The 235264-nt window shown below is 39.6% G+C and overlaps 19 protein-coding genes, 2 long non-coding RNA genes and 3 other non-coding genes across 48 annotated transcripts; 11 read left to right on the top strand and 13 right to left on the bottom strand.

Annotated features, from left to right (window-relative positions):
* The first annotated feature begins 2235 nt into the window (after positions 1–2235).
* On the top strand, positions 2236–4809 carry LOC117564013 (retinaldehyde-binding protein 1). Its single transcript, XM_034242612.1, has 4 exons — positions 2236–2387; positions 2591–2857; positions 3958–4419; positions 4493–4809. Exons 2-4 carry the CDS (start codon positions 2618–2620, stop codon positions 4673–4675), a joined length of 885 nt encoding a protein of 294 aa, XP_034098503.1. The 5' UTR covers positions 2236–2387; positions 2591–2617; the 3' UTR covers positions 4676–4809.
* A 292-nt stretch (positions 4810–5101) lies between these two features.
* Positions 5102–8163, bottom strand: LOC117564012 (dihydrolipoyllysine-residue acetyltransferase component of pyruvate dehydrogenase complex, mitochondrial). Of its 3 annotated transcripts, none has more exons than XM_034242610.2 (7): positions 7827–8163; positions 7180–7364; positions 6728–7120; positions 6407–6576; positions 5985–6333; positions 5819–5921; positions 5102–5756 (listed from the first exon to the last, which is right to left on the bottom strand). In XM_034242610.2, exons 1-7 carry the CDS (start codon positions 7961–7963, stop codon positions 5627–5629), a joined length of 1467 nt encoding a protein of 488 aa, XP_034098501.1. In that variant the 5' UTR covers positions 7964–8163; the 3' UTR covers positions 5102–5626. The 3 variants fall into 3 exon arrangements, with proteins under 3 accessions (XP_034098501.1, XP_034098502.1, XP_034098500.1); XM_034242611.2 differs by having other exon boundaries at positions 6815–7120; XM_034242609.2 differs by having other exon boundaries at positions 6407–6624; positions 7827–8162.
* Positions 8164–8626: 463 nt separating this feature from the next.
* Trnaq-cug (transfer RNA glutamine (anticodon CUG)) lies at positions 8627–8698 on the bottom strand. Its single transcript has one exon. It is a non-coding gene; the product is annotated as a tRNA-Gln (tRNA).
* A 428-nt stretch (positions 8699–9126) lies between these two features.
* LOC117564758 (neuropeptide-like 4) lies at positions 9127–9686 on the bottom strand. Its single transcript, XM_034243654.2, has 2 exons — positions 9574–9686; positions 9127–9505 (listed from the first exon to the last, which is right to left on the bottom strand). Exons 1-2 carry the CDS (start codon positions 9583–9585, stop codon positions 9317–9319), a joined length of 201 nt encoding a protein of 66 aa, XP_034099545.1. The 5' UTR covers positions 9586–9686; the 3' UTR covers positions 9127–9316.
* Positions 9687–12015: 2329 nt separating this feature from the next.
* Positions 12016–111161, top strand: LOC117564678 (neuropeptide-like 4). 2 transcript variants are annotated; one of them, XM_052002759.1, is made up of 3 exons: positions 12016–12131; positions 12208–12372; positions 111152–111161. In XM_052002759.1, the coding sequence occupies exons 1-2, from the start codon at positions 12120–12122 to the stop codon at positions 12355–12357; spliced, it is 162 nt and encodes a 53-aa protein (XP_051858719.1). In that variant the 5' UTR covers positions 12016–12119; the 3' UTR covers positions 12358–12372; positions 111152–111161. The 2 variants fall into 2 exon arrangements, with proteins under 2 accessions (XP_051858719.1, XP_034099435.1); XM_034243544.2 differs by lacking the exon at positions 111152–111161 and having other exon boundaries at positions 12208–12399.
* LOC117565314 (neural cell adhesion molecule 2) lies at positions 15341–22290 on the top strand. 2 transcript variants are annotated; one of them, XM_034244351.2, is made up of 7 exons: positions 15341–15776; positions 17468–17725; positions 17868–17987; positions 19008–19139; positions 19253–19405; positions 20153–20641; positions 21532–22290. In XM_034244351.2, the coding sequence occupies exons 1-7, from the start codon at positions 15728–15730 to the stop codon at positions 21723–21725; spliced, it is 1395 nt and encodes a 464-aa protein (XP_034100242.1). In that variant the 5' UTR covers positions 15341–15727; the 3' UTR covers positions 21726–22290. The 2 variants fall into 2 exon arrangements, with proteins under 2 accessions (XP_034100242.1, XP_034100241.1); XM_034244350.2 differs by having other exon boundaries at positions 17465–17725.
* LOC117565892 (NPC intracellular cholesterol transporter 2 homolog a) lies at positions 30006–30675 on the bottom strand. Its single transcript, XM_034245234.2, has one exon. The coding sequence runs from the start codon at positions 30571–30573 to the stop codon at positions 30112–30114; it is 462 nt and encodes a 153-aa protein (XP_034101125.1). The 5' UTR covers positions 30574–30675; the 3' UTR covers positions 30006–30111.
* LOC117565890 (aspartate aminotransferase, mitochondrial) lies at positions 31041–33840 on the top strand. The gene is made up of 4 exons (XM_034245232.2): positions 31041–31207; positions 32213–32372; positions 32430–32780; positions 32852–33840. Exons 1-4 carry the CDS (start codon positions 31131–31133, stop codon positions 33545–33547), a joined length of 1284 nt encoding a protein of 427 aa, XP_034101123.1. The 5' UTR covers positions 31041–31130; the 3' UTR covers positions 33548–33840.
* On the bottom strand, positions 33979–36613 carry LOC117565889 (uncharacterized protein KIAA2013 homolog). The gene is made up of 5 exons (XM_034245230.2): positions 36310–36613; positions 35780–36251; positions 34784–35719; positions 34603–34727; positions 33979–34545 (listed from the first exon to the last, which is right to left on the bottom strand). The coding sequence occupies exons 1-5, from the start codon at positions 36494–36496 to the stop codon at positions 34358–34360; spliced, it is 1908 nt and encodes a 635-aa protein (XP_034101121.1). The 5' UTR covers positions 36497–36613; the 3' UTR covers positions 33979–34357.
* On the top strand, positions 36878–37775 carry LOC117565891 (adenosine 5'-monophosphoramidase HINT3). The gene is made up of 3 exons (XM_034245233.2): positions 36878–37250; positions 37308–37501; positions 37561–37775. The coding sequence occupies exons 1-3, from the start codon at positions 36920–36922 to the stop codon at positions 37600–37602; spliced, it is 567 nt and encodes a 188-aa protein (XP_034101124.1). The 5' UTR covers positions 36878–36919; the 3' UTR covers positions 37603–37775.
* LOC117565887 (mucin-5AC) lies at positions 38297–43720 on the top strand. The gene is made up of 5 exons (XM_034245228.2): positions 38297–38529; positions 38657–38831; positions 38893–39160; positions 40145–42527; positions 42588–43720. Exons 1-5 carry the CDS (start codon positions 38469–38471, stop codon positions 42794–42796), a joined length of 3096 nt encoding a protein of 1031 aa, XP_034101119.1. The 5' UTR covers positions 38297–38468; the 3' UTR covers positions 42797–43720.
* On the bottom strand, positions 43930–45107 carry LOC117565888 (derlin-1). The gene is made up of 2 exons (XM_034245229.2): positions 44395–45107; positions 43930–44329 (listed from the first exon to the last, which is right to left on the bottom strand). Exons 1-2 carry the CDS (start codon positions 45003–45005, stop codon positions 44200–44202), a joined length of 741 nt encoding a protein of 246 aa, XP_034101120.1. The 5' UTR covers positions 45006–45107; the 3' UTR covers positions 43930–44199.
* Positions 45431–73545, top strand: LOC117564884 (fez family zinc finger protein erm). Of its 3 annotated transcripts, XM_052002757.1 has the most exons (3): positions 45431–45676; positions 47534–48271; positions 70852–73545. In XM_052002757.1, exon 3 carries the CDS (start codon positions 70864–70866, stop codon positions 72787–72789), a length of 1926 nt encoding a protein of 641 aa, XP_051858717.1. In that variant the 5' UTR covers positions 45431–45676; positions 47534–48271; positions 70852–70863; the 3' UTR covers positions 72790–73545. The 3 variants fall into 3 exon arrangements, with proteins under 3 accessions (XP_051858717.1, XP_051858718.1, XP_034099723.2); XM_052002758.1 differs by lacking the exons at positions 45431–45676; positions 47534–48271 and adding an exon at positions 50329–50375; XM_034243832.2 differs by lacking the exons at positions 45431–45676; positions 47534–48271 and adding an exon at positions 69011–69317.
* On the bottom strand, positions 53155–53227 carry Trnar-ucu (transfer RNA arginine (anticodon UCU)). The gene has a single exon. It is a non-coding gene; the product is annotated as a tRNA-Arg (tRNA).
* On the bottom strand, positions 81470–82483 carry LOC117565761 (protein lifeguard 1). The gene is made up of 3 exons (XM_034245028.2): positions 82291–82483; positions 81971–82219; positions 81470–81914 (listed from the first exon to the last, which is right to left on the bottom strand). Exons 1-3 carry the CDS (start codon positions 82393–82395, stop codon positions 81558–81560), a joined length of 711 nt encoding a protein of 236 aa, XP_034100919.1. The 5' UTR covers positions 82396–82483; the 3' UTR covers positions 81470–81557.
* On the bottom strand, positions 82961–118969 carry LOC117565759 (mitogen-activated protein kinase-binding protein 1). 14 transcript variants are annotated; one of them, XM_052002750.1, is made up of 20 exons: positions 118799–118969; positions 118290–118408; positions 93966–94057; positions 93446–93689; positions 93169–93378; positions 92684–93103; positions 91902–92624; positions 90607–91844; positions 90210–90520; positions 89993–90138; positions 89752–89796; positions 88577–88682; positions 85785–88274; positions 85469–85570; positions 85234–85379; positions 85092–85167; positions 84944–85018; positions 84693–84878; positions 84308–84464; positions 82961–84238 (listed from the first exon to the last, which is right to left on the bottom strand). In XM_052002750.1, the coding sequence occupies exons 2-20, from the start codon at positions 118365–118367 to the stop codon at positions 84037–84039; spliced, it is 7047 nt and encodes a 2348-aa protein (XP_051858710.1). In that variant the 5' UTR covers positions 118368–118408; positions 118799–118969; the 3' UTR covers positions 82961–84036. The 14 variants fall into 14 exon arrangements, with proteins under 14 accessions (XP_051858710.1, XP_034100906.1, XP_051858712.1 ...); XM_034245015.2 differs by lacking the exons at positions 118290–118408; positions 118799–118969 and adding exons at positions 113727–114293; positions 116697–116823; XM_052002752.1 differs by lacking the exon at positions 89752–89796.
* Positions 88985–89055, top strand: Trnag-gcc (transfer RNA glycine (anticodon GCC)). The gene has a single exon. It is a non-coding gene; the product is annotated as a tRNA-Gly (tRNA).
* Positions 118970–145521: 26552 nt separating the features above from the next.
* Positions 145522–147341, top strand: LOC127565038 (uncharacterized). 2 transcript variants are annotated; one of them, XR_007954434.1, is made up of 2 exons: positions 145522–145631; positions 147213–147341. It is a non-coding gene; the product is annotated as an uncharacterized LOC127565038 (long non-coding RNA). The 2 variants fall into 2 exon arrangements; XR_007954435.1 differs by lacking the exon at positions 145522–145631 and adding an exon at positions 146388–147090.
* A 242-nt stretch (positions 147342–147583) lies between these two features.
* Positions 147584–175535, top strand: LOC117563313 (uncharacterized). 3 transcript variants are annotated; one of them, XM_034241571.2, is made up of 12 exons: positions 147584–147810; positions 152541–152663; positions 154425–154588; positions 162867–163437; positions 164840–165257; positions 165761–166191; positions 166253–166397; positions 166459–166610; positions 166708–167024; positions 167135–167422; positions 169610–169717; positions 175097–175535. In XM_034241571.2, exons 1-12 carry the CDS (start codon positions 147657–147659, stop codon positions 175250–175252), a joined length of 3027 nt encoding a protein of 1008 aa, XP_034097462.1. In that variant the 5' UTR covers positions 147584–147656; the 3' UTR covers positions 175253–175535. The 3 variants fall into 3 exon arrangements, with proteins under 3 accessions (XP_034097462.1, XP_051857969.1, XP_034097463.1); XM_052002009.1 differs by lacking the exon at positions 169610–169717; XM_034241572.2 differs by lacking the exon at positions 169610–169717 and having other exon boundaries at positions 175081–175535.
* On the bottom strand, positions 160209–160928 carry LOC127565037 (uncharacterized). The gene has a single exon (XM_052002010.1). It carries the CDS (start codon positions 160870–160872, stop codon positions 160348–160350), a length of 525 nt encoding a protein of 174 aa, XP_051857970.1. The 5' UTR covers positions 160873–160928; the 3' UTR covers positions 160209–160347.
* Positions 175536–176799: 1264 nt separating the features above from the next.
* Positions 176800–196224, bottom strand: LOC117563312 (serine-rich adhesin for platelets). Of its 3 annotated transcripts, none has more exons than XM_034241567.2 (12): positions 195923–196224; positions 189229–191833; positions 185975–186129; positions 182741–182910; positions 181879–182151; positions 181674–181770; positions 181477–181604; positions 180969–181111; positions 180196–180318; positions 178356–178467; positions 177930–178111; positions 176800–177557 (listed from the first exon to the last, which is right to left on the bottom strand). In XM_034241567.2, the coding sequence occupies exons 2-12, from the start codon at positions 191683–191685 to the stop codon at positions 177138–177140; spliced, it is 4260 nt and encodes a 1419-aa protein (XP_034097458.1). In that variant the 5' UTR covers positions 191686–191833; positions 195923–196224; the 3' UTR covers positions 176800–177137. The 3 variants fall into 3 exon arrangements, with proteins under 3 accessions (XP_034097458.1, XP_034097459.1, XP_034097461.1); XM_034241568.2 differs by having other exon boundaries at positions 178356–178458; XM_034241570.2 differs by having other exon boundaries at positions 178356–178455.
* Positions 196225–200115: 3891 nt separating this feature from the next.
* On the top strand, positions 200116–201033 carry LOC117564526 (uncharacterized). The gene is made up of 2 exons (XM_034243347.2): positions 200116–200273; positions 200331–201033. Exons 1-2 carry the CDS (start codon positions 200228–200230, stop codon positions 200978–200980), a joined length of 696 nt encoding a protein of 231 aa, XP_034099238.1. The 5' UTR covers positions 200116–200227; the 3' UTR covers positions 200981–201033.
* Positions 201034–205377: 4344 nt separating this feature from the next.
* LOC117564957 (gustatory receptor for bitter taste 22e-like) lies at positions 205378–206628 on the bottom strand. The gene is made up of 2 exons (XM_034243912.1): positions 205609–206628; positions 205378–205545 (listed from the first exon to the last, which is right to left on the bottom strand). The coding sequence occupies exons 1-2, from the start codon at positions 206626–206628 to the stop codon at positions 205378–205380; spliced, it is 1188 nt and encodes a 395-aa protein (XP_034099803.1).
* A 251-nt stretch (positions 206629–206879) lies between these two features.
* Positions 206880–207558, bottom strand: LOC127565112 (uncharacterized). Its single transcript, XR_007954508.1, has 2 exons — positions 207147–207558; positions 206880–207072 (listed from the first exon to the last, which is right to left on the bottom strand). It is a non-coding gene; the product is annotated as an uncharacterized LOC127565112 (long non-coding RNA).
* Positions 207559–235264: the final 27706 nt, after the last annotated feature.

The following is a 235264-nucleotide window of genomic DNA, read 5'->3' as shown; positions in this document are numbered from 1 at the left end:
AAAAACAGACAAATTGCGCTGTGCCCGGGCGTTATCTGTTAACATATTTAAATAATCATTAACAACGACAAAACAGAAGTTCGATAGCAGTAATAAACAGCAACAAAAAAAAAAGTAACAAATTAAGCACACTCAGCAACTAAACAATAACAACTCGAACAATATTGAATACAAAGAAGCAACAACAACCATAATAACGATGACAACAAAATCGAACCAAGTGCAAAGACTTTGCCCTATGACTACACTACTTGACGGAACCCTCATCCAGATACTTATACATCCAGATATTTATACTCATGTAACACATTGTATTGTATGCATGTTTTTATAAGTATTTGTACAGATTATAACTGTATACAATAGTTGAAAAGAATTATGTTATTTTAGTGCGAGGCGTTTCCAGAACACAAAGCGCACGTTTTGAAGCGCCTGTCAAATTCAATAATAATAAAAATTATATACTATAAATATAAAACCCGCTGAAACATTAACAATGATAACGGGGTGTGCACGCAAAAAACACCAATTTATAGTGTATGAAATTTGCCCCAGGCACCCATAAAAGCAACTGTTTCACGCCACCTGATATATCCAATAATGAATAACCCAAAGACGGTCGAGAATTATGAAATCAACGAAAGTTTATCGTACTTCAATTCTTGATGAAGCATTCTCTCATCTAATACATACCCTGTAAATAGGTTAATTTAATTTTATCAGTGGCATATCTTCGTAAAATGTTATGGAGGATTACGTAAAACATGTGCAAAAAAATGTATACATTATCGGTAAATATCAAATATTATCTTATCATATCATAAAGGAACTGAGAGCTTTGAGGTATTGAATCTTTCCGCTTTCTTTCTTTAACTTTGTGATACTAAGGTATAAGAGAGATACCATAAATACTCTGATATATATGTTAAGAATTTATTAAATAAAATTAAAAAAAAAAAAAACTATTTTTAGAATTTTGAAATTGGTTTAAACTTATAAATTATTATTTAATAAATAAAAAATAAATAAATAATTTTGTTTAATCTTAAATAAATATTAGTTCTGGTTACTGACTGAACGTCGAAACAAAATCACTCTCCAAAGAGGGTATTTCCGAATGGAAGATAGAGAGTCGATATTTCACAAGCGCCGGCTGCAGTCAGCGTTGACGTCGACGTCGCCGTCGCTGTTGACGTCGCAGTCGCAGCCGCAATCGCTGCTTAGACACTTGTCGATCGCTTGGCAGCTTGGTTGCTGATATTGATAAGGACTATCGTTCAAGAATGGAAGCAGAGGCGAAGGCGGACGTGGACGGGATGAGGCGTGCGGGAAAGCGGCTATTCGACATGAAAATGAATACACGATAATAAACTGAAATTTTCGGCGTTTTCTTATCAGCCAAAGAAATTGTTTAACTTGGACTTTAGTCGGAGAAGCAAACCGAAAACCCGAATACCATTCGTCGTCGTCGTCGTCGATTGTATGAGTGTTTCTACACTATATTATTGGGTTCCCGGCAGCTACGACAACTACTTATACAGACTACACTATGTGGTTTATCGCTGTCAATGTGTTTGGCCTTTGTGAGTTGTTTTTGTAGTTTTGTCTTTTTGTTTTTTGACTCAACTTGCAAAGTTGACAATTATGGCGACGCTCTGGTTGCTCTGGTTGCCCCGGTTTGTCCGGGGTTCAAGACTGGACGCCTCCCGTGTAAGCCAACAGACGCAACCCAACCCAACCCAGCGCAATTATCACAATGGATCGCCATGATCGCGATGACGCGACAACAGAGCACGACCCAGGTACACGAATGCAGCATGAAGGGCCGACCTTTCTCGAGGGCGTAAGGTGATTGACAGCGGTGCTTATTTTTGTGGTTCGGGTTGCCCAAAAATATAAACATTATGCTGTATCTTCTACGGTTATGTTGACAAAGTTTTCAGATTCAACCGCGATTGAGATAGAAATTTTTTCTAATCTTTAAAACCGAGTCATTTCCAAGACCAAACGACAGCGACGTCAACAGCGACGACGACTTCGACTGCGACTGCGGCAGCGACTGTGATCGGAGTGCTGCCTTCGTACTTGTATTTGTATTTGTATTTATAATTGTAATTGTAGTTGTAGTATTTGCGATAGCCGTTGCTGTCGATCGTCGTCGCCTGCGTCGTCGACGACGACGTTGTCATGCATATAGACGTAAAGCGTTCAGTCGTAAGGGTTTTTGAAAAGCAAAATTCAGTTGGTATAAAACGTACGAGTCGTGAGCAGGCAGAGCCAGAACGCGATTGAAATCCGTTAGAGCTACAGAAAATATATAAAATATAAGTACACAAACAGGAACAAATATCATACTTGTTGCCGTTGCACATCTCTCACGCCCATAGGTAAATAATAATCGTCAAAGGCATGACTTATTACACGAAATTACTGCAAACAACATTTCGAATTTTGCGTTTGTGCTTACGGCTTAATTCGATGCCAATTTTCGGAACTTCAAATTGCATAAAAGTGTTCGGGAAAACAAAATTTGAAACAATAAAACAATGATGTGGAGATAACTAATTGAAACGCATTCTGTAACACGCAGGCTTTACTCATTTCCATTCCACACAAAATGGCCACTGTCGATATCAGCGAGGAGGCCTTCCACCTCCGCTTAGGTTACCTCAAGCCGGAAACTGTCGAAATTGCCCGCACGGAACTCCGCGAAACGGAGGAGGTGAAGGCTGAGGCCATCCTCAAGCTGCGTGAACTGCTCAAAGCGACACCAGAGATCAACTACAAGGACGACGATGCGTTCCTCACCGTTTTCCTGCGCGCCGCCCACTTCTATCCGGAGAGCGCATTGGAAAAGGTTCGTACATAAGATTGATAATAATAGAAAATAATAATCTGCTTTGTGAGGTTTGATAGACGCTTCATCATTTGTAACTTATCAGAATATAGTTTTTAATCATATAAAATAGTTATTCATAATAATCACTTATTTGATGTTAGTTTATTTGCATTAGCCACAACGTAATTATGTAATAATGATTCATTTTACATTCCTGTCACACATTGTCATACAAAAAGACCTACAAGCTGACCGCATCCTGCAATTGGTTGCGGTCTTAGAAAATGGTTCCCAGTCAGACTTTAATTTGTTGTTACCTAAGCTAAAGGAAATGCATCGTCTTCAGAGACACAACATTGTAGTCTAAATAATAGTATAGTGACTAGACAGATCAAACAGAATAATACTATAGTGACTAGACAGATCAAACTAATCGAAACACAATCTGCATTGCATCCATACAAACACTCACTCCACCCACATAACAATATGTATGTATAGAAAACATTCGATTGCCTTATCGGCCTGCAGTTCACCTTATGATCCCAAATAAGACATATTGACAGCACTTGCTTGCAGTATCAGGCCGGGTCTTCAACCTGCTGGCTGACTCAAAAAATAAGAAAAGACAAAATGAAAAGAAAAGAACTGCAAAGGAATCGCTCGAATGAGCGCAGCAGCAATTGTCGCTAGGCCGATTACAGTTTGTCGAACGTACGATTCCCGTCGATTGCGATTCTCGTATTGATAGGCTTTTGAACTCGCTGACACACACACACACACATATACATACACATACAAACAAAACTCTCTCCAACAAAAACAGAAACCTAAAACACTTGCGATAAGCAGACTCCCATTCAATACATATAGTACTAGACTATGTATAACTAGGCGTATACATAATGTTTAAGGCTGCTGCTGCTTCGGTTGCTTCTGCGGCTGTTGACCATGACGTGGCTTATGGGAGCTACTCGTACTTATAAAATGCGATCATAAACCTTTTTATCATGGCATAAGTTTCATGTTTACGACACGTCCAATGGTCAGGTGGAAACAGTCCTTATCACAAATTTAAAAGTTAGCGGCTCGTAAATTAACCACCATATTTTTTACAGATGAAAAGCACCGCCAACTTCCGCAAGGAATACGCCAGCTTGGTGCACGGCCTTCAGGTGGAGCAGGTGAAGGAGCGCTTCATCAAGGGCAGCGTCATCAATGTGGTGAAGAACTGCGATCAGAAGGGACGACGCATGCTCATCGTCAACTGTGGCAAATTGTGGGATCCCGCTGTTGTGCCCAGCGATGAGATGTTCCGCATGCTGTACATGGTTCACATTGCCGCCCAGCTGGAGGAGGAGACTCAAGTGCGTGGCGTTGTCTGCATAATGGACTTCGATGGCTTGGCCATGAAACAGGTGAAGGCTCTGTCGCCTGCATTCTCCAAGCGTCTGCTCACCTTCATCCAGGAGGCAATGCCGCTGCGCATGAAGGAGGTCCACTTTGTCAAGCAGCCCTTCATCTTCAACATGGTCTGGACGCTCTTCAAGCCCTTCGTCAAGGAGAAGCTGAACAAGCGCGTAAGTTTGCCAAGCTCATTTCACAACCTTGCGGTCTTTTTTTAACTCTCTATCTTTCTCTCTATATAATTAGATGCACTTCCATGGCAGCGATATGAAATCCCTGCACAAGTTCATCGATCCCTCGGTGCTGCCTGCCAACTACAAGGGCACATTGCCTGCCATCGATTACGGCGGTGCTGAGTGGTTCCCTGCTCTCGAACAACAATCCGAGTATGTGAACACCTGGAGTGAATTGGGCCCGGCCAAGTGGTAGAGACGTTAACCAAGGGCAGCCAGCCCAACATAAATTAATGTACGCTTATGTTACGTTTGCCTAAGTTTAAATACATTCTTGATTAGTTTTTAGCACTTGACAATAAACTAGTTACATAATACATAAACCATAAATATTGCGTTTGAATATTGGTCAAAAATTTTCCGCTTCTTGCAGACACTAATTGCATAAAAATATTTATAAATAACTAATTTTAATTCTTCAAACACCTGCGCACAATCACAAAATTTATCTAATCCAGAATTCACACTTGTTCAAGGGCATGATGAAGCTAAATTCATGATATTCATGATATGCCAGGCACTTTTCCTTTTTATATCGACAATAATTAATTGATTTTACTACATCAAACTTGTAATATGATTGATACGATATCTAGATAACATTTAAAACCAAGTCGAGGTATAAATTTAAAATAGATTACATTGTAATTTGTTTATTCAACAGTTTTTGGGGTATTGCAATGTTCCTCTAAAATAATATGAAGTGTCACATACAAAATTATTAGTCAACAAAAATTTTAACGGCTGCTTAAGCGGTGTGTTTTGTGTTATAAATGGGATTTGAGTTTCTGATTTGAGTTGTATTTCGTTGGCGTGTCGAGTATGTAAATAATATCGATTATTATTATTATGTACGATCAATTTTACTACATTACACATTATTATTTATGTTTCATAGATTTAAAAACCAAGTTAGTGCCAAATCGACTTTAAAACGCACAACGTGGATTCTTATAGGGACAGCAAGCCAATTTTAAAAAAATAATATACAATATTTTATATATAACATCGAAAGTGCAGACGTTATATGAACCAGGAGCTATTATGCTTGGCAGCAGCAGAATGGCATGTTGACAGAGTAAATGCCACTCTCCAGAGTGTGGCTTCACTCTTTCCTAGCTATCTGATCCGCATTGAGGTGATTCATTTACAGTATCATTGTCTGTGGATCCTCCATGAATTCACGGAAGTGTTTCAGCCAAACGGCAGCCACGGCACCATCGACCACTCTATGATCAGCGCTCAGCGTAACGGTCAGAACATTAACTTCCCTGAAGCTACAAAATAAAACAAACGATATAATAATAAGAAACTGCCTATAAGTAAGAGTTGCAGTTACCCTTTGAGACTGTCGGGATCCGCCACGAGCTTTTTCGTTGTGGTGCCAATGGCCAAGATGCAGGATTGCGGGGGGTTGATGACAGCGCAGAATTGGTTGACACCTGAAAGTCGTTTAGAATGCATTAGATATTTGCTTTATACACTATTAATCTATGGCTGCTTACCAAACATGCCCAAGTTAGAAATAGAGATGGTGCCACCCTGGAATTCATGTGGCTGCAGCTTGTTATCGCGCGCCTTGCCGGCCAGCTCCTTGACGCTCTTCGAGATTTCTACGACACCCTTGCGATCGGCACTGAAGACAATGGGAGTGATGAGGCCCTTGTCTGTGGATACGGCCACTGAGACATCGACATCGCTGTATTCCCGGATGAAAGTATCCATCCACGCCGAGTTCGCTTCGGGCACCTTGCGGCAAGCTGTTGCCACTGCCTTGATAATGAAGTCATTGACGGAAACACGAACGCCTTCCTTCTCGTACTTCTTGTTCACATTGGCGCGCAGCTTCAATAGCTGCAAGAAAAAGATGAGTAAATAGAAAATGTGAAAAGACGATCTTTAATGATTCCTGCTAAACGACACTCACCTTGTCGACTTCGCATTCGACAGTCACGTAATAGTGTGGCAGATTTTGCTTAGACTCGAGCAGGCGTTTGGCAATCACTGAACGCATAGTGGTCAGTGGGATGTCCTTGAAGGCAGCAGGAGCTCCTGGCTTCGCAGCGGCGGCGGCGGGTGCTGGTTTTGGTTGTGCGGCTGCAAGATCACCAGATTTAAGTGAGCCATGGACACCAGAACCTTTGCCTGCACAAAAGTTTGGGATATTAGTAACGCACAAGAACGATGGAGCATTAGTGATGGCAGTGTTGCATGCACACAGCAGGATATGGGGATTAGTGATAACAACCTTGTAAGCGCATCTGTCGAGTTTCGGCTAATTTCTTGGCCATGGGACTAGCATAGACGCGACCGCCACTTGGGGGTGCTGGACTACCTGCTGGTGCGGCAGCTGGTGGTGGCGGTGGTGGTGGTGCAACTGCGGCGGCAACTGGGGCAGCGGCCACAGGCGCTGGTGGGGGTGGAGCAGCGGCTGCTGGTGCAGCAGCTGGTGCACTTCCGGTATCCTGGAAATCTTTAAAGGCAGCTACGCTCTCCGCGTCGGGCACAATGATGCAAACCAATTGACCAATCGGCACATCCTTACTGCCACCGGGAACCAATATCTTGGCCAGATAACCTTCCTCTGGAGTCTCAAAGCCCATGGTAGCCTTATCAGTTTCAATCTCGCACAGCAGATCGCCTGCAAAGCAGTAAAACAGTCAATAATCAAGGCATATAAATAAAAAAAAAACTGTTTACCTTCGTTAAGCTTGTCGCCTTCCTTCTTCTCCCAGCTGACAATGGATCCGCGTTCCATTGTGGGTGACAGAGCGGGCAGAGGTACGCGTATGTGCTCCGGCAGGCTGGCGTAGGAACGGGCAAAGTTGTAGCCCCATGTCGACAGCACTTGGGGTTTGCTAAGGATCGGTTTGTTCAACGTTGAGCTGCAATCAGCAAAATAACAATTTGTACTGCTGAAGTAATTGATGAGACGGTAGACAGATCAGCTGACAGCAAGCTGTTTTGCTGATGTTGCTATCACTGTTAATGTTATCGATAACACGCACACACAAAATGTAAACAATTGCAGTTGATTTACCAATCAGAATTATGTTAGACAAAATATCACACATGCCGCGCTTATCAACGGAACGCTAATGTTAATCAGAGCCATCATGCGACGCTGATTTGATAATCACGCACTGGACACACGCATACACGCACGCAAATTGCTGCCACCTGCTGCCGCCGCCGCCGCCGCCGCCACCGCCACTCGCTACCCTGCTGCCCACATTGATTGGGGTGGCAAATGCAGCCTCTGGCATTTGCAATATTACACAACACACAAGTTTCTAACCTCAACGCTGTGCAGCAATCAATTTATCTTCGCTGTAAGCACATCCTACCTGTTTGCCTGTAGATGACAGGTGTTGCTCAGAGCACGCACTCCATAGTTGGCCCCACGTCGCACAGCCTGAGACCGGAGGAAGACAGCGCGTAGAGCGCCGAGTTCTTTTCGTGTTGTACTCAATGAACGCAACATTCTCGTCTTTTTATAATTTATTCGATGTGGAATTATCTGTCGCCTGGACGCGCTTAAATGATACCAATGAGTTTAAATTAATATCGCGAATGCGTTTTCGTAATTTGGATAAGTAAATCGAATCGAATTATAAGTCGAAAAGTTTTAAACCGAAGGTTTGCAAGCAGCCGACCTTATTTAACGCCACTAGGTCACGACTTACTACGTCAAACAACTCTGTTCATTTGCTGTGCAGCCCTTTAAATAGTTTACAGAAATGCTCCTCTCGACTGTCATAACAACATTGCTGCTCCTCACTAAGCGATTTGCGTTTCGATTAATCGCAGTTTCGCCTTATTATCATGTATTAAATTGCTTATTCTTGAATTTTTAAATTATGTTAAGCGGTTATTGGTATTGTATGAAAAGATATTGTAAAAAAAAAGAAAAGTAGCTGCCGCCTACGTTTTGAAGATGGCAATTAATAATGAAAAAATGTTATTAACAGCACTTTTAACAGCATCTGTACATAGTCTGCTAGCATGCCGTTATCTATTGCTATCAATACAAGCCAAAGCCAAATATATATTTGAAAAATTCATATTAGTGTTAAACTAAAGAATTTGTGTTAACCGTATTAGTATTAGAATAACTAAAGAATAATAAAAAAGTTGATTACTAATCAGGTTCCACCGAGATTTGAACTCGGATCGCAGGATTCAGAGTCCTGAGTGCTAACCATTACACCATGGAACCACATGCTAGTTTGTCATCCAGAAATACATAAAGTGTAACATAGCATTGATTTGCTACCTACAAAACGTAAAATGCGTAAAAGAGAAAGTTTTCGCATGTAAAAACAAAAACAAGAATCTGCAGCTTCACTTTACTAACATTTTACCTCTAATATTTAAATTATTGATTTTCGTAGAAATTACTATTACAGTTTGGCATTCAAAAATTGTTAAATGTTGTTAAATTTAATAATTGAAATACACAATTAAAAAAAGCGTATTACAAATTGAATAGTCTTATTTTTGACATCACCCGGTGTCGAACCCAGTACCTTAAGACTCTTTCACAATGCCTTGAAATTGTAAATAATTTAAGAATACAATTAAGCTATGCAATTTAATACACTATCCTACACTATCGTTATCACCGTAATGAAAAATCAATGACCATTTAAAGTTTTAAACACATTTTATTGATTTTTTTTTGCATTTTTCATAAGCATTTATTACTAAAAATCCTAATTAGAATTGCCAGCGCGCGTTTGTTTCCATGTCCATTATCACGAATCCATTTGCGGGTCACAGTCACAGTGTTGGTAATTGCCTTTAGTTAGTCGTAGTGAGAATAAGCCGTTAGCACTTAGCCGTAATACGAGTATGGCGAGTAGGCAGAGTATGCAGAGTAAGCATAGGGGCTGGCACCATAGTAGAACTGTGGGGCTGGCTCAGGGCTGGCGATGGGCACGGGAACGGGGGCGGCACGGGGAGCTGGAGCTGGTGCTGGCACGGCGAGGGCAACAGCGAAGAGAGCGGCGAAGAAGACAGCGAGCTGAAGGAAAGAGTTAGTGAATTAAAGCCCGACTCTTCTCTTGAATTTTCGTATCCTTGCGAACTTACCAGCTTGAACATTTTGGTAGTTTTTTGGGGTTTTGGTTGTTGTTATTGAAACAATTGCACTTGATGTTTTGATGCTGTTTGACCAGATACGCCGGCTATTTATACTCTAAACTGATGCTCATGACTTATGTATGATGACCAACCGACGAAAATCGACATCGCAATTTCGACTTTTGTTCACATTTATAATACTTCTAATTGGTTGTCCCAAAATTCGCATACCCTTCGCACAGAGTACTCTACCTTTCTCGACAGGTGTGTGACAAAATTAAAAAACAGGTTTGCGTGAGTGTATTAAATGTTCTGCATGCGTTGAATATATCTCACTTTTTGTTTTGATAGTTTTGTAAGCCGGGCAGAACAGCAGAACAGTAAGTATCTCTCGCATTCTAATGACTTCTTATCGCCAACTCATGATTTGGCAACTATCGTATACGAATAAGCATTTAGCATTCACTTCTCCACAATCCACAATCGAGAACTCTTCTCTGTATTGGTGTTCACTCTTTTGTATTATGAACTGACCTTCAAAGTGATTACTGTTTTTTGTTTGGTACTTGCGATCAGACACAATTTCGCTATGCGAATTGCATGTTAATTAAGCAAAGGCTTATTTCACTCTTATTTCACTCGCCACATTTCGAAGACATTAAAGTGATAAATGATTGAACGTATGAATTTCAATTTGCGAATCAAAACAGAAGCTCAAATAATTCCAGAATAGAAAATGGTTATTAAAAGTTTGCAATAGAAAATAAAAGGGAATATCGTAAGCACTTGGTGAACTCATTGCTCACTTTAATTATTTAATTATCTTAATTGAAATGCAGTGAAAAAATATTAAGTGTTTTTACTACGCAGTTAATTTAGCACCTTATTGAAAAGAGTGCACCAAGTGATTCAAACTACTTTTCCGTATTAAATCGTATTAAATGATTTTCAAAAATAAATACTCAAAAAATAAACAAAGCTTACAATGAAAATCTAAGCAAAAACGCTATAAAAATATATAACCACTTAAAACACTTTTTGGGTAATTAAATAAAAACTTATTAAATGGAATATCTACAAATGCTTTTCTAATGAATACAATCACTTTAATATTGCAATTGATTATTTAATAAACAAATCGGGCTAAAATTTTATTTTATTTGTAATTGTTTGTTTGTAACGGTTTCCTGCTTTCGGAGAGAAAAGGAGAACTTATACTATAATTCCCTTTCAAGTTAAACCCTTTGAAATTATATTCCTGTCAGATCAAGTACCATTTTGAATAAAAGCAAAATATTGCGGTATTTTTTTTTTTTTTCAAAATATACCCAAAAAAACAAATACATAAATACTAAATATATACCAAATGGTATTTTTTGTTATACCGATATAGAACCACATTCAAAATATACCATAGACGGCATAATATATAATACCATATTGTCGGCCAAAGCAACTAAAACCCCTAGTAAGTAGACGTTTTTGCCCATGCAAAAGTATTTCTTTAATAACTTGCACAATTTTTATCTGATCGTAACCAAATTTTCAGGAATCACAATTACTATAAATATTATTGTACATACCAAAATTTGAAACAAACTTGATCTGCGTGCAAACATAACAAATGCTGTCGAAAAAAAATTATAGCTCTATCTCTCGTAGTCTCTGAGATCTAGGTGTTCATACGGACAGACGGACATGGCTAGATCGTCTCGGCTGTTGACGCTGATCAAGAATATATATACTTTATAGGGTCGGAGATGCCTCCTTCTACCTGTTACATACATTTCCTGCCGGCACACCCATTGTGCCTAAAGTTTTTGCAAGCGTGATAGAGTGTGGGAAATAGATAATTTAGGTAGCTTTTTGTGAGTAAATGATTTGCTGATTTTGTCATAAAATAATAACAAACTGTGGCATCAATCAAAACCCAGCAAATTACACTCATAACGAGAAAAATATGAGAACTCGCAGCAAGTGAGTTGACAAAAAAACAAAGAGACGATGGCAAATGACGACGTCGCTCCATATCAATTGTGCAATGGAGCCGGATTAAGAAACAATATATATTTTTTTTGGCACAAAGCACCCGCGGGGCTTATATGTTCTTTATATGTACATATATATATATATATATATTTTTTTTTTACCAAACGATTCGCATATGGAGCGACATGCTCACATTCAGATGGCTATTAGTGAGTCGTTAGAGAAAAAAATGAAGCTATAACTCGTCTAACGAATGCAGATTGAATATTAAGAGGCAACAAGGCGACATTGCAACGATGCGATGATGACGCCACACAATGGGTTGAGGGAGGACTGCAGGTTGAAGGGTGGAAAGGAGGCAGCTAAGCAGCTTATCGCCGTCTCCCGATTACCGTGTGCTAATGACGCTGGCGATGATGTCAAGATGGGAATTGGGAATTGGGAATGTCGCTGCCATTCACTTTGTCAGTGGGTCGCTTATAAAAGCCAGAATTCGATCAAACATCAACTGCAGTTTGATTCTGTGTGCGTTCCAAGTAGATAGCTGAGAAATCTTTTCCATCACCATGTTGAAGCTGGTGAGGAAACAACGCATTCATCAAGTCGCAATCACCACGATTATTTGGGGTTTATCCACATTTTGTTTTTTTTTAGGTATTCCTTTTGCTCGCCGCTTTGTTGGCTCTGGCTGTGGCTGTGCCTGCTCCAGTTCCCGGACCGAATCCCGCTCCCAGTCCTCAATTCTTTTACTCCGCTGGCTACCCGGCTGTGGGTTATGCCTCGCCATATGTCTACTATGGTTAAACGTTGATAATAAAAACACATTGTCTGCATTTCAAAAAACAAGCTCTCCACAAGTTTATTTATTTATTCAAAATCTACACCGTGTTATCGGAACACATTGACCACTCAGATCAACACAACTGCAATGGGTGCCAAGGGTAATTGATTTCTCGCTATTATCCAGGTTAGTCGCGTAGCGTGCAGTTACACATAATAGGTTCAATAGGATGAACCAGAGCAGGTACCTCCACTTTAGAAGCATTGCGAATGTGCACTGCTTACAGCGCGATTCTTTGTGTTGCTCTCCGCTGCAAGGCCTGGATTGGGAAAACAACATTGCCGATAATGAGATAAGAGTGCAATGTTTTATATATTGCTCTTATATAGAACACACCGGGTTATCAGCAGTCATTCACTTAAATTCCGGTTAGTAAACATTGAAATATTCAAAAATGAATGAAATTGCGCTCACAATAATATCGAAATTTTCGATAAACTACTCCAACGATCATAGCGCACTCTACCGAAAGTATCTGGAACTACGCGATTTTGGAACTTCTTGAAATGGCGCCATATGGAGCGGTATAAAAGTCATCGATAAATTGCCCGATAATGCGGTTGAAAATAAAAAAACGTATTGATTATATTCAAAATATATATAATAGTTTAATTTTTTTATTCGTTTTTCATGAATTTATCCGCACATAGCTCTCGGCAGACATATCCCATTTACATGACAAATACAAGATGTTCCTAGGGCAATACGTAATCCTTGCTCTGCACTTGGGCGGAAGAATAGGGTTAATATGATCATAAAAAGCAAAACTCGCGACCACTTAATAAACATTATGAATGTTGTATTCAAAACAAATCTTGTACTACTGTCAGCAAAATCGAATAGCGATTGATTATTTATAGTGTTGTCTGAAAGCATGAACATGATAAGGCAAGTGCAAAAGGCGTACAACTTTGAGCCGATTAAAAAGCTTTCTATAGTAATTGTAATACAAATTACTGTATTTTACATGCATCTTTATGGAACTACTTATCAAATTGCAATAAAAGTTCTACCGCCATCTATTGTCCAATTATTGAATTACATATACGACGCCATCTATTTGCTATTGAACGCAAAGTGTACTACAACTCACAATTATGGTACTAAAACTTAAACTTGGTGTTATACGCAAAGCATGGTAAGTTGTTTTTATACCCGCTACCCATAGGGTAGAAGGGTATTATAACTTTGTGCCGGCAGGAAATGTATGTAACAGGTAGAAGGAGGCATCTCCGACCCTATAAAGTATATATATTCTTGATCAGCGTCAACAGCCGAGACGATATAGCCATGTCCGTCTGTCCGTCTGTCCGTCCGTCCGTCTGTCCGTCTGTCCGTATGAACACCTAGATCTCAGAGACTATAAGAGATAGAGCTATAATTTTTTTCGACAGCATTTGTTATGTTTGCACGCAGATCAAGTTTGTTTTAAATTTTTGCCACGCCCACTTCCGCCCCTGCAAATCAAAAAAATCGAATAACAAGCGTAATTTTAAAGCTAGAGTTACGAATTTTAGTATATACAGTAATAACTATAGTAGTTATGATCCCTGAAAATTTGGTTGCGATCAGACAAAAATTGTGGAAGTTATTAAAGAAATACTTTTGTATGGGCAAAAACGCCTACTTACTAGGGGTCTGAGTTGCTTTGGCCGACAATCTGGTATATTGTGCCGTCTATAGTATATTTTGAATGCGGTACTATATCGATATACCACATATACAATTTGGTATATTTTTAGTATTTTTTGCAGTATATTCGGTATATTTTGAGAATAATACCGCAAAATATATTGCTTTTATTCAAAATGGGTAGCGGGTATCTCACAGTCGAGTACATTCGACTGTAGCTTTCTTACTTGTTATAATTGCGTTAACTACGCTGTGCTACTTTTCTACTGTAGCAAAGTCCTTGTAATTCTTCATATGCTAGGATGTGCTATTTTATCATAATTGCGTTAACTACGCTATGCTACTTTTCTACTGTAGCAAAGCCCTTGTAATTCTTGTTATACGTTCATATGCTAGGATGTGCTATTTTATCACACTTTAGTACACAAGGAAACACGTGAACTTCCCCAGCTTTCCGTTATCGAAACCATTACGAAATTTACCCCTAGCAACATATTGCAGCCAACAGGATGTTGGTCAACATTGCCAAAAACCAAAAAAATGTAATAAATGTGGAGCGACGAAGTTGGAGCTTCCTCTTCAAATGAAATCGTGCTGCCCACGAAGAGTCGAACGGAAATTGAGGATTCCATAAGAGGCATACGGCTGCATATCCTTCAGTGCAATTTCTGATTTCGCAGTGATTTGAACTGAGCGCGCCAAAAAACAAACGAAATTCAATACAGCGAACTCGAAGTTCGCGTATCGTTTATCCTGCTTCGCGCTTCGTAAGCCAACGAACAGCGTGTCCTGTCGTTACAGCTTCAGTTCATTTTTGGCACTCGTTCACAATGGATCACGCACCGCGTCACACGCATTGGACATTATTATTATCATTAGTCCGCCGAGTGCGAGCAATATACGTAATATTTGTGAATGTGAACGTAGTGTGAAGGACGTCATCGAGTCACGAGACTCGAGAAACATGAAACAAGAAACGAAGCAAAACAAAAACAGTTCTGACTAAAGGATATGTGGCCGGAAATGTTATCTTTCTCGTTGCCGATTTCGCGTAGTGCAACAGCAGCAATAATAACAAAAACAACTTGTAGTTGAAAAGAAAAAAACATAAAAGGAAGGAACTGCCAGAAAACAGCTCACAAGCCCAAAGGGGGCAAAAGAAAAACAAAAAACAAAAAAATGATTATGTTGATGGTGCCACTGAGGCAGCCACTGTCTATGGCCAAAGTCCCAATGTCCCTGCCCCTGCCGTTGCACCTGTCTCAGTTTCAGTCTCAGCGTCAGCTACAGTCTCCATGTACGTCTACATCTCAGTCTCCGTCGCAGTTCGAGGCACTAGATCTATGGTTGCCCATGGCGCTGATGTCATACATTTGTGCCCATCAAAGTGAAAGTGTTGTTGTTGTTCCCACTGCTACCAAAGCTACTACTACTTTTGCTCGTGAGCCTTCGTGTTGGCCAACTGTCAACTGTCTACTTGGTCGCAGTCGCAGTCATGTGTCGTTATCCTGCAAGTGAAAACAAAAGTGTTTTGTGCGCTATGCGAAAGTAATTAACCAGAAAAATTCAAGAATAAACCCAAAACAACTTGTGAAGTTTTATGAAGTGAAACTAAACTGAAATTAGGATTACTCAAGACTAAAGCAAATCACATCACAACTCCATTAAAGGATTATAACATTAATAAATCGTATCAATACAATGGATAGTTTCATATTATTATGTTGTCTCTTGCAGTTGTTCAGAAATGGTGAGCATTTGTTCCTAATATCGAAAGTGTTTAAACAATATTTGCATTTTAGTAATAAATATAAAATATACAAATATTTACACAAATGTTCTTTGTGAAAATAGTTTTAATTTCGATTGAAAGTTCACTTTTCGTCTTGCATGTTTGACAAAGCAACAAAAAAAGTGCAGCATACTTTTGGGGCGCAACACAAATATTGTGTATACGACATGCATTTGAAAGAAATGTTTGTTATTTGCTCTACGCTGCAGTCTGTCGTTTCCAAATTCAGTACAATTAAAATAATTGATGCTGAAACATTTTGGCAATTTTGGCTTTTAGAATTTAATATCCGGTACATTCATATTTCAACATTTGTGTGTTGCATTTGCTCTTCGTTAGTATCCGATTTAAAACCAGGCGAATGTATTTTGTGTTTTGGGAAATCTGTTTTAGAGAACTTAATAATTGTTGTGGCTGTTAGCTTACTTGAATATCTGATTACAATACAACAAGTCGCTTGAGTTTGAGTATTTATTTATTTAGAAAGTTGATTACTAGTTGTGGTAATTACCTATTAAATTAGCAAAATATTTGTATTCGTTTGATTAGGATTATCATATGTATTATATACATCAAGCGAACTTAGTACGCTAATTAAAAGCTATGCATATCTTAGTCACTACCTTACGCCATAAATAATGCGAATATTCTGCGCAACAGAACAAAAAAAAAAAAAAAACAAAATAGTCGGCTCAACAATGTCCAGACTAGTCCACTCCCTTTATTTGCCACGTCATAAAATTTATCCATTAGTCACTTATGCGAAAAGGTTATTTCACTCATTTGCCATGGCGAAAGTAGTTTTTGCGCTTTTCCCTTTAAGCTTTCTTTCTTCCGCTGTTAAATTATTAAATTTACTCAATGATTTAACTACATAAACTTGCTCTATAAGTTCACATAAACAATTGGGTAATTTAATTTTGTAGTTTTTCAAAGTTTTCTCTAGCAATCGAGATACTTTTTTGTATGGTAATGTTTATTTTCAATTTAAAATGCTTTGTGCAAAAAGTGGCCTCTGGGCTACAGACTGTGTTGTTGGGCGTGGTGAGGGTAGAAAATAAGAAAGTAACATCGCGTGCTGGGAATTGTTGTTCGTATATATGTATATGTATATGTGAAATGACCAACAAATTGTTAACAAACATTCCATGAAACTTATTAAATTATGCTTGAAATTCACTAAACATTGCGTAATGTCTGTAAATAAATTGTTTGATACGCAAAAAAAAAGAAAGATAATGAGTCAAGCTTCAAAGAGTGGCATTTCTTTTCAAAGTTGGTATTGAAATGTTTTCGGCAAGTTGGCAAGAGGCATCGAGATTTCGCACAAACAAAAAACACTACGTAAAACACAAAAAGGTGCAGACATAAAAGATTTGTGCATTTTCCTCAGCTATCTGCTTCCATCTACAGTTGTAATTAAATCAAAGGAAAGCCAAATAGAAAACCGAGCACAGCTGTTTTTCCTTTTTTTATGGAACCCATCGAGGGGATAGTTGCCAGTTAATATTTTGCTGTAATTTTCCCGTTTTTTCCTTGAATTCTTTCTCTTTTTTTGTTTTGCTGGTGCAAAGAGAGAGTTAAAAATATTTGCAACTATTCGTACAACGATGGGCAAGTGATAAATTTAATGCACATTTTTACAGCAGCTGCAGTTATCGGAGTTGAGAGTCCATCGATGGCCGTTGGAGATGGTGCCGGAGAGATGCTGGCATCGTCTCAGCCACCGCCACCGCCATCAGCACTCACGCTGACGCCATCGACGCCATCAATAACGCATTTTGTAAATGACTCCTTCATCATCTTCTGCAAAACAGTACAAAAGGATATCGACACCAAGTGGCGTGATCCCCGTGGCCAGACCCGTGAGAATACCAAAGGACGTGTCCACATCGAGAAGAAGACGGGTAAGCAGACAACAACAACAAAGAGGATAGACAGACAGACGGAACATAAATGCTATAAGTTATGCTAAAGTAGCCAGTGCAGAGTGCAAATTCTCAAACTGAATCATCAACTCCCCTCTCCCCTTTCACTCACGCTGTCTAGGTCTGTTGGCTCTCGTCTTTGAGCATATTTCACTGGACGATAAGGGCAACTGGACCTGTGAAATGGACCCAGCTGCCGCTGCACGGGAACCAACAAAATCATTTGAGCTACTCGTAAATCGTAAGTTCAACTATCTTTGCAAAAACATATTTATACTGAACAGTATCTGTGTGTTTGTTTGAGTGTGTGTGTGTAGGCTTGCAAGTGTTTCAAGTGTAGATGGAAATGTTCTTCTTACAAGCTGATACTTATTTATGGCATAGATGTAATAAGCTGTGTATGAAAAATAGAAAGGCATGAATAACTATGTAAGATTCCAAACTGGTTCCACATTTACATAGATTTATGATAGGTGTATTTCAACAACTTGCAGTTCAACTGATTTACTAGCTTTAGCTTCATAAAACTGTGGGAATATAATAAATTTAAGATAGTTATATTATTAATGATTTTAAGCTAGACAAAAATACCACACAATGAAAAGAGCAATAAATATAAATTATGTAGGTTTATTATAGGCGTTAAACTGATTTACTTTCTTTAGCTGAAGTCAATAAAACTTTTGAAATATATTGGCATCAGTCTAGTCATATTTTTAACGATTTTAAAAGTCAAGTTTTAATTGACTATTGTCAAAATAAGTTTGTTAGATACTAAACAGGTTCCACATAATAATATAGAACAAATATATTATATTGAGATATGACACAACTATTTTAACAACTTGCAGTTCAAATGTTTAACTTTCCTTAGTTCAAGTCTATGAGAATATATTGAATATAAACTAGATATATTTTAACAATTTTAAAGTAGAGTTCCACTTGGATAATATTTCGAAATGCAAATTTCTTTTCTCTGTCAATTCAAAGACCAAAAATAATTCTATTTCTTTTGAGACTTTACTTATATTAGGTTGGCATATTTAAAATTCACAGCATTTGTTATGCAAATCTCTTATCAGGCAGCTGCAATTTTGCCTGTGAAATTTTCTGTTAAAGTCCGCACACACATTTGTTAGTAATATGTTTAATCAGCTGCAAAGTCAAGCTAAGCTGGCAAATTGCAAACTGCTTATTGACACAATGTGACACAATTGAGCAATTTCCTTCTGGTCTTTCTCTTACTCAAAATAAAACACAGAGAAGATCTCGTTTGACAAGACGGAGCTGGTGCAATCAGTGCGCGAAGGACGCGATGCGCTGGTCAATTGCTATGTCAAAGGACAACCAGCACCGGAAGTCTCTTGGCTGCACAATGGCGAATACATAAACAGTGAGTAGTCGTCAGTCAACAGTTTAGGCAAACGCAAACTGTATTTGCCAAATCAACTGAAACAATTTGGTCTCTTTGCTCTCTCATTCTTCACTCTTAACTCGCTTGTGTAGCTGTGAACTCGACGAAGCATCGACGCCTGTCGGACGGACTGTTTATCCGGAATGTGAGTCAAACGGATGCCGGAGAATACACATGTCGCGCCATGCGCATCACGCCCACATTTTCCGATTCGGATCAGATAACGATACTGCTAAGGATACAGCGTAAGTGATAGAAACGCGATTGAAGATGCAAGTGTTTAGTTAATGATTAGTTGATTAAGAGTTCTCCGCTCTGATTTTAATTATTGCGCAGCACATGACGTATACTTGATATACATATACGTGCATTATAAAGCAACCAACACCCGTTTAATCACTGACTGCATTCATTTGAGTGCTATAGGATTACAGCGTCGCTTTCAATTGAGCTGTGCTTTGCCGTCAAAATTTTACTAATGACTCTCGACTATTGACTGAAAGTAACCCAACCCGCACTCCAATACAAAGCTGACCGAGAGTCGTGTCTGTCTGTCTGTCCGTCTGTCTGTCCGTTCGTCTGTCGCAAGAGCAAACAGCAGGCAATGGCAACAGAACCGAAACTAATTTGTAGCTCTGTTGAAATGCTGCAATATATATGTTTGCATTTCCTGAGCAATAAACCTCAATGAGCCCCAGTGACGTCGACGACAACGAGAGAGAGAGAGGACGAAATGCTAAAATGTGCCATCAGTTTACGCTTGAATGGAGCTCGCTTGTGGCGCTGTGCAAAAAGTGTAACTGATGTGCCGTGTGCGGCTTCAGCTGGGGGATTTGCCTAAGACAACGATGGGGACAAAGTGCTGGCTGGGCTGCTTGCACTTTCCCCCCCTCTCACTCTTTCACTCTCTCACTGGCAAATAGTGAATCCTTGATGCGGGTGCAATAAAGCTTCCATTACTCTCTCTCTCACACTCTCACTCCGTGTTGCAGATAAACCCCATTGGTCATACAACGAAACGTTGCCAATGCAATACGCCTATGTGGGTGGCGCCGTTAACCTTAGCTGCGATGCAATGGGAGAGCCACCGCCATCGTTCACCTGGCTGCATAACAGCAAGGGCATCGTGGGCTTCAATCATCGCATCTTCATGGCCGACTATGGGGCGACACTGCAGCTGGATATACGCAATGCCAGCCAGTTTGGCGACTACAAGTGCAAGGTGGCCAATCCCTTGGGCATGCTGGAGCGCATCATTAAACTGCGAACGGGCATCAAGCCAATTGGACCCACACGCATTCAGCTGAAGCGTTTGTATCCGGACGCTCTCGAGCTCGATCTGCGCTCGCCTCGCATGACCAACGCCACCGATGAGATGCAAATCTTTGGCTATCGCGTCGCCTACATGAGCGAGAGTGATTTCAAATACAGTGCTGGTAACTGGAGTCATGCCAAACAGCGCGATTTCTCCTTCCATCGCGGTGAGTAACTCCCAAATGATTTGCTTTCCCATTTTGTCAGCTATATTTTGATTGTGTTCTGTTTTCATTTTAATGCCAATCTATATGATATTCTGTGATATTTCCTTATAACTGATTGGTCGAATAAAACTTCTAAAATCGATAACAAAATATTGCATTGAAAAATAGTATTCAAACTATATTTAGTGCGATTAAGGCATAGACTCTTAAATCAATCTGTTTAAATAACTCACACTTGTAAAATATGTCTTCTAATTTAACCCTTTCATGCCCACTGTTGCCCACATTGACTTTACATATAACATTTACATTTTTGTACTTATTTATATATATGGATGGAAAAATGTTACCCAAAAGGCAACATTGCAGTAAGGACATACCAAAGGACTTGGAGTATCGAAAATCGGAATGAAAGATACTTAGGGCTCCTTTTAATCATTTATGAAAATATTTTCTATGTGTACCCATTCTAATTTGGTCATGAAAGGGTTAAAAAACTAATGTATTCTTTAAAGAAAAAGTCAAATCAAGATGTTAGCTATTTTATTTTTATAAGAATAAAATATTCTATATATAGAATAAAACTTCTAAAATCGATAACAAAATATTGCATTCAAAAATAGTATCCAAACTATATTAAGTGCGATTAAGGCATAGACTCTTAAATATATTTAAAGGATTTATTTTCTACAGCTGTAATATTCTGTAAATATTCTATGTAGCTGTAAATATTCTATATATTTAAAGGATTTATTTTCTACAGCTGTAACTTTCAAAATTGACAACGAAATTAATATTTAAATTCTTAGAAGACTTTATTAAATAGTCAATTATTAAGTGAAATTTGCCATCACTTTCTAACGCATCGCTTCAATCTATTTTGGTTGCAGGTCATCGTTTCATTGTGCCACATTTGAAGAGCAACACGACGTATTTGATGCGAGTGGCATCCCGTAATCTGGCTGGTCTGAGTGATTGGAGCACGGTGAGGAAATTTGCCACTGCAACGGCATCAAGCTGGAAGGCAATCAGCTGGCAGCTGCTAATGATATCGTTCATTGGCCTCGCTTTGATGTGGTATTAAATGAGTAGGAGTGGAGAACATTAAATTATTTGCATTGATTATAGAATTATTGATTATTCGTTATTACGACAAACTGATTATCAATTATCGCGTTTTGAAAACCAAGTTAACTGAAGCCTTAGTTAATGTTGTTGCTGTTATTGCTGCTGAATATTTTGGAAGCATCTTGTGTTTATGTGTGTATCTTCTGTGATAAAGTTTTGTGTGCCATTCACTTACGATTGATTATCCCTCTCCCCAACCCTGATTATATAGAGAGAGACGACTGCTTTGCAAACGAATTTGTTCATACCCATCATCATTTCAAATATGAAAATTTGTTTAATCGACTACAACTATTGGTTTTGATTTTGCGGAGACAAAGAAAGAATCTATAGATAAATTCGAAACAAAACAAAAGTAAACAAAGCAAAAAAAAAAAACATATGCATTGTCAACTCTACCTTATACGAGTAATATGATAGTTAAATCTAAATTTAGCCTAACTCTACATCAATGTTGTTCATGCGATACTAAATAAATATTTAAATAGCATCTAAGATCTTCCCAAACACACACACACACACTCACACACAACAAAACTCACTTTGATGAAATTTACAACAAAAAAGTCCAAGTTATTGAATACAAAATGCAATGAGAAAAGAAAACCAAAAACAAAATAAAAGTATTTATAAACTGAATATTGTGTAATAAAGCAAAGAAAATGCAAACCAAATCAATAATAGATGTGGATTTATATATGCTTAATTCCAAAATGAGAGCAAACCAAACCGAAATTGATAATGCAAATAAACGATTTAGTTGTTAAGCCGACGGTACGTATGAGTAATATGGAAATAAATTCATTTGAATGTGTAAAATGTGTGTGTTTTTGTAGCAAACTTTCTGCAGCTTTTAAGTGCTATTTTATTGATATGCACTTGTAGGTGATTCTTTGCAAAAGATTAAAGTCACTATATAGATTTATTGTATGAAATAATTTCGGTATTGATGTAACCTTAACTGCGTTTACTTATTTCAACATATTCTTAGATTTGTTTATAGCCACAGCATTAAGAATCTGCGATTATATTGACTGATAAAGATGCAAATAGTTCGTATACTTAATATACTAGCTGCCACCTGATTGTTGACCAAATTTATGCTGCGCTATTAAACCCTTAAGCAGCATAATAAACTAGCTCATAAAAGTCAATAAACCAGTCAAATTGCCAAGCATTTACATCAGTTAAGCATAAATCTCAGTTGGGCAGAGCACATTACATTACGTATACGTAATGTGCCATGAGCAAGCTTAAGCCTTAAGTAAAAGGAGAGAATCTCTCATTTTTTTTGTCGTTGCTGGAAGTTAAGTGGCGACAAAGCCTTCACAGTCGATGCAGACTCTCGGCTCTCGAGGCAGCAGCGCTATTTGCGTAAGCCCAAAGACATTGTCGGCTATAAATGAACATTAACGCTATCGGCTATCGGGTCGTAATAACTTATTGTCTGTCTTTTATTTTATAACACGCTCGCGATATGTTTTAAAGTCTGCAAATATTACAGGTCAATGCAATTCCGGTCGCAAACGTGACGGCATAAAAAACAGCAGCGCCAAAGAGCGAAAAGAAATAATATAAAAATATTGCCATAAAATAAATAAAAAGAAAAGGTGGTAGGTAAAACACAGAGAGAGAGAGAGAGAGAGAGAGAGAAAGAGAAAGAACGGAAGAATTGCATATTTACATAAATGATTCGTTTGCCTATAGACGTGTAATGCGCTTATTATTAAAACACAATTTATTGAAAATTTCGACCATGTTCGGCCAGTTGTTCTTAACTGACAGATTTCAACTTTCACTCGGAGTACACAATCCCTTTCGCATCGACCAGCGAACAGTTGCAATTTACCATTTTTACCCGCAAATTGACAATGTGCACCGACAGCAAAGAAGATTAAATCAGTTACTGTTGCTGCAATTTCAATAAAATCCATATACAATATTGTAATTCATAACGAACTCTTGATACACTAGCATTAACTGGACTGAAGTAAGATCTTCATGCGTTTACGAACTTTGTAATAAAGTGGTAAACCATAAGCTGATTGAAAACTAAAGGTTAGCAAATTTAAGTTTTAAGCTGAAAGATAAAATCTAAATCTCAATGCATAATTCTGTCTTTTGTATACATTTTGCAATTAACTCACACAAATCACTTGCAAGACAGCCTGTCTGCTAGTCGACCAACTGTTCGATGCACGATGAAGTCAAACAATGACACCTCCATGGACGAATCATCTGCCTCCATTATTTACGATTACCGTACTTCCTCTTGTGCACAGTTTGTTTGGCAATTAATGGTTTCAGTGTTTTTCTTCTTGCTTTTTTATTGTGTACTGATAATGCATGGGAGTATTTGTGGATACTTGAGGCTACGTCTATATGAACTACATGCATACGTAGAGGTGGAGCTGGGTTGAATGGGCAGTAAACATTATTACCTGGGCTATCAGCTGCAGATGATTGTCGTCGTACGATGCATGGCGTCGGTTGGCTTCCTGCCGCAATCGTTTCGGTTTATTTTAATTAAAATTTACAATTAATATTTAATGAGTCGGGAGAGTGACACCCGGAGCATCAGTATCAGCTTCATCAGCAGAAGCAGAAGCAGGCAACACGTTCATATTGATGCAGCACATCAAATTGAATCTCCATGAGCGGCAAGATAGATGTGCAGCAAGGACATGCAAGGACCCATCTCTATCTCTCTCTTGTGTGTCATGGTAATTTTGTGAAAAGTAATTTTGTGCCACAGCCACGACAAATTGAATATAATTTGTCGCATCATCTGCATCAAGTGATTGCGAGTGATTTCCATTTACAGCATCACCAGACAGAAGCATTTATTGGTTAGTTTTATGCATATTATTAATAATAATGAATTACTTTGTCAGCACTTAATTGTACAAACTAAATGACAAATGCATGTTAATGCCAGTTAACTTAAAAGACGGACTCGAAAACTGAAACTTCATTTTGGTGAATCACAAAACACTCTTTAGTATCCACCCCGAAAACTAGATGGAGCCACTCCATAATTACATGGATCAATTCAAACACTAGATGTCGCCACTGTTGCAGGTATTCTCACTCCACATACATCAAATGCTGTCTTTGCTGTGACTTATCTTCTTCACTGCCGAAGCCATTGGGCTAATCAGAAGCGTATTTGCAAACATGTGTTTAGACAGTGTTCAGTATAAAGATTACATCCTTTCAATCCACATTTAATATGTGCTGCAACACCTCCCAAAATGGCCAAGCGTATCCCTCAAGATGCCCTCAGGCCCAAGACTTCAACATTAATTAAACCGCAAGTCATCAACAAATCATTAAGCTGTCAATTTGGCAATTTTGCCGTTAGGTGTAATAAATGCTTAATAACATATTTATGAGCAGCAAAACAAATAAGGACAAGCATGCAAATAAATTTCAATTTGATTGCGCTCTGATAGCTACAGCTTCAACTCGATTTTGAGTATTATGAGTGTATAAACGATGTTCGTAATAAAAGTGGTTATTTGCAGGGATAACCGCATAATTCAATATAAATTGATAGACAGAAATAATTACCATATTTGATTAGTAACTTACACGTATAAATCGCAATAAACTCCATAACGCAACTAGAAATGAAAAACAAAAGGAAAATATATTTAAAATGTGACACAAAAACGAGAGAAAAGAACTGCAATAAAGTAAAATAAATGGTAGTAGAAAATGCAAGTGGAAAAAAGTGAAATCTAGTAAAATGAATGAAAAGTCAAGGACATCTTCAAATGAAAGTAGAATAACAATACTGTGCGAAATAATAAATTAGGATCATAGCTTTAAATTTAGGAAGCACTTTACATTAAATATAGAGACAGCTAGCAGGTGTTTGCTGTAAATTGAATATACTTTGAGACCTTTCTGCAATGCTGCAAACGTAAGACTCTTTTCTAAATATCACGTATACGCAGCGTAAAATAGTGCCGTTGTAGTTGGGACACACATTGTCCTACGCCATTTTAAATCACTTTCAATAGATGTGCAGCACATAAAAGGTTAACAATATCGCAGTTATTTCTAGCACTTCCGCTTGACAAGCCCCAATGCATAAATGGGTCAGAGAGAGAGAGAGAGAGAGAGAGAGAGAGAGTGCACATTGCATACTGCCCCGATATCTGTCAAATCGATTGACATGTTGAACCCTCGCTTCGATGCATTGCCAAAAAAAAAATAGAGAAAGAAGGAATCAATGGCGAAACAGTCATTATTTAAACAAATTCCATTCAGCAGAGTTTTCACCCCTTTCATGCAACTCATCCCCGATTGTCTATTCGCCACACACCAACAACTTTTGCACCTTGTAACGACTTTTTAAGTGCCAAAATGTGGAGCACAATGAATATGTAAATCACCATTCTCAGAGGTCTGGGGGGAAAAGAGGACAAACGCGCGTTGTACGCGAAACAAATAGGAAAACGCGTTGAAAATGAAAATAAATGTGAATATTTAAGTGATTTATATGCAAGAACACTTCAACTGCAAATGTGGAATATGCCAAAGTCAGCATATGTTAAGGACTAAGGGATACAGACTGAGAGAAAGATGAAGGCAGGGATTGAGGGGGTGTGGGGTGCTTTTCATTTGAATATGTCAGTGGGTCTGAGAGTCATTCATTGTGCGGTGGTCTAGACACATGTATGACCCGACCTGTCTGTTACTTTCTACCACACAATCTTGGCCGGAGGGAAAGTAGGGAAAGGAGGGACAGGAGGAGGAAACCTTTCAGCATGCAAAATGGTTATTCTTCTCATTTGTCTCGTCATCAGCAAATTTAATTAATTTCGCAACAAATGAGCAGTCTCGAAAACCCTTTGAAAGACTGCAATTGTTTGTTTTATATTTTGTTAAAGCACAGTTAATGAATTTGTAAATTTAAAAGCTCAGCAAGTTGGAAGCAATATTTTTAAAATAGCATCAGTTCTAGAGGAAGTTATATATTCAAGATTAATTAATTAAAGTAATTCTGCTTCTTTTCTTACAAAACATTCAAGAGCAACATATTATCGATTACAATACAGGACGTCAAAAACTATTACATGAGTGCAATTAATTAAAAGTCAATTAACTAAAATAAATAGAGCAAGTAACCAATATTATCGTAAAGAAAATCGAGAGCTTCATTGATATTTTGGGTTTATAATAGAGAACAACAAGGAGTCAAGCAAAAGGGCAATTAATTAAAATTTAATTTGTTTTTAATCACAGACATTTTGCACATGCCACTGGAAATAACAAATTTGCAGTCATTTGCACATGTGGACAAACAAATTAAATCATTAAAAATGCAAAGGTAATAATCATGACAACGATACACAATACACGTGGCATCCCTTGCCTTGTATTTCGATCCCTTTTAATGGCAGCCACCCGTTTTGGGCCAAAATCGGCTTACAACCGAAACAAGAAATTGTAAACAATTTAAGCTATCTCTTTCACCATTTGATTAATTTCAATACAATTATATTATGTATAACCGGCAGACCAGAACTGCACCAGGCCATGACCAAAATGGGCGCAACGGTAACGTTATCCATTTTATACAATTTTTACCCATAGTCTTCTCTCATTGTTGTTGCTGCTGTGGCTGGTGTGAGAAATTGACATCTGCTGCATGGCAGACATGCAACATTTTTGGCCATTTTGGTTATTGTTATGGCTTTTAATGAATTCCATGCGGCCGTTAACATTTACAACAACAAATTTATGGCCATCACATGCAAATAATTAAGATACGCGCAACAGCCGCGTTCAAAGTGACAATGAATGTGATTTATCAATGAATAACAAGATTTTACGCTTTTAAAATTCTCGCCTAGAAAATACCCTAAATAAATTTAAAACTGCAAGAAAATGTTAATTGAAGGAGTTTTGTTGCTGATTAGGCATTAGAATAATTTAGACATATTAACATACAAATTCAAATTACTATAAAAAAGTTAGTTGCATTTTATATGCTGATTGCCAGTAACCAAAAAATTCATTGCATACTTTGCAGCTGAAATATGCAGAACAGTTGATCTCTGAAACTACCCTTGCTACTCAATACTATACACATTGAACGGGCTAGCTATCAACTGATGACCACAACATTCTCTCTCATCTTACTGATTCCCAAGGCTCTCTGACTGTACTGACTGCACCTGGAAGTTCCAGACAACTAGCAAATCGTTACTGAGTGAGCGGAACGTTTCTTAGCTCTATAACATCATAACAGAAATAAAAAAAGAGAGAGAGAGAGAGCGGCTGTGGAAGCTGCGAGCGCATGCCCCTGCAGGACTGAGTGCATCAGAACTTTCCAACTCTCACGACTCTGTGCAAGACTTTGAGCTGCATGCGCTGCTGCTGCTAGAAACTGTGTATACTTCTGATTGAGAGAGAGTACTTGCCGCAGTTATATGTACATATATGATTGTATGTACATATAAGAAGTCACTGCAGAAGCCGCTGTCATGTAAGTGAATGTAGCTTCGTGCTTTACCAAGACCAAGGTTGATAAAATACAGAGCGGGCCTTTGCTCTGATTGGACAGTTAGTTGTTGGTCTCAACAATAATGCCATTAAAAACACATGTAATATATAATTAGTTTTCATCTAATTCCGGGCAACATGCCTGTTTACAGAACCAGATTTATTCACTTGCACTAGTTCTGTTGACTTGCATAGCCCGTGATCTGTTTGCAGCTGGAAAGTCAAAAGCTTTTTATCGCTTACTTGCGACTCATACAAAAAAAGAATTAAAATCTGGATTGCCTGTATGATGCCATAAAACCAACATGCTTATACTGCGATTATTACCAATCTAATTTCATATAAAAAGCCAGTTAAATATTTTACTTGCGTCTTCTGTCATAATAAAATGCACAAAAAACTTATTAAAGCTGCTTAAACTTGCACACAGACAACATTATGTTAAATTATAAAGCTCGGTTCAGCAAAGAAAAAAGCTCAACTGAAAGCAAGTTGCATTTTACTTGTAAATGCAATAAAAACGTAAAAGTGAAATCAAGTTCCTTTAGCCGAACTGCAAATACCCTTGCTGTTTGTTTGTACCTATTTATTTGATATCATTCGTTTTTGCTTAAATGATAGTTTAATAAGAATAAAACAATTACATATTTCTTTTTTTAAAGTTATTACTTTGTAGGTTAACTTTTGAATGCAGCTTCTAGCTTTACATACAATTGTGTCAATTTCTGTATGCGGGATATTAAAACGCTCATGCTGTTTGCTATTTATGCAAGAAAATCAGTGCAGCGACACAGCGGCTTACACGCAACAAGGATGAAAGACATACGAGGAAGGCAGAATGGGAGGAAAGGAGAGACGAACTGTAACATTCTCGTACATCGCTTATATGATATTCAGCTCAGAATCAGAGAGAGATAGACAGAGAGTCGCAGACTTTGCCCACATTTTTTGCATTGCAGCATGTGTCAAGCTTTTTCTTTAAATGTCAGTTTGCGGCTATGGATGGGCGTAACGGGGTGTCGAGCGTGGGCGTGGCACCTCCCTCCATGCCTGCTCCACATTTCTTGCTTTTTGCGAACTGCCTTATGCGGATTCGTATGTAAATGAAACGAAAGCGATAAAATGCAAACAGGAAGGTGTGTGTGACTAGAATATACCCTAAAAAGCTATACATTTATACAATACTACAACTTTGTGCTCAACCTACATAGAAATCATTCACTGTTTAAAATGAATGACTTCCAACTATTATTATCGTATATATAATACTCACATATCAAGAATTTTGATATGACTACCCCAAGCAATTTGTGACAAACGAAAATGAAATGATAGAAAGCTTTCTTATCAAAAGGTCTGACATCACGGGTCTATTCCATATACATACATATTCATGCACAGCTGCGTAGATAATGTAAACAAAGAGAGAGTTATCAGAAACCTTTGCTCTGACATAGCAATTTTTCGCAAAACGCAATTTAAATTGAGTCCCTGTAAATAATGTTTTTCACTTGCGAGATCAGATGGCAGATGAGCCGACTTCTGTTAGAGTATCATTGCTAGTGTAACGCTAGTCGGTTTCTTAACCTTTCTTCTTATGACACATTCGCCTGGAACGGAAGAATCAATAAAAAGCAAACAAAGCAAATTACAGCGGGTCCACAGAAATAGCGCGCCCGCATACACAGACACACACACTTCCAAACACAATGCCAGCTAATTTTCGTTTTCTTTATTTTTACTTTTTTATTAGATTACAATAAGAATACAGTCATCATGCAAATTTAACAGTGAAACTTTGAGTAATCTTTTATTTAATATTATTATTGAATTCTAGCGGGTATCTCGACACACACGATATCGACATTATTCTGATCCTGTAGCTCCCATTTGACCAATACAGACACTTTCGGGTAGCTCTTTAGCACAGGCAATGTGGCCGTGTATCGATACGTTTCGTTCTTTTCCAATGGGCATTTTAAGCCACTGTCTTGGCACGCATCTGGATTGGAGAGGGGGAAGGGCATTTCAATGCCAAGAACTTTGCCGTGAACAACGGTTTTCACGGCCGATGCAACTTCAGCCAGCGCAATGTCTATCGATATCGAGACGTTCGTGTTCCTTTTGAGTACGCACTCGGACTTTGTGGTATCGCAGCCCTCGATGATCACCTGCGTAAATTTGCCCGTTTTAGAGCCGCAATCGTGAAATTCAAGTGCGCCACTCAGCTGCATCAGCGCCAGCAGCAGCACCAAAGACAAGGTAAGCACATACGACTTGAACATGATGTTCACTTAGCTTAATTAAATTATAAAAATCTCAACCGAGATCCTAAAAAAAAACGTAGAATTTATTTTTCTTCTGCAACAGCTTAGCAACTACTGAAACTGAGAAGAAAACGACAAAACGCAGAGACCAAAATCAGCTGCGCGCCTCAAGCAGCTGCGAGCTTTGCTATCGATAATTCGCGTATCGTCAACAAACGATACTTTCACGGGAGAGCTTTTCTGTTAAGTACTTTAAACTTGTAAAGTACTTTTTGAGCGCCTTGCTTAGAAATGTATTCTGCACTGCATTATGTTAACATTTAGTACTCGATTTATATTATTTAAACACCAGATACTATTTAAGTTCACTTTACCGTAGCATAACATTTTTGCATTAAATAGTATATTTTGAAACTCAATTTGCGGTCACTCTGATGAACTGAACACTGAAAGCTTTTGTTATTTTCCAGTTGGCAGCAGTTGGTTAGATTCTCTTTCGCCGTGGTGGACGCAGCATTTTTTGGCGGCATTTTAAGCCTTTTGCATTTTTGTCTATAATTTATATAATTTAAAAGATGTCGCAGATTTGTAAACGCAGTTTGTTGACAGCCAACCGCTTGGCAATTAATGCACCAGCCGTTCTACGTTGCAAGTAAGTTGAAATCTTCATCCAGAACGTTTTGCTTGAACCTTGTTGTTTTTATTTTCGCTGTTCGTGTTACACGTCGTCGTCACTGCAGTGCAGTGTCATTTGTCAAGGTCATTGCATATGCCGGTTTACTTGCCATCTTATGCCTACATGCTATGTATGCATGCATGTGTATAAATAAACCCAATACATATGCATGCTAAGTACATACATGCGTTTCCTCCTTTAGATAATTTTTGCTGTTTGTTTTTGTTGTTTTTTATTATGTCAGCACGCTGTGAGACAATAACAGCTGCTAAAAAAATCCCATTATGACCGCGAACATTATCACACACAGATACATATGTATATTTTGCGCACAAATGTGAAAGCAACTTGATGTTTGCGTGTGTGTTCCAATTAGAAGACGAATGCTGTTTTATTTGTTTTGCGATAAATCTTCCTTGCTGCTCCGATAAGGCAACACTCACTTCCTTTTTATCGAAATTTTATATCGATTTCGTTTAATTAACTGATCGACAGTGTTAAAGTTAAAGAATAATTAATTTATTAAGAAATAAATCAGATGGAATAATACTTTAATTACCGGCCGCTTATCGCAATTCGTTGACATCTTCGGTCTCATTAAACCGGATTGAACTTGTTTACAATTGACGACAACGGGCGATAAGCAATCTATAGGCAACCCCCAGCAGTGGAGCTGAGTGATCAGATTAGTTAGGTGGGGTGGAGCAAGGTGTGGTAAGGTAGAGGTCAGGTATATCAACTACGAAACCTCTAATTGACTTTCAAACTTTGCTCATGCATTGCCACCATGGTTTGATAACTAATCAGAAAAAGTACCAAAAAAATGATAATTTTATAATTGTACCGACAAATTCTGCAGACTGCCGAACTGATTATAAATAATGAAAGATAATCATAGGGCAAAGAGCAGACATATTAGACTAGGAAATGAGTATAATTTGATAATTCAATTGCAACCTATCTTTGTGATTTGTTATGCAGATCAACATGGTTTTCGGAGGTACAAATGGGTCCACCGGATGCCATTCTGGGTGTGACAGAAGCCTTCAAGAAAGATACCAATCCCAAGAAGATTAATCTGGGCGCTGGCGCCTATCGCGATGACAACACCAAACCCTTTGTGCTTCCCAGCGTGCGTGAGGTAAGTTCGAGTCGTTATTATATTGTACCCATCTGATTTATTTTGTAATCCTTGTAGGCTGAGAACCGCATTGTCAGCCGCGGCATGGACAAGGAGTATGCCACCATTATTGGTGTGCCAGACTTCTACAACAAGGCCATCGAACTGGCTTTAGGAGAGCAATCGCAGCGCCTAAAGGCCAAGCACAATGCCACAACACAGGCAATCAGTGGTACAGGAGCTTTGCGTATTGGTGCAGCCTTCCTGAGCAAATTCTGGAAGGGCAATCGCGAGATTTACTTGCCCACGCCATCTTGGGGCAATCATGTGCCCATTTTCGAGCACGCCGGTTTGCCAGTGAAGCGTTATCGCTACTACAATCCCAAGAACTGTAACTTGGACTTCAATGGCATGGTTGAAGATTTGAAGGTAAGTTTAGCTACTAAATTAATAAGCACCACGGTACTATTTAGAACTTATTTATTGTTATTGTATTGCAGAAAATCCCCGAGAACTCCGTTGTGCTACTGCACGCCTGCGCCCATAATCCTACTGGCGTGGATCCCACTGCCGAGCAATGGCGTGAGCTGTCACAAGTGTTCAAGCAGCGCAAGCTGTATCCCTTCTTCGACATGGCCTATCAAGGCTTTGCCACCGGCAACGTTGATGGTGATGCCCAGGCTGTGCGCATCTTTGAGGCTGATGGCCATGACTTCTGCTTGGCTCAGAGTTTCGCCAAGAACATGGGTCTTTATGGTGAACGCGCTGGCGCGTACACTGTGATCTGTGCCGACGAACAGGAAGCCGCTCGTTGCTTGTCCCAGATCAAGATTCTTATTCGTGCCTTGTACTCCAATCCTCCCATTCATGGTGCACGCATTGCTGCCGAGATTCTCAACACTGCCGATCTGCGTAGCCAGTGGCTGAAGGATGTCAAGGGCATGGCCGATCGCATCATCAATGTGCGCACTCAGCTCAAAACGAATCTGGAGAAACTTGGCTCAACCCGCAACTGGGAGCATATTGTCGATCAGATTGGCATGTTCTGCTTCACGGGTTTGACGCCCGAGCAAGTCGATAGCTTGATCAAGAATCACAGTGTCTACCTCACCAAGGATGGTCGTATCTCCATGGCCGGCGTAACCAGCAAGAATGTCGAGTACCTCGCCGAGAGCATTCACAAGGTGACGAAGTAAACTGGAATCGAAAAGTTTGCATCGTTTTCTACAGCTAAAAAGCTACTTATTGGCACCTGTTAAATGATGTACCTAGGAGCATATATAGCAGAATCCGAGATATACGTACGATATTGCATTTTCATTTATCTCTTACTCTCTTTCATACACACTTTGTACATAAGATTCTAGATCTGCCTTTAAGCATAAAGCATTTTTAAATTTATATACACACACAAAAGCACATACTGCAATCTATTTCAATTAACTTAATTATGCAATCTAATATAAAGACGCGTATTTAAGCAAAACAACACATGTGATTTTCTCTATGTATGGATATTCGAGTGTTTTCAGTAGACTTTTCTTTTCGTTCCCTTCAATGCTATTTCACTGAAGGAAATGTATCGCGTTGCACTTGCGTAAATAGAAGTGTCAGTATTAGTTCTGTGTTTACATATTCATTTATTGATTAGAGCGCCACTATACGAATTAATATGTACATAAATTAGACCTTAACAATGTAGAATATATAATATATATGATTGGGTCTGCTGCGAAAGCGCTTTCTAAGTATTTATACAAATGTGATTTTCCTAAAAAACATTCAACACATTTTGATTAATATCGTTAATTACTATATTGCACATTTGTTGCCTCACAACAAATGTCAGTTTTGTCTGCTATCTGCGTTTCTTGATAATGCGTTTTAATGAAAAAGGTCGGCAATTTTGGTTGTAATTTGTTTCTTTTTGCTTTTACTAGTAGCATCTTCTGATACGTCCAATTAGATTATACACATTTATTATTTGTTATTATATACAACTAGAATCACGGTTTGTTATAACGATATCGGAGCTTATCGCTTGGCTCGCAATACTCCTTGATAATCAGCTTACAAAGGAATATATGAAATACTATAATTATTGCACACACTGAGACCCAAAAGAGAGCAGGCAAACCGCCAAGTTGATGACCATGCTTGTGCAATGCAATGACGTGTTGTTCATGCGCCGGAGCTGAAGGATATAAAACGAATTAGCATTGACAAAAAAGAGAATATTTTGTTTATGTACCTTCTACCACTTCCTTGACGTGTATGGCATGGTGTATCTCCTCCATGTGTTGTTTATCCTCAGTTATATACAATATTGCAGTCAGGGGTTCAGTCAATTTGACAGGGAATTCGCGACGACTTTGCCTGCAATATTAAACTGTTAATACATAATTTCAAAGAATTATAATGTAGCTAATTACGTGAGCAGAACTGGCTCGTCAAGACAACCGCCATCGCAGGCGTAGTAACTGCGATCGGAGCGATCCAAGGCCACATTAATGACCGCTTTATTGTCCTCCTTCACAATAATTGTCACATTGACGTGCGTCTTGTTACCATAGTTAAGACGCCTGAAGTGAAAGTCGCGATGCAAGAATTTCGGATGCATATTGCATTCCAAATGCTGATTGCTAAAACGAAAGCTACCAAAACTCAGCGTCATAGCCTGAATGACGCCCGAGGCGCCAGCGCGTATCAGATTGTGGCAGCCTTGCTTCTCCAGCGTTAACATCCACGACGAAACCAACGAATTGAGTTGAGTCAGGGTGGCCATGTCACGCCACAGATTCTCGGCCTGCAACGTGTGATAGGAATCAAAGCAGCCTTCGGCGTATGTCAAAGCCTTGGCAATGTCTTCGCGTATAGCAACCGAACCGGTGCCTAAGCCAGCATTAAGTTCTTCAAACTCAAAACTGCGCACTTGAGAGAGCACCGCATACATGGTTGCATTAATACGATCACCATTCAAACTGTTTTCTGCCTTAGAGGTGCTTATCGTAAAGCCTGTGGCCCAGAGATCGGCCCAAACATTGATGTGTTCTTGCCGGAAGTTATTGATGCTGTTTAGCGAGCCTGTGAGTTTCTGCAGCAGGTTGGTCATGGCTTGAATTGTGTGCTGCTCCAGATTATCCAAGGTGGCTTTCAATTGCTGCTCGGCAACGGGCTTGGAATACTCCACAATCAGCGGGTAAACGATGCGCACTGTACCGCGCTTGCGTAGCTGCACAGTTGGCTCTAGTTTGGGTTTCACAATACTGATGGCAATCAGTTTAGTGGGATCATCGGGCGAGGGCTGCACATTGCCTGTAATCACCTCCAGTTCGGTGTAGCTCAACATGCCGATTTGGACGGGAGCGCTAAAAGAGAATGAAGTGATGTAGGTACGATTTTGAAGCTGCAACAATGTGCTTACTAACCCGAGTGGAATGCTGCGCACAGTAGACTTAGGTAACCGATTGCGCGGCAGTATCAGCTCAATGTTCTCGACCATGTTGCGGGTATTGGTGATTTGCAGTTCTTGCATGAGCACATTTGGCTGTGTGCGATGCGCATACAGTGTGTAGGAGACAAAATAACCGGAGTAACATTGAAATCTATGCACCATTCCTGTCAAATACTCCACAACTGTAGCTTCTTTTTCAGCGCCGCCCATTTGAAGCACCGAGACAATGGGTTGAAAACGTATCGGCAGCTGCATAGCACGGCCATGTTTAATATTCAGTGCAGCATCGTGCGAGACCTCGAGTCCAATATAACCGTTACCCGCATAGGGCGTGTAATCCCGCTCCCCCTCCAGCAACGGAGCCACGTGACGTATGTTCGCGTCATATTCGTAGTTTTGCAGTATATACGGAGTTAGACGATCGTCCATGCACACGCTGTGCACATCTGTCAATTGTCAATAGAACAAGAGTTATATATAGAAGCACAATTGTGACAACGTTACCTTTTTCCTCGTTTGTGCTTAGAAATAGATAACGAAAGATTGGCGGCAGCATATAGAACACTATGCACACACACAACAGCAGCACAAATAAACGCCGGTACGACGTCACTGTGCCCTCGGCTAAACGTTTGAGCCGGCGAATAACGTCTACCGCTTCGAACTTGTTTTTGGCTGATCGGAATAACATATTGTTTTTGTTTTTAAATGGACTCACATCGAAATAAATAACGCTTTTCAAAAACTGCTTGGCCACAAATTTGTGGCCAAACTCAGGAATAGTTGAGACAGAGCTGCAAACGCATGTATCGATATATCGACTGCAGAAAATAGTTGTTACATATTCAAATGCTAATGCAAACATCGATTGCTGCAAATAGTTGTTAGATCGAATATCTTACAATTCAATAATTTGGGTTACATTGATTAAAATGTGTATGCTTGTTATAGTGTTTACAATTAGCTTTCACTTAGATTTAATTTATTTTAGTATATTGAATACTGTAGATGAATATGAATCTCTTATAGATCGAGTCATATCGATGCATGCATATCGATTACTTTGCTCATCTGTATTGAATTGTGTTGTGTCTTTGTTTACGTTATTAAGATTATGTCGAGTTCCAAGAGGAATGGGAGTTGTCGAAATGTTTGGAAAAAGAAAAAGTGTATTTTATTTTCTATATTGATTTTCTTAATATTTGTGTTATTCGTCAAATACACGATCGAAACGAACATCAAGTCTTTCAACGCACAGTCTCCAGCGAAATGTTTATTTTGTCAGTTTGCTAGTGGAAACAGGACACCACCAGTCCTTGAATTTGAAAACGATGAATATGTGATATTTAAAGACATTCGACCGGCATCTACTTATCATTATCTTGCGATTCCCAAGAAACATTACGAAAGTTTAAAAGTGCTTAACAAGTCCCACGTTGGCTTAGGTAAGTCGAAAGTCGGGCTTATTTACATATTGTTATTATTTACACACGTTTTCTTAGTGAGTCGCATGTACAGTGGCATGGTCGACTTTCTGGGGTCGAAAGGTATTGATACGTCAGATGCAGTGATCGGATTCCATATTCCGCCCTTTATATCGCAACATCATCTGCATCTACATGGAATATCACCCATATCGGGGATGGGCTTTTGGGATCGAATTAACTTTTTGACGAATTCATTCTGGTTTAAGTCGGTAAGACAAAGTGCTTAATTTATAATTTTGTTTGTTCTTAATATATTATACATATGCAGGGCAAAGACGCCATCGATTCATTGGAACGCTCTGAACTTTGAAAAGATTCCTGGCTTAGAAATCAAAAATAAGTTTCTCCTTTTCTCTGATATGTTTTGGATAAATTTCCCAATTCTATACGTTTACAAGAGTAAATTGAAAAAAAAAAAGTTTAAAGTAATGCATCTTAAAGATACTAAATAAACAGTGTAAATTCTTGCCCTACACAATCTCACGCACATACACACATATCAACATACGTATGCAATTTCCAATATACAAACACACAGTTCATAAGCAACGAACGATAAGAAACCGAAGTACCTCAAATATGAATGTTTATAATAATACAAGTTGAAATTATGTAAATACATCACAATAATATACTTTAACGTCTTATGTGCATACATAAAAATTAAAATTTTGAAAGTTGCACTAAGGTGGTAACCCTATTGAAGTCTGCATCGAAAATAAAATGTTGCGATCTTGGGCAAAACAAAAAATAAATGGCAAAACATTATATTAATAAGTGAACAGTATCAGGAAGTGTATTTCTTAACATAATTTCCAGTGGCACTAGTTGAATAAATGATGTTTAGCAAAAAACAAATATTAAAAACAAGGAATTGGGTCACATAATTTGCACAACGAAAAATAGTATCGATAATGAAGAATCGCCAGGTACTTGAAGGGTTGCATTCGCATTGCGGAAGTGGTATTTTGTAGCAAAAATGGTATATTTGAAAATTAAACATACGGTCACACGCTGAGCACCAGCAGCAAACTCGGAGTTTTGGTTTGTTTTAGTTAATAAAAACTGCAATAAGAAACGCGAAAAGCCATTGAGCAAAACAACTGAGAATTGCGTTTGCAAATTGAATCGGATTGGCGAGCGGCAATCGTAGTGCGTTCAAATACAAGCCGCAGGATGTGGCCACAAACGCTGCAAATGTCGCGCGACGAATGTCGAGGCATGCTGCGTCGACTTGGTAGGTGAAACGTTGATACTTTCGAGATGTTGCCGCTGTCTTAGTGCCACACAACAAGGAACAGCAGTAGCAGCTGAAACTGCCCCTTCATATGCAACTAACATTGTTCACCTTTAATTTCACACAGAGCTTGAATCGTACTCGCACATTATTAGCGTTTTTCGCGCCCAAGGCTCGCTAAGTGAAACGAAAGCGAAACTGTTGGAGGAATTGCGTCAAGTGTTTCACATCACCCAGGAGCGACATTGTGCAGAGGTGCGACGCGCTGCCAACGATGAACAGCTCTGCACCATAGCTGAGAAGTGAGTTGCCACCGCAAATTCTGTGTGTTTCTAGTGAAAAATTTTGTGGAATTTTTAACAGCGTCTGCGGTCCCAACACATGGCAGGAATGGTCACGTGAAGGTCGCCGGCCCTATCCGCTGCTGCCACGCATCAGCCCACAAACTGCGCTCAGCATTGTGGCCAATGATTTGGCAGCGAAAGCTTTGGCGGAAAATGCCAAACTTGCGTCGCCACATGAGACTGGCGCCAATCTTGGCGAAGCGCTTCGGGAGCAGGCAAATTACGTGATGCTAAAGCATGGCAAGCACAAGTATCAGGAGCAGCCCCATGTCATTATGGAGGAGCCGGTGAGTGGATCATGATCATCTCATTATATAACGTATGACCTGGACAGCATATACATTTAAATATACGTGTGTGTTTGCGCATGTATTGGGGGCAAAGCAAAAGTACAGTCTGCACCTGGAGCAATGCTGTTCCACAAGCGTCTCCTCTCAAGCGCTCTTTATTGTGTGTTGCAAGTGGGTTAAATGCTCGCCAAGATCTGTCCGCTTACAAAGCGGTGTAAGTCTGTTCATGTGTGTGTGCGTGTGTGTACGGCCAATTAGGAAACAACAATCCAATTGGAACAGTCGGAAGGTTAAAAGTACCAATAGAATTGGACAAGTACAGTTCAATTGCCGCTCAACATGTTAACTAAGTGTTTTTTTTTAAATTTGTGTTTTTACCAAGGCTTAAGTTGGTGTTTTTGGATACTGCTTTGCAGTTTGCAATTTAAATTTTGCGTTAAGCAAATGCCGCAGTTAACAGCAACGTTAACACTGATAATTAACATTAACATACAGCTGTGTTATTAGCAAAAATGTTATCGATATATACATATACAGAGAATACTGAGGACAACAGTAAAAACATTTGTAAATACTTTTAAGCGGGAAACGTTTAATGAGTAAATATTTGATTTATTTGTAAATTTTAATTATTGAACGAAACCAGATTTTTTGGTTTCTAAAAATCCTTCAATTTGCTTTTCAGTTTGTAATTTGAAATTTGTGTTGAGCGAATATTACTGTTAGCAGCGATAACACTGCTAATTAACATAACACAACTGCCCGCTAAATGTTAATAAAAAGTTACCCGAGGACATGTAAATAAAGTAGTGGCAGTCAAAATTTAAGCGGGAAAAAAGTTTTGCAAGAAAATACTTAAAATTTGCAAATTCTTATTTAAATGTAATTATTTTCAACATTTAGTGAAATTTAATAGTAAAATAATCCAAAATAATCCAATTAATATTTGAACTCGCAATTAATGCGTTTTACCTCTTGCAGTTCAAGGTACCCGATTTACCTAACGAGATCAAGAAGGCCACATTGAAGCGCAAGGAGAACGATGCCGGTGAGGCGTCGAAGCCCAACAAGAAGCGGAACACTCAACACGATTATCGGCAACAACTACAACAGGGGCAACAGCAACAACAACAGCAAATAGCTGCACAAGATGAGGATGGACATGTGGGACATCCGGTGGAGCAGCGACCGAGTCCGCGGACAATGCAGCAACGTTACTTTTACCAACAGCAGCAGAAGCACAAGCAACGCTTGTCCAGTAAAAAGGGTGCAGCACATGCAACCCTGGCCAATAACAGTGGCAATTTGTCGCCTGCTGCAGCCAACACAAAGCCAGCGAAAAGCGGACGGCGACGAGCGCAGAAACAGTTGCAGCTGCAGCAAAAGCAACAGCAAGAGCAGCAGCAACAACAACAGCAGCAACATAAAGTATTATTGGCGACAACGCTGCCAGCTGTAACAGCAGCAGCAGCAGAGCCGACGACGCCGACAACAACGCCGCAGCTACAGCAGCACCCAAATGCCAATCACTTGGTTCAACCACATGTGGAATATATACTCGATGAGGCACTCAAATCGGTGGCAGCCAGCAAACTGAAGACATTGTCGCCCGTTGTACAGCAATCGCCAGCAATAACGCCACGTTCGATTGTAAGCTCACCCGTTGTGTTTAAAGATAACAAGATGTCGCCCACGCCACAGCAGCAACAGCAACAACCATTGTCACAATTGAGCACGCCGGTTAAGAAATACATTGTGGAGGAGCGTCAAGCATCGCCCACAATTTGCACCGCAAACTTGCCGCTGGCACCGCAAATCATAAGCGTGCAACAGATTGCGGCGCCACCCAAGGTGCGCAGTACCACAATATTGCCACCAGGCACCAAATTGACGCCCAAGAAGATTCAGCTACTGGACAAGCAGCCGCTGCCGCAGACGCCGACTTTGCCCACTGTTGTCAGTCCAAGCACAGCACAACTGCGAGTTATCGCCTACGATCAACAGCAACAGCAGCCAAGTCCGCATGCCATCAGCAATCTCAGCAGCAAGGCAACCACTGCGGCTGCAGCTGCAACAACCCCACAAAAGTACATTGTGGAGGAGCGTGTGCCCAGCCAGACGGCGACTCCAACTTCGAGTCAGAGCCAGAGCATAGCGACGCCACTGAGCAGCGCGAGTGCTGTGAATATCATCAAAAATATACCAGCGAGCAGTTTGAACAACACGCTCATCACACCGCTAACAAATGCGATGCCCGTGTTTCGCAAAGCGACGACGAGCACGGTGGGAGCAGCAACAGTTACCGCATCCCCCGTGGCAACTGCTGCTTCGCCATCGACGTCACAATTGCTGGGCAACATTAAGCTGAGCAGCAGCAGCATCAAACAGGTGCCGAGCAGCGCGTTGCGCAATATCAAGATTTGCTCGCCTAATGGCAAAGTATTTCTGCCAGCCACCAAGCTGCATGCGGGCAGCATAATACACAAGCTCAATCCCAGTCCCAGCAATCCCACGGCGGCTGCTGCAGCTGGCGGCACAACAGTGAGCAAGACCACAGTTAGCGTAAGCAATGCAGCTTTGTCGCCCACTGGTCATCAGTTGACAACGCCAACGTCTCCGCAGCCAGCAGCGCAGCAGCGTATAACCATACAGAAGATGCAGTTGCTTACCCCAACGCAAATGACGAGCGGCGGCGTTGCCAAAGGCAAACCCACCACATTGAGTGTGAGCAAGAGTAACCTGGTCTTTCTGCCCACCAGCGGCATGCGAGCGGTTACACTCGCCTCCTCTGCCGCCACCAGTAAACCGAAGACGACATCTGAACTGCTGTCAACAGCCAAACCCAATGTATTGGTGATTGGACCAGCTTCAGCGACAGCGAATGCAGCCAGCAGCAGCAGCAGTACGCAACAACAACAACAACAGACTGTGGTTGCCGCTACGACAAGCATCTTGGGAGCAGCAGGCAAGGCGAAGCCGACTGCCAATCAACTGATTACAGAGGACACGCCCATCGATATCATTAATATGCCCATCATTGTGGCGAGTGACAATGGAGCCTCAACGGAGGCGTCGCCAAAGACGCCTGCAGCAAAGACGGCGCCAACGTCGATGGTTGTGTTAAATGCCACCGATTGGGAAATGGAATTGGATCAGGCTTCAAAGGCTTCGTCGGCTGTTGTTACGCCCAGCACAACAACTGCAGCAGCGAGCACAACAACAACGCCAACAAGCACGGTGTCGAATGCTGCAAGCAAGAAGTTGCTGGAGGCGCTGGTTGTAGAGGATGTGAGGGAAGAGGAAGTGCCGACAGCAGCAGCAGCAGGAGGAGGAGAAACAGCTACAACACAGCTCAACAATCGCAGTGAGTAGTTACGAGTTTTATATCTGACAAAACATGCTAATGTTCCACTTTCTGTTTCAGTAATTGAACTGCAGGATGATGATGGCAGCGCAATCGAGTATGTGGACATGGAACTGGAGCAGCCCATTGAGATTGAGAGCAGCAGCAGCATAACAGCGCCGCTGGAGGCGATCAGCAGCAAGGTGACGACAGTGACAGTGTTGGAGGAGTCGAAGAAACCAATGGAAGTGACAAGAATGGCAGCGACGACAACAACAACTTTGCCATAGGCATCAAATTGCCACTCGAATTTGATTTGCATCTTCTGCTGATCTGCGAGAGAAACGCACAACAAAACACATACACACACACACACACACAGGACAGACGACACACTCACACACCCAGAAAGCCAGCCCCGGTTTAGTTTAGCATTAGTTGATAGATTAGTTTCGAGTGCAAGATTATCATTATCATTATATTTATGCATATATATAGATATATTGTAAATTCAACTATCTTTGAGAATCCTCGTTCATCCCATTGAGAATCGCGTTCATCTAGTTTGTAATTGCAGCAGTCACACTAAACCTTGTTTTATACTATACCATACCATATATTGGCATTGATTTCTCCAAAGTTGCCAGGCATCGAATTACCTTAAAACTAAAACACAATTGTAAATAGCATTTCTCTTTTACTTTCTCTTTAGTTTAGATAAGCTTTTTACGTTTTAAACAGAAAGAAAAAATCCCCAAACAGAACAGCCAGCAAAGCAAAGCAGCAGATGATGATCATATTATGAAATAAGATTCAAGTGTTTTTATTAATTTTTTTGATTATTTTCAAATGAGATTATAGAATTTAGTTAAATCAACGCCTCAAACAATGGCCGCTATTAAAAACAAAAGAAGAATTCAAAACAAAAATTGTAAATATTTAAGTCGAAAGAAATACCAATTGAAGATTTATTGATCTAGAATTCATGTATATGTACCATGTAAAGATAAAGAATAGTTTTTTGGGACTACAAATAATAATAATAATAACTGCAAATTATAAATGATCCATTTTGATGACTACTACTCGCCGGGTAGTTTAGCACTTAAGAATTTTATGCGTCGATTTTGTAATAGCCAAATTATCCAAAACGACAAACACAAAACGTTAAAAGGAAATGTTGCAATTTTTTAAGACAACACTCAGTTTGATGCGAAAACCGCCACGGAAAAAAAAGAGCGAGAATATAAAACAAAAACAGATTAATTAATAATTAATACAAAAAAACATATTGTTGAACAATGCGTGCAGCTGTATCATTTTTATCATAGAAGTTTTAAATGAAATAAATATAAATGTAAATGTAAAACGGCGAGCAGTTTATTAGGTTTTGTCCCCCCATAAACCCTTTTCTTTGTCTGCATATATTTATATATATGGTATATATTTGCATTTTATGGATATATCCATTCAAAATCATGCCACTAACTAATCGAGGTACAGCATTCGGAGTAAGATGTTCGAGTTTCAAAATTTGATGGTGTTTAGTTTTATCTTTTTTAGCTTTTTTTTTGTTTTAGGAAATTCAGTACATTTACAGCGTAACCAAAAAAGGTTTAAAAAAGAATTACGAATTACACATATTAACTAAATTAGTATTTATATAGATGTATAGATATATAATCTGGGCATCTCAATTACGTCCCAAAGCATTGCCGTGTCCCCAAGCCGAGTTGGCTGTCTGACGTGGTGGTGGAGCTCTGCTCTCTGGCGGCACGCCGAAACCACTGATACCACCCGACACATCGGGAGCAAAGCGCTTGCTGTGGATAAATATGGAAAATAGGTTTGTTAAATTGTTTCAACTCGAAACACTTACAATACTTACAGAATTTGTGGTGTCTCCAGAAAGGCGTTTCCGCCCAGCTCTTGGGGATATTGGAACTTCAAGAAGTAGTAGACATGGCCATTGAAAATGCCTACCAGCGAAGCGAGCGAACCATGGAATATCAACTCAATCCCCGCCAGCACCCAAGGTAAATACATGGCCTTGAAACGACTGCCAAACCAAAAGTTCACAATGACTTCTTTGTTCAACTGACACCAGATATAGGTGATGGCCACAACCAGCATGTCCATCAAGAAGTACACGTTGAACACCATGCCACCAAGATTCGCCAGGATTGCAGTGATAATCAAGAGATACATGTAATCGGAGGGACTGCGCACATATTGATCCTTTTCGAGGCGTGCACTATACTGTGTGATGAAGTAGCAGTTGATCAGAAAGTGAAAACCCGTCGCTCCACTCAGAGGGAACACAAAGAGCGAGGTGATGCAGCGCCACAATTGCAGCCGGCTGAGGACGAGCTCGCGAGACAGGTACATGTATTCCATGGGCAGAAGGCCGAAGCGGCAGAGCAGGCTCAGGCCCACTGTGGCTGTTAGCCAATAGCGAGTAAAGCGGGGCAGCGAGTTGTACCATGTCCCAGCGTCCATGATTCCAAATAATATACGAAATGCGTTGTGCTTATTGTGTAAAATTTCTACAACTTTCCGGACTGTTGATTTACGTGTCTTTAGCTTCAAACAGTGTGACCCCTATCATATCGAGTATATTAAAAATACCAGTTAGGTGTTAAAGCACCAATACATACCACAGTATGGAGTTAGCGCGGGTTTAAAAATGTTCGTTTTAGTTTGGCTGCTCGTTTTAGAACTAATTCGTATAGTCTATGTTTTTTCTTAAATATTTATTGAAAAGCATGCAGAATTTCAGTGCGTTCTTTGGTAAAAATAATTGGCCGTCTACTATACCAGTGTTGGAAAATACCGACATAAAAAGTGAAGTCAATTTATTAGCTGGTAACGGTATATCTAGTATATTATTCAATTTAAAATTTGTAGAGATGAACTTTTATATTTATAAATTTTGGTAGTGATTAAAAAGAAAATTTTTTATATAGAGAAAAAGTTGTAAATTAATAAAAGTATATTATATTTAGTAGGGAACCATTTACAGTAAAATAAATATCAATGTTTTTCATAAGGAATTGATGTTTAAAAAGGTAATCGGTATCCATACATCGATAGTTCCATCGAGAAGGGAGGGAGTTTAAAATTTATTGAAGATGTCATAATAAATTCCATTGACACCGAAGATGTGTAAGGTAAGTAAAATAAATATTAGATTTTGATGTTATCATAAATTCCATAAGCTAACTTGAATGAAAAACTTATATATGTACTATTCCATATGAAGGCAACATCACACATCGCGGCTTTTGAGAAAGTACTTCATGTGTATATTTCCAAAATAGTGCACACACAAGTAGGAAGGGGACGTAAATTGAATTAGCTCAACGGTGCTGAAACAAATTGCCTAAATAACAATATTAGTCAATCCAAATATAGAATGCAGTTTGTTTCCTTATCTATAGAATTAATGTCACTAAATATGTTGTAAAAATATCGACCTTAAAGTAGAAAGTAAAAGTGTATGATAAAATTTGAAAGCTAACATTATAGAAGTTTAAAGTAAGCCGCAGCTGGTGTGGTATTGAATAAATGCATTTACAAGCAAATGCGTAATGCTTATGTGGGTGAATTTCATTGCCTGTTGAATTTCATACTATTTTTTTGCACACAATTATGTGTGAGAGAGAGACAGCAAAGCTCACAGTAACAGAAAACATCGAGCTAATCAAGTGTTTTCGGACCGGTTCAATGTGCGCTGACATCTGCTATGCATAGGACGAGCTGCTACGTTTTGCCTGCGTTGTGTGTGAGAGATTGTGGTTGTGTGTGAGTGAGCGAAGACACACCCACCATTCAAATACAAAATGGGTGCCACCTTCAGTGTGACAGCGACAGCGAGAGACAGACGCATGCGCTGCCCCTGTCCCTTGTAGCAGAAGCAGAAGCAGAAGCAGTAGCAAAACACACGCCCACATTTCGCCATGCTCATAATGAAGTTGCCTTGCTGTTTTAGTAGCTGTTGACAATGAGAGCGGGCACAGGCGCGCACACAAGCGCAAAGAGGAGCGACGAGGTTTTATTTACTTAGGCGTTGAGCTTTTACTGCGCCTTTCACTCACCTGCTGAGCTGCTGTCATTTTGTTGTTGCCATTTTTGCTCGCTCATTTCGTTCTAATAGCGTATGCATACATATGAGTGTATGTGTATGTGTATGTGTATGCATGTACATATGTATGTAGAATTAACATTACTTTGTTGCGCTTGCAGTTTGTCTTTTTATTTAACGTGCATTTATTTGGTATATATAAACACATTTTAATCTCTCTTCTTACTCGCAACTTGGCTGTGTTCATTTTAATGTCAGTTCCTTAAAAGTCAACTTCTTTCTTGGACTTGACATTTTGCATGGGAACTTTTAATATCAAACATTGCCATGCTCTGCAATTATAGTAATTATTTGATTAAAAAATCTCCCAGTGTGCACACACATACAGTTCATATTTCGCACAAGGAATTTGGGAAACGATTTTGCACACAAGCATGTATGCGATGGGTTTGAGAATGTATTGGTGTGTACATATTTCAAACGCCCGATAATGGCGCAGCGGGAGAGGAGGAGAGGTCGTAACAAGGGGGCACCCAAAAACGCACTTGTGTAAATGAGAACGAAAAAAGAGGCAACTCATAAGAGGAGCGTGCGCCGCCAAATTGCAGTACAAATATGTATTCAGTCAGCTAGGAATGGGGGAGAGAGAGATGTAGGGGCATAGCTTAGAAAAAGGACAGTCCGCAGATACAGCAGCTGCCTACAAAATACATACTCACATAACATGATACACACACGCTCAATATATGTACATACAAGAGACATATTGCGCTTCGTTCAGAGAAACAGCCCTCAGAAATTGTTGGTGAGAGGGGGTTAGAAGGGGAGCAGCAGCGCGCTCTCTTATTGGTGCAAGCGAGAAAGCGAGAGCGAACGAGAGAGTGAAGAGTAATGATGTTGATCAATGATAATGATGTTCCGTATACGTTTCATTTCATTCCAGAACGTGGCGTCAGAGCGAGAAAGCATGACGCGCGCATTTTATACATTTTGACTGGCGTTTGAAACCCGACGGCAAATTTTCGAACTCACTAAGAAGCAGAGAGCCATCACAAATGCGTAGGTGAGAAAGAGCCGAGAAATGTAATGCAATGTAACGGTAACGGTAACGGCAACGGTAGCGCATTATTGACTTTGCTATTAACGTTAAACGCGGTTGCTATGCTCTCTTGTCTCCTTTTTGAGCCCTGGAACTGTGGAACGACAACTTGGCCTCCGACTATACACTTATTATTTTTGTTTTGCCTTAACTTACTTTGGGCTCATAAATCAAATATTTACATTCCGAAATTGACGTCTTGAACGCGCGGTCGCAATTTGCAACGTTTCTCCTGGGCTTCTTTTCTTCATCGGTGTGAATTAAACGGGCAGCTTTCACCTTAGCTCCCTCGATTTCTGCGTGTTTCAGTGCATGTGACTGTGTTAGTGTGTGTGTGTGTGCTGCGATTAACCCAAGAAATACTAAGAAAACTGGCAAACAGACACCGATTATTGCCAGCAGCAATTGCTTGGCTTGATTAGTCTGGGATTCATTTGAAAGACGCTTCGCAAAAAGCTTTGAAGTTTTCACAACTCTCAAAATATTAAACAAATATTAAGTCAAGACATCAAAAACGGATTTAAATACTTAACTGCAATTAAAAGGAGCAAACATCATAACAATATTTGTCTAACTTTGAAGGTGAGTTCTACATTTTATTTATTTATTTTTTACAAGAAATTAAAATTGAGATACTTTTTATTTATCGCTCAATTTCAAATACGAAGTGGATTGCTATATTAAATTTATAATTATTTCTTTATAAAAGTAGACAAAAATTTATAAAAAATCTAAGCCTAATAAAGGAGAAGAGCCATGCGACTAAGGTCTTCGGCTGAAGCCTAGATCTAGTCCAAAAACTGTATAAATTTTTAAATTTATTTGATTTTGAAAATGAATGTATGATTATAACAGCTTTTAGTTGACTAAGATTTTTCTTATGCGAATTAATCATTGAAAAACTATTATAGTTTATTTTTCAACAAACAAAGTTTTTATTTATTATAATTTTTATATTTTCGATTAAAATTCGTTGTTTAATTTAATTATTTATTTGCGATCAAATGATCATTTAGTTTATTTTATTCGTACAAAAACTCTCTCGATCCTTTTCGTTCCCATTTCGCTTCCGTTGGATGCCAATCTTGGCTCGATAAACGATAGTTTAGTTGTCTCATTAGTTCGTTTAAATGTATCGTACTATCGAATGCAGTTGTCAACAAAATTAGTGGTAACATTCTTATTGCAAAAAGTGAATTTCCAAGTCGACGGCTGTTGAATTACTTGTGACTTTGCCACAGTGGCCATTTTGGGATGTCAACAACACTTGAAGAGCTGCCCGAGGAAGCACAGGCGATGTGCTCTGTTCAGTGTGTCACTGTATGTGTGTGTGTGTGTGTGTGTGAAATGAAATGGAAAGTGCCTCTAAGTAAGCTCCCAGCTGAGTCCGACAATCTGTCAAAAGTTGAACCGTGTGGCAGTTGTCGTCGTGCATCAATTGTTAATGCCACAGACGCACACAGCGTGCTTCAAAAGGGGGGAGGATGAGCAGAAGCTTCAGCTTCAGCTTCAGCTCAGCATGGTGGCCACAAAACTTGACGACGTTTCATTTCGACAACTACTATTTAACTGTCGTTTTTCGCGCGCTTTTCAATTTTTAATTGGGATTTTTGCTGCTGCTGCTGTTGTTGTTGTTGTTGCTGTTGCTGCTGTTTGTTTGTGCAACGCCTTCGCAGGACTTGCAAGTCCTTGCCAGGTTGGCTGTGTGTGTTGACTTGCTCGGCTCGCCTGAGTGCGCCGCACACATTGCCAAATGCCCGTGGGGTAAAATGTCTTACGGTCTATGCTCTACGCTCTACGGTTTACCGTCAGTCGGTTAGTCGCCGTCAAGTCAAGTCGAGTTGAGTCGCGTTGAGTTGAGTCGGCGTCATCGCCACGTGGTTGTAAAATGCGCTTTTGAATAAATACAATATGCAATGGAAGTGGTAATGGTAATGGTAATGTTAATGGTAGTGCCAAATGCTTTTTATACGCCACATCTCTTGCTTCACCTCCTCCTGCTTTTTCTTCCTCTTTCCTCTTCCTTTGCTGCCGAGGCTGTGCTCCTTTGGGGTTCAACGTATTTACCGATTTTTCGTGGTTTTTTGATTCCGTGACACGGGTACGACGGCAATCATTGTGACATTTTAATTGTTTATTTGCGCAGTTTGCGCATGCTTCCGATTCCGATTTCGAATCCTGTGAGTCCTGCCACAAATCCCACAGCTCCTCATCCTCTCGTGCTCTCTCTGTGTGCTCAAGTGCTTGCCAGTTGCTGAGGCTGAGGTAATTGTTTTGAAGTTTCATATTTTGACAAAAGATTTGCGGGTGAACTCTCTGTGTGTGTGTGTTTGGCTGCGTTTCGTTTGCATTCGTTTCATTCCTGTTTAGTTCTTGAAAAGGACTCTAGTCCTGTATGTATTTGTGTGTTTGGTTAATGTAAATATTGGCATTCATTGTCATTTGAAGTGAGCTTTAGTGCAGTTGATTATTTCCGTTTTTCTTTTTTTTGCTCAGCGTATGTGACATTCAACATTGCTTAAAAAAGTACTTGGAATACTTTGAATTGACTTTAAGCAAATAATAATTTCTTAGCTTTTTTCTCGAGATTTTAGTGCTCTTTATATATTTGATTTATTTAAGATTATACAAATTATATTTTGCAGAATACGGAATTTACGGGCTTACTATTCTACATTGTTGACGGGTGAGTCTTTCAACAACTAAATTAATAATAAACTCTTATCATTTCAATATACTTAAAATACAATCTCAGTCAAGAGATGTTTGCTTTGAAACATGTCTAATGGATTATCATAAATTTGCAATTAGTAATATTTCATTTTCCAATAAAGGCTTCTCGAGTGACCTAATTCCATTCAAAATTGCATTTGAAAATTATATTCGAGAAAGATGGCGCAGCTTAAAATATAATGCCATATAATTATTACAGCTTATGAAATGTATCTTTTTTTTATGAGCTCTCACCATATCGACATTTAATAAACAACTTTAGCTATCACCACTTGAGCTGTTGTTGTCTCGACTCCCGTCCGAGGGTCAGTTGAGTAGAGAATTGAAAAATCAACAAAATGAAATTGTAATAATTTTGATACATGACATGAGTGAAAGAACCACCACCAATGACACCAACCAGCAACGTTTATCCACACCCATTTTTTGGTTGTTGTTGGGCACCCTCATGCTGAAAGATGAACCCAATCAAATATTTATGCCTAATAAGAGAGACGCCGAGAGAAGCCAGCACATATGGAACTTTATTAGATACAAATTCTTTGCATTTGCCTTTCGGCTATCGGGCTGTAACTCTGCAGCAAGGGAACTTGCCCCTTCCCCCTCTGCCTCTGCCCTCTTCAGTCAGTCCGATTCATAGAACGCCCGTTGTTGCGCTTGTAATAATGTAAAACTCGCGAGACGTCAACCATTTTAGTGTTGCTCTGTTCTTTTTTTTTGGGTGCGGCAAAAGGGGTTGCTTTGATGATGATGATGATGATGCTGCTGCTGAGGGCTCTAGACGATTTGTTGCAATTTCCATGGATCGCCGTATGTAGCCATTTTTGGAAGCCAAACTGCGCCCGCCCGGTGATCCCAAAAAGACTACCCTTAAAAATCTCTTCCATGCTGGCCATTCAAGTGCGCTTTTTTCCTTTTTTTATTTGCAACGGAGTTTGCTCGTTTGAAAACCCGCAATTAAGTATGCGTTTTATTCGCTCTCCTCACTCCCCGTTCTCGTCGCCGTCTCCGTCATCGTCCCCTGGTTACTATTGCTGTTGTCGATCCGTGTAACTTTTGTTTATTATGCGTAATTGCAGTAACATTTGTGTGTTCGCCTTTTGTGCGCTCCTTTTGCAGCTGCTGCCATTTCCACGGACTCTGCTCTTTTCTGTTCGCTGCCATACATGGCGTATGCTTAATATTTTCAGGGTATATTGTGTTGAGCGGTTTGTAAAAAAGCCAACAGCGCAAGATCAGCTATTTTTTTTTGGGGTGCTGAAGTCAGAAGTGTACGTGATTCGTTTTTTCATCTTTTTTAACCTGTGGCGAAAATTGTTGGTTTCGGATAGTTTCAGATTGAATGGCAGACAGAAAGACATTGAGGTGGATAACAAAAGGGTTTTAAAAAGAGTTCATGCTCAATGCATGCCATCCATTTGTAATGAATGTAAGCTAGATCTACTCTATTGCGACTTTTGAAAGGGTATTGAAGTCATTGGCCTGAGAAAATCTAGATGTGGATTTATCTAAAAAAAAACCCTATTTTGAATATAGATGCAGCTTGCATTTTTTTGGGTGCTAAACATTTATATTAATATATGCAAACCTTTACTTTACTTTGGTTTACAAAAATATTAAAGTGTTCAGGTTATACAACTTTTTAGGCCACTTTTAATATTATTATTGTACTCAATTGTATAGTGTCTTAGTCAAAGTTTTTACTCTTCTATATTTATACCTCGACTTTCTATTATAAGCTTCTGCTAGCAGGCCATTTAGAAAGAGATTACTAACATGCAAAGTCTGAAGTTGGAGCTCGAACTCGTTGAATTGTAAATTACAATATTTTTGTTGTTGTTTTGGGGGCGGAGCTCGGCTGTCGGCAAATTACGGCAGAGTAAATGGGAATTTATTTTTAAACGCAACAACAAGCGCAATTTGCAACTTGGAGGCATAACGAAACATGTTGCAAGTGGCAGCAATTGCTGGAAAATGCGGGTAAAGGCAAAAGGAAAAGGTAAATGTAGAAAAGGCAAAGACGCGAGTTGCACATTTGAAGGCTTCAGCAACAAAATGGCGTCGTTTGATTTGTGTGTGTGCAAGTTTTTTGTTGCAACTCGCGTGCTCCGCTGATCATTTGACAAGCGACAACAAATTGGTACCTTTAGTTTATCGTTGAGTATCTGCAGACAGACAAAGTAGATACTTAGATATCGAAGTGAGCGAGGTGAAGAGTGAAGAGTGAAACAACCCTCTGCATGTTGTAAGCAGAGCGAGCGCATCTTTTGTCAATATTTGCGAGGGGCATGTAAACAATTTAATAGGCTGTTAGTTGCTGTTTACTTAACAGATATGGAAAAACCGCCATCCAGCCAGCCATCCAGAGCCACTTGACAGCTGTTGCAATTTACGCTTGATCTAAGCCAGCGAAATATGTTTCAGTCCTTGAGGGGTTGAGTTTTCTGTTGCCGAGATTTTGGCTTTGTTGTATCTTTACCAGATACTTAATTTATACTGTGTTTGCGTCAAGCAAATAGTTTATTTAGCGTTCTCCCAATTGGGCTTCTGGCACTTGTGTAAAAAACTTTTTATTCTGTATTTGAAAATTCCATTTGAAAAGATTTGCTTTGCTTCGCTTGATTCAGGTGTTTGTACAGTTTAATGAGGTTTGGCTAAATGCTTGCTATGATTACGCAATGAAGGGCAACAAAAAAGAATTCTCGCAAAAAAAAAAAACGTTATCGAAAGCACAACCCTTGCGGGGATCGAACCCGCGACCTTTGGATTAGAAGTCCAACGCGCTATCCGCTGCGCCAAAGGGTCGAACATTCTTATCGCGTCTTATCACCCATGCACTTGTTAACAAAACCCCATTTCAATTTCCTTAATGTATCTATAACTCTTTGAAAGATCTACCAATTGTTGTGAAATACTTCTGTACTTCTGTGTATAAGAGAGCGTGAGCTCAATATTTGTTCTCTTTGTTAACAAAACATTCAGTTTCGACCTGAACAAAAAAAACAGCTATTTAAATATGCGTAGCAGCAGTTCCGATATTTATAGAACGCAACACGGCAATACGCCAGCAGCTAGCTTATAGAAATATATCTGCCAGGCAGAGATGCGCGTCTTGCTGCAGCAGGCGGACGCTGCATGCAGATACAAATGTATCTGTAACGAATGGATGATTTTATTGCGCTGAAGAAGTTTGATTCCTAAATGCAATATTCAAGCGTGCACTTTTAGTATAATATATGCATAAATATAATTGCTTTAATCCTTGTAATATCTTGCCATAGATACCTGTGTAAAATATAACCACAATTAAGAAATGAAACTAAAATATATTTGTAAAATAAAGTATAAAGTATTTGCCTTTTAATCAACACGGTTAAAATTCAGAAATTGAAAACACAAATGCAAGATTTGTAATATCATAAATTTAAAAAGTATGCAGAAAAGTAACTCAAAGTCAAGTCTGTTTTACTAATGTATAAAGTATCTGTATGCTTGCAAGTAGCTTGTGCTGTACACTTTGCTGGAGTTGAGCAAGATCCTTTGCTGGAGATTTCACTTAAGGACTTCAACTTGTACCCTTTGTATTCGTTACTTACCTCCTGGGGGAGAGCAACGACGACAACGACAACGACTTTCAAGTGCCAGTTTCTCATTTACATTTTGCCGTTCAGTTGGCTTTATCGTCGCTGCGATCTTCATGCGCTTTTAGCTAATACGCTGCTGAAGTTGTTCTGTCTGCCAACACGGGGAACGGAAAGGACAGGACAGGAAAGGGGAGGGACTGCGACTGCATCAGGGTTGTTCACTAAAAAATTTCGGGCCAAGGCGCAATGACGTGACTCTCGGCAATTACTCAACGCTCGTTGTTGTTGTTGCCCTATGTTGTGTTGCTGTTGCTACTTTCAGTTTGTTAACAAATTAATCAAATCGAACACCGCACTCGCAACACCAGCACAACAAAAAAAACGGTCCCTGCCCCTTCTCAGCTAATAGAGTAATCGTTGAAATGTCGAAATGTGGAAAAACCCCCATTGAAGTGCTTATCTCTATTTTATCTCTTCCCGCTCTCCCTGCTTTCGAGAAGTTTTCTCACTTTTTTGCTGCGTGATTTATCTGCTTCTTCCGACGTTTTTATATCAATGCCCTCCTTCCTGCCCTCCCCCTAAGTGACCCATTGTCACTCCAAGTCTGGCGGGGATTATGCAAACATTTTTACGCAAATCGCACACTCGAAACGGATATTAAATTTTATTGCTCATGTTGCCATGACTTTGGGACTTGGTCTATTTGCCATTGTTGTGTTCATTGAGCACTCGAGTAGTCGCTCGGTCAATTAGCCAGGACGAATAGGAATGCGAGGAATGCGAGTGGAGCGAGAGCACTTTAATTAAACTTTTCAACTTGAATTTATGCAGCTTGACCTGATTTGGAGTTCAGAGTTCTGATTGCAGCTGCCGGCCGCATTCCTAGAAGATCGTATGACTTTGGCCTGCTGCATAATGTTTTTGCATCAGGCGTTGACGCCTTCTACAACGCCTCATCCTAGAAACCCTCGACTTCGTCAACGTCTTCGCCTTCGTCTTGGTTGCGGCACGCGCTGAAGTACACAATTTGTTTGGCACATGTTGGCAGCAGGCATTTAATTGCTACATATGCGACACACATCAAGCTCACGCCTCCAAAAGTAATAGAAGAAGTAGGAGCAAGCAAACCCTTGTGCCCCTCGTGCCTATTTGGCTTGCCTTGGCTGCTGATCCTTCCGGTGGCGGGATGCACACAATGCTCAGCCGGCTGAGCAGCAAGACAGGAAGCAATGTGCGGCGTTGAACAATTGCTCGCTGGCTGGCTGAGATTTGGACAGGCGCAGCTGCTGCTCTGTATCAGCAGCAGCTCCTTGAAGTGGGCAAGGATAATCAAAACGCGCGTTGCTTGTACTTCATCTTCTACTTGTTTACTCCCCGTCTAATGATCATCATTATCCTCATGATCATCCCGTGCGCTGTGTGTTTGTTTTGTATTGCAAAACCGGTTGCGTCTTTTGGGCGTTAACCGAGTTCTTGTTGCGTTCGCTCTCTCGACTGACATTTGATTTCTCCGCTTCTGCTTTTAGAATTCTCAATTCAATTTCGCTTTCGTAGCGGAAACGCTTTTTCTTTTCATTGCTTGCATATTTGAACGGTTGTTGACACGCGATCCTCCAGCAAGGATACTCAGCGATCGTCGGTGGCATCGTCCTTCTCCTTCTTGTCGTTGTCGGGTTCCGCGACATCGTCTGCTCGTCTGCTCGCCTGGCGCGTGTTCCCGCTTCCGGTTAATTATATTCACGTAAATTGTCCTACGACCAGCAAAACAAATGTGCAAAAGCCGAACAACAAAACAAGTACCGAGTCCTTCGTCCTCCGACCCTCGCTAGACGCTGTAATTGAAAGCGAAATTTTATGCTTTCATTTGTTTGCCTTTATTCAATATTAAATTAAATGCATATGCTCTTGGCTCTGGCATCTTGATGTCCTGCCATTGGCTCTGGCTTCTGCTTCTGCTTTTGTCCTTCCGCGTAGCCTGTCAGTTTGCTTCTATTCTCTTCCTGTGTTCTCGTCTTTGTTCCGTGTGCTCTCGCTAACTAAGCAACTGCTCATTAAATGCTATTCCTCTGTGCTTTTCGCTTTTTGCTTACTTCTCTCTCTCTCTCTCTCTCTCTCGTCTGTTGGCATTACAATGTGGCTCGTGCCAACTTCAGCTTCGACTTCAGCTTGAGTTTATTGTAATCTGAGCAATCCTGCATCCTGTTTCGAAGCACATGAGATCCAAGTTCAAGGTGAAGATAAGTTTTTGCTAACACTGATTTGCTGACAGCAGACGAGCTTGTGAAGTATTCTTCGCTATGATTCTATAATATTTAAATAATTCTTTTTATAACCGCTACCCATAGGGTAGAAGGGTTTTATAACTTTGTGCCGGCAGGAAATGTATGTAAGAGGTAGAAGGAGGCATCTCCGTCCCAATAAAGTATATATATGCTTGATCAGCATCAATAGCCGAGACGATCTAGCCATGTCCGTCTGTCTGTCTGTTTGTCCGTCTGTCCATATGAAACACTGGATCTCAGAGACTATAAGAAATAGAGATATATTTTTTTTTTTCGAGTGTCGAGTGTACTCGACTGTGAGATACCCGCTACCCATTTTCTCAAAATATACCGAATATACTGCAAAAATACTAAAATACTATCGACATAGTACCGCATTCAAAATATACCATAGACGGCACAATATACCAGATTGTCAGCCAAAGCAACTAAGACCCCTAGTAAGTGGGCGTTTTTGCCCATACAAAAGTATTTCTTTAATAACTTCGACAAATTTTATCTGATCGTAACCAAATTTTCAGGAATCATAACTACTATAGTAGTTATTGTATATACAAAATTCGCAACTCTAGCTTTAAAATTACGCTTGTTATTCGATTTTCTTGATTTGCGGGGGCGGAAGTGGGCGTGGCAAAAATTTGAAATAAACTTGATCTGCGTGCAAACATAACAAATGCTGTCGAGCTCTATCTCTTATAGTCTCTGAGATCCAGTGTTTCATACGGACAGACGGACAGACACACAGACGGACAGACGGACATGGCTAGATCGTCTCGGCTGTTGACGCTGATCAAGAATATATATACTTTATAGGGTCGGAGATGCCTCCTTCAACCTGTTACATACATTTCCTGCCGGCACAAAGTTATAATACCCTTCTACCCTATGGGTAGCGGGTATAAAAAATTATAATTATGAACTTATTAACTAGACGTTTTGTATACCTATTTTATTAGACCTTTGGTATTTAGATGAAATTGTGATGTGTGTATTTTAAAGAAAGAATCACATTTACATTTATGGCCTATAAATTAACTACTTAGTTCTTATTTATGGAACTTGAAAAAGTTGTAAATCCAACAACTTCTTAAAATTTTTCGAGCTGTCTTAAATTCTTGAAATTGTTTAAGCTGTCCTCATTCAAACAATCGTTGGCCTAGTTTTATATGTCTTTTTGTTTAAATAAATGTATTGGCGTCACGCCTGTCTGTCCCTTGACCCTTTCCTTTTCCTTGCTCAACAAATATTTAACTATCATGTCCAATGAGTTTCCCTTTTCCGCTGCGCTTCGCATGGGAAAAAGTACTCGCAGACATAGTTGCAAACATTGCCAGGCTGATTAGCATAAGGATATGAAATGTTTTGACGGCGGCCAGGTTAGAAATATAGAAACAACAAAAAAAAGAGAAGTGTTCGTGGAAAATTGTGTGCTTCCTGTAATAAAAAGCAACAACAAGAACAAGAACAACCGGCAGCAGAAACTCGTAACACTTCCGCGTGACAAACGCACGACTCTCTCACAGCGAAGGGTTGTGAGCCTTTTTAACAACCTGCAAACAAGGCAAGTCAAACGGTCCAAACCCAAAGCGCGTGTCCTCGTTTTTGTGACGGGCGTTTTGGGCGCCGACGAGGAAAAAATGATTAACATGCTCAGTTCCCAGTTCCCAGTTCTCAGTTCTCAGTGCCACCCCGTAGCTGTGGGAAGTGCGGTTAAGCGCATTATGCAACATTATGACATTCACATCGACATCTAGTACATCCAATAAAAATTGTGACACGCGACCGGAGACCGAAGAAGCCAATACAATTATAATTGCAACAAATTGAACGACGCTGTCGACACGCGCCCTATTAGCTCATCTTCCGGTAGCCACAAAAACACCAGACAGCAGACATCGACGGACCAGCCTCAGTCTCAAGCACAGGCTGACTCAGAGTGAGAGAGAGGGAGAGAGAGAGAGAGAGAGAGTGAGAGAGAGAGACGGATTTTCTCCCTCTCCATCAGGGCGTTGGGCAGTTGGATGTGGGCTGAGTTTTGTCGCTTGCCACGACGACACTTTTGTTTGTTTTGACGATCCTTAAATGCTTGTTTAGCCCTCGTTTGAAATGCTCTACCTCTAAGCAGAGCAACAGGGTTGTTCAGGCTAATAATGACACTTCAAGATGTGGGTGCTTTGATTAGTTATGCATTGATGTTCATAGGGTATCTGTGATTCGTATATTCGTGAGCCTCTCATGCTTGCCTTATTTCCTCTACGGCTGATTTATTGGCTTTTACTTATTTCCGGCCACGTTGCAGACACTTTACCACATTGACGTTTAAGTAGTTATTATTAGCGTGTTTTGTGGACGGCTCCTTGACACTTGACTTGTGCTTGGACCGGAAATCGACCAAGGAAATAGATAGACTCGATGAGTAGACCAATTGACAGCTTGAGATGAATGAGTGTGAATGGTCTTGCAGTAGCTTAAATATTTGCAAAATTATTAATCTTGATTAGTTAGTTGGCTTATATAATATAAAAGAGTAATTTTTTCATTTGTAGATTTATTTATTATAATTTAAGTGGAGTTAGCTTAGTGTAGCATAAGAAATTCTTTCTTTATTTTTGTAACTACAATAATGAATTCCTTTATAATATGCATTTTTTATCTGTCATGTTAAAGTACATTTTGTTTGTGCAAATTCTTGATTTAATTAATTTAATTTTTGTGTATCTTCACTTTTCCTTAACATTTTCTAATATAGCAAGATTATCATATGAGTTAAGTATTTTGTACTTTTAAAATAATGGCTGCAATAATTTTCTTTGTACCTCTTATGCAAATTATAAACTGAGGCTGCTAAATTTGGGTGGTTATCTCATATTCAATCACATTTTACATTCCAAATCCCTTTTAAATGCCTGCTGCATATTTCTGGTTCCTTGTAAAGTCCCTAAGCATAATTAGATGGATTTGCTGAAGTGCAAACCGCAGCTGCTGGTCAGCAGCAATTATGCAGTCATCATGTTGGCCAACTTAATTGGGTTGCACAATTTCCACAAAGTGAAAGGGCAGCTGATTTCGCAGTGAAATCTCGGTCAAAACAACTTAAATCCGCATAATTTGGGTTCGTTTTGGAGATGACAGCCAAAACATAAATTCAAACACGTCAAAATACTGTTAGTCAATGAATACTGAACTTGTGTCCAATTGTTCTGCAGACAACAAAAAAGAAAGAAAGAAAGAAAGATATTTGCCAGCTTTGAACCTGACCGACTCGCTACCTAACATAAATGTGAAAAATCTGAAAATGTGGTATTGTGAAAATGGGAAAATGTGTGGGTGCCGTAGGATCAGACTGAGATTCCTTTCGGTTGGCTATTGTGTCTGCTGGACAGAGTAATGATGGGATTGAACCGGCTTTAACAAAAGGATTAGACATGTAGTTTGCGATGCTTAGTTGCTTAATTGAGCCCAAATCTATGCACAGCATATCAAATATTTGCCTTAAATATTTTGGTTAAATTATGAAAGGGTAAACACTTATATGGCTAAGAGCAAAAAGGATGGGAGTTTAAGGAATATGAAAGATCATAAACCAGACAAAACGTGTGAACTGAATAAGAGTTCAAGAGTGGGTTTTATATAGAGAGAAAAGGAATAAAGAGTTTAATTTTCGAAAATATTTGAGAAATATTTAGACACCAGTTGAATGCTGAAGTTTTCATGCGTTCCTTTAAGAATGAATTATAAATATGTAGCAAAGTTAGAAGTAATTAAATACTATTAAGGAATAGATTTAAATGAATCCTTTTATACTTATTTTCTAAAAGTGTAGAAGAAAATCTTTGTTATGAAAATATTTGTATAATCCACAAATCTTTTTTCAATTTTATGAGGGGTTGAGGTTGCTTTATATATATATATAGAATATATCATTCAAACATATATTTGACAAGTAATAACCAATGTTCATCAATAATAATCTTTAATCTTATAAATGTCATCTATTTCTTTTGGTCTTAAAATAATCCTATAATATATTTAATTTAAATTGCAATGACAAATCATTTCCTCTCTCTAGGAAATTCCACTTAACCTTTTCTATGAATCTGCAAGGATTCACACTCAATTTCGCTAATAAATGCGTTTTGCAGTTACGGCCAAATCGAGGCTTTGAACGATGTCAAATGTTTAATTTAGCTTGCTGAGCCACAATTTCCGGCAACGCCCATGGAATGAAAAAGATGAACAGGAAAAAAACAGGAAAAATGGGAATCAGGAAAACGCCCTGCCATCAAATCAAGAGTTGCTGTCAAAATATATGACAGAGGGGCGTTGAGGAAGGCAGTGGGGTAGGGGGTGCTGCAATGTAAATGGCAGTAAACGCAGGGAAAGCCAATTAGGAAGAAATAAATCACGCGTCATGTGTGCGAATTCCTGGCAAGAAACGCCTCCATCATAATAGACAAGCACAAGCTGAAGCTGAAGCTGAGGCTGAAACACTTCAACTCAGTTCATACACAAAAGCAACCACAGCCAGATGCAGATGCAGAAACAGAAGCAGAGACCACCACCCTCCACCTTCCACCTCACTCCCTCTCTTCACATCCAGCCTAGCTGAAGAAGCTAAACAAGTGCCAAAAGCTGATTTCACTGTAATTACAATTCACACTCGCAGCATATTCGAGACACCCGGTTAGCGGGGGGGAAGAGAATACTACAAGCTGTATCCCAGTAAATGTGTTCTTTTTGTTTGGCAGCACTTAAGCGATGTCTCCCTTTCGTTCCCCACCCCCCTCCCGTCCTCTCTAGACGACCCAAAACATCATCCACCGGAACGAAACTTTTTTGTATGCCAGCCTGGGGATTGGGATGAGGTGATGAGCAGGAAAAACCCACAAACAGACACACCTACTAACCGACAATGATGCCTCAAAGAGAATGAGAGAGCAAGAGAACTCTTTCGGATGGATGGCTGGATGGATTTCTGGGTTGGCAGCCAGAGCTCTGGGTGGTTAGCTGCTTGGGATGGCTGGATGGTTGGGTGGTTAGGTTGTTGGGCAGTGGGTTGTGTACGCGTGTCAGGCCTACCACTAAATAAACAAAGAGCAAAGAGCAAACGGAGGCAGGGGCAGCAATAGAAATGTCACAAACAAACCGATTAAACAAGTACTTTTTAAACAAACACCACATAAAAAAATATGCGTATAACGAGAAGTGGAATCGCCACCTTCTGTCTCTGGAAAGTTCGAGGTACAGAAAGGTGCAGAGGGTTGGCAATCTGCAGAGAAACCCTTTAAGTTCATTTCGATTCAATTTGCCAAAAATGTGAGCGACTTTTCATCTCCACATTAAATTGTTTTTTTTTTCCTTCCATAAGTTTCTGGTCACGCGACTCCTTTGTAAGTTGTCCTAATTCCAATGATATTTCCATTTACAACTTCAGCATTTATCTTGCATCTTTTTACTCGCTCTCCGTATGCTAATGCGACCTAAGCCTATTAGTGTCATTTAAAAAAATTATTTCAATTCACAAAAAAATGCCTGCGATGAACTTTACTACCAGTGGGAACTTTTAATTTTGAGAAGAGGGTTTTGCTCCACTTTTAACACTTTTCCCAAATGTCAAATGCAAGCACTTTCGCATTAAATGGGATTATTCGGTCAACAGATTGTCAAAACTTTCGGCTTAACTTTGGGTGGGAATTTGGTTAGATCAGGTTCAAAATAAAGAACACTGAAAACTGTGTAAAAAATCAGTGGACATTTTTAACGTTAAATGAATTTTAGATAACTTGAATATTAATATACATAGATATAAGATTGAAAAGTAACTAAAACGTTAGTTTAACTAACGAGTACACATTTTCATAAATGAGAAGAATATCACAATATTGTGTTTTGTATTTTTTGTTCATATACTTTATTGAATATTGTTTTTTATTTATAATTATATGATACAAAATAATATAGCATGCAGCTTATACAATGTTTCTAAGAATGCATTCCTCAGAGTTTTTAGTCAGCTGCCATCTCTGTTCAGATTTGTGCCCATGTTCTTGCCCTACTAAACCACTAAAACATTTCACAGCTCGCACCTCATACGTAAATTAACCTTAAAATTGAAGATTTACACCTTGTGTGACATGTTGAGTCGTACGCAAGCTTATGGAGATTTTCACAATTTCCTGTGAAAAACTGTGAAATCAAAGCCAGTAAACGAGGAAAGTTCCATTTCCGAGTGAGAGATGAAGTCCTCATCCAGTTACTTGCATAATCTGTGGTAAGCCAAAGCGATTACACGGCATTGTATAAGATCACGTTATTGGAATAGGCAAGCGTATATGTTTGTACATACGTAAGTAACCATGAGACCCAGCTGCAGGACCCTGAGTGACCACAAAGGACCTGGCCGATACACGAGGGAAACTCAACAGCTGCTGAACAGTGAACTCCTCGATGGATGAAGTGGCGTGGGTGTCTGTCTGTTGCTGTTGCTGTTGCTGCTGTCCGAGCAACAAATATCCGATTTGCAAATGAAACAATTGCGGTGTTTGACCAATTTCACAATTGATGTAATCCTGCAAATCTCTATATTAGCGTGGACGATGAGGACAAGGACGATGCAAGAGCGTTTTGTTGCCATTGTGAAATTGAAATGTTTTGAGTTCATTGAAGAGTAAACAGCAGCACATACTTAATATGTGTTGTATGTGGGTTACGGAACGGGAACGAGAACGAGAACGGGAACCCTGAAGGTTTATAATAATATTTTGCTAACCTTCTTTTCGCTTGTAAAAGTTCAAAAAGATTTCGCCCGCTCATTGTGCGCATTTTGCCGATTACCGACACAGATTAAGGGATGATGGGATGTGAGGTTGTGAGTTGTTCGCCAGGCCATCCTCAAATCAAGGCACAGACTTGCACTGTGTTTCAGTTCTCAGTCTCATTCTCAATCTCATTCTTAGTTCGCAGTTCTCAGTTCTCAGCTCTCAATTCTCGTCCAGCGCTGACAATCGGCTTTTGCGCATGCGCGGCAGGTTTGTTTCCTTTCATACAATCGCAATTAGACGAGTTTATCCTTTTGTTTTGTGCCGTCGTCGACGATCGACGGTGTAGACCGAGTTTTCGGTCATTTGGGTCCGCTTTTGATCCGCTCTATCCCTAAATCTGTGCACTCGACCATGCGTCTGCAGCTTCCTATTCTGCTTCTGTCTTTGCTTCCCATTCCCATTCCCATTTTCTTTTGTGTCACGCGTATTTGGCGCGTTTAAATAGATTAACCGCCTTGCAAATTGCTTGCATCTTATCTCAGATCTACCTACTCTACTTCTCTCTCTCTCTCCCTCTCACACTTGCTCTCTCTGTCTTTCTTCTTTTGCAGGTTTGCGTGTCTGTGGGTTGATCCCATTTCCATTCCCATTCCCATTCCTCCTTTAACTATTGCTACTGTTACCAATCTTTTTACATTCCTCAATTAGCTGTGGCCGCCTTTTGTTTGCTGTCTTAATCTTGAGTAAATTAGTTCATTAAGAGGTTAATTCCTCATAACACCCACAAATTATACCCAAACTCAGTCTGCCTCTTCTGTGTCTCGATGTGTGGTAAACAAAATCTGCATATACGTTTAGTACTTATGTGCTTTACCTGCTTACTCAGCCGCTTGTCTCGATAAGTGTATTATTAGGTTAATTCGTTAGAGAACGAAATTGAGACACAAATTGTATGAAATATATTTTAAGATTACAAATTATTGCATTATTATTAAAATTTTCGAATATCTTTAGACTACTTCTCGAAAATAATATAAATGTATGTAGTGAAATGCAATTTATAAAAACATAATTTTACGCTCATAGCAATAAAATAGTAGTATAGTTGAAAAGTCAATATATAATGTAGTAAACTAAATAAAAGAAGGAAATTCTAGTAAATAACTAAACAAATTATATTTGCATTTAGTTAATTAATTGAACACATGAATATAAAGCTGGAAAGCGGATATGTACGAAGCGAATATGTACGAAATAACAAGTAAGAAAGATACAGTCGAGTCCGCTCGACTGTGAGATACCCGCTACCCATTTTGAATAAAAGCTAAATATCGTTATACCAGATTCTCAACCAAAGCAACCAAAGTCTTTCTATAATAACTTCGACCATTTTTATCTGATCGCAATTTTCAGGAAACAAAACTACTATAGTTATTATTGTATATACCAAAATTCGCGACTCTAGTTTCAAAATTACGCTTTTTGTTGATTTGCGGGGGCGGAAGTGGGCGTGGCAAAAATTTGAAACAAGCTTGATCTGCGTGCAAACATAACAAATGCTGTCGAAAAAAATTATAGCTCTCTCTCCTATAGTCTCTGAGATCTAGTGTTTCATATGGACAGACAGACAGACGGACATGGCTAGATCGTCTCGGCTGTTGATGCTGATCAAGAATATACATATATACTTTATTGGGTCGGAGATGCCTCCTTCTACCCGCTACATACATTTCCTGCCGGCACAAAATTATAATACCCTTCTACCCTATGGGTAGCGGGTATACAAATTAGATAACGGACGTTCGATTAACAAATATAATTTAAGTTAAAACCGACAAAACTGGAGTTAAATCAATAAAACAGATAAATATGTGTAATAATAAATTGAACATAACAATTGCGAGTAAATAAAAGCTAATTTAAGTTAGAAACAGCGCCGTCCAATAATATATATATTGACATTTATATACATATTTATTCAATAGTTTCAATAGAAAACTTTCACAGCTTTTTCGAACAGAATTCAGTAGATTCATTGAATATGAATTTCATATAACGTATCTCAAATAAATAGCGGACTAATGTCGGCATTTACTTAGAAGAGTTTACTCCTATATACATAAACATAATGCTATATAAATGAATGCATTAAAGGTCATATGCGAGTGTGTGTGTTTGTGCTTAAACAAATGCACTTATCACTCGTAACCGTCGCAGTTGCATTCGCACTGCAAAATGCCCGTATAATGCAGAAATGTGCAATCTGCATTTAGTTAACTAAATACATACACGAGTGAGCAGCATGATGATGGGAAGGGAAGGGAGCAGAGCAGGGCAGACACAGCCGAGGGGTGGTTGAATGAAATGGAAGATGGGAGGGCAACAACAAAAAGGCTGCACCTAAAAAATGACGAGTCCATTTTGAACAACAACGAACAAACTGGACATTCACAAAAGCACTGAACCAACAAAACGACAACTGTGAAAAGCTGCCGAGGCCGAGACCGAGGCTGAAGCTGAAACTGAAGCAGAGGCAGAGACTGGGCTGATGGCCAGGTTGACTCCTCCAGGGTTTAGCCATCGTCGGCATCAGCGTTAGCGTCATCGTTCTCGTTCTCGTTCTGAGTCTGGGCGTGTGCACCTCGTCGACTCTCAGCAATGGCCTGGCCCTGGCCACAAAGGCTGAGCAAATATACACACACAGAGCTGGATAGAGATAGAGATAAACAGGCAGAATGAGAGGGAGAGAGTTGCGTCCGAGTAAGCTAACAGCAGCAGCTCAGAGAAGGGCAGAAGCGGGGGTTTACAAAACACTCGGCAAATTGCGAGCACAACGAGCAAATGCAAAGCTTCAAAATAGCTGCAAAATGTGCAAAAAGTAAAAGATATCAAAAATGCAAATGCGATGGTAGCAGCTGGCAATGACAGAAAGAGAAGGCAGAATATACATATGCATAGGTGTAAGCGAGAGAAAATAAAAGACGGGAACCAGAGTGAGAGGAACAAAACTTCAGCTTATAATTTATGAATCAAATAGATATCAAATATGTGTACATATTAAGTGTACTACACTAGCAAGTTATTTAAAGTTTTTGCTGCTAAAATATTCGAAAATTTCAGTAATCCAATGTTAGTGTTATATTGATTAAAAGTTATTCTTATCTACTCTATGTAATATAATAAACAACTTCATTGCTACCATTGAAAAGTGTTCATGTGATATATAAGGAATTAATCAAAATAAAATGGATGTGTGATAAATAAGCAAATAATTGATTCAATTATCATACAACTAGTAAAGAATCTAAAAGAATTTAACCACGAAACTGTGGCTTAAAAATAAATTCCTAGATATCCCGGAATATGTATGAATACCTTAAAATATTTTAACTTTCTAGTTACCAATATCTGTAATGATATTAAAAATAATAATTAACAAGTAAGAAAGCTACAGTCGAGTGTACTCGACTGTGAGATACCCGCTACCCATTTTGAATAAAAGCAATATATTTTGCGGTATTATTCTCAAAATATACCAAATATAGTGCAAAAATACTAAACATATACCAAATGGTATATGTGGTATATCGATATAGTAGCGCATTCAAAATATACCATAGACGGCTCAATATACCAGATTGTCAGCCAAAGCAACTAAGACCCTTAGTAAGTAGGCGTTTTTGCCCATACAAAAGTATTTCTTTAATAACTTTGACAATTTTTCTCTGATCGCAAAAAAAATCAGGAATCATAACTACTATAGTTATTATTATATATACCAAAATTCGCAACTCTAGCTTTAAAATTACGCTTGTTATTCGATTTTTTTGATTTGCGGGGGCGGAAGTGGGCGTGGCAAAAATTTGAAACAAACTTGATCTGCGTGCAAACATAACAAATGCTGTCGAAAATAAATTATAGCTCTATCTCTCGTAGTCTCTGAGATCTAGGTGTTCATACGGACAGACGGACAGACGGACAGACACACAGACGGACAGACGGACATGGCTAGATCGTCTCGGCTGTTGACGCTGATCAAGAATATATATATATATATATATAGGAGATGCCTCCTTCTACCTGTTACATACATTTTCTGTCGGCACAAAGTTATAATACCCTTCTACCCTATGGGGAGCGGGTATAAAAATAGGAAAGGAGTTGTGAGTGCAACAGCAAAGGAGAATATATACATATGTATAATTGATTAGAAAGGTAAATGTTGAATTATGTATTGCAAGTGAGAAAACTAGTAGCAGAACTTTAAGCATTTAACTATGTAATATAGATGTGTGAGGAGTTGTAAATGAGAACAGAAATAGTAGTATTCATAATAAGGGGAATACCATAGGAGGACAAATAGTGTTATTAAAAGTATATGTATAGTATATTATTTCATGCAAATAACAGCAATCTGTCAATAAATAGGACACAATATTAATAATACTCAGTTGGCTAAAATCTAGTCAAATACATTCTTGTTGCTGCTGAAAGAGCTGAGCAGCAGCTGCCATTAGACTAATGCATCCTGTGTAAAGGACATTTTATATAGCGTCATGTTATTTGCCTATTTCCGCGACATTTTAGTTATAATACAACCAAAATGAAGGTAGAGAAAAATAAAATTGACAGTCGCAGCTCTTGGCATTGTCGAGTTTGTCGTCCTTAGTCCTTAGCTTGTGGACCTGTCATCACAGCTTGCAGTATCTCTTTTTGGTCTTCCCCCCTTGTCTCCCTGGGCGACCCAGAACAGTTGTGCTTTTGGGTGTACAAACTGCTCAACTGCAGCGACGTTGCACAGCCAGGAGCTGACGAGGATGTGGCGAGACATCCCTGGCGATGCCATTTCAACGTGGAAAACTCCAAGAGCAAACAGTATCAAGAAAGCCGTGTCGTCGCGCACTGCAATATCATCAAAACGGAATATAAGATTATATTTACATAGCAGCAGTGGCAGAGGGAGAGAGCACAGGACGGAGAACGGATGGACTAGAGGTGAGAGATGAGCAAACAAAGACGCTGATAAAACGAAATGCCAAACGACAATGGAAATGCATAACAAAGAACAGGATCAGCAAGAGAAATGCTTAAGGGTTGGTGGGGAGAGGGAAGGGGCAGGGACGGGAGAGGAGAGGAGGTGGGGCAATGGACAAGTGAAAGAGGCAACGTCAACGCTTTCGAGTGGACGACCAGAGGCGCTGCCATTTCGGTGTCTGGCTGCGCTTCTTGGCAGCTTGGCAGCTTGGCAGCCTGGGAGCAGCAGCATCTTCTGCCAAGAGGGGGAGGGGGGAAGAGCGGGCGCAAAAAAGGGAAGGCTCAAATCAAGTGCGAACAGAATACGGCCAAGTTTCGGTTGCCACTTTGCACGGCCACGTAGCTGTTGCCCCAGGCAACACTTTGCCCATCTCTCGCTCTTGCTCTCTCTCTCACTCTCTCGCTTTCTTTCACTGGCATTCGCTCTCTCATTCGCTTGCATTCATCTCACTCACACCCAGCAGTGGCAATGTGTACATAAATATTTTAGGGGCGGGCTCAACGCAACTCTCCTCCGCAGGATATTATTCCAATTCGACATTTTGTGTGAGATTTCATAATGCGGTTGGCGTCGCTGCCCGCGTCGACTGCGCCGTCAGTAGCGTGGCCCATCCAATCTGAACATGATGATGAAGTTTCCTTTGCCGTCGTCCTTTTGCCTGTTTCATCTCTCTATTGCCATCTCGCTCGCAATCGCAATCGCAGCCAGCAGCAGCGCAAGCCATTGACTTAGGGGTTGCTTTTCCCTCAACGGTGCACCCCTCAACGATGCCTCGCTGACTGACGAGTTTGCTCAGTTCACAGGCCCAGTCAGAGTCACACACACACACACACACTCTCAGACGCACACTCTGTCAGTCAGCGAGTCCTTTTCATAATTCTTAAGGCCATACGACGTCGTGTTTGCCTTCATTCCGCTTCGGTCGCTGCTCCTGTGCTGAACGTTTCACGTTCTTCGCTCTCTACGCGTTAACAACTCGCTTTGAACAATTTCTCGATACGTTGAAATAGCCAAATAACAAGTTGACAAGTGAATTTTGTGCAAACAAATATACATAAATGACAAATAAATAAATAAACACTCAATTGTTGAATACTAGTTGCGTGTGTTGTATGCTGTGTCCAAGTGCAATTCGAAGATACTATTTCCTGCATCTCTCTGCTACGCGTTGCTTCGCGTCGGTGCAGACACAAATTGGATACCTTTGGGCAGCGTCTAAATATGGTTTACTTTGTACGTATCTATGCCATAGCTAAGCTAGCTTCATATATGCTATAATTAAGTAAAGCCGACGGCTTTTATTTCGAAAATATACTCGTGGATTACATTTAGATTCATTCGTATCTTTGCAAGCAGTGCAATAACTTGATAAAGTTAGATAGATATTTATTTAACAAAAAAGATTTTGATTTTGGAAAAGTATAGAGAAGTTTTCAATTAAATTAAATATAATACAAAAGGATTCTTTAACAAATATTTTAGATACATTTGTGCTTTTGCTTATAATATTTGTTTTTCAATTTTTTTTAAGTTTGTGAGATGTAAACTGATTTAATAGTTATCTATGGATTAACTTAACGTTTTCTCATTTTATATTATTTGAAACATAATTTTTTAACTCTACTTGTTATTTAGTAAATGCATTTTAAATATTTCGAATACTTTTTTTTAATAATTGGTTCAATAAATATAACAAAATGTAAATATTAAAAATATATAAACATGTCAATATAAATTTAATTATCACTTGAGCAATTTTATTATTATTATACTTAAGACATAATTTCCACAATTCTCTATTTTGAAATAACGAATTTAACTTTCACACAAACATAAATGCCTAAAAGAGAAGTTCTTGCGAAAATACTTCAAATCATTTAACATTTCACTGATTTCGGACACACATTCGTATTAAATGCAAGTGGCCAGCCGTCAATTGAAGCATCTGAGAAGAGTGTTAAAATTAATACGCCCCCATTGGGGGGTTGAGAAAAGGGAAAACTTTAATAGAATTAAGAGCACTTGGAGTAGGGCAATGGGCAATGCAAAACTATTCGCATCAGAACGCAGTTCGCAGCTGCCAAGCAAATCAGGGCTACTTACTGAGGCGTCAAATCAAGTTAATTAAAAACGGCAGCCCGCAAAGGGAAAGAAGCCAAGGAGTCGAAGTTGGAAACCCGCAACGGATGTCGCGCATTAGGAACACTTGAGGAAGCACACATATAGAGTACTATATGTGCGATATGTGAAGACGGCGACCGAGTCTCGACCTTAAGCAATTTAATGAGGTGCAAATAAAAGCGACGACCCGCGCCAAAAATGAATACGAGTAATGCAGAATGCCATTGGGATTGCAAGATTGTGTTATGATTGATTTTGCTTATGACTGGCCATATGCTGCGGTCTCAAAGAGTTGAACTGAGCCATTGTTCTGGCCTAGTCGAGTGTGATCAGTGCACGGGTTAAAAACACAAATATCTCAATCATATTTTTCGTGTAATTTTTGGTGGTTTTGTTTTAATTTGCAACCCGCTGACTGGGCAGCCACAATGCCAGAGCTCGTGTGGCAATGGGAATGCAAAATCGAAATTGTATATCGATGGCACGCCCCTGGGTTTTGTTTGTATTGCGATTAAAGCGCGATTAGTGACGCTTGAGTGGACATTGCATTGATCATGGGGCGTATGCTCGATATTAATTGATAACCCGTTGCTTATTTGCATACACGCAACTTACCTTTTGTTTACCCCATTTCTATTCATTGCAGAGTCCGCGTGGCATGCAACCGTGTAGTCCATCGGGTGTAATTGCAATGATGCCGCCATCGAAGAGTCCCATCATGGAAACCGCCGCCAGCGACAGCAATCAAACCAACAGCACGGGCAGCAATCAAGCTGACACCAAGCGCTCCTGCCCCCTGAAGTTCTCCATTGCCAAGATCATGGAGCCGGACAACAAACAATCCTCGACGACAACAACGATGCATACGCAACTCCAGCAGCAGCAGCAGCCACAGCAATTGCATATGGAACCAGGGGATGAGCAGCCAAGCGGCGTGGAGCATTATGCGGACTCCGAGCGCTCCTGCAGCCCCATTGAGGTGACTGGCGATGATGAGGAGCCAGCTGCTGTTAACTACGATTCGGCATTCAAGAAATACGTGCCCGGCTCCAGCTTGATTAGCGCCGCCTCCTCTGCTGCACCCGCCTCCGTTGCTGCCTCAGCTTCCGCCTCCGCGGTGCAGCAATTTGTGAACACACGTCACCAGGAGTTGCTCTCGCAGTATCCGCTGCTCTACTATGCGCCCAATCAGCTGATGTGTGCCGCTGCTGCCGCACAATATGCCGCACTCACAGCCCAGCAGCAAACGCTGGCAAGTGCTGCACATTTGAGCAGCTTCACCGCCTCGTTGAATGCCACGTTGCATCACTCGCAATCATTGCGCCGCAACTTGGGGCATCCGCTGGCCGCTGCTGCTGCTGCCGCAGCTGTTGCACAGTCCCAGCAGCAACAGCACCCAACTCCAGCGCTGCAACAGAGTCTGGAGAAGTCGCCAGCGCGCTCTGTGCAAGCTCAAGCTGCCGCCCAGCAGGCGAGTCTCAAGCGCAAGCGTTCGCCACAAGCGGAGCTACGCACTCCACCGTTGCCAGTGTTGCCACTGCCCTCCTCCTCCGTCTCCTCCTCACATCCACGATCCCGATCGCGCTCCCCGTCACCACATGGCTCGCTGGATGACAGCAGTCCTGGTTCAGCGAATGGCGGCAAACCGAAGACATTCTCGTGCTTGGAGTGCGGCAAGGTTTTCAATGCGCACTACAATCTCACCAGGCACATGCCCGTGCACACTGGCGCCCGGCCGTTTGTGTGCAAGGTGTGCGGCAAGGGTTTCCGCCAGGCATCGACGCTCTGCCGGCACAAGATCATCCACACGTCGGAGAAGCCGCACAAATGCCAGACGTGTGGCAAGGCGTTCAATCGCAGCTCCACGCTCAATACGCACGCCCGGATTCATGCGGGTTACAAGCCGTTTGTGTGTGAATATTGTGGAAAGGGGTTCCATCAGAAGGGCAACTACAAGAATCACAAGCTGACGCACAGTGGCGAGAAGGCGTACAAGTGCAACATCTGCAACAAGGCCTTCCATCAGATCTACAATCTCACCTTCCACATGCACACGCACAACGACAAAAAGCCGTACACTTGCCGCGTGTGTGCCAAGGGCTTCTGTCGCAACTTTGATCTGAAGAAGCACATGCGCAAGCTGCACGAGATTGGAGGCGATGGTCTCGACGATGATCTGCCGCCGGCCTACGAACGTCGCCGGGAGTACACCAGACGCGAACCACTCTCCAGCTTCAGCCAGGCGAGTCAATTGACGCCGGACAGCTCCTCGGGCAGCATGTCGCCGCCAATCAATGTGACAACTCCGCCACTGTCGAGTGGCGAGACCAGCAATCCAGCCTGGTCACGTACGCCGTATCAGGAGTCAGCTACTACAGCGCCCGCTGGGCATTTCCATCATCATCTGCAAGTGCCGCCGGCGGCACTGCATGGCGACTATCCGGGCAGCTCTCCATTCCTGCAGCTGCCACATCCTGCCCAGCATCATCAGCAGCCACCGCATTCCGTGCAGCAACAGCAGCAGCAGCAACGCCTTTCGGCTGCAGCGTTGGAGAATGTGCCATTCATTGCGAAAGTGTTTTGACAGCGATACTATGCCGACAACATGGGCAGCTGCACTGTAGCATCCTCGACCGCAGGAGGAGCCAGTGGCATGCATCGAGCCAAAGTGGAGGAGGCCGCGGCAACAGCAACTGCTAGCAAGGGCAACAATGAACTGTTGCTCGATTGACTGCAGCTTGTCTCGGCTGTGGCAGCAGTCAACAACAATACAACCACAATTCAAGAGGTGTCTGCTGCACGCCAAGAAGACGAGGAGGAGGAGCTGGCCAGCGATGACGACGCTGCATCGCCGGAATTTAGCTCCACAACTTTGGGCAGCGCTGTGCGTGCCCTAAATGGACTCTTTTAGAGTGACCCCAGAGCTCACAACCAACCACAACCCACCAAATGGTTTCAATTTAACCTGTGCAATATTACGAATTATCTACAGATGCAACTACGGTTACAGCTATAGATACAGTTACATCTTAAAATCCCCACAGAATTTGTACAATTTGTAAATAGTTAATAATGTATTTAAAAGCGTTTCATGTGTAGTTCATTATAATCGCATATGTGTGTATGTACATTTCAGCTAGATAGTACCTAAATTTAGTCAGTTATTTGTTTCTGCATTTTGCGAATTGAAATCACTTGCAGATTTGATAAATTTACAGCAAATTACAACTTACGATCAATACTTATTTATATGTTATATGTATAAGTATATGTATATGTGTGTGAGCTAGTTAATAGAGTGGCAAAGAATTTTAATTGTTTAGCACTTAAGTGATATTATTGATAATGTTTAAGCAATAAACCAAAATTCTTTAATATAAATGGTTGCAAATTATCTTTTTCCAAGCAGTGATCCGCAATGGGATTGCAATGTAGGATAAAACGAGATGGCATGTTTGTGATTTGTCAGCCGTGCAGTGTTGCCAGACTGTTGCATTTAGTTGAGAGCTGCATGGCTGTAGGTGCGAGAGACAGAGAGAGTGAGGGTATGAAGATGGAGTTATATCCCTAGCACTTATGCAAATGGCTGAGTCAGAGCAGTCCACACACTCACACACACAGCAGACATACACAAACACTGGCAGACGTTCCCAATTTAAAAATGCAAATGAAATGCCGTCGCTGTAATGAAAACAATTATTGCCGCATTTGCGTAAGAGGCGCTTTAACGGGCTCTAAACTGTCAAGCAGTGAAAGCAGCTCACCTTAATTAGTGGCGAGCTCAGTGCGCCCACTCAAAGCGACGCACAAGCCCCGCCCATATTTGCATTTCGCTTTGATCTGTGTGGCAAAGAAAGAGGCGGCGCAACTGTCACCAAGATGGCGCAGCAGACAAACGTAAGAGTCTTGAGAGAGTTTGCATTGAAAATTGAAACATAAGCGTGGACTGAGAGACAACAATTGATTTGTATACAAGTACTGGTAAGACACACAACACACTTATGTTTTATATATTTATTTGGAATTATCAATGAAATATTTTGGGTAATTCTATCAGCGAAGATTGGGTAAATATTAGTATCAATAATAAACTTTAGTGCGGTTGAATAATATAAAATTTCACAAAAAGGGAAATACAAATATTGATGCATTCGATTAATATGCTCAACAACTCTTTTACAGTGACTACAGGGTATAACTGCAGAAGTAGACGCATGTGTCGCCACTTCAGTTGACATTTCATTCGCCCCTGTTTCCTCCCTACCTCGTTTAGCTCACCCGCCAGTCTTTTGCTCTGCGGCATATGAATAATTCAAGCGAAATCAAATCAAATGGGAACGAAAAGCGAAATCAAAAAGCAATGCTTTATGCAAATGCAAATACGAATGTGAACGTGAATGCTCTCTCTATGTACGATGCGTTGAGTATGCACTTTCAGCATATGCCTAAGCACACCGCCCACTGACAATCCCACCTTCCAGCTCTGTCTCTCTCTTTAACCTCACTTGCCTGTCTCACTTGACAGCAAGAAGCTTTTATTTTGACAGTGCGAAAGAGTGGGGAGAGAGACAGATCAAACCTCTACACTCACACACACACATACACTTGCTCTCGCACTCGTTTCACTGATGACAAATGGCGCCGAGAGCTTTTGCCCAATTTCAACTGACTTTTGACACCGCCTTGCGGCGCGGCATTCTTTTGAACACAGCAGCACACAGCAACAACAACAGTTTGGAAGTTGCTGCAAGTTTGCGATGATTTCTATCAGCAGCCTTGACGAGAAGGGCCAACCCCCAATTTTTGGTTCGTCAATGGTCCTTCAGTTGTTGTCCTGCTATGCTCACTGTTGTCTGTTGTCGCCTGTCCGCGCACTGATTTGTGATATTCCTTTTGATGTTTACTCAATGCACGCCCAGGCGACCATTCGAGAGCCTCTCCAGCTGTCCGTCCGTCCGTCTGTCTGTCTGTCTGTCTGTGTGTTAGCCTGCCGCAGTCGCCATACGAGGCAAGTACGTGCCATCATCCGTTTGGCCAGCATGCGACATTGACACAAAACCGCCTTACTTATTTGGCTAATTGAAGTCGCACGATTCTCCTTCATCACTCTCATTCTACTTTCCACTCCTCACTCACTTTCCACTCTATGCAGATTTACGCAGATATGTCGCCACTTTTCGAGCAGCGAGTCTTCCTCCACTGTCACTTCTTTGTTCCATCTTTCGATGGCGATGGCTTTCATTAGGCTAATTAGTCGCATTGACATGCGATAAATTCGAATTAAGTGGATAACTTCCTGAGCAGGCAAACTGACAATTGTTAATCTAATTAATATACAAGGTATATGGAAAGCCGAAGCGAGAGGAGGTTCTACTAATCAGAATATGATAAATACAGTATAAAATACAAAAGTATTTGTTAAATAGTGTTATAAATTTATAAATTTAAGTAACAGTTGTATAATTTAATGCCCTTCAAAGTTATTTTATTATTATTTTTTCAATCATTTCATAACAAGTTAGTTTTATTTAAACTTATTTGAACTCAAACAATATATAAAATAAGTAATAATCATTTCACGTACTAATTTATAGTAATATTTTAATTGAATATAGATGTCGATAAATTACTTTTCCGAAGTGCAGTGATAAATAATTCGTCAATTTGCTTTTTCTTATGAATATCACAAGAGTTTTGTTGTAACCAAATGTATATACTCAAAATTTCGTTCTTATTCCAATACACCAGTAACTAACAATTATATAAATAGGAATAATAATCAGTCCAAGGAGTGTGTTTAAAAAACAACAAGTCAAGACAATCGCCATTGTTGTGACAATATCAAACAATGTCTGCTCCCATTCTTTGTTTCTCGATTAGAAATCAAATTCACAATCATATTTCATATTTTGCATTTATTGTTTTTAGTCTGCCCAAGGCTTGTTTATGACTTCGCAAATTGTTTATGCCGCCTAAACAATTCTACAGGCGCCACAAACCACAAGAGTGTGCCCCCAAACTGCTTTGGCTTGCGCGTCTCACATAATTTACCATATTGATAACTACATTTTATTTTATCGGGGTGCAATCTGTGCCACGCCTGCGAGAAGCAACAACTCGAACACGAAACAACACGCCTTATTCAGTTATTCAGTCTGTCCTTAAAAATGAGAAAATAAAACAAAAAAAATGAAATGATAATCCAATTCCATTGTTTAAGATGAACCGCAATATTGAGATGTAACAAATTTGCAGTGTCGACTGCGCTTATCACCTACAACAATGAGACGCACAACGAGAGCGGGAGTCCTTGCCGAGAGTCGAAAGGACAATGGCAGTACTCAACCCTCAAGTGTTTTGGCGGCGCATTCGAGCGTAAATTGCAGCGTAATCTCTTCCGGATATGATTACGCTCTTAAGTGATCTGATTCAGACAGCTGGACAGGAAAACCGAGGACATGCCTGACATTGTTGCTGTCAGCTCTCATCGCTCAACGCGGCTAAATGCTGTGACCTATCAGCTTTGTATCTGTATCTTTAGCTCGGCCAGAGTGTGAGTATCATCTGAATTGTGCAATATGTTGTGATTATAATTTCTTAAAAAGCTAAAGCTGCATTTTCTTTTGAATTACAAGGGCTGTTTCTACGACAACGACAACGACAGCGGGTGCGGGGACTCCTAAGCAAGTAAGTATTATATAATGTATGTAAGTATCTTTTGCTGCACCAACAATGTGCTGGCGAAAAAACACTTAACACCGCACGGGGCATCCTATTCTTCTTCTCTCTGTCTCCCTTTCGGTACCCCCGTCTTGCTAAGGCGCATATGAGTATTGGCATTGTTCGTAATTGTGGCGTTAATTGTCGAGGTGACGACCCCTCAACTAAGACACAACTGTCATCGCATCAGCGAACGGCGAGCAGCAGCAGGTGTAAGAGTATCTCAACGTTCTCAGTGCTCTTCAATGAGAATTACAGGCGATTATTTCTCGGAAGTGGGGATAATGTAAAGACATATGTATCATATATGCTGAGAAAAAAGAGAAAAAGGGAACAGTCGAAAAGTTATGATCTTAAAGTTCATATCAAAAGTAGCTTAAAGGATGAAGAGAAATGTGTAACTGATATATATTCCCTAAAATACTGAAGTTTAAACCAACCATAATTAATATAATGTTCAATAAAGGGTCTACACACATTTCAAGCTTCAATATTTACAATTCCATCTGCCATCAGTTCCTTTACATATTCAATATGTAAAGTAGCTTTATTAATATTAATTTTTAACATCTTTCGGTTTATTGTTCGGCATTTAGGGGTTGATTTGGTGTGCAGTTTATTATCTATTGTATTGCTTTGGATATAGTTGATACACCCTTGACACCTTGGAACAATCCACCCAGTCAACTTAAGCTTTTATGCATAAAACAGGTGAACAACTCGAAAGGGGGAAGGAGAAAGGTCAGAGGCGGAGACAGTTGTTCGATTTCCCAGACCAGAGCAGAGCAGACGACTGACAGCATCAATGTAGTGTGTAGAGTGTACAGTGTACTATATAAGGATGATGTTGATGATGATGTTGAATTGCGGATGCTTGGCAACGCATTGAAATGCATTCAACTTAATGTAACGCGGCTCAATTAGTTCGGTTCAGCGGTTTCCAATGCAGATTCCCAACGATCTGGGATACTCTTGCTGCCTGCCATCATTGTCGCCTGTTGTCGTCGTCGTTGTCCTCGTTGTCCTCGTTGTCGTCCTCTTCCTCTCTGGTTGTTGTTGCCGTCGTCAGCTTTATGTCAACTTCTTATACGCTTATTCACACCGAAGCACAAAAACGGCACGCCCCTTCAAACAGGCAGCATCCGGAGCGGAGCCATAGTCTCGATGTGATGCTCGTTTGTGCTGCCTGACGAGTTATGAATATGCTTCGTGAATACTGAGACTACTTCTTGCATGACCCGCTTGATGCCGGCTTTTATTCACTTTTCAAGAATTTCCACACCGAATACAGCCATTGCATCCAATTGTAGAATCTGCACTATGGTCATTAAAACATATCACATAATGTCATATATAGAAAGAGCTGGAGAAACCCTAATTTATATTCATATCAAATTAAAAAAATAGCTCAAGAAATATACATTTGCATTTACTTTAGTATTTGGCATAGTTGAATTGCTCCACTGTGCAGCCCTATCTCTCATTACGGCTCCTTGATGGCGTTGGATAACTTCGAGAGCTCCTGGCGCTTTTCAGCTTACGAGTTAATGGCATTAATTAGTTCCACTTAGCAGCGCAAAAAATACACTTCAACGTGTCGGAGTATTCAGTGAGAAACTATTTCATTTATTGTTTGTAAACGTCTTTGTTTTTAGGTAGTAAGAGTCAGCAGGAATCGCACTTGCAATAGCTTTCTTTGTACATTATAACTATGCGTTTAATTAATCAGTATGCTATCAGAAATAAGAATTTTAATCAATAGTAATTCTTGAGTTCGTTTAGAATTCATACAAGCAATAAATAAACACAGAATTTAAATTAAAAAGTTTAATATTTATTGAATAAAATTTGGTGATATAATTAATCATTTTTTTAATCATGTGTTTTAGGCTGCGCAGATGACAACACAAAATGTACAATTTGTAATGTACATTGAAATCTAGATGATTATAGATATAAAAAAGGACACATGACTGCATTCAAATTCCTGCTCAACTTATGATTATTATTACTTTTTTATAGTATTTTACAAATACGCATACATTCCACCATTGCCTGCCAAAGTAAAGGACTTAAAAGGCGCGGATGTTGTTGTCGTCGCTGTCATGGTGTGTATGTTTGTGTGTGTGTGACACCCCCAAAGAGCAGTAAGCGATGAACAAGGGGCGTGTCTGGCATTGGCAGCTTATTGAGTATATTTCGTACATAACTTTTTGCCTCGCTTTATGATTGGGCCGTGTCATAAATTATTCATGCAGTTCGTGTGCCAGACAAAGACAGGGCTAAAGAGCAAGTGAAACAGATGCACAAAGAGTGGGGTGTGTGTGTGTGTGTTAGTGAAGGGTTCGTTACCCCCGAATGGATGTCTTTTCAGTTTTTACAGTTTATCAATAGACTTTGTGTTGAACTTTCGTTATCCAGCGCACAAATTAGAGCTAACTTGTTACCAATTAAAGGAACTCACCAGCTAACAGGTGAGCAGCAGCAGCAAAAGGGCGCAGAAGGGTGGAAAGGGGGAAGGAGTATTCGGGTGGGTCTGCTGCCTAGTTCAATATTGACAAAAGTTAATTGAAGCTCAATCGTTTGGGGCACTGTATCAATGGCAAGGGCGCACAATGTGCTTGCCTTCGACTTTACAATAAACTGCACAACTAAACCTGGCGTTTCCCTCCTCATGTTCCTGTTCCTGCTCCTGCTCTAGACAGTCGCCAGTTCGTAGTTGACACGAACAAAGCAGTGCCAGGAGTTGGCCCAGTCAGGTCTAACGCTGTTATCGCCTCGGCGGTTGCCACATTGAATCGCACACACTCACACTCACTTAGAGAGCTCGTTTTGAAAAGTTTAAAGCAAGCACACACACTCCCACAAGTAATCACATACAGGAATACAGGACTCGCAGCGTGTCGAGTTGGTCACCTGCTGCGTTGGTCAGTTCTTTGACAGCTTTAATACGCATTAATTGCTCTGATACTTCACGTGTGATTGGCAATCTATGCATTTATGTTGTGTGTGTTACATATTCATTTATTGTTCACTTGCAGCAGACATTATAATTCTCTAGCAGGACATTGGACAAAGGAAAGTAGAAATTTACATTCTTAATATGACTAGCGTGATTCAAATAAGAATAAACATTATGTGTAAGCTTTATGTTGCTATAATTCTTCTTTGACAGAAAGTTTGTTCAAACATTTCACAATGCACCAATAATAGGTTAAAAATAAAAAATGAACAGATAATCTGTTTTTATTTGATTGCTATATTCGAGGTTGAATGTGTTTAAAAATGTATACCATATCTGTACACTAACCTTTTCGGTTTGTAACATACTTGAGCAATAATTTGTAAAAAAAAAAAACTGGCAGCGATTATATGAATATCGAATAATCTGGATTAGCTTTCTTATGCAATTGAACCTGGGTCAGCAGAAACATCAGGTAAACATAATACGTGCAGTAAATAAATTAATACACATTACTCTACATTAGATTATTTGCATACTTTTAGGAGCGCATAATAAAACGATTTATGTAGATAACAAAATTAGGCCGAAATCGGCCATATCTTGTCGCATTTTGAAGGGAGATATATTGCTAGGATTGCAATGATGAACCCTTTCGATCGGCATCAAAAAAATATTGGGTCATCTAAGAAGCAAACACTTGAAATTTTTTGGTCGCGGCTCAAGAGAAAAATGGTAAAATTTGCGAATTACAAGATTACTCGTAAACCACAAGGACGATTTGAATGTCCTTTGTCAGGATGATAGGTCCCATGAAGGGCTTTCGTTTTACACAGGACTCGCAAGGATCAGACAGGACATGACCGAGATATACACTATTTTCTGTATTGAAAAAAGTCCTTGTAATTTGGTTGCTTGCAGGACATTCGTCCTTGTTAGTATTTCAATCCGTTTGTATTCGTAAGATCTATCCTTCTACCAAAGGACATCGCGATCGTCCTTCAAATGACCGAGATACAGTAAATTTTCAGAGTTTTTGACAATTTTCCATGCCTCCCCCTTACACAATTTTCGGCCGAAATTTTCGAGAAGATCCATAAAATCATTGCGAGCCAATCGATAATCTTAGCTTTCCTGATCACAAAAATATATGTCCTTTCGATATCCTTCAGGATTTGGCTGAGATATGGCCGGTAAAAAAAGTCCTTTTTCCAAAACAAGCTATATTGGACAAATCCTGCAGCATTTGCAAAGGACACATATTGCTGTGATCGCAGAGACGGACTCCATCGATCTGCATTAAAAAATATAGGATTGTCAAAGGTAGGCATTATACTGAAAGTATTTGCATATACATACATATAATTACTGCGCCTTTGAGATAGGCAACACTTTTTTAAATGTTTGAATAACTTTCTGTAATGCTGCTTGTTGCTGATTTCTGTTCGCCTTGTATTTCACTTGGCGATCTGGTACATTTTTGAAGTTCGCAGTCGCGGTAAGTAGCCAACAATAAATCACATAAACTACGGGTCTATACACCATAGTGAAGTGATATGTTTTCCTCCTGATATCAGTGAAACCTATACCAATTTCTCACTTCTGATTTTATTTTTTACTACTAAATACTATATTCATTTAAGAATACTTATTAAAAACATTTCTATAACTTATTCTTCAAGTAGACCTAGCAACATTAGAATGTATAGGAACATCTGCACGACATCGATGTAAATGCACAAGGCAGCGACTATGTAATCTTCCTCGCTATATTGGTTCTTGTGCCCGCCGACCATCATCTGGACATCGTAGACCAGATACATGGAGAATAAGAGGATGCCAACACAAACGATGATCCAAAGCAAGGTGCGAGAATGTACGAAAATATTGACAATGCCCAGCAGGACGAGGACGAGCATCAGTATACATAAAAATGGACCACAACCCGTGAAATCCCAAGGAGCAAAAGCGGCGAACAATGCAAGGGCTATGCAGACGGCAGCTGTAATGCCCACTGCTGTGAGAATCTGAGAGCGGAGTCGAGTGTAAAGAATTAAGCTTAGAAAGTGAATCTAGTACTCACCTGCATTGGTTCATGCCAGAGGCAGCTAGCGCTAACCATAATCGACATGCTCACAGTGCAGAGTATCAACAGTATGTAATTGATGGGCACTTTGCGCGCCACTTGAATGTAACACATCAGCACCATGGAAAGAATCATGAATATCCCGATGGCAATAAACGTAATCCAGATGTGCTCTCGCAACCATAGATTGGCACTCTCCACAAAGACAAAGATGCACGTAATACCCGCAGTGATCGCCAGTTGAAACTGCCATGAATCCAGTTGATTCCCTTTATTTTGGTGGACACAATGGGCGTATACGTGATTTAACTACTTACAGCCAATATGCAGCACACTTTCGAAATGAATGCACGTCTAGAACTGTCATCTTCAAAGTTGGGATTATCTTCGACACGTGAGCGTAGATTTTGGCCAAACTGCATGGCTCGTCTTTATATTTAAAATTTTAGTTATATTTGTATAAAATTTGACAGTCTAACTGAGAAAATGAGGCAAGTAAAACTGAGGCAAGTTAACTGCAGAAAAACCTTGCACTGTTCGCCAAATAAAATAGAAATCTCTTGTACAGCTCATTTCATCTTGTGCCATGAATAAACATAAAATTATTATTTATTATATCGAAATTTCACACAACAATTAATAAATCGCATTGTTCTCATTTAAGTAGAGTGTAGTTAACTAATTAGACATTATTTGGTTGTTGCCGCTACCCAACATTGATTATATACATGATATGTATGAGACGTGTATATAATTATGTAGATACTAGTTGCCATAAAAGACTGAGGCTGTTGTTAATCATCCTTCAATCAACTTGACAGTTAAATTACGCGTTTAATTTAACAACAAGTTGTCAGAGGTGTGTGTGTATGGGTGTTTAATTAGTAGTAGTGCAAGTCCGAAGAAAATAAGACAAAGCGATTTTTAATATTTTGAAAAATTATTATTTATGCTTTCTGTATTATTATTTCGATTAAATTAGAATGATTTTCGATTTTAGTTGTTGAGGGGTAAGTTGCAGAACTGCTGCACTTAAAATATCTTTTTTTTTGTTTTTTTGTTTGTTTTCGATCTTTTTCTTTCTTTGTGGTTAATTTGTTTTAATACATTTGATTTAGTTGTAAATTATATAAGAGCATATATTTAAAGTTTAATACATTTTAAATAGGGGTGTTTAGTTTTAGAAATTGTTGTAAATACAATCAAATAATTAACTACTAAATTACAGAACATACTCGTAGTGCTATTCAAAAATTGTATAATTATGGAAATCGTATTTTGCTTTCAAAGATTAATTAAATATCTGTCTCACCATTTGGGGATCATCATATATATCTCTGTGTGTGTTTTGAGTAAATAAGCGCCATACAAAGGTATTCATAGATACGTGTAGGAGGATATTTTATAAATTGGAATACGCAATTTTGACACAAAATTTCCATCAATAATCATTTGCATTTGGCCAAAAAATGAAAGCTAATAGCAAAAATAGCGACAAACAAGAAAAAAAAAAATGGGAAAATATATATAACGATTCTCTTATACGATTCTGTCATGCCCGGCTTTCGACTTGACGTGACGCGATGCGACTTTCGACTCGTCTCATTCATCTTGGCTTAAACTCAAATAACACTTAACATATACGAAAATAATGATTACTTAATTCAACTTGACACGCTACGAATTGAATTCAGGCTATACAAAAGTGATTTACCTACAAATTAAGGCCAAAATCAAACACAAAATGCACGCGTACACACTCTCTCGAGAAACTTAAGAACTACAAGACTTCGACTTAAAAGATATATGTATAATATGTATGTATAGTAATTATAATATGATCATAATGAATAAACTTTACAATAGCCGTTAATGCATATGCGTTTTAGATAATTGCAAATTAGTTGGTGCATTTATTTATCTCTCTCTCTCTGTCTCTTTGTTAGCTGATTGGATTTCGTTTTTTAATAAATATTAGTTTGTTTTAGCCCATTGTGTTGTTGTTGTTGTGGTTGAATTTGTTGTGTTGTTGTTGTCAGTTAACCTATTTTATGCGCTACACACTAGGAGTTATTCTCACAGTCATCGGGTTTGTTCTTGGTGCGTAAATTACTCAATAGATCGGCACAATTATTGACCATCATCAGATAGTCGCCATTATCCTGTTCATGATTGATTCCCCCTCCATTATCACCTCCTCCTCCTTGTATTCCTCCGCTGCCAGCATGATTGTTGCCTTGATTCGAGAGCAATCTTTCGTTTTGTCTGCAAAATAGATTTATTTCATTAAAGAATTATGAATTATTTTTATGAATTAGTTTCATCTATAATTACCTGTTGTAAGTGATATTGCCTAACATATTGTGGGACATAATCACCGCATTCTCCAGCTCTTTTAGCAGCAGCGAGTTTTTCAGATTCGCATGCAGCTTCATTGCCGCCTGCGTAGTCGTGTAAAGCTTATTGATCACATTGTGTACTTGGGCCTCAGCTGAAAGGCGATGAATTGCTTATTAATTATTGTTAACTAAATGAATAATTGTGAATAATTATATTCAAATTCAATATGTTTTATATGCAATATAATAATTGCAAGGTTAACTTTTCTCTCTTCATCAGACAATATGAACATTTTGAAAATATAGAGTCCTTTTAGTATATAACTGCCTAAGTTGAATATGTGTAATTATGAAATAGATTTAAAGTTCTCTTTACTTACGATCTTCCCCATCATAGTCCTCTGCTCCAGCGACTCGCTGCTTGGCCACATTGCCCGGGCTGTTGACAATGAGTTTAGTCTTATGATCGAAGCCGAGGTTGCGTGGCCGAGGCGGCACCACAGGCTTATTGCTGGCCACATTGTTGGGCGTCTCCTCCGAGCTGGAGTCATCTTGCAGATTTGTGCCTGACGAGGAGGAAAGTAAAACCAATTAGTACAAAATTCAATTTATTTGTGATGAAGTCAATTACCACCATTAAAATTGGGCATCTTGCGTCGATTGCTGTTGGTGTTGTTGCTCTTGTTGCCGTACTGTCGATTGGCTGCTGCAGAGTGTCGAAAAGAGAGAAGAGTGAGAGTTAATCTACGCCAGAGATTAGTTTTAATTACAAGTCTTACCAATGGGACCATTGTTGCGATTTTGTCCATTGGCTGCGCTGCGCAGACGATTGCTGTCCTCTTGCTCCGAGTCGCTCTATAGTGATAGATAGATTATTATTCTTATACACAAACTCTTATACTGCAGAATTGCTTTACTTACCGCCTGATTTAGCACATTCATGGAATTGCTGGAGGCTCCCAGACCGGACTTGCCCTGCAGGCTGTTGCGTTTGCTGGTCGAGCGATTAATGTTGCCATTGCGATGCGGCGTCGCTGCCTTCTGTGAGCTGCCATTCGACTTGCTGGCTGTAAATTTGTGAAATATAGAACAGATACGAGAGTTAGTGTACAAGCATTGAAGAGCTATAGAGAAAGGAAGAGAAAGTGTCGCTTACGCTTGCCAAAGTTGCCCATGTGCAGATCGCTCAAGGAGCAAGCGCGACGAATCGATGACGACGACTCCTCGATGGGCATGGGATTGAGCATTTTGGGATTACCTGTAAGTAGGCATAGACAGTTATCAGTTGAGGGATCAAAACATGCCAGGACAGACACGGGTGCGCTAATCTATCAGCTAATGCATGTGGAAGTGTGTTCAACATAAAAGCTAAGAATGCAAGAGATTGGAGGGTGCAACAAACGCGAGTAAGAAACTGAAAATAGTGATGTATGTTTTTGTGTGTGTGTGGCACAACAGCGAGAGCAGCAAACCTTCCATGTCCTCTAGCTGATGCTTGTCATCGTCAAGATCATTGCGATCATCATCCTGATCGTCATCGTCGGCTATCACTTCTCTGGCCAGCTCTACATCGTTGCCGTAGCCAAAGCCATCAGCACTCTCGAGCACATCGGGCAGACTGCAGTTGCGTCTAATGTGCCTCGCATAAGCACACAGATCCGCATCTGGACCAGGCTCCAGCCCGGATTGCTGCTGATGTTGCTCATCGTCTGGAGGATCATGCGAACGTGCCAACATATCAAAGTTCATGGTCAGACTCTTGACATAACCCTTCTGCTTGGAGTTGCAGGCAAATGGACGCAATCGCGTTTCAGTTGCCAAACGAATCTGCTCCATTTTGCGCTCCTCCATGGCAATCAGTTTCTCGATAATATCAATCTTGGCCGCAATATTCTGACACTGATGGCTCGTCGAACTCGATCGCTCCGCATTGTCCATGTTCTTCTTGTGCTTGGCTCGCTCCTGCTGTCGTTCCTGTTGTATCTCATCCACCACAGCCTGCAGCTGTGGCTTTGTGTAAAGCTTAAGACTCTGCATATGCTCCAGATTCTCGGGTGCATTGCCATTCTCGGCAAAGTACATTTCAAAGCTGCGCTCGCCACCATAATCACTGGGCAGACTACCCACCACTGCAGCAGTATCCAGCTCCATTTCAGTCTCTTGCTCGTTGCTGTTGCAAGCGTTGCGCTTCGCACTGGGCGTATACTTAATCTGCGAGACGGTATTGAAGCGCACGCTGATCTTGGGACGCGTCTTCTGGCGCACACTCGTTGCTCGACGGCCGCTCTCGCTGGTATCGAATCGCGATACCTTCTTCAGGCAACTGTGTGTGGCCAGGGCGCCGCTGCTTACCGAACTCCTCATCGCTGGCGTCGATCGCTGCTGAGAACGTTGCTTCTCACGCTCAAACTTCTGCAGATTGTGCTCGAATTGACGCACAACGCTGGCAGTTCGTGAACTGGATACTGGCTGCTGTTGCTTCTTCTCCACGCTGCTGAGCGTCGACACAAGGTTCTGCGGCTTGACAGGAATGGGAGGCTTTGGCTTGAGTGGCTTGCGCACAAACAGTGGCTCGCCATTCGAGGATCGTGTTTGATTCTGCGCGAGTGGATTTGAATTGCGTTGCTGCCGCTGCTGGGCAAAGTCCGTGCTGAGACTCTTGTTCACGCCCGAATTGTATTGCTTGTTCTTCGAGCGCATTGTGGGAATATGCTCCACAGTGGTCGGCGCCTGAGCGAGACGTGGATACGTCTTGGAGTTGGGCAGCGGTTTAAGAGGGTTCAGATTGTAGCCTGTGACATCAAAGCTGTCGTAGGTGGCCGCTGTTGCAGCCGCCTGCTGGCGCATATAGTAATCAAAGCTGCCATAGGCATTGGGACTGTTGCCGTACGACTTGGAGACGGGTCCATGTAGTATAAAGTTCCGTATGCCCGCATGGCATTGCATCGCCTGCAGCGGACGCTGCGGCGGCTCAAGCGGTGCACTCTTGCAGTCGCTCTCGTCGGAGAGCACACTCTCCAGGCTGTTGCAATAGCTGCCGCCATCCGAGAGCAGCGACTCTTGGCTGAGCTCATGCGGCAACTGGCCAGCGCTACTCAGGAAGAAGCTTGCGCTCGAGTGGCGTTGCGTCTCCAGGAAGCGCGCCTCCTCCAGCCGCTGTTGGGTGGCCGCAAACTGCTCTGGCTTGAGGATGTCCGACAGCGAGACTTTGCGCTCACACTGATAGATCTCGCGATACACATACTGCGTCGTGTACTGAGTGCGTCCACGTGGCGGCGTCGAGGCTGTGGGCGTCGAATCGCCCGTGGAGCCTAGACCACGCAGATTCGCTGGCATGGAGCAGGAGTTGGGCAGTGCTGGCATCTGCATGGGCAGATCATCGAGATCGCCATACTTGCGTGTGATCTCATCGATCATCTTCTCGGTGTCGGCATGTATCATATCCAGTATGGTACGTGCATCATCCGCATAGACCGAATGACGCTTCGGCTCCACGGGCACCACACGATGATGATGATCCTGTTCCGCTGACCATTCCACTTCCTCGTGCACCGGCGACACCGGGCAGGATTTATAGTGTTTGAGTATGCTTGGCGTGCGTCGATTGTTGCCAGCCGGATTACGCTTGGCAGCGGCGCCTAGTCTGGGTGCCGTTTGTGCCGAGTAGGGGCGCGACGAGGGGGCATTGCTGGTGGCAAAGGGCACGCCAGGAGGCGGATGTATCTGATGCACGCCCACATGGTGTGGATAGGGCGGATAGTGCTGTTGTACCTGCCGCATTGTTTGGAAATTCTGTTGCAGCTTTGACTTGGGTGCCGCACAGTTAAAGTACTGAGGTGCCAATTCCTGCTGCTGCTGTGGGGGAGGAGCAGTTGGCTGCTGAGGGAGTTGAGGCGACTGCTGCGATGGCTGTGTTGGGTTAGCTCTAATACTGTGATACTGTGAAGGTTCGTGGGAAGGAACTGCTTTGGTTACTCAACAAAATTACACGGCAAAAATGATTAGCATACAACAACAAATTTCGATTATTCATGTTACCAACATTTTATGTCATTACCAGCAGGAGAGCAATATTTAGAGAGAGAGAGAAAGACAAAAAGAGAGAGAGAGAGAAAGAGAGAGGGACGAGGCAAACAACAAGGTGGCAAAAGTAAATGTCGAATTAGCCTACAGTTCAAAAACACACACATTGGGAATAGTTCTTCACCCCTTGGAGGGGCGAATCTGCAACTTCACTAAATGCGAACTAATTACACGTGCTTACCTGGCTTCGAGTAGCGCGATGCTCCAGCACTTCGAGAGCCATCCAAATTGGCCGCAAGACTCAGATCCGAGATGCTGTGGCTGCCTCGCAGCGGTCTATGGCCGACCTGTTGGGTCAAACAAGAGAGAGAGAAAGACAGAAAGAGAGAGAGTGCGTTAGTCAGCTGTAGTTACGTGAGCGAATAGTTAAGCATTAGCTCAGCCAAAGTCTTAAGAGGCTGTTGTTGTTGCTGTGGTGGATTCAGCTGTTAGCAAGCGGGCATGTGGTGAGTTATGCTATTTCAGTCTTCGCTATGCTGCGATTAGTTTTCTATTTGCAGGCACAAATCTATTTTTAGCAACAGCCCAAAACTTGTCTACACTGCTGCAGACTCCTCTTTTGGGTCTCATTCCAACTTTAATACAACAAGCATCGGTGGTTCAGTGGTAGAATGCTCGCCTGCCACGCGGGCGGCCCGGGTTCGATTCCCGGCCGATGCAAAATACTTTTTTTTAACTTTTGGTTTTTTAATAGTGACATTTATGTTGATCCGGTTTGCTACAGATTATTATTTTAAGTTAATTGTAAGATGATGTATACGTAAATAATAAGAATGTAATATGTTTCTTTTTGTTAGGTTATGAAATGCATAGAATACGAAATTATTTAAGTGAAATTAGAAAGAGAAATGGCTTTTTGAAGTTGTTGTTTGTTGTTTTATAAAATACATATGAATAGTGATTTTTGTTAACAATGTTTCTCTTCATATTGCAAATCTGATTTTCCTCCAAGCAAACTATTTTCTTAATTAATTAAATTCAATCGATAACTGCGGTTTACAGGAATGTTTATTGTAAATTTATTTATTGTAAATTCACATCAATGGAAAATCCTTCATTAACAAGAATATAACAATTTTTGAATTGAGCTCTTGTACAATGTCAAAATATGTAGAGCGCGAGTTGATGCAATTAGTGAATGTTAAATGGATTAACAAGCTATTGCTGTTTAAGCCCAGTCGCAAAGGGCGAACAATTCAATTGGTTAGGGCCTAATTAGGCAAAATATGCAATGGCAATGAAGCAAAGAAAAGACATCAAAGGCGAGTGAGTGAGTCGTAAAAGCGTTAACATTAACGATCAATAAATAAGAGATACGAATTACGAGAGCAACTCGTAGGCAACTCAAGTGCTCACCTCAGCTATGGCATTCAACTTTTTAATGCCATTTTTGCGCGTGCCCTAAATAGGAGTAAAGGGTTCGAGTGTAGAGAGTGTGTGCAAAACAGACACCAAAGCAATGATGCAACACATAGAGAGGGAATGAGGGAATAAAACATAAACATAAAAATTAAAAAACAAAAGAAAACAAATCAAAATTGAGGTAATCAAAGAAAAGTACAAGTCAGAGACAGATTGAATGCTTCTCTCTACTCACATTCTCTAGCTGCTGTTTGACCTTGTTGATGACCTGCAACAGCTCCTCCTTCTTGGTACTAGTGTATGACTTGGTGATGGTTGGCGGCGCCGCAACGCCTCCTTTGCCATTCTCCGTGTTGTGCTTGGCGCTGATGCTGCGACGACCTGTCAAGGGATAATCCAGGCAAATTCACCCAATTAGTTTGAGATTACATTCCATCTTCTTGATTACTTACTGGTGGCACCGCGTTCCAATAACAGTCCAGGTCCTTCGGGCAGCGCCGCATGTAGAAAACTGTCTCGACCCTGCTGCAAATTCTCAGAACTGCCGCCCAGCGTTGACGCCAACGAACGCTCTGCATTCTCCGCACTCGGAGTGGAGCCCTCGTCCTCGGTATCTGAAGTGCCGGTGCCTGTGCCAGTGCTGGCTGTGTGGGTGCTGCCATTGCCGCTGGCAGGCGGCAGCTGAAGTCCAGATTTCTCGAATTTCTGCCGGCGCACCGACTTGCGTAACTCGTCCTCGTTCATGGCGGTCACCTTGAAGTCACTGCAAGTGCAATAAATGTGTCAGCAAATGTATTTAAAAGCAATAGTTAGGGACTAGGTTGTCCTACACTCCCTTGCTCAACTTACGTGGGCGTGCTCGGCGCCAGATTGTTGTAGAACATGCCGTGTTCTGAGCTGGTTCGCTCGCCATCGGAGATGTCCTCGATGTCGCCATCGTGATCGTGACTGTGCGTATCGAAGCGCATGCCCGGCTTGCGTTTGTCCGGCAGCAGACGCTGTTGCTGTGGCACGCCCAAGTTGCCATTGTTGGCACTCGTGACGCTGGCGGGAATGGGAATGGTGCCGTTGTTGTTGCTGCCAATGAACTTGAGTTCACGGCGCGTCTCCATGCCCGAGTCAATGGAAGAGTCCTCACTCAGATAGGTCTGATTGTACATAATGTCCTTGGAGGAAGCGCTGTTATAGTCCGAGGTCTGCACATTGTGCGCACTGTGTCCGCCCACGGAGGAGACTGTGCCCAGCGGACTCTCCGAGTTGGAGCGCTGATCCTCAGTGTCCAGTTGACTGCTGCGCTGAGCCCAGCGGCCACGTGCTCTGGGAGCAACGCCCAACTGTTGGCTAGGCGAGGAGCTCAGATTGCCCATTGAGGAGGCAGCATGCAATGGCGCCGCGCCTCCACTCACCACAGGTGTGGGTATGGACAAGGCGCCACTGTCCGAGTCCGTGGCTGTCTTGCGCATTGCCCACTGCGGCAGCTGGCCGACATCCGAGAGCTGATAGGCATTTCGATTGGGCTCTGCATGGGGCACCGCAAACTTGGGCGCATGCTGTTGATGCTCCAACTCGCTGGTCGGCGACTCCAGCACAATGGCATCCGGTGGCGAAATGGGCGCCAGAGGACGCTGCAGTGGCGCATGTCCCGAACGCAAGCGTTGCTGCGACATGCGCGCCTGCATGGTGACAATCATGTCGTGTGGCACCTGCCAGATAAAGATGCAACCATCTCCGCTGGCCGATATCAAATGTCTGCAATCGTTGGTGAACTTCAGACCCGTCACCAGCTCACTGTGTCCATACATACGGGCCATGCATTCGCTGGAGTAATAATCGTAGACTGCAAGGGTTTTGTCTGTGCACGAGGTGGCCACATAAATGCCACTCGGATCAAGGCTGAGCTTGATGAGGCTGCCCTCATCGGAGTGCGAGCCCTTGAAGGTCTTCGTTTGCTTGGCATTCTGGGTGCCATAGACGCGCACGTTGCGATCCTGGCAGGCGGTCAGTATGTGTTTGGCATTTGAGTCTACTTCCATATCATAAAGTGTCGTTTTGCCGGACGTATTTGTGCCGCGCATAAAGATGTTGCCCTGCAAACAAATAATTTTTAAGTTGGGTTTCGTTTGACAGTTTTTCATAAAACTTACCTGGAAGCTGCGGAACATGATGGACTTATCGGCACCACAGCTGATCATCTGGAAATTCAAGCCAGCGCCCACGAACTTAATCGATGTGATCGACGAGCTGTGATCGTCGAGAGTCTGCAGTAGCAAATAATTCTGTGACACATCAAACACATGAATAAGACGATCGCGACTGGCGCTAGCCAGCAATTTGCGTTCGATCTTCTCATTGGAATACTCCAGACAGAGCACCTCCGATTCGTGCGCCTCGATGATCGTGAGCAGCTTGAGATTCTGCAGACTGTAGACGCGTATGTTGCCACAACGATCGCCACTGGCCAGATGCTGCAGCTCCGGACTGATCTTAATGCAGCGCACACCGTTGCGACCATCGTAGCTCGAGTTGCCTGCCTTGTCAAAGAGCGATGAGCCCTGATCCTTGATGTACTGCAACTCGTCATCACTGTAGATAATTTTGAGCAGCTCCTTGGAGTAGATATTCTTGCGATATATCTCATTGTTGGCACAACTATCCAGTCCCCAGACACGTATCGTGTCATCCGAGGAGCAGGTGACAAAACAATCCTCGGGCAGCGTCTGCGAGGGCTCACGCTCCAGATTATATGGCACAGTCTCCACGCCCCAGATGCACGTAGAGTGGTAAAGGAATGAATGCGATTTGCCCACTCGTGAAATGTCACGCAGATCCCAAATGTACAACGAGTGATCGTTGTAGACGCAGCTCACCTTGAGGGAGAAAAAACAGTAGGTTAGTAAAGTAAGCTGTTGAAAGTTTTCCGACTTACCTTCGATCGCTGCTCGTCAAAGACCATGGCAATACAGTCGGGGAACTTAGCCTGCTGTGGCACGGACATGATGTGATTAATTTGTATGCCCTGTGCAACATCCACGCCGAGGTAATGCGTCCGTGGCAACGTTGTTACATACTCCAGTGTGGCGGCATTGAAGATGCGTATGATGGACTCGGCGCAGCCCACAAGTATGAAGCGTTCGTTGACGCAAATGCAATTGGCGTTGCTGGTGCGGCATAGCACCCACTTGTCGAGCAAACGCCTCGAGCTGAACTCGACGAGATGACCCTGCCGGGTGATGGCATACGTGCTCTCCGAGCAGATTCCCTTGCCGCAGGCAACGGCACAGAAATCGTTATCACGCAAATCGCCCAAAATGGCGCTGCGACCCATTAAGGGAATGGGATCTTTGTACTGTTGTCAGGGTAAGAGAAATTATTAGTGAAAAGTTTGCGAAAGAAATGAGGAAATTTTCACACCTTTCGTCCGCCCTCCAAGTACCAGTATTTGACATGGCGATTGCCCACGGTGACAAAGTAGCTGCCATCCTCGGCGAAGCAAACGGCTGCCACCTTGGAGCTAATCTTGTTGGAGGCCATCTTCAGATTCGCCCGCCAGTCAAACACATTCACAATCATGTCATGCTGCGAGCCAACTGACACGAGATATTTGCCCGTTGGCGAGAAGGCCTATAACAATAAGAATTCACATTGTAATTAAAGGGTAAGCTGACCAAGTATAGACAAAGCGACTTACCACGCAGGTGACTGCGTATTTGTGATCTACAAACTCGGCAACGACGCTGCCGCCGCTGCATTGCTCCAGATTGCCATTGGGCGTCTCCAATTCCCAGACTTTGATGGCAGGATTGATGCCACATTCGCCGGTGGCCACGAAGCGGCCGCAGCGCGAGAAGGCAACCGATGTGAATGCTTTGCGGGAGGTATTCACCAGATACGCCTGCGTCTGGCGTTTGGCATTGAACAGGACCACAGTGCAGCTGCAGGAGAGCAAACAGAATGTATTTAGCAAGGGTTATGCTCTTGTTTATGAAGAGCCGCTGCCTCAGGCACAGCTGGAGCTGTCTTAGGGAAAGTCTTTCCCATTTTACTTTTATTAAAATTCTCAGCAGCTGGCTGACATTACGTATACGACAAGTAATAACACGTTACGCTAGCAAGCTGCTGGCAGCAGATGTAGTTAAAAATTTAATACCTACTGCTTTAATATCTCGTATTACTTAATTCTAATGTCGCTTCTTCTGCACATTACTTACCCGGCCGGATAGGCGAGCAATCCACTGATGGGGGACACATCCAGTGCCGCATTGCTGCAGACAGTGAGGCCCAAGACTCTTTTGAGTTTAATCTATAAATAAAATCAATAAGAAGATATCGTCAAATTAGCATTACATCATTTTGTGGCATGTTTTGCGTGTTATTACTCGTAGTATTTAGTTAGGCAAGGTCGCCGCTCTAAGCTTTAAGCCGTGTTAACAATTTGCACAACACAACTCATTCGATTGTGCTGTGTAAATTATTTACGCACACAATTCGCACATTTGTCGAACGCATTTGTGTGAGTTTGAATCAGCAGAGATGTATATGTTATATACATAGTTTAATGCTTGTTCGCATTACATAATCGGTTAAACAAATTAAAGCGCAATCACAACAAAGTCAATGTGTTCAACACATTTTCCATTGGGTCAAAGAAAAATCAAAGCAAATCGCCGCGTTGCGGTGTGAAAGTGCTAAAGCAGATTGGCTAATCTGTTGGCTATTAAGTTATGTTTAACCCATTACTCTATTTATTACCAGTAATTAAAAAGTAAACACTATTTGTATGGGGCATTCTATAATGGTTCTAACAGACGCCTCTGACTTCAAGCATAATAAATACCTGAAACTTTGTTATTATTACTTCGCATTATTTATGATTCTACTTCTACTCGTGTGTTTTTTATTTATTTGCTTTGCGATTTTCTATGTTGCTATTTTTCAGTCGATTTGTTCCGCCTCACTTAAGCTTCACCTTGATCTTAGTCGGGGCGTTCTGTGAACTATGAAAAGGCGAGACGAAACCATGCTTGAATAATAGAATACTCTACGGAGCGATACATTCCAATAAGAACACAAGCATTGAACTGCTTACTTTATTGCACTGCTTACATGTGTTTACACGCAAAGCAAGTAGAGCATATGCAGAGCCTTAAACTGCTTTCCTCGTTACTTTCTCAGTCGCAAACGCTGACGGAGTTCGTTAAATGAATACTATTTTTTTGCGTAATTAAAACAAGCAATAACATTTTGTTGTATGTATTTGGCTTAGAGGAAGTGCGAGTCAAGTGGCTTATGACAGCTGCGACGCAATTGCACTTGTCTGGCGGGCAGTCCATACTCGTTTAATGACAAGCTAGCTGCTCTCTCATTAACAATCGCAGTCTTAGTCTCGGTGTCGGTTTCGTTGACGCGTGGGCGAGCCAGCAGCACTCAAGGCACACTCGGATCCGCAAGCAATAAAAAAATAAATGTATTAAATAGTTCAATAATCTGCTGCTGGCATGCAAAGAGCATCCAAAAAACACTCCTGCTACTTTAAAGCCCGCATCAGATGCTTTTGCGTCGCAAGTTGATCTGAGCTGAGCTGAGATCATCTGGTCTGGTCAACGAGTCAGCGTTGATTTTCGGTTTGTTTACTAGACGCCAATTTACTCTAGAGTCGACGCGCATTACTCGCGAATACGTATACGTATTCGTATTTAATTTGCTTGTTTCACTTGGAAGCCGCGTTGCCACCAACGCAGAGCCAACGAAATATTTCTCATTCCAAAAGGTCGTTGTTAAACCGGTTCACATACATATTTCATATATCTATCATAGCATATACATATTTAAGTGGTTATCTAGATATAGATTTGCATTCGTAACGAGTATAATATGCCGTGAAATTGTAAACACTCGATAGTGTGCCTAACAAAATTGCCATGCGAAAACCGTAAAAATATCACCGTACACTATTTGGCAGTAGTGATAAAAAGATAACACGCAGTATCGACTCAACGATACTCTTCAGTTTGGTTTGCAACTACATTTTATTTCTATGTATGTTATTAATGTTTTTGGTTATTATATGCTGCGAATTTCTTAATAAATTTAAACGACTTTTGATAAGAGTATTGAGTGTAACAAGTGACTAATTGAGATCGCTTTGCGCCGAAGGCATCGACAGCAATTTAAGCATTGCAAGGGGATTACGCGATATTTACACGATTGAAATCTTTGTAAATTGTTTACACGTTTTTTCCTTGTAACAATAAATTATTTATTTATGTTTTTGCTTTCAAATACACAACAAAAGGAATTGAAGGAATCTGAATTGCGCTTACTTTAGTATTGAATATATTCTTGTTGTTTGCTAAACGGAAGTCAATTCGCGTCATTCATTCATAAAAAGCTAGTTTATGGTAGCCAAAATACCTTTGTTACATATTTGGTTAAGCAGCGAAATTTATTTTGTGCGCATTGTCAACCGAAAAAGGCAAAGTTGAGTCGGACTTTGATTGATAGCTGAGATACAATAAAAAGCGAAGCACAGCAAACGCGAAGCGATGCGCAGGCAGCTGGCTAATTCGCTAATTAATAATAGTTTAATGCTGTTGTGACACATGGCACATGACACAGTGCCACAATTTGCACATGGCCCACTGAGCGTATGCGCAATGCGATCTAAGGAACAACTGGGCGTATGTTAAGCTGAAAAGCTTGCGCCTGACAAGTTCAATGAACGCATTTAAAACTTGGTCAGCTAACCGCATGTGTAATTGCCAAATTCTCAGTTACTTCTCTTCACTGTCGCTTCAAACTAGACTCGTGGGTTGGCGGTACATTTCTGAGCTGCCCACGCTGCAGCAACAAGCAGGCACATCCGAAGCTATGTTTTTGCAATGACGGGCAAGCTTAAATATTTGCACGACAGGTGTCAACCAGTCAGACAGTCAGAATCAGAGAGACACAAGTGAGGCAAATAAAATGCTTAAAACAAAGCCAAAATAACAAAACAAAACAAGCTAACGGCCACGAGGTCGTTCAGCAGATTTATTTATTCAAATTCACAACTCTTCTTCTTGTTGTTCTTTTTGGTCGGAGTATTACGTTCCAGTTAATAACAAACTTTTGCGGAAGCTTGCCAAGTGAGAAATAAGAGTGCGTTGTAAAACATCTCTGCTCACAGTGGAAAGATGAGTTGGATAAACTAATTTAATATTCACATTCTTGATGATGACCAAAAGTGCTGCTGTAATGCGTTGGCTTTTTGGCTAATCTCTGGACACCACTTTGCATATATCTCGGGGCTATAGAAGTGTCATTTATTATGCTCCAACAGCAAAGTCAGCGCCTAAATCATAAATTCTAATCAATTTCAACTAATGTCTTTGCGTGTCGTCTACAAAGCAGCGTTAATTAGTTAGACAAAGCTAAGAAAAACAATAAAGAACTATCTAAGCATGACTGAGAGTTGCTCTGTCTTAGAATTTTAATATTTCTCTTAGTTTTTCACATTCTCTTACGTTTTCTCTGAGATAGACAGATATTTTTGCAATATTAAAACTGTGATATATTGTACTCTATAACGCGTTAGGCAAAAACATCTCTAACAGACTCTGATATAACTCTTAATTGATTCTGCCTTCGTTGAATTATTCAGATGCTTAAAATTAGTTAGTTAACTGCTAAATTAAAAACAATATCTGCTATGGATTTATGTGCTATAAATACAGTTTATTAGCAGTTTGCATAAGAAAGCCGCTTCTCATCAACAATCAATTATATATGCTCGTTTAATTCGTTGGGGGTCGCTCGATATTGTACTTTGAAATGTTTGAGCAACATTGAAGTGCGAGTACGGAGATTCGTATTCGAATTTTGTATTCGCTTTTAGAAGCTGAACTCTGCAACGAATGTCTACTGTTTATTGCCGTATTTATCGCCATGTTTTGTGAATTTCTGATTTGCTTTCATCGGCTTTTTTGTTCTGTTGTCTATTGCAAATAAGCCGCTGGGGTAGCCAGCAAAAACAAACTCGTAAAGTCACAAACATACTCATACTCATACTCATACTCATTCAGACACTCTCATACGGTACATATATATTCAAGTCTAGCTCAGTTTCTCGACGTGAGCAAAATGCTTATGCTCGACGTTTGTTTTTGGCATATAGATTGTTCAATTGTTTTTCGTTGTTGAGAGTGTGTATGCAGAGAGTGTTGCCATTAAATATTTAAGCCATCCATCCACACACTGCAATGTTTCCTTGGCATTCTGCGAGTCTCTCCACATTCCTTGCTGCCTTTAGAAGCACTCAACTCAACTCGACAGCAGCTGCTGTTGCAGTTAGCTGAGCTGAGCTGCTATGTTATACCGGCATCGTCTCAAAGGCTAATTGCCTATAATTACTTGCGGCGACTCAAATGGCAACAATATTTAGATGAATAAGCTTAGCAATCTCGTCGCAACTTTGCTGGCCGAGAAAAAAAACCACAGAAACTCATTACAAAATGGGGAGACAAAAGTTTTTCGGCCACATGAATCATTTGGGGCTCTGTGGTCGATCGGGAGAGTGGGCCGCAAATATTGGAAACAAGAGAAAACTAGTCTCATATCTATATAGATATGTGTGAGAATGCATACGTATGTGTGTAACATATCTCTATATTTTTATACATATTTATGAGTTCTATATACATTTCGGACAATTAAACTGTCACCATTACCTCATAGGCAGCTACATCCTCTTTGCCGTAGATGGCAACTGGCGATGAATTTCGTGGCGCAAACATTGTCGTTGCTCTTATCTGCACAATTCATGCCAGCTACAATTGATTTGTTATACTTTAATCTCTTACTTAATTACAATTATATATGTATATATGTTTTTCTTTTACTTTGTGGTATGGCACTGAAACACGCCCACAAATTCACAATAATATATACGTTCGTATATTTATAAATTCGTTTGTTTCTTTATTGGGGGCGTCGCTTTTCGCTTTTTCGCTTTTTGTACAATTAATAATACACATGGAATAATACTTTTTCGGTAAATTTGCACTGTGATTTTAAACTGTGATTCGTTTTGGTTGTATTTTGTTGTTGTTGTGGTTGTTGTTGCACAAACGATGACTAGTCTTTATAAACTCGTACTACAATATGTTTCTTGTGACTCTTTCAAGGTCGTTTTTACAATTCGATAAATATATTCCCAAACGGCTTTTCCTATTCAATTCGATATTTCATCTAATTTCTTTCTTTATATTCGTTACGCGTTTTTCGCGCACAGCACAAACATGAAAATAATCAAAAATAATAATAAATTCTGTTGTTTAATATTGCTGTGTTCTTTTTTTTGTATTTATATTTGTATTTGTCGACTTGGTCGTTAGCAGCCGTCGTCGCCGTTGCGTATCTGACGGATACGTTTCGTTTTTAGCGCGGCTCAAATGAAACTGTCGAGAAACAGTTTCTACAGGCCAAGCAAACAATCGACGAGCCAACAAAGCGTCAACAAAGAGAGTCGACCGGCCACCTTCTCACATTCTCACAGTCACAATCTCAGTCTACGCGGCGATTGAGTTTTCGAGTCTAAGTTCGAGAGACTTGACTTGCATTTGAAAGCTCTTTGCGTACGAGTATCTCGTTAATGCTCAGCACGCTTTCAATCTCAGTCTCCGACTCCGACTCAGACTCGGAGTCTCAATCTCCGTGTGTCTCAGTCTCAATCTCAGCAAGAGACTCGCTCATTAATTTGCATATTTTAAAAACACGTTTGCGGCGGGCGTGGATTGGAGTCAAAAGCGAAAAGACACACACACACACACACATGTAAAACTTGGCCCGATCGCTTGACCGAAGCGTTGTTGTTAGTTACTTTCGTTGTTGTAGCTATTGTTGTATCTATCGCCTCACGTTTAGCATTCTAACACGCGATTTCATTTTGCGATTGACAAATGACAATTGCGCCAGCAGCAGCAGCAGCAAAAGAGAACCCCAAAGCAGAGTAAAGCTCAAGCCACAATCAAAACTTCAAATGCCCGGGCATTGCATAAATCAATGCAACAAAAAGCGGGCGAGTTTCGAGACGAGAATCGATTAATCAATTGCTGGGGCACCCACTCGTTACATATTATACCCTGTACTCATGTGGAATGTGTGAATGTGGCATGAATGGTGTAACTTTAAGATAGAGTAACCGCAAGTGGATTTGCCTCAGCTTTTGTTATTATTTTTATAGCATATCAATCAGTCGATTTTCCTCTGCAAATGCAATCATTTCGGTTATTAATGATCAGACAGTTCAAAAGTGTTGAAGGCTTTATTATAGCTGTCTCAGTATCTGCATCTACTTACATAAGTATCTAATAGCTATTTCATTGACTTTACATCACTCTAAAGAGTATCTTCCAGTCGCGTTGCCTCGCCTACTGCATTCCTATTAATAATTAATACTCTGCATATATGAATAGTCAAGCTGAAAGTGTTTAAGGCCTCATTATAGCTGCCTAAGTATCAATGTGTCTGAATCTGTATCTGTTTTTCTAGCTATGTGTGTCTCTTTCTGTCTGCTGTCTGCACTGCCCACAAAATGCAATAAATTGCGAGCAAAACCAAACCAAAGCGAAGCAAAGCAATTCAATATTGAATTGTAGGCGTACACGTTGCCTCCAAAACTTGTAAACAACCACAAAATTAGGCAAATCAACAACAACTGCTGTGACAAGAATAACTATCGCAGCCAACAACAACCAACAACCAACAACCGAGTCGAGCCAAGCAAGTGGAACAGACCCAACAGAACTATTGCCAAACCATGCCATAATAATAACAATAGCAGACAATGCTAATGGTATTGGTCAGATACTCGTATGAAAGATATCTCTAGACGGGATTAGCCACGGAGGCAAAATGCGCAAATAAAGCCATAGAACTTAACAATAGATTTATGTGCAAAATATGCAAAAGAGTTGAAATATTGAATACGAATAAGTCTTTCGTGTGTGTTGAGAAAAAAGTTGCATGCATTGGATTTTAAACTAAATATGTATCTCTTAAAGAGCATTGCTCTGATTTAAAATAAACATACGTTTTAAATAATAATTGGTTAATTTCATACTTATTATATAAACATGTGAGAGCTTAAGCTTCGTTTTGCATATGCAGCAATTAATAGCAATTATGAAATTGCACTATAATCAAAGCTTTAATTTATGAAGCAAAGAAGCAGCTTAAATTTTGATTTGCGTACGCAGTATTCCAAAACCTTCGTCAGCTTTAGGTACACAAGAAATATTCGTGATTTAAGAGGAAATTTATGCCTCCCTCAAGGTTGCCATAGATTGAACTCTTTCTCCACAATTTATGCTCACTCATGTTTGTACTTGTTGACAAAGGCAGAGGAAACGATAATCAATTTGCATAACACACACAAATCAAGTGAAATAATCAGCAACAGCAGCAGCGACTGATTGACAAACAAAATGCATTGTTAACATTCCCATTTCCCTTGCAATAAAGAGAAAGACAACAACTGCAACTTGAGCAACAACAAGAGCTTTGACGATGACGACAACGCCACGCACTTGAATGCCGCATGTTGCCAGAGTATAGATCAGAGTCAGAGAGAAGACAGCGGCGACAGCGACCGAGACCGAGACCCGGCTACAGATACAGATACAGATACACAGGCCCAATGGTGCAGTCTATTTTGTATGCGAGTGTGTTTGTGTATCTTGTAGTGTAGTTTATGGGGGAAAGTTACCAGCAACGGCTCTGACAGATGCTAGGCAGATAGATAGATAGATACGACTTGAACTGCATGCGGCAGATAGATACTCGTATACGTATTCGTATTCGTATTCAAATGAATACAGACTGTTCAGATGTTGTTTTTGTCGCTGGTAGCAAACACAAAAAAAAGCTGTGGCACTTGGCCGCCTTTTCCTTTGATTTGCAGCGCCGTGAAAAGTGCCCCAGCCATAAGTAAGTAAGTATTTACGTGGATCGTGGATTACGGATCGTAGATGGCGGATTGTTTGCTGTGCGGCAATTAAATGGCATTTGCTTCATTGTCATTTGACATAATTGTACAATGTTCAAATGGTTTATGACGCATTTGTCATTGCTGTAATGCAATTGCCATTGCAATCAAATTGGCTTTCTTAAAGGTTTGCTTGGCTTGTCAATAACTGCTGGCAACTGCTGACTGCACTCTAGTGTGGGCATTTTTAATAATTATTATGATTTATTATCGACTTCTGCTTTGCTCTCGAAGGCAGACTGATAGATAGATACATGTAAAGCTTGATTCCAAGATTGACTTGACAATCGTACAAATGGCTAAAGAAGGGAATTGTTAAGTTGACCCGCTCAATAAGTTGAAGACTTGTTTTGAAACTGAATATTGATTTGTTTGACATTAGACAATTGACATTAAAACAATTAATAACACATCATACAGCTACATATCCGAATGTTATAAAGGACTTCAACACAATACTTATAGTATTGTTTGTATCTGCTCCATCAAATCGTAGCATCTATAACTATTCATTAAAGTTTGTTTATAGCTTTAGGCGCGGCTTTCAAAATCACAATGCCAAACCCAAACGTGAGCAGTTTAATCGAAAAGTTGATCCGTTACTTTTGATTAAACGTGCAACGGTGATTCCCGATTTGAGTCAAATGTCAATCAATAGTATCTGGCCATGATTTGACTGTCAGACAAGAAAGAGAGACAAACGTAGACACATTTGTCAAACTGTCAACATGAACAGGGCGAGGAGAGAGCAATGAAGTAAGCTTTCGATTAATATAAGTCACACTGAGTAGGGCATATTAATGTTAAAGGCTTAGATTAAACTAATATGAGTATCGCAAACATATTTCACTTAATTAAATTGCAAAAAATAGACTCATATGAGAATTCTTTATGTAATCTGTTGCATGTTGCCAAGTATTCTAGCTTCTGCTCTTTCAACTTGGCTGAGTGTCAAAGTGTTTCAGAAACATTAAATACACTCGCAAATCTGTTTGACTTTGCAGCGACAGCATTGTTGTCAAATGTCTCTGTTTCCATCTTTCCCTCTCTATAGCTTTGCAACCATTTAAGCTTCTCTGCACTTCTCAGCTCAACTTTTCTAACTGCACTTGAGCTTTAGTAGAAAGTTGAAATGAAAGTCTATTCCATATCTGTGGGTTAAGCTAAAAGGATTCGCTCGTTTTGTGTGTAATCGCAGCTTTAAGTTTGTGAGTATAAAGTGATTGCTATTTTGTGAGAATATATAAACAAGCTGACTAAATTAAAGATTACAATTTAATTGTGCTCAGAAATGAATACAAATAGTAAATAGAAACGTGTTTAAATGAGCTGAAAATTGATATTTTATTTTATTTCGAAAGCATCTAAATCAATCGCGTCTATGATTATCATTTCAATGCTCAAAATAGAGACAATGCATACTATTATATCATCGATTGAACCCATATCAGCTTACACAATTAACGCGATCATCGTTCAACTAAGAGCTTCAATGTCTTCGATGAGATATTGATTATATAATAACAATATTCGTGTGGTCTCAATCTGCCATGGTTATTGGAATATTGAAAATTTAATTAAATTGGGGCCGTTGCGTATTTCATAAACATTTTCTTTATGTACTGATAAATGCTGCAGAGGAGTTAAGTTTATGACAACGGTTAAAAGTCCAGACGTTGTGGCAACCACCACTCGAATGCGTTTCAAACCAAAACCGAAACTGAAGCCGACATCTAAGCCACAAAACCGAGCGAGGGGCGCCCACATGCAAGCTTAACAAAATGTTCAGACAAAGAGACAGAAATTCGAGTGAAAAATGCGCATAAATTTGTCTACGAAAAAAAATATATATCGAAAATCCAAAAGCCGAAACCGAAACGTGCTGTTGTTGCATGCAACACAGGCAACAGGCAGACTGCGGCTGGCAACGCACTCGAAGTCAAGAAAATTGCTACAATTTGACGGACAACAACAAATTCAAAGTACTCTTACACCCAAACCCAAAAACACACACACCGAGTGTTGTGCCTAATAACAGGTGTCAGTTGTCAGTTTGCCAGCCCCAAAGCTGCCCACTGTGCGCACTGCACGCTGCATTCATTAATGCTCACTAATAATAGACAGCCAAAAGCTAAAAGGGTATCTCAATTCATGTATCTCAAATATACATCATCTAAGAGAGCAGCGTATCTGTTAGTCTAGCATTCGATTAAACATTTATTTTTGATCGTTTTTTGCTTAATTTGGAGTGGTGATAAATTTGAAGCACTTAGTTATTATGACTTAAAGGCATTAGTATGATTAGAAGTCGCTGTCTGGATGTGCTTCCGGCATGTTTATTACATTTGCTGCTCATGTAATCACAATAATGGGAGAACACACATACTATATAGTCAGTTGGTTGGTCTGCCCACAGCTCTGCTGATTTTAATTATAATTTTGCATTGTCTGCCAAATCGAATCAATGTAAAGCGACGACTTTGGCACACATTTGTTACTGTTGTTACTGCCCAGACCATTTCCGAACTAAATCACACAAGATGTTCCATAAAAAGCTGTCAACCGCTTTAATTTATAAGCGTAACTGACCGACCGACTGACCAGTTGTGCTATTCATGTCTTACCACACTTTAATTAAGCCATTTTTCTTACTTGTTTTTTTTTTAGTTAAAAGATACTTTTGTATCTCATGGCCAACAGCACATTAATCTCATTAAATTCACACCCAGTTGATCAATTCAAGTGTCGTTTCGTTGAAGCCCCCACAGGCAGCTGTTTGAATATTTAATATTTTAATTATATCCTGTGCCAAAAATAACAACTATAATGAGAGAACTTCGGTTGAGAACGTGCTTAGCTCACACATTTTGTTTGTCACGCAATATTTTCAACTGTGATTATTATGCAATTTTAGATACAACTCAAGGGTAAATGCTAAATGGTAAATATGAGAGTATTCAAGGCTGTCTTCAATTTGCAGGATGGCAATTGATTGCTCATTTGGGTCAAGCTTGGGCAGCTCAAGTTGCACTTGACATCAGGAACAACAAAGTGCAACAATGAAGGCATTGCGAGTGGGAGGACCGTAAACAACAAATTGTTGTTGCACGTAATGCTCTTTTTACAGCTTGTTAAGCAATAATTTAGCTCGCAAACGGCACACTAAAAAAAATCCCAGCCAATTGGCAATGATCTCAACTGGAAATCAAGAAAAGATTGACAAAACGCAAAAAAGGCAAAAACAATTTAAAAATGTTTACCGAGAAGCCATTGATTGCTATTAATAATTAAAATGTATTACGTAAAAAGGGCTTAGCAGTCAGTTATGAGATTCAAATAAAGGTTTTTACTACAATCTCTAAGAAAACCAAATGTAGTTTCAGCACATGATTTTCACACTTTCAAGACAACAAAGCCAGAACCCTTTAACTATGTAAAGATTGATATGTGCCAAGTAAACAGATAGATTCTAAAATGTAAACAGGTTTTCCCTTTTTTAGTATAACAATTCATTCAAGGCATTTGCAACTATGTAAGAACTTGAACAAAAAAAAATTGCAAAATGTCATTAGCGTAGGGGAATATTACTTCCGACCAACTGTTTTGGACAAAACACAATAATAACAAATCGAAATAAATATATTTGTGTTAAGAGTGCTAAACTGAAAGCTTTATGGCTCATAAAGATATTTGGTAAACTGCAAAAAGCGACAAAATCGAAAAGAGTAATCAGAATCAGAAATTGAACAAGAAGCAATAATAAAACTGACATCATCTGCTGCCTGGGTCGAGCGTCGTCGAAGCTGACATCACAAGCTCTTGAGAATCGTATCGAATTGATTCCAAGTTGACTCGAAGTTAATTTTAAAGCTCATTCATCGCGTAACTCATTAGAAATGCATTTGCTGAATTCCCAGCGCTAGAAACCTGAAACCTTCCCTTCGCTTCCAATTGATATTCGTGATTTTTGTCGTGCAACTAATTAATAAATCAAGCAACAAAAATACAACACGAATCAGACAACGAAAACAAGCAAATAAATTGTCAGCATGTCGACCAAAGTGGCAAAAAACAAATTTAAACAATTGTCCACACAATAGACACAGAAAACATTAACAATAACATTAACAAACTCTCAACAGTAGAAGCGTGTGGGCGGACAGTTTACTATGGACAAAGACAAAGACAAGCTGCAACTTTCGAGCGGCAAAATTGAAACTGCGGACATTTCCGTGGAAGCTGAAGCTGAAGAAAGTCATTGGGAAATTGGCTCGTTGAAAACTCTCAGCTGTGGGCGTGGGCGGGGAAGCGTTGTGGGCGTTGACGGCTAATGGCTTGATAAACAGTCCATAATCATGGACATTGCCGCATTTAGTATGCAAATTAGTGAAATCTTATCGCTACTTAAACTCTGCTTCAGTTTTTTTCTTTTTACTACACAAACTGCAATTTCCTTTCTTTAAACTACTTTTCATAAATATGCCATTTGCAGTTTGCCCCCAAAACTTTTCCCTTTCGATTTCATGATCAATTTCGTTGGATTTATTCATAATTATTTATGTGATTAACTGTGCATGCAGTGTTGGGAAGGAAATAGATAATTGGTAATCAAATATCTCAAGGAATTACGGCAGACAACCTGTTTTCGGTGCTCCCAACATCACATAAATCAACTGGAATCAAATGTATATTGTTTTCAAAGATAATTAAGTTTGTTTGTCATCATTTTTTAACGTATGATCAGCGAGTGCGAGAGAGCCTGGAGCGTCGTTTTGGAGTGTATTCGGTAGCCACATTCATAAGTAGATACAATATCTGACGACGAAACGAGACGGAATACTTCGAGGAGTGCCCCTACATCAATCAAGTGGTAATCATGTAGGTTGGGGGATACGTAAACAAAATTCGACTAAACAGACAAATACAAAACCAAAAATACAAATAAATAACAACAACGACAAATATCCAAAAAACTTGAATGTGTCAAAAGCGAAGCAAAGTCATGTTGGAATTGCACAAATAGCCATAGATACTAAGTACACGCTTTGCTAGCAAACTCTACAAGTAAAGTTGGTTTTTTTTAAGAAGATATTTATCTTGGTGTGTTTTTTGTTTTTGGTATAAGCATAAAAGGCTGGGGCATGCATAAATCTGAGTAAATTTGACAGCTATTTTTTTGGCACTTGCCAAATTCTGGCAACGGCAACAGATCAAAGGCAACTTGAAATATGTAAAAAATGAATACAAACCCAAAAAAAACTAACAAAACTAATATGCTATTGGGGAGTAGACAAAAATGAAATTGTGCGTGTCGAAACTGACGGTGTAAAGAGTCAACGGGTCAAAATACATTTGAATGTGTGAAAAGCAGTCAACGAATTTTTAGTTTTACTATATTTTTCCATTTCAATTAAAAGCGTTAAAACCGAAAAGCTGTAAGGAAACGCGACCTGTTTCGACCTGTTGAGCATGGCTATATTTAATCGGTTTATGTGGCATCGGAAACTCCCCATTCGATGTGGCAGAGTTAACAAATTTTTCAGTTTAAACGAGCGACATGAATGTTGTAAACTTAAGTTTTATTGTGGCGTGGCTAATGGCCCCAATGGCAACCAAAACAGGGCCTACAACGAAAACCATCAGCTGCATCAACAGCAGCAGGAAAACAGTCAAGAGTCGAGTTGAGTTGAGTTGAGTGAAGAGACGTGCAAATGCTGCCGCCACAAATTCAATTCATTAACGACCCTCTCTCTTTCCTAACTTTCTGGTATTGCATAAACGACAAATCGAGTAAAAGCCGCAGCAAGATGTTAAATTGTTTTCAGAGCCTCAGTCGAGCAAGTGAAAAGCGAGACTGGGTTAAAGCTGCACTCTAGTGCACTGGAATGTCAAAGTTGAGTTGGGATTTCTGGTTGCGGCATAATTATAGTATGTACATATAACTAAACTTTGATGCGAACTTCGACTCGGACTCGGACTAAGTGTAAGGATGATTGATGCCGTTAAGTACAGGTTGAGAGCGTAGTTTGATTGCTTTTAAGCGCAGCTTGGGAAGCAAACGTGATGCCGCAACAGCTGTTAAACTTAAATATAGTTTACAAACTATGTACTACATCAGCACATAGAATCAACAAAAAAAACAAAAACCTAATTAAATAAATAATTTAAACCCAATTTGGAAGTTTGGCTTGTGGCCAAACCTCCAGTTGAACACGTTCGCCATAAAAACACATGGCATCTGTATAATTATACAGTTAATATCTGCTGTGTACATGTTCGTCTATATAATTATATATCTATTAAGAATTGCGACTGGCAATCACACAATATTCGCAGGGGCTACACTTAAACACTGGTCACGTTTATCCGGTGCTCAATGTCAAAATTGATGGAAATTGGCAATATGCAAATCTATCAATCGAAGAGCGAATAGTGAATAAAGTGAATAAGGTGTAGCGGGTGTTGTCTGCAGCTATATAAAGAGAGTGACTAAATTAAAAAAAAGAAAACTAAATAAACAGAGATAACTATACCAATTGAACAAAAAAGTCAGTGAAGAGTGATAAAGGAAACATTTCTTCAACTAATTTCCATTTAAAAAATTGAAGAACGCAAATTGTTGACTCCAATAAAATGTGTTACCTCATAGCCATTTTCTATGCTCCAAGTTCAAGTAGAACTTGCTTCTGTTTCGCCTGTTTTGTTTTGGAAGTTACGTTACGCTTTGCTTGGCCTGATCTCCATAGCGCGGGGTCTCGAGCAGACCATTATCACCCGTGTCCATTTCTTTTTGTTTTATTTCATTTAAATATCATTTTTGTTGTTGTTGTGTTTTTGTTTTTTGGCGCAGCAGTTCATTGACTTGTTTGCTGTCTTTCCGCCCAGCTGGTTATAATTTGGAGTGAGCCTTCTGCACACCATTCTCTCTCTATCTCTCTTTCTGCCTCTCTTTATTTCTGTCATTTGTTACTCTAACTGTTTTGCATTGTTTTATGGTCAGCATTACGCTTTTCGTGCCTATTTGTACATGGGAAACGACGCCATGAACACCTCAACTCCAATACTAACAACAAGAGCAACGTGCAACAGTTTATATTTAATGCGAGGGGTGGAGACGGGGGGCGTTCAGGTTGGCGGGTTTGTTGGCTGGGTCACCCTCTGGGTTAGAAGTTGCACTGAGCAACGTTTACCGTTGCTTATTTAATGTCACACGTTTCTTTTGTTGACTCCAGTCGTACACATATGTGCTACAAGACTTGTGTCTGTTGCAAGTGCGAGAATGTGTGGCAATTTATGTGCTCCACATAATGTGATTGTAATTAGTTTTTCCATGTTTTGTGTCTTTATTTTTTTTTGGGGCGATTTGTCAGTCAAGTTCTTTGGGCGTCACGTCTCTTTGGCCATGTTTGTTGGTGTCCCATTATATGTCATGAAAATGCTCCAAAGGGTGTGATAAAAGGCGATAAACATGTTTTTGTGCAGAGAGTGAAATAAACTCAGAATGAATGTGGAAAGAATTGCTAGTGACTTAAATAAATGTGTATTATATTTGACATCAATAAACTTTCAAATACAAGTAGCTTATATTCAAGTTTAAGGGAGGATGTAAAGATGTATTATTAAGGTATCTAAATGATTGCATAATAATCATAAATGTGCAAAGGAAGACTGCAAATTTTCTTATACATAAATATTTTCTTTTTTATGCATGCTATTCAAACTGTCTCTCGTAATAGATTCGTATGTAAATCACAAGTAGTTTTTACTACTCTACTTTCAATCAATTTAGATTTACATCTTTAAGGATGTAAGTTGCAATTAGAAATGCTATTGCGGTGGGCGTCGATGCAGTTGCAATTGCAGTTAATCAACTCGTTTATAACCAAAAATAGTTAGTGGATGGTTCAGTTCGTGCATGGGACAGCGATAGGAGGCCAACTCTTTTATTTTGTTGGCAACGAGCGAAAAGAAGGCGAAAACATTAATCATGCTAATGGCCCAACACCATTTGTTTGACTCGCTTCGTTCGGAAACTACAATCCAGAAAATGAGTAACAAGCTCCAACACAACATGGGTGACTGCGCCCCCACGGCGACGATGGCGAGGGAGGCGGAAAAATATTCAAAAAAGGGAAAACTATTTTGCAGGCGGCCAAGCGGCCAGCAATTCGGTGTTTGGTGTGCGGCGTTCGCCGCTTCAACGTTTTCCACATCGGCGCACAAAAATTAGCAAAGAGATCAACCTAATAAAATTGCCGCCGCATTACGAGAGCATATATACAGACAGCAGCGATAATAATACTATACAATATAAGCAGCAAGCATCCATCCATCGATGGGGCTGAAATGCAAATGCAAATCTCAGAGAGCGCAGCAAGGGAGCCACCAACAAAGCAAAAAAAAAGCAATAAATAAATTAAAAAGAGATGAAGCAAATGCTCGACATGCAAAAGTTGAAAGTAAAAGGAAAGCATTTCTCGCTGCGCGACGACTTTCCCAGAAAAATGCCAAAATGCCGGACAAAAATGCAATCAGCAAATGCTGCTGCTGCCTCCGCTGTCACTCCCCCCTCTGCCTCACCCCTCTGCAGCCAACTCTGCCTCTGCGGCTGGACGGGATTGTCTGCTCGCCTCTTGAACAGCGTGGGTGTGACCCGAGACTGTGGCGTCCAAGGCTGGCGAAAAGAGCGAGACAATGACCAGGCCTGACAAAAGCCAAATGGCTTTGAATTGTTGCCACTTTCAATGGCTGCCACATGACAGCAAAAGACAGAGAGAGAGACAGAGAGAGATAGAGGTAGACAAAGAGAGGAGCGTGCAAAATGTCTCCAAGGCGCATTCATTGTTTAAACTGCCTGACAGCTCTGTATAAATTAACAACATTTCAAGTCACAGCTAATCTCTATGCTCTATGCCTCTCCTTCTCTTCTCGCTATCTGCGCCAGCCTTTCAATTAAACAGCAGCACGTTTTTTATGCAGTTGGTAGCCTGCAGCCTCGATAAAAAATGGATTTTAACGCCAAAAAGTTTGACTGTTGCCAAAATAAAATAAATACAAAAGACCAACAAGCTGTGCAGCAATTTAATCAAACATTTTAAACACAGTAAACACTCGATACAAATACTTATGTGCTTGCAAAGCAATTGATCATTTGTCATACAATATTCATCAATTTAACTGCTATTTATATTTGCTCTATTTATCGATTAGCTACTTCAAATGTTTTTGCCAGCATCTGCAGTTGTTTGTAGCCAAGTCAAACTGTAGTTTGTGGTATCGAGGCCAAATACGAGTTGGGGGAACTGCATGTCGCGTCTCTGTCTCTGCGTCTCTTGCTGAGTGTGAGTCATGGACAATATTGCCACCAGACCGCACATTGATACAGTTTTCCGCAAAAATGAAAATTGTGAATATGCATATGCTACTCAATGATGTATGGGCTTGGCAAAGATGAAGTGCAGTCAACAATGTGGGACAGGGGGAGGGATGGGGCGTCAGCTGGACGACAGAGAACAATCCGCTGCATTCATGCAACTTTCCTTTTTGTGCAGTTCTAATTAAGCAAGTAAATTACGACAACAGGCAGGCAGTAGGCAATTTAAATGTAAATCATTGCAATTAATCATTTAATGACAATTCTGCAGAGTGGTGGAAAGTGTGGCGAGAAAAGTGAGAGAGAGTGAGAATTGTGGTAGAACGCGTTTCCTTTCACGAAACTCCAAAAGTGGCGACACAACTTTGCTGTTTAGCCATAAACTGTAAACAGATAACGCAAGCTTAAGTCTGTTTGATTAAATTTGAGCAAAATGCGCATTTAATCAGTGTCGAAAAATAATTACATGATGTCAGCTAGAAATCAAAACATTTCTCTCCGATAAATGCGACTCTGATAAGACAAATACAAAACATACACATATAAATAGTTAATGACGGGTGTTAACTATATTTTTGAGGAAAAACATTTCCTAAAGATAAAAATGAAATGAAAATACAGAAACTATAAAAAAGAATTAATACATTTTACAGAGTAACCTGGCGTTCAATATTTATCGACTAAATCTCCCGCATTCTCGCTTGTCGACAATTAAATGTTTAGCCATTTGTGGCAGCGAGAGTTTTCACTGAGCGTTGCCATAAACGCAACTGATGATAGCCCAATTTGCGATTGGCCATCTTCGAATAGGCCAACGTTTATTTATTAGAAATGCTTACAAATCAGCCACATTAGCAACGACAATTTTCTTTGTGTTTGTTGTCGCAGGCGGTTAGAAAGTGCGCGTCGACTAATATTCATAATAAACGATAGACTAGAAACAAGAAACAAGAAACGAGAGAGATATATGACTGGATAGTTGGACCAGCACTTTCCCAAGGCAAACTGAAGCGACGCGTCGGTCATTAGAAGACATCATGGTAAAAGAGATGCCGCTGTTAACTGGCATCTGGCAACAAGCAACTGGCAACGTGCAGCACAAAAAGTAGAACGAAACAACAACGAGGAAAACTGCGGCAAACAACTTGAATTTCTTTCTACAACTTTCAGAGTGTGTGTTTGTGTGTGTGGCAAGGGAAAGGAGGCAGCAGGCAGAAGGCGGCACTACCGGCTTATGCATTGCAATTTAGTCTCGATGCGTTTGCAGCCTCAAATGTAAGCAACGTGGCGTATGCGCAATGTGCATTTTGATGAGCAGCATCAGCCGCAGCAGCCACAACAACAGCCATAGCCACTGCATATGGGCCAAGACAATTACGACTGCAAATTAAGTTGTTTTCGTAGTTGTTGTTGCTTGCTTGTTGCGACTGCTGTGCGGGCGTTGGGCGGTCTAGGGGCGTGGCAAGGCAATTATGTCCAGCATTCGTGTAGAAAAAGTGAGCAGCTACATCAAGCAACCGAAGCAAACCGAAGTTGTGGGGACCATCTGCATATGAGAAAAGTGTGTGTGTGTGTGTGTTTGTGTTGGCGTAGATTGAGAAAATGTTGCTGCAGTGCGAAGGAAAAACCCGATCACCACCATGAATGCAACTTTTGCAGCTTAATGTTTTCTGCTCCAAAAAGCGCAAAGCGTCTGGAAAATAGTTTTTCTCTCGCCAAATGAAAACGAAAGGGAAAAATGTCATGGAGAAATATGCAAAAAGCAAAACAAAATTCAAAATAAATTCCAGAGTGCAAAAAAATTGCGTGTTTAATGCGCATTTGACAACGTCATCATCTCAGTCTCACCTTGAACTTTTGCCCATGCGAATTGCGACTTGAAAAGTTTCTCAATCAGAATGCTAGTTGTTCATTAATTATTGCGCATTGCAAAACAACAACAACAACTATTACAAGCAAGACTTTGGGGAGAAAACAAATTAGAAAATTTTTTGCTGCTAATCGCAGTGCTGACATTTGAAAAAGTTTGTGCTAATTGCTTGCACCAAAAGCTTGAACTTGAACTTGGATAATGGCAAGGAGATCATCGAAGGAAAAGGTAAAAGTGCAAATATCGAAAGTAGAAGAGCTGCAACTACAAGAAGTATAAGAGTGGGAGATGCTTAATACTGCACTATAGTCAACTGCAAAGTTACTGCTGCTCGTATAAGAACTGTTATACCCCCGTGACGTATAAGAGTGTTTGCATACCAGTTGTACATCTCTTATATTGCGACACAGCTGTTGCCGCTGTTAATATCAAAAGTGTATAAGATTATCTTTATAATATCCTTTGACAATAAGTCTTAATGCTCCGCACTTATTCAATATTTACGGGGTATAAAAGGCAGCAGCAGAGCATCATAAATGCAAAATACGTTGGCTTAAGTGCAGTCGATTCATTCATGAATAATACGTGTACCGTATGTTGTTAAAGCTTCACACACAGACAATCACACACACACAGACAGGCGTAAGTTAACGGGTGTTTTTAAGTATCATGTTTTTTGTTGTTGTTTTTGTTTTTGCACTCACTTTTTCGCTTCGCTCGTAGTTAGCTGGAAATTTCGGGGAACTGGAGGAGGAGGAGGCACCGAAAAATGCTGATGGCGATGCCGAATGTGGCGTTAATGGTGACGGCGACTGCGACTGCGACTGCAACGCCAACTGCAGCTGCAGCTGCGACTGCGACTGCAGCGACATTCGCTGATGATGCAGCGACGAGAGCGTTGGCGTTGACATCGACAACGATGTTGGGGTCATGATTAAATGCCGCATGCTGTTGTTTTTGTTGTTGTACTTGTCGCGTTATTATAATTGTTGTTGTTGTTATTGTCACAGATGTGTTGATTTGAACAATGCACCACTTTTTCACTCTCTTTTCGCTGTTGATTTGAAATTTCAACTCATTTCAACACAGCACAGTTACATTGTTTATTTATTTATTATGTTTTGCTGTTGTTGTAGTTTTTATTTTTTGTTTTGTTTGTTTTTGTACTTTTTGCTATTTGCTCTTTGCCTTTCATTTGATGTAAATGTCAATTGTCTTTATGGCTCTGCACATTTTGCACGCCGTCTCGCTCCCTCTCTTTCTCTTTCTCTCTATATGATGTTGAATGGGGATCATTAGCAGGTCAAAGGGGCTCAATGGGGGGTCAGACCTTCAGCAGCTTATGTTGCTGTTGCTGGACTTTGCGGATGTTTTGGTCAGGCAATGGGCCAAGTGGGTTACGTTCCAATTGCCGCAAATAATAAATAATAATAATAACATTCATAAATAACAGAATGTGCTCACAGCTCTCTCTCTCGTTCTGCCTTGATCACTAGCTATCTCGCTTTATCTTTCCATCTCTTGCTCTCTTCTAACGCAAATTGCTTTGAACTTTAACTTGTCCAACTTTAAAATGTCCAACGCTAGTCAAAAAATATTTTTAGAGTTAGAATGTGTACGTTTATTTACTCTTGCTGTTCGTTTAGTTTTCTTTCTCTCTTTAGGTACAAAAGTTATCGAATCTCCATTTATATACAAAAGTTATCAAATCTACATTTATTTATTTACTCTTGCATTTAGTTTAGCTTTCTTCGTCTCTCTCTTTGCAGTTAACTTTGCATATTGCGCTTGTTTATTTTTGTTTCTTATCTCTTATCATCTTTCGACTACCTTTTCGCTATACTTTTCACCTTATTTCGCACTTCTCTCTCCTTTGCTATCTCTTTTGTACTCTCTTATAACTAGGCTGGTTCCCTTGACGCGTCTTATCAGCGAAATTGTCGCCATAAAACAACTACAACAATTATTCGACTTTAGTTTTTCTGTATTTTTTGCTTTTCTCTTGTTTTTCCGCTTTGCTTTTGCTTTCGTTTGGTTTTGCAAGGGAAATGAAATTGAATTAATTTTGCATTGACATTCAGTGTGGCTCGATGGTGCGGTGGGCAAAGAGGGGCGGGGGGCTAAGGAGACGACTTTTGTCAACTTTTGGTTTCAATTTGTCTTGTGTTTGTTTTTTGCCATTATCTGAAGGGAACTCTTTCTTATTTTTGGTACGCTGAGCATATCAGCAATTGATAACCACCTCAACGGCAACCGCAACCGCCACCACAATTTGCCAGCTCGTGCAACAACAACAACACGCAAACACATTAAAAAGTCGTAAACATTTTAGATAAATAACGTATACGCCACCGTTGCGAGCAGAAACAAATTCATATTTCAAAGGTTAAAAACGGTGAACGAATTGAAGGTTTTTATGTTAAAACCAGCTGAGAATTCAATAAATTAAAATAAGAGGCGTCTGGTAAAGCAAGTTTATAATGAAAATATAGAAGATTTTGAATATGCATAATTAATTAAGAGATTTATTGCAGGAAACTATTGAATATGCCTATAGTTTAACTTTTAAAATTGTAAGACGACATTTATTTTAACTTATTAAGATGTTACTGGCCATTAAAATGAAACACTTTAACTTTTAATAATATTTTGAATACTAAAGTCATTTAATTTTAATATTTTATTTGCTTGAATGGCTTTTATACTTTATTTAAGATCAAATATACTTCATTGTAATATCAAATTCATTAAATTAACAACTTGATCGCAATCATTTAACTTGACTTTGTTTTAATTGTATGTCTCATATTTTTAGCAATTCGAGTAATTATATTTGTTCACTTGCATTTTCATTGCAACTTTAAATGACAGCTGTTTTTCTATTATAATGCGTTTTCCCAAGTCCCGCAATTGAGAGCAGACAGAAAAAAGCCATTTGCCCAAACTAATTTACTAAGCTAACTAACTGTCCAACTACTGTCATTCCTCTCCCACCCACACACTCTCTCTCTCTCTCTTTCTCCCTGCCTGGTTAATTATAATTGAGCTGTTGTTGTCTTTGCCTGAGTTTAATATTTCAATGTGTGATCTAATCAACTTGTCGTTTCATTTGATTAACAAGAACAGCAACACAGCAAAATCTGCTGTTGATAATTGACTCAACAAAAGGGGACCAAGAGGGAGGGTTCTCATGAGGGGGATGGGGAGGCAGCGTCACAGAATTTTTTTGCAGTCGCAGTTCACAGATTATATAACGTCATTTTGGTCATTTTGAAGTGAACAACTGAGAGAGAATCGCGGCTAATTATTTGCGAACAACACACAACACAGCAGCCAAAGCAGCGCTGCCAGCGTCTGCGTCAGCGTCAGCGCCGGCAGCGACAACGACGACCGAATTACACGCACCGAATATGTCCGAAGGCCGCAGAAAAAAACTGGCAAACTTTAATGTTTTTGTATTTGGGCAGCCAAAATTGAGTAAATCAGAAACATAAACGTCGTGCACATCGAAAAGCGGGTCGTCGCATTAACACAACAATTTCATCAACTGCAATTTTGAGCAATAAATTCTATTACGATTTTTCCATAATTTTCTTTCGGTTTTTTGCTGCGCTCGAAATGCTTGCGAAATGCAAAAATGCACGCGAAAATTGCAAAGAAACACAACAACGCACCAATACAGCTGCAGTTGCAGTTACAGTTACGGTGGGTGGTGTGATGGTGTGCGGGGGGTTTGGGGCTGGCGTCGACTACACAACACACAGCACACAGCACAGCACAGCACAGCAGAGCGCGGCGGCGAGAAAGGCGCGCACCAAGTGGAATACAAATTGTAACTAACACAGCGCAGCGACGACCAAACGGCGCAAAGCCTACGACGCAGGCAGCGGGTATAATGCTCAGAGCGGCGTCATCGCTCAGCGAGAGTGGTGGCGAAGGTAAAAGCCACTAACGGCAGCAGCAGCACAACACGATAAAGTAAAACACCAACAGCAACCACAAACAAAACAAATACAAAAACCTTTTGCAGCGGAGCTCCGCACACGGAGAGCAACAAAAACGGGAGAGCGCACGAAGATCGTGGTGACTCTCAAACTCCAAAACAAGCACACAACTCTGCTGCTGCTGGAGCGACGCGCACAGCTGACTGCTACTGCTGCAGCTGTGGTGAAGTTGCCTTTGGTGAAAAGGTCATGACGAGCTTTTGCTTTTTGCATTTGCTTTTGCATTTTGCTTTTGCTTTTACAACTGTGAGAGAAAGTATTGAACGGCACTCTCGCGCTCCCGTCTCTCTCACTCTTTCTATGTCTGGTGGTGGTCTCATTGCTACTGATTTTGTTGATTATTTAATAGCATTTCGCACAGTCTTTTTGTTATTGGCGAGGCGAGCTTTACAGCGTGGGTGCTGTGTGTCTGCGTGCATTGAACTTGACATAAAACGAACTAATTGTTGCTACTGTGTATCAGAGGCGTTGTTTTTATTATATATGATGAGTTTGGTTTTTTTGTTTCTTTTAATTGCGTGAAATTTGAGGCGCGCTAATTGTGGGTTACTTTGTATGAGCTCCGTGAGCGGCTTTTGTGGTGAAAATGTTGTAGCATGTGTGTGTGGTGAAAATATGATTTGCGTGTGCCTGCGGTTACATGTTAATGAACTTGTGGTTTGTGGGTGTTGAATGATAAGCAATTAACAATGGTAAAGGACTCGGCTAAGGTTGTGAAAGTGGGTCGTTATCGAGTTCAAGTTCTCTACTAATGACCCAGTTTTGAACTCTTCTACCAGCTGGCTATACAATAGCACATCACGACACGCACAACAATAAAATTAAAATTGAAGAAATGAAACAACGTGTGCTCAACTAAACAAACAAAACGCATTCGGATCGTGTCTGTTGTAGGCGTAAAACGTGTCGTTTTCTTCTATTCGATTGTGACAGTGTAACTTTCATTTTTGTTTTTGTATTTTCGTAAAGTTTGACGGGAACTCGCGCATTGGGAAACTGTGGAAACTGGATTGCCACAAATAGAAAATGAGAGTCGCGATCGAGTTCAATGAAACGATGAATTGAAAAAAATAATACTAACAAGCTTGCCTCTGGCAAAGGTACGCGACTAACAGACACCCTGTACTCAGACACACTAACCTAGAATAGGAAGCAAGCAGTTTAATTGCAAGCAGCGCTGAATCAGATGTTGATGCACACGATTTTGCGCTTAAAATTAGTGTGCATCGAATATGTTTGTTGCTTTTAATTTAAATAACTTACCCTGTCCATTAGCTGTTCATCATTGCGCTTGCGTCGTGCAGGTGCACGTATAATGCGACCAGCATCTGGAGCATCCATAGTATCCAAATTCCTCTGTTGTGCTTAGGATAAAAATAATGCTAGAATAAGAAAAAAGTAGAAAACAAGTTTTAAGAAAACAATATACAATTACATTATTTATTTTATAATAATTAAATAAATATATCAAAAGTTTATCATGGTTTGGCAAGCAGTTTTCTAATTACGCACACAAACTTCAGCAGTCGAGACACAAACCCTGTTGTTCAATGCACTGCTTGCTCAGTTCATAACTCAGCTAAGGTTGCTGCCATTGCTATACGTTCCACAGCGAACTCGTTTGCTGATGCGGTTGCGAGCTTGCCTAAATACAATCCACAACTGATCTTATACCGGTTTTATATTCCGCTTGAGTGCCAAGTTTTATAAGCACTAAACTTACTTAATTGAAATGATCGGATAAAAAAAGCAAGCAGTAAATTTGTACTTACTCTTTATTTCCTTATCGCTGCACTCCACATTTTGTTAGGTATATGTAAAATGATATCTTCACAATTATATTTGGCAGTTACAATTCCGTTAAGTACGATTGCTTATTCTTAATGGCAATTTACAATTAGTTGTTGTGGAAGCAATAGTTACAGTAGTCGTTCAATGGAACTCTGAAAACGAAAGAAAACATTAATTTTAGATATGTTAAAGACACTTTCGATCAATAAACTATAAACTAAAAGACAAAGCGTTTTTCAACGAGATACATTTTTAAAATTGATTAGGGCAGAAAACTCTATTGGCAACATTTTGCTGCTTCGCTTGTTCTTTATTCGACAAGACAAACTTTGCCTGCAAATGTTGCTGAATAAATTATCAAGTTCTAGCACAAAATTGCCCAGCGACAACAAAGGCGAACTTTCGCTAGTTGCATTAAACTTTAAAGCGATGACAAAGCCGAACCGAACCGAGAGACTGTCAACTAATTAAATACTTTACCACAACTTGAGCTAAAGGATCTGCTAATGATTTCCACTGTCCTTAAATACAACTGCAATTATTGATATAGCTGCTTAGCATGCAGACAGTTGACGCTGCTTAAAGACAAAAAAAAAGCAGCTACCAAAATAGGGCAAGCAGTCAGGCAGTCTGTTGACGTATGGAGACAGATACAATGGCTGTTGATAGAATTGTTACGTCAGTTGAGTGATTCACTGCGGATCGGACGACATAGAGAATGATAAGAGAGCGAGATAGAGAGACTGCAAATGCAAATCGTCGCTTATCAAAGCTCGTTACCTGTTGGCTTTGTATTCAAAAGACAAGGAAATACTCTTAATTAATGCGCAAAGCTGTAACAACACCAACAACAACTGCAAACTGTTGAAGTACAACAACAACAGCCAAAGCAAAGCAAAGCGATAAGAAGAAGCAGCAGACGAAGACAATGTCTAAACACAAATACAAAGCGAGCGCATGAATCCAAATAAGTGTGGCTGAAAAGCGTGGAAAAACTTGCCACCTGCAACTGCAACACAAACACAAAGATACACACACACATATATACATACAAACACAATCATAAGTAAAGCAACGCTCTTTTTCTTGTTTGTTTTCCTCACGTTTTTGTCTTGTGCGATTGCAGAATTTTCCTTTTGCATAACGCGCCCAAAACCAAAAGATGCCGGCGCCAAGTTGCAGAATTGAATTGCAGATGAGCTAACGAGGCTGTTGGCGAGGGCGAGAGAAAACCCTCTTTCCTTTTCCCTTTCCCGGTCTTTTTCTTTCTCTCTCTCAAGGCGGAGAAGAGCCATCTCTAGGTGTGGAAAACTGTGTTTGCGATTGCACAAAAAGGAAAACAGTCAAAAATTTGAATTATAACACCTGTGTCTACCGCTGCTGCGCAAAAAGATAAAAGTTGTTCAACTACAACAAAGAAATACCCTGGAAAAGTGACAGAATAGGGATTGAGTAATCGACCGAGTAATACTCTGTAATACAATCATAACGAAAGTGATGATGGATTTGTTGCAAACTCAAACCGAACACAACAGCGCGATGATCATTAAAAGTCTTTAAAAATTGTGCAGCAAAGTCGTTAAGATACTTTTTGGGGTCAGTTCTCGGTAATGAAGACATTTCGCAAGCGTCGACGACGACGACAACGATTAAGCATTCATTTGTTATTAGCATGCATTAAGATGAGCATGAGATACTTAAATTCAAAGATGCATGCCGATATTGCAAACCTTTTCACACGACACACGTGCCCCGGCTTGGGGCAGATTATTGAACTGCGCCTCTTGCTACGAGTATTTGGCAAAGTTCAAATGCCTTTTTGCTTAATGCGACCCACTAAAAAAATAACAGCACAAACGACACGTCCACTACAAAAGGCAGCTCAACAGAGAGATGCCACATCGAGGCGGAGACTGAGATTGTAAAGCAAGAAAGGGGTGTGAAGGGCAATGAAAGGGGGGAGGAGACGCCGAGGCCAGACACAGACTCAGACAAAAGCACAAGCCAACAATTTGGGTCAATTGGCTTGCTGGAAAGAATGAGCGAAAAAAAACACGAAAAAAAACTTGTTCTCAACGCTTGCTGACAATAATAACCGCAAGATACAAGAATGAAGAATCAGATAGAGCAGCCATTATAATGGCAACGATAAGGCCCGAAAGAGTAAAAAGTAAACTCAATAAAGCACCATGATATATCGTTGTATATAAAGACATGTCAGCAGATTATAAACATCAATAAAAAATGAAACAGTTTATGCCAGAAAAGTTTAGACCACAACAAAAAGTAAGTAAACCAGAAGTTGCAATTTATTTAGTCAATTTCAGCAGCTTCTTTATGGAACGAGCAAGTGGCATTGGCCCCTAGAAAAAAAAGTAAACTCAACTGCGACAGTCTTGAGTTATTGTGACTGTTGTCAATAAGTTGCACTTATTTATGGCTGTGTCAATAAAATAAGTTATCTAAATGATAATGTCGACAGCTGTAGCGAATTGCGATAAACAATTACGTTTTCTACAGTTTGCAATAATTGCCAACAACTTCTTAGGTCAGCGGAGTTGATAAGAAGAAGCTCAGCTAGATAGCCTACTTTGCTTAAATTTATAATCGATCGATGAACTTTAGGTTTTAGCACATAGATGATATCATTTCCAAGTTTACTAATTAAAGTCCACGCTGATCTCAATGATTTTGATATATGTTATTGCTTAATTTCCAAGAAAAGATCCAACTAATATCATATCTTATCGTGGCATAATTTTATTCAGCTATTTCTAGCCATGTTTGGCAAAGAATCGATCGATATTGATCTAGATGATATCATATCGCAATCGTTGTTATTTAGTTACCATCTAAATTTCTATTCGCTCAGTCGATTAATTTCAAGAAATGTTTGGCCAAAAACCAACTTTGACCATATCTATCTTTTATAGGCAATGCTTGGTTGACGTTTCCCAATTTATTTTCGTTTTCGTGAATTTAATAAATATTTGCGGATCGTGTGAGGTGAGGCATGAGCTGCTTGGAGTGTGAATTCATCACGATGACAAAACGGTTTCCAAGGGCAACAACCGCAATGTTATTGTTGTTTTATGACAAACTTTTGCTTACTTTTTTGTTGTGTTTTTTTTTGTTTTGCAAAGTTTTCGCTGCGACTGCGAAAGTTGCGCTAGAGCCCGAGGGGGAAGTCGGCACAATTCACGGATCATTTGGCAGAGCAGCATTAAAAATTGCCTATGAAACGCAATAATTTAACTATGGGGTAGAGAAAAACGATGTGGAGGAAGTCGAGAAGGAGGCAGAAGAAGGAGGAGGAGGCTCTTGACTTGGGTTGTGGAACTACGCGAGAATGCAAATCGAGTTCAATGAATTTGTGTGTCAACAGTTTGCCATTTTTGACTTTAATTAACGCAATCGATGAACCCAAAAGAAGCAAAATTTAAATTATATTGCATATGCATAAATGCTGTATTAAATGAAGTGGAAACTTAAAATTACCATACAGTTGCATGGACTCGCCTCTTATGCTTATCTTAAGACGAGCTACGTGGAGAGAGGAGTGAAGAGGCATGAGGGCAGAAGAGGAGTCTCACTTTGCTATGTTAACGCTCCAAACGTTACACTAATGATTTTTCTCAAGCGATCGAAATCGCTATGGGAAGAACGATTTACACAACGCAACAAAAAATAAAATTTACACTGCATTTGGAGTGAGTAATTTAAAGGGAATAAAATATATTTGAAATATTTAATAAGCTAACAGTACAAATTAAATGTACAGAAATAATTCTGACTGAATATGTTTTTACAGCATATATAATTGACGCTATGGAAACTTAAGGGATTCTTGATTATGTTCCTCTTTGTCTTCAATTAAAGTGGAACACACAAAATGTCACTCTTAATCTCTGTTAATCTCTTTCTACTCGCCTCACTTTGGTATCTTTACATTGTATCTTTGTAATTAATTTGAAAGCTCGCAAAAGTAATTTATGGCTGCGTGAACTTGTTGGTCAGTGTAATTAAAGAAAGGCAAGCAATAATAAAAGAAAACGCCCCCAACAAACAGCAGCCACAGCAACAGCAACAACTTTGACTGGACTTGGACGAGGCGGGCAAATTCAAATGCCATGCAAAAATGCAATCAAAAAGCGCCTCAAAGAAGGCGGCGTGAAATGAAAGACGCTTGCGACAGCAACCATAAGGGAAGGGATTGAGGCAGGGGTGAAGGGGGTTGCACGATTTTGGCGCCTCAAGTGTTAATAAAATGTTTGCAGTTAAGTTACCGTAACACATGCGGATATTTGGCAGAGAAAAGAAGGAGACAGAGCGAGAGCGATAGAGAGAGAGAGAGAGGTGGAAGCGGCAGCAACACATTTGCGGCAACATTTGCAAACTCAATGCGAAATGAATTGCAACCAAATGTTGCAAGATTATTGCATTTATTTTCAATGATTGGCAATATGCTATAGCTTCGAGCAGCATCCAAGACACACACATACACTTACACACTCTTGCTCATATGCACACACAGACAGCACGCCAAGTGGGGCAGACAAACGGGCAGGGCAACCTGCAACGCTGCAGTGGCAAGCCGTAGACGCAACATGCAACATGCTACAAAAACAGAGCAATGGAATTTGCATGATATGTTTGCCATATGCAAATACTTGCAATACACTGACAGAATTAAAGCGGAATGCGAGTTATGATTGGATTTTTAAGCCAGATATTTAAGAAACTTAATGCCAGATATTTACTCAGAAAGTATAACAAAGCTTTTAACAACATTTCAGTATTTTCACTTTCTTAATTTCTAAATAAACGTTGCTTGAATTTCTTCAAATAAATTTCAAATTTTAAGAAATAATATTACAAAAGCAATAATAAATGAAATTTGAAATATTACAAATCCCTCTCAAAGCAACATTTGATTATTTAAAAGTAATGAGAATTGCAATTTATAAAAGCAACATTTTATTATTTAAAATAATGAGAATTGCAATTTGTAAAACACATCTTTAAAAAAATGATTTGGTTTAAGGCAATCAAATCTGTCTACAAATCATAATTACCTATTTAAAATACAATCTACACATTATCTTTAGGTGAAATGATTATTCTGCCTAGAAGATTTGGCTGAGTGTAAGAGCTAGGTGTTAAAACGGCGGCTCGACGTTGCACTTGGCTGCAAAAAAGCGAAAATGCAAATACGTATTCACATAATTTTTTTGACAGCCGCGGAAAACACCCGCCGCCTTAGACAATGAGGCTGCAGACAGACAGACGGACAGACAGACAGACAGTAAGTTAGAGACTCAGAGGTAAGACGGACAAAAAGGCAGCAAAAGAAAAACGCAGAGTGAAAAATGCCACGGAAACTGACATGCCAAGTGGACTTGGGCTGCATAACTGCATGGAAAGTGCAACTGGAAGCCACAAATTAAATGAGCGTTAAATTTGCCAAATTGTCCGAGAGAAAGAGAGCTAGAGACGGAGGGAAGAGAAAGGGGTACAATTGATATAGGGCCTATTAAGAGCACAATGCTAAATAGATTGCTAGCGGTTAATATGATTATGATTGTTATTGTGGTCGTTTTTTGTTTTCTTAGCATTAGCAATGAAAGTTGAGGTTCAACAAACTCGAAAGAGCCAAACTATTTTTCTCTTTTAGCTTTTCTCACACTAAAATTAAGCTGTGAATAATAAAATATACTTTTTATTGGTACAAAAAAGAACACTTAATTACGTCATCACTCAGCTCGATTTGCAGCTATCACCATTTGATATTATACTCGCCTATTATACGGTATTAGCTCATTTTGGGCCTTAACTTATCAAAGCTTTGACGATAACAAACATTTGCTAAAATAGAGAAAAATAATATGAAAGCTCACTCTCTTTCTCCCTCTCTCTCTTTTTCTCGATATCTCATAATATGTCAGCACGATCGGCGCAATTGTTTTATTGGAGCTCCCTTATGAAACGCTTTGGCGCCGCTGGCAACATTATCATTGTTCCATTGTTTAGAAAGTGATAAACGGTTATCTTTTTTTATTCTTTCTTTTGCGTTGATAACAGCCTACTAACTAACTAAACAATTGTTTTGTTTTTCAGTCATAATCATGACTTTAAATAACAAAAACACATCACTTGCCAATTTGATCTGATTCAAAACTTTTCTAGTAGCTCATGTTTACAATTTGTTCGTATTTCAACTGCTATTAAATAATAGATGTATTAAGTGGCCCACTAAATTTCACTACGATTTATACTTTGTTAAACAGTTTACTGACTATAGTTAATTTTATTTTTATACCCAATCAGTCTAAGGTTCGCTTACCCAATTGTGGTTTGCTTTTCAGTTTAGTTATTGTCATTTATCGTAAGCAAAAGCATTTTGTTATAAAAATTAACTGGGATTTAAATAAAAAGTGCTTTGTTTTATATTATATAAATGAATTTATATTATAATCTGGGTATAATAGAATGCAAATTATAAATATTTCATAATAAATCAGATTTCTATTGAAATTGAATTTAATCACTAAACAAATGAAATCTTCTCTATTCGCAATGTGAATAAAAGTGCTGTCGAAATGCGCTGAATGGTTTTATTTCTCGTATTTAGAATTATGCAAACAGTCGCCAGATATCAATTCATATTAAATTTGAAGCTGCCAAAGCTGAGCTGAGCTGACATGGCGTTCAGCAGAGTGTGAACATTGCTTGCATAGTTGGCAAATGTAATTAATATGTGGTATCAAGCTGCAGAGCAGAGCAAAGCACACTACAAGCTGGCTTCTGGCTCGCCTGCTGCTGATTAGAAGTGTAGTGTAGTGGCCAACAACAGCGACAACAACAAGAGAACAGTGCTGTGTAGGGCAGTGTAGCAAGCAGCAGGCAGTGTGGAGCTGCCAAAGGCTGTCAGCTGGTGGCTGGTGGCGTTGGTCATATCAAATAACCTTCAAGTACAAACACACAACACAACATACAACAAACTGGAAGCCAACCAACCGGTTAGATGCACACTTATGGCATTCATATGCATATGTGAGTGTATTACGAGTACTCATACATTACACTCGGTTATGTATGCGTTGCGCTGCGTCGCGTCGCGTCGAGCGGCCTATAACAAAATTAGAAAAACTGCAACACGAGAGGAGGGAAGAGGTGGAGAGAGAGAGGGAGAAGAGCAGGTACTGACGACGGGCAGACTGCCAAGCCCAAGTCCCCACTTCACTCCCAGTCAGCCCGCTTTACTCCTCCCCTCCCCCTTTTGCATTGCTGCAGCAGCAGAGCGGAAACTGTTGGCCACAACAGTTTGTTGTTGTGTGTTAGCCAACTAAACTAACTATGGCCTAATCTCGCTTTTGCAGACCATTTCTTGACACCTTTGTCGTTTAATTATCGATGCCTACTCACGAATCAATTTCCATATTCAGCTACTTTGTGGCGACAAAGTGACGCGTCGCCTGCTTATCTCTCTTCTGGCCATTTAAGTAGCTTGTGCGCATTTGTATCTCTCAGATACTCGCGACTGCAACTAGAAAGCAAACAAGGGAGAAAAGTGACGCATTCTGAGCTTAACAACCGATCAAGCGAGGTCGATTTGTATTCACATCTTGTATTCATAATCCTCTCAGTCAGCTCTGCTCTGCGTAAGATGGATTGTCTTTCCTCCGCTGATTGACTGCTGACTGAGTAGAAGACCTTGTTGGAGGTTCGCTTGCTTGTTGTGTGGGCCGTCGAATAATGAGTATTTAAATGCGTACATACACAAATATCAATTAAACGTTTTGCGCTCGGTTCAATTAACGAGGCTTAAACAGCCACTGACCTTTGGCAGACTTACAAAATTTCAAGTTTCAAGTGGAAGTGGCATTTGCCAGGCATTTGAACCCCGCCGTTGCACGCTCTGAAGGTCGTTCGACTCTTTGCATTTCATGGTTTTGTGGGTCACGGCATCGAATCTAAGTACTTCGACAGCGCACAAGAGATTTATTTGGGTAAAACCTTGATTCTTCAGTCAGTAAGAACGTTAATTAATTGTTGCCATAGATCACGCAGCGACCGACCAAGTGAAAGCCCGCATTTTTGTGGCAAAGTAATCGCATAATTAAATGTCACAGCATGTTTAACCTCAGCACTCGTTGTCGTAATTGTGCAATTGTCACACACAACACAAAATTGGCTGAGTTGATGAAGAACTTCTCGGGAAGCTAGCCTAGTTTACAGGCGTGTGCACATGCTAAGCGCTTGCCTCTAAATTCCCCTTCCCCTTCTGCCCTTCACCCTTTTGCCTTGTCTTGCACACCACACGAATTTCAGCATAAGCCAAAAAACATGCCAACATACTTAATACATCTGTAGATACATACATAGATCACGCTATTTCAATTTGCATGTGGAAGTCAGCAGAAATGGTGGAAAAAAAAAACAACAAGAAAGCCACACAGAAATGAGTATTTTACACCTCATGAACTTTCAATGCTCTACCAAAAAGTTATTGGCATTGAATTTGTTTAATTTATGACCTAATTCTGATTTATTGCTGATTTATTTATGATGTGGAAAATGTATCAGAAGTGTCATTAATTTAGTTTTCAGGTAAACATTCTCTAAGGAACTTCTTGCTATTAATATTTTATAACCAAAGTTGAATACACTCATTTAGTATTCAATTCATTTTATAACAAAAGTGGACTACTCTTTAGAAAGTGTATAAAAACCGGTCGGTGTTGGTGCCACTTGGTTGCTTTTGCTTCTCTCTCTCTCTTTTTTTTGCCAGAATTATTTTTGACAATTCGATGAGCAAAACGGTAAAAGAAGAAAGTCAACTCCAGGAAGCGGGCATAAATAATGACGACCAACAAAATTCATGCAAAAAGTGAGTCATTAACTTGACTGAAGTGCTTGCTGACGCTCAAACTCAAGCTGACTCTGATGATGAAAAGACAACAAAGGAAGCTCCAAGCAACCAAAGAGAGTGAGGAAAGAAAGAGAGAGCGAGATAGAGAGAGAGACACACAGACTAAGTTAAACGCCCCGATGATAGTCAAACAAAGAATGAATATACCCTAAAAGTAAACATATATACAATCTGTTGTGAAGTTTACAATCTTAAACACAATTTGGAAAACAAGTAAGTAGAATAACAATTTAATAATTTAAAATAATACAGTACAAAGTATATAAATAATCAATAGATTGTTTAGAGTATTGCAAGTTCTGTGCTTCGTCTCGTTTATTTCTTTGTTCTTTTGTTTCTTTTTCTAACAGGAAGCAACCACCCAGACAAAGACTCTGGACTCTGAAGTGATGGAGGGCGGGGGGAAATTTTCAGCTACCTGTGGGCGTTGTCAACAATGCTAGACACAAAACAAAGTGCAAAAAAATAAAAACCCAAAGAAGTAGAAGAAAACAAAAAACTATTTTCCGGACTAAATTGAGTTGGCATTAGGCAAACTAGGGCTTGCCGGGCTTTGGGCTTTGGACTATGCCATCAAGGCCCCCCTGGAACTTCTCAAGTCATTAAAGCAGGAAACAACTGCAAATACTCATCCAACACCCAGTGCTGAATTCATGAACATACTCGCACTCTTAGTTGTTGTAATGTATTAATCTTTTATCTCTTTTATTACTTTTTGCGCCGGTTCTCACGCTCCAACAGCATTTTCAGTCACAGCTCAAAAGCTCCCAAGCGACTGCGATTCTATGGCCATATGCCATATAACCATATGCTAGCGAAACAACAAAAAAATAAACAACACAAATTCCAAAGTTACATGAATGAGAATATTTTCTGATTTTCCGATTTTTATTCGCATATCAAGTTTTGTTGCCTGCCACAGGCACGTTGCAAGGGTTCCACATAAACAAATCAATGTGATTTATCTTTATCGATTGCCAAACGATTGCAACTGCCAGACATTACAATAAAAAAACTAGAGCAATTGTTGCTAAATACTTGCAGGTATTAATTGCAGCTGTTCAGGCGATATTTATTATCAATGTCAAAGGTAATTCATGACTCATGAACAAAATGGAAAAGTATTTACTAAACTAATTCCTTACAAATTGATCAATAGAAAATATTGTCAGCTATGCAAATATTTTGATAGCAAACTATTCACTTTCGAAAACTTTGTAAAGTTATCGAAACATTTAGCTCGATTGAACCGGCAACACTTTAAAGCAATTCCCAAAACATTGTCATGCTGTGCACATGATTCGCAACGCAACGCAGCCAATGGCAAAAATGTATAAGCCAAGAAAATAAATGACAAGTTGCTCGCATTGACAAGTTGCCAAGGAGTGGAGAACTGAACGCTTGGATACCCTGTAATAAGTGAGTAGAAGTTCACACTATAGGTGGAGAACTATCGATGGCACTATCGGGACTATCGATGGTTCGCCACTATCGACATGCTTTCGATAGCGGCGCGCACTCTCGATAGTGGTTAATCGCTATCGTCGATAGTGGTCGATATTTTTTTCAAATAGGAGAGGATAGCAAAGCGGGACAAATCATTTTAAATAGGCGTACAAAATTATTATTTGAAATAAATATGTAAATAGCAGTTAAGGTACACCTAAAAGTTAAAAAATCATTCTATTCAAATAATTATTATTCATTATTTTCAGATAAAGATTGGAAAACCAATTTTATACTTTCATATTTTAAATAAATAAAAACTAATTAAATTATTTTCTTTTACTGCAATATCGACAACTATCGACGATAGATTTTCCTTGCTATCGTCGAAAGTCGATAGTTTATGGAAAGTATCAAGCACTATCGATGGCGCAGACTATCGATAGTTATCAACCTCTATTTCACACACTTTCCAAATGCCTTGACCTTCGGCAAAGAATACAAGGCAATATGTTAAGGTTTGAATGTGTTTATATGTTTCTAGTAGAGAGGAAGAAGAATCGATTGCAAAATCGACACTATCGATGGCTTACTATCGATAGTTTTCTACCTCTATTGTTTATACATAGTTCTGCTGTTGACTCGAACTAAACTACCCTCTAAACTGGCAATGGCAACATAATAAATGTGCATAGTTCGAGAGTCGTGTCGAGCGCATGAAGCGCAGTCAAACTCAGTCGCGTAGCATTTCCGACTGCAGTTAGACATGTGGCTAACGAGCGACAGACGATAGAGGAAGCGGGGCGAATTGGAGATGGTAGCCGGTAGTGCCTTGTGGTGAGCACGTGGCCCCCAGACGCGGCTAGTGGACAATAAACACAACACAAAAAGGGGCACGGCATAACAACAACAACAACATCGCGGAGGCAAAGGGGAGCGGCTTCCCCCACCGAAAAACAAATGTGTCTGCACTGAGGTCTAAATAACAACCTGAATCCGCAACGTGTTTTATTGGTGTTGTTGGTATTTATGGAGTTGCATGACTCCCCAGACAGACAGACGGACAGACAGCGAGTCCATCGCATTCCCCAGCTCAGTGGGAGTGCTTGATGGAAGAACTACGACTTCTGGCAGAAGTGGGGGAAAGAGTGGAGTTCGGAGTTGCGAGTTGGAGTGTAACTGAGCATTGTGGAGCAAAGCAAATCCAACCACCAAGCAACTCTTTGTAGTTTGTAGTCGGTTTGTTCGCTGTTGTGGTTGATAAATGCAGAATTTTGTATGGAAGGTGCGCCCACACACACACACACACAATTACATTGTCATTTGCATATCCGTGTATAACTACAGCATGGATAATTTCACGACGCATGTGAACACGAAAAGAAGAAAAAAAGAAGTCGAAACACCTGGGAACCACTCTCAAGCGTCGCGTTAAACTTGTTCTCCAGCTCGTGGGGGTGTCTTTGCTCTAAGGAATTTTTATCCACTTTTGTCACCAAGAAACCATGATACCATGAACCCAAAAAAAAACATAAAACTCTCTGCTACAATGAGGAATTAAGAGCACATTTCGGGCGTGGCTCAGCGGACAAAAAAATGCCACTTGGAACGCAAGTGAAAATTAATTACCAGATATAGATACACTTAATCAAGATGAGTGCAGTCCTAATTACCTGCAAAGAGAAAGACAAATTGTGGGCAATTAATAAAAAGTGAAAAAATTAAAAATCAATGAAATAGAATTCTGTGATTTCAATATTTCTTTCGCAGTATATTCTCTCGCTCTCTGAAATTGTAATTGCAACCCTTTTGGCTGACACTTTTTCCCTGCGTTTTAGCTGTATCTTTTTCCCATAAATTAACCCACTTTTATTGCCACAAATGCGGCATTCAACTGCCGCAACAAGTACACATTACGATTATGAAATTGAAAACGTTCGTCGTTGTTTAATTTTATGCCCGTTTATTTACTTATCTGCCGTAGCAAATAGTCTGGAAATTGGATCATGTGCAAATGTTGTTTAGGCTATTGAATCAGCTTAATGAAGTGTTTGTTTATCGTTCAACACGACACTTAGTCACTTAGACACACATAAACAGAGCATCGCCTATACATCAAAGTGACACTTTAGGTGGATTAATGAAGCCAGTTTGTTGCCGATAATTGAATGAATTGTTCGAGTATATATTTTTAATTTCCTTGGATAAATGACTGACATATATTGTTTTTTTATACTTCCTGCTGGCTAAAAATCTTTCTCCAACCACATCAACAGTATTGAGTTGCCATATTTAATAATTATGAACATTTTCTTTATACTACTTCCCCTCGAAATCATAAAATCATAAATGATTAAGCTTATCGAATGCGGAATTGACCTTCTACATTGCCAAATTGGATAGTTCGTGCATTTCTGTTTCAATGTTTCAACCAACTTGTAGCTGACTTTCTAAGTTGATTTCCCGTTTTTATGGCTAGAAAGTCTCTCCATAAAAATTCATAAGCATAAGCAAACAATATCGTTTTTATTTGCAGCTGCTTGACAGTCCAATATAATTTGCGACCCGTCTAATGTTTACATTGTATGAAGAGTATCTCTAAATGTGTTGTGTTGATGTTTTTTCTCTATTTCTATCTTAAATTGTATCTGTATCTGTATCTGTAAATGGTTGTGTAGTGCAACAAAAACGCATTATATATGCGACTCTGATAATTGCCAGCTAACATGTTTATATACCCTAACATATAGAGCTTACTACATAGTTGCTTGCCATAATTTTTATGAGCGTAATTCGGCACAACGAGTTTTTATAATCTGCAACCGCAGAGCAACAATTAAATGGCAAACAATTAGTTATTAAATGACATAATCTTACAATCAACTATCGAATCACAAACATGGTTTGTGCATTATGAAAAACAAAATTAAAAAATTAGTTATCAAATAATACGTATTATCGCATGAGTCTTAATTGTGAATGTGTGTGGAGAAGGCATTCATTAATGTGGATTAATTGAATTGCAATTCAATAACAATGATTTCATTAAACTTATGCACTTTTCTGCAAATGACAAATGAAATGCTTAAATAATGCTTTTACATAATCGAATGTATCGCATGATAAAACAAATATTTGCTGTAGTTATTGTTTATCATTAGTTTTCGGTGGCAATAACAATAACTATTTTGTAGGGCATTAGGCAGGTGCATACAAATTAATTAATGGCAGCGCAAAAGAAGACGGCGGAAAAACTATTAAAAGCCGAAGGAAATGGCGGAAAAGTGTGTGGAGACGAAATACGCACGATTCGTATAAATAATAATTTTGTATTTGGTAAATAGAATGACAGATGTTGAATTAATGCCAATTGGGCACGCAACAAACTTTTAGTTAAATTGAACAAAATACATTTTGTGAGTGTGTGTGTGTGAATGAGTGTTATGAGTGCGGTTTTTTAGGAGCTGGCCAAATGGCCAAATGGTGCTCAGGGTTTAATTTTACGTTGCGTAAGCATTTCACTCAAGGCAGGGAAATATCTGCAAATTGAATAAATTGCAAATAATTAGGTAGACAAAAAACCAAATTGAATTTTCACTTTGCACCTAGATAAGTAACGGACAGATATGTATTTATCCAAGTCGGTTTTTTCGCTTCCTTCGGGCAACAAAAAGAGTCATTTAAAGTGAACTCCCCCACATTCACTTGCACTCTCACTAATTGGCTGAGAAAAGTGTGAAAAACTTTCGCTGACTATGGAGTAGAGTAGAGTGGAGTGGAGAGCTGAGCATTGGAAAGTGCAATACATATCATAACATAACATGAACCACAATCAGTCTCCAGCTGGGCACTTTCCTCCATAGTCAACAATCAACAGTCAACAGTCGCATCGGTCTGCCAGGCAAATCAATTGTGCTGAGCGATCGTCACGTTTGTCCACTTCACTTGGGACGCAGTCAACAAAGATGTTCATCATGATGATGATGATGATGATGTGCACTGTAGGTGAGTTTGAGCTTTATAGGCGGAGCCTTCGAGGCCGTTCGTTTGCTTTTTACTAACATGTTAACGCATAAATAACATGATCAGCGTCCGAGTAAAACGGCGATGACAATGACAAACCGCTAATCATAATTTAAGCATAACAAAAAAATAACAAACTACAGCAAAAGCAACAGCGACAGCAACAATAACAATAACACGACGAGTCAAATCGACTAAACGTGTGTGCACCTCAACAAATATGTGAAAATAATAATGAGAGTGCGGCAACAATCAGCAGCAAAAACAACTACAATAACGAATGCGACTTCGACTTCGACTCTGTGGTAAAAGTTAACATTTGTCGTCGTCGTCGTTGTTGACGTCGCGTTTAATGAGGCACAGCGAACGCCCCTCAAAGTTGATTTGTTAACAAGCAAAACGCCCAAAACATCCGAATTTTATGCGCTGGCCAAGCGCGTTAAAGGTTTGACTTTCAGTTGGTCGAAAAGCTTAGTAAAAATAGAAAAGAGATAGCAGCGTTTATCAGTGACAGCTTGGGACTAGAGACAGTTCTGAGAATATAGTTAATACGTGTATTAAAAAAGTAGTTTACCAAAAATACAATCAGTCTATATTAGAAACTTACAAGTAACCACATTTCAGATAAACATATTTGCAGTATAGAACGCTTCAATTTATTAAATAAGTTATGTACACCAAAAATATAAACAGTATCTTAACAATAACATAACTTCCAAGTTATGTAAATGTTTTCATCATTCTTCCATTCAAGCCATCTTTCTGAGAACTAAGTTGCTGTTTTAATATTAGAATATCGTTTGCACAAGTATTAAGTGATTTGTTATCTTATAGAATTAAAACATCAACTGACTGTATTCATGTACACAAAAAATGTATTCAGTAGCTTTTAGTAACTTAAAAGATATTCAAACCCTATTTTCGATAAATATATTTGCTGTATAGAGAACTTCGCTATCATCTTGAGTTAAATTATTAAATCAATAGTTTCCTTGCAGCATTAAAACATCAACAAACTGATAAGTAATCAATACAACATACAAGTTATGTAAATGATGTGATGATTCTTCTATTCAAACCATCTTTCTGAGAACAAAGTTGCTGTTTTAATATTAGTATATGGTAAGTACAATTTTTAAGTGATGTGTTATCTTAGAGAATTAAAACATCAACAGACTGTATTTAGACTGTGCTATATGCAAAAAAAATGTATTCAGTAGCTTTTAGAAACTTTAGATAACTTTTAACTTTAACTTTTAGATATTTAAACCCTATTTTCGATAAATATATTTGCTGTAAAGATAACTTCGTTATCATCTTGAGTTAAATTATTAAATCAATAGTTTCCTTGTAGCATTGAAACATCAGCAAACTGATAAGTAATCAATAGCTTTTACACGCAACATACAAGTTATGTAAATGATGTGAAGATTCTTCTATTCAAACCATATTTCTGATAAATATGTATGCAGTAAAGAAAGCTTCATTTAGTCGGCACTCCCATTTGCTGTTTTAATAATCGCTGTGCCGTGAGCTAAATGACTTTCGATTAGATTGCAAATCAGCAAACTGAATTAGTTGGGAAAGTATCTCCCCCCTCCAACCCCCCTTTCCTCCTTCGACTATAAGTACTTGTGGCCAAGGTGATAATTGCCTTGCATTGCACTTCGTGTCTAAGGTTAAAGGTGCGCCAATTAGCCATGGGCGAGGACTCGATGCGATTGCTTTTCGACCAAGTTGTTGCGTGCCTAGCTGGCGCTACATTCTTAATGCTCATTCCCAATTCCAGACGAAAGCCAAACCAATTTCCGCTTTACTACTTCGTTTTTTTTTAGTTTGGGTAAATACTTTTTTAATTAATTGGGCGCTGGCTTTTGACCTGGTAAAAGCAATTAATTAAACAAATCTGCCAATTTGATACGAGCTCTAGGCGATGCACATTTTTGTTGACGATTAGTCGGGTAATTAAGTTAAGTGAAGTGCATCGCAATTGCAGCAATTGAGTTGAGTTAAACTGTGTTTCGATAATCGTTCGTGCTGTTTATTTGGGTTCTTGAGTTTTCAACTCAAAACACTTTTCAAGTGGCGTGTTGAAATATATCACAGCGTCGATTTTCACACCTTTCAAGTTTAAAGTTCATGCTAACGAACTGATTTAAACAGTGGAGAAGACCTCACAAAACGTAGATATATTTTAGATAGAGAAAAGATATCTTTTAGATAGTATCAGATTAAGATTTCAGATTAAGTAATTTGTTTTCTAATCACGCTCACATAATTATCTAAATTATCTAGCTGTTTTGAATACAGCTTTTATTGAAGTTGTCAGCCCTTTACACCAGACTTTCGGACTTTGCTAAAATTTACACTCGTGTTGTTCTCAGTTTTCTAGCTGCGAAATCGCTTCAACCTTTCACACTCTATTAAGCCACTAAGTTGAAGTTAACGTAAGCATAATGTTCATAAATCGTCAGTTCGTTAGACACTCGTAAGTTCAATAAACTCTAACAACAAGTCTGAGCTGGAGTTGAAGTTGGAATCATAGTTATAGTCAGAGTTGAACAATTTTCATTTCCGCTTTTCTCATCTGCTTTCGGCCCGCTTGTTTTTTTTTTCTGTCGAAAATTTAAATTGGCAGAAGGCAGAAATGAAACAGTGAAGACTGGTTGAAGGAAAAGGAGTCGGCACAACAATAATAATAACACTTTTATTGCTCGGGTCAGAAAAATTAATGAACAATGGACAAGGCAACAAAGAGATAACAGTCAGTCACTATAGCAACAACAACAACAATGCAAGGGGTGTAAACCGACAGTGACCCATTGGTTCCAATTCATTTGGCAGCCATTAGTCGAAAGTGCCTCAACAGCAAATACCCTGTAGTCGAGTCTCGAGTACTTTTACACAACATTCGTAACGGTTTTAGGCATCACATGCTCACTTCAGTCGAGATCACAGGGTAAACAAAGAAGCACAAAAGAGAAAGAGAGCAATTGTCATACAATGAATTCGACAGTTTTTAGAAATTACTGTGTTCTTAACAGCACTTCCAACCCAATTCCAATTCCAATTCCGACTCGTGTTCAGTGTTCATTCTGCTCGACTTAATTGTCGTTTCCTATTAGCTCATCCTTTTGCTAGGCAGGAAATGAACTCAGAATCCATTGGTTGATTGAATTTATGCAATTTTTGACTACTAAATTGATGGTACTTGTATGGAAAACAAATAATAATCAACATTCATCGATGATATCATCGGAAAGCAATGGACTATCCCAAAATTTGTTTAAAATTCTTTCACATTTCTGCAGACAAGACAGACAAGAGTTCATCTGACATCTCTCAAACAAAGTATTTCTGTTGAATTAGATTATTAATATTTTCTCTGCTTTTTGCTTAGCTCAACACATGTTGAGGAATTCTCTCATCGATTCACAAAGCATTCACAACAATCGCAGCCAGAAAACCTCGAATCTAACAAAAAATCAATGACACACGTGCAAAGCGTAAAAAAAAATGAAAAGAAAAAACAAAAACAATAACAAAAAAAAGCAAGCATCAACAACAAAATGTAATTTAGCAAAAAGAACTTGAAAATACATAAAAATAAATAGCAGGAAAAAACGCAGCGACAACATAAAGCAAAAATGCCAACACACAATGAACAGGAATCAATATTTATTTGTCGTTGCTGTTGTTGTTGTTGTACATATTTTGCAATGATCTGTTGAGGGTCAGTCGTCATACGGAATGAGTAATGGAGACTTTGGTGAACAACTACAACTACAGCTTGGGTAATGTGCTTACCGCCTACTGACCGGGTCAGGGCAATTGTCTGGCACTTGAGTTGAGTGTAGCACAGAAGGCCTTAAGATGAAAGATAATTGCTGTTAGAATTGAATGAACATAAAATCGGAATTTATGTGAAATTTGTGTATAATTCGAAAAGATTTTCCAAACGTTTATTGCCAGAAATCTTCCACGTAAGTTGGCTCTTTAGGAATAATTCGCTTTATCAGCAGAGAACATTTTTACAACACTCGAAAGTTGGTCGTAACTTTTGGTCTTAAAGTTGTGATGTCTTTGCTACAAGTTGGTGGTGCAAACACTTCCCGGAACAAATAAAGAATTTCTGCAATTCCGAGCATAATAAATTATAATTATGTCCCGTTAGTTTAGCTTTACTCTTGGCTGTCTGCCAGTCACCATGGCAACAACAACAACCAGAGCAAACTACTACAATGAACAATAAAAAAGCTAATAAGAGCAAAAAGTTTGCAGCATCGAGAAAAAACAGTGGAATGTGCACTCCACAAAACACAGTTGAAGGCTCTCCGACACATCCTGCATAAGGATGCATAAAAAGACCCGACAGCAGCCAGACAGACAGACATCACATTCGTATGCTGCATAAAGTATTTATTGAGCGAGCAGACAAATTTGTCAAAAATGTTGTAAAGCAAAGATCCAAAGTTGTTGTTGCCATGGCCTTAAACAATGTTCACAGTTTGCCGCAGTTGCAAGTCTATTTCCTCTCAAGTGCTGTGCGACTGATTGCAGCAGCCACAAGTCACAGTCAGAGCTTCAAATCTTGGCAAACAGCCTTGCCTCGCCTCGCCCTCTCTTGTCTTGTCTTGTCTTGCCTTGCCTGGTCAATTTCCGATGCAGTCCAAATCACAATGCCGCTTTGCCTTATAATGGCTTATGACATAGCGCGCAACAATTTTTTATGCACGGCCTACAACACATTTGGCAAATCATCAAGCTCTCAACTTCCTACAAACAGTTGTTGTGTCGTGTAGATGAGGTCGAAAGTAATTGTATCTAAAATACTCTACAACAAGAGCAACTGACTGACATAAGCCAGTGCTTAATTGAGTTGGGCTTAGTTCGTTAGCAAAGTAAATAGCACTTCAAGACTTACAGCTTAATCTAGAAGAGATGAGTTTCAGATTGTTGGTTTAGTTTAGCAAACTAATCGGCCCGAGGAAATCTAAAGTTATGCTGCTCATCATTTTTTTTTGGTTTGTTTGTGGCACAAGACTAACAAAAATATTGATTCAACTAACACAGCAGAGAAATGCAATAAACTTGTCAGGCTATTAACTTTTTTCCTTCTCTAGTAAATATTTGTGCAGAAACCTCGCTGTGTTTTTTTATGCCTCTGCATGCTGACTACAAATTGAATTTAAAAAGAGATATTCATAGCTATGTATTCCACAAGTATAATGAGTAGCTGTAGCATTTATTTTGCACTTAATTACAAGCACTTCCCCTCCCTCCCCCGTTCATCTAGTTTTCATTGTAAAATGAAAAATAGCCGTTACCGTAAGAGTAATAGCATTTTGTACTCCCACATAAATTGGCCAAATAAGTGGCAGCCACAGAAGCGGCAACAATGCAAAATCCCAATTCCAATTCCTCCAATTAATATACGGCCTTATATAGTATACTATATGTACTCTTGCTGCAGCTCATTAGAAACGACCTCAAAGCGTGAAAATATGAAAAGAAAGCTGTGAACAGGAGCAGAGATCCCAGAGTCAAGACGAATGGATAACCAGACGAGATCAGACTTCAACCCAGGCCCTGAAGTGACTCTCCAAAGTGGGTGTATTGCAGTTCCTATTGTTTATTTATTTACACACTCCAGAGAGGGACAGAGAGAGAGAGAGAGAGAGAGACAGAGAGAGGGAGATGTTAGAGTGCTGTTTGGTGGTTTTACGAGTGAGCAGCAGACATGTCTTATCGAGTCTAGTTTGCCATTTACCTTGCCCAGCATAATGTAAGTGCATACATGTATGTTTATGTTTATGTGCGTCTGCACTGAGGAGCAGCATTCCACAAATGGTTTCCCCTTTTATGTGTGTGCGTGCCAGAGTGTGTGTGTGTGTGAGTTTGGACTATCTGAGAGCAGCTTGAGGAATCGCAAAGTTAGTTACATGATATGTATCAATAAAAGTGCACACAGTGCAAACAACACAACAAAGGGGCTGTCAACTGATTTGGGCTAGAAGAAGTGAAGACTTTAAATAAATGTTTATTGAAAATAGTTATCAGAATGATCAGCTAATAAAGAGGCGATATTTAGCGAATACAGGAAAGAATACAAAGCTGAAAATAACCCAAATTTGTTTAGTTCATTTCAATGGCAACTATTTGTTGTAGTCGGACTTCTATGAAATATTGTAAAGTGCACAATATATGTGGGTAAAAGCAAGGAACTATTGTGGCTACCCTCGCTTCAATAAAGCGCTCCAAGTACTCTATAAGATAAGAAGCAGCAGCAACAACGAACAGCAGCTAAAGGTAAGACGCAAGCAGACGTAAATAAGAAAATAACATGAGACAAAGAACAGAGCACAGCAGTTGGAAGTTGGCAGTTGGCAGTCAAGGACAGAGAAGGTAAAACATGCCGAGAAAGAGATGGCCACATTCAGAGAAAGAGCGAGAGAGAACTGAGTAATGGAGAATGTTAGCTTTTAAGAATGTTGCACCTTGTTGCAGTCAGGCAGGCAGGCAACACATTACACACTGCCGCATCGCTGTTGTGGCGCATCTTAATGGAAATGCAGCAGTGGCAGCAACAGAAACAGAAACACGCTGCAAATCACCAAAACGAAGAGAGACAGAGACAGTTCCCTGGAGACGAAAGCGAAGTTGGTGCATCCTGTAAACATTCTCCACTAACATAACATGTGCTTTTTTACGGGTTGGCAACATCTTGAAAGTCTACTTCCGTTGATTGCAAGTCGGGGTATAATAACACATTATATAAGCTGCAAATACTAAAGTGAAACTGTCCATTATTCTTTCCAGAGTAAAGTCTTATACCTCAGACATTATTTTAGAGCAAGTTCCTTCCCATCAATTTCACTTGGCACACAACTTTTCCTCTTCCGATCTCCAGCAATTTCTCGCAGTACTTATCGATAGGTCTGGTCTCTTACTATATTGCATTTGCTGCGCTTTCATAATAACCACAAGTCATTAGGGCATTAACATTGCCAGTTGCTAGTTGGAAAGATCGTGTAACTAATAGGCGGCAGAATGCAATTAAGGCGGCATAAAATTTAATAGGCCCCGCTTAGAGATGCAGCCGAGAGCTTAAAGAGCCACGTTTAGATGAAAGAATGCGCCAGCAGCCATCGACCAACGACCAACGGAAATAATGCGTCAATCAGCAAAAATGCACCCAGACAGCCGACAGTCAGCAAACACCATAGACCTGCCCCTCTGGCATTAAATATGTATGTGTGTGTGTGTTTCCTGCGCGAATCTAAGAAATCTTGATAAAAAGTAAGAAATCTCTTGCCAAAAGATATTGGCATTGCCATTTGCATATCTTGAGGTGCACGACAAGCGGGATACCCGCTTGGCATAGCAAATTCACATGTGTCTGCTCTCTGCACAACCTCCCCGATTAGACTTTGACTTTTTTTGAGGGACGCCAATTGAATTACACTACAGAACAAGATATGGGATGAAATCATTGTTATAACGGTAAAAATCATATTTTTATAGAGAATAATTATACTGAAGTAAAGTTGTAAATATGTTTAATTATCTCTCCATGTAATGAATGGCTTTAACTGTTTTATTTTTAATCAATATATTTATAGCAGACTTAAAACATGAATATAATAAAATAAGTTGTTTAGATAATTTTAATATTGCGATTGAGTGGAATGAAATTACTGCCTATTCAATAGTTTTAATTATTAAAGACATTTCTTTGAAATATTGTATCACATTTAAGATATTTCTATTTAAATCATTTCAATTTAGAATTTTCTGGAAATGTTTTAGTAAATTTAATACAATTTCGAGTCTACATTTGAGACAATTATCAGACAATATTGAAATCAGAAGCTTTTTATACTTCGCCTCACCATCTGCACCCACAAAGAATTCTCTTGTTGAGCAGTGTTAGCAAAGAAGTGGCACACTGGATACTAAGTACTACACCTGCCGCAGGTAAGCGCAACAAGCGAATCAAGCAAATAGGAAGGCGAAGAAGACCAAGATGAAGACGAAGACAAAATGATGACTCAGGTAGCCAAAGACAGGCCAAAAAGCAAAGTAAATAAACAAAACAAACAAGCATAAGAATAAATCTGTGCACAGTCAAAGAGCTAGAAGAACATGACGACAAAGAATCAGAAGAAGAGGAAGAGCACAAGCAGTGGTAAAGTTAAATAAAATAAGACGCAAAACGGCCAAAAGAATAGAAGAGAGAAATTAAACGAAAAGAATCCACCTGTCACGAGTGGAAGACGACGCTCTCCTCTCTTCACTCTCTCTGCTCTCCTTGCTCGAGTTATTTGATCGCATTTGATAGATACTCTGCTTATGAAGATATATTCAGAATGTTATGATTTCTATACGTTGCCAAAATTGAATTGTTTATGAGTATTTTGTATATGTTTGTGGCTGGAAATTGAGCAAGTAAACAATCCAATAAGCAAAGGAATTTGCCAATTCCAATTGAAAACATTTTATGATTTTATAGCTAATCATTAGCCTTATATAGGTTAATTTTATTGTGGATATATAAAGGCAAAATAAATAAAATCCGATTAATAAATAATTTTTGCTCATTTGCTCTTAATTAAAATAACATAATTCTGGATATACGAACTATAATATGTGCATTAGTTGAACTTGCACATTCCTATTGGAAGTTATAAATGATTGTGTAGCTGAATTATGGCTCTTTATAGAGCGCCTTTAGAAGACTAATATAAATAAATATAATATGAATTTATGTATTCTTATGTATTATGTATTATTTATTAGGTAGTTATTTGCGTATGCATGTTATATCATTTGTTTACCAGATAATATCTACACTGGGAGTAAGCAAGTAGAGTATGATCCATTCGTCAGTTAGCTTTAAAGTTACAGCCAGTAAAAATTTCGGCTCATGTGCTTAGATCTTTTTCCCAGCCGTCTATTTATAACCCTTGGGTAATGGGCTTAAAGCGACCCGACAATGTCGGCTTAGTAAGCAAAGAAAGACACAATATAAAAAAAACACACACACACTATTTAGTCATTGTGATTAATGAGTGAATAGAGTGAAGATAGTTAGTTAGTAGTCTCCAAGCTGTGTGAATTGTGCGCACACACAATGTGTGTGATTATGGGGTACGAGTTGTGTGAAGATTTGTTGTGCAACTGCCACAAAAACGCATGCCACTTATTTAGATCAGTCGGGCGTCGATTGTGAATGAATCTCTAACTCTATAATTTCCATATCGGAGTCTGAGTCGGAGTCTGAGTCTCCATCTCCCACGTGGGTCAAGTTCATTGAGCAATTTTAGGTTGCAAATGAGAAATATTGATTAAAACAGACAGATTGTTTATAGTTTGCACAATTAAAAGCCAAACTCATTAACAAACTGTGTTTTGTTGTTGCCTCGAATGGCCTTCAAAGCTCTAAGCAGATTTATCTACGCTAGCGCGTGTCTGCGTCTCTTTCTGTGTGTGCGTGTGTGTGTGCTTATCTGTGTGCGGGGTGCGTTGCTATAACAGCTGAGCGCGCAACAACAAAAACCACCCCCAATTGGATGCTGTACTCGTCGCCCTTGTGGTCTCCACAAATTTCAGCACATACAATATCAAGGCTCTAGCTTTAACCTCCAACGGAATGTCACCCCCAAAAACCAAAACCCAAAAAGAAAAGAGATGGGATCCCATTGATTGAAAAAGTGTGTCAGAAATACGAGTGCTCAACTCACCTCTCTTTTCTCTCTCTTTATCTTGTTGAAGTGAAACAAGAAACAGGAATTTGAACGCGATTCTTTCGCGCTGGACGTTCAAGTTGAATGGTAACTGTTGTTGTTGTTGTAGTTATAGTTGCTGCTGCTTCTGCTGCTGCTGTTAACGACGTCGACTGCAGGAATGCGCTTTGCACTCTCAGCTCTCTCTATCTCGCTTTCGCTTTAACTTTTCTACACTCACATTTACACAAATATGCATGTGCACACACTGCTTTGGCTGCTTTGGCGGCGTCGTCGTCGACGTTTTGATTCACTTTTTATTGCTGTCGCTTGAAGGTGGCGCGCGATGCGACGCGACGCTCGTTCTCTGCTTTTATCTTTGCAAACTTACTTCAACAGCGACGTCAGCGTTAGCGTCGACACTGACAATGACATTTTCTTTACACACACACAAACACAAGCACACGCGGCGACGGCGGTCAGAGAATTTGCTGCTGTTGTTGTTGTTGCTGCTGGACTTGTCTGGGATATGCAATTATGGGAAGTTTTGCAAGGCAGACACACAGGTGCAATCGTACACACAGACACACATGCAATCAAAAACTAATACACATGCAAAAGACGAAACGCGACGCGCAGACAAATTGAGAGACAAACAAACGATGCGGACGCCTGGCACTGAACTCTTCTTCTCTGCTTCTGCTCTTTGCTTTTTATTTTATTTCTTCTTTTTTCACGCGGCGGCGGTTTCAGTTGCAAATTTTATTTTGCTAATTTGAGGACGTTGTTTTCCTTTTTATCTAATCTGGGTTTCTTGCTGCGCTTAGATAATACCTAATAGGCACTCTTATCTTGCGCTTTTTGTCGCCTTTGCACACACTTCACTACTATTTGTATAATTAAATAAATTTCTATAACAACCGTAACCCGACGACGTTGTACGTGCTTCGGCGTCAAAACAACAACAAATGCAAACTCAAACCCAGTATGACCTTGTGAAAATAATTCAAAAATATCGTAGCAACCGCTTTAGTGTTTTTCAGTATTTTTAGCAGCTTAAAACAGTGTGTCCCTACCAAATAATAAATGAGAGCGCTATTTATATTATTCAAATAGTTAATTGTCTGTGGAATAGTTACCTACAAAGTTTGCAATTTATAAAATCAATTTAAAAGAATAAAATGATTTTGTAACCTTAAATTAATTTAAAATTGTTGTATATGGTAAATAAATGTTTTTCTGGCATGCAATGATCCATTACAAAAGCTGTCGGCTATAAAACTGATTTGCGTTCCTTGCATTCAAGTCATGAACGATAGATGGCGCTTTTAACGTACTTTTTTGTGGCTCAGTAAGAAAAATATGGCTTATGTTGATAAAAGGCAATTAATATATATATTTCAATGTATTAAGCTTGTTTAAGCTCTTTGCAATCGAACCCTTAGAATTAATATGGTTGCAAAAACATGCGATTTGACTGGTCTTAACCGCCATCTGTCGGAACCATGTGTAAAAACAAAATGCTTGTTTGTGCAGGTAAGCAGTACAACCACACAAGCAGTGTGAATTATTTGCGAGCACAGCAAGTAGTGCACTGCTTTCATTGCATCAATATATTTGTGTCTGTAACTTGCATCTGTAAGTTTGAATCGCATCAACAAACAATCTATAGATACTGGATACTTGTGCTGGCATACTTCGAGCTACAGGAACATAAATCACTAGTTCGTTAAGTTGGCGAACAAAGTCTGTTTGCCATTTCCCAACGATTTTTGCGTAACACTTTTTAAATTTCCTTCCCTTCCCCTTCTCTTTCATCAACGACAACGGCAATCGCTGCTTTATGCAGCTTATTCTGCTGCTGGCTGCCGTCTGCTGTTTGTTGGCTGGTAGCTCGTTTAATCAGTTAATGATAAGGAAATTTATCGTGATAAACAGACAGTTTGCGCTGCGATGCGATGCGCTGAAAGTTGCTTACGTTTGCATCTTTACAATGTGTTTGCCTGCCTGCCTGTTGCTCGTATATCTCATTACGAGTGTGTTCATAAAGTATACGACTGTTCTATATTTTATAATGGCCGCTAAAAATACACTTTAGCTTTAGCTTCAGGTTACTTGAACCTGCTCGACGCCATTAACCTCTGTGCCTGCGGCTTCTTCAAAGTTATCACTCGATATCTATGCAAGAATTTCGATTGAATATGTTGCCAGGCCGCATATCACACAGATGGATTAGTTGGACCTCGATTCACACACACGAATCAATCGATCGTCATTTGCTTATCAGTCGATTGTAATGTTCTGTTATCCATGTGATTTTGCCACGTCGTCCACATGTCGACACAATTTGCAACCTGTCTGGCTCAGTTGATTTTCCAATTTCCCACCGTTCGCAGTGAAAAATATTGATCTCTGTTCGCGAAACAAAACGAAATGCCTAAAACTTTTTTGCCTCAGCTCAGATTATTGTGTGCAATTCTTTTCGGTCTCCAAACGCATGTGCAGCAGCAGCAGCAACAAAAACAACTCGTTGAAAGTTGCTTCGAATACGGCTGACGTGGCTTAAATGAGACTATTCACATAGACTAAAACAAAAAACAACAACAAAGTGGCCGGAACTAAGTGATTCACTTGCTTAACTAATACTATGAGACAATCAACGCAATTAAATCAAAAGCTAAATCTTAAGTAAATCAACAATATCTTAAGTTGACTTTAAACTAAATGCGGACTGAGCTCTTATTTATTATGTAGTTAGGTATTATTTTTGTTGACGACGACTAGGCTCGTGATTTTCTGTGTCTTTTTCGATTATGAGTTGTTTGCGAATAAGGCTCAAGTTTGTTTTTGTAGTGACAATATTTATACTAAACTTAACTAGTTGGTATCAAATATTATTAAATGCAAAGATTGGGAACTCTGTTTAAGGAACAAAAAGTTTTTCATACTTTGATATTTCATTGACTAATCAAATGACAATTATTCGATTTTCAAAAGGTCCAAAATCAAGTTGGAAATGGTTTCTGACTTCAATGTAGATTGTCAGCAATTCACAATGTTGTTGGGTGAAATTGACTGATGCAATTTTTTGCGTAGATGCGTTTGGCAATTTTAAATGTGGTCTACGAGTCAAACAGGAATGTGGTCTACGAGTCATAGAGTCAAACAGGAATTTTTAAAATATAATTGAATTTGTTTAGATTTATAACTGATTCATAAATTCGTTTTTAAATGACTCTTCTAAAAAAAAAACTCATATACTTTACTTCTCTTAAAATAAATTTCGTGTAAAAAAATGATCTAAGCTAAGACTATTTATTATTTAATTATTATTATTATTATTATTTAATATTTTGTCAGTACGCATTTCTTCTTTATTTTTAATGTCAATCTAAATGTGATTGAAATGAAAATGTAAAGTAGGCGCTGCTTTGGTCACACCTTTCACTGAACCTTGGCCTATCCACACAACGAAGAGAACGAGTTGGAGGAGAACAAGTATCTCTCAGCTGCCAGACAGAGCCTATCACTTATCACTCAGAGTGACATTGTAGCTGCTCGGGTTATCTTCATTCACGAAAAAATGACGGACTAACAGACATTATCTCTGGGGATCTCAGCTGTCAGCAGCCGCAACAGCAAAAGCAAAAGCAGCAACATCAGAGAGAGAGAGAGATGATACTCGGTATCTCAAGAGCTGTCACTAATATTGTTCAGTGGTCCAATTTAAAACTTAGAATACCCGCAATATAATGATCATAACACTGATGATGATGATGATGACGATCATTTTGTTGTCTTGTTTGGTTTGGAAGTGAGCAACGCGTCGCTCTTTGAATGACAATCAGACTAGGAGGTGGGCTGGGGCCTGTGTGGAAATGAAAATGGAAATGGAAGTGCGCAAGTGTGAGTGAGATCTGTGGAGATTGCAAAAGATATACTTAGAATACTGCATAGAGTATAGAGTATAGAGAAGGCACAAAAATCTTTGGCCGCAGAGCTTAAGCTTATCAAGAGATCCGATTTTCAGTCTCTGTGCGAACGGCGACTGTGAAAGTTGGAAAATCACGCGGCGCTCGAAAATCTAGAATCCTTGATGAAAACTCGACTCGGTGCAATTTGCAACTACAGCTAAATCGATTATATAGTATTCCATAGTGAAATTTCTAGTGAAATAGTGAAAATTACTTAACAAATTCAAATCAGAAATTACAAAAAAAAATTAAGTTATTGTGTAATAAATAATGTAAATCTAGAGTTTATTTTTAGCCTGTGGCAATGTGAATAATATATTCCAAGTGTGACAAAACACAAACACAGAAGAAAAAAAAACAATAACAAAAAGAAGCAAAGCAAAAGCAACAACAAAATTTACTGTGCGCCGTTTATGATCACAGATTTCAATTGGATTTAATCAAAATCATAAGAAAATTCAGTCAAACACACACACACAGAGCTTATTAGCATTGCGCGTGTATTGGTTCACCTGTGTGTGTGCGTGTGCGTAGTGTGTGTGTGTGTGTGTGTGCGAGTGTGTCCCAGTGTCGTCTGACCGAGAAACTTAAACTAAGGCAGCAGCGCGTTGCATTTCATTGAAACGAACTTCAAACTGTCACAAGCACAGCGAGAGATACAGATAGATAGATACACAGATTGAGATACATGCAAATTAGTTACTAGTGTGTGTGTGTATTTACATTTTAACTGTGCACAATGGCCAAACTGGCCGTCGAGGAGTCGGTGTCCGAGGGATCTCGCACCGACAAAGATAAAATCGAATTGACTCGCTTCGGTGAATTCTGCCAACGACACGGCATAAATCCCAATTTGATTATGCTCAAGATAACCCTGTTCGTCATGTACGGAGGTGAGTAATTCAATGTTAAAGCAATATCGAAGCACCCATAGCTCCCATCGAACACACACATATCATTAAAAAGCAATTAGAAATCGAGCAGGTTATCAGCTGAGCACACACTCGAACACACACATCACATTTGATATCGCTGTCGGGAAAACGTGAAGCGTTGTGTCTTGTCTTGTGTTGTGTTGTGTTGTCTTTAATGGGATTATACTCATATTCATGCTTGGCCAACTGATAACACACAACTAACTAAAATATCCACTTATACAACCTGCGCAGCTCCAACAAATTATGGCTTTGTTTATAAGATTGTTTATGAGATGATGCAAAAACGTCATTAGGATAACAGACACTAGACTTTGAGTTGCGTTGCGTTGCGTCGCTTTGAGTTTTGGTTGCTCGTGCTCAGTTGTAAAACAGATTTTATGGCCTCGAATTTAAGTTGTATTTTGACAGCATTTAACCTGAATTACCAACGAAATCTAGGAAAATTCTTGCAACATTTTAAAGCTTCATAGGCAAAAATAAACAGCAATACATTTTTTATGCACATTTCTTTTTGTTGTATAATGAATATTGTGATTTTCACTCATTATTATTCATTGAATTTAGATTGAGTTTCAAAGTGAAAATTGTTAAACAAAATTGAAATTTGAATTGCGCAGTTTTCAAATTAAAAAGAGGGTTGAGTTGATCGAAAGAATTATTTTTACAAATTTAAAAATTATTTTTAAAAACTTTATTGAGTAAAATGAATTTGTTTCTTATTTTGGCTAATGAATTTATTTCCTTATACGTTAGTATTTAAACTGTTGATATATATTTAATGGCAGCCATTTAAACGCTAATATCTCTTTGAAAAGTGAAACTTTTTTTAATTAAAGAAGTTTATTTTGTGCTATACTAAACTAAAATACTTAAACTTTCTTTGCTCTTTGGTTAAAAATCGCTCTTGCAAGTTTGAGATAAATGCAAGTTGAAAACAGTAAATAAATTACAGGTAATATTATAATCAAAGGCTTGTGAGATTGCCAAAAGCCACATAGAATGCAGACAAGCTCGAATTGAACGGAGCTTGAGCAACAAACAACAAAATGACAAAATGCAAAACACAAACTGACCACAACAAAAGTACAGTTTGGTTTTGTATCTGGCAGATACACACGGAGAGTGCAAGAGAGATGGAATGATTGTTGTATGGCAATTCCACCTCTAGTACAATATGAGATTGAGTTAGGCTAGGCTGACAGTGAATCTTTGAATTCATTATCACATACGGCGTCCGCATCCCAGGGATGCCCTCCCTCCTCCCTCCACCCTCCTTCTCCTCGACTCGCATCGACTGTCGCAAGTTTTCATGTGCGTGCCACAGACAAGATACGAGATGTGAGCTGTAAAGCCGTGCAACTGTGTGGCACACTGTGTGGAAATGGGGAACTGGGCAACTGGGGCTGCTTGGATGCTGGATGGTGGATGGAGGCTTGGATGGTCGGAAGTTATCAATTAGGCACAAAATGTGTTACACATTTGTATAAATTTAGTTACACAAACATTATTCGCCTGGAGATGATGCATCTTTGGGTTGCACAGCCTCAGTCTCTGTCTCAGTCGTAGTCGCAGCCTCAGCCTTTTGCCTCAGCGTGTGGCAATTAAGAGACTCTCTCACACACACACACACACATGTCCATTCGATGTCATTCGGTGTGTGTGTGTGGGGCTTTTGTGAATAAATCTAGCTTATGTGCTTTAAGCTTGAGAAAGGTTTAGTTTTGATTCGCCTTGATGTTATTGTTGTTGTTGCTGTTGTTGTTGTTGTTATTACTGTAGTTGTTGTATCAACTACTATCTTAAACTTAAATCAACTCAACTGAGTTCAGTTCAGCTCAACTCAAGTCGAAACGAACTGAACCGAGCCGAACGGAACCGAGTCAAGTCATCTGACCGTGCGCCATTTTCGCTGCTGGCGGTCAATGACAAAAACATTTTGCGATTACTTGACTTGCCTTTGCCTCCCCCCCCCTTTTCCGCCTGCTGCCCCCTCCCCTCTCACAGAGAGCGACCTCTGTTTGGCCATGGCGGTTGGTCGAATGTTGTCTTATGCCATTAACGTCAGATTGTCGCAGATATTAGTATTAATGCGTTTTTTATTCGAACTCATCAAACGCACGCCTTTGTCGCACATACCCTGCACATCACACTACCAAAGGGTATAACTAGAGTCGCATGATTGTAGCTGTGATTTCTATTACTGGGTATTCCTTAGTTTTGTTTACTATTTTCACTTTTTTATTTTAGAAACTTAGCTAATGCAATCAACAGCTTGGATGTGCTTGATTTGAATTAAATTCAAACTAAAATTAGCAAAGGCTTTTAATTAAGTCATTAATTTGCATTATCAAAGAAACTGAATGAACTATTTAATTGTTGAAAAATTAAATTTGTGTAACATTGTTTAAAGCTGGCAAATTTTATTAGAAGTACAAATAATAAATTGGCAAAAATTGCATAAAATTCAGTAATTGCTACAATGAAATAATATTCTCTATTAAGAGAGAAAACTGTGTAGCGTAATAATGAGAATAATAAATTTGAAATTAACTATTAAATATCAGTATTAATTGTAGATAAATCAAACAAATACTTTAATTTGTATTTATTTATTTAGCAGTAAATTGCATCAAATTCCATAATTATTTACGGCATTTGCTGCAAGCAGATATTGTTTATGCAGTAAGAGGATTGTTTAGTTGCTTCAGAGAGCTGAGGCTGAGTGTGAGTTGCATTAATTGCGCATTACAATGGGTGGCAACTGTGGCAAAAGGGGGCGTGAAAGAGAGAAGGAGGGGCGTAATAATGGCCGTAACGCAGTGCGGTCCTGACATGTATGCATTTCCGTTTCCGTACATTGTGTCAACTTGCAGGCGCAAACACAAACACACACTCGCCACACACACACACACTCACACAGACGGGCATAAAGCAATTAATTGTTATTGCGTTGAACACACACACACACACACGCAAGCTCATACTTCAGGGAAACACAAACAAACACATGTGTTGCATATTATTGTTAATTATCTGAGGCAAAAATCGAAAGAACTGAAACATGAAATGAGCGGGCAAGCGAATGGCAAGCGAAGGGCAATCGAAGTGGCTGAGAGAGAGGGAGGAAAGGAGGAGGAAAAGCGAATTTAAGCAGAGTGGAAAAAGTGATGAATACACTTTAACATCAATTTGCATTCACGGCCAGCCGCATCGCTCGCATTCACTCCCAATTCACATTCGTATTCGCATTCACGTTCACGTATCCTGGCATATCCTGGCACTGTTTGCTCTGCAATTGGTCAAGGCTGCGGCTGTCATGGGTTAAGGGTTGCGGATTGCTGTGAACTGAGGGTCGCGGGTGGCGGGTGGCGGATTGCGGGTTGAGGATTGCGGGTCAACAGCTGCATTGGCATGTCATGAGGTCTTCTTTTTGCGTTTTCGCTTTTCCGTTTTGCCGCGTTTTTGCCGTTTTCCCTTTGCGCATTTTTGGCGTCATTATTTGCATCATTTTGCTGCATCAGCAACAACTGCTCTGCGCCCAGCTCTGTTCCCCGTGACACATGCCACTCGTTTTGAATGTTTATAATTTATTAATACCCCAAGCGACCCAAATGTCCAGCGACATCCTGTGGCGGAAAGAGAAGGATAGAGAGAGAGAGAGAGAGAGAGAGAGAGAGAGAGAGAGAAAGAGAGTAGACGAGGGAGTGACTGTCGCTTTGTCCAACTGTAATGCGTTTTAAGTAGCTTTTAAGACGCCATCCAACTGAACAAGCTCATCGAGCTCCATTCATTCAGTTTGTCGAGGGGAAACACACACTTCGTTCTGTCAGTTGGCATCTAGACAGTTGAGAGAGAGACAGAGACAGAGAGAGTGGGAGCCTTATCAGTTGCAGTTAATGATAAGTTTATTTGCCATTGACTCTCAGCTTTTATGACAACTGCATTTCATTAAAGCACTTGAGTGCAATTGTGATGCCAAGTCACTTAAGTGTACGGAATGTATTTCGTTTTCTAGATAATTCCAATGTTGAATACAGATATTTACGAATGAATAAATTATTTATTTATATAGCGTATTTTCTAACAAATTTAATTCACTTGAAAATTTGCAAACCAACATTTGTTAGCATAATTCTGATGAACTCATTTTCGTTCCTTACTTTATTGAAATTAAATCGCTTACATATACTTTGTGAATATGCTCTTTTAACTCTACATAGAGCGTGTTTACAAGCTACCTCATGTTATAGTCATTCTTACATATAACACAAATGCATAGTCAATTATAATACTTATTCATTTTTGACTCATGACAAAGCTTCGAAACAAGAAAGTCATAATTGTTATTTTGTGCATATAAATTTTAAACATAATTACCCAACTCTATTTAATGCACGTAACAATTCTATAACATTTTGTTTTATTTTATTTAAATGAAGCAGCGTGTACAGAAAGCTTAAAATTTTTTTTTTTATTATTTTGATCAACCATTAATCGATATATATAGTATTTAAATTATGAAATACATTAAAAGATTAAATTTATCGTTATTTTAGGTAGATTTCATTCCACTTTTTATAGTATAGTATACTCTGCATTTACCTTATTCACTTTGCACTCATCCAAAAAAAAATATATGTATTGAAATAATCCTCACCAATGCCAATGCTCTTCTTATTTTTCAGCAACTTCTTCCCTTCTCCCCTATTTGACAATTCACATGCAATCGATTGGCCTGACAGTGGAAGAGATTGCAATTATCTATCTGGCGTTGCCTTTCACCACTTTCCTCAGTCCCCCGATAACAGGTGAGTGAGTCACGAAGAGTTAAACTAAAGCTGCAGCTGCTGTATCTGTATCTGAAAGTGTATCTGTATCTGTAGCTCACACAATTGCAACTCAAGTGTCAAGTGTCACTTAATTAAATGTCGAATTTCGCTTAATTAAGTTCGTTGAGACAACCATTCGTCCAATGGTGAGAATGAACTTCAGACTTCTTCAGAGATTAATTAGTGCATCAAATATCACAGAGTTGAAGCTTAAATCTAGCATTTCATATGCTGGCAAATACAATATTTAACATACAATTTAATCTGTTGACAGCTATCCATTTGTTCAATCGCAATATTTGTATCATTTTCGTTTGCACCAGCTGCTGCTGTTGCTGTTGCTGTCGCTGTTGCACCTCGTATTTTGCCAACGTTTTTTTTTGCCTGCGAAGCGGCGACGCACCGCTTATCTACCTGATTTTATTTTCCTGTCACAGCATTTGCGGCTCCTGTTGTTTGACAAACAAACACGACCACTGCCAAACCAACAAAAACTAAAGCCCAAGAGCTCACGCACATACACAAATTCACACACACTTGTACACAATGTTTCGCACACTCAAATCTGCACTGGACGAACACATATTTGTATATAGAAAGTGGTACATACAATTTATATATTATATTTCTGCACACACAGAGAGAGAGCAGCAATTTTTGCTTTTTTTAAATATTATTATGGCCAACAATCTGCGTTTTCACTGCATTCCCTGTGAACATTAAGAGCGGGTATACACAACTAAACCAATAACAGATTAATAGTTCAGTTTTCCCATTCCAATTTTGTCATAAAATGTGTTTCATTATCTCTTAAGCCGACTCGCTTTCTAAAGGGTATTATGAAGTCGTCTACTACCGCTTTTGTTACCAATGCAGTTCAGTTTCTGTCGCTTTTTCATTTGCGACATTTTTTGTAGCATAGTTTTTTGGGCATCCTCGTCGAGAGTGAAAATAATTAAATTTGTTCATAGTTTAAATGATAATGGAACGCTATTATTTTATTTATTTACTTTTTTATAGCAGTTTTGTAGCACAGTTTTGTGACACATTGTTGAGCCCAAAATTGAGCCAAATGCAGGAATAGAAATCAAAGGGAATTTCGATTCTCTGTTGATTATTGCGAGTTCATCAGCACAGAATAACAAAAGCGACAAATTAAATCAATTTAATTATTTTTGCAAGTAAATAAATCCAACGAAATCTCTTAGATTGCAATTAAATATTTAATAAACATTCTTGGGAAATCTTTGCTCGTCATATTACGCTAGAAACTTTGCGAATGAAGTTTTAAATTTTAAAGTCAATGGTCGCAAGCAAAACTTTCAATTGCAGTTAGGAATAAACTTGCAACTTGCTTAATCTGACCCCTGACCCAACTTCAACTGAGTCCCTCCGTCCCCTCCGCATCCACCCCCTTCTCTCTCTGTCTATCGCTCTGTGCTGCTGTTGGAAATTGTGAGCAAAACTGCCAAAGTCATGCTGTGTAGCACATCTTGTAGTCATCTTATTTGATAAAGCTTGCGTACTTAATGCAGCACTTTGCCAAGCCAAGCCAAGCCACAGATACAGATACTGTGACAGCAATAGATAGATAAAACTACAACTGCAATTGCTGCTACAGAAACAGCGACAGCCATAGATGCGGATACAAATACAGCTACAGATACAGATACACTGTCACAATTTGAGTTAGAAATACGTTTATTCAGTGCTCTAACTTGGTATTCGCTTTTGATGCAGGTTTTCTCGTTGACAAATTTGGCAAATATAAACCCGTCGTTGTGATGAGTCTCCTGCTGAATGCAATTTTCCATCACTCGCTGCTCTTCATACCGCAACAGGAGATACCCGGAGTTGTGCCATCGGCGTTTGTGCTCCGGCATCCGGATAGCGGCGACATTGAGGTAAGCACACACTTCACTTCACATCACTGCACTTAAGTTGCCACATTCTCCTCCCCCCTTCTAACCCTACCACTCCTCTTTACCTTATCATATACCAATCTGCTACATCTCTTTAATTACTCTGATCGTAAGAGCTTTAAATCACTTTATCTACTACATAGTTTTGCCTTTTGCCTTAAAATGTGGCAAATCGATGTCACATCAAAGCTTGTGCTTGCAACCAATATACTTGCAACCGAGCACTAATTGAGAGCCGCAACGTCAGCTGTTGCTGTTGCAAGTTGTCTTTAATGGTTTTGCCTTATTGTTATTTGACTCCACATAGCCAGCTTCTGTTGGCCAAGTTGAGAGGCAAATTGCCGTTGGCTGCACGTAAGCCAACTACTTTTAAAAGTCAATTTCAAACGCAACAAGTTTTAAAATTAAAGCAATAAGGCCTTAGGCTCAATGATTAGTAGGCATTAAATCTTGTGGGATATGGCAGAATAATATTCTGCTATTAGTTTTCAAAGATGCGAGCTTAGAGGGTATCACAGGTATTTTATGGTTAGATGTGAAACACGAAAAGAAGATTTATTTTATTACAATATTTTATTGTCAAAGGTTGGGGAGACATCAATTAACAAGCTCTGCTATTCAATATTGCATTTTGATATTATTAAAGATTTCATATTCAAGTTTTATGATTCGTTGCCCAATTTATTTCTGCTTTTTATTGAGTTCTCTAAGTAAAATACTTATATGTATAATATGCAATTACAAATGGCAAACTCCATTTTGGAAGAAATAATATATTGAAAATGCAGTTAGAGAATTAACAGATTGTTGTAAATATAGATTATATGATAAAACGTTTACTCAATGTCCACTTGCCATCGACGATGTGTTGATTTAACCAACTATCTAAACTGTAAAACATATAATCGTATTTGAAGAAACAAATTCTAAATCAGAGCAAACTAGATAAATAGCAGCTTATACATATAAAACGATTACTGAATCAGAGCAAGCTGTTAGAACAAAGATTTCTTACTTCGCATAAACTTCTAGTAGTTGCTTTATTCTTCCTACCTGCCGTTGATATCCTGTTAAAAGGTATTCTGTGTCTCATGGGATAAAAGGCAAATATCGCAGACAAAATATTAGCTGAAGTATGTTTACTTAATGCAAAATGTTGCATGCCACACGTATTCAATTGTGGCACGCGCATCGCCGACTCTGTTTCGTATCTCCATCTCTCTCGCTAACATAACTTGGTCTCTAAACACTGAGCGTGAACTCAGAATTCGCATGTCTCTATTTGCGAAACGGCACTGCGACTGCGAAGCTGCGACAAGGAGAAGCAACATAAAAGCCGGCTTTTATGCGAGGCGCCATAATGCTGCCACATGCAACACACACTCTGACACATGGCCCCACACACACACACACATACAAACACAGCGACAGCGACATCGCCATAAAACGCACACACAAGTCTAACAAGTGAGACTCTAAAATGTGCGAGAGTCGCTCGCTTGCTCTCTCACCTTCTCGCTCTCTCTCTCTTTCTCACTTCCCATGTGTGTTGGTGTGTATGTGTGGCACTTGTGCGTAAAGTTAGACAGCGACAGAGGATGGAGTGGGAGGAGAGAGAAAGAGCAAGAGCGAGAGCGATAGCGAGAAAAAGTTCAAGTGTGCGTCAACTGTCTGCGAATTGCTGCGAGCCCAGCATCGAAATACATGTTGACGCGCACACAAACGCAATGTTTGCCACTCACACGCACACACACACACAGATACACACAGATAGACACGTATACGTACAGGCGTACATGTGCCTATTACTTCATACATCACGTATACGCAGAGTGTGCCGCAGACAGGCATCTCTGTGTGAGTGTGTGTTTGCTGCTGCAACATGCTGTGTTGTTGCATCTTCTGCCATTTCCAGTGCGAGTTTTGCATTTTGCTGTCATGTAAAATCATTGAAATAAAGCTCAAAAATGTCTGTTTGGTACTTGGTACAACAACTGTCCATACTTTAGCTGCTGTATCTGCTTCTTGCTTGTTGTATTGGCTCTTGGCACATCGATGGGCCAAAATTTTGTTGTTGCTTTTGTTGCCTTCACAACATTTCCATTTTTATGCATTTTGTGTATTTTATGCTTATGAGCGCAGAAATTATTCCAACTCGACGTCGACGTTGTCATCGTTGTTGTTTCTGTTGTTTCTGTTGTTGCTGCTATTATTGCTTTTGTTATTTGTCCGGCTGTCGCCTGGCCTTGGCTATCATAAAAATTTTAGTACTGGATTGTCATTGAAATTCCGTCGAAGCTCTTGCCTCACATTATAAGGGATCAGACCAGAGAGCAGAACAGAGAGCAGAGCTGAGCGTGCCAAAGGGCTCCAGCTGCACAACAAAAAGGTCAGCAAATGTTAAATAAACTTGTATTAAAGCCTGCAACAGATTGTGTCATCGCATATCGCATATCGAAATGCCAAATTCGTTGAGCAGTTGTTAAATGTATTCTGTACTTTCCCACCGAGGCGAAGTTTATTCAATAAAGAAAAATATGCGCGAATAATAATATTGAGAATATTGGAAAAACCAGCAGAAAATGCTTGCTCAGTCATTTTCGCCCAATCATAGTCGAAATTTATTGAACCTGTTTGCCACTTAAATTTATTAATAAATTTTGTGATTTGCAAAGAATTTATTCTTGAATCTAAGGCAGTAATTTCATTAATTGTGAACTGCATTTAAATATAATTAAGAGAAAGTATTCAGTGGCATTAGGGAAGCATTATTCCCTATTTTATATTCAAACTTCAGCAGAAGAAAATGAGATTACGTAAAATGCTTAACAAAGCGTAAAAATTATGTTTATGCTAATGAAAACATTTCCAATAAAATTGCCAGCTAAATGAAAACGCAGCTCTTCTCATAGACAGTAAATCAATGAGTACATAAATCGAACTTGATGACATAATTAGCTAATATGTTATAGATACAAATGAAGAGAATAATAATAGAGTGTCCATCACTGTCATAAACTATTAAACATGCACTTAGATTGTGTTTTTGGGCTGCTGTTGATGGGAATTTGTTTAATTTACTAGTATTTGCCTGTTAATGATTGTTGATGCGAAGATCCGATTAAATTGAAAATGTTGTTTAGTGTTCAAGTGGCCGGCCACTTGAGTTTCTCATTTGAGCAGCTGAAGAGGCAACTTCAAGCAACTTCTCTGGCTTTGGCTTCGAATCGCACACGACGCCATGGATAGATGGATAGATAAGCATCGTCAATTGACTCCGTGCTGTGTTGTTGTATATCCATCTTGTAGCTTGTGTAGCTTGAGCAACTCAGGCAGAAACTCAAAGTGCTTAGCCAGCCCTGGTGGCAGCATTTAGGTGACTGGAGACAGGAGACAGGAGACTTGAGGCAGGTGGCAGGTGGGAGTCACACGTTGCAATTGCAATTGCAGTGGCAAATAGTGCAGGGAGAGTTTCAACGGCAGCTCAGCTGAGTTTAACATAAATCGAATTATGGAGGCACACGTGTAGCAGCAACAGCAACAAAATCAGTAGCAGAAACAGCAGCTCAATATCTGTGAGAGAGATACAAGAGATTTTGGTAAAACCAATCTAAGGCACTCTTTCTTTTATCCCAAAAATGCAAATCGAAAATAAAAATGGCACAATTTTGAGGTGCAGAGGAGAGAAGAGGTAAAGCTGGAGCTGCAAATTCTAGCGTTCTTGACAGGCAACAAGAAACAAAATGAAACGAAACGAAATGGAACGCATTAGAGTCAACTCGCATCCAGCACCAATGACAACAAAAACAATCGAGTGTGGCCAGCCAGCAGAGTGAGAGCAGAGCGGAGAGGGGGAAGAGGAAGGGAAGGGAAGGGAGGGGGAAACTTTCTAAACATGGCGGCAATGCCGAAAAATCCACTTAAATGGGAGTGCACGTCAGCTTGGCATGTGTGTGTATCACGTACATTTATCTTTGTGTCGTTTTGTAGCACTTAAGCTACACTAACAACACACACGCACACACACTCGACACTCACACACATTCACACACTTATCGAGAGAGAGAGAGAGAGAGTGAGCTACTTGTACAACAACGCATTCGTGCCCCCTTTTGCCGTTAGAGTTGTCGTAATGAAACGCAATGGAGCTGCGTGTGAAAGGCCTCGTTGTGTTGCTCATCCTCCATCCTCATCCTCATCCCCATCCGCATCCTTATCCTCCGGCTGCTCGTCCACAGGACGCACGCATCGCCTCTAAATGAGAATTTGCGCCCAAAAGTACTCGTATCTTGCACTCTCTGAGGTACGCACATTCCGAACCCATTCCCAATCCCATTTCCAATCTCGTTCCCATTCCCGAAACCAGCATCATGCCCATTTGGACACTATTCTATGGGCGACTGGACACGAACATGGATGTGAATGCGAATGTGTGGATATGGCCAGGAGTTGGGGGACGAGAGAACAGGAGACGATGGCGTGTATTGAATTTGTATTTATGATGTGCACATAAAATACAATAACACCATTAAAATAGCTGCAGCAACACTAACAACAATGGAACACAACAAGATTCAGTTATGGCATCAACGAAACTTTTATACGCTCACTTTTTGTCGCTGAAGAATGTGATAAACTTTTTTAAATCGAATTATATTGGAATTAGTTTTCAATTTGAAATTTATGCAGAGATTAAAATATATATGATTAGGCTATGAAATTTTATCTTCACTCTTTGCAATTTATATTTTTTTTTAGCAGTGCAAAGTCCTCTTTAATTTCGAATACCAAAAGAAGTTTAGTCTTTAAACTTGATTTTTAAAAGTTCTTCATTTGAAAATCCTTTATAATAATGTTTATCAGCAACCGAAAGTACAACAAATTAGATTAATCCAGAAATACCCAGTAAATTGCCTTTATAAATTTATAGAATAGTTTAAATTAGTTTTGTTTTTATTAATGAATTATCAACACATTATTATAATTATTGCTTAACTAGTTTAAAGCACTTTCAACTATTGATAGACTAAACAATTACTTGACTCTCATAATTTTGAGTATATTCCAAGGAGAAGAGCATAGTGAAGTGGTCTAGCAATCTTTTGCTTGGAGCACATTTGCGTTTGTTTCTTCTGCCTGCTGATGGCTTTTGGCCATGTCGTGTGCCTTACTCTGGCTCTGGCTCTTGCTCTGGCACGACATGGTCCTTGGGTCCATGGCATGTGGCTTGCTATTTTACGCCATTATAGCCAAGTTTGGTTGCCGTTTGGCATAAATTTATATGCAGTCGCCGCTGCCGCTGCCGTTGCCGTTGCTCGATGTTGTGGTGGCAACGGAAATTACCATTTTATTATTACAGGCCTTGCTGTTGCTGCTGCTGCTGCGAGAACAAGCCGGAGCATGCCCCTTTGCCTCACACCCCAGACCTTATTGAATTCACATTAAAATTGGTAATGGATATGCATGCACACGAATCACATGCGAACGTATATACGTATATACGTACATACATTTATGCATATGTATAAACAAAATAACAAAAGCAACAACTACAAAGCTGTCGTGCAACATGGGGCAATCAGAACGAACAACTCTGTGGATGCAAATCTGGCAGATATTTATTTATGCTTCTTTATTATTGAGTGCCGAGCTCAAATGCTGGGTTAATTGCTTGCTGCTGCTGCTGTTGCGATAACGTCCCGAAAGTTCTGCATAATTAAGGGATTATATCCAATATGCTTCTAATCGGTCTCGGCCGTTTGTTCTGTCTGCTGTTTGCCATCGCCATCGGAGCCCTCGTCGTAGTCTAGCAACACGCCTGCCACATAGAAGCGATCGTCGAGCATATTCTTCCAGCCGTGCAAGTGATTTTCGAATGATTTTCCCTCTTCTTTGGCACTCTTCTTAATGTAAGTGAGGATGTCGGTGCCCGTGAGCTCCTTTAAGCTGCCGTTTGGTCCAAAGTCCTCGCAACTCGAAACATCATAGATTACACCCTCCAGAGCCAGCAATAGTATGCCATTGTTATTATTTGCATTATATATAGCCAGATTCCTGGTACTCATACGCAGATCCTTCAGCGGAGTGGGCAACTCAACGTGACCCTGTCGCTTGTAGTCCTCGTCATCGTACGAGGGATGCGCAAAACGATGCGAAAGATTGCGATAAATCTTGTAGCCCACAACGCTGGTGAATGTCAAAGCCACAACGGGAGATGTTACAAAATCTCGCAGAAAAGAGACACCAGTTTCCCAAGAAATATTCATTCTCTCTATGAATTAATTTGTAGTTTTGATTTAAAAACAAGTAAGAAAGTTACAGTCGAGTGTGCTCGACTGTGAGATACCCGCTACCCATTTTTAATAAAGGCAAAATATTGCGGTATCATTTTCAAAATATACCGAAAATACTAAAAAATACTAAAAAATATACCAAATGGTATGTTTGGTATATCGATGTAGTACACCATTCAAAATATACCATAAACGGCACAATGTGCCAGATTGTCGGCCAAAGCAACTCAGACCCCTAGTAAGTAGGCGTTTTTGCCCATACAAAAGTATTTCTTTAATAACATCCACAATTTTTATCTGAACGCAACCAAATTTTCAGGAATCATAACTATTACAGTAATTATTTTATATACCAAAATTCGTAGCTCTAGCTTTAAAATTACACTTGTTATTCGATTTTTTTGATTTGCGGGGGCGGAAGTGGGCGTGGCAAAAATTTGAAACAAACTTGATCTGCGTGCAAACATAACAAATGCTGTCAAAAAAAAATTATAGCTCTACCTCTTATAGTCTCTGAGATCCAGTGTTTCATACGGACGGACGGACAGACGGACAGACGGACAGACACACAGACGGACAGACTGACAGACGGACAGACGGACAGACGGACATGGCTATATCGTCTCGGCTGTTAACGCTGATCAAGAATATATATACTTTATAGGGTCGGAGATGCCTCCTTCTACCTGTTACATACATTTCCTGCCGGCACAAAGTTATAATACCCTTCTACCCTATGGGTAGCGGGTATAATGATTTTCTTACAACTTTGCTCGCTTCAAATACGACTTCTAGAACTGAGATGAAATAGCTGAAATAGAAAACTGAGGGGGAATCAATGAAAAATATTGAAAGCACAGCTTGTTCATTTTTTTTGACAATTGTGAAATTGAAAGCAATGAATTTGAATCCTATAAAGCAAGTGGAATTAGTCACATCAACTCAGAAAGAATTTTAATGTACATCAGTAATAATTATGAAAACAAGACGACAGAAATATGAAATTTTAATTGGTCGCTCATGAACGAAATCGCAAACAATAATTTACTACATGTATGGTAAATTGTATTCACCATAGAAACAACATTGATTGATTACAAGCGAAGTTTCTTTTGCGCCTTGAGGATAGGCAACACTTTCTTGTATTCAGCATTTTAGAAAGTCTTTTGACGAATAGGCATAGAGTAGCAGATGAATCATAATTAGAATTAAACTCAGAAAAGATAATTATACCCGCTACCCATAGGGTAGAAGGAGGCATCTCCGACCCTATAAAGTATATGTATTCTTGATCAGCGTCAACAGCCGAGACGATCTAGCCATGTCCGTCTGTCCGTCTCTGTGTCTGTCTGTCTGTCCGTATGTCCGCATGAACACCTAGATCTCAGAGACTACGAGAGATAGAGCTATAATTTTTTTTCGACAGCATTTGTTATCTTTACACGCAGATCAAGTTTGTTTCAAATTTTTACCACGCCCACTTCCGCCCCCGCAAATCAAAAAAATCGAATAACAAGCGTAATTTTAAAGCTAGAATTTTGGTATATATAATAATAACTATAGTAGTTATGATTCCTGCAAATTTGGTTGCGATCAGATAAAAATTGTCGAAGTTATTAAAGAAATACTTTTGTATGGGCAAAAACGCCTACTTACTAATGGTCTCAGTTGCTTTGGCTGACAATCTGGTATATTGAGCCGTCTATGGTATATTTTGAATGGTGAACTATATCGATATACCAAATATACCATTTGGTATATTTTTAGTATTTTTCAGTATATTGGGTATTTTTGAGAATAATACTGCAAAATATATTGCTTTTATTCAAAATGGGTAGCGGGTATCTCACAGTCGAGAGCACTCGACTGTAGCTTTCTTACTTGTTTTTCAATTACACTTATCTTTAAAATAATTAAAAAAGCAATGATAATTGAAAATTTAAATTTAATTGACGTCTTTTCCTTAGGTCTGGTGGTCGCCTTGTCCGAGCAGAGAGTGTCCAGAGGAACCGGAGCTGGATTTGGCCGTGCATCAATGCGTCGACTATTGTCTGATGCAGGAGCAAACGAATCCAGAGCTCTACACTGATTTGCCTGCAACAACGACTAAAAGACCAACAACAACTTCCTCCACTACAACAATGAGCGCATTGGGAGGAATGTCCACTCCCGGAGTAGATGCGGGTACGGCGACAGACCCCACATGGGTCAGTGAGACAACAATGGCATCAACTACAACTACAACGACGACGACAACGACGACGTCGACAACATCTTCGCCCGCATCATCATTGCCGGCATTATTCGCAACGCAAACGAGAAGCAGATACCAAGATGTACTTAATAATATGTCATCGACCATGTTCCCGCCACTGGAGAACGCACCAGCAATGTCCTTGCTCCTCCTTCAGCAGCAACAGCTACAGCAGGAGCAGCAGTCACCCTCAGTTGGGGCATCCTCCTCGTCCTCGTCATCGTCATCGTCGTCATCATTATCATCAGCTGAATTGTCAGCCATGTCCATGCAGGGATTGAATCGTAAGTGACACTTCTACATGATGATCCCACTCTTGGACATTGCTCTCCTTCCCCCACTAGCTCTTCCATCTACTTCCACTGCTTTTCCGACTTCATTCTGATTATCACCATTGCTTGCTGCCGTGTCCTAGTCTCTCCTGCTGCTTGTTAGCCGTTAGTTTTCCTGTCAGCTATGTTATTCCTCCATCCATTGTCCATTGTCCACACACACACATTCGTGTCCTTGTGTGTTTGTGTTTCATACATACTTTTATTAGTTTGTTTTTCTGCCATCATTCGTGGCCAAGCTGTGAGAGGTAGCAAGGTGGATAAACTTGCCCCAGTAAAAGCCAAAGACGAACGAGTTAAGCTCCTTGCTCCGCCATTCGACATTCGACAGCACAAATAGTATGAAACACCATAATAAATGCGGATTCAACCTGTGTTCTTTGCTGTGGTTTGGTGCCCAACTGGACCAACATGTTCTTATTAAAGACCTCGCCACACAACTCAGCAAACTTCTCAACTTTTTACAGAACTTCGCAAGGAGTTTTTCCTTGTTTTCATAAAATTTCAACAGATGAGAAACTTGTCTGGAATTGACAAACTCTCTCGAAATGAGCACTACTGCTAAAAGTAGATAATCATAAATAGCGAATAATTGCACAAGTTATTGAGAAATTCTATATTTCTTCAAAGTAAGTTTCAAAGAAACAGCTTAGTCTGGAAAAAATATTGTGGCCTTTGCTCTGAACATATAATTTTAATTTAAGACAAGTTTAAATACTTTCAGTTCTTGTTCTTCAAACTTTAGATATGCTGTATGAATTTATGTTTGAATTCAAACATCGTTATTTCAATTAATTTTAAAGATTAACGAAAATACAAAAAATATTATCCAAAACTTAATAATGAAACTAGATTACGAAGAGTATATTCATTGATGCACTAATAAAACACATTGCTTTCAATATAGAAATTCTAAACTGAAGCTTAAAGAGTTTGCAACAACAACAGATTATTGCAATGCGATTGCATTTTTGCATTTTATATGCAACAATTTCACACATGAATAAATTTGCTGCAAATCCTGATTGCCGCAACATGGTTCAATGAAATCTGGACATTTATTAAAATACAAATATCTGCATTGTATTTAAAATATTCTATTTTGGAAATAGATAGCAACTGCAAGAAATATATTTTATTTTTTAAAGCACTATTAAGTCCCTCAGTGCAACAATAGATTGTGCTCCAGAGTTGACATTTGCACAATTGGAAATCTCTCATGCATGGCCCGTTGCCCTTATTGTCCCATCCCGTCAAGCTGCTGTCAGGCAGCTGCTCAGTTGCTCAGCTGGAGGGCAAACAGAGTCATGGCAATTTGCTTAGCTTCAAATCTAATTTCATTCTTGCTTTGCAGTTTCCACGGGCAATGCAGCCACCACAGACGATGGGAAGCCGAAGGAGAGCAGCAGTTGGGTACACTCGGATAATTCGGATGCCACGTACTTTATGCTGCAAATGCATCCCGATCTCGCCGATCCCACTGAGCAGTTGGGCATGGAAATCGAACAGGATGATAACGAGACAGTGACCGATATCAGGCAACGTTTTGGCGAGGACCGTCTTGTGAAAATGCAAATCAATCTCACGGACATGGATGATTTGGATTTGCGTTGTGGTGGCCTCGTCAGGCGCACCAACATCTCGTATGTTAATGCAGGAGCTGTCAAGTGCATGATGCAGCGTTGTACGTTCACCCGGAATGCCCCAGAGATTTGTCCGCCTGACTACAAGGAAACCGATGACACCATTTTCTGGATATACTTTTTGTTGAGGTAACATTTAAATACGGATTTAGAAACTTTATATTTTTAAGGTTTATTTTAATTTCAAACGTTGTCTATAGAAATAATAATGTATTTAAATGTTAAGTTCGCAAAACACATGAATTGAATTACCAAATCATGTAAGATAGTTACCGAAGTTCGACAGAACAATCCTAAATGTATTTTAAAATGTATTGCATTTGAAATGAAATAATTCTATACGACACAATACCATATTTAATTATGGAATTTATAAAGCTACAGTAAATGAATTAATAATTATGTTAAGAGAAAAGAGGGCGTAACTATCCGAAAATTGTATTGATACTCTTTCTTTAGAATATGAATATATAAGGTGAGTTTTTTAAAATGAAATTAGGGAAGTTAAAATTTAGTAAAAAAAATAATAATTGATTGTGTCTTAAATCTAAAACTTTATTTTATGAAAACGAGAATACAAAAATTATGAAAACTTCCATTCTCATTGATTGTTTTATCCACTTTTGTTGCAGATTCCTGGCAACCACCATGCTGTCAGCTGGTGTAACCATCATGGATCCCATTGCGCTGACAATGATAGAGAAGTTTGGCGGCGACTTTGGCCGCGAACGTCTCTTCTCCAGCATCGGCATGGCCATCTTTTCGCCCATCACTGGCATCATGATTGACTACTCATCACGGGGCTTGGGCTACACGGACTACTCGGCGGCATTCTATACGTATGATGTGCTGCTGGTCATATCAACAATGTCGGTGCTAATGATGCCGCTGGGCGAGAAGTTGCCGGCGGATAATGTGTTTAGGGATTTGTGGAATCTATTGAAAATGCCGCACGTGATTGCATTTATCATCTTTCTGTTTGTGCTCGGCAATTTCTGGGGCTTTATCGAGAGTTTTCTCTTTCTCTATCTCAAGGAGCTGGGTGCGCCCAACTATCTGCTTGGTAAGCTTCGTCGGGCTCAACGCAGTGACATTAACTTTATTTTATATTTTCATTACTTTAGGTATAACAATTACGGTGGGCACTGTGAGCAGCATTCCTTTTCTGTATGGCGCTGAGAAGATCACACGTATCTTTGGCCATGTTAATCTGATTATCATCGCATTCTTCTCGCATGCCGGTCGTCTGGTCGGCTATTCCTTTATAGAGTAAGGCAAAGACAGAGGCGCATATTGTAGAGAATAATTTAATTGACTTTGAGTTTGGTAGGAATGCCTGGTGGTGTTTCCCCTTTGAGGCCATGGAATCACTCTCCTGCCACTTGATGTGGGTGGCGGCTGCAACGTATTGCTCCATCTTGGCGCCCAAGAGTCTGTTGGCCACGCTGATTGGCGTACTGGGCATGGCGCACTTCAGTCTGGGCAAGTAGTAGAGAACTTCAACTCAACTCTATCTGGTGTGGAATGTCTTTTGACCGCAGAAGATGCTGTTTCTTGTCTTTTTCTGTCTGTGTTGCAGGACGAGGCAGTGGCAGCTTCACGGGTGGCCTGCTCATCGGACAGTTTGGCACACGCGATGCCTTCCGTTATATGGGATTGTTGGCTGTGGTCGGTGGCATTGCTTACGGTCTGTTGCATCTCATTTGGCTGCGCAAATTCGATCACACCACCGAGGAGTCCGAGGAGGAAGTCGAGGCTGTCGAGGCAGGCGAGACGGAGAAATTGACGGAACCGGCGACCAAAGAGCAGGGCACATCGATGTCGTTGGAGCGTCTCAGTCTCATGATCAAATACAATCAGATTGGAAGTCTGTCATCGCTGCCGCGCGGCTCGCGGGTTAGTTTCCTCCTTTCCCTCCACATACACAAAGCGAACTTTATGTGCGCGCAGAAAAAAGTTTTTAATTGAAATTCCCCCTTCTCAACTACATTTCATTTGCAATGCAGGCGGATATACACGACCATTTGTCGGTGCGTCGCAGCAGCTACAACGTAGAGTCGCTGCGGGGCGTGCCGAGGCACGGCAATATTGGGAGCAGCGCATCCAAGGTGGATATACTGCGTTCGGCTCTTGAAATTAATCACAAGTCCTCGAACAATTCGATGCTGAGCAAAGCCGATAACAAAACGTCAAATCAATCACTGGGTCGCAATCGTGCCGACAGTGCGCCCAAATTGAATCACAGCAATCTAAAGAATATTTCACAACCCGCCCTCGAGGGCGTTGTATTAGAGGTGAGTGCTGTTTTTCCTCTCAGTTTGCAGTTCCCAGTTCCCAGGTTCCCAATCCCAAGTCCCCAAATGTCCCACTCTCTCTCTCTCTGTCTCTTTCTCTTACTTTGTCAGTCTGTGGCTCCCTTTTGCTCTCTCTCTCTCTCTCAGTCTTTGTGTGTGTCGATGATTGCCGTCAATTGTTTTGATTTGTTTTTTTCTTGTTGTTGTTTTTCTTCTTTTTTTGGTTTTTTGCTTTGGGTTCTTGGAGTTTACAGCAGCTGTTGCCTTCAATAACTTTTTAGCATACCTAGAGAGAGATGTCCTGCTCTCTGACTACCGGATGCCGAGCACCACTGCATCCGCCACAGCCTCAGCCACAGCCACAGTCACATTCACCATTCATTCATCGCTCAAACGTTCATTGTTCACTTTCAGTCAGCCAGCTGTATGTGAGTGTGTGTGTTTTGTATCTGTGTTTGTTCGCTTTTGATGCTGCTTCAATGGCTTTGATTTCTTCTTTCGAATGCGAAAACGAATTGGAAGCCAACCTTATTGCTTTTTGTTTTCAAGACAAACACGAGCTCTCGTACACGAAACAAGAACAGAGCTTAGCACAGCATAGTACAGCAAACAAGACACAGGTGACATAGTCTGCCAGCAGCAGGTCAAAGGTCGCCATGTTTGTTATCATAGCTTAAAGGCTGAAGTTTAGACTCGTTTAGTGTTCAACTACAGTCGAACTTGCCTAACTCAAAGCACCACAAGGCAGCGAAAAACTTAAACTCCTAAGGACTGACAAGCTGTGAAGAATTATTCTTGGGGAAATTTTACGAGTTATTGAATTAAAAACTACATGTAAAGTGTATAACGAACCTCTACACATTAATTACTGCAATTACAACTTTAAACCAGAACATTTAAGTTGGGTTTGCTACTAATGAAACGAGACTTAAATTTATTTAAAGCATAATTTGGCAAAGTCTGAAAGTTTAACAATTATTCATTTATTCTACATTCGAATTGCCTCAAATGAAGTACAGAAATTCCATTTGAATGAAATTTCCTTGGAGATGTGTACATTTAAATATCAAATAAAATTCAAAGGATAAATAATTACTCCAATATAATTGATAACTCTCTGAATTAAAGAAACAACTGTATTTTAAAAATAACATTTGAAATTGCTTCAATTGGAATATAGTAAATGCCTTTTCAATTAGATTATATCAAATAACATTGTCTGAAAGATACATTTAATTATCAATTGCAATTCAAAGAGTCAAATATTCTCAATAAAATATGAAATTGCTGCCTCACAATTGCACTAAATTATTAGCTACTGAAGCAACTACATTTGAAGACAATTTCTGAAGAGGAATCCATCTATTCATGTTATATTTATCTGACAGACTTTTGTTGAAGCGTGCAATCCACAAAAACTGTGGAGCACTTTATATGGCTGAAGGGCAAGAGTTAATTTCATAATTAATTAGTAAAGCTTTCAGTCGAGCTTTTATGGCAGCCCAACCGACCATAATTCAATAAATCAAATGTGGTTGCAGCACAAATGTGCAACACACAAAAACAAGCAACAACAAAAAAAAAAAAAGAAAAAGATGAAACAGTACAGAACAGACAAACATAAAACAGAGCAACTGAAGAACAACAGCAACAAATTAATGAATTTATGAACATGCCAAACTTTGCCTTGGCATTTGCAGGCGGCAGGCAGCAGTCAGCAGGCAGCAAACAACAACACTTCATGGTGGACCGCCGGACAGGCGGACAGGAAAGGCGGACGCACTGACTAACTGACAAACTGACAGTCGAGCTGCACATCAGTGAGCAGGAAACAAAAGCCAGCACCCCGAACATCACAGCAGGGAGTTGAGCTGAGAGCTATGAGAGCTGAGAACTGAGAGCTGAGAATTGAGAAGCGAGCTCAGCTTGCAAATTGCAGGCCAGTTCCACAAAAAATGTAAAAAGGGGAGGCAACACACAGAAGAAAAGTTCGTTTTTGGCTTTTCGTTTGTGCAAAATAAATTTCCCTCACAGAGAGAGAGAGAGAGCGAGACAGAGTGTGAAAGAGAGAGTGAGAGAGAGAGAGAGAGCAAATGTGTGTGAGATAGAGAGAGTGCATCTATACTATAATATCTAACTACGCGAGTCTGTTTGTTTGTCCTCACATTCACATGCACATACAAACAGGGAGTGGAATCAACATTCTTTCCAAGCCGCATGAAAAAGTATCCAAGTGGTTTGTTAACTTCAATACCCGCTGTGGATTTATCTGTAATACCCAGCTCCATGTTAATGGTAATGTACAAAAGCCAAGCCAAAATAGACGAACATACAGAAAAAAAAAATGCATTCAACTTAACCCAGTTGCTGGCCAAAGCCGCAGCGCAAATGCTCTTGCAGCTGAGACATTAAAGAAGAGAAACAAATTTAGATTATGTTGTACTATAAATCATAAATACATATAAAAGTACATATATGTACATATATACAATTTGTTAAAAAGATTAAAACGAGAAGTATTAAAAGAAAATAAGAAAGTTTACATATTTCTAAAGTTGCCTTGAAAGTCAAACTTCTACCTTCTCACATTATACTTTTAGCTGAAAATGTTAGTAGGGAAAACACATTCATTTGCCTATTTTCGTATAAGTTAGTAACTTAATAGATAAATGTTTTATATATTCTAGATTCCTCTAATATATCATTTAGCTATAGTTCTCTTTCTCTCACTGCAAGAGTATCGCCACAGTAACATGCATGCATAAGTATTTACTTGCACAGTAGATTGGAGTATATAAGTATGTTATTGCCTGACTCCGGCATGCATCCCGAGATCAAGTACTAATCCCTGCAACATGGCATGTACATCACATCACCACAGCAAAAGCAGCAGCAAAGGAATCGCCTGGCAGAAACGCGTGGCCAGCGGCTAAAGCAGTGTATGAACCGCTCTCTCTTTACCCCTTCTCCTGCCACCCCAGTGGCTATTACCACTTCCCACTCTTCCACTCTGGCCACACTTTTCTAGCCACTCTCCATCTCCTGTCACTACAACTCCTACATCTATCCCCGTTTTCCGTCTCGTGTTTGAACTGCTGCTTTATCTGCTGCTCCTATTTCAACTCCAGCTTCCATCTCCATCTCCCAAACCTTCCTCCTCCAGCTCATCCTCTCTTCTAGTTTGTTGCTGTTTGACTGCACTTGCGAGTGCAGTGGAGGCATCAAGTTATTTCGTTGAATTTAAGCCCGGACTTGCGCCATTTGGCTTTTAGCCGCACTTGTTTGCCCAAGCACCACTGCCCCCACCTTCCCCCCACCTCTTCTCCTGCTGCGGCCTCGAGTTGTGTGGCACGCCTAGTTAGGTTTGGTTTGGCATCGCATATCCCGCACAAATGCGCGTTGCATGCACCATTCGTTATTTTATGCCACTTTTAAAGTAAACAATTTGCGCTTATTTTTATTTTCATTTTCGTTTTTCATTTTATTTGGTGTGTGTTTTCTCTTCTCGTTCGGTTTTCTGTCTGATTCCAAAAATAATACGTTGAAATTGTCGCCTTTGCTATTTTTCTTTCGCTTTGATTTTGTTTGCGTTTTAAGCCAAATGATTTGTTGCTCACCTTAGTACAAGTTGACAAAAAAACAAAAAAGAAAAAGCGAGAAAAAATCAACAAACGCAGCTGCTGCAAAGGCAACAATAAGCTCAACAAATGTAGAGCAAGGAACGAGGAGGGAAGAGCACACAAATGCTGCATGGCAGTCGACAAGAGGAAGAGGAAACAAAAACATTGTCGTAAAACAAACAAACAAAAGCAGCAGCAGCAGCAGCATAGCAAAAGACGCAGTTTTGTGTAACGTTCAAAACGATTTTGAAGTTCACTCTGGGCCGTGGTGTTCGACTAATCGAATGGGTGTTAAATTTAAAAGCAGTTTCATTGAAAGCCAACTACACACATTTCATGTGCATAAAATAGAGAACAAAGCAAATGGCTATAAAGCGATTGCTTTCCATTCATTCATTGATTGTCCTCCACTGTTACTTTATCCACTGTGCAGCAAGTATTCTAGTTTTCTGAAGCAGATTTATTAGCATCCATAAAGTGTGTGGTACCATAATTTTTTGCAGCTGAATGATAAACAAAGCCACTAAACTTATTTTTCTCGTTTTTTGAGCTCTTCAACTCGTGCTCTTTTCGTAGTTTGTTTATGCATTTTATTGAGGTCATATGACTCACATAAAACTCTACAAAAACCTAAGTACCGAATTTATGACGCAGTTAAATAATATTTGGGAAATGTCAAATATACGAGCAAACAAAATATGAGTATAAATATTTTTTCATTCTTTTTCAGGCGACAACAAAAATTTGACAAATATTTTTCAAATTGTTGTAAATATTATTTTATTACGCTGGGCTTTTATTAATTTCAGTTTTTACGCAGTTCTACTGAAAAAGCCATTGCACTCCAGTTGTCCAGTTGGTGTAAATTATGCGTTTCCACAGCATTTGGGACACTGTATTAACAACGAACAACATTCGATTTCCTTTTCACATATATTTTACTATTTTCAATGGCACGTTCGAATTTTCTTCCATTTCCTGTTAGCTATTCTCCTATTTCGCCCCCATGGAAACTTTCAGCACATATTGTTGCCAGCATTATTTTCTTTTTATTTTCATTTCGCATAAAGCGATTTATCGACGTGCGAGGGAGAGTAGGGAACAATAGCAAAACAAAACGAGTAAATATACAACATAAGAAATCGAACTTTGGCACGTCGAATGCTAAATATCCTTGACAGCTCAAGATTATAAAAATATCAAACAAAATGTCAATCGATAAAAGGTTTTCAGCAACCAAGACTACCGAAAACAGACAAGCGTAGCGAAAGGATTAAACTGCTGAAGCTATAACTAAGAAATATTATTATAAATATAAAAAACTTGATATGGTTTTACCCCTCAAGAAAATTATAATACTCTAAGCTGAGGGTATAGAAATACCAGCAAATATTTATACGCGAATCTCAAAATAAAAGCCATGTAATTTGACGCTGCTGTTGGCTGGGAAACTGGCTCTTGGCTCTGAAGACTGAATGGCTGGCTGTCTGGGTGGTTGGCCAACATTTGTCATTGTTGAATTTGGTCGGGAACGACTTTATATGGCTGAACGCCAACGACTTTATGTCTATATCTCAATGCATAACGCGCAAAAAGTGAGTACGAAATTGTGCGTAAGTAATTCTTATTGAAAAGCTGGGGAAATACTCTTAGAACGAAAAAACGAACGAGCAAAGCAACAACGGCTGCTGAAGGGAATGGGAATGGGACACAAAACAAAGGCAGTAAATGCGCATACTTTTTTATACGAAGCTAAACAAAAAATCAACTGATGAGCTACGCGAGCTCAACACACACAATGGGCATGAATGGAGGCAGAAGTAGAAAGAGGAACAGAAGATGAAGGAGGAAATGTGTGTGTGAATTGTGCACTCAGCTGCAATGGGCGAGTGCGCGTTGTATTTGTTTTGTAGTTTTAGCCTGTTTAAATAAAAGCTAAAAACAAAAAAAAAACAATAAAAATAAAAGCACACATCCACAAATGCAAACAACAACCGCAGTAGCGTTTGATGCTAACGATTTTTAGCAAAAGTCTGATGGTGTGGAAAACCAATAAAAACAAACAAAAACAATTTTTCATATAATTGTATCGACATTTAGCCTGACTTTGATATATTGCCACCTGGGAGTTTAATATAATTAAAGCACATTTCTATAGAAATAGTGTGGTTAACATCTCCCAATTATTTTTCAATATTACATATACGTTAGTAGTCAAAGCTGTATTTATATCGAAAGAAAAATTTGACATTTCGTTATCTAACGTAGTGAACGCAATACTTGATATTAAATCGGTAGATATCGAATTATCTTTAACAAATTTATGATTCGAATTTGAAAAATTGTTTGTTTTTTTTATTTGTGCATACTGCAAACTGAAAAGTTGTTGGATTGTATGCAAATTGCACTGGCTCAAGCATTGAAAAATTCCATCAACAGATCGAGGAGCTAATGGGAGCAAAAATGAAATGCAAAAACCAAAAAAAAAAAAAAACACCAACAACAGAAAAAAAAAGGAAAATGAGAGAAAACTTTTGCAAAAGCCGCAGTTGCTATTCATTTAAAAATCGTTTTGTTGTGCACTTAAACGTGTGTGTGGAATATAATATGTGAAAGCTGAAATTAGCATGCAGGTTGAGAACTCACTTGCACATTTCCATGCGAGTTTCATAAAAACAGCCAACAACAAACAAACCGAACACATAAACAAACAAACATATTGCGGGTGCAATTCTCACTGAGTTTTCCACCTACAATCGAGCAAAAGAACCGATTCAGAACGATAAAGGGAAAAGAGAAAATTGGAACTGCTTTTCGGTTTTTATTGTGTTGTTTGCATTCCAGTTGGTTGGATAGTTAATTTGTATGCTTGTTATGGAATTGGTTTTTCATTTACTTTAGTTTTTAATTGGCAAAGCATTTTATAAATCCTGTTCATTTCTCCCTCTGCTGCTGGACTTTTGCAAACGTGGCGGAAGCGATGCAGAGCGATGCAATCGAGCGTGGCCGAGCGAGTGCAGAGCAAAGGAAAATGCAGCTGTTTAGTTGGGGAACTGTTTGCCAAGTGAATAAACTGGGGAGTGAAGCATATTTGCATATTTTTTTAATAGAGGCGTGGCCGTTCAAAGTCTAAATGAAATATATAAATAAACAAGTAAGAAAGCTACAGTCGAGTGTACTCGACTGTGAGATACCCGCTACCCATTTTTAATAAAAGAAACATATTTTGCTGTATTTTCTCAAAATATACCGAATATACTGCAAAAAATACTAAAAATATACCAAATGGTATATTTGGTATATCGACATAGTACACCATTCAAAATATACCATAAACGGCACAATGTGCCAGATTGTCGGACAAAGCAACTCATACCCCTAGTAAGTAGGCGTTTTTGCTCATACAAAAGTATTTCTTTAATAACTTTGACAATTTTTATCTGATCGGAACCAAATTTTTAGGAAGCATAACTACTATAGTAAATATTGTATATACCAAAATTCGCAACTCTAGCTTTAAAATTACGTTTGTTATTTGATTTTTTTGATTTGCGGGGGCGAAAGTGGGCGTGCCAAAAATTTGAAACAAACTTGATCTGCGTGCAAACATAACAAATGCTGTCGAAAAAAAATTATAGCTCTATCTCTTATAGTCTCTGAGATCCAGTGTTTTATACGAACGGACGGACAGGCACACAGACACACAGACGGACAGACGGACATGGCTAGATCGTCTCGGCTGTTGACGCTGATCAAGAATATATATACTTTATAGGGTCGGAGATGCCTCCTTCTACCTGTTACATACATTTCCTGCCGGCACAAAGTTTTAATACCCTTCTACCCTATGGGTAGCGGGTATAAAAATAATAACGAAAGTTTACTACAAATTTGTTCATAAATATTAAGTATACGCATTTGCTTGGTATTATCAATATATACTTACTTATCTCACCTTTAATAAATATTCTCCACACATTGCATGAGCATGCTTTTAATTATTCTGCCATCCTTTCGGCTCTCGTTTTGCTTAATCAGGTTCCTTTCATCTCAGGATCAGGAGGGTCCCAAGGTAATACCCGAGGAGACCGAGTTGAACTCGTCGAAGACCACAGTCGCTGGCAGCGCGGAGGAGACAACAACAACACCGGCAGTTCAGAGCACGCAGCTTAATGGGAACGGCAAGGGTCCGCAGGACAATGACAATTGATTTGAAGCCACAACTAACGGGGCGTATAAGTGATATTAATAAACAATAAACCAAATGAGAAATTAAATTACACAACAAATAACAATTACTATTTGAAACTTATAGAATAATATCTCTGTTTTTTTCTGTGTGAAATTATAAACGAATCATTGTTAATTGTTATGAGTAAAATGAAAATATAAATGTGTATTTTATTGAAAACCGTTCGCGAATTGTTCGAAATTCGCCCAGAAATGTAATTGATTTGCATTCGTGTAAATTAAACTATAATTGTCAACAGAAACTGTTTGTTTGCCTTTATTTAATTCACATACCGAGTTTCATTTTATTTTGTCATTATTATTATTTGCTAATTATTTAAAAATTTTAAATTATTTTTGCATTTTCTTTGCATTTCAGATATTTTTTTTTGCAATGTATTTTTTCTGTTCTTTTTTGTTCTTATGCTAAAGCTGACTCAGGTTAAATTTAATTTAATTCATTTTCTTTTTTGTATTTTATTCTTTTCAAAACGTCACTTATTCACCGTAATTACTTAATATAGCATTTAAATTACAAACTCATTTACCATTTACCATTTGTTAATCAATATAAATACTGTCAAGCTGCATCAGATGATGTTTTTTGTTGTTGTTTTTTTTTATCTTTTCTGATGGCACAAAGAGTTAATGATTCGCTATTTGCTGTTGTTTCGTTTATAATTATTTTTTTAACTCATTCATTGCGTTGCAACTTTGTGAAATTGGAATTCTCATTGCAATTTGATCAATATTAATATTTGCACATCAACAATATGCCCAAAAGCCTGCCAAACACACACACACACACGACGCAGCAACATAATAATTATTGTGCAAAAAGTACTCGTTATTTTAATAAATTTGCATTTGCATTTCGCAAGCATATTACAATCAAAGCCAGAACCAGAGAGAAAAAACAACACACATAAAACATGCATTTTAAATTATGCGGCCTGTTTTAATTTATGCTAATTAATATTCAATAAAAGCTTATATTAGAAAGAGAGAGAAAGATAGAGCGACCCCAGTGGTCTCAACTCGCTCTGAAATTAGCAAAAATAATCTCTGATGCTGCGCGAATTTAATTTAATACTATTTCCCTACATTGTTTATGCAAATAAAGTCAATACAGCAGTGCGGTGAAATTAATTAAAACTTTATTAGTATTTGATTAGGACGCGAGAGACTCGAAAGCTAAGCACAACTCGACAACAAATGGGTAAACAATAATAAGTTTTAAACAAATAGCAAATGCAAATAAAAATGTAAATAAATGGATAAGTTACGCTAAAATTAGCCATTGCTGTGTAAATAAGCATTCCAAAAATTGTAGATTTAATGCTACTTGTGATGGAAAAGTAGCGATAAGAATATTTGGCAACAAATGCGCTTTCGAGAGATCAATTTAATCAGGTAAACTAAATGCATTAGGCACAGTTGACTGCAGGCATTTACATAATTTGCAGCTTATAGCCAAATACAAGTTGCAGTTGCAGTTGCACAATCCACAACTGGGTCAATTGTTGTGTATGCTGTGTGTGTTTGGCAAACTTAAACACAAACGTGACTTGCACAACATGTGCTAAGCCTATTTAAGTATGCGTCATATTGAACAGAATTACATCGAAGTGTTCTTCTATAAAGTGTTGTGTATAATCATAATGTGTTCATTTTGCCGACAGTTCTTGTTCTTCTTGTTAATAAATAGTATAATATTTAGTTATTATTATCAATATTTGTAATATTGAAATATTGCACGACCAAACTCTTCGCTCTCTCTTCCAGCTTTATTCATGGGGCACGTGTTTGCACGTAAATTTAACTAACCAGCCAACATGCTTAGCTTGTGTTGCATTTACATCCACTCACTGTATTAGCGGCGAGTGCTGTGAGTTCTCACTGAAATCGACCGTGTAGTACATGTCGTTCTCCAGATTCATGGCCAGATGCCGTTGAAAGGGTCTCTCGTGCAATTGACCCCCTAGCGTGCTCTGCGCTTGTGTCTGTGCTGAGCTGTTGCCATTCGTTTGCGCTGGCAAATGACGCGTCGACTGTGCCGCATTGCCACTGCCACTGCCACCGCCACTGCCACCTTGTGTGGCACCTGCCGCAGCAGCAGCAGCTGGAGTTGCAGTCGTGCCGAGACCTTTGCCACTTAGCCAATGCTTATTAAGTTTGCCCTGCAACTTGGGCCGACGACTGAAACCCAAAATGGGTATAAACGAAGTGGGTCGCGTTGAGAATTTTCGATACGTTTGATTCACCTTGCAGTGACAGATGGTGACCTGGTTTTTACGAAACGAAAACGAAAAAAAAAAACGAAATGGTTAAGTAAGAGATTTCAGGTCAGCAAAGTCATTTATTAGTGTCCACAAAATGTGCGCTGTTATAAATAATAATTGCAATTTTAACGCAAGTTTGCACGATTGAGCCTGACTATAAAATTCAAATTTAAATTCAAATTTGCAAAGTCAAGTTGTAGCTGGGTAAAGAATTTTGCAACATGGTAATGAATATGCAACGCAGCTTTGCGTTTAAAGTGTGTTCCCCAACCAGTTTTCGTTAGTTGGTCAGCTTCTTTTAACCTCTTTACGCCGAGTGCAAATGTGTCTGTGTGTGAGTGTCTTTCTATCTGTGTGTTCGTGTGGAAAACTTACCACGACGGCAACGATGAAAATGGCGGCCGCCAGAACGCCAGCCGCAAAATATGCATTATGCAATTCAATGGGACTCTTAAGCACAACCGATGAACCAAAAGTTTTGTCATTAAAATTTCTGGCGTTCACATCGTCGACGATAAATTCACTGGAGCTGACGACCGTCTCCACCACAAACTCATCTGCGAGAATAAGATAGAGAGCGGGAGGAATAGGAAGAGAGAGAGAACATTAATGTAAATGTGGTTAGTTCATTCGACGGGGGAGTTTCGACCAGGCTTAGTTGGCCACGCGGGAGTGTCGCATATTTTTCGGGTTAGCCCAGAAGTTAATGAGCATTGGGTAATGGCAAAGGCAAAGCCAAAGGCAGCAAAGAGATGCTGGGATTGAGGGATACGGAGAGGAGCAGCAGGGGAAATCACTTACCTTCGCACATTGTGCCCGTATAGCCGGGACGACAGGCACAGTAGAAACTCTCTCCGCTGGACCAGCAAGTGCCGCCATGGGTGCAAGGATTCACGCTGCACTGCTGAAAATACTGGGAAAGTTATCGCACACGTTGATATGTACACGCCGCGTATACGCAATATTTGTTATGCTATACTAACTAACAATTACTTGGGGGGCTTTTGTGTCTGTGTCTGTGTACTGTGTCTGGCATGTTAAATATTAACGCGGCGCATAATGGTGCGCCATAGTAAAATGTAATTAATTTGCTGCCGCCTGGCAGCAGCAGCAGCAGCATAACCATCACAATCACCAACAGCGGCTGCGGCAGCAACAGCAACGGCAACTCATCAGAGTCCAAAGCGCGACGCCAGACAGAACAGTAGTTGTTGCCGCAGTCTTAGAACCTTAGAACTTTCCTTTCTGATGCTCGCCAAGCTTTGTCTGTCGCTGTCTCTGTTGCTGTTGCTGGCAATCTCTGGGTTTTCTGTCATGGAGCTGGGCTTGTTGCTGCCGCGGTTGAAGCCTCGTGTCCGTCTCCAACAACATAATCATCATCATTATGATTGTCAAGAACAGCATCATCAGCAATTTCATCAACATCATCATCAGGGTAGCCTTCATTATCATATCGTGTCAAGCTTTAATTATGAAGCTTTGACGCTTAATTTATGTACATTGTGTTAAGTTTTATTTTACCACCGCAAATTATCAAGTCATTGGGCGTTTATTAAATGCCCTGAAGTAGACTCTCACTTGATAATAATGGACATGCTAGGCACACCAAAATTCCCCGCTTTTTCTCCACACCAACTAATGACGTTGCCTTCACTTTTGTCGTTAGATTTTACCTAGATGGTCAGCTCAATTAGTGTGCTAAGTATTTGCTGTCATTCAAAATTTTGCAGAGCATTGAATACGCTTAGCATAATGGAAATGAACTTTCAAGATACCATAGTTGAAATTTCGTTGAAATAACTTTGTGCCAGATACTTTTGATTCTATTTTTCTGATGTTTCTAGTACATAAATCTCATTGTATCTATTGCTCAATAACTTGAAGTTGCTTTTGGTTTTTTGTATCTCACAAACTTACATATAAACAGTAATTACTTAAATCCCTTTGCTCTCACAATCCTCTTGCATAGCAAACAGGTTTTTCCAAATAAACTTCGTTCCCTTGTATCATTTAATTAATCTGCAGTGAGACGACTTTGCTAATTGCTTCTCGAAATTTACAATTGTAATCCGTTTAGACCAAGTGCAATATACATACATACAATATACATACATACCATACGAATATACTCGTTTGTATGTGCAGATTTAGCTACAATGCTCATGCACATCTGATCAAAATGATTTCAACATGTTCAACATGGAGAAAACAATGCAGCATAGTAAATATGCCAGCAGACACGAACTTGTAAAATTACATAGTTGCATTGATTGCATGGAGAACAACATTCACATTTACACAACGAATACGAATACGAATGCGAATATGGCAGAGCGTTGCTATGCAGGAATAAATATTTGTGGATTGCCATGCTCGTCTGTATGTAAATCTATCTGTCCGAAGCCCAGCAATTTGTGAGTATTTTGGGCTTTTTGTTATGCACCTCCAACTGGCACGTTCCATCCCCCATCCCCAGCCCCCTTGGCCCCTTTCGCCTTGAAATGCACCCACCCAACAGACAAGCTCTGGCCTCAATAGCAAAACCAAACCAAGGGACAAGGCGTAGACCGAGCAGCTACAAGCAATGAGCTCGTAACATGTGGAGGGAGTAGAGAAGTCGAGTGCATAAATCATGACTTACCGTTCGTGGCATTTGATTACAATCCGGTCCATTGCGACCTCCAGGGCATTCGCAGCTGAAATCATTTCCATGATCAATACAGCGATGTCCTTCGGGGCACGGCTTATTGGCGCAGAAATCAACCTAAAACACAGACAAAAACAGTAGCAACAGTAACAGAAACCGAAACCGAAGCAGAAACAAAAACAAAACAGACATCAGCATCCAAATCGAAATCGAGAGCCATGGAGAGAAAGTCAGAAATCAAAGCATATTGAAAAACGCCAGACTTCATTACATATTCAAAAATTTATTGGCCTCACATACGACTACAACAGTCAGAATCGGAGTCAGAGCCAGAGTCAGAGTGCTATCCATATCAGGAGGTAGGCACAGTTTTTTTTTTTTTGTTTATCTTCCTTTGGTTTTTCATACATGCATTTGCGGCAGGAAGCATTGGCCTGGGTAAATTCAATCAATATGTCCGCATAACATTTCCTACTTGACTCTGACTCTATGCATTGAAATACGCCACTTTTTATGGTGGAATCTTGACAGCTATGTTGCTGCATATTAAAATATATTTGCGGTAGAATATAAATAGCAGTTTAATTATGCAATAGCTCAGCAAATGATTGAATTGAATATACTAGGAATAATCTGGTTAGATAATAAATAAAACGTGCTTCTATTTCAACGTATGATGCCTTATTGATTTACTCGCTTTACCTAACAACCAAAGTGTATTTTTTTGCTTCGCTTAGACCTTTACTTTTTGCTCTTTTACCACTTACCTTGATTTGGCAACGGGTTCCCGTGTAGCCCTTGGTACAGCGACATTCGTAGCTGCCAATGTGATCGATGCATTCGCCAGCATTTTGACATGGATTCGATTCGCATTCATTATACTCAAAGTTGCACAGCTCGCCAGAGAAACCTGCACACACACAAAAAAGAACCAAAAGAAGCACATCAGATATTCAGAGTCAATTTTGAGGGGACGACGTAATGTAAATGTGCAAAATAAATGAAATGGAAATTTGCAAATGCTAGCGCGACACTCAATGAAGCGCAGCCCTTCTTCTACCATTTCGTCTCTTTTGATTTTCCCTTTTTGTATTATGCACATTTTCATTTTCGTTTTCGAATTCGATTTCATTGTTATTGAGTGCGATTTGTGCAAATTGTGCGAGTGTTTGTTGCGTGTGTTGAAAATAACTTATCGAGGCGTGTTTCAATCAATTTTAGAATGCGCATGATTAATGCAATTCCACATCGCGTATACGCAGCGTTATACGTTACCTGGCTGACAGAAGCAACGGAAACCATCCTCCTGATCCACACAGATGCCATGAACACACGGCGACGATTCGCATTCATTCAAACTGTGCTGACACAACGGACCCGTGAAACCCGAGGCGCAATCACAGCTGCAAGTAAAAGGGATAAGCATAAGTCTAGTATGGATTAAATTCGACTGTGGTTGGTATTCGGCTCACTGGAAGTGCGTGGAGTTGCCCACACAACTGCCGCCATTCATGCACTCGGCCGGATTGCAGGGATCCGATTCATACTGACAATTTTTGCCCGCATAACCTGAAAGGAAGAGAAAACATCAAAAAAAAAAAAAAAAATAGAGCCAGGTTACCCAACATGTTGTCAACATGGATTAGCTTGCGCCGGGCATATCGCTAATGACCTTACCGTACGGACACAGGCATTGGTATGAGTTTCCCTCGTGGCCCTGCGAGAGGTCCACACAGATGCCATTATTGGTGCACGGACTGGGGTTGCAGGCATCGATCTCCTCACAGTGTGGGCCAGCGAAACCGCTACAGCATTGGCACTCATACTCCTCCATCGATGGGTTCGAGTAGCAGACCCCTTTGCCAGAACAATCGGCGTTCTCACCGCAATTGTCGGTTTTCGTGGTCACCTTTAGACGCACACACTGTGCTCCCCACAGCTCGGACACCACTGTGCGAGAGAGCAAATTAAAAACACAACAGAAATGAGAGAGAACGAGATAGAGAGAGAAGAGAGAGCGAGAAAGAGTTGTGAAATTAATTAAACGCGGCATAGACACAAAAAGTAACCCCAAAGCCAAAGGAAAATGACAGGTTAATCGATAAAGCCGAGGCTGCTCTACACTACTGAATCAATAAATTAAAAATAGCAACAACGTATATATTTATTATTAACAAGTATTCAGAGAATGAGAGCCAAATTGTTTAATAAGTAATAAATACAAAATAAACCCATCAACAGATTATAAACACATTATAAACATTATACTATTTGAAAATCATATCTCGTTAACAGTTGACTACTATTTATTTTTTGTTTTATTCTTTTATTTTATGTACAATCTATCTATCTAAAGATAATAAGTAAATTCTGTGACAAATGGAATGAATTGACTTCTATAATTGAATAAATATGAAATAAATAAATACAGATTTCAAGTCTAATTTCTTAGCATGCATAAAAGTTGCTAGACTCCTCAACTGAAGCTTTAGCATTAGCCATAGGCTCGAGCCTCGCAATTGTGGCATAGTTGGCTTACCAATTAGTAGGTTGACTCCCTCGGTTAGATCCTTGTCATAGAGCGTAACCAGTTTCCTGCCATCGACCACCAGTGGCGTTATGTCCAGCAGGACGCCTTCGGTAACATCGCAATGTTCATGGCCGGAGCGTGTTACCTGATATACCTGTGCGGCATGTGCGGCGCTTTGGCTGTAATAGAGTTACCCCCACAACAGAGGAGAGAGAAGGGGAGAGAAAGAACGAGGAAGAGAATGATAAAAACTGTTACAAGGCACTCGAAGTGGTTGCTCGAGTTATAAATATGAGTACGCATTCAAGCATCGCCTGTCGCTTCGTGTACTTAATTAATTAAAATTTATTTATATATATAAGCATTTTCCCCCCATCTGCGCATTCTCACTTTGTTAACGGAAATTAAATAACGCCAAGCGGAAATTAAATTAGCCGACAACTATGAGCAGAGTTTTGCTTCCTGGCCGCACTTTCTCCACTGTTTTCCCACTGTTAAAGCTGCCATCAAATAACTCATTTAGTTCATAATTGGACTTTTGTGCACAAATCGACTCGAATCGCAATCGCAGCCAGCTGAAGCTGAAGCTGAGTTCAATTTTGAATTTTCAGTTGGGTACTTTAAAGTCAAGTAAAGCCAATTGTTTGCATGTTCTTGGCCAGTTTAAGGACTGCCACCGCAATAAGTTAACAAAACTGGCAAAACTTTTGCTGCTTTTGACACTCCGCACTGACAACTCGACTCCCGGTCTCTCGCTCCTTCTTCCACTCTCCTTCCGCTCAACACTCCGCTGTCGAACACACCTATCTAACATACCAAAAGTATAAAGTTTGCAATTTTTTTCTACAACAAGCAGCAGCAAGAGTTGTCACAGCTAACAGATACTCAACAAATAAATCAGAGAATTGCAGTTAGGTGGCGACACATTATACCCAGCTTGATGTGGTTACAGGGTATAACTTTTGGGAAACTTTACCATCTATATGCTACTTGCTTTGGCTCACATTATTATTTGTTGCTGTATATTTGTTACCAGCTCTCCATCTCTTCTTCATCTTCTCCCTTCTCTTGACACACACACACTCACACACACATATTAAATCGATAATAAAAACTTTTTTGACATCTCATTTTCATAGTTGGCAACTTTTTTTTGCCGCAGCTCACGCTCAATGCCTTTTCCACTCTCACTCTCTCTTTCTCTTACGCTTTGCTCCCCACGTTAACCCAATTGTTTGTGGTTTTATGAACAGGCGGAAGATGGTACAGTACGAACTCAGTCACTCACTCTATGGGGACCATCGTCATTTTGGGCCCACGGCAACTCAAATTGAACTTTGCTGGCCTTAGGCTAATTTGTGGCACAGCACCGAGCAGCATGAAGAATGAAAACAACACGATGAATAGGGCTCGTAATTCAGCATTGAATGCAACCTTTTTTCTAAATGTTTGCACTTATACACATAAATATATATTAAGTATACGTAGCGTAGATAAGAGCCCAGCGAATAGAGACAGCGCTGGAATGTGCTGCGGACTGTCAGAGAAACGTGATAATTGCCATGGCCTTTTAACAGGCAAAGGGTCAGCAGCTGAGTCCCGTTTTATACTATATAGTAGAGGAGCAAAAGGATGGTGCTGCTGCTTGTGCTTCTGCTTCTGTCGCTGACACACAAAATGACTAATAGTCAGCGAAAGAGAAGAATTCTGCGCCCTAGTCCGAGTCGCATTAATATGCGCAGTTTGTAAGGGATTTGCCAGCGTTATAAAGTAAACAACAAAAAATACGAAATAGGAAATGCGGAATAGGGAATAGGGAAATGGCAGGGAAAGCACAAAAAAAAGAAATGAAAACAAACCAAAATATACGATATTTACTTAGAGTCTCAGCCAAAGTGCGTGGAAAAGCGAGATAGGTCAGACAGAAGAAAAGAAACAAGAAAAAACGAAAACAATTTAATAAACTGTAAAAAGGGCATGATAATGGTGAAACGTGTCTGGGGCACAAAAAATGGCGACCTGTGGGCTTCACAGCACCAAAGAAACTGGGAGATAGCGAGAGGTCAATTGGGTGCAGCAGTAAACTAAACGTGTACATCGAGTAGTCGTGGTCGTTGTTCTAGTTGCCGTAGTGTGGGCGAACCCAGCGTGCAAACGTGCTGAAGTAAAATCAATAAAATACCCTAATGGATGTTATTATATAATAAGCTGTAGAACAAACTCGTCTCGTCGAACATTAAAGCACATTAATATAACATAAAAATAAAAAAATCAAACTATACACTTTATGAGAGTCTAAGGATACGCTTATGCGTAGACAAACAGAAACAGCCAGTCAAGCACAGTCTGCAATCCGCGAGATCCAAGGAACTGAACTCTGCCAGACACCTGACGGCAACGTTGCGCCTGCACTTCAACTTGCGTTCGTGCTTGAACTCATATTCGCTTCACAAAGTTCCCTACGGCCTGAGAAGGGATTCTGCTGCTGCTGCTGCTTCTGCTACTGACGATGATGATGTTGTTGATGATGCTGATGATGCTGACGATGCTGATGATACATAATGACAGTTTGCCTCGCGGCCAAGTCAGTTACTTTGATAAACTGCGCTCATAACATCTGTTGGCATGCAACTCAAACTAAAGGCACACACTCCTCTTTTCTTCTTTTTTTGTTTTGCTTTTCTGCTGACTTGCATTGTTTCTGCTGCTGCTGCAGTTGACGCCGCGTGAAGTGCAGCTGCTTTTTTTCTGTGTGATAATGCATTTGATCACAGCTTAGCAGCAATTTAAACGTAATGTGCTTAGGTCACATGAAGATAAAGAGAATTCGTAATGAAGCAGCAGTGCAATGTGTTTGTGCACTGCTTGTCTAGTGTACTCTGCACGACAAGCAGTGCTATTGTGTTAAAAACATGTATACGACATGTTTAACCATTGATAATGTTCTGGTAAAAAGTCAACCGAAGAAAATCTTATTAAATGTAGTTGTCACTGCTCTTTTATATTTCAAAAACATTAAAATGTTGAATTTATTTAACTTTTTTATAGTATGTGTTTTTTAAACATCAACAAAATACTATCTAGAGTCAAGTTTTAAACATTTTTTGTTTGTTGTCATGTGGAATTTCCCATTGAACAAGCAGCATTCCATTTGATGTACTAAATGCAGATTACTGCGTGTTAAATGCATTGATTGAATTCACACTTCAAAACAGAATGAATTGTTAAGCTCGGAAAATTTACCTGTTTGCATAGGTGTTGTTTAGGTTGTGCGCTGTGCTCAGCATGGCATCATTGATTTCAACAATTAAAATATCGCCGGATTGAATTTCTGCCTCGCCCTCCCACGTCAGCACATTGGGCGCACAGTGCTCGCCTGGTTTACAGTGCTCAGTAGTCTGCGAAATAAAAACAGTAACGACAAAAAGGTGGTTGAATTATTTAAATATTTTCACTAGCTACATAAATTAGGGGTTGCAAGGCTACAAGGCTGCTGTTGTGGCTGTAAATGTTTTTTTGGTATCTACCCCAGCCACGGCCCGCAAAAAGTTAACAGTCGAAAGGGACCAAAAGGTTTGTCGGCTCGCTCGACATTCTCTCTGCGGTTGCCTGGGCACAGCCACAAAAACGAAATGCTGCAGGCTCTGCTGGAGCGAGAGACGAAAATAGAAAAACTGAAAACGGTAAACTGAATTATTAAACAAGTTTTCTAATTTCAGTTTCATGTCGTCGTCGTCTAAGCCGTTTGCCAGCCTAACAAATTTACATACTAACCACACACCAAACCTAATAAACTTCCCCGCCAGAAAAAAGGTTCATTTTAGTCGTAGTAGTAGTTGCTACGAAATACTACGAAATCCATGTGCTACATTTATACTTGCTACCAACTGCCATATGCATAGATCCACTGACTCTGCGCTCTCCCTCTATGCTTTTGTTTTTTATTAATTTGGGTTAAGCCACGCACAAGCTGACTGCCAGCTCAGGCTGTGATGTGATGTGAGCCTGTAAGCCTGTTCGCTTCATCCATTACAATAAAATGGGGTTTGTTGATGGCCGAGAGGTGGAGAAGGTCAGGTTAGCAAATTTTAGCATATTTCGCTCAATTTGAAGCGGTTTAGTTTTTTGTTTTTGTTTCTGTTTCTGTTTCGTTTCCGAGGATTTGTCAGTGCTAAAATTTATGGCATTTTAATAGCTTGTCCTGCATAAGAATGTACATTGTGCTTTATTTTTAGTGCTTCACATAAAATGTCAAACAAATTTCCATAGAAATGAGCCACATACATATTGAAGACTATTTTATATGCATATTTGTTTGCTTTAAGCAAATTCTCATCATTGACAATGTTTAAATTAAGTAAACTAAAATTAGAATTGCAATATACATTTCAATTAATATTGTCATTAATTGGCGAGCTAATTTGCTGCTCCACTTGTTGCCTACTCAATAACAATTATAAATAAACACATCTCAACCAAAAAAGGACAATGCCTGAGTCAATCCATCAGTCAGGCAGTCAGGCGAACAATTGGCAAACATTTGACATTTTCAAATGAACCCAAAGAAATTTAATCCTTTTGAGATGGCAAAGTCTTGGGCTTAGCAGAGGAAATTATTGATCAGCATTTGATGCGACTATTTCCGCAACATGTGTGAAGGGAAGTGACCCAAACAAGTTGACCGGAAATACTCAAATCCTTTGACTATCCATCTCAGCATCTTTATGCAAAAAGGGACACACATAATGGAGTTTCATTTTGTTTATTAAATCACATTTGTTGTTAGCTTACAGAGAACTAACCCAGTTTTACAAATTCTTAGACCCAGATGTGCGTTAACCAGCCATGAATTCAACTGGCGAACTGGGAGGGGGAGTAAACGAAGGGAGCGCAACTTAACAGTCATTTTTAGCGTCCCTTGGCAAATATTTAAATTCATTTCTGAATTTATCCCTTTCAATGACATCTGTCTGCTGGCAATCCCAGTGGTACTTTAATCAGCAAAACGCTTTTGCTTTCCTCATTCGCGTCTTTCTCATTTCAATCTGAGTCTCAAGCCTCAAGTCAAAGTCTCAAACTCAGTCGTCAATGTTGTTTAATTAACATCAACGTTTGGTCTTTTGTTTTGTTTCAGTTTGTCATTTAATTTGACGGCTTCTTTGTCTTTATTTCTTTTTTTGTTGGCAATAAAATAAAATTAAATTGATTTTCTGTTTACCTTTGATCAGCAAATGTTGCCAACAACAAATCTTTGTCGACTTTCCTTCCATCTTCTGCATTTAATTAAAACATGTCGACATTTTGTTAACCTTGCTAAAATAAAAATGAGAAAAAGACCCAGCCGATTCTTTTTTACCTTGCATCTCATTTTATCTTACTGCAATATCTTCTTTTCGCTTCTTTCAATCTTTTGCTTCACAACAACAACAACAAAATGAAAAGGTAAATGAATTACAGAATCTAAAATAATTAAAGAAAACATTCGCATAAGCAGAAACGGTCATCAGTCTATGATTCTAAGTCCTACGTGGAATTTCAATGTGGAAAAGGTAAACGCAAATAAGTTTTCCCCTCATAACAGCTTTGGGTCTGTGCTCGTTTGTACTTTTTTTTGTGTATTGTATCTGCGAATTACAATTGTGCTTTTTAGGTCTTCCGGTTTGAAAAGCTTTGCTATTTACAATTGATGTAATTTGGTTGCGATTGCAAAATATTTTATATATGAAAATAAATGGAAAAAAAAACTCTTGTTTTTTTAAATCTAGCAAATGACCTAGTTGTCAATGTTTTTATCAAAGGATCTCTGGAGTGAAGTTTTATTTGATATAGATTTAAATAAGCATTGGCATGCTAAAAAAAAAATAAATAAAATGGAGGATTATTATTTAAAATTCTATATTTTGTCTGCTCAATTGCAGCATTTATTAAAAGTTTATTTTATTGGTTTCCCTTTAAATAATATTGTTCAATATTTGACTATAATAAAGCAAATGCTGCAAATTGCTGGTATCAGAACTTGGAGTAAACAATTAACCTATTTCAACTTGACATTACGCTGGTAGCTACCTTCGCTGTAGCGTATTAAAACTAATCCCAACAAATTAGCAAACTATCAAAAGCCTCAATGCTGTAATTCTGTAACTATGCCAAAAACTAAGCGCACTAAGTACATAATGGAAAGATGGAGAGAGAGAGAGAGTTTCTCTATTCAAAGTAGTCGTAATTAGTACTCATTAGGTGTACATTATGTAAATACCGGCTCGTCTCCTCGCTTTTGCCAAACTAATTATTCCGTCTGTTTAAGCAAATAATGCGAGTAGCGAGCATGCGTGGAGCCGAAGCCCAAGCCGAAGCCCAAGGCTAATGCAGAGGCTGCTTCCACCTGAGTTCTGTTTTGTGCTTAATGGGGATTCAATTGTTTTCGGAGCAAAGCCTTTAAAGCCTCGCTGACTCTCGCCTACTATCAGTTCAGTTTATCAAGCGCTATATATACTCACCACAATTGGCAGAAGCAGCTCGTGCGTTTCATTGCCTCGCCACAAATGTGAATCCTGCGGCACATTTTGTATCTCGCATTCAAGCGAATTGATTTTCTCCTGCAGGCGACTTAAAATACGCGGACGAGCAATTGGCTTTGAGGCCGATTTACCAAGATTAGCCGACTGCCCAGTGCCAGGGATGGGCGACAGAGTCGAACTAGCTGCTGCCTGTGGCTGTGCTATAACTTTGACTTTCGCTGCGACCACTTCCAGTTTCTCCAACTGCTGCTGCTGCTGCTGCTGTGGCGGCATCAGCGCCTTGAGCAATAATTTAGCGCGCTTAAGCTCCTTCTGGTATTTTATGGGTTTCACAGTAGTCCAAGCACTTTCTATTGTAGATGTGGCTGCCTCCCCCGCTGTTGCTGTTGCAGAAGCTGTCGCTGTGGCGCCGTCAAAAGTTTGCCTCGTGGGCGTCAAAGTCACGCGTTTTGGCGGCATTGGCGTGACTCCTCCGTTGCTGCTGCTGCTGCCGCTTCGAGTCGTCTCCAACTTTGTGGTTGGCGAACTTTGCCGCAACCTTTCCGTCGGCACTGTTGCCGCTGATGACTTTATAATGCTGCCTGCTGTGGGCACAGTGCTGCTGCTGCTGCTGCTGCTGCCCAGTCTCCCTTCCTTTCCTGAACCAGTTCCAGTCGCAGTTGCAGTGCCAATTTCTTTCATTAACTTGCGTTTATTATGTAACAACATTTCGTTGTACAACTCTTTGCTGTTGTAGAACTTTGTTGTCGAGAACTCCGGATGTGATGGCGCAACTATTGACGATGATGACGATGATGTTGCTGTTCCAGCTGCTGCTGCTGCTGCCGCTGACAATGATTTGGCTTCGTGGCCATCCAAGACTTCTGTGTTAAACTTTGTGTTGCCAAAGTCAATGTTGGGCATGGCCATCACATCGCTGGCACGATGCTGCATGGGAAACTCGAAGCTCTTCTTCACACGCCGATCGATGTAACTATCACCAGCTGCGAGTCGGGGCAGCTGCTGTGGACTTCGCGTTGAAGATGTCATGGTTGCTGCCGTTGTACTGCTGCTGCTGCTGCTGCCTGTGGTCGCTGTGGTTGTGGTCGCTGCGGTGCTGGTTGTGCTGCCTCGCGTTTCGTGCAGCTCAAATTTACGCTCGATTTCCGTTATCAAATCATCCTGCTCCGCCAGCAATTTTCGCGTGAAATCACTCGGTGTGGATGCCACGCCTGCCAGCAGTGTTTCTCTGGTTGTTGTTGGAACAGTAGTCGTCGTCGTCATTGGTGTTGCAGCAGTTGTCGTCGCAATTGTTGGCTGCTGTTGATTGACTGACGGAGTGCCGTCAGCCACAACCAGCAATTCCACCTCATTGGGCATTAGATTCTGTCGATATTCCTCGGCATTATCGAGCTGCTTAAACACTGTCTGCTGCTGCTGCTCTTGTTGCTGCTGCTGCTGCTGCTCCACCTCCTGTGGCTGCTCTACTCTATCGCCATGCATAATGGACTGAAAATCCTCCAATTTCATGGGATACAGATCGACAATGTTCAGCTTACTGGCCGTCGATTGCTGAAACAACATGGCACCATAACGCTTGCGTTCCTCCTCATTGAGATCGGCCAACGTCTCGGCTACTTGATACGATTCCGCCGCCTGCATTTGTATGTTGAGCGAAGCGGGTGAAGTGCTGGCTGCCAACTCATCAGCATCAGCAGAATCAGCCTCGGGCAGTGACTCAGAGTTTTCTTGCTCTTTATCGCCTGCTGAGTCGCTGAACTTAATGCGATAGAGACGATCAAAAACGTTACCCAGGGAGGCAAGTGGCGGCACGGTTGTCGTCATTCCTTCGTCCTCTATTGGCGTTAGTTTGTCAGATCCCAACTTCAATAATGATAATGGAAGTATTGTTGTTCTCTCTATGCCAGCAACATCTGCTGTTGCTGTTGTTTTTACTGCTGCAACATCATCAGCAATTGCTGTTGTCTTTTCTCGTACAACATCTTGTTCAATTGCTGTTGCAACATTTTCCACTGCTGCTGCTGCTGCTGTTGTAGTTGCCACATTTTCTTCTACTGCTGCTGTTGTTTTGACTTCTTTTCCCTTTGTCGTTGTTGTAGCCGTCGTTGTCGTAGTACTGGTTGTTGCCGTTGTGGTAGGCGTGGCCGTTGATGTCGACGAGCCAGAGGAAGCAGTTGAGGAGGAGAGAATACTGTTAGTGGTTATTTCATCCACAATCTCCAATTCTTCTGCTGCTGCTGCTGACGTCACTCGGCTGGTTTCATTGCGCTCAACATTGGCACCGCTGACCACCACGGTGGGGGCTGTGGTCGTTGCGGGGGCGTGGCTGCTCTGCAAGTCATTTATTATGGTCGGACTTGGCGTTGTTATTACCAACGCTCTCACCCAAACAACATGCAGCAGCATTACAAATGTTAAAATCCAGATTTTCGACATTTTGGAACGTATTTTCAGACGCCCCTCGCGGTATGAAAATAAGCTGTTGTTATATTGGTTATTATTATTAATATTTGCGTTTGTTTGTTCTTTTTTTCCTTTAATGTGTCTGATGTGGTTTCAGCTGCATTGACGCATGGCAACAAAACTGCAAAATACAAATAGAAATAAATACGAAAAGTTATTATTCCCATATATTTCTTATTTTGCATTTCAATTATTGGGTCTGCCGTAATCGAAAATACTTTCAATAAAGGCAAATGCTGGACATGTGAAATAACGAAGCTTCTGCTTATGAAAATGCAATTAAACAATTGAAATTTAGAAAACAATTGAAAATACTCGGTGCACAATTCACAAATGCATAAATAATTGAACAAATATTGAATGAAATGCAGCAATCAATAGATATAAAGAGGGACAAAGGCGTAAGAGCAATAAAAACCCAAATTGACAATTTTTACATTCAATTGAATTTTACTCAAAATTAAATAATTGCCAGAGCCAAAGCAGCAAGATAAATCAGTTGACAACCTCAATTGAGTCATAAAGGGTCACTCAATGAACTCAAAATGCCTCAAAATCGTTTTTGTGATTCACTTCTACACAAAATTGATTGGCAACAAGGAAGAGAGGACGAAAATAGTCGACAGCTTACAGCTCATTGGTTACCAAGCAGACAGTCGACGAAGGACAAGCAAATCAAGGCATTGAGTCATTACTACATTTGCTCATTAAAAGGCAGACTGCGTTCTTGTAGTTTTGTGGCTGATGGATTAGACTCGAGCTGAAAGCATAGATGCGCATCATATGCAAAGTATGCACTCTCCTTTTCCATTCAATTGAACTCAAACTTCTCGCAAATATTTGCTCACGAGTAGGGCGCTTCTATTAGAGTTGTGCCATTGATAAGGATGAACGGATGAAAGGCATATATTACTGCACCGCACTGCACTGCACTTCGCACTGTTTATTTATGACCTCAAAGTGCTGGCAGCAATAAATCAACAACCTCTTCCTATCCCTTGGGGAGTCTTTGACAACGATTTCAATTTGTTGCAGCTGCGACGTCAGTTGGTCTGTCATTAAATTAATTATTTTCATGATAAAATTAATTAAAATGCATGCGATTCGCTTCTGCAATATCTATTCTGCTTGATGGCTTTCATTTTATCCAACAACACAAAAAAACAACAACAAAAAATCAAGTATACGCTCTGTTGAGAGACAGGGCAGGCAAAAGCAAATTTCAAGCTCTGGTTATTGTGCATATTGAAAAACCTCAGAGGCTAATAGCATAAGGAAAATTTCGAAGGGAAACAACATAAGCGCCATAAGATAAGAAAAGAGAAGCAGCTCAAGCAAAAACAAATGAAATCCTCTTAGTTTTAAACGAGCCATGCGGCAGAAGCCACCAAGGCTGCTGCCGTCTCAAGAAGGACGACCACTTCATCTTCATCTTCTTTTTTTAAAGTCACTTTAAAGCCCCGAAAATTTGAATGTAACTGGTTTCAATTGCAAGCATTTGAGTAAAATAATTGGCTTTAGAAATCAACTCTACTCATATTTGGAGCCCACTTCAAAGTTCGCTTTTTGCGGAAGTTGTAATTGTACTATAAATAGCTAAAATGTTTGAAAGTATTTCACTAGCCAAATCAACATAAATAATCGCAAATAAAAAACAAATCAAACATTTCACTTGGAATTGGCGAAAAAGCGAGCATAAATAAGAGGCACTCTTATAAACAAAAAACAACAATATTTTGTTGAAACTCTGGAATAATAAAAAGTGAAAATGAAAAACAAATAAACATTTTTACGCAGTCACTTGATGAATGAATGGGGAATGGGGGGCTAAGGACGAGGGCGAGACTACGTCTGGGCGGGTGTAAAAAAAAAGTTTCGTTTTTATTTGTTTGTTGTTGCTGTGTTTTGCTCCGCTTTTACTGTATTTTGTATACAAACAGTTGCAGCCAAAAAGCAAAAGTAAATAGAAATAAAAATGAAGCTTAATTTAAAATGCGACGAAGCGTGGCATTCACTCACACACACAGAGCCATAAAGCAGCGCTAATATCAACACACATAAGCTCACACACACTGACATTCAAGCACACTCACACACACACACACACACCCATTGAGGCTCACAGATACACAGAGATAGCACTGGAGTAGTGCTGGGGCGATGCGATATAAAGCTGTAGATAAACTTGCGTCGTTTCCGTTCTCAGACCTAAACAGCACTCCTCATCGCTCTCTTTCTTCCTTTATTTTTTGCGCTCTATGCAAAGCTTCGCTTTTTTATTTAGAAATGTTTATGTGCGGGCCACATTTTTTGGTGTAAAACAGCGCAAGAAAAAAATACACATAAACGAAGCAAAAGAAAAGCGAGCAGCAGCAAGCAACTAAGATAGAAGAAAAGGAAAAAAATGTAGCTAGATATTTAAAACTCGCAGCCGCAAAACCGCTGCTCATAAGGTAAATGGGGATGCCTCAACTGAACACAAATGGCAACCGCCAACAACGACAACGAGCCTGACAACAACGACAATGCGAGACGGTGACACTGCCATTTCTCCACAAAAACATTCCACATTTTGTTACTCGTTCCAAGACAAGCCAAGTGGCGGCAAATCTCTCGACTGGGATAGACTCAGTCATCCACCCAGCAAGCCAGCCAGCGAGTTTCTTCTAGCTGTTGTTAGCTGTTCTGTGAAAACGATTCCCATTCCCAGTCGGAGCCAACGACAAGGTGTGTTGCACCGTGGGCACATAAATAACATAGCAACAACTTTTTAATGTAAATTAAAAATTTAACTAAAGTGGCAAGACGTGCAGCACGAAAGGTTAAAAGTGCGGGCATCGTATAAAATTGGCACGAAAAGAATTCTTCAGTTAATCACGTTAGTTTAACAAACTCTTCAATATATGTTATTCAAATAAAATATTGTGACTGCAAAATAATAATTACAATATGAACATTTGACAAGTTTTCTAGAACAATAAATTTATGAATTCCTAATAGTTTATTAACTAGTTAATTGAGTTTGTTAGTTTGCGCAACTTTGGAAAATTATTAAAATTATTATTATAATTTAATACCTTTTAAATATTTATATGCCGCAGAATATTTATTGAAATTTTCTCAATTGGTTTATTTGTAGCGTAATAAATGTGTTTCTTTTCACCATAAAACAACATTTTCCCAAATGAAATAAGCGAAAAAATTGACGTAATTTAATCTCGTGTCCTTTGCCAATACATTTCCCATTTGTATATGAAAGCTTTATGGCCAAAGTAAACAATATATTTTTAATGAATGCGATTTAGGTTTAATGAAGACAATCTAATAATAACTTTGGCACCACTATGCTTGTGCCTTGGAGTGTGTGTGCTGCTTTGTAAAGAACTCGCATTTATCTTTATTTTTATGCCACAAACACGCCAAAAACACGCAGCGTGAAAGCGGAGAAAGTAGAAGTGCCAAGAAGCAAAGTAGCCACGTTTCTAGTGTAAAACGTATGGAGATAGCAGGCAGACGAGGCGGGGGAGAGAGTCGGAGTAAGGGAAGTGGGAGCAACTTCACGTCACTAACACAGCACCCCAAAGCCAAAGCCAAAGCCGAGGCAACATTAGGCAAGCCACGCTGATGACGGCAATGCCAATGGTGGCAGCAACGCATACAAATCATGAGGGCACAGAATTGGATAGAGTCAGTGAGAGTGTGTGTGTGGGTGTGTGTGTGTGTGTGTGTTCGCTTGAGTGTGTGTGTGAAAGAGAGGGTGAAATCGGGCTTGAGCTTAATCTCTAGAATCTTTTAGTTTTGCGCTATGTAAAGCATAGCACATTTAAGGTGGCTGTGGCTGTGCCAGCGACTGTCTCACGACGCTGTTAGCCGGGTCAACAACATAAACCAAGTCACCAACAAATGCCAACACCCCGCCACAGCTCCCTCCCACATGCCACACTCATTGTGCCCCCTCTTCTTCGTCCTTGCTCAATGCCTTTCGCATTCAGCTGGAATCGAAGCGCTTCAAGTGGCACTTGTAAGCAGCGATCTCTGGCATTGACTAGTCTGTGAAATAGTGTAGAGTAATGGCTGGTTGGAGGGAGGGAGGAGAATGCTGCGGGGTGAAAGGGGAGAAGGACCTGTACTACGTGGGTTCAACTGTTGGGTCTCGAAGCAGTGGCAGAAAATGTTATTTGATGTAGTTTTAAAAAGGAAAAACACGTACAATCTACGCTGCTCTTGGCTGCTTGGGGGCTGAGCTCCTCTCCTCCTCTCTGCGCCTTCTTGTACTTCTTGTTGCCTGACAATGTCGCTGCTTGTTCTCGATGTTGTTCTTTTTGTTGTTACACTTGTTGTTGTTGTGGCTTTTTGATCGACTGTTGAATTAATTTTAAGTTATTTGTTTTGGGGCCACTTTTGTCCAGCCAAGGCTGCGTTTGTTCGCACTTTTGATTCGATTATCAACGATTCGCACTGTTTTGTTCACGCTTTCCAATTTATTTGATTAGATTTCAGATATTTAAAATATCTTCTAAATTAAAAACAATATCCAAGTTCATTAGTTTGCAGTTTGATACAATTAAATAATTATAATTTCTTTTAATTAAAAAAAGATGTTTGCAGAAAATTAAAATATCTAAACAAACTTTAAATGAAATATTTAATAAATTCATTTACAAATATTATCCAAAGAGCACAAATTTAAAATATATAATTAAAAAATAATTCTTTTAATAATATATATTGAAAAGCGCAGTCGTGTGTATATAATTATTTAATTGAATGTTATTATCCAAAGTGCTTTAATTGAAGTTGCAGATGCTATGCAATTTATTTATTATTTAAATTCAACAGTCACTTAATTCTTTTGCCTCAATGGCAGCACATTAAATTTAATTTAAAACAACACCGCACACACAACGCTTAAGTTAATGCGTTCAAGCATCATTCCACACTACTCCAATTTAAATATACATTTCGAAAATGCTTTCGTAAACTCGCACAAGTTCAAGTTGATAATTGTCGGCGGAATTGTTGGAATTAAAGTGCCGGCTTAAGCAACCGCAACTGTCGCGATGCTTTCCAATGTGAACTTTATTTGCGGGCGCCGAGGGACAAAACAAAGAATTTAAATTGTTTGGCGCGTCGACGTTTTGCAGGTATTTGGGTTTGTTCTTGTTTTATTATTGTTCACTCCTATTGAGGTTCTTGCCTTTAATTTTTTTGGGGTCTCACAACTGTTCTGGCATTTTCGCAAACGTGACGCTCGAATGTTGCTCCGCTACTGAAGCAGCATCCAGAGCAACGATGCCGATGGCCAGACATTTGCCACTCAGATAAAAGCTCTCGCTTGCCATAAAAGAAACAAACCCAAAGAGAGAGCAAAGCTGGCGACATGCGCACACAGCATCCTGGCGAGCGTATTTCTGTTTTGGGTTTTATTTTGGACTTTTGTTGGAGGCAGCTTGTCGAGCATTCGACGAGAATTACCCAAAACATTGGCCAGCACAGCTGTTCGAAATCAGCTGGAAGGGCGCAAGAAATAGAAGATGCCTGAGCTTGATGACGGCAGGAGAGGGGACGAAAGGGAAGGTTGGGAGGTGGCACAACATGCCCCATCATAACTTTTTCGCGTGGCGGCCATTTTCATTTTTTCAGCCGGTTTTTTGGCTCTTGCTTTTTTGCCGTGTGGCGTCTGCATTTGTCACCTCGCCCTTTGTTTGTCGCTCGACGGCGCCATCAGGTGGGATTGCTTTCACAGGGGTCACTTAAAGCCGCCCTAATGTCTGCCGCCTTTATGGGTTATGAATGCGGCAAGGCTCATAAATGTTCTGGCGTTGTGCGACGAATACGTGACACGGAGCCAAACTTTTGGCCTACTCACAGCCGAGTGCTGACTTTGCCACACAGCAGCAGCAGAGTTTTTATTGCCTCTTACATCATTTATTGGTTGGCTTTAATTGTGTTTTAAAGCGCAACTAATGAGGTTCATTGCGGTATTCGCAACACGTCATTAATATCGAACCGCGATTCTGAAGCAGCCCCATGCGTAATGAGCAGAATTTTGAAACTGAGAAATGAAAACGTGCCAGCCGAAAAACTTTTGCAGTTTCTCCCGAGATGCGCATCAAAATGAAAGTTCGTGCCAGCTTCATGGCATTTATATGCTGCACCAACTCGGGTCGTAAAATTTAAGGAAAAAATAAAATATGAGAAAGGAAATATCTGTTGACTCGGCGGTGTCTTGGTCTCTTCGTTTCGTTTCACCTTTTTTTGACTTGCATCTCTCAGCGTTCATTAATTCAGACAGTGCCTCCCAATTATGCAGTGCGGAAAAAAGTAATTACGCGTATTAAGCGCACACAACCAGAAATGGAGGTGATTAAGATTTGCTCGATGCAATCTCTTTTTTGTTCTCTTGCTTTAATAAACCGTGAAACTGCAAACAGGGCTGACAGAAAATGAGACAAATAAAATATTCATCATGGCAAGTAAATGACTGTTTGAATTACTACCTCTTTAGGATAATTGAAATAGCTATCAGATAATTAAGTCAATTAGTCGCATATGAATTTATCTGTTTCTATAACTAATATCAGCATGTAACTTAATTCTCGGCAAATTGCTGACGACACATCTCGTTTTAAAGACTTTCAAGAGTGACAATCATACAGGTGTAGCTTAAATCCACACTATAATTGAGATAAATGAGCTTCCGTTGATGGAGCCTAATACTCGACTCGCAAGTAAGCCTGTTAAGTCGGCATGTTGGCAGAACAAGTGCAGCTGGCTTACCACCGCATCTTCCCGTTTTTCCTCCCCCATCCACATCCCCCTCCCCCTCCCCCGTCACCCCGCAACCGTCAACTTCACATTTCCTCCCCTGCACAATTTGGAGGCTGTTAAGCCATCTGTCAGCCTCATTTATGTTATGCACATTCTAGCAGCCATTTGCTATTAACTTTAATGCCAAATGTGTACACTTGTATAAGCCAGGCTGTAACACACACACACACACACACTCATGTGAGAGTGCTGTCAGTTGCTGTTTTATCAAATTGGTTGTACTTGGACTTTAATATGACTTAATAAGCTCATTACAAATATTTTTTTTTCGTTGTCACCACATCGTATATGCAAGGGTGTGTGTGTGTGTGTAATAAATGTAATTTCGAGTTTCGAGGGACACATGCACATGCATACGCGCCGGCATGTAAATATACATAGCTGCAGGGGCGCCACAGCTTGGCATCGACATCGGCATCGACATCGACAGAATGCTAAGGAGGGAATGTGTAGCCGACAGCTGAATTCAGCTGAAAAAAGTCAACGCAGCTCGTTGCTGCCTTATGCTCATATTTAAATTTGCATAACGTTGATTTTGCTCCAGGAACATTTGCTCCACACTCACATATTATGAGAGAACTGTGCACACACATTACGCATACGACGCGTGTGGCGAGGATCGCTATGGCTTTTTTGGTTTTTTGGAAAGGGAGACCGTGTTTGCCTGCTTGTGGATTATTTTCATTTAATAAATTAAAACATATTTCGCATGCTGTTCAAATATAATTACACTCGGTCTGCGGCATCTACTTACGATTTAATTAAAATTATGTTTCAACAACAAAATTCGCGTTCATATAAATCTGTGTATGTTTATAAATAACCGTTTTTTCATGTTGTATGCAAACTTCAACTCGTGTTTGTTATTAATAAACTTTTCAATTGCAAACATACAACAGGGCAGCTGTTCACATTAACTTTTGCCTTTGCCTCTCAGTATTATGCCTTTTGCGACTTATTCCGCTTGCCTATTATTCTTGTTTTGTGCATTTCCTTTTGCCAAATCCACAACTGACATTCACAATAGCTCGACAAAAAAGAAACCGCAGAGCCTAAGCTCATAAGCCCACAAAACATCACATAAAAGGCAAACGACAGAGCAGCCAAAGTGAATGAGAGAAAACGAGACGAACGAACGAAGCGTTTTGCTGGTTACGCAATGTGGCTTATTACAAATTTCAGTTAATTAAAGGAAATTTTCAAAGGCTTAAAATTCCAAGAGATTTACTCGTTTTTGTTACCCACACTTTCATTTCTTTTTGTAGCCAAAATGTAAGACGATGTAAATAAATATTCATAGAGGAATCGCTTGAGAAGTGTCTGTAGAAGTATGAATAGTAAAAATAAATTAGTTAGACAATTAAAATATTAACAAGAATTATATAATTAATAACTTGTGACCAGTTTTGAAAAGGGATATAAAAGAGAATAATCAGTGGAAAAGGTTCAAAGTACTTTACTAAAAAGATTATTATATGAAATGAATAAAAATTGGGATGAAAATATTTAAGCAATAAATTATTAAAGAAAACGTTTTAACGATGCGAACTAACGTTATTGGAAAGTCCAAAAGCAATTCATTATGACATAAATTTCAACTCTATGAAGCAGAGTCTAAATTATTTGTCACAAAAAAAAGATTAAGCATTTCAGCATAATTACAAAGCAACCCAAAAACTTCGAAATGATGCCGCTACTTAATCTAATGCAAACACAACTTCTGCTTGCAAGTAAGTTTAACAGAACTAATGTCTTTCAAATGAGATACTTCTTCTACTTGATTACAGAAGAGAATCGCAACATTGCTGCTGCCACACGATTTCTAACTCCTTTGCTGCGCTGTCCCATGACCCAAGTGGTCATCTCTTTTGTGGTTGGTTATTTCGCCACCATCAAGATTACCCAAATCTGTACGCTGATACGGAAGCAAGTCAGCAAGCGCCAAAACTTGGAGGAGTGTGTCACACAGCTGGACTCTGAGAGCGGAAGCAGCGAAGCGATTTTGATCAAGGGTCAAGCGCCAACAGATGAAGAAGCCCTCTGGCTGACCAGGCAACAGTTGACTGCCTATAACGGACTGCAGGGCAATAACGAGCCCATCTATACGGCTCTCAATGGCAAAATCTATGACCTTAGCTCGTCACGCGATGTCTGCTCGAAGCCAGGACTTTATTCCCTGCTGGCCGGCTGCAATGCCAATCAAGTGCTGAATATTGCATGCGGCTCGATGGGAGTCTGCACCGACGACGTTGTTCAACGTTGGGAGCAGAGTCTCAATGCCGAATTCAATATTATTGGCTACTTAATTGACAGTGACGTGTCCGACGACGACCTCGATGCTAAAACTGAAATCGAAACTGAAACAGTATACAACAATGACAGGACGGTTGTAAGTGACGGTGGCCAGGAGGAGCTGTCTGCAAATAGAGAAACTTAGTTTTGGTCAATGTCTTTTAGCTTTTTACTTATAAATGCGCAACTTAATGCCAACTGATGTCGTTTAAATTCTTTATCAGCAATGAACTTGATATGTGCTTAGTACTACTTTTATAGAGCCTATAGTTTATCTCTTTTGAATAGTCATTTTATTTACTGTTAATTTAGGTACTTTTAAGCATATTTTTTAACCTACTACTTTTACTTTCTTTACTACTTTTTCTACTACTATTTTTACTGTAATCTAAAGAGTAGTAGTAGTAAAATAGAATTGCAGCTACTATTTTGAATACATTACATTACTAATAAACATTGAAAATCTTTAACATAGTTTGTGTAGATTTAAATGTGTTTCAAATCATAAAAAGAATATATTTTTCACACACTTGACTTTTCTTTACCGTCATCTTCTCATTTTATCAATTTCGCATTTGTTTTCCAAGTTATTTTCAAATATTATCCCTGCTTAGTTTAACCTAATGAAAACATTTTTGAAAGTCCTTCCTACGCAATCACTATAACATATTGCTGGCTTACTTGAACTACTTGAACTTGTTTACATGTGTGGGTGTGTGTTGAAAAGCCGTGTGTTTTATTCGAGAACATTTCCTGCGAAAAGCATAACAAGCGATGAATGGGCATTGGCAAGGTGTACGTATACGTATACGTTACACGTTCTTGGAAATTGTGCCAAAATCGTTGACCCCTGGCATCGATGGCGCCTTTCGAATGGCTGAATGCTTGGCATTTGGCCCAAATGTGTTTTTCGCCTTGACAAGAAAATATCGATGGTGTTAACGACGATAGAAACAGATTGTTGTGTTCTGTTTCTCTACCCAGTACGAAAATAAAAACGCATCATGATGAACTTACAACAGTTTAGAGCAACTTTGGTAACTTAATCGATATAAATTGACTTTTATAGGGTATAGCTTAGTCGAGTGTCTGTGTGGAGTCGACAACCTTAACATGTTTACTCTACAGGCTGTTAACTTTGCCCCTGGCTTCGCGACGTGTGTATGGCAAACTTTTCAGTAGCACCCAAACACGAAGTTGAGTAAAATTGAATTGAAGAACACCGTGGAAAATACTAAGAAAAAGAGAAAAAAAACACTCATGAAGCCAGGTGATACCAAAAAGATTCCCATCAGGTGCAGCACACACAGCTAATAAAATCAAAATTACTTTTCAGCCCAAGAACACACACACACACAACAAAACTTGCTGCTGTGCTGGATCGAGTAACATGGGAATTTGAAAAAGTTGTCAAAAATTGTTAAGCACGCGCTTAAAAATCACCCAAATGTGCAAAAGTCAATGTACAAAATGAAAACAAAGAACAACTTTAGAGGGTCAGCGCCAATATCAAGATGTTGCTGACAGGCGACAAGTGCTATTTGATGTGGCAAGTTCGATCAGGCAGAATGGTGTGTCGAAAGGGCAACAGAAACAGCAGAAGCAGCTATCAGAAACTAATAGGTGTGAAAGAAAATGTGAAAAGCTAGACGAACAAATAGTAATTGAAGGGCACTTGCTGGGAAAACAAACCGAGAGCGAAATCTTCTTTAAAGATACAGTTTTTTAGGCTGCAAACTTTAAAACTGCGTAAAATGTTTCAACAACAATACCGTAGCAGAGTCTCCTTTAAAGTTTTTTTAAATGGGAATATTTTATGCTTCTCTTCGATTTTCATTCCATGTTCTCAAGAAACAACTGTCAAGTGTGGCAAGCTTAACCCAGTTTTCTTACTGTCATTTCATAAATTGCCACAATGTATCGCAGCTGGGGCGAGAATCATAATTGAAACCAAAGCACATAACAATGTCACAGCCAAGGCATTAATAAGGCTTTAAATATGCCGCTGTGTAACATAGCCAAATGCCCAACGACCTACAATACAATACAACAACAGCAGCAGCAACAAGAGCAACAGCAACAACAAAAAGGCAAATTAGCAATGTTTCACATCAAAGTGCACATTAAATCCGAGACGATAATCACGCAGGGCCTGGAAGGCCAGACGAGATGTCGACGACAACGAGACGAGACGATAAGAGACGACAGTGGAGCAGGAAAGCGCCTTTTGGTATGCGTCGGGGCATACAAAAAACATAATTAACCGCGACCTGGCGAAACCGACAACCGACAACCGACGACGAGCAGCAACGAGGGCGAAGGACCAAAGATCAAGCAACGTTGCGACGTCGGCCTATGAGAGGCAAAAGGCAAACACAAGCAGCAGCCACATGCTGCTGCCATTTTACAATTCGCTCTGTCGACATCAGGTTAATGTGACAATCGCAGCTGTTGCCAACGCTCCCGCCCCACAACGCACAACGCACGACCCACAGCCTCTACTTTTGCTCCGACTTGTACAAATTACACAGTTTTGAATATAAAGTACTCAAATAACACACACATATACATATACGGCAACGATTGCGACTGCGAGTGTGAGTCGAGTATAGAAGACATCCTAGCCGAGCCTTTTTAATGCCTCGCCCCTTGTGCGTGTGTAAAAGGAATGTAAAAGCAAGAGTTGGGTGGCGGTGCAACGCAAAGAGTTTGTTTGAATTTATTTGCCGACTAAGCACATACGAGTATAGAGCTAGCAAGTGCCTAATGGTCGTCCTCGCTGGAGCCAGTTAGCGTCTTGGTTATAGGCTTATCTACAACACAAACTCAAGAATGCAATATCTCGAAATCTTCTGGCAATTACACTTGAAATATTTGCATTTCTTTATAAAACTAGCTATAAATGTAAGATGAGAACTTTTTAATTGGCTTACTTTTTATTGTATAATGTAACATGTAACATATGTAACACACTACGTATACTTCATATTACATTCTAATTAACAAAATATATAAGTTTCTATTGATGTTGATCTCTTTGAATAAGTTTTATGTAATTTAATTCCTTTCAACCCTATTTAGAATATATGGGAGAGACACTCCTCCCTGTTCATCCTTAATTTCCATGTAATAAAACGGAACTTTAATTGAGTCTTCTTTATCCAATAAAGAAATGCCGACAGCCTGTAGACCATTAATTACGGCGCACCATCATAAAAAAGGAGGGAAAACAAACGAACCCGCATTTCGAAGGACCTCTTCATTTGCAACCATCCCCCTCCCCACTAAACCTACCCCAACTGTCCCCAAATCATTTTTCCATCTCCGGAATCCGCTGTCGGCTAAAACCAACAAACCAATCTGCTGCTCACTGTTTTACACTGCTGGACGACTGCTCGGCGCTGAGCTGTGAGCTTACTCTGAACATCCGTTTTATGGTTTTGCACTTAGCCATTAACGAGTTTACTTTTTTAGTGCCAGTGCTGCCACCGTAACACCTCTCCTCCTCCATTCCCCCTGTCACACCCACCAAGCATTCACTCGGTCACCACAACATTTCCCAGTTGGTTCGTTGCTCTCAATTAGAGTGTCACTTCCGCTTGAAATTTAGTGCGCTGGACAAATTTACCTATGTTGTTGAATGGCAATTGGGGAAACAGAACCAGAACCAGCAGCTTTTATCCGGGTTTTCGCCTCCCCTCTTTTGGCAAACTGCACAAGATGCAGGCAGTCAGCATTTGGCTCTCAGTGGTTTCAACTGAGCACTATTTCATTTCATGCCCGGAAATAATCACACTGAGAGCATGTGGCTAATGCGGTTATATAGAAGGCAGGTGTTGGAATTACGCACTAAGTCCAGATGTTAAATGTTTGCTCATATCAAACATCATCAAAACTGTTAACTAATTTTAATTCGCAGAAAGTTGACGAATTATTATAGTTATGCTTTTAGTTTATCTCTTTAATATTTGCTCCACTTTTTGGTCTGATCCAAAAGCGAAAGTTTAGGATGCGTTTCTTTTTTCAAGTTTCTCTTTTCTGTGGTTATCTGTGTCTTCTTCAGCACTGAATTGCCGGCAGCTTTATCTGATGGATTGGCGTCTTCATTGTCTTACTAAATGCAACATACCTGTCTCTCTTCATTTTCTTACCTTTCCTTTTCCCCTCACATCACCTTAGCTAACGGTAAGTACAAGCATTCAGACCAAATGGAAATAGGCAGAACATGAAGGCACACAGAACGTAACAACGAAAGCAGACTTTTCCCTCTGCTGTTGCCTCTGGTACTTTCGATTTTCCCTCCCGAGCCACCCTCAATTGTTGACTGAGAGAATGAAAATTGCTGCTTCCGAGAAGCGCATTGTTTAAGAACATACAAAGCAGAAATTCGTACTCGTGTTTGGTGCCCATTGTGCTTGGCTTTCCTTAGACTTCTTCTTAGCCAGTTTCTTTACATTGAATACTCAGTAATTTCAGTCCAGTTTGCGTGTTTAAAAATGAAAGACACAGCACATTAGATCACATTATGCTCTCTCGAAATCATTATGTTGATGTTCTCATCAAATTCACATAATCAAACTGCACCAAATAAAGCATATACAATGTACAAGCGATGACCATGCGAAATCCCATTGCATTGTGGACATCAAACATGCCAAAATGATTGAATGTCAGCCGTCTGTGACTGGAGAACAAAGCGAAATCATTCAGCTGTGAAAAAACCATTTCAATTATGATTAGTCTTTTACTATTCGCAGCAACACAGTCACTTACATTTCGCTCCAGCTGCTTGTCCAGTTGAGGTATATCATTGAATAGCTTCAATATCGCGGCTGTTGAACGATTCGCGGAAACTGCCAAGTCACAGAGGGCAATGTTTAGCCAAAAGTCCGAGATATTTATCGACAATGCTTGCAGAAAGTTTAAGAACATATAGAAAGTAACCGCTTTTCTCAAGCTAACCACATAGACAAGTATGTAGAAAATGGAGATAACGTTGACTGTCAGCAGGGAGACAATGAACAGTGTTATTTGATAATCATAGACGCCAACTATTCGCCGATTAAGTTCCAACAGCCGCCTATACAGATCGAATAGCTTAGGGATCCTTGAGGATTTCGTAACTTGTTTATCGATTGTCAAGCGATTCACTAGTTGCAGCAACTCGCGATTGATTATCCAAATGGAGCGATAGACAAACATGACGCAGATGTGGAAGTGCGTTGTGACCATAAACACGCCCAATTGAATGACCATTATGCTCAGGACGCCAACAAGTAAGCCAATGTTATACCTGGGACTTAGACCAAATATAATCCAAATAATCGAAATGAGTTCCAGCATAGTGCAAACTCCCTTGTACACAATATAGTTATCGAAGTTGTAGCAATCACTCGTGTCGTACCGTCTAAAATGATGATCATGCAACTCGAGCAGCACGTTGAGTATTTTTCCCAGTTCGTCACTCATCCACCAGTTGCGAAAGTACATCACAAAGACGGTCAGCAGCAGCAGTCCATTATGCAGCACATTGATTTGCTCGGCCAATGGATTACGCGTGAAGAGCTCCTCTTTGGCCTGTGACTGTGTCGCTTCATAGTAGTTCATTGCCAGCCAAAGCAGCAGCACATTGAAGGCGATGCCATAGCCAACTAGCCAGCCGGAGCGTTTTATGCGCCTCGTCCTTGAGATGTAGACGAACGGAAATAGACCCAGCAGCCAGGAGCTGTAGAGTGTCGCCCACAGGTTGAGCTCAACAAATTTCCGGTACCAACTGCGATGAGCTCGAAGCATTGTGACTCAATGATTGAATATTCGCTGGAAATGCCGCATTCGTTTTGGCCTAATGAATGATGAACGATAAGCGATGGCTAAAAGTGTATGAATCGATAAATAGCACATTGCATAATAATGTTATATAAGTTTCTTTCGTTTGAGGATGTGTTCCGTTCGGCTTTTAATTAACTTGATAATTCTAATGGCATTAGTTAATCAATAATTCACAGACATGACTATGCCGGAAAGCAGTCAAACAAGTTGATAAACTGACCAAACGGAATAAGTAACAATAAAAGTACAAATTATTTAATAAAATACAACATCAACATCAACAAGAGAAAACTCATTAGTGCATTTCATTAGATGTCTCTTGCAATTCTTTAAGCTTGAGGACGACAACAAATTGCCCTCATTCTTTATCACACTATCAGTGGTGCTATTTGCACATTCGTTGCCATCCTTTGCAGGACATTAAAAATTAGTTTTTCCTGTATGCTTGGCTTTGCAACTTGTGCAATTCCTGCTTCATTTACCATACGTTCGTTCTGTTCGGTCTGTCAGCCCGTCTGGTGTGACCACGTTTGTCATGATATGCGTTGAGCGCCATAAAGTATGCAACACTTGCTGCTGCTGTTGCTACACGCAAGTGCAACTCAAAGTTGCCACATAAACTTTTCTTTGGCTAGCAGCACTACTTGGTGTGCACCAACTAATAAGTTGTCTCCAGTTTCCCTCATCTATGCAAGTGCATTTTTCACCTTTTATCATCATTTCCACTCACATTTTCCCCAAGTGCGGAAAAGTTTCTTCACACAGCTGCCGTGGAATTTTAAGTCTATGCCAGACGTGTAGTTTACGGCGTTGGCAATAAGACGAGAATATCAAGAATTTAGTGTGAAAACTCTCTTAAAAATGGTCGCCCATTTTAAGAATAAAATGTTGAAGTAAGTGCTATAAATTATATAGTCAAATGAATCGTATTTTTCGTTTTTAACCATAAACTTTTTAGCCAGGTTCAAGCAACAACACAACTGTCAGTCAGTCAGCGTTGATGCGCCAATTCCATTTGAAGCATTTCAGTGAACAGTTTTCCGGTTACAAGGCTGAAAAGTGCGGAGCAACCTCGTTGCCTCGCTGCCATGGTTAAAAATGCCCCAATCAAATGCATCACCATGGCCCAGACTCTGAAATGCGGGCACATAATGAAAGTGCTGACAATGTGCTTTGTGCCGCATTTCGGGGCAGCAGCAGCATCAACAGCAACCAGAATGTGAACGTTAACGACGGCAAGCTGCAATCAGAGTCCACCTTTTACGCGATCCAATTTTGGCAGTTGCCACAACTCTCAGCTGCTGTTTAGGCGCAGAAGGCGGAACCAAGCAGAACAGAAGCCCGCATTCATGGAATTTAAATCCCCCAAAAACCAGGCAAACTCCACAAGCTATCACAGAAGGGCGGGAATTGGATGGGATGGGATTTTGCAAAACAAGCGAGCAGAAAATTAAAACATCATTAAATTTTCAACAACGAAATTCGCGTAGTTTAAATTGTAGTTTCGTTTTAGAAACTAACACCAAATCGAATTGTTTGATGTCATGACGATCATATAATTTAACATCCATTTTATTGGCACTGCAGTGTAACAGCAGAAATCAGTGTCATTGTCGTCGTTGGCAACGATTGACCCAGAAAGCGTCACCCTCACAATAACAGTCGCAAATAAAATAAATTGAGAAATCAATAACAAGACAATATTTGCGGGGCCAAGTGGATATTGAGGTATTGGAGGACGATTGGAAGGGAGGTCGGATTGTCTGTGTTGTGTTGCTGCACCATGACATCAACAGCTGCTGTAGTTACACGTATTTGTTGCCTGGCAACATGTTGCAAGGCCCGTTGTTGGCAACATTTACAACGCTCTCGGGCTTACAATGCTCTCAGATAAATGGTGTAAAAAGCTTCTCTCAATTGTGTGCGTTTCCAGCTTTGCCATAAATTCGTCTTGGGATGCGACAGTCGCATTCAGAATCAATTTGAGGGAGGTCATCTGTTTGCCACGGTGTCAGGTTTCAGGTTTCAGGGATTCAGGGTCTCAAAGACACCCATTAAATTGAAATGCGAATGTAAACAATTCGTTCTGCGCTTTTGTTTTTGTTTACTCCAATAATAAAATTGTTTGCATTACCCAAATTACATAAAGCAAAAAAAATAGCAATCAGAATTGCGCAACAGCACCAAAAATAAAGCGAATTGAGTCAATAATCAATCACTAATTCAATAAGATACTTGGTTAGATTTGTGCCTCAATAGCAAACTGATTTATCATCTCATTTCAATGGGGTTTCCTTTAATCTCTTAATTTTATAAATCGTAGTAGAACAAAGATATACTAGAGAGACGGATTGGTTGAATACATTAAATAAGGATATATTGATTGGTTACTATTATAATCAAAGAACTCTTATAGCAAAACCAACTAAATGTTTAAAGTTCATTCTACAATCCTCCCTTTCTACTTGATAAAGAAAGAACCCGTGCAAATTATAGCAATATGCAGTCTCAAAGCTACAAAGCAGCAATGTAGAAAACAACTTTGTAGTCAGAACAACTTTGTGTGGCTGAGAGAAACCCAGCAGAAGACATCCTCTTAGTGCATTCCTCTTTACACCTGCTTCAAAGTGTTGCACAGGTTATCACAGAATAATAATACCCGCAGTCAATGCGCTTGTAAAGCAAGCAAGCAGCTGTGGAACAGAATATATTTTCTATTTCCTCAACACTTTTGGCCTGAGTAAGTGCTTTGAGTGTTTTCACGTTGCTTTTCACTCGCACTTTGCAAGAACGAGAGCGCGATGAATACTTGTGTAATTATAAAATGTAAGCAAAGTGAATGCAAATGTTTATGCAGAGCACAAAAAGATGAGAAAATGGGTTTGTTAGTGTGATTTACTTAGCATAGGCGACCTTTCAATGAGGTGCTAATTGAGTGGAGCAACTATGGTAACTATGAAAAGCAAAGATTTTTCTTTACTTTGACACGCACATACTTTAATATTAACACAAGAGACAGGCGACATAACATAAAAGACTCTGGCAGCAGGCAGCAGGCAGCAGGCAGTGATTGCGCTGCCATATCCTGGCGAAACGCACTCCAGATTTTCAGCTAGGAATCTCAACTTACGTGGAAGCCGAAAGGGTTTGTCTCACACCTGCCAACGGTTGCCACTTCACCCCCAACCTTAGCCCCTCATCCGCAGACAAGCGACGACGCGCTGTAATTGCCGAGCATGTTGAGAGCTTGGATTACAGGCACAGAGAGAGAGAGTGAGAGAGAGAGAGCAGAAGAGGAGACAGTGGGCTGCATTGTTGTTCGACTCGTTTTGTGGGTAGTAAGTGGGCTTTAAGTGCGTTCGGCGACGAAACAGATTCAGTTGTAAAAATAAAACTCAACAAAAGGAAGCCAAAATTAAAGCAAGCTTGCTTCCCACACACACATATACATGAACACACACAGCGAGATAAACTCGCGCACACACTCACAAAAAGAAATGCCCCAAAGGACGAGGGAGAAAATGTGTATGAGTGTGTGTGTATGGAAAATGAGGAAACTTGAATTAAGTTATGAGGCAGAGGCTGAAATAAATTTGAAAGAATAAAAATGTAAATAATGCGGAACGTATCCGCCATAAACCACATTTGTCTGCGATGAATGAATCTTTATATGCACGACGATGTGTGTGTGTGTGGGCGTGTGTGCGTGTCTTTATTAACGCATATGTGCGAGTGTATTCGTGTACTTATATCTCACATTTAATGCGCGCTGTTCTTTTTCTCGTTGTATTTCTGGCCATTTACACGGCACTTGAACATTTCGAGGCGACAGAGCGGCATCTTCAAATTCGCTACTTTTGTTGTTGTTGTTGAGCGAAAAATACTCCCTCGCGCTTATTTAACATAATTCTCGTAGCCGAAAACTGTATAGAATGGTAAATGTGTTTTTCTTTTTCTTCGACCAAAAAGTTTTCTCATCATTTCGAGTAATTGTGCGGTGAAAGTTTTCCAAAAATTTGTCTGCGGTTTCTTTGGCCGCCGGAATTATGTTTCCACCTCCAACGCTTCCTCCTCCTCTAACGGTTTCAACTTATAAAACTAGCTAAATTTACCCGTAGGCCAAAAGTTAATACGTTGACAATCTGCCAAGGTGAACTCCGAGACCAGTCTAGGACTCATTCTTCGAAGTCCTGCTGCAGTCTTTAATCACCGTCTGCTGCCGCTTCTATTGCTGTTGCTGCTGCGGTTGCTTTACAAATTTGAATTTTAGTTTTTAATAAGCTTAAGTGTTTCAATTTCTTGTGTCGGGGCAGCACCACAAAACTTTCAAAATTAACCCAAGTATATTTGCAACGACTCGACAAAACGGAATGCTGATCAAGTAAGCTGGCTGGCACAGTAGAGCAGCAAGCAGGCAGGCAGTATTTTTATGCATACTTAAGCAGGTGTAATGAATGGAAAATACGCTTCGTTTAGCTGCTAAATGGAAGCATGACAAAAGACTTAGAGGTAAGCACGATGATGATGGCACAACAGAAGCATAAAACATAAATAAAACTACTTATGGAAATGGAGCTTACCGTGTATCCCACAAGTCGGGCATGCTCGCCTGTCTTCCTTTGAGCCTAGGCGGCTTACGAGAGCCACATTACTTGTACTGATATATTTTTGGCCACAAGCCAAAACAAACAGCATTTATAATTTGCCTGCCCAAAAATGAATTAAATTGGCAAAGCTCACCATGCATATGACTTTCGATGCTATTATATAAAACGCTTATATGTTATGTTGTGTGTACTCTCAGCTTCTTTTGCATCTTTTAGAGTAAAATCTAGACTTATTTTCCAAGTTGAAATGCGGTATAAATGTCAACGTACCATTTCCATTCCAAGTTGCCAATATTAATATCTGTCTTGGCCTTCTATAGTATATCCTATTGCCAGCCAAAAAAAAAGTGCCTATAGCCTTCACTTATGCAAAAATTTCGTAGTTTCAGTTTTTGTGTTTTATTTTTCGTTTTTTTTTTCCTGTCTTTTCTTTGTTTTGTGTTGGCTCGCCGCGTTTGCCAAAAAATGTTTTACGGGCCATCGGCAATACAGCGGCTGCTACGTGAGCAACAGCAGCCAAATACAAGCAGACAACAATTGAATTCGTCGATATGTAACAGCCGTGAATACTCTAACCCAAGCGGAGAGTCTGTCTGTTCAATGCTGCATTGAGGGTATTTATTTTATTTCTAGCAAATTAAACGACAAGCATGCAATGCCCCAATAAAAAGTATGTGTGCTCTTGGCATATTGACAGTACATGCGCATGCAGTACGAGTATCTGAAGCGAAACAAGATATTCCCTTGGCGAATTAGACCAACAACATAACCCAAAGGGGCTCCTCCACAGACACAGGCACACACTGCGTGTCTGTGTCTGCCAATCGTTGTAAAAGGAGAGGAGACAGCCTAGGAGCAGGCACGAAGAACGAAAGCAGACGCATTGGAGCACGTACGTTGCTCCACTCGATGATGATAATGATGATCAGGATGAGGATGCTGATGTGGTTAAGGTCGTCAGAGGTATGTGCACAGGATTCATTAGTATTTTGAATTGAGCTCAATTGAGCAAGCCAAATGTTTTATTTCATTTCATTCTCTCACATGCTGCACAGCCGCGTAATTAAAAATAGTTCCTTATGTGGTTTTCATTTAAATAGTTTACGAAAAGCAATACTTAAAGAGTTCAACTCTTTATCGACTCCTTCGCTGCCCTATAAATTTGAGCTTGATCACGTATAAATCGTTGAACAAAGCCCAAAAAACTGTCGATGCCAATGCGATTAGTCAAATGCTCTGTGTGCGATAATTTAAGATCCGAGCAGAGTGCTTTGCACATCTTGTCCAGTTTCGTTGGCAAGTTTAGTTTTATGGCAGCTGCCTATGGGGAGCAAACACTCTTTTCCCCCTCTCCTCTCTCTTCTCACCATCTCATTTTTGCCAGCCAGCCAACAAGATAGGTAAATTTGTGCAGCACACTAAATTTCAAGCGGAAGTGACACTCTAATTGAGAGCAACGAGCCAACTGGGAAATACTGTGGTAAACATGCACCAGACAGGACAACCAGGGGCAGGCAACAACCCTGCAGGACACAGGAAAAAAGAAGGTAAACTCGTTAATTGCTAAGTGCAAAACCATAAAATGTTAGCTGAAAGGGGATTACAGAGAGCGAAGTTTCACTTGAAGTTGCATTGTAAACTTAATTTACAGGGTATTCCTCAATGGGGTAAAGACTCCACTCATAGCTTGTTCAATTTTACGATTGTCATTTGCTCCGTTTTACGACTCGTTTTTAACGTCGCTGCTGTCCCAAAAGTTACTTTAAAATTTATGTCAAGTTGTAAAGGAAAAGCGAACCAATGCTCTCTCAATATTTTCCCCCCAACCAAACACTCGCCATGTGGAACTAGCTTTGAAATGTAGATTTTATAGTAGAGGCGTTGCCTAATAAATTGCAGTCAATTTTCAAATGAACTGCACAACAATTCGAGCTGATAAAGTGCCAAATTAATTACACAAAACGAATATAAAGCGGGCATAATTTAGTGAAGACAGACTGACAGTTTGATTAAGGTTTCAAATTGAGGCAGAGATGCTTACCTCTGAATGGAATTCGCTCTGTGCTCGGCAAACTCATTTCAGTCTAGGCATATTTATATTCAGCAGTGTAATCTGCACTCTTAGTTGCTATTACACATACTATTTGCAGACATCATTTCCCAAACTGCTAATGTTTGTTGAGTTTGGTCAGCTTAGCAGCATATTCTTGCTCTCTGCATCTGCCTCTCTAGCCAATTTCCTGCTAATTCCCATTGCCGTGATTTGCAAACACTTTAAATATGCGAGTGAGTGCAGTTATTGACAGCCAGAGCTAGCATAGAGTATGAGTATGAGTGTGAGTGTGAGTACTCGCCACACACATGCGCTCACATAGGTCCAGTTGCGGTTCATGCGGTTTGCTGGCAAATTATTCACCAGCCGGTTTTGTAGGCCGAGTCTCGTAACCAGTCAAGGATGAAGCGAGAGAGAGAGAGAGAGAGCGCCCGCCAGGACTATGAGGACTCTGGTTAGCATGGACAGAACGAGGCCACCACTGCAGTAGCAGTAGCAACAGCAACATTGCATTAATATTCATAACCATTTCAATATTTGCATTCCTGCATCATTTTTATACCCACAAAGTGCATACATAAAAACGAAATATTATTTGTAACGTATTCGCAAAGCGGGTCAAGATTTAAAAGCATAAAATGCAAACAAACATAAAATTAACTTTTTCCCCATTTAGACACTTGCGTTAAATTTCATTTCATTTCACTTTAAATACAATTCTGACTTCTCGCTCTTCTCCTGCCTCTTGCATAATTCAAATGTAAGTAAATGTAATGTAAATTGTAGTCGTGTACATCTTGGCTGCCTTCTCTCCCTCACATCCTACTTCTGCACTTGCTTCGCTTGTGTTTTTATTTTTCTGTTCCTTTATTTTTCAATCAGGTCAAGTAAAACGCTTAAGAAGTTTGCCAGCTCGCACAAACATCAGAGAAACTCAAAAAGAACATTGTGCACAACATAAAAGAAAGCTGGACAAACTTTAAGCAGATTTCCTTAGCAGCTGCTTTCAAGTTGCCTCTACAACTTGCATACAATTTAAGCAAAAGTTATTCAATAATCAACTTTATATGAGAAATCTCTTTATATATTGGAATGACCCCTCGTTGTGATTGAAAATAAGTTGTGCATCAACAAAAAATATAAAGCACTTTTATCATATATATTATTAAAAAGACTTTCTTGTAATTTAAATAATTTATTAATTATATGATAAAAATATATATATTTTAATAATCAATTTGACTTACTTCCTGCTCAATTTTTGAGGCTTATTGCAAGTGAATGAAATCGATATTTTTTCATATATTGTTCATTACAAAAATTAAATCATTGTTGATAAGCCGCTTTCGTCGATACTACAAACAATAATAAGAAAAAAAATCAGCCATCTTATAATCCCATCAGCTTCCAATTGAATATCCAAACAGCATCGCATCCCTTTTTTTTACTCCACCCAGCTTTTTATATTATTAGTACAACCAAAGGGGGTTGGAGCTGGGGCAGGCAATTGGTCTCCCTAGTCCCCAATCGCCAATCCCCCAATCTCCCAATAAATAACATAATCCATGCGATGTAATAAAAATGAAAGAAAAGAAAATAACTCGCGCATTTTGTTGGCAAGTGCATTTTGTGCTCTACTTGGCAGCATTTCCGTTTCGATTTGCATTCGGATTCAGACTCAGATTCACGTTCACACTCACATTCACATTCACATTCGCAGATGCATTCCCAATCCCAATTTACAATTCGCATTTTGCATTTCGGTTTTTCATTTCGATTATTCAGTTCGCATATTTGCACAAATAAGCCCAATGTAACGAGTGTTACGAAGGCTTGTCTTTGCTTTTGCCAGTTTACCCAGACGGACATTTTTATTTCCCACATTTATATTCAAATTCATTGAGGAGCAATAAATAAATACGCCGCATAAATCATTTTAACACAAAGTTTCTCCCATCGCAGACACAAAAGCAAACGCAAAAGCATTCCAGCTTTGCCGGAAATTTTGCAGCTAGCTATCGTATCTCTCTCTGACCCACAGCATCCACTTAACACTTTTGCAACTCGCCAGAAATTCGCAAAAAAAAAAAAACATAAAAGCAACGAAAAAAACAGAGCATGAAAGAAGATAGCTCTAAAGACACCTTGGGGAGGAATTAAGACAATTGTCGTTTGCAGCATCTGCCATAAAACCATGAAATGGGTTGAAAAACAAACTGCTAATTGGCCGGATCAAGTTTAAAGTTTCTTTCAATGGAGAGTCAATGCATAAAGCACATTTCGAATCTGAAAAGACTGAGTAGAAATTCACCCCGAGGTGGTAATTAGTCAGTCCAAGGTTACTTCATACATTTGTTAGAGTATCCGCCAGTTGCACACACTTGACTAGACTCGACTCAGTCGCTGTTTTCCCTGAAGAGAACGAAAGCTGCTTTAATCCTAAAAACGTTCCCGCTGGCGAGTGGGTTAAAAGTAGGAGCAAACTACAAGCTGCATAAGCAGCTTATGCCATTAGTTTTGAATCAGGCTGAAAAACGTTGAGTGGGAAGCTGTAAAATGGAGCTAAGTAGTCCAGGGTTGAGTTATTTTTTTGTGGCATCCATAGAAACTTTGCTTCAGTTATGTACATTAGAATGCGCAAACATTTCGCCATTTCATAATTTATGAGGATGAGCATTAATTGCGAAAAGCGCTTGAGTAATTGTGATGATCAAAGAGGAGAGCACACATAATAACCAAATGCAACACGAATCTCATTCTCTTGCGCTCTGTCGACAATTAGTATAAATTGATTTATGAAGCATCTCAAAAATAAAAATGAAGCTTAAACAAATGTTGGACATTAATCCATCATCCATCCAACGGCCCTCTTACCAAAGTGTGAAAACAAATTGAGTGCAAGCAATTTGGCATATTGCTCATACGCCACGTGTGCGAGTGTATGTGAGTGAGGGTGCCCTTGCGCTTGCTTGCCGTCTCATTAGCGTTTGTTTCTCGCTGCGGCACTTAATTTAAATAAATGAACAGGCAGCTTTTCAGCGGTGAGCAGCACCTTCAGCTAACCTCATGCTATTCACCAGCATTCAAACAGCCTTCAGATTACCTCACCTCTATCCTGCTTTATCTGACACTCAAAAGCCGTCAATTTTAATTAACTTAATTGAGAGCATTGTGGAAAATTCAACACAGAGAGAGAGAACGAGAGAGTGAGGTGAACATCTAATTTTGCAACAAGTTATTATTATTTTACCCTTACATAACTAATAAGGGATGACTTTACATTAATTAAAGTACGAATGTATTTAGGCAGTCGACTGCCACTGCCAAAGCTGGCTGAAACTTTAATAACAAACTCGCCGCAAGTGCAAAGTGAAACCGCCCTACGTTACAACATGTTGACCAAGTCCTTTGTCAGAGTTATGAACGATTCTAATAAGTAGATATATCTGTGTGTTTGTGGTTCGTTGTCTGTGTATGTATGGGTGTGGGTTTGGGTGTGTGTGTGTGCGTAATTTGGTTCAAAAGTTCGCCTGTCTGTGGTTTAGTCTGTCGCTCAAAATTAGTTTCTTTTTATAATTAACTTGGGGGAGGGAACTTGGATGGATGCAAAGCAAAAGATAAACCAAATATTTGGTTGACTCTCTGTGTGCTCATTTTGGGTCTACGTGGTTGCCCACACCCTCCGCCCTCCGCCCTCGATTGCCCTTTGCTCTTTGCCCCCGAGTTGAGTCGAGCAACAATGGCAGACAATTTTCGCAGTTAAAGTAACAATATGGAACAAAGCCAGGCAAACAATTGTCGACATGACGACCGAAAGTCAAAGCCAAAGCCAAAGCAAACGTATTATGGTTGACATCAAATGGAGATTTAACTGGTAATTTAACACAAACAGTGTGATATTATTATCTATGTATTCCAAATATAGCAATGTTTTGAATAAGAGAAGATTGTGCTCAAATTATTAATGCATTATCTATTTTCGGAATAAGTGTTTCAAAGTGTTTAGATTTCCTATTAGCATATTTAATGTATAAACCAAACATGCAACTGCATAAGCGAAGGAAATTATACTATAATTACAAATGCATATTTCAATTTTCAAATTTGGATTTTAAAAGTATGAAATTCAATTTACTCGTTAAACTAAACGTTTGTAGGAAATAATACATAAATTGTTCAAATTCTCCAAACATTAATTGCTGCTTTGAACACAAAAATGAAACAACATATTGTTTATTAGTTAAACATCCTTTTGTGAAATACAAATTTGTATTAATGAATATTGTGGTTTTGTATATGTGTGGAACATAAATTACTAAACGAGCCAAATATGCTAGGTGTATGAAATATCGACTGGCATCCATTTGTATAATAATTAAGTTCAATTTATGAGCAATTGCCTGTCATGTGGCATTCATTTTAATGTTTTACGTGCCACATACGAGTACGAGTTTGCCGCAAATTGAACGGAACGACTCATTAAATGCAGAGCAGAGCAAAGTAAATACTACAGTCATTGCCATAACTGCTTGGGTTGGTCGACGGTCGTTCGTTTTGGTAGTTGGCAGTTTGGTAGTTGCGCATCTGGCAGATTGGGAGATTGGAGGTCTCGGCGAACGTGCCTAATTGCCTGAGTTGGGCCTGAACTTGGTCTAGACTCGCCTGGCTGGTTTGGCTGTTGGTTGGCTGTTTGTCGTTGTTGACTTAAACAAATGCGTTTTGCGCTTCATGCGACACAAACAATTAGTTTTTCAATTTGCGCTAAAATTTTTGGCAAATAATGAAATCACAACCTAACCAGAATTTCCATCGTTTTTTTGGAATCTCAACTATCCAATTATCATGACAGCAAGAATCGCGTTGCACACTGCAATTTTATCTTTTGACAAACTTTGCGCAAGTTTCTGCCACAAATTTATTCTTCTTGACTATTTTTCTTGCCACTTGCCACTTGCCACGCTCTCGCCAAAGTTAATTTAATTAGTTTTCATTTATCCAAAGTACACGCTTCATTACATAATTTAACAATTCATTGCATTTCGACAGTCCTCGAGGACGCGTTTGCGGACTCTCGTCGCGGTAATTGAAAAGCACGACACGTCGACGAAATCCTTCTCCTTTACCTAACTGATGTAACGTTGTCCTTTTCATTCTCTATATTCCCTCATTTCTCCTTTCTCTCTCTTGCGCATTCGCTCATCTGCTCGCTTTGTTATTACCGCCGCCAGACAATTGCTAATGGTCGCTGTAATTATCATTAAATGCCTGAATTAAGCTTTAGATTGCTTTCCTTTATCAAAATAGGAAAAGCGTGCCATTTAGCTGCATGACGATAAAAATGTAACCGACTCTGCGCTCTGGCAAACAGATGCCAACGATTTAAGTGCATCCATTTAACACTACTTGATTTCTTGCTAGTTCTCAATTCTCAGTTCATACTACTTAATTCTCAATGCTCTGCTCCGTGGTCAGCTTAACAGTAATTCACTTTAGCTGCCTTTACTTAAGTTGATCAAATCCCGTTGGGTGTAAAGTTTCAATGCAATTGATGCCTGCATTTGGTATTCTCTTCAGATCTTTACAAATTTATTTACACCTGTGATAAGCAAACATTATCGTATTCTATTATTTTAAACTCTATTTGAAACACATATTTTATACAAGTTTGACAGTAATACTTATCAATAATGAAGACAGCATCTTTTTGTCAGGGAAAACTTTTTTGGTGTTTTGCCAACTTGTTTGTTATTGTCGCAGGTTATCGACGCTCAGCTATTCTAAATAAATGAAAACAAAAAACAAGCAAATTATTTTCGAAACTCGAGCTTATAAGCCATCAGATCCAAACTTAAGTTAAGCTAAAGAATACCCAGAGAATTTTATTATGTAAACAAAGCGAAGACCAATTTGCTGATGTTCTTTCCGAGCCATTTGCGAACGTAGCATAAAAGCAATAAATCAAATATATATATTGGTCCACGCTTTGTTGTCTGACGTGAAAGACAGAACAACGAACAGGCACAACGTGGAAATTGCCGAAAAACTTTGGTTAGTAAGCAAACAGCTAAGTGGTCGAGTGGCCAGAGAAGAGGACGGGCAGAACGATACACAAAGTGGGGGGATAAGTGCGGATTTTTATTCACAGGATAATAAAAATCAATTTACGCACTTGCGCCAAAAAAAAAGAAGGAAACAATAACAACAAAAACAAACAGAATACCTTGTATTGCCATTGTTGTTGTCGATTTGGCTTTGTCTTCGCAATAATCGAACATAATGGAGCCCCTTCAGGGCAGCCTGAAAGCAGCACTCGACTGTCATTGACAGCGGCCTGTGAGGCCTGTACAGTAAGCACTTTGTGCAGAGAATGCAGAGAGGTTTTATGGCTGCGTAAGATTTATATATTTTCGCCACAGAATCTTTATTAGTTTTGCCTTAAAGTTCGCCATCGAAGTGCTTATTTTGCGGCTAATAATAATAATTTATGCCTTAATTGTGCTCGTAACTTGTTTTGTGCAGCAATTGAAATTGCAGTCAGCAAGAAAAACTGTTGAAATTAAAGAATAAACTGTGCAATTTTTTGCCATTTTATAGTTTGGTATTATTATTCCATGCTGCCCTGCAATCCCGACTCTTAGTTGCAAATTCCGTACTTCCGATGCATATAGTTTTGTTAAACAACCCAGAAAGCAGAAATGCCTTCAATTGTTCGCTTTCATTATGCATGCTCTCTCTCTCTTCCTACCTCTCTTTTCCCTTTTGACTCCCTTTCTTTTATGCACTCTCTCTCTCTCTTGCTGACTCGCTCTGTCTCTTTTTGTAGCTTAGCCTCATTTGGCGGACTTACTCTTTGGCTGCAGCTTATTTCCCTTGCGCCCGAAGGGTTTGTGTATGTTCTACTTGAATGCAACAACGTTGAAAATGGAGATGGCGACGACGATGGCTATGGCGATGGCTGCGTGGCCATGTTCCTATTCGTAGTTTTAAATCCCCACTTGAAATAGGGACAACAAGCTATTCACTGTGCACCCATTATATTCGAAGTTCTTTCATCCTTTGCACTTACCTTAAAAGACTCGGACTCGGGCTCATCTGCTGTTTATATATCAACTATGTTAAAAGTCGACTTTGTATGCAACAGCAACAGCTGAGAGCTGCAGCATAAAAGCGTTTCTTTGCGAGTATAAATTGACTTTCAATTGCCCCAATCTCCATCAAACTAATTGGCATGCTTTACTTTCATTTAGCTTTTGCTGTTTTTGTATAGGTTACACATGGTTTCCACAACTTTTAATTTGTATCGATGTGCTCAAAATAAGCGCATTAAGGGAAGCAAAAGATAATCTTCATTTTTTCTGCTAATTGGAAACGAAAGAAAAATCCATCTTACACTTCTCCCGTTGCACTTATTCACCTGACAATGAACGCAATAAGAAACAATTGAACGGAACAACAATAAAAATTGAATTTAAAGCGCATACTCTTTATCGTGCATTATTGTTTTTCTGCTGGGTTCGAAGCAAAGTTGAAAAATGTACGAAATTCAATCAGAGGAAAGGTGAAGAGGGGGGAAATTAGTTTTGATGCAGTCAAGTAAATGGCAAATTTCGTACGAAAATTGAAAATTTATTGGCCAAAGAAAAGTCGTTAGGAGTTTTCCATTACAGAGCCTGTACTTGGCAGCTGTTTGTAGGTGAAGGTGTAGGTGTAGCTGCTACCCAGAGTGCGACACTGGGGTTTGGGGCTTGCTGTCTGCTCTCTGTCACCTCCCACTCTCGCCCTCTCCATTGCCTTTGCTGGCAACCTTTTTTGAGACATTAAAAATTAGTTTTCTGTTTACTTGCTGATTTCAGTATACTTCTAGCGACTTTGAGGGTACCAACCTAAAAAAATATATATATATGTACGTATATAAAACCAACCTCAGTCGATAAGTCAGCTTACCACGTGAAAAATGCAACACATGCAGCTGAAAGTTGCCGCAAAAAGTTTTCTTTTGGGTTGCCTTGGCAAGCCATAATAAGTTTCCATCTTACTTAGTCTCGATAACTTTGTGTTTTTACTCTGTTTACTCCCTCAATAGAGCCACCTTAAGAAAGTTTTGTGTATTCAAAATATGTTATTGCTCTTATGGACCGCATTGATTTCTGCTTGATTTTACCCTCGCTGTCGCTAAATGTGAATTAAATGCTTCTAAAATACTTTGCAGCTAATAAAAAAACATCAAGAGGGAAATGTGGCAAGAAATTTATGCGTTGTGAATGCTCGTAAATATTCAATGTCGACGAGATAAAAATCAACTGCGAACTCCTAAGGACAAAATAGAAATGCGCGCATATAAATGTATTGTTGTTACGTGCCGGAAAACTTTTATTCCATTGAAAAAGTTGCTGATCTATTTGGAAAGTGATAAAATTGCAGAATAGATGAAGACAATAAATCGACTGTTGCGTTCGTTGTATATACGAGCATATCTAATTGAATGTTAAGTTCATTTTGGCAGCAAAATTAATCAATCAACATTGCATTTCAGCAGACTCGTTATCTAATTCGAAAATTTCATTATATTCGCATAATAAACACAAAAGTCATTCAAGGAGAATAGACAACGCAGTGCAGACAAAACGTACAGCTGCTGGCGCCATCTATCGTTCGTTGGCTTGGCACGTGATTAATAGAGTGTGTGCAAAATGCTTGTTGGGGTATATCGAAGCAGTCTCTTGAAACTTAGTCGAAGCTAACCATGAAAGCTATGAGACCCTCGCATAGCCAATTGCCAACTACAGGGTATAAGGTCGTTTCATAAAAAAGAAAAGCGTAAATAAATTAAATTTAATTGCCTGCAGCTAGCAGAGCAATAGAAGGAACGACAATGCCCGATAAACAATGGGAGAGACTGTGCTCGGGTCAGCACTAAAAATTCACATAAACGAGGGTAGAATTGTTATTTCAAAAATAAACTTAAGCATTACGAACCAAAAAAAAAAGAGCAAGAAAAGAAAATGTGGAAATTAAGGCTGTCTGAGTTATTAAAAACGCTTACATTTGACATAAAGCAAAATCACAGAGACTTTTTGTTTGCAATTCCTAGAGCACGTTGAGCCTTTGCAGTCCTCAACAGCAACAGCATGAGCAGGAGCAGGAGCAGCACAGGCATTCATTCCTTCACACCCGCCTTAATTGTTTGTAGTTGGCAGGTTTTGGGACATGGACACGAACACGCCAAGCGAACGGAAGGGAAGGGGATGACAAGAGGCATGTGTGTGTCCTGAAAATATGTGAACAATTAACTTTTGCTTTTTGCTGCTAGCCGCAAGCGGAAATTTGTAAGGCTTTTTTCTGTGTTATTGTTGCTGTTGTTGTTGTTGTTGTGGAGAGCATTTCATTTAAAATGGAATTCATTATGCAACTCTTTATAGCCGAGTGAGCAACAAAAGGGTCCAGCATGCAAATTACTCATTATGTTTTTCTAAATAAGCAAAACTACTTTACATTCACAATTCCACAATGAATCATCTTAATGTGGGGGTTAGTTGGGGTCAGGTTTAGCAGGCAGAATCAAAATAATTGAGAATGGACAAAGATATAAACTATCAAGATATACATAGATTATTTAGATAGATACTTGCACAATATATCAATCTCTATAAAGTGTGCTATCAATGTCTTAGCATGCCATGAAAGCGTAATGCAGTTAGGTTTGTCTGCTGTCAATTCACTAGATATTCTATCTGTATTTGACTATTCGAGCGTGTTGACATCAAGTCCATAAAAATATCTACCATAATTGCAGTCGAGTCAGCAAATATTGACTTCCTCTTCCCCTCATGTCAAGTCAGTGGTGTGTCAGTTGAGTTGAGTTGAGTTTCTGTCTCCCATTCACTTTTCTTGTGTCGAGAACTTGTTTTTCTTATATGTACCCAAGTATGTGTGTATGTGTATGTGTGTGTAGCCACAGTCAGAGCACCACTTTCATCCTGGTTCCGTTCTGTCCGCTTCCACTCTTGGTTAAATATAAAATGAAAGGATTCATAAAAGCATCGTGGGCTGTAAACTTTTATGTGCTGGCTGTGCCAAGAATGGCGAAGCAACTCAGCTCAGCGTCTCAGCGGCGGAGTAGGAGAAGGGGGCAAAGAGTGTATTAGGAGGTGGTGCAAGTACACTAAGTTTTACGCTCTCACATTCCACTGATGTTGTTCAATGTAGCAAACAGCGAATGGAGTCGAAACAAACTATTTTGTCTATGTGTGTGTATGAGTGTGGTGTTTGCCTTTCAGAAGCATTGAAGCTTCCAAACACACACACACACACACACACACTTTTAAGGACTTTGCCACAACGACCTATTTCAATGTTACACGAAATACCTTCGAATAGCAGCAAAACTTTGATGTTGCCAACATAACTATATATACAAGTAAACGCTACTGACGGTAATAGGATTCATTGGAAAAACAAGTCGAAATATTGCAGTCAACTGCTAAATACCCTAACAAAAAGCATCCTTTCAACGGCAACTGCAACACAACTTGAAGTAGCAACTTTACTTTACGAATGAATGATATTCCTTGCTGGGCGGCAATAACAACTTGTCGCCATCTATTGACATCGCGAACTTCTCTCTGTCTGTGGCACATTATTTAAATGTGGGGCGTTGTTGATTACAGCTGAATTTGTGCAGACAAACCGACAGACATGCTCGTAAAGAGGAGGAGAAACTAAAACATGTATAAACCCCCTTTCCCATCAGTATCCTGCTTTCTTTTGGCACTTTGTTTTTAGTTTCTGTCAGTTTTGTATCGCCCTCTTTTTGTACTGCAAAACTATGCTTTGTTTTGCAACAAATTGCGGCAACTTCACATTTATTTTATACCCGCTTTTTATCTCTCCTTTTTTTGCTGGTCGAAAGCTAAAAATGTTTGCCTTGGGTAAAAAGGGTGGCATTCTAACAATGTGTAAAATGTCTGTAATGGGCAGCAAAGACAATGCTCTAAGCCATTAGAATGTCTTTAAAATAACTTGAGATTTACCTTTGAATACCAAGAAAGTAAAACGATTAAAATAGAAATTTTACTCTCTAATTTTACTGCATTTATTAATGATTGTAATTTTATGTTGCATACTTTGCTGTGCAGTTCACTTCATTTACTCAACACAGTTTGATGAGTTAGCAAATCAATTGAATACCAATTGCATTCCTCTTCAGACAGCTTAACAAATTAAAGTGCCCAGCCATTGCACAATAAACAGCAACAGTTTTCATAAACTTCCACAATTCTCTTTTCCTGCTGTTGGTCTTGTGTTATGGCCTCTTTTATTGCTCTATGCCTTTTATATTCGACCATCCATCACGTCTCAGTTGCAAATGAAATTATAAAACATGGCAAAAGAACTCAGTTTGCCGTTTTGATATATGTCTTGGGCTTTAAGTTCGCGCCATTTATCAAGGTGCTTCCACTGAAAAGAAAACAACTAGCAGAGTTCACTGTGTGCACAGACTTAATTCAATTAGAGTTACGCTAAAAAGAGCAAAAATATGACCCCTCCAATGCGTTTGTATTGTGGTGTGTTTATTAACATCTTTATGCACACCTCAATGCGCACTCACTGAAGCATTTGCCTCAAAACGAAGATGAAGACCAAATATAGAATCAAGAGAAGTGCGTCGAGTAGGATGCAAATTGAAAATCTCACTTTCCGCATAATACCTGCATTAATTTCCAACTTCATTGACCTCTCTGCCACTCGGGAGTAATGCATTCGCCACATCTAAGACTTCCTCCTCCTCTCCCACACACACATATTCACTATTAACCTTCGACACGCTTTGAATTTTGTATTTCACTTGAGTGCTCGACGTGACTTTGAAGCTCAATACAATGCGACATCTCTCTTTGACCCACAATACAAAATTAAGCAGTACATTTTGTCTACAATGTTTGGCATTAGCATTTCAAATAGCGACCACAGGACTATACAACTACACAGAATTGCAGGCGACGCCACAACCAGGCAGCACAGACAAAACAAGTTTAAACTTGTCATGCATTTGGATCACGAACAAGCCAAGCCAAAAGAAAAACTTAAGCATGCAAAACATAAGCCAGGGCGAAGACCGACAAAAAAACCAAAAAAGAAAAAAACGAGAGAAAAAAAGAGAGGGCGAAGGTCTTGGCAAGGTTTTACCTGTTTTGTGTAATGCGTTGGAAGTTGTCACCCAGAGAGAAGTAGTTTCTATTACACACACACAAACACATTACTGCATACATACGTACATGCCTTCATTTGCATAACTTAAGGCTAAGGGAATATGCAGCACCCGTTCTCTGAGAGTGTTGGCATTGTTCAAAATGCGTAGCTCAAATGAAAAAATTAAGCAATGCGAACTGTGTGCTTCAATGTTGCACAATCGGAACTCACACTTTTATTCAATTCGGTTGGCGATACATACATACATATATACATATATCTCAAGGCGACATTTATACCAGCTCCTATGTTTAATGTTAGTAAAATGAAAGCGAAAGTGTTCCCATTCAATTGAAAACGACATTTACATTTAAGTGTCCTACTACAAGTATTAAATAGGGAAATTCATTCTACATACGTTTCAATTATCTATAATTTTTTTTTACTTTAGCTTTAGTTTAAAAAAATAAAAATATTCACACACTTTACTACATTGGAAAGATAACTAATTATAAATTTGAATCAGAAAAAAACATACTAAAATACCTAAGAAAGCTTTAGTTGAGTGTACTCGACTGTAAGAAACTCGCTACCCATTTTGAATAAAAGCACAAAAGTGCGATGCAAGTTCTAAAATTTAAAATATTAATATACGGAAAATATACTACAAATATACCAAATGCTAAAATTGGTATATTTATGTAGTACTACATTTCATAGAGGCTCAAAGGCACACTCTTCTAACTTATTGGTAGCGGGTATAAATACTATAAATATATAATATATACAGAGATATATTTACTAAATACTAAAAATCCTATTAAATATAAATTAAATGGGGAACTTTGTACAAATTTGCACTCTTTATAAAATTCGCTTTGCCAAAAACAAATGAACTATTCAAAATTCCATAGATTAAGTGTTGTTTAATTTCATACTATTCAGAATAAAAAATTTCATTACTTTAAAAGCTGAGAGAGGAACGGGTAAATTAGACAAAAGAAAAAATGTTGTTTGTCATTAGGTCGCGACATGTATTTTTGTTCAACTATTTTGACTTCACTATGCATGGAAAAATGTGCTAATCAACCGGCACAGCCACGCCCTGTCCAGAAATGCGGACCCATAATGAAGGTGCAGAGAACGTGCATTGTGTCTGGTCAGCAAATTACGTTCAACACCCAGGAATCTCTTCGAAACAACGTCAGCATTGCTGCAACCTGATGCAAGAACGAGGCAAGCAGATGCCTGCGTGCACGGAATTTAAAATGCCTGACGAAATCGGGCCAGTCATCTGGCGTTCCAGTTGGGAGATGAAAAAGTGAAGCTTTGTAATCGCCTTCAGCAATTTTAAGCTGCAGCGACAGCAAATTTGCCAAATATTTGTAAAACCAAAATTTAAACAATTGAGAGATTACTAGAAGAATGGATGAGTCCAATGGGATCCAAGAGGTTTATTGAACTGCCAAACACAAAAAATATGTGAGATTTTCTTAAGAAAGTAGAGTAGGTATTATTTGTGAAGCATCCTCAATACACTAAAGTTTTGCAGTCATGTAGTCTTGCCAAAATAAAGTTGCCAAGAGCATAAGGAAATTGCAGCAAGCTCTTATGAAATGTGTGGCACTTGCCACGCCCCCTTGCCGACACTTTGCAAACTCGCAAAGGAAAAAGGAAAAAACTAACAAGTGAAGCGAGAAATCAATAACAGGACCTCGTAATTTCAGCCACGTGGCAGCGATGCTGTGGCAACATGGCAAGTTGGCAACATACTCGTTGTTGGCACAGCCTGCAGCAACATTTTTGAGTTCTCTCTGTGTGTTTCACCGAGTGAGATAAAGTTGAGCAAAGCTCTGCTAAATATTGTTAGCACACAGTTTTATTGAGCCAATTTCAGTTGCTATAAAATCGTAAAACGCGTTTCGGTAATCTCAAGTGTGGCCACAGATATTTCTGTTTTCAGCGTTAATCAAGGTTTCGCACGATTAAGTCCCTATAATATACAACTCATAAAGTGATCTAGATTATCGAGGATTTATCGTCTGTCGAAGGTAGAACTACGTTTAGCATACTCACTTCAAGTTTCATTCAAGATAAGTCAACAAATTTTCTAAAGCTGATGTTGTTCTTCTTTAAATTGCGTTTTCTATGAGTCTTGGAAAAGTTTCAATTAATTTGGTCCGCTTTCCTGTCGCTTTCGATCCACAAAGTGATGCTGAACATTTCCAATTATTTGTTTGTTTGCCAATCGCGATGGAGCGAAATCAAGAATTAAACAAACAGACGAGAACAATTAACTTTGGGTTTGCTTGTCGAACACCCTGACTAGACCCATATTTTTTTTCTCTCTGTTTTTGTTTTTGTTGTATTTTTTTTGGGTAAACATAGCACTAAAGATTGTATCCCTTAAAGCGCAATAAAAGTTGAGTTGTTAGCCTAAACATATTCATTGGCTTAAAAGTTATGAAACTTTTAGTCTACTTAATGCATGTAGATGCCTTTCGCTTCCGTTTCGCCTCAACACTTGTCAAATCCTTCAATCCTCCCTCCTTCCAGCTACTATGAATATTTTCGAGCACTTGAATCCATTGAAGTCCATTCACAACAATTTTATGACCTGAAGTCCGCCATTTGGGCAACGAATTATGCAAATTTTATGAGCTGGCAACAATTAGTGTTTGGGATATTAACTGGCCTGAGCCTTAGCCTGGGTCTGAATCAATTTGTGGCCAAGAAATATGAAAATGTTTTACACAAGGCCGTAATAATTCAATTGCCATAAATTTACGTCTGCTCGCAAATACTTAAGTGTATTAAATATTACCGCAACATTAGGACCCAAATAATTAATCATACTTTAAGCCCACTTTTATCTGGTATACAAATCACAAATACGTATATAAATATTTGCTTTCTTTTTGCAAAACTTTTAATTAATACACCACAAATCAAATGACTTCCGCGATTCCCAAAAAAAATGTACGAAACTTGTGTGAAATAAGCCAAACATAAACAGAAAGTTTTAAGACATTTTTTTAATTAAAGCGAAAAAACCAAACGATAAATTTTTGTCGCCCCCACAGCGAGAGGTCCGCAAGAGTGTTGGGGAAGAAATTAATAAAAATGTCACAGCTGAGCTGAACGCAAGGACTCTCTCTGTGTGTGAGCTTGCTTCTTCCAAGGACCCTCTGTGCAACTCTCACGATAATTATGAATTTGAGTAATTTTTTCAGCTGTCACTTGGCCAACTTTCTCTTTTGCTGTCGACCAGCGAGACGCCTGTTGGTCTCAAAGTATTTTCTTTTAGTATTTCTCAACTTGTTAAAGGGGACTGCGCAAAAAAGTATATTAAAATTTACACATGTTGCCTTGAAAGCTTTTCCACATCCGCGTATCAAGGAAATTGGATAAATTTTAATAGACAAACGTGCTGTCAATTATTGGAAGCTCTGCCCGTCGACCCAACTCAATTATTCATAAATCTGCTGAGCATTTTTTGACGTTATAAAATGCTATGCTAATCCAATTTTGTAAAAACTGTGGGGCATATTAGTTGGAGTATAAACTATAGTTGGCATCGATTTGTTGACTTGCATTGTAGTTTAACTTTCAATTTTGTTGCCTTGACATGTAATGCAAATGTTTTGGGCTTTAGACGCCAACCAGGTTGCCTTTACTTTGCTGCCATTTTGGCAACCAGGTCAAGTGAAAGGCTCCACAACTTTCCATCACATACACAAGTGCACGAGGAACTCTCACAAAGAACACTCCAGCAAGCACACGACATGGGAGAAAGGAAAAACGTTGACCCGATTTTCTTTGCAAAACGGCCCAGAAAGCCGCCGCCAACAACAACAGAAACAACAACAATGAAGCCAAACGATGGCGACGATGGCAACGTTAGAACGAGACGCTGCCACTCGGACACGTTTTGGTGGGTGCCACATAGTCAAGATTTATGTATTGTATAGCGACATACCCTTATCACCTTTATTTCCGACCTGCCTGACGCCCACACTGCCACGCCTACGAAGCTCGCCTGATTTAGGCCCATAAAAGTAGCGGCAATGTATCAGGAAATTGAAGCAGAATTATTTATTTAATTTGCCATCTTTGCAATGATAATTTGACAAATGCTGGCAATTAATTTCCACACACATTTTCGTAACTGAGCCCTGACCACCGCTCGTCTGTCACTTTGGATTTTGCTTGCTCCTCCTCCTCCTCCTCGTCTTCCTTCTTCCTTCAAAAGGTGTTCTCACATGTCGGCCGTGTCCTGCCACTTTGATTTGGATTCCAAACATTGGCCACTGGGATTTCGTCTTAAACGCTTCTCATTTATTTTAACGCCTCAAGAGCCCGTCGAATGGCATAACCGTAATAGAAAACGGTTTGCTGGCATCTTTTCTACTTTTCGGCATTGCCCAAAAATATCTTGATACGCCTCCGGCCATTTCTGACTCAGACTCCGACTCTGACGCCGACGCTGACAAAGGAAAGTCAGCAAAAGCAAAATGGCCAAAATAACCTTAACACATTTTGTGGGCCAAGAGCAGCAGCAAGCAGCAACAGAGGCATTTGTGGCCATAGCATGCCGGACTGTGTCGAGTCTCGTTTGGATTGAGGGCAGTAAACTGCAACTTATTGCTGGGAATTGTTTCCATTGATCCCCGCATAACACAATTTGGTATGTGTCTGCGTGTATATGTGTGTGTGCGCTTTTGACTTTTGCCAGCCCGAAATTTCATTTGGAACATTAATGTCGCCAATATGGCGAGCACGTAAAGTCAGCAAACAGTTGTTGTTCTGGGTCGAATATCAATATTTCAAATAAAGATACCAATTGGCAGGTAAGCGTATTGACTATGAAAAAACAAAGTGACATGCCGAAAACTTTGGGATTGTAAATCAACAAAATTGGACAGGCAAAGTTTAGAGTATTAAATTGAGATTCTAGAGAAGTACTTAAAATGGGGAAAAGTAAACTAATTTATAATGCATTGATAGGGTTAAATTAACTAAATGCTGTTGGAACTTTAGAGAATTTATAATAAAGTAGTGTAAAATCTATATTAAAAGATAATAGCAAATAACTACTGCTGAATATCCAATATATAACTTTAAGAGTATTTAAAATAGTTTAAAATTGATAATTGAAAATGCTGGTGCTAAAAAATGTATTTAAATTCATTTAATTTTGAAATATCACATTAATACACTTAGACAGCTATTATACTTCGATACCAAACAAGCAGCTATTAAAAATGTTAGCCCAAAATAATTTAGAAAATCAACCCAACTCTAGGTTCAGGAAAACTGCATAAAGTCACAAGAGATTAAATGGTGAACAGCAAACAAAACTACATAACATGGTCATACATATTATGTGTATCATGCATATTTGATGTGCTGTAATTAATCGCATGTTAGATTCGGCTAAATATGTGCGACAATATGTCATATGCAATTAGACAGTCAATTCCAGTTCACCAAGGGGGGTAGAGAGCGGTGAAATGTGTCGGTTTGTTTATATAGACCGCGTGTATGGATCTAGTTGAGGACGTGACATTTGAAATGTGAAACGTGCAACGTGACTAGTTGCAAAGTATCATTGGGTAACTAGTTTACGATATGCTCCCAAAAGGGGGGTGAAAAGAGGTTCATAAGTGGGGTGCGCGGCATATTTAAATTAGCCGCTGTTGGAGCTATCTGCGCGTGATAATCAAATTGCAGAAAATTTAACAAAAAGAGCGCGCAAGTTTGTGGAAGTGGAAGTGAAAACCACAACACAAAATGCCAGGCGAAAGCATTTTCACCATTTTCACAACTGTCATTGAAATGTCAACATAAATCTACTGACAGCCTGTCCCCAAAGCCATCTCCCCGTCCCCAGCTACGCCCCCCTCCCCCTCCCTCTCGACACCATCTCTCCAGCCATCTCTCTCTCTCCCATGTGTTGTGCTTGAGCTTTGGCTTCAGCCGCATTCTCATCCTCAGCCTTTTTCGCGCGCTGCGTGACGTAAATGCTGATGAATATTTCTCATCTGTTATGTGTGCTGCTGTAGCAATAGAGAAGGGGGCGAACAAGGGGGGCTAACCGCCATGCAGTTTTGTTAAAACGTGGATTTGTCCCGTCGCGTGCTGCCTTCTCAGTCCTCACTCCTCAGTTCCCAGTCTTCTTCAAACCGAAATGGGCTTGTCAGTTTTGATGAACTATCTATGGTGCTCCCCATAGGATGCTGATGCTGCTGCTGATGCTGATGCTGATGCTAATGCTAATGCCTCTGACAGAGATCTATGTGCGGTCTGATTCATTCAAGTCTCCGCCAAGATGGCCAGCACCCAGGCACATTCAGACACAACTCAGATGAGGTCACGTACAATCCGTGTCAACGTTCCCTTCGTTGGCTTATTAAATGTTAGTTGCTTTTATTTGTTATGTGTTATTTGTTGATTCAACTGCTGCTTCTGCTGCTGCTCCTGCCGAGCTGCCATGTATTAAGTATTAATCCTGCTTAAATGTGATTAATGCTCCTCAAAAGGTTCTCAACCTGGACATTCATCTGGCTAATGAAAGCAACACAAAGCCACTATTGTTTAGCTATGGATAACAGGTACTTAGCTGCATATATATTTTAATTATCCTTATGAATAATACCATTAAATAATCTTTGTACTACGAGTCAATTGAGCTGTATGTGTCGTCCTCGTCCCCTGTTCTTAATCAATTTATCTCGGCATTTTAAAATGAACATTTTTGGTATGAATATTCAGCCTTTAGTTCTGCAGCATTCCCTGGAGTATTAACAATGTGCTTCCATTGTGTTTGACTATGAATTAGTGCATCCTTCTACACGTCACACATCCTGCATCCTTTGAGCCTATTCTCTCTGTATCTCAGATTATTTCCCATGACCAAATTTGCATAACAGGCGAATAGTACACACACACACACTTGATTAGACGACAGAAGGGAAGAGAGGAAAGTATCTTCATGTATACATTTGTGTGTTAGTTAACCTAAAGATACATTCACAAAATCATGTTTCTAGACTAGGCATTCTGCTCAAAAAATAGATTTCAATTTAAGCTCGATTTCTTAGGGAAATTTAAAACATGTCTCCTAGCTTTCATTTTATGTTAAGAATGATTTAGAAAATACATAACAAGTGTCTAAGTTTTCAATTAAAAAAAAAATATCTATCATATTAATTAAACTATTAAAATGACTTGATATTAGAATATTTTAAAAATGAATTACAAAACAAATCTTAAGAAAATTACATGGTTTCGATCACTTCTGTGCTGTATGCAAATATAATAATATAATATTGAAAAGAATAATAATATTGAAAATGAAGTTATAATAATGAAGAATAATGAAGTTATCCACTTAATACATTTATTTTCTACAACTCTCCTCATTTGATAAGATGTCTGGAGTGCGTGTTTAGAGGAGGTCAGCGTATGTTGCAAGATATCATATGATATAGGATATGCAAATGAAGTTGCTGTTCGGCGTTTGCTCTTTCAACAACTTGACTACAAACAGAACACACTATCTGTCATAACTGTCATGCGGCACTGTCATTGCAAAAGGCAAAGCGCAAAGCGTTGTGGCCATCAATCACAGAAGTTGTGCAAATGGATATGTAGACATTAGATGCCTTCGTGTTTGCCGTCAGCATTGAGTTCAGCTCAAATCAGATGGTTGTTCTTGTTCTTGTTGTTGTTACTATTGTTGGAAGCAAAGCAATGCACAGCTCAACTTTGACCTATTGATGACACTTGAAACTTCAAAGTGCATGCTGTTAGCTATCTTGTGTCCATTTCGAGCTTAAATTGATGTGTCTATAAACTTTATCGACTAACAAATGAATGGCAGCACTTCAGCAGAGAAACAAATGCACATCAATTTGTTACAAATTAGCAGTTTGCAGACTTGACAATCCACAGCAAACTCCGTTCAAATCATGCTCCTCACGCTATCCCAATTCTTAACCCTCGCCCCATTCTACTTTTTGTTTGTTTTGGGCCAAAAGCCATTCGCAGCACTGCAGCTAAAAGCTTTTCGGGTCGAAGAGATTCCCGACGATTATTTATGTACTTAATGCAGATAAAGTTCTATTTTGGGAGCTAGCCTCGCAGTCCAGGCACAAAGCGCTCCGTGGCTTCGCCGACTGAAATAAAATTTTTTTTACTACAAACAAACGCCGGGGAAAAAATCAGTCACGTCTGTGCAAATGGAAATGGCGCGGAATTCGGGGCCAACGAAAAAAATATAAAAAAAAGGGCACAAACAGCGAATGGGAAAAACTGCGGCAGGATATATAGTATACTATGTTTGCGTATAGAGGTGAAAGACTTTTAATACTCCCGTAGTCAATACCTGAAAAGGGGTATATTATTGCTCCTGTAGATACCCTAGATTGCCCGAAAGTGTTCCCACCTCAATTAATAAAGTTTGCATGCTGATAGCAGACATTTAACTTAAAACTGACGACTGAAAACTTACTATAAATTATTAAAAACTTAGTTTCACACAAAGTGCAGCTCCCATGCTCAGAGCAACACATCACGCTGCCCTCAGGAGAGCCACAATTCAAGAAGACTTTTAAGCTTTTCCGGTTGCCTTTTTTATACACCAACGAAAACACACACCTGCATAGAGTATTATAATTTGGAATGCACATGCATGTGAAGGTCAAAGCAAAACAGCTAGCCTGAGCGATTATGGTGTGTGAAAAGAAGACAACAAATGGGAGACATGCTAGCGCTCGACAAGCAGTTGTACGTTTGCACTGCTTGTAATGCAAGCAGTTTGTGTGCTTAATGTTTACTGAGTAACTGCGCGTCGAGTTGGGCTCAAATAATAATGTGCAACTCTTAAGAGATGGCGAAATATGAAACGGGGTAGGAATCGTGGATTGCCAAAACTGCTGTATAATGAAGCCAGATTCTTGTTGTTGCGGCTAAGCGAGAAAAAATGACAAAATGTTGCGCTGGCGGCGCAAATTTTGAGCCTTGCGCCGGGTCAAAAGTTAACTTGGATAGGATGATGGGTTGCTTAAAATGTGGAAAGGGGGCAGAAAATGTCACAGAGTTTCGTTGTCGTTGTCGTGGCTGACTTTGCCAGCGTCTGCAGTTTGCTGAGCCGACTATCATATTCCAGACTTTTGCGTTTTTACGAGTTTTTATAATCTTTATGATTTCAGCGTTTTTACAGCTCAAGAAGTTGAGAAACCGATGTCGACACTTAAATGTGCAATTTAAATTCAAAGCCGCTTAAAATATCAAAATTTTTGGGTGAGCGCATAACTTCCACTCACTTGACTCAATTTTCGTAAAATTTTATATTTATGACAAGCAATTTAACTTTTCCCTAATTGCGCGACATGCGAAATTGAAGCTAACAAGCTCAAAGCGCAGACTACAGGATGTCGAGACTGGGTTAAATGCTTCATTAAATGCAACTTTTGCCAGTCGGAAGCGAGCGATGCAAAAGTTTGCCTAGATGCTACTGTACTATATCCAGGGCCACACAGGAGTCAGGGATAGGGGATTTGGGTACAAAACTGCAGCCGCGAAGCAAATAAAATGCCTCATTAAGATGTGCTAGTGCAGGTTATTGGATTAGTTTAATGGTGTCTCTGCAGCAAGCATCCAAACAGAAAGCGGCAAGCGGATGTGATGCTAGTTAAACTAGCAGGAAGGTAAAATCTTTCACATGCCAAGCCCCATTTGCTGTAAT

This window comes from Drosophila albomicans, chromosome 2L (assembly GCF_009650485.2).
Source record: "Drosophila albomicans strain 15112-1751.03 chromosome 2L, ASM965048v2, whole genome shotgun sequence".
NCBI lineage: Eukaryota > Metazoa > Arthropoda > Insecta > Diptera > Drosophilidae > Drosophila > Drosophila albomicans.
Note: the sequence above shows the minus strand (reverse complement) of the source record. Positions and strands in the feature narration are given on the sequence as shown.

Bases quoted from the DNA above. Each gene is read 5' to 3' on its own strand.
- LOC117564013 (XM_034242612.1), top strand. From the start codon at position 2,618: ATGGCCACTGTCGATATCAGCGAGGAGGCCTTCCACCTCCGCTTAGGT. The intron at 2,858-3,957 runs GTTCGTACATAA...TATTTTTTACAG, and splicing joins CGGAGAGCGCATTGGAAAAG to ATGAAAAGCACCGCCAACTT. The intron at 4,420-4,492 runs GTAAGTTTGCCA...CTATATAATTAG, and splicing joins AGGAGAAGCTGAACAAGCGC to ATGCACTTCCATGGCAGCGA.
- LOC117564012 (XM_034242609.2), bottom strand. From the start codon at position 7,963: ATGTTGCGTTCATTGAGTACAACACGAAAAGAACTCGGCGCTCTACGC. The intron at 7,121-7,179 runs GTAAACAGTTTT...ACTGCTTTGCAG, and splicing joins AGGCGACAAGCTTAACGAAG to GCGATCTGCTGTGCGAGATT. The intron at 6,334-6,406 runs GTGAGTGTCGTT...TTTTTCTTGCAG, and splicing joins TCGAATGCGAAGTCGACAAG to CTATTGAAGCTGCGCGCCAA.
- LOC117565314 (XM_034244350.2), top strand. From the start codon at position 15,728: ATGGATAGTTTCATATTATTATGTTGTCTCTTGCAGTTGTTCAGAAAT. The intron at 15,777-17,464 runs GTGAGCATTTGT...ACATTTTTACAG, and splicing joins CTTGCAGTTGTTCAGAAATG to CAGCTGCAGTTATCGGAGTT. The intron at 19,406-20,152 runs GTAAGTGATAGA...TCCGTGTTGCAG, and splicing joins GATACTGCTAAGGATACAGC to ATAAACCCCATTGGTCATAC.
- LOC117565892 (XM_034245234.2), bottom strand. From the start codon at position 30,573: ATGTTCAAGTCGTATGTGCTTACCTTGTCTTTGGTGCTGCTGCTGGCG.
- LOC117565890 (XM_034245232.2), top strand. From the start codon at position 31,131: ATGTCGCAGATTTGTAAACGCAGTTTGTTGACAGCCAACCGCTTGGCA. The intron at 31,208-32,212 runs GTAAGTTGAAAT...TTTGTTATGCAG, and splicing joins CCAGCCGTTCTACGTTGCAA to ATCAACATGGTTTTCGGAGG. The intron at 32,373-32,429 runs GTAAGTTCGAGT...TAATCCTTGTAG, and splicing joins TGCTTCCCAGCGTGCGTGAG to GCTGAGAACCGCATTGTCAG.
- LOC117565889 (XM_034245230.2), bottom strand. From the start codon at position 36,496: ATGTTATTCCGATCAGCCAAAAACAAGTTCGAAGCGGTAGACGTTATT. The intron at 36,252-36,309 runs GTAACGTTGTCA...GACAATTGACAG, and splicing joins AAGCACAAACGAGGAAAAAG to ATGTGCACAGCGTGTGCATG. The intron at 34,546-34,602 runs GTACATAAACAA...TATATCCTTCAG, and splicing joins CGTCAAGGAAGTGGTAGAAG to CTCCGGCGCATGAACAACAC.
- LOC117565891 (XM_034245233.2), top strand. From the start codon at position 36,920: ATGTCGAGTTCCAAGAGGAATGGGAGTTGTCGAAATGTTTGGAAAAAG. The intron at 37,251-37,307 runs GTAAGTCGAAAG...ACGTTTTCTTAG, and splicing joins CAAGTCCCACGTTGGCTTAG to TGAGTCGCATGTACAGTGGC. The intron at 37,502-37,560 runs GTAAGACAAAGT...ATACATATGCAG, and splicing joins ATTCATTCTGGTTTAAGTCG to GGCAAAGACGCCATCGATTC.
- LOC117565887 (XM_034245228.2), top strand. From the start codon at position 38,469: ATGTGGCCACAAACGCTGCAAATGTCGCGCGACGAATGTCGAGGCATG. The intron at 38,832-38,892 runs GTGAGTTGCCAC...AATTTTTAACAG, and splicing joins CTCTGCACCATAGCTGAGAA to CGTCTGCGGTCCCAACACAT. The intron at 39,161-40,144 runs GTGAGTGGATCA...TACCTCTTGCAG, and splicing joins ATGTCATTATGGAGGAGCCG to TTCAAGGTACCCGATTTACC.
- LOC117565888 (XM_034245229.2), bottom strand. From the start codon at position 45,005: ATGGACGCTGGGACATGGTACAACTCGCTGCCCCGCTTTACTCGCTAT. The intron at 44,330-44,394 runs GTAAGTATTGTA...ATTTATCCACAG, and splicing joins CTGGAGACACCACAAATTCT to CAAGCGCTTTGCTCCCGATG.
- LOC117565761 (XM_034245028.2), bottom strand. From the start codon at position 82,395: ATGCAGTTTGGCCAAAATCTACGCTCACGTGTCGAAGATAATCCCAAC. The intron at 82,220-82,290 runs GTAAGTAGTTAA...GATTCATGGCAG, and splicing joins AAGTGTGCTGCATATTGGCT to TTTCAACTGGCGATCACTGC. The intron at 81,915-81,970 runs GTGAGTACTAGA...CTCCGCTCTCAG, and splicing joins TCTGGCATGAACCAATGCAG to ATTCTCACAGCAGTGGGCAT.
- LOC117565759 (XM_034245015.2), bottom strand. From the start codon at position 113,969: ATGCGGCATTTAATCATGACCCCAACATCGTTGTCGATGTCAACGCCA. The intron at 93,690-93,965 runs GTAAGTAATGTG...GCTCTCCTGCAG, and splicing joins TTGCTCGCCTATCCGGCCGG to CTGCACTGTGGTCCTGTTCA. The intron at 88,275-88,576 runs GTAAGCACGTGT...TAACCAAAGCAG, and splicing joins ATCGCGCTACTCGAAGCCAG to TTCCTTCCCACGAACCTTCA.
- LOC117563313 (XM_034241571.2), top strand. From the start codon at position 147,657: ATGGCCAAACTGGCCGTCGAGGAGTCGGTGTCCGAGGGATCTCGCACC. The intron at 147,811-152,540 runs GTGAGTAATTCA...CTTATTTTTCAG, and splicing joins CCTGTTCGTCATGTACGGAG to CAACTTCTTCCCTTCTCCCC. The intron at 163,438-164,839 runs GTAAGTGACACT...CTTGCTTTGCAG, and splicing joins GTCCATGCAGGGATTGAATC to TTTCCACGGGCAATGCAGCC.
- LOC127565037 (XM_052002010.1), bottom strand. From the start codon at position 160,872: ATGAATATTTCTTGGGAAACTGGTGTCTCTTTTCTGCGAGATTTTGTA.
- LOC117563312 (XM_034241567.2), bottom strand. From the start codon at position 191,685: ATGTCGAAAATCTGGATTTTAACATTTGTAATGCTGCTGCATGTTGTT. The intron at 181,771-181,878 runs GTAAGGTCATTA...TCTTCCTTTCAG, and splicing joins CCAATGCCTGTGTCCGTACG to GTTATGCGGGCAAAAATTGT. The intron at 177,558-177,929 runs GTAAGTTTTCCA...CGTAAAAACCAG, and splicing joins TTTTCATCGTTGCCGTCGTG to GTCACCATCTGTCACTGCAA.
- LOC117564526 (XM_034243347.2), top strand. From the start codon at position 200,228: ATGATGCCGCTACTTAATCTAATGCAAACACAACTTCTGCTTGCAA. The intron at 200,274-200,330 runs GTAAGTTTAACA...ACTTGATTACAG, and splicing joins AACACAACTTCTGCTTGCAA to AAGAGAATCGCAACATTGCT.
- LOC117564957 (XM_034243912.1), bottom strand. From the start codon at position 206,628: ATGCTTCGAGCTCATCGCAGTTGGTACCGGAAATTTGTTGAGCTCAAC. The intron at 205,546-205,608 runs GTAAGTGACTGT...GTTTTTTCACAG, and splicing joins ACAAGCAGCTGGAGCGAAAT to CTGAATGATTTCGCTTTGTT.